The 288,358-nt window shown below is 47.0% G+C and overlaps 2 protein-coding genes and 1 long non-coding RNA gene across 5 annotated transcripts; 2 read left to right on the plus strand and 1 right to left on the minus strand.

The window, feature by feature from the left end:
* Nucleotides 1-36,580: 36,580 nt before the first annotated feature.
* Nucleotides 36,581-57,952, plus strand: LOC119407299 (uncharacterized). Of its 2 annotated transcripts, XM_037674200.2 has the most exons (5): nt 36,581-36,717; nt 37,299-37,405; nt 43,484-44,446; nt 55,387-55,439; nt 57,813-57,952. In XM_037674200.2, the coding sequence occupies exons 2-5, from the start codon at nt 37,338-37,340 to the stop codon at nt 57,830-57,832; spliced, it is 1,104 nt and encodes a 367-aa protein (XP_037530128.1). In that variant the 5' UTR covers nt 36,581-36,717; nt 37,299-37,337; the 3' UTR covers nt 57,833-57,952. The 2 variants fall into 2 exon arrangements, with proteins under 2 accessions (XP_037530128.1, XP_037530130.1); XM_037674202.1 differs by lacking the exon at nt 37,299-37,405.
* Nucleotides 57,953-62,418: 4,466 nt separating this feature from the next.
* Nucleotides 62,419-223,313, minus strand: LOC119407301 (protein grainyhead). Of its 2 annotated transcripts, none has more exons than XM_037674205.2 (21): nt 223,080-223,313; nt 93,622-93,763; nt 90,355-90,609; nt 89,306-89,511; nt 87,815-88,261; nt 85,143-85,443; nt 84,211-84,374; nt 82,884-82,975; nt 81,970-82,043; nt 80,620-80,731; nt 79,680-79,774; nt 79,539-79,595; nt 79,000-79,101; nt 78,219-78,285; nt 77,059-77,177; nt 76,244-76,311; nt 74,857-74,937; nt 72,634-72,728; nt 71,150-71,235; nt 70,615-70,679; nt 62,419-68,451 (listed from the first exon to the last, which is right to left on the minus strand). In XM_037674205.2, the coding sequence occupies exons 1-21, from the start codon at nt 223,196-223,198 to the stop codon at nt 68,334-68,336; spliced, it is 2,865 nt and encodes a 954-aa protein (XP_037530133.1). In that variant the 5' UTR covers nt 223,199-223,313; the 3' UTR covers nt 62,419-68,333. The 2 variants fall into 2 exon arrangements, with proteins under 2 accessions (XP_037530133.1, XP_037530134.1); XM_037674206.2 differs by having other exon boundaries at nt 81,970-82,040; nt 223,080-223,312.
* Nucleotides 223,314-261,664: 38,351 nt separating this feature from the next.
* On the plus strand, nt 261,665-275,174 carry LOC125760150 (uncharacterized). The gene is made up of 3 exons (XR_007417796.1): nt 261,665-261,733; nt 263,239-263,332; nt 275,108-275,174. It is a non-coding gene; the product is annotated as an uncharacterized LOC125760150 (long non-coding RNA).
* The last annotated feature ends 13,184 nt before the right edge of the window (nt 275,175-288,358 follow it).

Here is a 288,358-nt window from a genome sequence, read left to right on the forward strand (position 1 = left end):
TCACGTGTAAGTCCCTTAGTTCATTGGAAGTCTAAAAGTGCTATTTCACTGTGATGGAGGGTGATAGACGGCCGGCTGATGCGCTTGTCTTCGTTCTTTTTTTATGTAGAAAGCTTCCATTATTTCTCTCGATAGCTTTTTTTTTTTTGTGTGCTTGTATATAACAGTGGCTTGGTCAAAAAGGGGTTGACATGCGCTGTCTTCAAAATTCCTACACTGCGCCGCCAAATGGGAGTATGCAGCACTTCCTTTCAGATTATACTTGTGGTCACTTAATCTTTTGTTGAGGCACCGCCCCGTCTGTCCTATATACACTTGTCCACATGAGATAGGTATTTGGTAAACAACCGCGCATGTGCAGTCGACAAACCGTCGCTCATGTTTTATCGTGCATGCTGACCGATAGTTGCCGCTTTGTCTTTGGGCCCTCTTTTCTATACTTGCACAAATTGCACCCAACTTGTTTTGCGCTGAAAAAACCACCTTCTTTGCATACCTGCTTCCTATTTTTCTTTAGCATGTGCGACAGGACATGAAAATATGGAATAGAGGCAGTATTTCTGGACGTTTCGTGCTCACTATCCTTTTTTATGTCGTCCTTCTCTGCTTTCTTCGACCATTTAAGTATAGCTTCTGAGCTTCCATGCGCACCACTGAAGTGGGGTAACCAGCTTCCTCCAATCTCTTGACCTGTTCGGAAACACTCTTTTTCCATCGTTGCACACAATACTTTGTCAGAGTAGCCTTGGTACATGACTTCACGATGTCATTCTTCACTATCTTGGAATGTGCCGACTGGTAGTTCAGAAGCGGCTTTTTTGTCCTGGGGTGGTACGTCCAGCTCACTTGTCCCTCTTGGCACACGAGGTTTAAATCCAGGAATTGTATCCGGTTGTCTTCGGGAGACTCAAAGGTGAAATTCAGTCCCATGCCCTTTTCCTTGAAGATCCCGAGCACTTCTGCTATGGAGTTTCTTGTTTCCCCCTACGACAACCAGATAATCATCCACGTACCTAAACACCTTCCTCGTGGTGTCTCTTCCATCCATCTTAACATCTTAACACCCAGTACAGTTTCGATGCATCCTTGAAACGGTCACGTACGCACTGGTTGCTACCGTGGTTCACACTCCACTTTCGGTGGCCTTCACGGCTGAACAATTAACTCACACACAAAACACCAGTCACGTGGGCACACGGTCTAACACGTAGCTGGGATACAATGTCCTGTGGTTCAGACTCTGCTGTCGGTCACCTTCACCGTGAGCAGTTCAGTAATCTACAGAACAAAAGCACATGATGCGACACGTAGCTCGGATGCACGTCTTAAGGTTCAGACTCTGCTGGCGGTGACCTTCACCGCGAGCAGTTCAATGATACACAAAACAAAAACCCATGATCAGATATATAGCTTGGATGCTACGTTCAGTGGTTCGTATTCTGCAGGCGGTCACCTTTCCGAGCCGACAGTTTTAAATTTACACAAGACACGAACCACTATAGTTTGTATATTGTCTAGCCTTGTTAGGTCCTTAAGGTTCAGACTCTGCTGGCGGTGACCTTCACCGCGAGCAGTTCAATAATACACAAAAAAAACCCATGATCAGACACGTAGCTCGAATGCTACGTTCTGTAGTTCACTGCAGGTAGTCACCATTCCGAGCCAACAGTCTTAAAATTACACAAGACACGAGCCACTATAGTTCGTATATGGTCCAGCCTTCTTAGGACATAGAGGTATCATATTTCCTACGGCTAACGCTAACTCACACTAAGTGGTGCACGCACTCTCACGGCACACTATTCTTAAAGAAGAACATGGCACGTTCGCCCTTGACGCCGTTGGAAAAAAAAGCCCTTTTCATGGCATACCTTAGGACATTATGCGCAAGAAATGTTAAGCCTATGCGACTTTTGTGACAAGTACGTTAACGCGAAAGCGCGAAAGGGGTACTGACACGAATTTTAAATATTTTCGGATTGTCGCTCTAAGTAAAAACACTGGTGTCGAGAACCCTAAATAGAGTATTGTGGTGCCTGGGAATGCGTCGAATACGCTTTGAATACCGCTACCTTAAAAAAGCACTTTCGGTTTCGATATCGAGGAGGCGGCTTTTCAGTGACGTGTCATCGCAGTGTGACGTCACGGGGAGACAGCAGCTCGCGACGTACTAGCGGCAAACGTGTCATCTGCTCGTGGTGCACGTAAGAAACGATGAGCCAATTATCGTCCAGTGACCCGGACAGTGTTTTCTGCGATGTAGGCTGCATGCAGGACGCAGAGTTCGCAAAATCAGTGGAATTGTGTTGACTCGTCGGGATAATGTCCATTGCGTTGGGGCTGGCTTGCTGATGCTCAGCGACGAAAACGTTAAAATCAAAATAAAATATTTTATACGTGTCGTCTGACTCCGGTGTGTGGAAAGCGTTGGCACTGGATTCCAAGGAAACGAAAAACGTCCCTTTTACGATGTCTAAAAATTGTGTCAGTACTCCTTTAGTAGGCCGTGTCGCAGAAAATCCGGCACCGGCGTTGACGCCGTTGTCGTTGCGCGAAATATCCCGATGAAAGCAAGTACTGAAGACCACAGCTCGAGCCGGAATCGAACCTGGGCATCTGCGTGGCAGTCAAGTATTCAACCACAGAGCCGCGAGTGCTTCTAACTTCTTAGAAGAAAGACCCTATACACAACGCTAAAAAAAAGTTGATTTGGGAAGTATTTCTGGCACGAAACAAAATTCGTCATTTGGCTTGCTCGCGCTTCCTTTTTTTCTTTTGAAAACTCAGCTCTCGCCACTTCAGGAATGCCATGTCACACTGACAGCGCGCTCGCCGTTCGTGACCGGGAAGTCCCGGGACTGGGGTGCTAACGCATTGAAGGCACGCGAGGTAGATGACTATTATAGTTGCCTGACAAATACTCGTTATATTATAGTTGCTCCCCAAATACTCGATGTCGTCTGAGAGTGTTCAGCTTCATGTTGAGGCAACATTGAGTGGGGTTACAATGTCGGCTATCTGCTTTTATAACAACGTGATAAACATTGACACCGCAACGTATAGTCGAGCGTTGCTCGAATACGCAGACTAACGCTATCTTGTGATATGTACACCCGTGAGCAAAAGTATACGGACCGCGGAAGCGCGAGCCGAAATCGCTTTCTACGCCGTCTAGTCGCGAGCAGTCTGCTGTCGAGAGCATTGCTTTGACGGAATAGCTGTCGAGGGCATCACTGTGACGGAATTTGTCGGAGAAATGCGCTCGACAGCAGAGGGCTCACCACCAGACGGCGCAGACGGCAGATGTATACGATCGGCAATGGCCCGTATAGTTTTCCTCACGGGTGTACACCATCGGACCGCCTATAGCATGCATGTCGTTGCGATAAAACTTCCATCTCTGCACTAACGTGAGTTCCGACGTTACGTCAGACCATGAGCTACCCTTTAGAGGCCAGTGTAGTCGACCTGCCTGGCAAGCTCAGGATATGCATGCGCACGGCTACTCAATTTACACAAACGCGTCGATCCACCTCTTAACGCTTAGCTCAAAGTGAAATATCCGGCATAGTCTGCTACTCGCTGTGTGCTTCGAATGACATCGATTCCCACAATGCGTGGGATCTGCCGAATTTTTTAGTGGCGCGAACGCCGTAATGAAGAAGTGAATGCGCAGTTCGTGGGCTTCTATAGGTGGGGCGGGTGGTCATGTGACTTTTCGTACGACACTGGCATATTGCTGATGGTCAGGTTCGCATGAGACAGAAGCCTTTCGCACCTTTACAGTGGTTTGTACGTGGTTGTGGATGCTAGTGGCGCAAAGGTTTCACAAGAGAGATAAAAGTTATTGAAAAAAAAATGTACAGTTTCTTTAGCTAACGCTAAGCAGAGCACCTGTCGGCGGAAGCATATGTGGTCGCGAGACGCTAATTAAATTACTTTAAAGTTCTTTTTTTTATTTGTTGACATGATGTAAGGAGATGTTGGCGCACAAATAAGGCGCCGACTATTCCTTAGCTCTTAGAGGTGTCTAACATAGAGCACATAGGGTCCAAATTTCTAAGCACAACTAACCCGCAGTACATACAATATACAACTTAGTCGATTGCATTGTTACTTGCCACTAGTTGTTCCCTTCTGCGTCTCCTAGACATCACACCACTGGTTCTACGCGCTGCTACTTGGTCGACCAGGTGTGAAGTCACATTTGACTTCGCTTTTATTCAAGTTAATTCTATGAACACTTGGCTGACCTTAATTCACTGCTAATTCACATTAGGCCCACGTGCATACCCTTACTAATTTAATTCACGTTTGATTCTCCTTTAAATAATCTCGTTTCACACGTTATTCGCCTTTGAAATCATCTTAATTCACCACACATTTCCTTGAATTCACCTTATGCACTAGTTATCACTACTAATCACTTTCGCATACCCTTACTACATTGTCCGTCCCAGTCATCGCACTGATATTCAGTGAATACAGTATTGTTTTTACAACAGCGGATAACCCGAGAACCTTGGAAGGGTTCTGGGGTCCTGCCTTTGTAAAAATAACCTGTAATTATGTATACCAGCAGCAATAAAACTGATTGATTGATTGATTGATTGATTGATTGATTGATTGATTGATTGATTGATTGATTGATTGATTGATAGCCAATATTATCGAATGCTTATTATCATTCAGCCAACATTACAAATATTTTAGCTAAAATATGTCAAGACTAACCGAAATTCGCCAATATTAAGGGAACATTAGCCATGATTGGCTGACATTATACTGTCACACAACAGCCACGACAGCCATCATTTAGCCAACACTAGGCAATGCTGAACAGTGCTGGTAGTATACGAATAAATACGGCAGGTCAGAGGTGCTGTTCTGCTCATTGTCAAATTCCGTCATTGGCCAACTGTGTCAAATTCCGCAATTGGCCCAGTGGACCAGTGGAATCTGGGCCAATCACAGAGGCCCAGAGGACCTCCCTGATTGGCCTAAAATGACGTCATTACAGAATTTGACAATATGGCGGAATTTGAGTGTCCAGAAAAGCACCCCAGGACATCATTGTTCACAAATTTCGGAGGGGTGAGCGGGTGTGTGTGTGTGTGCGCGGGGGGGGGGGGGGGGGGGCGTCTGCTAAGTATAAAAATGAACTCTGAGGCGCCACGACTGTTCATCCGCACATCACGGGGAGTGGCGGTGTGAGTCACGCGCATGGGCTTATTTCCGCAACGAATGAATGAATTCATTTCCCTCAAATTTCCCGAGGAATTCCGCGATGATGGAGCTTCGTGCAAAACTTGCTCGCTGGCAACTTTAGTGACCCAGAAACATATCTAGATAAGGCACAAGTATAGGGGAGCATGGAAGATTGAGAAATGAAAAAAAAAAAACCTTAAAAAAAAATGGGTGTCGCGGGAACCAGAGTTTCATCAAGCATACTCTTCTACATCTACGCATACGAACGGAAGACGGCGGCGTCGCTTTTGATGGCACACAAAATAAACGTTATTTGCAAGCATGTATGCATGCAGATCAGTGATAGTACACTTGATAAAAAATGGAAACACTTAATCAGCGTGAAACAGGAGATGTAAGATTTTGTATAAAGGAGGAACATTAATTAGTTATGCATGGCCACGATACAAGCACGTGGGGAAAAAAAGGAATAATAACGTACTACGTCACAAATTCCCCTTTCCTCAGTGAATGGCTTTACAGCCCTCAAATTTCGATGAAATTCTACGCTGGAAATACCATCGGATAAAGGTTGCTCGCTTGCATCTTGAATGAAAGAAAACCGCATCTACAGATACAAACAGAAGACAGCTGGTTCGTTTTTATGACGTACAATGTGGTTAACATTATTTACATGTACAGGGGTCGTTCCCAGTCCACTATCCCACGTATTCCCATGGCAGCGTGGCCTGGGAACTTTTGATCAACCCAGTACGTTTGTGTGCAGATCAAAAAAAAAAAAAATAGTACACTTGATATGATTGTAAAAAAGCAATCAGTATGCACCAGGGAATATTTTTGAAGACTGTACGCACAAGCGGGATTGGTGAGCTATACACGTTATACAATACAAAAACGTCGCAAAAAAAGGAAAGGTAACGTAATTCGTCAGAGAATCATTTTCCCGCGATGAATATAAAAAATGACTTTCTTTTACTTGAGTTTCGAAGGAATTCTACGTTGGAGCTTCGGATAAGTTCCAAAAAACATATCTAGACATGCAAACAGATGACAGCAGGGTCGTTCTTGGTAACATATAGGATGATAAACATTATTTTCAAACATGTATGCATATTCAGATAAAATAGACCTAGTACTCTTGATAAAAAAAAGGAAGCGTGTTATCGGCATGCATCGGGAGCTACAAGAGATAATTTGGTATCCGGAAGTTGTGTTGCTTATAGTTATACTTGTTTGCGATACAAGTATAACAAGGTTGGAAATAAACAGGAACTTCATTTTACCAAAAATACATACTGACTACGGTAAGCAGAGCGTCCATTTCTCATCGGTAAAATTCTGTGATACAATTCCCTTAGACATGAACACACTTAAAATTCACCAATTCGAAAAACACCTAAAAGAATTCACCTTGTCTAATACTAATGCGTAGTCCATATTCGTCGCCATACCTTTAGTATAGTATCAGTTATTGCGATTCTCTTTAGCCTATTCGATTTGTAAAACCATAGATTGCTGTTCAACGTCTCAGTCAACGGGTGTTCTTTTTTCCAGTTATCTAATTCATTATGTGTGCATCACATGAGGTATAATAATAATTTTGCCTTCTTGAACATCTATTTCCTAACCATGCTTAGTATTTCATGTCATTCACACTGTGCATTAATGTATAACTTCACCCTCCGACAACAATTCTTATACGTCTTGTATTTGCACATTTCTATTCCTTAATTATAGTTAGTGCTGAAAAACAGCAATTGTTCATTGCATATTAACTGCTATAACCTATCTTTTATGTATAGTTTGCAAAGGAGGTCCCATTGCAGTCTTTCATTTCGGGGCCTCAATCTGCATAATAACATCCTGTAATCTTCTTTTTAATCATTACAACAAACTGATTCTGATTCTGAATCCGGACGTGTGGAAATAGCCAAAGTACAGCCTCCGCTCGTATCGTGGTTTCGCATTCGTAGCCGCGATGATGGCACTGTCATCCCAAGTTGAGCGCTTGACGCACATCCTCGGGAGTTTTCTTTACGTTCACGCTTTGCCGATAGCGGAGCGTTCGAAGCACGTGCACTAATCGGAGATGCCATGGCAACGCAGCATGGCACGGATCTTGGGTTGACCGCACTCTGCGCGAGTCTCGGGATACCCAGCCCCAAGAAGACGTTTGAGCTCTCGCTTCCGCGCTACGGCACGCCTCCGTAACACGCGTCACGTGAAAACGAGGAACCAAAAAAAGAAAATGACGTCACCTCTTTCCGCTGACGCATCTTTCTTTGCCTTAATCGATGTCATTCGCAAATCGCTTCGGCTAATTGTTGTTTTAAATAATAATTGCGGCGAATTTCCGAGCGCAGTGAATGCGTGCGAAGCATTTCGTAAAATGAAGTCGAGTCACATGAAAAGACATATATTATCAAGTTGTTACAAGGGGTTAGCCGCCGCGGGGGTACAGTGGTTGCGGTGTTCGGCTGCTGACCCCGAAGGTCGCGGGTTCGATCCCGGACGTGGCGGTCGCATTTTCGATGAAGGCGAGTGCTACAGGTCCATGTACTTAAATTTAGGTGCACGTAGTTAAAGAACCCTAGGTGGTCGAAATTGCCGTAGCCCTCCACTACATGTCTCATAATCGTATATTGGTTTAAGTACTTAAAACCACAACAGTTACTATCATTGTTAGAACAGGTTGTGTAAACAGGAATCATGTGCCTCAGACAGCCTAGCCGACGTTTAGGTACCTATCCAGGAATTTATACACACATCCACAAAACCTGTACTTTGCACAAAGGGTACAGTTTGAAAGCGTAATTGAATGAATGAATGAATGAATGAATGAATGAATGAATGAATGAATGAATGAATGAATGAATGAATGAATGAATGTGAGTGCTTGGGTCATTACTTATATCATAATGACGCAAAAAAGTTGTATGGGACGTACACGACAAAATAATGATACACGACACAAAATGCTGACTCTCGATTCCTAACGTTGTTATCTCACTTCATTGCTGCGCGTAGACCTTACTTACGCACATTTAAACAGAGGCGTGTGCAGTGCATGTTTCCTGGACCCTCTGTAAGACCGCTGCTCTTCATCTGCCAGATAGGGTGCTCCCACAGTCCGAACCACTGTAGCCCGAATCCAGCATCTCGATAGCTTCAGCCTCTATGACATTGCTTGCTAGTGCATCCCGAGCACTGCTCGCAATAGCGCATGAGTATAAACGAATTCGGAGCCACGTGACGTAAGATGAAAGCTTGAAAGGTATATGAGTGGGTAATTTATTTCTTTAATGAATGAATGAATGAATGAATGAATGAATGAATGAATGAATGAATGAATGAATGAATGAATGAATGAATGAATGAATGAATGCGAAGGTTTCCCATTTTCCAGGAGAGGGTGATACAGCCCGGGCCCATGGCGAAAGGGGGGGAGGGGTTATGTAAAGCCGTATGCCAGAACGTGTAGTGCATTGAGAGTGAGGTACACGAATTACATCTGTCATTGTTAGAACGAAAGAACGGAAATTGTTCGAGGGACTCATTTCTTTCTTTCTTAGACACAACCAACGAAACCTACAGACAATAAAGCCAAGCCAAGCATGGGGAGCGTTGTTTGTTGTTTTTGACTGCAGTGTAATATTGAAATAAATTAAAGGGCCGAGGAAACACCCTTCTCGTAGGTCATTGTTGTGATAAAAATTTGGAAGCTTGTGCAAGGTTCATTGCAGCATTAAAGTACATGTAATGAGCAAAATGTAGTTCAATAAGGGCTGCCGAGGTGAGCGGCCCGTTGACGATTAAAAAAAAGATGGGGAAGGGGGGGGGGGGTCGAGCAGCGTACTTCCCTGCTTCCCCCTCTCCCTTTTAACTGACGCCTACGCCTCTCACTGAATGAATGATTAAGTGTAACGTGCCAGTGTAACAAACATCGGTGGCAACGAGACTCGTAGTGGCGGATTGGACCGTGCTCCGAATTGTCTTCCATCATTTCGGGGATTCCCTAATGCTCACCTAAACATAAACGCTCACTCCAAGTGGATAGGTTAGTGGATGGGTTAGTGGATAAGTTAGTGGATAGGTTAGTGGATAGGTTAGTGGATAGGTTAGTGGATAGGTTAGTGGATAGGTTAGTGGATAGGATAGTGGATAGGATCATGGATAGGAAGTGGATGGATAGGTTAACGTAACCCAATATGGAGTGGCTATAGCCACTCTAGCACGTATCTCAGTGTTACCAAAAATTGAACGAAACGAAGCTTGCGCATAACTTAAAACACCTTCAAGTGGCCAGTTGGCTATAAATCTGCTTAGCCGCAGTGCAAGGCAAATCGTTCACAAGTAAAGTTTCTCGCTCCAAATTTCAAACGAGCTCGAAATTCGGATATTAGTGGCCCAAAACCACATCGGGTCCTTCGCTTCTTTGTAGAGCATGCTGTTCGAGGAGTGTACCTGGACTCCCGAGCAATAATCGTGATACTGCATGACTATTGAAGGCTTGCACGTGACGTCATGGATGATGATGACGTCAAGGCAGCATAATCACGCGGCGATTAACCTGCTTCATTGTGACGACTTCCAGGGGCGTAGCCAGAAATGTTTTTCGGGGGGGGGGGGGGGGGTTCAACCATACGTTATGTATGTTCGTGCGTGCGTTTGTATGTGTGCGTGTATATATACGCAAGCAAAACTGAAAAATTTCGGGGGGGTTTGAACCCCCCAACCCCCCCCCCCCCTGGCTACACCCCTGACGACTTCGCTGGAACGTTATTGGGCATCTGTGAATGAATAGCGAAGGAACCAGCGTGCGATATACTGATAACACTTACGTGACGTCACAAAGTTCGCGTCCCACCATGTTGGCGCTCCTATATGGCTGTTTTCAGTGATGTCTGCGCAAGCCATCTATAAAACGAATTCACAGCCGTGTAGCTTAAGATAAACACTTGAACGCGCCATTGTGCGACTGGGTGATTGATTGATTGATTGATTGTTTTATTTATTTATTTATTTATTTATTTATTTATTTATTTATTTATTTATTTATTTATTTATTGAATGAATGAGTGCGCAGGCGCAGGCTTCACATTTGCCTAAACACCATCCCCCGGCCAGGTAACTATGAAATTGATATACCGAATCGCTAGGTAAGTCGTTGACAGGTAAAGATTCTTGATTTAAAAGTTCAAAGGACCCCTAAATCTGGACACTAGGACCGCGAAAATACATCGGCTGCTTCGGCTCCTTGTAGAGCATGTCGTTCGTAGGGGATTCCCCTTTTCGCGTAAGTCGCGATGGCACCCCGACAATAGGATCTCGAAAGAAAAGTAAACATAAGAAAGGAATACCGAAACGTTCCTCGATGAGAGAGAATGCGGTGTTTTACACGAGCCCCGTGTTTTCATCTAGTGTTCTTTACCTCCGGAACTGAAGCACTGGGGCGATGAAGAGGAGGGGAGGGGAGGAGAGGGGGGGAAGCTCCAGATTTACCACCCCCACCGGACGCGTGGCGCAGCGCGAAACTTAGGAGCTCAAAACCCCGTATCCGCGCGGAGCACAGTCTCCGATAACGCTGCCGCGCAATGTATGCGCGCTACAAACGGCAACAGTTGGCAGCCCACGCACGCTCGATGCGGCAACTACGATGTGGGAGAAAGAGGACGGACAAATGGTGAAAGGGGAACAAACCTCTCACCCTTCTCCACGGAGAGCATCGGCGGCGCGCCGGAGGAAGTGAGCGAATGACGTGTAGAAAGACCCTCTCCGACGCCGGAGGCGGGAAGATCCGACTTCCGGCTGCATTCGCTGCCGCATGCGTCGCTCACAAACGCACGCCAGTCGAGGGTGCTCAGACCGTTTTGTTGTGCCGGCGCTGCGTCGTCCGAGCCTTTCGGTGTGCAGTCGGGTCCCTTCGGGACAGTACAGCTTGAGGGTGGGGGCCACCATGCGGTGGGGGGGGAGACAGGTCTACGTCAGGGGGCGCAAGCCCGGATCTCGGATTATGCCGCATCCTCGAGCCTCGAGGAGAGGAGAGGATACCATAGGGATTTTACGGAGCCCTTTCACCCCTCGGGTCACTTATAACAAGGACCAGCGGCGCAATGGCGGACCACAGCAAGCCACGTTCGAGGCCGAATACCACCGCGATTCTGCCTGGAATCAAAAGGAGTTCACATGGACCTTTTGGCTCATCCATTCTTCGGCGCCGTCATGGACCTCCGAGGTCGTGGCTTTCGGTTCGCCTTCTTTCTCGGCGCACTGGCGGCCTCGGTCGCGATGGCAGTTCACGGGGCACCCCGGCACGACAACACCATGGCCGGCATCCTCAAGGACCTGGAGAACTGCGGCACCGTCAGCGCCACGGCCACCACTGGAGGGCCCACCGTCGTTGGCCGTGGAGGCGTCATCGTCAACAACGCGACGCATCATCGTCACGACGCGGTCCACAAGAGGGCGCTGTGTCCGTCGCGGCCGAGCTTCGACTACAACCACCTTCGGATTCCCGAAAACCTGACGACGGTCGAGTGTTTGTGCCAGGACAAGTTGTGCCTGCCGCTGAACGACTACCGCTGCACCGCCGTCCGGTACGAGTTTCCCGTGGAGTACAAGAACGGCACCACCGGCAAAGTCACGCTGACGGTGGCCTGTGTCTGTGCCAAGCGCCTGTCCGCAAACGCCTATACGGGCATTGTGCGAACAGTCTAAACCATTGCGCATCGTCCAGAATTTTATCGACAGATATATTCGGGGCCTACCGGTCCGTGGCTGTCACCGTCCATTTTGCCGTAAGCACTTCGACCGTTCTAGCGGGTTTCGGCCGTCCCATTCTGATCGCGTCGTACGGTGAACTGCGGCTGTCATTAGTGTAGCCTCGACTTCATCGGCCAAATAGGCACTATGTTGTGCCCCAAAGCTAGTCACATTATCGACGTTCGCTGAACCTGCAAAAGGCAAGTCAGATTCTCAAGCTTTACGTGCCAAAACCACGATAGTATTATGAGGCATGTTGTAGGGGGGACACTCTAGATTAATTTTGACCACCTTGTTTCCCTAACGTGAACTTAAATCAAAGTATACGGCTGTACCTGCATTTCGCTTCTTCCGAAACGTAGTCGCGATGGCCGGGAATCGAACCACCGTCCTCGAGCTTAGCAGCGCGAACCAAAGGCAAGTGTTTTACTGACTTATCGTATTCCAACTGTGATGTTCACAGACTAGCCTATGTACGCCGACAAAACTCGACATCGCTCATGAGGGTACCGGTGTTGTTTAGTCCGCCTTCCTTTGTGCAATGAAAGTTGTCAGTGGCCCCCGTTTTTAACGCGTTCCGCACAAAGTGACATCCCAGTCACAGCGTGTCCGGCGCTAAGCACAACCCTAGCCGAACCTTAAATTTTGAATCACGTCTTGCTTGTTTTATGTGATCCACATTCCTAGTTTCACATTCCCACCTGTGCTGCTATTACTTCAGCCGTCGATCAAGGAAGTCATTATTACATAGTATACCACCGTTATTCCGTGAGTGTCTTGTCACCGCCGTCATTGTTGTAATTTTGTGATTATGCTGTGAACTTGTAGCTTGTTTATATCTTAAATAGTCTTGTTAACTGCTGTAGAGAAAGGTTTATTATTGCAACCATGTTGTACTCAGAAACACAACTACCGTATTGTTTGCATTTGCCTAGACAGGCTGCAGAAGATGCTTCCAGGCCAAGGCCGTCGCATAGGACAAGAGTACGGTTTCACACGCCTTTCTGTTCTACGTAAGCCTGTGGTCATATATAAGGCCTCCGAGATGCTTTCAGGGCATACTTATCAATCAGCTTACTCCTGTCTACAAACCTAATTCATAACGACGGCCTCTCCTCGCTAACTATAATTGCATGTTCCTATGAACCGAGTACGACAGACCGAACCAAATCGCTATGTTCCTACAAGTACAGCACCGTTTGTGTGGCCGACCAAACTGTGAATTTGTAAAGTACAAATGTGTCTTCACTGTGTGCCTATATGTGTAGATTATGTATATATTTTTGTATCTTTATACGACCTTTTCTTTATGAAAGGGTATGCGCCAAGCGCATATTGATCTCTTCAAAACGTTTACATGCTACTAACCAAAGGTTAACATTTCATGTGCGATGAAAACGAATGTTATTGCATCACACATTTCCGGTTGAAGAGAGCGGTTGCGAGCTCCGATTTTCTTCTACCTACCCGGAAGCCGCTTTCAGCCTTGTACGAGTATTCACGTCAGTCAGAGGAAACACTCGTCTAGTCCACAGTGCCATACTTCACGGCATCCGAGCAGCGTACACATAAGGCGGGGCCAATATTGGCCCAGTGTAGACCACTTCAGACCTACACCTAACAATATTGGCTCAACATTGCTCCTGCCTAAAGTGCAACATGGGAGTTTTACTAGTCGTCCGCCACTTCTACATAGGACAGTACCAATTCTAAGTCACGTGTTGTATATTTAAACATTACGGCACACTGCGACACCACCTCTGAGAAAAAAATGTTTTGTTGATCTACACTCATTCATAGTGTTGAACCACCGATGTGTTATTTGCCATACTGTGCATTCTTCATATTTGTATATAGATCTCATGATCTGTACAGTACGTGTGTGTGTGTGTGTGTGTATTTCTGTTAGCGTGAAGTACGTAGGAGAACTGACGTTCTTTCAGTGCTGCCCAATGTCCACATCAACGGTTGTGTCCAAGAAACTGTACATAGAGACGATGTATATAGAAAAACTGTGAATAAAAGTACGAATTCTAAGTCACCAACCGTGTTTTTATATTATATCCTCCAATGAATTCAGCATATGCGAACTAACTTTAAAGTCCCGCATCTTTTGAGGTCGTCGATCCACATTTTCTTCGGCAGATACAAGTTTTCTTCGACATTACTTGCAAAAAACCATCACACCACCGAACAAGGGAACTTACCACACCATCGGCAAAGGGCCATCCCTGTGAACCGCCGTCTTCAGAACCAATACATCAACTTCAATTTAGTGCCAAGAGACACTCTACTGATTATAACGAAAAGTACATCGGTACACAAAGAAGTCTTGGTAATCACTTTTGAAAGTGACTGTACTTTCGATGGACTCCGTGTGAAGTACCATCGTCACTGCTTTCAGATGGTCAATTTGCCGGCACTGATCGCACGAACTCGTATTGCATTCTTGAAGTGACCAGAGCGGCAAAAAAAAAAAGGTCTCTCTGTGACGCAAGTAAACCGGATATGCGCCGCCGTTTACGGTTAATTCAGGCTTTCGCTGTAAACATGCAGATAGGTATGTATATGCTAGATACGTTCACTCTCAGACTGGCGTTTAGAGCAAACGTATGCAACCTCCCCTCCAGTTATCATCCGTCGTCGCGTCAATCACGGTGACCGCGGGTTTTGTGACGTAACAGTTCATGACGAGCGAATACTGGCCTAGCCATACAAAAATTAAGGGAAAAAAAGGCTCCAGTCACAGGACAGGCAAGCGCTATACCATTGGTCGGCCCCGCAGGCATGTGCAGTGTCGTTCATTATGGGGAGAAGGGCAAAGTATCAACCACCGCCATATTGGTCGAGTCCGAAAGAAAACTCTTCGCAGTGGATGCAAAATTAAAAATAAAGTGATGGCGTGCCTCCCGAAACGGCTTCTCTTTGCTCCCCTGCCTTCTGGAGGCAAAAATGGGAAGTACACATGCTTGCAATGCGCCATCAAGTATCCTCGGCTGGCATAATCGTCAGCCACCTGCATGTCCATAACCCTCCGCTTTAAACACACGGGCAAGGTCCCACTGGGCAAAGGCATCGGACAGACTTTGCACGCCCCTTCGATGGTTAGGCAATATCTTAAGTCACGCGGTATCACGATGGTGACGATGGTCACGCAATATCTTAAGTGTCCACCTTGAAAAATGCACTTGTACGGTAAGCACGACATGGGGACTCCACCACTCACGCTGATCACTTCACAGTGCTTCAGTGCGTCTCAGCACATGCTTATGTATATTGGCTTGCTGGAAGAACCGAATGCTCGCTATGGCTTATCTCACACGTAATATTGTAGGTGTTCACCTTGAGAAATGCACTTGTACGGTAAGCACGACATGGGCACTCCACCACTCACGCCGTTCACTTCACAGGGCTTCAGTGCATCTCAGCACATGCTTATGTATAGTGGCTTCCTGGAAGCACCGAATGCTCACTATGACTTATCTCACACCTAATATTGTAGGCAGGGGCGTAGCCAAGAGGGGGGGGGGTGTTTAACCCTCCCCCCCTCAAAATTTTTCAGTTTTGCTTGCGTACATATACACGCACACATACAAACGCACGCACGAACATACATAAAGTATGGTTGAACCCCCCCCCCCCCCCCGAAAAGAATTTCTGGCTACGCCCCTGATTGTAGGAGTTCACCTTGAGAAATGCATTGTATGGTAAGCATGACACGGGGACTTCCCCACTCACAAGGATCACTTCACACTGCTTCAGTGCATCTCAACCCATGCTTATGTATGTTGGCTTGCTGGAAGCACCGAATGCTCATTATGGCTTATCTCACACCTAATATTGTAGGTGTTCACCTTGAAAAATACATTGTATGGTAAGCACGACACGGGGACTTCCCCATTCTCGCCGATCACTTCACATGCTTCAGTGCATCTCAGCACGTGCTTATGTATGTTGGCTTGCTGGAAGCACCGAGTGCTCACAATGGCTTATCTCCCACCTAATATTTTAGGTGTTCACCTTGAGAAATGCATTGTATGGTAAGCACGACATGGGGACTTCCCCATTCACACCGATCACTTCACACTACTTCAGTGAATATCAGCACATGCTTACGTATGTTGGCTTGCTGGAAGCACCGAATGCTCACTATGGCTTGTCTGTCACGTAATATTGTAGGTGTTCACTTTGAAAAATGCATTGTATGGTAAGCACGACATGGGGACTTCCCCACTAACCCCGATCACTTCACACTGATTCAGTGCATCTGGGTGTATCTCGGCTTTCCGGAAGCACTGAGATCTTACTGTGGCTTATCTCACACTTATTACTGTAGGTGTTAACCGTGAGAAATGCATTGTATCAGGGGCGTAGCCATGGAGGGGAGGTTGGGGGTTCAAACCCCCCCCCCCCGAAATTTTTCAGTTTTGCTTGCGTATATATACACGCACACATACAAAATTTAACGCACGCACGAACATACATGAAGTATGGTTGAACACCCCCCCCCCCCCCCCCGAAAAAAATTTCTGGCTACGCACCTGCATTGTATGGTAAGGACGACAGGGGTTTCCCCACTCACACCGATCACTTCACACTGCTTCAGTGAATATGGACAGATGCTTATATATGTCAGCTTTCCGGAAGCACCGAGGAGGGGCGTAGCCAGACATTTTTTCTGAGGAGGGGGAGGTTCAACGATACTTTATGTATGTTCCTGTGTGCGTTTATATGTGTGCGTTTATATGTGTGCGTGTATATATACGCAAGCAAAATTGAAAATTTTCTGGGGGGGGGGTGGAACCTCCCAACCGCCCCCCCCCCCTTGGCTACGCCCCTGGCACCGAGTGCTTACTGTGGCTTATCTGACGCTTAAAGGGGTACTGACACAAATTTTCGCGGCCGAGATAGCCTGCCGGATCGATGTTCACGGGCATTCCCGTGAACATGCGTATATCATCTGCAAAATATCAACCGCGAATATAGCTTGGAAGTTATTTTAAGTGAATTTTGAACTTTGCGTGAACGATCGACACCCTCAAAGGTAAACCTTGGTGACCACCCTACTTCCCCCACGTGACCACGCTGCAACAAGTTATGATGATGTCATAGCCGCCATTTTTTGCCGCGTTCGCTCCAGCAGCCTACTTCTCGGCTGCTGCTCACCAACCGCGCGGACGTGCGTCACAGTTCTGTGTGCTGACGTGATCGAGCGCTGCACCCGCTAGGTGGTGATAGCTGCACCCGGAGGCTTGTCGTTTTTGAAACCAAAAGTGACACTGGTCGGTAATGAGGAGCCAGTAATTAATTATCTGTCGTGCGCTGCAGCAAACGATGTGTCATGTCATGACTAACAGGCCCCCAGCAACACATTGCAGAAAATAAAGCGTCTGGCCAAAATTTTTTGTGTAAGTACCCCTTTAATATCGCAGGTGTACACTTTGAGAAATACATTTGTATGGTAAGCACGAAATGGGTACTTCCCCACTCACACCAATCACTTCATACTGCCGCGCTGTATTTGGGCAGATTCATATGTATCTCGGCTCTCCGAAACCACCGAGATATTACTGTGGCTTATCTCAGGCTTATTATTGTAGGTGTTAACCTTGAGAAATGCATTCTATGGTAAGGACGACAGGGGGACTTCCCCACTCACACCAACCACTTCACGCTCCGCTTCACTGTTTCAGAGGAGATGCTTGTGCATCGCGGCTTTCTGGAAGCACCGAGTGTTTGCTGTGGGTTATCTGACACTCCATATTGTAGGTGTCCACTTTTAGAAATACATTGTATTTAAAGCGCGACACGGGGACTTCCCCACTCACACCGATCACTTCACACTGCTTCACTGAGTCTTGATAGATGCTTATGTATCTCAGCTTTCAGGAAGCACCGAGTGCTTACTGTAGCTTATCTCATATGTTATATTGTAGGTGTTCATCTTGAGAAATGCATTGTACGGTAAGCACGACACGGGGACTTCCCCACTCACACCGATCACTTCACAATGTTTCAGTGAATCTGGGCAGATGCTTATGTATCTCAGCATTCCGGAATCACCTAATGCTCACAATGGCTTATTTCACACGTAATATTGTAGGTGTTCACCCGAGAAATGCGTTGTATGGTAAGCACGACACGGGGACTTCCCCACTCCCACCGATCACTTCACACTGCTTCACTGAATCTGGGCAGATGCTTATGTATCTTAGCTTTTCAGAAGCACCGAGTGCTTACTGTGGCTTATCTAACACGTAATATTGTAGGTCTTCACCTTGAGAAATGCATTGTATAGTAAGCGCGACACGGGGACTTCCCCACTCCCACCGATCACTTCACAATGTTTCACTGAATCTGGGCAGATGCTTATGTATCTTAACTTTCCGGAGGCACCGAGTGCTTACTGTGGCTTATCTCACACGTAATATTGTAGGTGTTCACCTTGAGAAATGCATTCTATGGTAAGCGCGACACGGGGATTTCCCCACTCACACCGATCACTTCACACTGCTTCACTGAATCTTGGCAGATGCTTATGTATCTCAGCTTTCCGAAAGCACCGAGTGCTTACTGTGGCTTATCTCACGCGTAATATTGTGTGTGTTCACCTTGAGAAATGCATTCTATGGTAAGCACGACACGGGGACTTCCCCACTCACACCGATCACTTCACACTGCTTCACTGGATCTGGGCAAATGCTTATGTATCTTAGCTTTCCGAAAGCACCGAGTGCTTACTGTGGCTTATCTCACACGTAATATTGTGGGCGTTCACCTTGAGAAATGCACTGTATGGTAAGCACGACACGGGGACTTCCCCACTCACACCGATCACTTCACACTGCTTCACTGAATCTGGGCAGATACTTATGTATCTTAGCTTTCCGAAAGCACCGAGTGCTTACTGTGGCTTATCTCACACGTAATATTGTGGGTGTTCACCTTGAGAAATGCACTGTATGGTAAGCACGACACGGGGACTTCCCCACTCACAGCGATCACTTCACACTGCTTCACTGAATCTGGGCAGATGCTTATGTATCTTAGCTTTCCGAAAACACCGAGTGCTTACTGTGGCTTATCTCACACGTAATATTGTGGGTGTTCACCTTGAGAAATGCACTGTATGGTAAGCACGACACGGGGACTTCCCCACTCACACCGATCACTTCACACTGCTTCACTGAATCTGGGCAGATGCTTATGTATCTTAGCTTTCCGAAAGCACCAAGTGCTTACTGTGGCTTATCTCACGCGTAATATTGTGTGTGTTCACCTTGAGAAATGCACTGTATGGTAAGCACGACACGGGGACTTCCCCACTCACACCGATCACTTCACACTGCTTCACTGAATCTGGGCAGATGCTTATGTATCTTAGCTTTCCGAAAGCGCCAAGTGCTTACTGTGGCTTATCTCACGCGTAATATTGTGTGTGTTCACCTTGAGAAATGCACTGTATGGTAAGCACGACACGGGGACTTCCCCACTCACACCGATCACTTCACACATGCTTCACTGAATCTGGGCAGATGCTTATGTATCTTAGCTTTCCGAAAGCACCGAGTGCTTACTGTGGCTTATCTCACACGTAATATTGTGGGTGTTCACCTTGAGAAATGCACTGTATGGTATGCACGACACGGGGACTTCCCCACTCACACCGATCACTTCACACTGCTTCACTGAATCTGGGCAGATGCTTATGTATCTTAGCTTTCCGAAAGCACCGAGTGCTTACTGTGGCTTATCTCACACGTAATATTGTGGGTGTTCACCTTGAGAAATGCACTGTATGGTAAGCACGACACGGGGACTTCCCCTCTCACACCCATCACTTCACACTGCTTCACTTTATTCCACTAATCACCACTGGTCCACTAAAACTATTTAGCAAGTCTTTCCTTGTCCGGCGAACCGAAAAAACTATCATCATCATCATAAACGGGTATGTGCCACAGAAATTGGTTGAATCCCACTACTCACCACTAGTCCACTAAAGGAAAAAAAGCAACTGTTAGCCCAACAAATGGCTGCGAAGCGACGGCAGCTTCGAGAAGACCCCGAAGCGATGGAACGCCTACGCCCACGACGACGTGCCCGTATATCTAAAGAGGTGCGAACGCTCGGTAATTCAGCGCGAGGTTCTGTCTCCGCAGTTTGAACATCCCGATCGTCTCTGTGACTGTCTGTGGTTTAACTCGAACCTCTCTGCGCTGAGAATCAACGTAGAAACAACCTTGCATCACCTAGCTAAGCCCTACAGCCTAGAAGCAACCAGATTAGTCTTCAGAATTGTCTAGTTTCGCTGTTTCGAGCATTGCGCGGCTTAGTGGAAGCGTCGCCAATTTTTTTTTTGTGTGTGTGAAAGTAAAACGTAGCAAAAAATGCGCAGTACGTCAAGAGCGAACGCTGGAAATAATTGGAGGTGCAGTTTTAAAACGGGCCCCGCACCAGTTATACTTCTTCGTCAGAAATGTTAAAAGGGTCGTGAAGTACTCATGGAGCCGCTTGGTGAGAAAACACATCCTGCGGATAGAAGGCACCGCTATGAACTTTTCAGCCAAATGATGCAGTCGTGCGCGGCAGAGAGAGTTTAGAAGTGGCACGCGAAGTTGCCATTTTATCAGGCGCCCTCTATTCATACAGAAGCCTATATGCTCACTCTCTTTGGAGCTGCCGGCAGCTGCTGTTTGACGCTAACAGCAGACAGCATGCTATCGGCCAATAACCGACATAAATCGAGAGCGGCGTTTGGATCAAACGTGCTTCTTGCCTCGGGGTGCCGCCTCGTGCCGGCGTAGAGCTCCATAGGCGGCTAACGCTACACAGTGAGCCACACTCGCGCACAGGAATCACCGTCGGGAGAGAGCGATCGCGTATCATCAATAGCAGATCCTATCGATATCCAATGTGCATGCATTGAAAAAAGTAAACAAAAATTCACCGACGTTTACGATACCGCCTAATGCGAATTCTGCATAACTGATCACGTAGCGCAAAATTTGACACTGGACAAGAGAGGGACGAAGCGCTCGTCTTCGTCCCTCTCTTGTCCAGTGTCAAATTTTGCGCTACCTGATCAGTTATGCATTATCAACATGCCCAACTTCATACTCTTGTGAATTCTGAGCGCAGCTGTTCAGGTGTTCGCGATAAGTTGAGTAAATGCGCATGCGTCAAGGCGACGCGGAACGGCGTGAGTGGGAGTATAGAATGCTCGGTTTTCGCGTCAACGTAACGTGGTGAACCTGGCATCGCCAACTTGCGCCGCCGCTGGCTGACGCGAACGCTGTGCCGGACTATAAAGGGCCCTTAAAGGACCCTGAAACGGTTTTGACGATTTTGTACGAACACATTGGGCCGGTAGAGCAAGTCCTAAGGATCATTTACAGACCGATTTAAGCTCTGTGCGTAAACTGTGTAATTTATTACGGGGCTTTAAAGATGCGAATCGCCACCGATCACAGCGGCTCAGCTGTGATCCCGCCCACTTCCAGTGCACGTCGTATTGGAAGCGCGACGTCACGCAGGCGGCTGATCTGATTGGATATGTCCAGTCCACGTCACTGAACCTCCTGTGGGCAGCGAGCGTCGTCTGCCTGTGTGACAACGTGCTCCGTGTTGACGTGAGCTGAGCGACAGTGTTTATCTCGAGGTTTCTTTTCTTGGACAAAATGAATTGACCTAGCCGTGTTGTGTGCCACATATCTATAGCAGTTAGTGACTTGTAAAGCTGCGACATCGTGCAATGTTTGTTAGGCATCTGGCGAGCGCAATCCCTTCAGCTCGTCGCTGCAATGAGCGTCGCGCTCTCGCTATCCGTTCAACGACACGATCCACGTGTTTGTGGCTGTAACTTCACCCCTGAAATCACAACCACATCGCCCGAGTTTACGCTTATCGGTGATCGTTCTCGAATTATTTTGTAGCGTTAGCTACACTTGCCTAGCTGGAGCCGACTTCGCGTGGATCCTCATGAGCCGTGCTGCGCATGCGCGAGGATCAGTGATGTCACACAGCTGGCTCACCGGAGCCGGCATCTCACGCGCTCTCCTCAACCGCCGAGCGCGGCTCGCCGCTGCTCTGCGCGTTCGGGAGGAGTGGCGTCGTAGCCGCGGCAGACACACTGGCGCCGGCGCGCGCGCAGCTATTCGCCTTCGCTGTGCAGTCGCCGTCTGACACTGCGCTGGAGTCGCTCGATAGCGCCTCTGACTGTCGTTTGCAGGTGGGTAACGCCATGGACAAGGAGAGCGCAAACGCTGCTCAACGGCGCAGAAGAGCCGAGAAGCTTATCTCATCGGATTCCGAAGTAGTTGCCTGGTAATTAGTGGTTCAGCGTACGAAGAATGAACAGAAGAAGGCCAATAATCCTAGACAACCTGGAAAGCTAAGAATAATCAGCTGAACCGTTGCTAACGCTATAAAAAAATACGTATATCCTGGCATAGCCGAGCTAAGACATGGTGCAAACTTTTTGTTTGTCCGCATGCTGTTGCAGGTTGTCGCCGTACAGGAGAATAAAATAAGATCTGCTGGTAGTGTGGCGGCACCTGTCGGAGCAAATATCAACCACTCCGCGAGCTTCGTCTTTGTTGCCAGACGGCGTGCTGCCGGACACACTGGGCCTCCGAGATTGCGCGCAACCTGTGGGCGCTCAATATCTGAGGCCATGACTGGGCGAAACTCAAACCATCGAGTGCGCTCATGAGAGTTCTGCGATCGCCGGCGATGCCAGCGTGTCTGTGAGTTGAGGGTGCAAGGCAGTGGTGAGGAGGAGGGTATAGATACAAATTCCGTAGCGGCCTTGGTACACGGTGCGTCGCTTAATTTCTGGTGCGAATGATTTGGGGATGCTCTTGCCTAAACGCTGACAAAACTTCAAAAAACCGTTTCAGGGTCCCTTTAAGAGTCCGCTTGAGCGTTCCACACACAAAGTGTCCTTTCGAACAGCGCACGTCTTCTCCCAAGCCTCGCAGGTCAACCCACTTTCTCGTGGCCGTGCGCGAGAGGAATGCGTTGCGCTGTCAGAGGAAGCGTGAGCAGGCACGATCGAGGCATTGCAGACGCTAACACAGTGACTCGCTGGCTCTCATGGAGGAAAACTCCTTGGGGCAATCTCTCTTTCGCTCTCTTTCGTCCTCGTTCGCTCTATTGTTTACTTCGACAACAACGGCGACGCCGCTCAACGCAGGAACGGGTGCCTAAGAGCTGTGCTCTAAAATTTAGTAGTGCCGTCGAGTCGATGCATGGCGAGTCATGGCAGTTACCATGAGCCTGCCCCGCCACGGTGGTCTAGTGGTTATGGCGCTCGACGGCTGACCCGAAGGTCGCGGGATCGAATCCCGGCGGCGGCAGCTGCATTTTCGATGGAGGCGAAAATGTTTGAGGCCCGTGTCTACTTAGATTTAGGTGCACGGTAAAGAACCCCAGGTGGTCGAAATTTCGGGAGCCCTCCACTACGGCGTCTCTCATAATCATATCATGGTTTTGGGACGTTAAACCCCAGAAATTATTATTATTAGAAGTAGTAGCCCGAACTATAAGCAGTGTCGCAAACCTTTCTCGAGAGAAGGGAAATCCGTACGGATTTCTCGGAAAGCTTCCCACTTTAAGAAAATCGAGACCATTCCACTCCGTGAAGACCAGCGGAGCTAGCTGGCGCACTCCCTTCTCTACTCTCGTCACCGTTCTTGATAAGCAAGCTGCTCCGCGGCCGTTCTCACCTATGCGCGCGGCGGCCGCATTTTCAATGGAGGCGAAAATGCTTGAGGCCCGTGTACTTGGATTTTAAAGAACACCAGAAATAGTGGTTTTGGGGCGTTAACACCAAAAATTATTATTATTATTATTATTATTATTATTATTATTATTATTATTATTATTATTATTATTATTATTATTATTATTATTATTATTAGACCAGCGGAGCTAGCTGGCGCACTCCCTTCTCTACTCTCGTCACCGTTCTTGATAAGCAAGCTGCTCCGCGGCCGTTCTCACCTATGCGCGCGGCGGCCGCATTTTCAATGGAGCTATTTGCTATTTTTATTTCTGAAAACTGTCTGTATTGTATTGTTTATTTTTATTGTTTTTTTTTGCGTGTGCCAGCACAAAGACCTTACGGTTGTTCCTGGGCACGTTAAATAAATGATTGATTGATTGATTGATTATTATTATTATTATCTCACCTATGCGCGGTTGACCCATACTTGCCACGCTCGACCGCGCCAACTCTGTGCGTAGGCCCGTCTGGCATGGCGAAACACGCATGAAACGCGTACAGACGGGGTTTGTTGCCCCACTCTAATGCATTATACTTTCTTCCGCAACTTCATAGAGGACGCCAGGGGTTCCACTTTAATGCTTCAATATACACCACTGCTTCCTAGGGGGCGCTGGGCGTTTTTTGTAAAACGCGGTCGGACGCCGCAAAATCAAGGAGTTGTGCCGCTGTAAAAAACGTCCTTTTGATTGGCTGGGTCCTGAAGTGGTGCTTCCATAGGTGGGCGCAGGGCTTCCCGGGGGGGAGGGGAGAGTTTCATCGCAGCCCCCCTTCCCCCGTTGGTCCAGTTCAATACACAGCATGCTTCGCAATAGATGACAGACTAGTGAAAATGAAGCAATGAAGTGTTTCTCACAGGCATGCAGTGGCGTATCAACTCTTTCGCGAGTGGGGGGGGGGGGGGGGTGGCTGGCGTCGCTCACGCTGTCCGCCGTGCGTGTGTGTGTGTGCGTGTATATATATATATATATATATATATATATATATATATATATATATATATATATATATATATATATATATATATATACATATATTCTGAATTTGACGTGACTTTTTCTATTCATAGAGATGATTAGATGATTTGCTTTTCAAAACTGTTTTAAATCAAGGTAGAATCTGCACAAAACAGATTGTGCAGGCTGGGCCGCCTTTTACCGCGACAACACAGCAGTGTTTAATAACATCTTGTATATATTACCGTGAAGTTTAAAAAGTACAGCCACATTTAACCTGTTCTTTTCATCTGAGCCTTCCATATACAAACTACACAGTCTCAGTTTGGCGTAGTAAATACGATGAATATGAAGAACCTTAAATTCTCACTTATTAAACAAAACATAGAGTGCCAATTTCTTTACTGTTACAGCCCTCTAATATAAGTCTTGCTAAAGAAGACCGAGTTAAGTCGATCATTATTTATGGAAACCACATTGAGCTTGTTGTGTATATAAGATTATAAATGACTACGAATTTATATACTAGGTGTCGTTCCTTGCCCTCCTAGTTTTCCCAGCTTGGGTGAGGGGTGGACGGGAAAGCGTTGAAGTGGCTCTTTACTCCTCCTCTCCGGCCCCTCCAAGTAAATAAGCCTACGTAAACTGTGTAAGATCAAGTTTTCTTTGATTATAATGTTAAGCTACCCCGCATTGTTTCCTTCTGTATATGTCGTTAGCTGTCAATGATTGGTCGAAATTTTTGGGGTCATGCTCACAGCATCTGCTCGTGACACGGCACAACCACCGCGTAAATACCACTTACGCATGACTGCTTAAAAAAAAATAATAAACTATTTTCAATACGGCGTATTGTTCGTCATTGGTTCTCGCTATTCGTCGAAAATTTTCGGTGTGCCATAAAATCGCCTCCTTGTTACGCGACATCACAAGTCTGTGAAAACAATAAGCAGTGCATTACTGTGCTGAACAATAACTAGCTGCTATTTATAGCAGCGGGCGAGATGGATCCATATGTGTATAACAGATACTTTCAGTTGTTGTATAACGATGTTGAGCTGTTGAGGCTTTAAATTATTCTGAAGTGGAGATTATGCCCGCATAAGTAAAAGCAGACCTACGCCATGTTACTAGAGAAACGATAGTAAAGTACCAGAGAAAACTGCAAAGTAAAAAAAATTCCACGCAGAATCTCCTTTTCAAGCTGTCTTGAGGCAGATAATTGTTACGGAAATATACTGCTCAAAGTATCTCTTTGTGTTAGTGTTTCTTTGAAGAGCCTCGCAATTTTGACAAATCTTATTCGCGATCGCGTACGTTACCGAACTCACCCGGATATATTACTTTCGTCGGGAATAGGGATCTCTTATTTTGTAATTAACCTAGCGTTTACATGTTACCAGAACAAAGCTCTCGAGTCGGGCATTACGCGATCGAGAAGGCTATGTTTTTGAGGCTGGCTTCACATTTGCATCTTCGAAGTTGCAGGAGCTTCCACTCCAGAATTTTATTAAAACATCCTTGTGCTCAACCGGCCACACGTACTATGGCAATTGGTAGTGAATCGTGCAGCAGTAGAAACGGTGAAGAAAAAAAAAAAGACGTAAGACTTTTAGGAAGATAATTTGCAAACAAACGAAGCTATTTTCCTTATGTAATGGTAATAATAATAGAATCCAATTTCTTCGACAAATTGCCTTTCCTGGATGCTATTTCGAAGTCTTCGCGTCTTCGGTCCCTTGTTCGAACAACGGACTAATTTTTCGTCAACTGGGAAGCTTTCTTTCTGAGAAATTAGTACGCATATTCTTGCATCTCGATCAGCGCCACAGAGTTTTTCCTTTCTTTGAGGTAGGTCCGGCTCCCGCTGTCGCTTGTGAGCAGAGAAATGACCTCGAAGATCTGTGCAAGGGTGTCTCCAGTGGGAGTTGTCGCTCAGGGGTTGATTCGGACACTATACATGCTCGTTTGGACCACAACGGCAGAAGCGGTCAACATTGCCATAAAACAGTGGCGTAGCCAGGGGGGGGGGGCACACCGGGCCCGTGCCACCCCCCCCCCCCCCCCCCCGAAAAAAGTTTCTGCCTACGCCACTGCCATAAAAGTGGTTTATTGAGAAGGAAGCCACTGCCCACGGTAAGGTTTAAACCATAGTGATATGCAACTGTATGTGTTTAACTCTATACTCCCCCTTCCCTTCTTTTACAGAGTATCGTTCTTGAGAAGCTGCATGGCTTCCAAGATCGAGCGCGCTTACAGAAGTCTTCAATTATGCATAGTTGCGCAACTCTCTTCCGAAATGATAATTGATGGTAGCGCAGGCTAAGGACAAGGACAGAAGAAAGACACATTCGACACCAGAGAGTTTCCTACAATACATTAATTTTAGGAAACTCTTATGTTCGACACCACACAATTGCCCAAATTGCCACCCTCATCTCTTCCGAAGCCTGGACGCCTGGACGTCCACGAAGAAATGAGAAGGTTAACAGGCCGACGCGCTACTATGCGCGACCTAGGAGATATGACAAAAAACACTCCGCGTGCTGCAGCTCCCACTGTTGTGTGTGAGTTACTGCGGCGAGAATTCAGAAAAATTCTTTCAAAAAGTCGAACAGCTTTGTATCTGTGTAATACAAAACGGTGAACGTAAACACACAGCTCGCTCCACCAAGTTTGCAATCCCACACGCAAAATCTAGCAAAATCCAACATTGCATTTTCTAGTTTTCTTCTTCGCTAACAGGTGGTGGCACAATCGGCAAAGCCGACAGCGCGGCGTGTATCCGAAACATATCCCCTAGGATGGCTGGGGCCCATACTGCGCCGCTATTGGCTGGAGGTGGTCACGTGACCTACGTGCGCTTCCGGTATTTTTTTGTTTGTTTTTGTTTGTTTTCAATCAACATGGCGGCGCCCACGTTCGCGTTTTGTTTTGCGCTGAAGCCGTGCCCGCCGTAGAGATGACGCTGAAATGTTTGAGCCTTTTGCTGACAAACGCCCATACGCCGATCGTTTTACGATGGATGAAGTGGTAATCAACATTAATCCGGGAGCGTGTACACGGCGTCGCCCCCTTTGGCGTGCTTTATAACGCGATCGTGTGCTATTTCTCGTGGGGTTGTCCCTCATGTGCTACTGGACCTACTGGATACCTACGCATGTGGGTATTGATGACAATGAAGACGCCGATCACCTAGCTTCAAGTTGTGCCCACAACGAATGTGACTGCCGAGAAATTTCATGCCTGTTTGACAACGCTCGTCTGTTCATCCGCTGACATCTTCTGAAGCAGCACCCTGACCAGCGTGTAGCAAGCGGATTGTTCCCTCCCCGTATTCGTGGTCGTGGATTGCCTCGTCGTGACAGAGCCCTCTTATATAAGTTGGTTCTGTATGAGTGCGTGGGATATTATTCCGTCAAGAACGTGTAGACAGTCCGTCATGTGGGTCATGTGAGACACTAAGCACAATTTTTAGTGTCCCGCATTCGTTATGCAGCGAGCACGTGCTAATTTGTGTTTACGTCTGTGTTATTTGTTTTTTTCTCCTCTTTCTTTCCCCCCTATCTTCATTTCCTCTGTTCCCCCTGCCCGTTCAAGGAGCAGGCAGGCATTGTGCCCCTTTAGGTGGCAGTTGTCAGCCTGTACCCTCTCTGTTTCCTCTGTGCCTTCGTGTTCTCTATGTATTAAAACCTAATAATAATAACAATAACAATTGACACGACGCAAGAAACCACTTAATTTTGCTGGCGTATGAGTGCATTCTTATTCAGCTACGGTGAAAAAAAAAAAAGAGAAAGAAAAGACAGGAGGCACTTTGTGGATATTTGTTCATTCTTCACAACACAGCTCGATGCCGTCAAAATTAAAATTTAGCGCACGCAAATGTAAAAAAAAAAAAAAAAACATGCTTCGGGAATTGTGTTTTCTAAATGATAAACTTCCAAGCTTCTGGTAAGTGTAGTACCTCATTTTGAAAAAGACAGGGAGCAAAGCATACTCTTTTATGTGAACTAATGTAATTTTAATGGGTGCTCTGCTGCATTGAACTACTACTTCAACATGTAATGGGACATGTTATGTACATGTCAGCATGCAATGCATCCATCACAGTGAATTGGACATGCAGAACCAAGTAGTAATGCCAACTGATTGCCCATCAGGGCCCAAATATCGAAACCAAAACAGGACATACATTGAAATGAAGGACGGTTAACAAACTTAACGACATGATCAGAAAAAAAAAGAGCACGAACAGAAGAAAGCAGAAGTCGATTCAAGAAATGATGTACTTGGAGAATATATACCTATATTTTGCAAACTCTCAACGTGGTACATTATAGTAGGAACATGTTTACTGTAAGAAATATGCAAAGACAAAATATACAGCACCCCTAGAACTACCCCCCACCCCCTGCCCTCCAGTAATTACTCCAGTAAATGGATGCACATACCACTCGAATATGAAGTACAGAAATAACGACATATGTCGTGAAATTGGAGCACAGACTCTTCTTTATTAATGTGATGTTCAAGGTTCACTAATGACATTAAAATAGCAAGCAAAATCCCATCCCATCCTTAAAAAGTGTTTGTTTTCCCTTTCCGCTTGTCTAACAGAACAGTGCACTGTTTATTCTGATGTATACATCATTACCTGCCCAACAGCACATATATTTCTTAACGAGAAACCAAATGCCAGCTGGAACCTCTTCAACTTGTAAACCATGCTGCTATTTTTCTGTATATTATCATTTTACACTGACTGCGACTTTCCATTCAATTGTATATTGTGTCTAGTTTTTTATCAGGCTTGCTTATCACATCAGTAAGTAGATTGCTAGTACAATACATTGTTTGCTAAGGCTCAATACTTCGTTAACGATTTGCTGTTTTATTAGCAAAAGTATAATATATAGCAGGTTCTTGATGCAAGCAAAAGTATCCGTGAATGTGCTTCAATGAACTATTACCGACTCTTCATTCTAAAAAGACAGGGCGTGCAAACACAGACACAAGAAAGAAGTCAGGACGCCACAAATGCCGTTTGTGCTTTGTGGTGTCCTGACTCCTTTCTTGTGTCCGTGTTTGCACGCCCTGTCTTTTTAGAATGAAAACGTACCAACTAGCTCAGCTCTCTGTTATTCTAAAATACCGACTCTTGTTACAAAATAGGTGTGTGTTTTCAAAGTAGGTTACAAGTTATATGGACGCTATAGTACTTTTTCTGGGAAAAAGCGTGACAAATTTTGAATGAAATGGACAAGGATGGTTAACAGGTCAAGTAAGCTCTTAATTGACTAAATTATAAGACATTTGGCATTATTTGGCACTAGTGTATTTATTAGACATATATATGAACGGGGGTTTGAAACAGGGCCGTAACTAAGGAGAAGTTGAGGGAGTTCTGACACCCCCCAAAATTTTTTCGTGCTTTAACTTTTCGTGTGACACTAAAATAGTTCCATGCCTTCACAGCGACCACCAGTTGCCGCAGTTAGCCGTTCTACACACGAACACCCTTCGAAAAAAATTCCTGCGTACGGTCCTGGTTTGAAATATGCATTACTCATGTTACGCTTCCTAAAAGGCCCTTGTGTTTTTTGACAGGCGTGAAATACAGATTAAGAGGAGGAGGAGGTAAAACTTTATTGGACCAAGGGATTTGGGCACGTACGTCCCAGGGTCCCCGCACGACCCCACTGCGCTATGCGTTCATGAGTTCATGCAGTTCCATGACGTGGGCGGCCCGGTCAGTGGCGATCTTCTGCTTGGCCGGGTCCGTCGAGCGCAGCAGGGTCTCCCATTCCTCCCATGTGGTCAGTGGCTCCGGGCCCCGCGGGGGAGGGTCCGCCGGGCATTCCATGAGAATGTGGGTAAGGGAATGCTTCCAGATTTGATGCTTTTATGTTACTTATAATGAATTGGATGACATTCATTCAGGAAGAGACAAATCGGCATGAGCACTACAAGAGAGAGCTGAGCTAGTTCGCATTCATGTTAAAAGGGCGTGCAAACACGGGCACGAGAGAGATATCAAGACACCACAAACGCCGACTAACAACTGAAAGGACACATAGCGGCGGAAAAGAAAGTAAACATAAAAACTTGCCTGCGCAGGCCCAGGCAAGAGGTGATACCTATCGATAACTGTTCAGGATTTTTATTTCTGCTTTATGCAAGTTAATGATGCATGCATCTATCTTGACATTGTCGAGAGTGTAAATGCACGACAAAATTCGATGAATGCGCAGTTTTCTACAGGCACAGGAATGAAGCAACACGTCTGATAGTTCAGGCATGGCGTGTAAATAATAATGGTAGTGCACGCGTGAGCCAGCCGTCAGTTAACGCGCATAAAGAAAGTAAATGCCTGAACGGTTATCTCTCACGTGTACCACCACGTGTGCGGACTGATAGGTATCACATCTTGCCTGGGCATGCGCAGATAAGTTTCGTGTCTAGGTACTTTCTTTTCGGCCACTGTGTGCCTTTTCAGTTGTTAGGCGGTGATTGCAATGTCTTCTCTCGTGTGTCTATGTTTGCACGTCACGTCTTTCAACTAGAGCACTACCATGTGGTAGAGGTTCTAATCTGCACATCTTCAGTTCGATTCAAGCACATTGTTATATCTGCATTAGTTCATTGCCAAAATACTGTTAAAGTCCTTTTTTCTCATGACATATGGAAGCATCTCTTATGAAACATTTGCAGAGAATTACAAGGAATCCACGACTTTCTACCTTTCTTGGGAGCCCTTACCATGTGAAATGTAAAGCATTATACTAAGCATATTTTAATAAAGGAACAAAGCTCTCATAAGCCTCATTTGTATTTGTACTGCTAGATTCACATACAGAATGAATTTACTCAAGGAATCTTGTAACTAAGTTGTCCCATGTCTCATTTTAGATTGGGCCACAGACACTACTTACTTTTCAGTGACTCCAAGGTCAGATAGTGTATTTTCAATTGCAGACCCATGTACTGTGTCCTTTCGTAAACCCTGTGCTCTAATTACAAAAGTATATCTCCTGTGGTTGCTAAATAGCTATGACATTTTCATGGGTGGGACCAGTCCATCTGGTAGTTAGTATCCTGGCTGTGAATAATGGTGGGTGTCGGGGAAGCAACATAAATGAGTCACAAAACAAATTAGACTTTGAAGAAGTTTATTTGCTGTAAGCGCACGACAACTGCATTTATTCTAGTACAGTGTGTGTGATCTCATCATTTATTGCAATAGTGGGAACAATGTCAGAAAATACTCGGGGGCCTTGGGGTCACATCACTGTATGTTCTGCAATATGGTGTTGAATGGAGTTTCCAGTGCAGTCTTCTGGCTCTCTGCTGAAAGTAAAAATAGGAGCAAGGCAAAGGCAATTAAAAAAAACTGCGTACAGCAGACTGCAGGGTCGTTCTATGCTTTCCCAGTACCAAAAACTTTCTAAGGTCTTCCTCTTCAAACATTTTTACACAAAAGCAAAATTATTAGGTCGTGAGAGCAATTGTTGAGCACTGTAAATAGACGGGATCATGGTGGCCGGCAATGCTTATTCAATCTGTACACATCCCAGTGACGGCAACAGCTCCACCATCGGTGACGTGTGCGGCTTTAGTTATAGCAGACATGAGTACTTTTTTGAGTCGGCGACAGAGAGAGCACTCATTATGGACACCTGAGCTCCAGTATCGACTAATGCCGTGAAAGAAATACTGACAACATGCACTTCTACTAGGTTCTTGTTCGTAGGGAGTGTCAACAGAGGATTGGGATCAGTCGAAAATGATGCAGCACTACCTCTAGGAGCTGCATGATCTCGTTTTCCGTCCGAGATGATACTTAGTTGGTCAGCATGGAATAGCGGCGTGGTTGGGGTGACGGTGAACGAGCAGTAGGGCGGCTGTTAGCAAAGTACGTACGGCTGGGTGAACACCAACGAGGGTCTGCATATGTATTAAATTGAGTTAATGGTGATGAGCAAGTAAATTGCAGCAATAATGTTCACACCTACCCGTCATTTGTGCTACAACTTTGCCCATTGTGACGACCTTGAGCAGCAAAGACATGAACACAGTGCTTGCCGCCATCTCATGCAACCTGGAAGGTTGTATGAGAGTTTGTTGTACTGACCCAGACCGCAACACTGGGAAGGGGGAGGTGGAAGCTGAAGTTGCTATGTATCATGAGTAAGCAGTGTAGAAATTTGGGCTAGTTGGTGAGCGTTCATCTTGGTTGAATTGACTGTTGGGGCAGGAGACTAAGAAGGAAGTGACACAAACAAGCACAGACTTACAAGTTTTTGTGTGACTCCAGTCTTTTATGTGAGGACTGACTGTATTAACTACAGTAAGAAGTATGCACATGTGATTAAAACATGGTGTTCGAGTTCGGTAATTTTAGAAAAAATTTGATTTTGATTGCTATTTCTTCTGACTTCTAACGGATTTATGCAGGTCACTGAAGTTTTAATATCATACAATGGACAGAATTTATAAACAATGTCAGCCCACTGCAGTGGGCGGCGGGATTTTGCTGGGATAGCACGGTGAAATACAATACAAATACTTTTCAGCAAAAGTGCAAGTTAAGAAAACCTGTTTAAATAAAATGCGAAACCTTTCATTCTAGCAAATTTCATGTTGCTCATTGTTTGAATTTACAATATACCAATTATTTATTAACTGCAAAGAACCAAAAGCCTAACGAGTCTGGCCATAAAGTGCGACAGCATGTATTTCTCCACTTAACTCGAATGCCTAGGCTGCATTGAAAGCACAGGCGTCATCACAAGGCTGGTTCTTTCTGATAGTAAACAGTATATTAGTGGAAAACTTATGAATCTTGAAGCATCAGGGAAAGCCTTACTGATTAGCAAATGAGATGGGTATCACAAGGAAATGTCGGGCAGCCTGGTGTCATGGATATATAGAAATCTAGGGCTGTCAGCAGAAAGTTGAGACGCTGTGGGTTAATTTCACCTTTCGGGACATCATAGACAAGTATACATGCATGTGTGCATACATTTATTTTGTTAAACATGGTAAACTACTCGTGTTTAGCGACAAAATGTATGTTAGAAAATGCGTGACTGGCAACTGCTCCGAAAAGCTGCTTTCCTGCTCGAAAGTGAGGTTTTAGTTGCTCCAGAAGCTGCGGAAAATTGGTTACAATTGATCACATCCCAAAGTACACATTAGACCACGCCATTTGAAAGGACCTCGTGCTGGGCATGTCCCTGTTGGTAATTTCATTTTTAATGACAACCAATAAAAAGAATTATATTATACTGCAGATCCTGCCTAATCTTTTTGAAATTTTAGTCCCTAGCCTACTGAAATCCAGAGTTATAATGGTTGACATAGATAGTAGGAATAGATCAACAGAACTAGGAGCAGATAAGAAACAGTGCTTTCCAACAGTACAGAAGTGGCAAACGTGGGCCTTTCATCCAATGAAGGTCAGCGAATATCGACACAAAACATGTTCATTCGCAGTAGTACCCATATTTCAAAGGATCTGCCTGCCGAGGTGTCTCAATGCCGAATTAGTTGGTTTTTCTTGAGTGCATTCGATTGTTCCCGTTAATAGTTTTCGCGGCCTTCCTTACACTTGTCATACACCTTTGATATGCGGTAATTCTTTTTTGTTTGTTTTAAGTAGCTGTGTTTTTTTACTCCTTACTTGTCATACGCGACGACATTAAGATGCTGTGTATGTGATTTTTTCAGATACAATCTCGTACTGCTTGCTGTGATTTCTCCTCTCATATCTCTTTTTCTTGTTTCTGATCAACTAGGTGTGTAATAGTATTCTTTGCTTGCTTTTGATAAACTAGCTATGCCATTTAACATTTACTTTGTCGTGTGCAGTGTCGAGTGCTGTCACATGCAGCAGTAAGGTTCCGTACATGACAATTTCTCTTATGTATTCTCATGTTGTTTCATTTATTCTTGCATCGTTTTATATTCACTCCTGCCCAAGACCGACAGTACGTACGAGATAACTAAAACAAACAAACAAACAAACAAATCAATAAATAAATCAGATTTTCAGGTTCAAATCTGTGCTTACCAAGCTGTATTGTATGCCTAGTGCTACCTCCAAGGCAAGACTGATGTTCAAAAACATTTTCTTGGGGGAGTTGATGCTTGCTGAACAACATGATACCACGCAGAAAATTACTAGAACGATTAAGACTAACTCTAAGCTGCAGACAGACCATAAAGAAAGCTACATCGGGTGGACCATGCATTTGCATCAACCGGACGAGGGAACACACTATTTAAGAAAAGGGTAAGAGCACATGTCTTTCTGTGAATGGTGTTCTGGTGCAAATTTATGGCGTCTCTTCAAGGTATTGGAACACACAGTTTGTTCCAAAATTTAACACCGCTTCACGTATTGTGGTGTTCTAATCCTGCTTCAAGTAAAAGATCTTCAGCCTTGTCGTCTAACATAGTATTTTAAATAGGGTCCCGGAAGTGTCCTTTCAATGTGGTCATGACATTATGTCTTGGATAACATGCACTGTGAAGTACTCTTCTCTCACAGTCATTTCTTTCAAAACATGTCACAGTCTAGGAAAGCTTCCTGCAGTTAATGCTTGTTTGTGGGCTAGTTGGTTTTGAAGCACAGCGAAATGATAAACGGCGCGAAATGGCACAGACAGAAGGAGACAGACGTGTGCACTGACTCGCAAATTATTTCATTTTCAGAAGTGCATGAAATATAGAGCGTTTCTTTTTTTTTATGAGTGCACATGTCTGTCTCCTTTTGTCTTTTCATACTGTCTGTCATTTCACTATGCTTCCTCGCAGTTCTTTTTTTCATGCAAAACATATTTGCAGTTCATTTCTCATATCTGTATCAGCAGCACTCATGTGTAATATGTTCAGTGACAGTAATAAAAGGAATGTGTACAATATTTCTAATAACTGTGTCTGCAAATATCATGCGTGTCTGTACTGTCCAATTATGTTTTTGAATTCAATAACCAACTTTTGTTTCACAATAATACACTTTTTTTTCTCAATATTCATGTTGCATGGGCAACAGTGGACACTACTACTTGCACTGCATGTCTGATTCAACATGACAGAGATATGCATTCAAGCTGGCATGTACCGTTTACTGCTTATTTCAATTTTTCAAAACAGCACAAAACGTTTTTGGACGTTAGTTTAACCATCAGTCTATGAGAAGAACTGCGCTCCCTACTTTTAATGTGATAGAGTGGTCAAAGGCTTTGAAATTTTACGGATTGGCGAAGAGATAATCGGACAGGCTAAGTTACTATTTTCGAAAGACGATTTATCTTCACCGAATTATCTTCACCGCGCGAAAGCTGGAAGGCGGTGCATCGCGTCATAAGAAAAAGATGACAAAGGACTCTTGGGTGAACGTGCGGTGTAGCAAGAAGCAGCACCCCGTCACAAAAGACTGCAACTTTGAAACACATGTAGATTACGCGCGGAACAGAAGACCGCAGCGTAAATACCACAGGTAAGACAACTACTTACCTTAAAACAGCTAACATCCGAAGGCGTACAAGTGCCGCGTCTTCCACGCCCGCCGACAGCGGACATAAACGCCGCCGTCCCAAAAGCCCAAACATATCGGCGTCATCTCTACAGCGGGCGCGGCTTCGCTTATGGACGCCGCCATGTTGACGTAAAACAAACAAAAAACAAAAAAAAATCCCGGAAGTGCGTGTAGGTCACGTGACCATCTCCGGCCAATAGCGGCGCAGTATAGGCCCCAGCCATCCTAGGGGATATGTTTCGGATACACGCGACAGCGCGTAGCCGTAGGCCCGTAGCCGTTCCGTAGCAGCCAACCGTAGCCTTTCCATAGCACGTGCCACACAGCAGATACGGGCGCCGAAGGAAAGTGAACGCGCTAGGCTAACCACCTAGAGGCTAAGAACGAAGGAACCGGCCCGTCAACTTCAAGTGCCGCTTGAATTCGTTTTGCCGTTGCAGCGCGTAGCGTTCAGTTGCGTAAGTACTCCGCTTTTGTTGTTTGATTCGTTTTTCGTTCTCGATGTTCGTGTTCCCCGCGCTCGCGTTTTTGCCACTGTGTCTCGTGCGTATGTTTCGCGTTGCGTTTTTTGAGCTGCGTACTAGATGCAAGTGTACAATCGGCCCAAATTGTTGAAAGAAATCCGTGCTATTCGACTTCGCGATCCATTTCGTTCTTCAGTCTTTTCGCCAAGCGTCAAACTGGCTCGGCTGCCGGTCGCTGGAATCGGCCGCTAGGCCTGGCTCGCACGATCGGTCGGCTAGGAACTGAAGATGAAGTGGCGAAGGCGATGCATACGGGGACAATGAAGCAGCTGTTTCGTTGTTTATGTCGTTTTGTTCTCGGAAAACAAAACGGCGTGTTCACGGAAACAGCGGTCCACCATTTGCGCCCCGTGTTGTGTTTTAACTTCTGGCTACCCGCGGGCTGCCAGAGCCAGCCATTCCGCGCGCGCGGGCGGACAATAGAGCGATAACCGTCCTTTCATAGCACTCCAGTTTTATTGGGCAGTGTAACAGCAACAGGTTCGTTTTGAAATTCTCGTCGTATTTGTGTGCAGGTGCGCTCCTTTCGTAGCCTACTACACCCGCTTATTCTCATGCCTCGAGGTGTAAATCAACCCAAGCGTCGCGTGGTGCTCACGCGTACGGGGAACCCAGTGATATCGTAAGTTGTTTGCCCGATAATGCACGACGAGGCCTAGCCGATGTAAACCCTCAACTCATTCGAGTGTTTTCGGTGGTTGTGGGCTTTAGGGAGTGTCGTCTTTACGTCCCCTTGTGCTCCTTTCCCCCGCTATGCTGACTGATGTGCCGGGCGACTTTCCTTGGCAATCGATCACTCTCTCTCGCCCCCCTATGTCTTGTGCACGACCTCCTCTATAAACTTCCGACCTGCTCATGCCGCCGCTCCCCGTGTCGCCAGTTTTTTTTAGTTCCCCAAACTGGCGCCGCACGCCGCAGCGCCACAACTGACCCCCATCTATGCCCTCATGGCATCGCCAGCTTGCAACATTGCGGGCTTCGCTATCGGTTGCTGCCTACTCAGGGTCTGCGCCTTTGCGACATTCGGAAGTTATTGCATGACATCAGTGACACGCGATAACATCGCAGTGACTGCGCAATCAGAAGCAACGTTATAGGCAATGGTAGCAGTACATTCCCCCAATGATGCGCTGCTGCGTTTTCAAAGGTCTATGGTTTTTTTTAACTTACTTGCTATGTATCCAGAGTTCCCGGTGCATCATTAGGCGACATGGGAATACATTTGTACGAGATACTATGAAAGCCGTCATTTCTGAAGAACGGGGTGTCGAGCGCTCTTTCAGCAATGATAGCGACGAATTGCAAAACAAATATATCGCAGACCTAAACTGAGAACGCGTTAAAGTAGCGTCGAAGATGAATATGCAGAAGACAAAATAATACTACATGTTCAGCGAAAGAGTGTTCGCGGCAGACAACTCGATACGAGAATCTGTAGAAGAGTACTCTAGGTCAAATATACCGGAGAGCTATACTCATGTCTATAGCAGATTTACCGAGGAATGAGAATGAGTGCATTCTTAACCCATGGCTGACAATACCACTGTCACAGAATCGGAAAGTGTACATTAACTATTCCAGTTTGCCAGTTCTAACATACAATGAAGAAACTTGAAGAGTGACAATGAAACTACAGAAGTTAAGAACCACGCATGCAATGGAACGAAAAATGATAGGAGCAAAACCAGGGCTAGGCAGCAAGAGTATTTCAATAGTATTTTAGAGATACTTTTGAATATCTGTATCTCTGTATCGAGATGGATTTTCAAAATGGTATTTGTATATATCTCATTAGTGAAATATACTTGTACGATGTACAGACGGGTCCACTGTTAAAGGGAACACTTGCGTGCCGGGCTTGTTCGGATTACGCTCTCTTGCAAAAACATAGTGGCTTAGATTTGCATAAAACTACTGGTAGTTGACAGTTCTGCCTCTTTTTGACAGACTCGTGCAGGGCATGAGCGACGTTTCCCTGTCCACTTGCTGTTAAAGGGCCAGCAAAATGAAAGGTGCTCATTGGAGTGTTCCCTTTAACAGTGGACCGTACTGTACGTATCGATCATATCGCGACGCAGTGCAGGACACTGGCATCATATATCGTTACTTTTTTTTTTGTCGGAACTGAACTCAATGTGTTCAAAAGCGGAAAGGAAGACTTTTTTTGTCCTAATCCAAGCAAAGACACGCCGCCGGTCTGTGACAGTGCGGGCGGCGAAGGGTTCCCCACGCGTGCAGAATGGCCCATCTCATAAAGCGTCAGACGCCGCTGACAGGCACAATTGCGGGAGCAGCTATTGCCATCCAGTGCCGATTAAAGTATACTGTCTCGGCAGTTGTCACGCCACAAATTTTTTTTTTTTCGGGCTCAAGCCATTTCGAGAGTTTTGTGTTGAGGTTTAACCGATGCTGTCTAAATTACAGCCTATTTGAGTATAGCTGCTGTTCTAAAGTGCAATTAACGCGCCATAACATTTTCAAAACAGATCTGATGTCTAGAATAAATGTATACTCTAGTATTTGCATTCTTGTATCTGTATTGCTGTAACTATCCCGGTATACCTTTTTCGTCTTTTTGCGAAACCATTTCGGAAATATCCCGTTATGTCAAAAACACATATGTATCTAGAACCTGTGCTTGAGGCTCCCAGCACATGTATTTCGATATCTGTATTTAGGAATACTTTTCTGTGTATATCTGCCCAGACCTAAAACTAAATTATAGGAAGACAGGAGAGTAGATAAAAAAATATGTGTAACTGATATACTAGTTGATATTCGGGCGACCGCTTGCGTCGAATACAGTGTTTCGTAGTCCTGCAGAAACTCGGCTTTAAGATGAACCCACCATCAGCCCTTGGACGAATTATTTTTGCACATACAGCTATAGAGAACGATAAGGTAGGGCAACATTGCACGAAATAACACCAGGAATATAAGTACTGCATTCTGCAGGCCATTCTTTGTATATTATGTTTGATTTTTTTGTTGCCTACACGTTCCCGCTGCTCGCACGTAGACGGATACATAATGCAAAGGCCTTCGCGCGCTTAGATTTTCGGTCAGGTGGTCAACATTATTCAGGAGCCCACCACGTACGGTGCTTCGCATAGCCAGAGTGTTGCTTTGAGACGGTAAAACTCTGTGAATCAGTCAGTCTAGACGCTAGAAACTCGAAAAAAGACGACAATTACGCGCTCACAAGTGCGCCAGGAACCCAAGACCAGCCTGCGCCCAATGTAAACGAAGCCGCCGCATTGTCTGCTATGGGGGTAAGTGCTGGCGGCACTTTCAGTCCCTATCCGCAAGCTTTCAGGACCGCGCGCCGCCGTAGGGGAAGTGCCGATGAGCAGGTCGTAAGTTTATAGAGGAGGTCGTGGTCTTGTGAGCCTAGGCGTAGATTGCGTGCATTCTTGTAGCTGCACTCGGTTACAGCCCAAGAAAAAAACGTAAGCTCCGCCTACAACCGCGGCCGCGCCTGGAGTTCAGCTGTGAGAGAGTTGTTCTAGCTTGTTTCCACTCGTGCCGCAAGTACTTTTTCTCGGCTAATCTAAATAATAAATACTACACATATTGCGAGTTAAAGGTTCGTCGTTGCTACCCAAAACACTACGTTAGGCAGAGCAGCGACGTCACAATCCCTGGCGAAATTTACCTGGATGTTAAAGTTTACGACCTACAACCAGGCACACAAACATGTGTCTGTATGGTAAAGTCAACTATCAGGAGCGCTGGTAAGGTGCATGACGTCACGAAAATGAGTAAGCGCGATTGGGTGGAGCATTTATGCACATTCTCTGTCAGAGGGACAGTGATGGCTGTGAGTGGAGCTGACGTTTCTTATGTTGTAACCAACTGTTCATAGCACACTATCAGGATTGTGTGGCCACCTCATCTCTCTTGAAAAACAAATTCATGCGATTTCTAGCGACTGTTATGTGCATTGGAAATTCATCCTTCTTGTAAAGTCAGTGATTGTTTCGGTCCGTCATACAGTGTTGTACATAGCAAGGAAAAGCAACAGAGCTATCCTAAAGTGGCATTCAAGTGTCTTTGACCCGATCGGTCATATAGTATGTTTTGGGTGAATTGGCTGCAGCTAGCCTCGTTAGCCCTACCGTTCCAGCCGTCAAAAAACTATCAGACAGGCAACGAGTTATCTACTTTAGTCCATCGCTTTCGAAATCCTTGCAAATAACAAAAATGTGCACACACACTTGAGGCTTGGCATTTGGCCTACTATTTACGCTCTACGTATATCCCAATTGCCTTACTAAAACAGAAGCTTTTTTTCTTTCTACACAGACACTGCAATCCTTGTTAATCACTGGTCCACCATTTCTCTGGCTACCAAATAATACTGATGTGACATGCTGTACTTTCATTGCCATTAGAGTCCAGTAGAGATAGTTCTTGAATGTGGTTGGCTCCCTTGTACGTCTCGCACATAGAAACTAATTGTGTGCGTGCAATTACCAGCTAGCCTGTGCAGAGACATCGTAATTAGTGTTTATTTTAAAGAAGCTAGCTCTCGCAATTCATTTTGTCTTGCATGACAGTATTTGTCATTCTGGACGGTTTTGAGAACAGGCAGTCAGTTCAGTTAGGTTAGGTTGTGCGGAGTTGAAATTGTCGGTGAAGCCTGATTGTTACACGATGACTGAACGCAATGTTGCTCGTGTTGTGTGGGTCTGCCTCGCCCTTCATCCTTTTTCGCGCGCTCTCAGTGCTTTGAACTGTAGGCTTTACCAACTAGCCCACCTACTAGCCCACCTAGCCATCATTTGGCTGTATTAGATTGTGCTGATGGTGATGACTAGAAGACTAGTTGCAGCCTTGACATGTGTGAAGTGGTGTGCATAGAAACATATCCTCACTGCTTGATCAGCGTAACGATGATTAACAGTTCAGTTTCATGCCTATTCGATAGTGTATGAATATAAAGGTTAGCAGACTTATCACGGAGCAAAAGCCAGATGCAAGTCGTTGACATTTGTAACTTGTCTGTGAAACTCGTCTGCGAGGTAGTCGTGGTTGGTTGTACAGAGTACACAGTTCCTAGGCAAAAGCACGGGCCGAATATCTTCTGTTTGAAATTTCCGTCCATGAAATAAAATAGGTAATATAATGCATTTCCTTTCAGCAGCCCTATCAATTTTGATTTGTTAATAATTAGGCAGGGGGGGGGGGGCAGTTTGATGTCCCGACACTGTAGTCAAGTGTAAAGGGACACTAAAGAGCAAAACGATTTTTCTCATATTAGTAAAGTACTCTTTCACGATACCAAAAACACCACGCTTGCTGCGAGAAGATGCTTGGTAAGCGAGAAACGCGCAAAAACAAAGTGTGGGTGGCGACGCCACCTTGAAGTTTCCGCACCATTCGCCGTGACGTCACATGTTTTGACGGCGGCTACCAGGGACTACGTAGTTCCTAAATTGTAAAAATGAAGTATATTGTCTTCTGGGGGGAGGGGGGGGGGGGCCATGGACTTAACATACCAAGTTAGTGGTAATTTCGTTGAGCCAGTGGCGCCAAAATACGACAAATAAACTTTGAAATCCCTGGCGTCACGCGGGGAGATTTCGGCGCGAAATTGAAAAATGAAAATTTGAACTTGATTTTCTCCTCTATTAATAAACCTAGGATGGCAAAATTAACGACGTTAATTCTGAGAGCACAATTTATCAATCTAAACGGATTCATTGTTTCTCTTTAGTGTCCCTTTAATACACTTTGGTGAAAGTCTGGTGACATGTTGTTTCTTCTGCATTTAAATAGTCAATGTCATGGCATGCTATGTAAGGCATTTCATTTGTTTTAATAATCCAGCTTCTCAGTTCACTAGAAGTCCAATTGAGAGCACAGTTGCTTGTACCAAATGTAAGTAAACCTACTTTTCCTTTGCCAAACCAACATTTACGCGACAGTTCTCACTTTTAGAAATTTATGTATTCAGTGTTCAGTTTAGTTGGGAAATATCACTTGAAACATCTGTACGTACACATATCCAAGGTTGCAATGTTGCAAAATGTGTGCTCGTTCACTTGAGGTGGTGTAGGTACTGATCACACACTAGCCAGTACTATGCGAAAATTGGGCAGGCTCGAATGTTGGAAACAACAGTTTATTAGTTTGTGGTAAATCGAGACATTTGATTATTTGAGTTACAGAACAAACCTCTAAACTAGCACAAAACAAATGTATCTGCAGAGCTTTTAACACTAGTTACAGCATGGGAGCACATTATTAGCCGTTGAGATCCATTTGATGCTTTGTATGTTATTGAAAGCGGTTTCTTTAGTGCAAGTGCTGTTTAGCTCTACTGTTTCAGATGTTTTTTCTTTATCTATATTTCCATTAAAAAATCATTTACAAAAGTCTTATGGGGTAGGATTAACATCATATTCAGTGTTAAGCGTGTGTTACACCATGCGACTGCCAGGTGCGGTTGTTCACCATCAGAATTACCAGATTCGTTACTTTCCGGTAATTTTTATCCTAAGGCAGCAGCGTACTTGTCGCATTTAGCATCCTGTCTTTCGGCTGGATTTAGTCTTTGCGGCAGTATTTTTATTCAATGTCCCTTTAATATTAATTTGGTCTTTAGCCTCCTTTGAGAAGGACAGAGGCAGAAGAAACATATGAGTGCTGGATCTGGTTCTTTAACTCCCACCCCCTTCAATACTTATTTTTACAGGATGCCGAACCAAGGCTTTGCGTCCCCTGGTCGAGGTGGGTATCAGCCCCGCGGAGGACAGCGCACCCGTGGTTCAACCGGGTTTCGAAGCACGTCGAGGCCCGCCCCACCCAGAGTCGGCGGCTCTGCAACCGGATTTCGGTCCGCGGGGTTTCGCAACTCATTCAGGCCAAGGGCACCCTCTGTCACGCCTCGAGCCCTTCCACAGGCCCAGGACATGGTGTCACCCATGCATATGAGCAGGGTTTCGGATGCTGCCTCTCGCAGGCCCAGCGCGGGCACCGCCAACAACCATTCTCCCGACATGGACGAGCGAGGATCGTCGTCGCGAAAGCCGGTCGCCCACTCCGTCAGCACGTGGACGGTGCAGATCGGAGAGGTGCCCATCTCGTACTTCTCGCGGGAGAGGTGGAGGGACCAGTGCCGCCCCGAAAAGGGCATGCGGCCCGACGCGATCGACGAGCCGTTCCGCGGCTGCACCCTTCAGGACAGGCACCCCAGCGAGCCGAAGGCCACTTACTCCGAGCAGGAACTGCGCAACTTGTGCCCCATCTGCGGCACCCTGGTGATCCACTGGGAGACACACAAGCAGGGAAAGCTGCACCGCGAACGAGTCAAGGCTCGGGAGTCGTACGCCCCCTCCTCCTCTCAGGCTGCGGGCCCCACGCAGCAGGACGTTGTTGCTGCGCTGCGCGTGCTCCAGGCCACACGGCCCGACATCATCGCGGCCTCCCTCGCCGCCACTACGCCCAACTTGCTCATGTCCCTGAAGGGTGCCGAGGCAAATAGAATGTCGCCACCACGTTTGGGCGACAGGATGAAGCGAAGTGGCCGGTCTCCGTCGCCGGACAGGAAGCGCCACGCCTCCCGATGGGAACCTGCTGGCCGCGACATTCGCTATGATGATGCCCCTCACGCTGCTGTCCCAAAGGGTCCATCTCCCAGGGCCGTTCCTCCGCCAATGTGAGGATCACACTCTTTCTTTTTTCATTCTTGTCATTTCGTACACAGGATCCTGGAGTATCCCTGCAGCGACCTCGCCAACGATGCCAAGTTTGGGCTAACATGGGCGGACAACTTATATGCGCTCGAAGTCTGCATGTAACTTCGAAATGCCACGAGTGCCAGCCGGCCTGTAGGATCACTGGTTTGCTTTTCAGTAACGGTCCGCATGCTCACAAAGACAACATTACACGAACCACTTTTTTTTAACCGCATGGTCCAGCCATTTGATCCTTCGGGCTGCATCATTGAGCCATGTTGCCTTTGTTGACACATTGAGGCCTGGTCATTATAGCATGCAGGCATTCTGCCCATCGATAGAGACCTCTGCGCAGTCTCGCTTGCGTGAGTTTATTCTGAGTGAGGATTACAAATGATCACTATTGTGTCCCACGAAAGCACATGTGCCACTGTGACTCTGTGCATGTGACATTCTAAAAATGAGTATAGCTAAAGTTTGCCAATGTGCTCTGAAGGTAAGCGTTAGGGATAGCATTTCTCTAGCAGTGTGGATCTGGTAGCTCACTGACTGCCAGTTGAGAAAGGCCACTAGCTGTTGCAGTGGTATGATGGTTGTCTTTCAGCGCACCTTGTAAATTTGCAAGATTTGAACGGTCTTGCTGGGGGGGGGGCTCTAGTGTAGCACGTGACACTGGTACAATGGCTTCATAGTCTGCCATGTCACACCAGCTTGTTTGTTTTGCTTGCTTCAGCTAGTTGAGCTCCACAGTTTTACAAGACCTTGGATGTTCAAGTGTGCTGGGATACAAGTCATTGGGCTCAACGAAACGACGGGCACTTGCCACGTACCACAGGTCATCTGACCAATGCGTATGGCCTAACATTGCTATGTGCACTGTCTATTTTTAAAAAGAAGGAAAAGGTGCAAAGTGCAGCTGACCAAGGAAGGATGCAACACCGAAGTTTTGCATCCATAAACTTTGTGTGCAAGAAGATGTTCCTATGGACAGCTTCAAGTTGAAAATGATGTTCACAAATGGACTATTGGTTCAAGGCAGGAATTCTACAGAGGAGGAACGCCGTCATGGGATGCACTTAGTCGTCTTGAGATGCACTATTCAAGGAGAAAAGGGGATGGGAAGTGTTATGAGCAAGAAAAAAGCCACGTTCAAGCGCTTCTCGACGCGTATAAGCAATTTGCTACTGACAACTTGCAATTGTCAGTGTGCATTGGAGACCTGTAAGTGCTAGTGGGGAACAGGATCAGGTTTGTTTGTAGGGGAAAGGTGCAGTACATGGCGCATACATGGAATAATTGCTTTTCAGTGGTTAGTACATTCCGTGACTGCCATGCCAAAGGCATACTAGAGCCGAGCAAAAGACTGCACCATTTTCGCTAGCCACACCAAAAGGCAAATGTGTTGCAAACCAGTTGAGTACCTGCTGTCTGCAAGAATGGCCAGCACATTGATGCAGTGGTTGTTCATCCATTCACTGCGAACAGTTGTGCAGTAATGGCCACATTGGTCAGCTGTGGTTGTACTCCTTATGCAAGTGATCTTACTCACTGTGCTAATTGGCATCAAGGGCTTTTTGACAATGCTGCCATGTTTCCTCATTGGAATGCCATAGGGATGTCCCACAGGGGTTTGCAAATTGGAGCTGCATCGAAAATTTGCACATTTCTGGGCAAATTGACTTGATCCAGTCTGTTTGCTCTACAATGTGGGCTCTTGTTTCAAAGTCAAATACAGTGTAGATCATGTGAAACATTTCACACTGCCCTACACTTTTGAGGCAAGGATTGATTATCTTGAGCAGAGAGCCACAACCATGCTGATCGAAAAGGTGCTGGCAACTTGTGTTGTGGTTTAGTCTTCTTCCTTTCGATGCACTGGCCACTGAGAAGCCTCGTACGCTGAGTGCAGGTACTAACGGCCAGTTTCTAGCCGTGTCTGTCATTCTTGGGAACACTGCCATTGAGGCACGGCGTGGAGGACCATATTTCAACCTACTGACAAGGCACGAGGCTTGACCTGTCTACTCTTATCCACTGTGTTGGTGCTGCTGTCCGGCCACACCACAGAAAACTACTTCCCTGCTACATAATGCCAAGCATGGGGGCCAACTGGGCGATCCCTGCGCCACCTTTCTTGGCCATGCAGATTTCAGGGTGGTAATTTGTGTTGTCATAGTCGCTTCCTTACACCGCCTTTCCTAATTGCGTTGCTGTTACTTGTACGGTGTTGATGCTACTGGATGATTAGCTGCATCAGTGGACCTGTCCTGGCTCTTGCTCACAGCACAACTTCATCGACAGATCAGCCTTGGGCACTACTGCATCGTATCTTGCATATGATTGGCCAGTCCTGGTCAGTGACGTGTGACACGGTCTTCAGAGGGTTGCTTGTGGAAACTACTGAATCATCACTTTCCAATGGCAACCTTGGACACTGCCATGTTGCCACTTAACTAAACAAACCCTTCCTTCTGTAAACCAACGAGACGTGGTACTTGACACGGTGACTCCCCAGCACATTTCCTGGCCATGCAGCATGCAGATGTTGGGGCATACCAGAGAAGACTGCCCTTCGGCACACCAGCAGGACCTAGAGATTGAGGTGGTCCCTCTCTCTTCACCACACTGCTGTCAAAGCATATGGATGACTGCCCTTCTGCCTGAGTGTGAGACATGGGAGTTGACAGGGCAACTCCTGGGCACCTTTCTTGGCCATGCTGCTCTTGAGACACACCACGAAGGGCTCCATTCAGACAACGGGGTGGTTCCGCTGTCGACGTCTTTCCAGGATGGACGAAGGTTGTCTTCAGCGGCTTCGGGTTGAAGTGGCCATGACACCTACATGGTTACTCCTTGAGATTCCGCTCAGCAGACAGATCATTTCAGCGCCTGGATACAGTTCGATAGCCGGCGTAAACTGTTGTTGGTGCTTTGCCAGCTCTCAACATCTGTCGATTCGGTGCTTTCTGAAATTGCATATTACGGAGAACTGCCTTTTTTTTTACAGCGGAGCTGTTATGCTTTTTGTTATGTCGTCACGTGTTCGCATAAGCTATCGTCATCATGACTGGCCTCTAACTTTCCGGCGCGTGCAACGGAATAACTCGGCCGGAGCGTGCTCACTTCGTCCTCATCTCCCTGCTTTGCTCCCCGAACATGTATGCCCGGCGCACACTCCGCTGTGCCGATTTGTCCGGCGTGGGATGCAGTAACACGGATGGGCGAGCATGAGTACAGAGAGGGAGAAAAAGCGAAGAGAGAAAGAAAATGACAGCAAGAGAGAAATTCGTGGCAAAAAAATTTCTTGATGAGGTAGGTTTCGAACCCCCGTATCCACAATCCGAAGGCGAGCATTGTAACCACTCGGCTATGGAGGCACGCTAACAGAGCAAAACATAGCCTTGTATAGTGTATTATAGCAAGGGGGTGGGAAAGGGAAGTGAGGAGGACGGAAAGGGAGAGGAAAGCATAGGATAGAAAGAAACAGAGAAAAAACAAAGATATAGACAGAAAGGTAGAAAGAGCGAGAAAGAAAAAGAAATATATAGATAGAAGAAGAAAGAGAGACAGAAAAAATAGGAGAGAAAAGAATGAAAGAGAAAATAAAGAAAAACGAAGGCTACCCAGCTCTACACTTCCTTCAGGCTTGGCACCCCTAGTGTAAATCTGCCTTAATTTTATTTTTTTGCAGACAAGGCAAAAAGTGTGACCAAGGGACTCCTCTGCACCATCTGTCTTGGTTGCATTGCCGATTTCAAGGCATGCTTCCAAAGAGTGCTCTACTGCGCTGCTGTTGTGGCATACCATGGAAAGAATGATTTTTCAGTGCATAAACGGCATGTAGAAGTTGAGCTGGCAGCTTCTCTGTACCCTCTTCTCATGGCCATGCGGTTTTCAAAGTGAATTATAAAGCACTGCCCTGTTGCGCACAAGGCGTAGGGGCTTGAGGCTATCCGCCTTGGCTATTGTGCTTGTCAAGTAACCCAGTGGAATGCTGCCCTCCTGTACATAGGGAAGGCGTGGGGCTCGACATAATTCGTCGATCAGCCAAGATGAGGCCGCTTGTCAGAATGTTTGCTCCAGCAACACCTCATCCTCAAGAATCCTTCATCTCTTCATGCTGCTGTCAAGTCGCAGTGTGGAAGGGCTGCCCTTCTGCGCACCATGAATATGTGGGAATTCAATTAACGGGGGGAAGGGGGGGGGACTTCTCTGCACCTCATTTCCGAGCCATGCTCCTGGGAGGGCATACCACGAGTGGACCACTTTTTTGCCCACCGACAATACGTAAAGCTGGAACTGACTGCTTCTCCATACCATTTGTGACGGCCATGCTGCTGCCGAAGCACTTTGCCAAACTGCCATTCTGGGGCTCATAAGGCTAGATTTTGACCTAGCGACTCCTTCGCACCATCCATCTTGGTTGCACTGCTTTGATGGCACGCCACAGAAGACTGCCCTTCTTCACAGTGCAAGATCCAGGGCTTGCATTGTGAAATGGGAGTTACAAGCTGACTCCTCCACACAATCTGGCTACCCTTCACTACTCCAGGACAGAGACTTTGACATAGTGTCTCCTTTGCACTATGTCTCACAGCTGTGCTACTCACAAGGTGGACCAGGCAGGACGGCTTTCCTTTAAAACTGAAGAGACCGGACTTTATCCGCTGGTCCCACTGCATTTTTGATGCTGCTGGCACCCACAGCTTTTGCAACACTGCAGAATTTGAAATGACCAGTCAGCGATGTTCATCAGTAATGAAATATCGAGAGATAGACCATGCTCACCGTCGTGATCCATATCTCATTGCTACGAGCAAATCACACTGTTGAAGACTGCCCTTCAACACCAACACATAGTGTTTGACATTGTAGGTCCTCTGCACTATGCCGTTAAGCTTTGCGGCTGTCAAGGCAGACGATGGAGGACTACTCTTTGTCGAACTGCAAAACGCAAGACGATCTGGTGGCCCCTATACGTTTCCAGTGTTGGTCGTACCTTGAGCCCTTGCTGTGCTTGGTAGTTCAGAAGGACTGGCCAGCACAGCTGCGTGGTGGGTTATCATGGAGGTCTGCTCAAAGAAAATATCCCAAGTTCTACCCAGTGCTCAGTTATCTGACCCAGCGACGAGGGTGGGACTAATGACTGCTCACACATTGAGTACCTTGGATCGAATTCTTGTTGGTTACGTATACTGTGCCAATACAGTGCTGATGCCTTGTTGCAAGTGCACAAAGCTGCATAAGGAAAATGCCTCTGTCGAGGCAGAGGTATGTTTTCGAGTGCAAATAGCTGAACAAATAAGCGTGAGCAGCGTCGCTGTGTAGCTTACTGTCCTTGTTTTATTGCATCTGGCATTTTCTGTGTGCTAGCCATTCACAACATGCAGTAATGATTCTTTGGGTTAACCCTTAGGCTTACACTTATTTATAAGAGAATGCTCAATATCGAAAGCTCTCCAAATCATGATGTTACACGACAGGCTTTTTGTATCATTCTAGTGTTTGCAAATTGCAAACAGAGATTTTCCCTTTGGTTAACGCTGCGCCCGATCGACTGGATGCTGAATTTGCCTGGTGGCCCCGATTATAATGTTGCTTAGAAACTGCTGCAATCTTGCACGTAACAGCATAAATTTACAAGGAAAAGTCTGCTCATGGAGCTTTTGTAAAAGCTGCAATTTTTTTACTGCAACAAATTCTTGGGCGCATGAGTCATTAGATGTTACATTGTAGCAACTTACCTTGATTAACTTGTTTTAAGAAACACTGGATCACTGTGTGCCTTCAAAAGTAATTGAATAATCCAACTTTGCTCTGTACTTTGTTGATAGAGCAGTCGTGGGTGATGCCGCACTAAGTCTTAAATGAATGCTGGATTACTTCTCACCTCCTCTAGTGGATATATTGTACATCGATGCCAACTGCTTGCCCTTCTCTGCAGATCAATCAAGGCTTTGAAGTATAGACAGACTTCAGTTGGACATATATGTTTGTCGTATAATGAAGAAGAATGTCGACAACTTGCTCGCTCTCTTACAACACAAGAACAAAGGCTACAGCAACTTCAACACGACGATGATCGGTCACACCACAAGTTTTCTCCCAACTCTCGTTTGGATGTGGGTGCCTCCCACTTCTACGCCAGGTGTCTCTTAGAAGTTTTGTCACCATGTACCATGGACCCTCCTGGGTCCTACAGCAAACTTCTCCATAAACTACCTTATTGAATCTCTCACGGCCACTAAGACCTGCGTCGCCGAGGGCGCGAAACTGTTCACGCGGACCACCTCAAACCTTATCACTAGCGCCATGTCCTCACGATGCCCTAGACCACCTATGTGGCTCCATCTTCAGCGAGGGGGAAGATGTAATGAAGAAGTGCACCCTGTGGAGCACCGCAGTCAGATCTCCAGCGCTACGCAGGAGAGGCTTGTGCTGGACGTTGTTGCCATTTGCACTGGCTAGGCCTACGCTACTATACTGTCACGTCTTCCAGTTCCTGTTGTTGACGCCGTGCTTCAATTCTGCATCTTAGTCAGCAGATCAGTCTTGCATAGCAGCGCAGGGCTGTGTGCCTCGACATGTGGTCAGCCTCCGGCAACACTGGACTTCACGCAACACTGGCCCGCTTTTGTTGGACACGTCTCCAACAGTGCTGGAACAGTGCTTGTGTTCATCAGTGAATCAGTGCCAAATGGCGTTGGCTTAAACCTTGGCCATGTCAACAGACCAGTGATTGACGCTGGATCACTGGGGTATACCATCATTTTGCAGCCACTTGGAGTGCATTTGGGCTGCAATATTGGAAGGGAACATCGGCGCTGGGGGGTGCTGAAATGTCGGATAAATGTTTTTCTTATGGTTATCTCTTCGATTTGCCTCACAGCTTACCTTTGTCAATAGGTTTGTCCTGAGTCAGGCTGGATCCTTCTAAAATGCCTCCCAGGAAACATTGGATGACTGTATGTCTTCATAATCGGGTACATCTTGGGCAACACTGTCAAGGGAGCAATTGCCAACATCACAGGCTCACTCCCGGGCTATGGTAGATTGCTGCTGTTTGCAACAAGTGGTTTACACAAGGGGGACTGCCAACAGTGCCCGCCTTTGACACCACCACATCGTGACTTTTTCCCGTCGATAGATGAACTGTAAGGCTGGGTCATGGTGGCTTGCATGCCACAGTACCGGAGCCCTTCACAAAAATGTGGATGACTGCTCGTCTTCACAGTGGATCAGTCTTGGACAATGCTAGATCACTGTGATCCTCCTTCAGCTGAGGACACGTTCGATTTGACAGCTGGGTCATTACTTCATTTCAGCAATGCATCGTTCGGTAGTCGACTAATGACACAGCATGCTTATCTGTGGCTTGCTTTTCTCAGGAAACATGCCTTGGGAAGCACTGGACAATTGTCTGCTGTCATCAATGGATGTCTTTTGTAACGCTTGGGCACTGCATTAACCTTTCATTACACTGGATCGCTAAGGCCTTTGTTATTGAAGCTCACCTGTATGACACTGGATGATTGCTTTTCTGCATCAATGGATCTGTCTTGGCTCTTAATCATGGCATAACTTAATTGAACAGACCAGCCTTAGACACTACTGCATCATGTCTTGCCTATGATTGGCCAGCCCTGGTCAGCGACGTGCGACAGGCTCTCCAGTGGACACTACTGAATTGTTGCCTTCCAGTGGCAACCCTGGACAAAGCTGCGTTGCCACTGAACTAACAAAACCACTCTTGGTCACTGGGATTATTGCTGCATTTGTCAATGGATGCCTTCAACGACAGAGGATCACCGATTGCCTTCATTCATCATATAGCCTGTGACCATGCTGGATCTGTGCATTGGACTATGCTGGTTCTCTGCTTGCTGTCATCAATGGATCTCTCAATACAACACTGGATGTCCACTTGCCTTCACTGATTGGTCGTAAGGAAAAGCATAGCAGCACTTTCATCCGTGGATCCCTCTCTAACATAGCAAGGCAACTGCTGGCCTTGGTTAAGCAGGCTTTGGACACCCATGCGGCACGCATGTTCTTGCATGATAGCAGGACAATTTGGCAAGAACATAGAGCTTCAGTGCCCATTGCAGACCAATTAATTTCTACTTCTCGTTGCAGAGTAATGTTTGAACTTTGTGAACACTGTCATTAGCTGCAGTGTATTCCCTGCCAAATGGGTACTTCCAAATTTCAGTGAGTTGCTTTCCTACAGAAAGGCCTTAATGCCGTCCATTTTCACAACAAGATGACGTCATGCCTTTAAAGGGACACCAAAGAGAAACACTCACTTGAAAGTAAAATGACCATAGTTTATAAAAAATTTGCCATTGAAATTTTGGTGCTGGCAAGTCTGCAATGTCATGAATTGTAGAGCATCTTTTCACATTGAGCCATTGTAGCTTAGTCTCAAACATCAAGTTCAATCTAAAGTACAGTGCAGTCTTTTTTTTTTTCCACCACTAAAAAAATTTACCAAGTCTATGCTCATGCCAGCAATATCTGTAAATATCGCAGTGAGCTGGTGCATAAGCTTCGAGGCAGTGCCGCTGCTTGTCTTTCCGTTTGGCTCACCAGACATTCTGGCAAGAGTAGTTTTTCTGGCATTGTCCAACGGTATTTTTTAGTACAGCACAAAATTGTATATCTCTCTAGTGTCTCTTTAAAGAAAGCTAGCCCAATTACGGCCGTTTCCCTGCAGAGGAAGAGGTAAATGCATAGAACCCACGAGGCAGGGGGCCTGTGCTTTCGACTCGGTTTCCTTGAGTCTATAGAAAAGCTAGGGCTGCCAACAGTAGTGCCGACTGAACAGGTCGACGTTTGCCCTCCCATTGGGATCCACAAGTCTGCATACAGGTTGCCTACGAAGAATAGATAGACCATTTCATTGCCTGCAGTGGGTGATTTCAGCCGCACCCCTTCAAAGTTGGGAAGTAACTGATCTTCAAAGAAAACCTTCAGGTAGCCCTTGCATCCAGAATAACATATACAAACCTTCTTCAACGAAAAACTGTAGTGTTAAAGGTGCAGTTGAACAAAGAAAACAGAGATATGGGTGCTTCGTGTGTCATTTTCTTCTTTGCTCATTTGCATCTTTTAACACTGTTTTTTCATCAAGATGGATACATACAAACTCACCCAGCTCTCAGTTTTGCTGCTATGCAAACCCGTAACATTACCTTCTCAACGAAAGAGTCACCAACAAGGAAGACAAGTCATGAATGTGGATCATGGTACTGAAGCCTGGACTGTTTTTAGGGCGGCGCCGCACAAGCTCTTGATGAAAGTGGCCATGGTTCCTTGCAGCAGCAACCTCCACAAACCAGCATTCGTTTGGACACAACTGGTGGAGGGCTTTATCAAGGCAATGAAATCTGCATAGGAGCCATCGAGTTGAAGCAGGCCATTGCATGAACTGAGCTTGGGAGCCTTTTGAGCCTTTGAGGCAAGATGGATATCCATTTCACAAGCCATACCAATTCTGTTTGGATGGCCGTGGCAGCTGAGGTATAGCACGGACAGTGCTGTAACATATCAAGCAAGTTTCTAAAGACCCAGTGATTCAAGGGTTTCGGCATACTGAAATAATTCTCTTCATTCACCTACATGAGGATGTGCTTGTGGTGCTTCCATGGTCCAAAGATGCACTCACAAGTGCTTATAGAGTCAGTCGACAAGCCACGGAATTGAGACTACTTCAAACCCTGGCGATTCTCTGGGAAAGTTGCAGAGCACCTGAGGAATGACGACTGCATGGAGAAAAACAGACTTGCTCCCACAATGGAACTCGCCATGACTAGATTCACCAAAGAAAGGCCCATCTTGCCTTAACCTTGATTGAGTTCATCGCTTGTGCCACTGTCAAGGGAAAGATGCTTCAGCATTTATTAAAATGCTGATGTGATCATCCGAAGCAGGATTGTGGTACTGAAGTTGCCGAAAATTGGACCTTGTCGGAATTTTTTCCGTGAATCAGCTTGGAAGACTTGAAGCAAACTGTCCTAGAAACTGTCATCCGCAAAGTGGAACCTCATTGAGTACCAACATGGACCTCGGTGGACAGTCTGTAACATGCTCTTGCTCCAATTCGTAGGTCAAGGATAGTCAGGCGTGGCTATTCTGTACTCATGGATTCCCTGTGCACGCTGATACTTACACTGCCATCTGCTTCAATAGAATAAAAAGAAGCAAGAGCTGCCGTGCGTGTATAGTGGCCTTAGGAGCATAGCCACTGCCATGTTGAAATAAAAGTCCTCAAAGCAAGCTTCGTTGCGTTGGAATTGCGGAACCATACTTGCCCACGTTGTATATCTCGGGTCATGAAGCCGAAGAAAACAAACTGACACAGGGAATGGAATGGCAAGAGTGCGTGGGATGGGTGGGATTGGACCATCCCACCCAATGGGATATTGGGTGGGATGAATAGTGGAACAATGTTATTTCGAATGCTGCCATCTTTGCATGGAAAGCGTTGAAATTTTCACTGCCTTGCAACTGGAAAGAACTTTACAGGTGGTCTCCCACTGGACTTTACTGACTGCTACACAGTCTCAACAGTCTTGGCAGTTTGGTACAGGCTTGCCTGACTTTGAAGGTCAGCGATCTGTAACACTTTGTTCGCCCCCACAGCACGACGACCTACAGCGAACTTAGAATGCCCAGCTCTACATGTTCTTTCTTGTGTTGCTTGCTGTAAGCACACAAGTAGTGCAGTGAAACAATCCAACTGGGCATAATTTTCTCTTGATGCCAACACTGCCTGCTGGATGGCTCCAGTCCCATTGCGCCTGCATGCTTAGATGATGCCTGGCAATTTTTGTCGGGCTTTCGGGCAATAGTCATCAGACGGTAGGCGCATCTTGCCCACTGTTTCACGTTGCATTGCTCTTCTGTTTTGTGCTTCCAGGCAGCCAATGTACAATGACCTCCCACACGGACCGGGCCGCAGCTACACATCTGGTATGTTGCTTTTTATTTCTCATTTGTTTTAGAAGTTGTTCAGAAGTAACAGCTGCCTAAATTGGAATGCAAGCTGGAAATGCAAATACAGGGCTAGCATGAATTATTCATTCGTTTTCAAAAGACTATATTTTAAAAAATATTTCACATATACACGTCAAAGATATAAGAAACGTACCACAAACTTACTAAGTTTGTGGTTCCCCTCTACAAATGTTCGACATTCGCTCCTTTGGCGACATGGCACAGGTCGAGACGATAATCGAGCTCATTCCGTACATTTTGTAGCATAGTCCTGTCAATTTTTTTCTGCAGCACTGATGCTTTATTTGAGCTCGACTTAGGATTGCAGTAGTGATGCTGCTATCTGGAATACACAATACAAAGTTGACGAGTTTGGCTCTTTTCATGTATCTTTCATGTGTGTATGTGTAATACTTTTAAAAATATAGCCTGTTCAAAGCATATGAATCATTTATGCTAGCCCTGTACTTCTTGCATGTTGCCACTCGGGAGTGCCATTATTCCCGCTAGCCGTACGTAGCTCGAAAAGCTCCAGATGGTGCTTAGCAGGCAAAATGGCACATCATACACGGGTAAATTTGTGGGTGCCAGATTGTGTTTCGACTCGTTAGACTTGCTCTCACATTCCAGTTTGTGGCTGTAGTTTTACTATAGTGTATTTCATTGTCGAAGAAAAGAAGCCAGAGTGAATTTCTCTTGTGACAAGTCCTGAAGTAGCCTGATTAAGAGTGGAAAAAGAATTATGCTAATGGTCGGTTATAACGAAGTAAATTAGGAGTAGTGTCACCATTGTTAAAGTGTACGAATATGCATTTATAAAGGTTTCTTTGATAACGAAGATACTTCTTTCTTGACAGGTGTTACTTCAGTGGTTTGACTGTAAGTGCCGTGCAGTACCCTTGACCGTGTCCTTTCTCACGCCGTTTTAAAAAAAGTGTAGTCAAGTCTCGTTGAACCCCACAATAACGAAGCGTCGTTTGACACGAAATGGCCTTTGCCGATATTCACTATAAGCGTACTATTACAAGTGATACTGTTGAGAAATATTGTAGGTTTGCTTTATTTCCTTGTTAGGCTAATAATGTTATACTATACTCAGCGACAACTTATCTTGACATTGGAGCGAAGGCTATGGAAGCGGGGCTTCCGCATATTCGTGTTGCTCCACAAGTAGTACGGCAGCTTGCGGCTGATTTCGGTTTTGCTCACTCGCATCGTTAACGCGTTTAGAAAATTATATACACGAAAAGTGTGAATAGGAGAAACATTTCGATTGCTCAGTGTACCTTTTAGTGTCGTATTAAGAGTATATTTTTCTTGGAGAACTAAACAGCGGGTTTGCAGCCGCACACTGACCCACTACCTCATGGAGGCCATGTTTGCTTTGGAAAACGGGCATGCTGAAAAGGTGGTGCTGTCTCAGAAATGGAAAGAACAAGAAGGCATTCTTGCAAAGTGAAGAATAACTGTATTTTACCTACGACTTTCCGCAACTGTTTGAGTCTCATAATAAATGAAGCAGCGTTTATTTCAGCAAGGCAAATGAGAAAATTATCAGTAAACTTAAGTACTATATTTTGGCACGGTAGCAGGCATGTGCTTTGGTTATGTAGCTTCCACAGTGCTGTCAAGAAAAGTTGTCGCCGAGTATAATTGAATGGAAGCGCTGTAGAGTATTGCAGAAAGCTAGGCGGGTGTCAGCTTAATGCAAGGTGATTAGGTGACACTGGGAGAGCCATTTGTCATGCAGTTGAACATGATCTGTGCTTTAGGTCAAGGCTCATAACGAACAGACTCCCAACGTTTTCAGTGAGAGAACGAGTAAAAACTATGATGTAGAAACTATGATACAAAACTGTAATCAAGATTGCGTATACATTAATTTTGAAATTTGTGCATAGTTTGTGTAATGTGCACTGTAGGTCACTGGCGGTTGTATACTCTCAAAAGTGTTCCAAGAGCTGGGTGAATTTATTATTGTAAAAGGTTTGCTTTGACCTTACGCAACAATTTAGGTGGTGAAATATATATGTTATTTTGTTAATAATTGCTGTGTTAAATCGGAGTAAACGTTTTAGAGCCGTTAGCCGATGATACTCATGATAAGTACCAGCAATGCTAATATTGGCTATGCTCATTAATAACAATGCAATCCAATAATGTATTTACAGCAGTTCACCTTGGGGAAGTTTGGTGCAATTTCTTTTTATCCTCATAACACATAGTCTTCGTATTTTGATGGAGGAAGGTGTTGCTTTCAATCCTCATATTGTTTTTCGTTCTCGTGAGTTCCTTTTAATTTATTGACACAAAAATGCAACTATCTTTAAAATTGTTTGTTTCTTGCAGGTTCATACACATGGCGCTAAACAAGCATGTAGACATGCCGCTCCACATCACCAGCTTCACACAAGAATTTCTTTTCAGATTTTTTTTCCAAACATTTCTCAATTCAGAATCCTGAAATAAATGTCATTTGTCCAAAGGCATTGCCGTGTATCACTTTCATCGTGTAGAATCTTTGAAGGCAGTCGGTGCCCGCCGTGGTAGCTTGGTTGCTTCGGCACTGTAGTGTTAGCACAAGGGTTGCGGCTCGATGCCAGGAGTGTTGGCTGCGTTTTGACGGGAAATGGGGTACAAAAACACTTGTGTATTTTGGGTGCTCTTAAAAAAATTCAAGTGATCGAAATTAACCTGGACGTGATGTGCTCCTTCAAACCCACTGTTCAGTGTGTCATGATAGTCTGCCAACCAATTTTTATGCTGCCCATTTTCTTTAGCGCATAGGAAGGCTTGTCCAACAAGCATCACGACACACCGGTCTTTGTGACTTCCACAGGACATTTAAAGATACATATCCTATTCAAATCGCGAAAAAAAAAAATGCTCTACTGTCTCTTCAATCCAAGGCCTTTCCACTTCCACAAGGCTTTAATCGTGCGTCTTGGCCGATTGTCAGTCCCTTAAAAATACGCTAAAGTGAAACCCTAAATCATTTTACACTGGTGAATTATTTTTGAAAACTCTGTTAATCTTGTTACATGTCCATTATCAGACGGGAAAAAAATGGTCAAAATTTCATTCCTTGAATTTCGCACCAAAACTTTGGAGCCATGTTTCTGTGAGATCATTATTATCAATCTCTTTTCAATTTTGTCCACATTGGCTTAACGAAATTGAATTAAACTTGTGTCGCTGGCTTCCTTAGCTCGTGTACATAATTATGAGCAGAAAACAGCGCTAAATGGTGGGACAAAATGAAAGAACCCCGACCTGATCTATAAACTTTATGAACTCTTTATAAACTATAAGTTCATAGAGAAGGTCGTGGAAAGAACACAAACCACGGTGCAGACTAAAGACTTATCTCCAAACAATCGTTAACCAATAGGACCAAATGTGTACCCTCCTGCTGTGCACATAAATTTGTTTGCGCTGGTGACCTCGGGTGGAGAAAATTAGTCGTAAACACAATGATGAGCCAAACCCCTGCGCCATGCCTCATTGATGCCCCATGAGCGGCGTGACATCCACGGCTTCGTTCAGAAACCGAAACTGCATTGTTCTAGCGGCCAAACCTGGCCAAGCCAAGCCAATCAGCTACTGGTGGCGTGCGTAGTGTGCGTAGCGCGGGCAGTTCGGCTTTTCGGCGTTGTGGTACCTGCATGCTCTTATTTACGCAACGAAGTGTGTTAATTGGCGACGACACTGACTGAACACACTAGTTTGCTGACTAGTGCGGGCTGAAGCATGCCTGGCATTCAACGTAAATAGCTCTTCAGAGATATTAAGGTAAGCCCTTATATGTCGCGGATCCGTATAGTTTCGTTTACGCGGACGTGGGTGCTACTGAAGCTGTACCACGGCCGGTCTGGAGACGCGCGCTCGCTCCTTCCTTTACGGCCTGCGCACGGGGGGCTGTTGCTACCTATGGCCGCAATTTCGTGGGGGCGCTCCGAGCCAACTGCTTCCTAACTCACTCCCGGCCGTTGCGGAAGCTAGCGCGCGCAGGGAGTGCTCGGCTTCCGACTTACCGTGGCGCTTTCTGATGTTACTCTATATGGTATTCATGGTACCAATGCGATAGAAACATGGTAGGTATATATGATGACTCCGGTAAATTCCGCTTTACAGAAGTGGTGGCGCAGGCCGCTCATAAACCCGCTTCTGTTGCTCGGCAAAACATCGACGCGGTTATAACACAGCCTTGTTTTTTTTTTTTTTTTTAAGGTTTCTGTAACTTCGAGAATAAATAAGAGGATGAACATTGCATTTGGTTGAGGAAACGGTTTAATCATGGTTTAGGAAATGTTTATTTCAAATGTATGTGCCGGCCGTCTCTGTACTTGAAAATAACAAAATTGCACAATTTTTCGTTGGATGCATCTTAATTCGTGCTTTAATATTGAAACAAATACTTCAAAAAAGTGAAAGTCACTGCATAATGGGGACGGCCACGCTGCAGACGAAGAGGAAACATAAAAAAACTTTCAGAGAATTCTTCCAATGGGAAACAGAATGTTTTCCTTGGCACTACAACAACATGCGCATGGAGAACTGAAAAAAATCACTGCTGGTAAAACACTGTAGTGACGATCACAGTTTAAAGGAGTCAAGTCTGTCACAGCCTGATATGCTTCCGTGAGGGCTTGTGAATAAAACCGGAAGGCCTGTTCTGATCTGTTAACTTTTTTGTGTAGTTAATAAGAAGAATTCGGAGAAACTTCTCAGAAATAATATGAGCCAGCACTCTCGCGTGACTCTTGTCCACACCTTCCGGACAGTCCAGAAGTGGCGAATCTTCAAGGTATGGCTCAACAGTCAATTGCAGAGTCTCGAGGATTTTCGTTCGAGGAAGATATAACGTCACAATTGTGTCCAGCATTGATAGTAACTCCGGCTTTGGGTAGTGTAGATTATAGGCTTCTTGCTGACGGAGAAGATGACACAAAGGACTGCTCGTTTTGTTTGTCGTCACTAGCATGGCGCATGTTTCGCAACCGACATCAGTAATGAGTTTGGCAATGTAACCACCTACATACACCAAGCCTGAATAGGCAACAGAGTTCGGTGGTTTGCGAGGAGGTTCTCGCAGAGCTTCAAGTTCCTCAATAACATCTTCCGGAATAGACACCGCCGCTTCTTCAATGTTTTCGTCGCGAATGCCCATGTCTTTTGAAGGTAGCGCCTTTTCCTTGACAATGTGGGTCAAAGCAGCTGTGACGGCTCTTGCGTCTAGCGTGTCATTGCCCCCGCACATTGCCCTCAATTTTCCGAACAATGCTTCTATAGGATCACTGTTAAATTTCTTCGTAAGCACATAGTTTACTCCTTTTCTCAGAAAACATCGGACTGTTCACTGTGGACTTTGTGGTGAAAAGCAGGGCAGCTGTACGTCTCGTCTGTAAAGTTTCCAACGCAAGCGGCGACATAAGAATCCTGGTTGCGCTTAATGTAGCCTGAAAATTCATTTTCGAGCCACAGCAATCTAAGCACACGGGCCTCAGGCATTTTCGCCTCCATCGAATATAAGGTGGTCGGGTCTTAAAAAAATATTGTTGTTGCTAGTAGCGCTGCGTGTGCGTCTTCTATTGCCGAGTGCCGAGAAAGGCAGACTGTCCCCACACGCACCTGTACTTCCTTCACCGCTTCCTACAACCGGAAGAAGTGATTAGCACGAGAAATTGGCCGGGCACAGCTGATTTACAACACGAAGCGCATGCGGCGAAACGCGCTTTGGGCGGTTGGCTCGCGACGCCCTCACGCGGAGCGCGCCGTCGTGACTGTATAGAAAAAGTTCCATTGTACTCCCGACGGCTGCTCAGGCCGTAAGGGAAGGAGCGAGCGCGCGCCTCTAGACCGGCCGTGGCTGTACATGGCATGGACATTCCGTGAAATCTGAGGAAGTGCGTAGCACGGGCAACTCGGCGATTCCCACGACAATCGCGCGCTTGCCGAGGCGGTAGCGCCATCTCTTGTGCGGCGCGGGTATGAGCCGGATGTTTCAGAATCATTTTTCGCTATTTTAGGTAAGTTATTGTGATTAATTCTCGGTTATTTCTGTAGTTTATATTTTAGGCCTTGTTAGTTTACTTTGCACTGGTTTTAAGCATTGTTAGTCTTTGTTTTTAGGCTTGTATTCACCACTGCGTTACCATGCGACGTGACACAGTGGTTGGATGACAAGCCGGGCCCCTAAAGTACTACGCGCTTAAAATGAAGAAGTTGTCCTCGGGCAGAAACCTGCCACCGAAATTGGGGAAACACCACTACTCGTCAATGGACTTAATAACACACGGACAAGCGCTTCGTTACGTTGTCTACGTTACGCGCTCGTATTTCAAACAAGCAGAATGAATCACCAACTAGCCCAATCAGCCATTATCACCTTCACATATCATCCGGTGTTAAAAATTAAGAACGGCGGGAGAGCAAGGCAGGGGCACTGTTCTGAACATGTACTACCCTCATGTCCACTGGCATAGCCAGAGGGGGAATGGGGGAGGGTTCACCCCGCCAAATTTTTACATTTTGTATCTATATATATACAGGCATATGTATGAACATACATTGAGGGGGGTAAGATTTCCCTCACATAAATTTCTAGCTATGCCCCTGGACGTGCCCAATAATAATAATTGTTGGGGTTTAACATCATAAAACCACGATATGATTATGATGGACGCCGTAGTAGAGGGCTTTGGATATTTCGATCACCTGGAGTTCTGCAACATGCATCTAAATCTAAGTACACAGGCTTCAAGCATTTTGCCTCCATCGAAAATGCGGCCACCGTGACCCGGATTCAAGCCTGCGACCTTCGGGTCAGCAGTCGATCGCCACAACCAGTAGACCATCGCAGCGGGTGACGTTTGACGACAGACAGCATCAAAGGCCAGCTGCCAATTATGGCTTGGCACGATGCAAGCGCAGGCACACACACAAAGACACCCGCTGAGAGCAACAAGGTGTGGCAAGCTTTATTGGTTTTCATGATAATGTAAGTAGAGATATACTCGTATGTTCCCACAGACGAGTGAATACAATGCGGGGGGGAGCAAGAGATCCTCAAAGAGCAAGGACATCACGTGGTGGAGTACACCAGGCATTAAAAAAAAAAAAAAAAACACACACAACACTTGCGGCATGCCAAGACTTTGGGAAGTTTTTTTTTTTCTTGGAAGACTCTGGGCTTTTGTCATCGCCGTTAAGGCCAACAATGCATGACAACTCATCTTTCACAATGCACGACAAAGATGACGCGCAGTGAACAACCAAGGTACACAACGCAATCATCTGACAACAGAGAAAGCTGTTCACACCTTGAGGGTTGCAGACATGAAAAAGGGCCTTTGAGTCTGTGACCAAGCAACTATACTACAAAAGAAACAAAAATGTCTCGGTAGAAATATGGCACTGTATAGATGAGGGTGTTTTTTTTTTTAATTTGTCCCCCATACGTTTTACTCTTTTTGTCTTCCCTTACAATTAAACGATGTGCATTTTTTGTGCATCGCCGGCCATCACTTTCAACCGCTGTACACTCTCGCGGTTACAGCGATAGGTTGAGACGTACACTCATCTCATCTTTTGTCAGCTGGAATCTCGGGGAAGTAAGAAATTCCCCTGGCAAGGCATGCCACCACACAAACACCACAAAGAGAAAAGAAAAATAAACATTACGTACAAATAAAGATCATCCACATAAAAAAAATGAAACAGGCTCTACACGTCGATGTTTGTATAAAAAATGTGTGATGAAGACAAGGCAAGCTTAATGTGAAGGGACCTTGGCTTCGAGTAATACTCGTCTTTTGTCTCCTCATGCGCGGGGTTTGTGATTTGGACGTACCATCGCTCGCCGCCGTAAAAATTGAGACTTGTATCACAGGTAAAAAATGAAGGAGCCTGCAGATGTCCTAAAGAACTAGAATGTGGCCTGTAGGTCGCGCGAAAAAGAGTTGCCAACGATGTTTTGATAACCGCTGTCTTGCCTTTTGAGTTCTGAGACAAGATCGAGTGGTAAAGAAAAAAAAGATTTGCTGGCTCCCGAAAATGTTTTACAGCTCCTCCAACACCTGATCTTAAATCTCTCGTGTTAATGTAAAAATTCTTTCCAAAACGTGTTAAACTCTACACAGATGTCTCGTTTACTCTTACTGCCGTTGGAGCCAACGTAAGTAGCTAGGCCTGTCTTCGCAGAAGGTATGTAATATTGCACATTTGTGTTTTCCCCTCCTATTCGCTGCCAGGCACTGGATGACACGGCTGGGAATGTGAACATACTTGAGCGTTTAAAGCTGGCTGCAGAACTGTTACTAGCAAAGGCCTGCCAACTCAAACGTTTCACATGATACTCCCCTTTTTAATGACCAAGGACTGCAGGTTATCATTATTCTTTGTCGCTGTTGGTGGTCAACCCCAGCAATGTAACAGAGACATAGAATAAACAAGCGCAGTTAGAAGGAACTTGCTTTCTGTCGCACTTGTAACAAGTTCGCTGAACATCTTTACCTGTCCGGTAGATTTCCTAACGATCAAACAAGACTGGGCTTTCGAGGAGCGCTCGTCTCTTTGGCAAATGACACAAGCATATTTGTGCTTTTTTTACAAGCTTTGCATTTCTCAAAGCAGCTTCGAAGCAATGAAATAGTGCATGCATTGGTTTTGTCTGTTGGGAGTGCTTTGCACCGCCTGTCCTAAACTGCAGTGACTTTGGCCAGGCCCGCGCATTGCGTGTGGCACAACTGGCAGCTATTGGAGGGACAGAATTACGCAGCACGTGAAAAGCACATATACAGTGCTCAAAGATTGAAACGCGACATCTCTTTCTTTAGTACAACGACTGCCATGATTGCTTGTGATAACTGCGTTATGTCGCTGCAAATGTGGCCGCTAAATGTAGTGTTGGCTCTGGTGTACGTGTTTGAGCAAAAATTAGAGCGATTTGACATGAACTATAATAATAATTGTCAGAATTTTACGTCCCAAAACAACAATATGATTATGAGGGACGTCGTAGTGGAGGGCTCTGGAAATATTGACCATCTGGTGTTCTTTAACGTGCACCTAAATCTAAGTACACGGGCCTCCAGCATCCGCCTCCATCGAAATGTGACCGCCGCAGCCGGGATTCAATCCAGTGACCTTCCGGTCAGCAGTCGAGCACCTTAGTCACTAGACCACCATAGCGGCCACGCTGAAAATGAAAGTATATGTGCATTACTTAGCCCCAAATCTCCGCGTTTCAATCTGCAAGTACTGTAGACGGTTCAAGCGTTATCCAGAATACACTTGCATAGAGGCAGTGTTGAATTTCAGTCATTATATCTAAGGTTCCGATTTCTCGGTTAAGAGAGTGGAACTATGAGAAACAATAACAGCTATGACAATTTATGCAATTGTAGTCCGTAAAAGGACAAGGAAAGGAAACTGCTGCCACATGAAAACCCAGAACTGCACGCTCACGTAGAAACAAAATGGTGTGCCAAATTCGCGATAACGTAGGAACCAAAAAAATGCTGAACCCTGTTAACGTTAGCGGGTAGCTTTCCTTGCTTCTAGTCGGGCACTGTGCCGTAGCAGTTCTGTAAGCCGCTTAGTGCAGGTTGTCGAAGAGATTCTCGTTCAAGACAGTGCCAAGGCGAGCGGTGCAGCAGCGTTGCGAAGTGCGTTGCAAGCTGTAGGCATTCGTGCAGGTTTTTGCGATGCAGTGGCGGAAAAGTTTCGCAGCGTGTCCATATTGCGTGTATGCATGTATGTGTGTGTGTGTGTGTTTGTAGGATATATATAATATAGATAGCATCCTATAAAAAACAAGGCGCTCGAAACGCTCAAGACCTTTCAAGACTCATAAACAAGAACTAGACTCAACGATCCTATAGCGATTTGGCTCAATTGTGGTGGGGGAATACATAATATAACATAAAGGATATAAGGGGATATAAAGCAAGCATATATTTAACAGAAAACACATCGGTTGCACTCGAGAAATGAGCTGTAAGCTAAGCAAATAAAAGCGAGAAGGCACACTGGCAAAGGAAAGCATGAAAAGAAAACGTTCAACGTCAAAGCGAGCGCTGCTTGGGGATGCATACTTTTGCGAAACAAGCATAAACGATAAAGAAAGCAAGTGAATGGCATGCTCTTGCGCTGGTTATGCAATGCTGCTGTACGTGGGGGCGTATAAGGCTTATTTTATTTTCAGTGTTTCTTAACCCACTTAGACTCAATCCATCGTCGCGAAAAAAGGACTCTGCCGTGCCTTGCGACGTGCCCATGGTTGGAATAAAATTAAGTGTTCGGGAAGTCCTTGCAACAGTTGAATTTGGGAACGAGTCTGCTTGCTGGCTAGTTTTGCGAAAGAATGGAAAAAAAATATTTTGTTGGCTTTGCAGTTTTTGGAACAAACTGCGGAAGTTATTTCGTGGTAAAATTCCATCTGTTGTTTCGGACGGGCAACCTGATTTCTCGAATTGCGGCAATCCACATCCGCGCGAGGAAAGGGGAGTGTCTGCATTGTATCACGGTGTACGTTCTCAGTACACGGTCGACAAACAGTGCAATATGATCCAAGCGTTTCCCGCAGAATCTGTGCCTCGGTGACCGGGCAAGTGCAATGCACCGTCCGAAATGGCCAGCAAAAAGCCTAGGCAGTCTCCATCTTAACAGCAGAAACGAAATTACGCATTTCAAGCAGAGCAGTGTAATTCGCCCTACCTTCCAGTGTCGACAAGTTTAGCGTGGGCTCTCGAGCGTATCGCGATCGGCGCGTTAAAAGTGCCCGCATCTCTGACACTCGCAGTTTTCAGGCACCGTTTACATGTTCCGGTGTTCCCGTGGGCATCCCCAAATTGTGAAATGTTGGCACACATGCACGAATGAAAAAAAAAAAACAAATAAAGGAAACACACAGTGGCAGTTCATCTCTGCGACCTTGAAACAACCCTCGGAGTGAGTGATGCGGCTCGGAGGGGAAGGCAATGCATTTTGTCAGCGCACGCAACAATCTGCGGCCAACGGCTAGCTCTTCGTCAAAAGCAGCAAGAGATGGGCACAGCATTGAGGAGAGCTCAAAGCGAAAATAAAAAAGGCGATGCTGCAGGCCCCTTGAAGGAAAATATAAAAGATGTGAACAAGAAGCAATAACTTAAGGAGTATTCTGGCTTGCGGGTCATGAAATTCAGTCTGAAAGAAGCTCACTGATGAGGGCAAGTGCGGAAGACAAAAAATTAAAGGCTTCATGCAAACGTTATTGCATTTGGCTGGAATGTTTGTGGCTCGACCCCCGGGGGCTGCATGCAGGAGACTATACAAAAATTGCCGGTCGAATTAAACGTGCCCCAACGTTAAAGGGACGCTGAAGAGATGATGAGTCAGTGTTTCCCTACTTTTACGCATTTCTTTGGCAAAGAAAGGACTTTCTGTCAGCGTAAAAAATGAACCGTGCAAGAAACTTTGCACGCCTCGAATTACATGCCCAAGTGACAAAGTTTCCCCGCAAGATATCGCAAGTTTCACGGCATCTTCTCACGTTTTCTATCCATTTAGAGTGTTTTTCATTTCTTTATTGTGTTCTCATTATGATTAACTAGCATTGACCAGACATCTAAGTTCGCAGGAATTCGAGGTTGGCGATGCCACCCTTGGATGTTATGTTTTCCTGGCTGACCAAGCTTCTGCTGTCAAAATAACACTGGCCTATTTGTCAGTCTTAATATTAATTAATCACAATAGTTATTTTTACTAATTATGACCAAATAATAATAATTAATATTAACAATAATTGTCATTCTTAATTAACCACTCTTCAGTGTCCCTTTAGGTATTTTCTTGAGGTCATTTTTGAAAAATGTTGGCACGGTGCTTTGTCATCCTGCATACGTCAAAAGTGTTGGTCCGCATGTTTGGGCACTTTGCAACATTTGGAACAAGTTGAATCATTTGTACGCAGGTCGGACTCTGTCATTTTCCGCAATCTGTGGCAAGATGCAAGGACCAGTGCTTGATTAGCACTGTCACATATAGCATTATAAGCGTGCAAGCTTTCACTCTGAAATATTTACAAAACTCTTGGGCATACGTGCATGCCTCATGAGGGGATCTTTTTTTCTCACATACCGTCTCACAAGCGATAAAAAAATGTATACCTCCATCGATTTAAAAAATATTGGCGACTAAATTAATAGTTAAACAGTTACAACACTCGCGTTCCACTGAATTCCACAGTAAAATGCCACGCTTGCCACAGGTGGGGTCAAAGAACATTAAAACAAAAGAGTAAGTTTGGTGTCTACAGCTCAACCCTGCTGATGGTTTAAAAATAAAAAGAAAGGTTTCTCCAAAATGAAGACGAGAATGTAAGAGTTTGCCTGGCGTCCACACTTGGAATCAGGCTTGAGCTATCATTCAGATGTTTCTTTTTCTTTCCCCATAAAAGTGAAAAAAATTCTTTCCTCACAACCGTGGAAAAAAAGTACACATGGTAAAAAGAATAAAGGTACAGCCCTCTACCAAAAGATGTAAGATGATTTTCGCGGACTGAGAGAGAGAGAGATAGAGAGAGAGAACGAGCCGATTTGAGTAACGCACTTCAGCTCCGCAAGTTCGGTAGAAAGTGCGGAGCATCGTAGAATTGGCCGTAAGAAAGTAGCTCAGCCCGACGGAGCGGGGTCGCCACGAGCGCGCCCTACAGCTTGTTCCGAGAGCGGGAACGTCGATCCGGCGCGTCGCTGGGAGTCGTACGCACGTCGCCTTGCCGCTCTCGGTGCGTGGTCGACGGCTCGGTAGAAAAAGGAAGTATGGTACAACAGTGGAGTGGGACTCGGCTATGTACAGCGGGCAGTTGCGGCAGGGCAGACACTGCTGGGCTCACAGTTCCACCAGCGTCACGTCGATGGAGTCCTCGCCGGTCGGCTCCAGCTCGATGATGAAGGTGTCCTCGTTGCAGTAGTGCTTGACCATATCGTCATCCATTCGTACAGTCACCCTGCGAGAGGTGGAGTAGCTGGCCTTTAACGAATGACTCGAACACTGCACAGGGATTGTCCACATTCATGTGCACATTCATGTTCATGTTCACTCTCAAAAAATCTTGGGCATCTGTAGAAGAGTAGTAGGTCGAGTTGGTGCATAGCTCAACGAAAGATTTGTGGCTTGTACCTGCCACGGTGTTCTAGTGGTTATGGTGCTTGACTACTGACCCAAAGGTTGCGGGATCGAATCCCGGCCACGGCGGCCACATTTCGATGGAGGCGAAATGTTAGAGGCCCGTCTACTTAGGTTTGGGTGCACGTTAAAGAACACGAGATAGTCAAAATTTCCGGAACCCTCCACTACGGCATCCCTTATAATCATACAGTAAAACCTCGTTAATTCAAAGTCACTGGGACTGTGAAAAACCTTCGAATTAAGCGGGTTTTCGAATTAACGAAACATACAAAAAGCGGGATGCAAGGAACTTTGAATTACTAAAGGTAATCAGAGGTGGTCGTTTGGCCTTCTAGTTTGCGGCTCCAAGGGTTGTTTTCCAGCAATACCCGGTCCCACTTTGCCGCAAACTCGGGAAAACGGCGGACCTCGCTGCTGTCAGCGCAAAAAAAAAAAGAAAAACAAAAGGGTCTCGTGGTCAGCTGAAATGCGTGCCTGCGGAAAAAACGGTGTGCTTTACTGCAGCACAGTGGTGACACGCGGGCAGCATGTCACCTGCTCTTCGCAGCGTCAGCGCGTCATGATGCGACCATTCGCCCATTCTTACTGGTAAAATAAAGAATATGATAATGGCCAGTGTGACGGAATCCGCGATCTGTTCTGGCTGGAAAACATGATCATTGAAGTTTTCGAACTGAGTTTTCGAAGTAGGCGTTACAGGCAAGAACTTCGCCAGCAGTGCAAGTGCGCAAATTGCCGGAGCAACCGCCAGTCGGAGGTTCGCATACATCATGAATTCCGTCAGGTCGTCCTTTATTATATTTTCTTTCCCAAAAATAATGGGTAAATCATGACGCGCTGACGTTGTGAGAAGCATGCGACGTGCTGCCCGCGTGTCACCGCTGTGTTGCAGTGAAGAACGTCTTATTTTCCGCAGGCGCACGTTGTAGCTGACTACGAGACCGCGTTTTTTTTTTCTTACTTTTTTTGCGCTAGCAGCAGCGAGGATGAGTTGCTTCAACTGTCACTCATTAATATCGCTACACTGCATTGCCCTGTGGCTCCTAAGGGCCATCGTTTCTGCGGAGTTGCGACGAAATCGGGATCGGGAATTGGCACATGGCAGCCAAAGTTTTCGAATTAACCGGGCTAGCGCTGACCGCCGCTTCAAAATATCCACTCAGATTTACATTGCAAAATACGGGACCGCAGAAACCCTTCGAATTAAGTGGGATTTCGAAATAACCGAGTTCGAATTAATGAGGTTTTTTCGTTTTGGGACGTAAGACCACAACAATTATTATTGTATTAAAATTTGTGGCGCAAACTGAGAATCAAGGAAAAACAAGATGACAGGATAAGACGCCAGACTTTCAGCTAGTTTATTTTCAGCACTCACCCAAATGTACTTATCTTCAAAAATGTAAGTGCAGAGAGGGCACAGGATGTGCAAGCATGTCACAGCACTTTCAAAAGAAGGTATCCCACAGCCTAGTTGAAAGCCTGGTGTCTTATCATGTCTTCTTGTTTTTCCTTGATTTCTCAGTTTGTGTCATAAAGGTTTCTTTAAGGCTTCTGTAGGGTTGTGGCATTCCCAAGAACACAAGTTCGTCGTGAGCAGCATTGAAAATGCACTTAGTCTTTGACTGACCTTGGTGACATTTGAGTGACATTTGTATGGGAAAGATGTTCTCGCAAACAAAATTTGCCAGCTTCCTCGTTAGTACGTATGTTTATTATTATAAAGAAAACATTTGTGACACTGCAGAAACTGCAAACATGCTACCCACAGAACATTGGCCAGTTAAACACCCACAAAGCTTAAAGGTGAATCAACTTGAAACACTGCTTCAGATTGTTTTCTGTCATTTCATGAAAGATTTCACATTGCTCTGGGGTCTACTGCAAAGCTAATTCACAACTTGGTCACTGTACAGTGGAATATTGTGTTTGCGGTGTCTAGGCATTTGAACAGGATGTTGTACTTCAAAAGGGAGCTCACCCTTTCTTGCATCTCTTAAATATGTTCTTTAAACTTGAAGCATCTACTTTGTACTTGCTCTCAATCTGAAATAAAGAAGACACCACATAAGCAACACAACAGCAGATTCTGAACCAATTATATAAGCATGCCTTTGTTCTGCAATTGTGCCATACGAGGCTAATTTGTCTACAGCTATCGTGGTGAACAGTGAAAACGACGAGGCAAGAAAGATGAAGTGCACGCTTTTGGTAAGGGAACAATGCAAACACAAACAAGGCCATGAACAAGAACAATGCTTATCTGCTTAACTACTCAAAAATACAAATTGTCGACCACCATTTGATCAGCCAATATGCAGTGGCTATCAGCCGAGTGAACACTTCAGTTAACAGGGCAAGTAGGAAAGACCTGTGCAACTATGCATTGACTGTCAAGTGAAGGAATGTTACGTGTGTCACAAGACAAGGGAGGATTGAATACATTCGCTTACTGCCAGTGCATATTTTCTGCCACGCTAGTCACATTGAATGCCCAGGTTAACAAAGAGACTTACCGCTTTCGCTAGACCAGCCAGCGAAGGTGGCACCAAATGAAGAGGTAGGAAGTACTCTTCCTTCTCCCGGCGGGCATACAGAAGCACTGTGAATGGAGGTAAGAACAAGAGAGAGATGAGTTTCACAGACCAAACCAACGGGCTCTGTCGTGAAGCGAAATGTTAAAGGACCCCTGACAGCGAAATTTTTGTTGGTGACTTTTTGGCTGTAATTTGTAGCTTTGTGTCTGGTAATCTCTAAATTAAATCGTAAATGCTCTAGCGTATCGTACAACTAATTCTAGCGTAGTTAATTGTGACCGTTTTAGCATCACTTCAAAACGCCCGCCTAAAAACCACAAGAAACTGGCGCCCCATGCGGGGGAGCATCAAAGACCACGTGCACTCAAGCTGTGGTGACGTTGACAGCGCGGTTTTCAAATCGGGGCCCCGAGCGCGGTAGAGATTGAAAGTATGTGGGTGCCTCGGCATGGGTTAAACCTGTTAAGCGCGTGTCCCCTCACAATAGGGAACAATAGGCCTCAGTCGTCGTATTGTGCACGTGCGCCCCGCAAACCTTCTGTGACGTCCACAATACTTGCTTTACACTTGGAACGTCACATGGGGCCTCTATCTACGTCATACCAGGATGTCGCAAGGTGCAGCCAACTCAAGTGAGCACTCACGCTTACTTTAAAACCAAATTAAGATATCTTAAAGGCAACGTTCGTCACTAATAGTCGGTCAGATGTGCCCCCGTATACAAGAAAGTCAAACAACACAAAGATCTCGAGGTTTCAATTTTGGTGTCAGGGGTCCTTTAATTCGCAGTCTTCGACAGCACATTTTACTCCCTTATCTACCGTGTCGGGCTTTTTATTGCATTGGATGCCTTTCAGGGCGTACTGAATCCTACTTATGGGCCCACTTTTGCCTTTTACTTTTATTGCCATAACCCATAACAGCTGGAAATTACATCTTTAGAGCTTTGGATATACATGGGCCTCATGATGCTGCTTGATGTTGGATATGCTCATGCATATATATACGGTAGTTTAGTAGGTTATGGAAGAAAGACTTTACTGAGAAGGCTAGAGTATGCCGCAGTCTTTAACGTCAGTACTGCTTATGTATTTGAAGGAATAAAGGATGGCCGCATGACAGGTTGTCTGCCACACACGCGACTGAGAGACTGAGCACTCTTTGCCCCCAGTGTTAATAGAGTTGAAAAGTACAGTAATCACGGATTCAAACGCGACGTCAAATTTTTCAGTATAACGACTGGTACGCCCGATTTCTTGAGATAACCACGTCATCTCGCGACGAATCTGGTTTCTAAGGATAATGTTGGCTCTGATCTACGTGTTCGAGTCGAAATTACGCCGCTATGACCCAAACTGAAGACAGTGGAAACAAAAGTATGAGAATTACGTAGCCCTAAATTGTCCCCTTTCAATCCGTGAGCACTGTACGTCCACGGCATCTCAAGTCACTCTCGCACGTACCTCGATCACTTGGATACACCTTGATCTTCTTGAGCGGTGGACTGATGATGGCCGAATCGTTGGCACATGGTTCAAGTTTCTCCCTCCTTTCGAGCCTGCAGATAATGCATTTACTTCAGTATGTGTAGAAAAAGATAAGTCCAATAATGTTTCAGTTTTTTTCTCGAAGCTGCAGTGGATACAGAGTAAATGATTGCAAGTGTATGTGCTTTGTGTTTGTTGTGCCATGTGCTTTGTTATAGCATTACGCGTCAGTCTTCAAGATGATGCACGACATCAAACTTTCGAAGAAGCACGGTCGCATTTTGCATGAAATGGTTACTTTTGGCCAAGCGTGTTGACATCAATTGGTGATTAAAAGCTACAAGCATGGGCAACATAGTCATGTTAATTGTAATCTTTAATTAGGATGGGTGTCAGCTTCCTTGAGAAGCAGTTGCACGAACATATATATGAGGGAATATATATCTCAGTACATTTAGGAGATGAGAGTACTCTAAGCACTCTTAGGAGAAATTGCTACTAATTTGTTTTTGGTCTGGAGGTATTGATTGGTTGCAGTTTTGAACTTCTCCATACTTGACCATTTGACAATTTGTGCAAAACATTTGAGATGCTCTAAATCCAAATTCCGTTTGTGACAGTCAGCATAACTTTAACTGTTGCTTCTAAACACAACAGATTTCCTTCAAGTCGGTTTAGCAAGTTTCAAAAGAAGAATTTTTTTCCCAAAATTTCTTAAGTGTGCCAATACTCAGCTAAAGCTTCCTTTAACAGAATTAGTGCGTAATTACAATGTACACTATGCTACATAGATGACAGCATGAAAAGACCTGCATACAGGAAGAAGAACAGACTATCTTCTTAATTTCACATATGTGCCCATCTGCGTGTATTCTTGTAGCAAGCAAGCTAACTATAAGAATGTTGCCTGCTAATGTACCACTATTATTAAACACATGGTTTACTTGTTAACAGGATACTGAAAGGCCAGCCTCAAGAGCCTAGAAAATGTACTACTAAGCGTTGTACACACTGAAAAAGTAATTACAGTATATTTTAAAAGCTAGCTTCGGTTCCTACTGTACCCTGATGTCGCAATACGGTGCGAGCCTCTCGTCACATGCTCGCGCAAGACAATGTGATGTTTCCACGGCCGCTGAGGCATGGCTTCGTTGGTTATGCACAAGCGGTCATTTTGAAAGTTTCGGTACCTGATGTCATCACAAGTAGCCATACTGGTGTGTGAAATCATCAGAACTGACACTGTAGCCTGACGTAACGATAGTGTCGATTTCAGTAGGTGTGCCATGCGAAAATCGACTTTAATGTCAATATAAAATACCTTATCAGCATTTACCGAGCTTCACATGTGCTCAGAGCCGTCTCCGTATACAGGAGCTTTGTATGGCAGAGTAAACTGATCTTCGAATATTGGTGCCAGTACCCCTTTAATGCTCATCATTCGTTCTTGCTCATTACACTATCTAGCTAGTATTTTTATCCCTTTAAAGTCATTTTCCGATGCGCAGGGTAGCCAGTCAGACTGCACAGCAAAGCTGAGACCATTGTCTGTCCTTGACCACTTCCTCCTGCTTCAAGCTCTGGTGTGAATATTGTCTTAGCCCCATTTTTCTCCTTTGTACTTACTGTCCACCGTGATGGTGCAGTGTTTACAGTGCTCGGCTGCCGATCCCAGCGGCAGTCACATTTCGATGGAGGTGGTGGTGGAATGCTAAAGGCCGGTGTACTGTGTGAGGTCAGTGCGCGTTTAACACCGAATGGTCGAAATTTCTGTAGCCCTCCACTACACCATGCCTCATAATCGTATTGCGGTTTTTGCACATAAGATCCCAGATAATATTATCTCCTTTGTAATTATGAAAAAGGAAACTTCACTTCACTAACTACCCTTCATTCTTATGCATTCATGTCCCTACTTTTTGCCAACTAACTGGATGAAACGCTTCACGTCAAACTAATGTGAAACACTTCACAATGCAAAACAAGCTGTAGCGTAGTTTTCACGGCTTCAATAGCTTGCATTTGCATACAATAGTACGCGATGAAGGCAGGGAAATGGAAACGCATGTAGGACCTTCCCAGCTGGTGCAAATGATGCTGCTGCTGTCGTCAGCCGTGCGAGGGAAAAAAAACACACTACCGCGCGTGTACTATCTGAAAACAAGAAAACGCTTTGACAACACTGCAACGTATTCGTACCTGGCCTGCCCGAAAATTCCAGGCCAGTCAGCAGTCGTCACAGCAGCAGCTGGGAGCTCCTCGGGGGGTAGCTTTATCTTTCTGCGCACAGAAACGGTTCCGACAGCATGATTCCACGCACTAAAACGAATAGCACCAACGTGCACGTCTTCCGAAACCATTCAGTGTTAGTAATGCTTCAGGGTGAGCATGCATCTCACTGTAAAATATGATTGACGAAAAGTTGTTGAACAAGCAATGCTGCTGGAGCTAATGTTTCGACATGGGGACTCAGGTTCATCTCAAGAACATTGTGATCAAGTCCCCATGTTGAAATGTCGGTGGCAGCGAATGTCCAACAGCTTTTCATCACTTCAAGCCCCCATCTTGGTACCTCTGAAAGTCTGTCTTGTTTGGAACTCTGGAAGATCGTTAGACAACCATTGTGAAATTCTGAATCGCCCGCCATGGTGGCCGCATTTTGATGGGGGCTTAATGCTAGGGGCCCATGTGCTTAGATTTAGGAAGAACCCCAGGTGGTCGAAATTTTTGGAGCCCTGCCTTACGGAGTCTCTCATATCACGTCGCAGTTTCAGGACATAAAACCCCAAAAATTATTATTACCACTGCGATATTCTGGTCAGCTTCTGCCCTGTTAAAAGTGGCATCGCTGTGATAGTGCCAGTTGAGGCTAAAAAACCATGTGCTATAAAAAATCTGTCATGCTCATTTTTTTAAATGTTTTTGTTTCTTTAACAGAGCTGAACCCTTCAAATCAGGAGTTCTCGGAAATGTTCGTAAGGATTATATAGGGCCTGCAAAAGTCTGTTTAAACTAGCGCTTATGAAGCTAATTGACCTCGGTAAAGCCCCTTTTACTGTATGAACGTAGGCAGCAATGCCTGTGCAGCTTCATTCAAGTTGAGCCTAGTGTATTTTCTCACGCATGTATTTTCTCATGCATAACCCACACAAGATGTAGAGCACCAAGTCGAGCTAGTTGGTTCCCATTCATTTTAGAGCCTATTAACTGCACTAGTAAACACAGACGAAAGAAGACAGGACGCGCGCAGTTAGACACAAGATAAACACAAAATTTGGAGCTAAAGTCGGGGTACTGGTTGGTGCACAAGTTGGCTTCATGGCACTGCTTCATGGTAATGCAAGGAAGGCGCAGCTTTATGGCAATACACAGGGATAATTTTTGTCTAATTTTTATTTTCCGCGGTTTGTAGTTGGGGGTGCGGGTTATACGCAGGGATGGGTTACATGCGAGGAAATACGGTATCGACAGGCAGTAGGAGTAAATGTGTGAAATCAGTGTTGTATTCAATAAAGGTCATCTCTTGGCATGCGAGCTGTTCATGCTGGCAGCTGGAATGTAGCAAATATTTGTGCATCGTGCTTACTCGGCACAGGCTGGATCGTCCACTGTCATCATTTGGCTTGTGTAGAAACTGAGTTCCATTCCGGATACCTACAACAAAGCAATACGGTGACAGTGAAGACAAGCACACTGGCTTCGCTGCGTAACTTACAACAACAAAAGAGGGCTGCGCATCTGTACGTTTCCTACAGAAATTTTTAAGGGTCCATCAACGTATCCTGGCATGATCTTAAAAAACAGCGCGAACAACACATGTTCGAATAAAAATGTGCGGGACGGGCGCTGACTCACAACTAAGAAGTTTCTGAGAACACATACTTTTATACCCTATCATGTCACGTGCACTCCAAAACAGTTACACTTACACCTCATTATAACAAAGTTGCATCTGACAAGAAAATAACTTCATTATATCAAAAAAGGAGAGGAGAGGGCGATACATATCACGTACTGTCGCAGCCCATTGTCTTTAGGGAGCCTTCATGTGTGCACGCCCCCTCCGTTTTTAAGACTGGTTATGGGAGAGGGGAAGGAGAGAAGAAAAGGGGAGAGGGGTAGAGGACATGGAGAATGGTGAGGGGGAGTAGAGAGGAGGTGTTGTGTGGAGAGGGTATGCGCATGCGCAGTAAGGGTGGTCACGCCGCACACCACCACCACCACCACCGGACAGATACTGCCGTTTACTGCCGGCTGCCGGGAGATACGCCAGACAACGGAGACGTGACAAGGTTAGACTAAGAGGAGCTACGCCCCTAAAACACACATAACCGAACACGAGCATGACCATCTTGGCAGGAACGCATTCAAAAGGCACGCTTGTCTCATCTGCAAACTTACCTTGTCTGTGTCCTCATTTGGCGTGAACAACACTGGAGGTTTACTGAGATCACTCATGGAGTAGAATTCGGACCTATCACAGGACTGGTGGTACATCTCTTCAATCTTCTTACGCCCATCTGAAGATACACGCACCCTCCGTTAGTACAAATCAATTCTCTCAGAACACCAGCGTTTTTTTTTACACTTAACAGTGCCCCCAGCTGATGTCTGGGGGCACTGTTAAAGAAGCTAGATACAGCACATGACCTTTCTATGTGTTTTGTCTGTATGAAGATCGTCTAAGTCATAGTGTTAAAAATAGAAAATGGTGAGTCATATCGCCGTAATGTCTACATCTACAAACATTCAAGGTCCTTTTCAGTGTAAACATGCAGACGTGCATCTGGTGTGAGCTATTAAAAATAGAAACTCGGTAACTTTATGTTTAATCTTTAGCGCCTTATGGAAGGATAATATGATCGAATTGAGTGGGGATTAAAACATCACGCATGCTGAACCAAGCATTCTAATGATTTATCGAGTACTCAAATCAAGCATTCATCATTTAAAAATATATGTTCTTTTTATAGTTATCTTTGTGTAATACACTTTGGTATGAGACTGACTGATTAACAGATATGAAACAAATGAGTCCATTTTCCTGCTCAAATATGGATTAGTAAACCAGAATTAAGTCAAGCTTGCACACTTTTTTTTTAACCTTTGCAAGGTTAGCTGAGAGCTTCGTGATTACCTAATATTCGACTTGCTGCTTCCACTGTATTAGATCTATATATTTAATCAACTGTCATCAGTAATCAATTCCTATTCAATCTGGCGCCATAACTATATCTTAGCCAAACTTTGCTTAGCTCCAAAGCTGAAGATTCGGATGTTCTTATCAAACAGCGTTTACATTTAAAAACATTTTCAGCATGCTGTGGCCGACAAGCACAAGCATGGGAGTTAGAGATGTTTCCTGCAGTGCCACCACCAGGAAATATTAGGGAGTGCTAGTTGTAATGATAATAACACTGAAGGACACATTCATCACCGTGCATTTTTTTAGAGCTTTATGTTGAAAAGATGTGGTGCACAATTTCATGCAGTGCAAGCTACATGCTCTGTTAAAGCACCGCATTCCCGTGCATCACTCGTGGGAAGAAACCAAAGCTAACTGCCTGTAGCGCTGAGTTTTCGCTTGGCTGCCCTCCGTTCCTCGTCCCGGGTCTTTCGTTCAGCGCCCTGCAAGTGAGAGAGAAAATGTCGTGCTTAGACATGTTGTACAAAATCAATGAAAAAAAAAATGATTTCATTTGTGGCAGTAATATACACAGTAAAAGCCTTTAAAGCAACACTGGTTTGAGGGATGTGACTTGTATTGAAGATTACAATACCCAGACAAGGTTGCTGTCGGATGCTTACAAACGCTTGCGTTTATATGTAGCGATAACCTCATAAATGCAGAAAGTGGTGCATCAGCATTTGAAAAACATAACCTCCTTGCTAGCCAGTGGCAATAAAGTGCTAGCTAGGTTAATTGCTTATTGTAATTGGCAAATGGAGTTCAAGAGGGGGAAAATAATTACGCGCAGTTCATGCAATGCTGGCAGAATGCTGGCGTAAGCATCACATTAGGAGGAGAGCGGGAAATTGAGTTGGCTGCCACTGTGTGATCTCCTTCACAAGTAACACAAAAGCAGCTTCCAGCCTTCTTCAGACTAAGGGTGATGCGTGCATGTAAGCTCTCCTGATTGGTTATCCCCACAATGCACTACGAACATGCTATTCACTACCATCACGTTCATGTAAGTCTGACAAATGTGACAAACAGACCATTTGCGACAGCATCTTTTGCTGAAGCGTTGACAGTTATGAAAATTTGCACACTGAAGTCCATTTGTGTGCTGATGAAGTGTAGTCTCAGGCAGTGCACGGTAAATGACAAGGTAATATTACCTTGTCGCAGAAGACTTTGATTTGGCAGTAGCCTCGGTGGACTGGGGTGCAGCTTTCCCTGTATTCATCGTAGGTGTCGATTTGCAGGTGCAGAGGCAGACCCTGTGCGAGATGGTAAAAAGGATTCTTTAAAACAGCCATTTTTGTTGTCATGGACGCCTTGCGCAAGAAACTATTCTGGTAGTTGTTGAGGTAAATGTGGTGTAATAGGGTGTATGAAAACTCTGACAACTTTTTGACTGGGGGCAATAGATTACATAATAACATGAATCAAGCTTTTTTTTTTAAGCTTTTTGCGGTTACATGCATAGTTTTTCGATATGGGTGCTGTGGGATGTATGCAGGGGGAAAGTAATGTGTGCAAAATTGCATCGATTTCCGAGGAAAACATTTTATGTACCGACAAAATGATGATGTCGTGTTGCTTTCTGATACAGCACCACATACTGGGGAGTGGTGCAATCATAGGACTACAGTTCCTTTGTGAGTACGCTGTACATTGTTATCGCTGTTTCCAGAAAAAAAGTCACAACTCTCACCTTAACACCCTTTTGGTTACTGAAGTCTGTGCTGAGACACTGCACGGCCACGTTCACCTGCGCAATAAAGGTAATTTGCCAATTCAGTAATCGTTATCGATAATTGACTTCAGTGAAGCACGAATGGAACACACAACCTACCTTGGCAGGGTTTTCGAGAGGGTTCCAATAAAAGGCAATGGCGTTGTGAGTGACCTCTTCAATCTGGCCAATAATGCCCATGCTGTTCTTCGTGTCTGCAGGAATGGTGGGCAGTGAACATCAGCATGGCGCACATTGGTGAATCTAGAACTGCATTCTCGTACGGTGCTGGCAATGCTGACGTCATTGTGCAAGTGGCACAGGCCACCAGAACTTTTCCTCAAATCATCAAACCGCACAATCTTTAACATGGCTGCTGTTAATTCCTATTCAACATCGCTTACCATTCCAAAGCTCTGATGACACTGCATTTGTACAAAGCACAAAAGTAACGTTTCTGTAGAAGGCAACACATGGGGGGGGAAGGCAACGTGCGAGGAGGGACATGAAGAATAGCATATCTTACAAAGTCCTGCCGTGTGAATGTTACGAGATGTTGGACAGGGAAATGGTGAGGAGGTACTAATGAGACTTTTACTTTGGTCCTTTCAGGTTTAAAAAGGAAAATTTATGGCATTGACAGCACAATAACAAGTGTCAATTACAGCGTAAACTTTTGGTGAGTGTGGAAGGTGATAAACACCTGGAAGCAGGCTATTCTTATTTAAATTGATGCCTGCATGGTCTAATTGTGTTCCTCGTGTCCGTGTTTGCATTCCCTATTCTTCCATGGCGAATCCCTGCCAACTAGCTAAAACTATTCATAGTTCTACGTTATTCTTCATTGCTGCTATCATACGAGAATGGCATCACCTCATATTTGACGCACACGACAAGAGAAGTGCTACTCACTTGGCATCTGTAAAGCACAGAAACAGACAGATGAGAAAAAAAAGGAACGAGTGTTAGTCTTGGAAGACGAGGAACTTGGGACATTTAATTTAGTTCACATTCCTTATCCTCCTCAAATAGCACGTACACTACTACGAGCATTACCTACCGGCATCGAGGATTCGTTGTTTGACACTGTGTTGCCGGCTGTGCCAGAACTGCCACGCTTTGATTTCATCTTCGGGAGACTTTTCTTCCCGGAACACGAGCATGATGAGGCTCTGAAAGCATGAGAAAAATCGATCAGTGAATGAGCCCCTGCAGAACATCTAATGTCCTCCCCATAGGCATGTGACATTAGTCAAAGGTGTGGACAGGGTCCTGCATTAGGAGGGGCACGATGGCCTAGGCCGGTGGCACCCTGGTGGAATTACATGAGTATATGGAATTATTGCCTGTATAGAACAGTTGCATATTGCTTAGAAATCCCATGTGGAAGTTTAACGCTGTACTACACATGTACAAAAAATTGCACCGCAACTCTCGATATAAACGCTGCGCCTTTGCAAGTTTACTTCTCTGAATATTTCTGCATTCACATCTCGTGTCATTGGAAAGCAGTCATGCTTACAAAACAGCACTGTTTTTGCAGATGCTGCCAAACAATACACTGAATCTGAGGGGACTTGTGGAATTACATGCCATGGAGGCTGGAGCTAAGATGTCAGCGAGCAATATGTGTGCATAAAAATTGGAATTAATGATCTTATTTGCACTCAGTTATGTATTTGCTTCACTGTGACACAGGTCCGTAGAGTGGTGAAGCAAACAAGTGCTTATAAGGAATACAGTGAAGCGTACCACCTGTTTCTTACACCTCTGACATTGAATTATAGAAACAAATCAGAATAATAATTACAGGACTCTCACAGGCCTTTGACGAAACACACTTCACAATTTCAAGGGTTTCAAGGACCTGTACGTACTTTGTCGAGCTGGAAGCAACAGAAAATGCACGTTGACAAAAGCAAGACAACCTGCAACTACTTAAATTTATAAATACCTGCAAATACAAAATACTATTTTGTAATATAAATAATATTATATAAGCATAACAAAACATCATTACTACAAGGTAACAAAAGTGAATATTTGAGTTAATATACAAAGCGACACAGCATAAGATCACATTTCACAACATATGAGAAGTCAAATTCAGTATCACTCTGAGCAGATGAAACTTGAACGGAAATGTCCTATTAAACTGTTCATTTACTGTCACATGTAAAATAAATGCCTGTAGGTTCTAAAGGAATCAGGATCAGCAGCAAAGAAAAAAATGCCAGGCCTGCATGGAAAGCACAGCACAGTCACAGCGAAAGCTGGAAGTGCAGCATTTCTAGATCTCGTTGGAAACTTTCTTGGGGCTACTAATACAAGTACGCTAGCAACGCACTTTATGGTATTAGCCAGTGCTGAAGTGCTATTGCCCTGCATATTATGCCTCAAAACTACTCACTTTGACTGGGGTATTTCGAAGAGGCTTGTCCGGGTCCGGGACGTACTCGAGCGTAATACCGTAGAACTGACCTGCTGGAACAAGGCGGTACACATCAAGTTCCAATCTGAAGAAGTTTCTTAGGCGCATCTAGCAACCAGATGAGCATGACTGGTGTGAGGCACATAGAAGGACAACAGTATGAATTCAAGAAAAAGCACACCTGGATGATATTTTAGTTTTAACATTCAGAGAAAGATATTTATTCAAAGTAGAGTTGGTCAGGGTACGTAGAAAGCTTGCAATGGTTTATGGCTTGGGTGAATTGGTGATGTATGGTGCGCATGCATCATGCTTCAGTGCACAGTACAATTGTGTGAATATTCAAATGTTCTATTTGAATAGCACTGTACTTGAGTCAATTCGCAAAGCACTTGTACTATCCGAACACCAGAAAACTTCATAACAAGTATTGAAATATGCACAGAGAATTACATACGTGTGCTACCTTTTGTAAAATTTGATGCACAAATAGCAAAATTAGTTTCAGTTGCCACATTGCATTTGAATTTAGCATCTATTTGAATGTGGCAAATATTCGAAAAATGTTCGATTCAATTCGTATTCGGTGTTCATTGTCCGAATTCAATTCCAAGTTGAAAATTTGATACGTAGTCGCACATCCCTAATGTGCAGTCTTCGGATTGGCTTCACTTCGAAGACTGTGTAGAAAATTGTGAGAATCAAGTAGAAAGGGTAAATGTACTCTCTTAGCCCAAATAGAGTGTGTGCCGATGAGAAAAGAAAGGCAGTTGAGAACATCGAAAGGTTAGACTGAAGTGGTAAGGATGAAATTGACAGATGTAGGAGACGTGCCAATAGAATGATGATGACAATGAAGGCGAAATAGCGAACCAGGCCAGAAGATAGCTCACCCTTGTTGATGTATGTGATCCTGTCGTCCTCTCTCCTTTGACTTGTCGAGATGGGAGACTCCAGGTAATACTTGAACCCTACATCTGATTGGCTGCAGAAATATGAAAGGATGTGGGTCAGAGGTGGATCATCATCAAATTGATTCTGTACACCTGTGCGCAATGTCAATAGCAGCTGTATGATGATTTTTGTGTTTTTAAGGAGATACCGGAGTAGGACTGATAGGCGGGCAAGTTGGAACTTATCCATCTTTGCGCAGCGCACAAAATTGACAAGGCACACAAGAGAAGAGGACGGGACAAGCACTGATCTAACCACTGTTGTTAGATGTAACAACTGTGAGTTGTTAGATCAGCGCTTGTCCCGTCCTCTTCTCTTGTGTGCCTTGTCAATTTTGTGCGCTGTGCAATGAGAGATACAGGAGACTGCTATGTATCAATATCATAAACACAATGAAAGCAAAGGACTGGGCTTCTTGTTAAAGCTAAAGTGTAAGCTAATGTTTGATTTTTCAGACACCCCAGACATGAAGTTGAAGAAAATGGGTAGTCTGAAAGATAAAAAACAAAAAAACGGACGAAAGTATGTCCTTTTACTCCCTCAATGGTTCAGATCACCACAGCCATTTTCAAAAGGGCCCTGATATGCAAGTAAGAAGTAAATATAACCTCATTATAACAAAGTCACATTTGACACGAAAATAACTTCTTTATATCCGAAACTTCGTTATAAACGTGCATTCATAACATTGTACCTATGACAAGACTACTTTTCATTTACTTCGTTGTAACCGATAATTCGTTATATCCGTGTTCGTTATATCGAGGTTTGAGTTAAACCCAAGATTGTTCAAGAAAGGTCTCTCAGCATACTCTCAATTCTACCATTAGGTCGAACATATGGTACATCTTGAGATTAAAAGAATGAAGTGCTGTTTGGTTGGCAGCAGGCACAGCACCAGGACTGTGGGAGGTAAAGGGGGGCAGCTCCCTTCCTAAAGTTTTATTCACCCAGTTCGACCCCCCTCGTGGATTCTTCTACTCAAACCTCATTATAACAAAGTTACATCTTACACGAAAATAACTTCGTTATATCCGAAAATTTGTCATAAATATTTCTAACACTGTGTGTATTGCAAGGCTATTCTTAATTTACTTCGTTATAACCGATGTTTTGTTATATCCGTGTTCGTTATATCGAGGTTTCAGTGTAGTTTGCCTGAAACTGGCCCTCTAGTTGGTCCTTTCAATTCAGAAGTGCCCCATCCCCTGTCCATCAGAGTAGGGGCAAGGGCACCTGTGCCGACAGCATGGGAATGCCACTTACATTTTTGGTATTTGAATCTTGTCGGCATCGGATGCCCGACTGAACTCTTGCCACGATCGTCGCATAGACTGCGAGCTGCCTGGCCGACTCCCACTGCTTGTTGTGCCATTGGTTTGCTCGGGAGAGGCAAGGATTTGCGGTTGCCCGATGTCGTAGTCGAACATCTGCAAGAACGTTGAGGATAGCAGCATGAATGGTGTTCTGTGTGGTCCCGCTAAACAACAGAGAGGTTTTCCGAACCACAGCGTGGCACAGGAACATTAATCTGTTTCTTGCTGCTCTTGTCAAAGGAAAAGAAAATGGTCACTATACATTTAGACAATAGAGTACACTCTCAGTAAATAGAAATCTCTTAGACACAATTGCTGCTTAAACGAAAACAACTGCCTCTAATACGATTGCTTTTGTGCTTGAATCCTGCAGCCCTGTTCATCTCTCAGTAAACGGAACTCCTGTTAAATAGAATATATCTTCCTGGTCCCTTCAGGTTCCGTTTAATGAATCTACTTATGTTCTGCAACAGCAGCTAGAGCATTTTCATTTTATATGTAACAACCATGCATTAGTTCAAGTATTTATCAAAAATATTGTTTGTAGCTCAAGAGGAAACAGAATCATGAAGAAAGGATAATAGTTGTGTACTGTTGTTGATGCCAGTAACACAGGGCGGTGCTACAGGGGCTGTTGCAGTAAAGATTATCATCATCATCACGTCTGTGTCTGGTGTTCCGGTGCATAAAATTGTGTGGCTAATAGTGCACGACTCCATACCATGGAACAACATCATGTGTGTCTCGCACGCGCGAAGCTTAATGGGATGAATTTAGGTAACCATGCATGACCGCACTAGATGCACCTAATTCACTTATAACTGGAACTTCTGCTGTAATAGTAGAACGTCTAAGCACAATAGTACAAAGTGTGTATGTTACCTGTTGCAGGCCTGTTGACTCCCTAGGCGTCATGGTCGCCTCGCCTATCCCCGAGTCGGGTGAAGGCAGGTCGACGGTGAGCATACCGCTCTTGTAACCGTTCACAACCGCCGAGCCATTTTGGCGGATGTAGCGGTCCACGAACCCCGGCTCGGGTTCGACGTACGTGCCTGTGGCGCCACCTGCGCCGCCAGCCGCTACAGCGGCTGCCACTAGGTGTTGTTGCTGCCGCACTACCTGCGTGTACTGGTCGGTGCCTGTGGTCGTCGCCGCCGCGTAATAGTCCACCGCGGCGCCGGGCCTGCGATGCAAAGAGGCGTGTGTTTAGCTTGCAGCATGTTTCATCATCATCATCATCAATATCATCAGCCTGACTACGCCCACTGCAGAGAAAAGGCCTCTCCGATGTTTCTCCAATCAACCCGGTCCTGTGCTTCCTGCGGACACGTTATCCCCGCAAACTTCTTCATCTCATCTGCCCACCTAGCTTTCTGCCTCCCCCCTCGTGCACTTGAAATCCAGTCTGTTACATTAAGTAGCAGCATGTTTGGCGTTCACCATGCATGCCAGCAGTGATTACACTCCTGCGCCAACTGCGCCAGAGTGCGCCAAATTGTATTTACTGCGCCATCCTGATAATATCGACGAGATTTGCGCCAAACTGCGCCAAAGTTTCGGGATTGGGGGCGTCTATGACCGGCAATCGCACCATCGGCGCGTCAGAACATGTGCAGCTCGATCGTGGGGTTGCCAATAAAGTCGCAATCATGGACCAAGAATTATTCCGCTGAATAAATAGCGCTCGCGCGTGCGTTCCGAGTAAGCCACGATGTCATGCACGGTGCCGACGCAGCTTCTGTACTGCAAGTCGGCTCCACAGCAAAACGCGCTCTCCGCAGAGGCTCGTGACGTCTAGGCCTATCGGTAGCGAGAAAGTGCGACGGCGATTCATCGCCGGACGTCGTCTGTTCCAGAAACTCTGCTGATAGCTCGTTTCAAGCGTCGCACGGCACGTAAGGAAAGCAATGTTCAGTAATAACTACATGAGTGCCGCTAAAATGTCTGTCACTTCTGTTTCCGGACATCGCGGAATGAAATCTGGGATCGCTCGCAGTAGATATATGGGACAATATCGAATTTTCCTTGCTTCGCGTTTATGGAAGAGCACGCGAACGGTGGAAACGCGTTGACACTTTTCCTCAGATATACTTTATCCATGGATCTTCATCCAGAACAGCTTTTTCGTAATTCCTTCCGCCAGCACGTCCGAGTTTGTAATCACTCTGGAGTAAATACCCCCTAAAAGGCCCTGCCCTTTAGAGCTCACGTGCTAGGGTTCCAATTCGAATTTTTTGCTTGCTTTTTTTTAAAATGTCATCTCATTAGTAAAGTCATTCCTGGTCGGAGCAGCCGCAAATGCGCAGCTGTCATTAGCGGGCCCGTCGCTGACGGCCCACAGTGAAGCGGCTACGCCATGTTACACGTCCGCTCGCTTTCGGGGTCAATAGCTAACGATTAAAAAAACTAAGTTGAGTGAAGAAATGAATGCGATACCAAAAATGTATTGTGAAACGAAGTAAGACTAGCAGCTAACTCTTTTGGATCCGATCTAACTCAACAAAACGGCGTCAAGGGAATATGGCCCCTCCAGGAACGCCTCTTGCTCGCAGTTTATCCCCGAAGTCGAGCCGTCTCCTGAGATAGGCGCGCGCAGGCCCTTCGAACGATCCCCCCCCCCCCCCCCTTCCGCTCCCCTGGCGTCCCGTCATGCTCCTTACGAAAGACCGAGCAGGGGCGTAATGTGTAACCGTTCAAACCGCTGAGTTCCCGAGATGTAGCGGTCCACGACCCCGGCTCCGGGTAAAATCGGCTCCAAAGTGCGGTGCTCCCAAACGCCACCTGCGCCGCCAGCGCTACAGCGCTGCCATGGTCGCCTAGAGTGTTGTTGCTGGCACCATACCTCGCGTTACCTGCGTACGGTGCCACTAGTGTACTCCTGCGTGTTACGCCCTGCGTCGCCGCCGCGTAATAGTCCACCGCGGCGCCGGGCCTGCGATGCAAAGAGGCGTGTGTTTAGCTTGCAGCATGTTTCATCATCATCATCATCAATATCATCAGCCTGACTACGCCCACTGCAGAGAAAAGGCCTCTCCGATGTTTCGCCAATCAATCCGGTCCTGTGCTTCCTGCGGACACGTTATCCCCGCAAACTTCTTCATCTCATCTGCCCACCTAACTTTCTGCCTCCCCCTCGTGCCCTTGGAATCCAGTCTGTTACATTAGTAGCAGCATGTTTGGTGTCCACCATGCATGCCAGGGATTGGAGTCACTGTATAATCGCTAAAATGAACTACATTGTCTTTTGAGGGAGCCATAGACTTAGTCTACCAAGTTCTAGGAAATTTCGTTGAGCCAATGTGACCAAAATACAAAAAAAAAGAAAACGCTTTGAAATCCATGACATCACCATCGGAGATTTTTGGCGGAAAATTTAAAGTGTGAAACTTTTTGGCATTGATTTTCTCATCTACTAATAAACCCATGGTGGTTAAATTAACGACACTAGAGTTCTCAGAGTATAATTTGTCAGTCTAAACCAATTTATTGTTTCGCTTTAGTGTCCCTTTAAACAGAGCCACGGACAAGTGATGCGTGACCCGCGCGACATTCACCTGTAGTATTCCGAAGCGCTGCTGGAGTACACGGGTCTGGGCGGGCTACTGCCGCCCGAGAAGGCGCTCGTGGTCAGCACACTAAACAGGTCGCCGCCGTAGGGCTGCGCCGGCTGCACGGTGGCGAACACGGGTGAGTAGGGACTCTTGGGTTCGAGCAGATCGTCCGACTTGGTGCCTTCGATGGCCTCCTGCTTGATGGTGATCACTGTGGCGCACACTTCCTCGGCCTTTGGCTCTCCGCTTAGGGCGGCATTCACGAGCGAGTCCGCGCACGTGCCCCCTCCGCCGGCGTCCGGCACTTCGGCCTTGGGCAGGAAGATGTCCTCCTTGCGGGACGCGATGACGTCCTCCGCCATCTGCACCAGGGCCGGCGACACGTGGCCGCTCTTGACCACCGTCGTGGGCGGCGAAGATGCGGATGTGGCCGGCACGGTCACGGCGTGCCTGCGCGACCGGCGAGACATCAGTTGGCGTAGTTTGGTTTCCCTAAAAGGGGCAACTACTCGTACCAAAACTGCAACGCCATGGGGCAGTGGCACACCGGGCCCGTGCCTCCACCCCCCCTCCCCCGAACTTTTTTGTTCTCCCATGGGATACAGAGCGCAAAATGACACACCCACCACACTAACCTGCCCGGACCCAATGTCGGATCAAGAGCGTGCCCCTCCTCCCCCCCCCCCCACATGGTTCCATCCCCCCCCACCCACCCAAAAGAAACCTGCCGACGTGCTAAATCCAACAAATTCTGCCTACGCCACTGAAGGTTATGTCGCTGCGTCGTCCTCAGTTGAACCTGTAAGTCTATTTCTGCTCCGTAGGTAAGTACCGGTAAGATGCAGCTGTTATATACCTTCCTCTTGAGAGATAGTGGTAGACACCATTCATGATTTGATAAGCTTGCCAAATCGTTATTTCACTCTCATGGCCGGCTCCGCGGTTACTACCTGTTAGACGTACTCCTTTACAACTTCCAGTCTCGCCACCTACGCGAAGCGCTGTTCTCTGCCATACATTACTTTAGTTTTATGCTTCTACTCTTCTACTTTCGGTTCAGTAATCAAGAATCGTCTCCCGCGTTACTCATCAATGCATTTATCAGCGAATCGCAGGTTACAAACTCTCCATGTGAAAACTCCTGTAAACACGCGGTGAATGCATTAGAGAGATCTTTCCCTGTCGTACGCTGTGAACTTGTTGGAGCTTTTATAGACAAAAGTACATCCGTTTTATATAGACCGCGTATGGACAAGTGAATTGCACACATTACAACTTTTGTCAACAGACAGTCACTGAATGATACACCATAATGACTTCGTTACAAATAGTTTTACTGGCTTTGTATGCATGCACAAAGAACAAGTATGCACAATGGCAGGGCAGTCTATTGAGAGCCTACACAATCTATATATACTTTTCATAACGATTAACTGTAGCTGGTAGGCACGGTTCGTCGAGGCAATAAGGTGATGTGCGGGTGACGTCACTCACGTCCAAATCTCCGGCAGGGTGACGGCGCCCTGGAGTTGCTGTTGCTGCTTGAGCGCTCCGGCGTACTCGTACATAAGCGCCTGCTCCTCGTGGATGTTGAGCATGGCAGTGGTGGCCGCCGTGAGCGGGTGGTCGTAGTATTGGCGCCACGCGGCCGCCGTGACGCCGCCCGCCTGGCCGTTGGCCGCAGCCACAGCTTCACCGTCCTGCAACGCACGCAATCGATTACAGGTCCCTCTAATGGCAACCGTCTTCGGTTATAGGAACGGGAAGAGTGCTTTGAAAGAAAACAAAAATGCGGGTGGGGAGAGGGTGGTTGGGAGAGCCACTGTGTCTGCCATCTTTCCTGCTTTGATTCTTAAACCTCATAATATGCTTAGTTTCAAACTGAGTACATGACGGAAATAAACAGCGCAACCTTTGAGACATATTCGTAGGCATAGAAAAGCCTTCGATCGCAATTTGCATCATGCTTTTTCCCGATTCACAAGGCCGTCGAGCACGCCGTTCCGTCCCCGTCGCAACACCGGCGTGCGGCAGGACACAGCGTTTTCTTCCCGGTGTCTCCTGAAAAGTGGCACGGCGGCGACGTTACAGGGTCACGGTCAACGCCACCGTCGTGCTATACTTTTTAAAGGCGAAACGGGCGGTGGTATACTCGACATTGTCAAACTCCGCCATTTGTCAACCATGATTGGCCCAGAGTGCTGCTACGGCCTCTCTGATTGGCTTAAAATGCCGCCATTACGAAATACGACAATATGGCGGTATTTGAGTGTCCAGAATATATAGCGCCCCGGCATAGAAACGCCTTCTATTTATGAACGCCGATGGCGCAGCGGTGGCGGGACGGGGTATTTGACGTCTGTCTGCGTGAGGCCTAACAAACGCGTTAGGCCTAAGCTAGGAGGAGAGAGGAAGGCGTTCTCAAAACAAGCTTTAAGAAGGTGCCGCTTTTACAGTTGCAGTATAAAGGGAGATTAAAGGACAAAGATAGAGATAAAAGAAGGAGGGGGAGGGTGACACACGTCACGTGATTGTACACGCACCTGCAGGACCATGGTGGGCCCCGAAGCCGACATGCGCTGCCCGGCGTCAGGTAGCACGAGCGCAGCCAGCTGCTGCTGCTGGTCGGGTCCCTCGACCAGCACCAGGGCCACGTTCTTGACGCACGCCTCGTCGTCGTCCGGGTCACCGGTGACGCCGACCACAGTTCCTGTCGCGCCGCCGACAAGGTTTGCCGCCGCCGCCGCTACGGCCTCGACTTCGCTGCCGGTGACCACCGACGAAGACGCCTCCTGCGGCTGCAAGAACACCACGACATATGTGCGATGTTTGAAAAAAAAAAAAGCGCTCGCCGGTGCAGTACTTTGGTTTGGGCTAATCAGTTTATTCTCGGACTTTTTATCTTGACTCGTTGGTGATTGGGGACTGCACTACACTGACGGGGCAACATGTATACTTTTCAACATTTGCGGCGGGCGAACCGTATGTCGACGCAGCTTTTTGATTTTTTTTTTAATTAAAGACTTGATGGTTTGCCTGTGTCACTTCAGCGCACGCAGCATACGGTTCGGCCGCCGTATACGCGGGATAACTTCTGCTCCGTTACTGTACAGTCAGTTGTTAAAAGAATTTAAGCACGGCTAACTCAGAAAGAGAGAAAGGAAAGAGGAAGGAAGGAAGGAAAACGGGAGAGAGGAAAGACAGAGATGTTAACCAGTTTGGCATAACCGGTATGCTACCCTGCACAGGGGGAAGGGATGGGGGAGATTGAAAGAAGAAAGAGGGATGTTAACAAAAAGAAAGCTCCACTTGGCTACCCTGTGCAAAAGACAAGCTTCTATGACCACACTTCAAAGTCATTAAGACTATAGCAATGCCTGACTAATGCTCAAAACAGTCTCAGGTTGTTCTCAATGCATGCGTCAATTCAGAGGAGGCCGGCCGACACGCACTTTACTTACAGCAGCATTGTTCCTGATGAGAGCGCTGTTCACATAAGATCACTGTTCCTAGAGCACCGTCCCTGTTAGAGCACTGTTCCTATGAGAGCGTGCTCCTACGACAGCACGTTCCCTGTCCTTATAATAGAAACGTGCACTCAATGCACACCTTCAAAGCCACAACAGGCGGCTTCGCACTCGAAAACTCAGAACAATAGGCACTGCACGTATATAATAAGCGCTACGCAACCCACTTTCCTCCGTCATTTTCAGCCGTGACACTGTTCTTAACAACAAAATAACCGTCTTTTGATTCTACTTCGCAGGGCTTACTATATTTGTATAGCGTCGTGCATACATTCGACAGTCGCCTTTCCTTTCGTGGGCGCTTTTCTCACGAACAGCGCCATTATTAAGAGTAGGTGGTCGATTAGATGATCGACTGATAGCAGCTATAGCGTACGCTATTGACGGTATATGCGCAGAAGATGTTCTTTTTTTCCGCTATTGCGCATGGGTTCCTATCGTACGCAGCGGGCGCTTATCTTGTCAGGCCATCGCGTGGTCCTGCAATCGCACTGCGCGTGACTTGTGTGGGCCGCGAATAACAGGCGGTAAATCACCGCAGCGCACTTCTGCCTGTTATGGCGCATGGGCATCATAGGCGTGAAAGCAAGAAAAATCCCATTCACGAGGATCCGCGTGTTCAGTGATTGCGCGCGCTGCCATTTGGCCATGCCGGTGTCGTAGGGTAAAACGTCCAGACTAAGTTGGATTGGATTCGATAAACTTTTATTTGGTCCTCCAAAACACAGATCAATATGTCGCGGCCGCTCCCACGCTAAGTTGTTGAGACAGTTTTATTGTGCTGAGGATCGACTTTTGACGAGAAAGACTCAGCGGACCTTGGGTAAGTGTACTACTCAACTGATAAGTGCGGCAAGTTGGGCAGGTTGGTAAAGTTGCATTACTTCGACTGGGTAGCGCAAAAACACGGAACAAAAGATAGAGACAGCACAAGCGCTAACTTCAAAGCACGTTTATTTTGGAACAAGCAATTTTGGTAGCGCTTGTGCTGTCTACGTCTCTATCTTTTGTTCCGTGTTTTTGCGCTACCCAGTCGAAGTAATACTACTCAACATAGTTTCGGCATCTTTCGGTAAAAAAAAAAGGTGTCAGAAATTCGTCGTAAACGTAATAAAGAAGGCAAGGCGAACATGGGACAGAGGGGAAGTGACAACGCAAACGCCGTTTGTGTTGCCTTCTTTTACGATGGGTCGTTACCGTTTAGATCAGCGTTTTGTCGTTCAAATGAGCCGAGAAGCGGTCAAAGGAATCGTGCCAAGTTTTAGTGAAGCTTGTTACTGGTCTAGTTGGTACACTGTATACTCTGTTGGGCGTCTTACTCGCACGCGGGAAGTTCCAGTTTGCTCGTCAGATTTCTAGGGCTGAGGAAGGACTCTGAATGAGGAAAAGTCAGCAGCCATTGGGCATGTGTTTTGTGCATGATTTCGGCTTCTTTCGAATACCAAGGCTAGCACACGGTGCGAGACTAGAGGCGCACTTGTCATCATGGGAACGGCTTTCTACTGCACTAGTACCCGAACAATGCAACACGCGTGCGTGGCTTTTGCGCATAACGTTGAGTTGACGTTGTTCAGCTGACTGTCACTTTCTTTTTTTATCTGGCCATAGCTAATGTAATTGACTGGTCGCTCAGTGGAAGACGTTCCATGCTGTCATGTATCTTGCTTACACAGCTCTTTTTTTTATTTCTTTGCGATGCATGCCTGAATGTGCCAGGCTGCTAGACATGCCAGTACCATAAGATGACGGCCACGATGACTCCTGTAACATCTGGCCTGAATGCAGTCCTGGCAGATCAATTCCTGTACTAATAGGCGTGCATAGTAAAGCGTAGATTAAGTTCATCTGTGGCAAATTCGAGTAACACAATGGGCATTTTGTCCGCAATCCCTACTGCCGCCAGGGTCGACTGCGACGTGCCGTTCGCCAATTGCGTAATACGTGACGTTTCTGCGCAGGTCACATGACCCCGCGCTTCCGACGTGGAAGTACGCACTCGCCCTCGACAATAGACTCGCCCTCGGATAAGGTCTAAGCATAGGCGACGGTGTCCTCTGTATAAAAGAAGTATGGTTCTTAAAGAGTCATTGTTCAGCTGGTTGTATTGGGAAGGGTGTGTGGATTTTGTGGGAGCCCGAAAGACGCGATAAAGACGTCCAGTTTTCGGACTTTGTATACCGTGCAAGACGCGTTAGTCCTGCAGTTAATCCAGCTCGACAATGCAATAACGAAAGCGTCAACTCGCGCAGTAAATGTTGTGCAAATGCATCGTGCAGCTCTTACATCGTGGGCGGCTAGTTCGCCGATGGGCTCGGGTGCCTGTAGCGCCGCTAGGGTGGTCCCCGAGGTGCCGGGCAGCACGACCAGGGCATGCGCGGTTCCGCCACCTCCTCCTCCTCCTGCGCCACCCTCCGCTGGGGCGCCACTGTATCGGGGAGAGAGAGAAAAGAAAGAAGCAAAGGTCAACGCCGTGCCTGTGCAAAGCGTCGCGCGCAAGTTCGTGTACAGAGATGCATATATCCTGTATACACAGATACATATACTATAGAGTATCATAGACGTGCCCAAGATTTGACTTGGCGCTTTTAGATAACTAAGGGGGGGGGGGGGCTAAGGAGATGACCACTGATGATCTTGCATAATGTGATGTGCTTCGAAGCACATCTATAGTGTAGGGACCACAAAATCTCCATTTCAACTCCCAAATTAGCGAAGTTGGGCAGTATTACAGTGTATGAGATATCGAGCTTTGCGAACCTTCGCAGGGGTCTTCGCTCCCGTGTTTCCACCGGGCCGAACGGTTAATGAACGTTTTATGAAAGGCTCCAAGAGGCTTCCACTATACGCTGCCGGGTTAACGTACTCTAGCTCCAGCAACGCGTATACGAAAACTCCTGGGCGGCCATCTTGCTTTTTGCTGCGGGATCGTTGTAAACACAGTGCCTCATGCTTCCGGTTCCCAACGCGGTGTCTCTTGGGAGGCTTTAACGTAACCATCCGAGCGATCGTTGCTCTCCATACGTTGGCCATGTGTGTGGTTGTTTCAGAAGCGTCTCACAAGTTAAAAAATAACGAAAAAAAAAAGAATGAGACAGAGAGATGAAGAGTCCCGTTCAAGGTTAAAAGATGTCTTCCGCGATTATGGTTCCTGTAAGACCGGCGCATTAATCTCCCTGCCAGCCCCAGAGCTAATACTAATTAGTGGGGGTTGGTCGCCGTGTAACAAGTCACTTCCTGATTAATGATCCAGTTCGCCGAGGTCGTCAGTTTTTCCGCTGGCCCGCTCTCTCGCGAAAGTGGCGTCCACGTAGGTAGGTTCGGTCCTTCTTCGTCTGAACCATTTATAACCAGCGTGCGGTGTAAGTTGTAAAAATGGTTAGCCGGGCCCGTTCATTTGCAGCTTTAGATTGTGCGCGCATCTGTGAAGCCGCGTGCGTGCGGGTATGGTGGCTCGCTTCTTTGGTGTTTCTAGATTCAAATAATTAAATGACAGTATTCTTTATTTCTTATTTCCTGGGTATGCAACGACGTATTTAGGGTTACGACCGAAAGTTGAAATCACTCGCGGACACTCATTCAAAAGATCATCTTGGTAGGAGCAAGATTTCTTAAACGCTAAAAACACTTTTATAGTAAGATTGATGGTGGTCTCGAAAATGCTGTTGTCCTTACTTCATTTCGCCCGCTACTGCTCTCAAGGAGATACAGGAGTGTTAAAGACACCTATTGTGCGACACTAACTGTTCTTCAGTTCTTTTGACTCCCCGAATGAACTGTGCGGTTCAATCTGATACACCAGCGCGGCAAGCGCACTCCGTTGGAGGAGTAAGAGCACCCATTCGACGTGGGAGTCATTTGTAAGTTCTAGCAGTTATACTCTCCTAAAAAAAAGAAAAAAAGAGCCGCCAGCATCGCCTCTGCTTCTAGAATATGCGGAGCATGCGCGAATGAGATTCCGTCCTGTTGTGACACACTAGCTGGGTATGCGCACCCCTTCGTTCGAGGAGTAAGAAAACTGACCAGCACAAGACTCATTTATGAAGGACAGCAGTTACTCTCCTGTAAAGGGTGTCAAAAGTGCTCTGGGAGTGCTTTCGACACGTTTTAAAGAAAGGTGTCGCCATTTCTAGAAGTGACGATACCTCTTCTAGAAGCTTCGAGGAGTAAGAGAACACTCCAACATGGGAGTAATTTCTGAGGTACAACAGTTACTCCCTTATAAGGGCTATCAAAAGCACTCTTTCAGGGTGCTTTTGACACCGCTTACATAAGCTTGTCACCCTTTTTTAAAAGCAATGACACCCTTCTAGAAGCAAAGGTATGTCTTTGCTTCTAGAAACTATACAGTTGCGTAGATGAAGAAATTCCGTCCTTTTTACGTTGACCGGGCCCATTCGGCCGCGAGGTGGGCGGGCGGCTCGAACATTTTCGGGCGGACAGTTTCACCTCGCCCAGAGTGAACTCTCGCGAAGTGCCATTTGTTTGCGTACGCATATTTCAAGACCACGCTGGTTTGGCTCAATTGCCTTCTCTATCATTCACTGTTTCTTTATTTCTTTTCTCTCGTTATTTCTCTTACGCTCGTGCGCAAGTTGTTTTCACGCTGCGTCCTCCACGGTTGAAGTTCCCGTCACGCACCCCTTTCTGACCTCTTACCCCCCCTCACCACCTTCCTGGAAACTACGCGCCCCTCTTCTATTTGTTTCTTCATTCTTTCGCCCACTCTTTTTCGCCGTTTGTTTTTACACCGAGACTAAAGATGGCAATCAGTCGTCGTCTCAGTTTTTGTATATTTTATAGTCCCGCGCCCACGGCGTTGCTATCAGCTCTGTCTGTTTGTTGGGCTGTGGCCCGGGCAACCTTTTATGCCTCGGGCCACAACAGCGGTTCGTTCGTCATTCGCCGATTCGTCCCTTTGTTTTTTGTTTTTTTCTTCTTAATCTCCCTATTTCTTGTGCACATTCTACAGTCCAAATCAACCTCTCTTTTTCAACTCTGCCTCTCTTCCTTCCTACCGAGCTTCCTCCTTTATATATATATAATATATATATATATATATATATATATATAATATATATATATATATATATATATATATATATATATATATATATATATATATATTATGCCCTCCCTCTCTTTCGTACACCTTCCCCGAATATCAGTGCAGGTGTCATCTCTCTCTCTCTCTCGCTGTACCCACCTCCCACACCCAATGGACTTATACACCTCCTGCAAATCTCAGCACAGGCTTTTCTCTCTCTCTCTTTCTACCCTTCCCCCCCCCCCCCTCCCTGGACTTCTAATCCACCTCCTACAAATCTCAGCACAGGCTACTATCTCTCTGTCTCCCCCCCTCCCCCCCCCCTTCCCTCTGGACTTCACTGCCGGAGCATTTTCTCACAGTCCCCGCCGCGGCCGAGCACGGTCCCCATCAACGTTACTAGAACAAACTCAGTTTCAAAGCTCCGTATCTCCGCCAGCGGAGGAGGGTGGTCCAAACGGCGGTCGCGAGAACTAGCGGCGCTGCAGTTCCGTCTTGCGCCACTATCGGCGCGTCGTCTGCTGCCACGGCTGCGGTCCGCCGCGCAGCTGCTCGCGGCAACTGCGCGGCAACTTTCTCATTGTACTAGTTGGGTGGATACTTAGGTGGATATGCATAAGGTCGTCTGCATGCATTGGCCCGCGTGCGTTGTTCATTGATTGGCTAAGAATCGATGTTCGGTTTATATTGCCACGCCCACTTCTTGTTTTATTTTGATGTATACGGGTTTGACCAGCAAGGACGGTTATCAACGCTCGACGCTGTCCGCGAAACACTGTTCGAGAAGCTTCGCGATTGTAATAGATCGTTTTGGTAAGATTGCGCGCTGCACGCGAATGTTCCAGCTTTGCCGAGAGAACGCCGCCACCAGCGATATTGCTGGAAAGTTCGATAGCGCCTGTATAAAAGCCGACGCGCTTGACCGCTTGTCAGTTGATCGACGGTCGACGCTCTGTTCGACGCTATCAGTGTATTGCTGTAGTTTGACTTTCAGTTTCCCGGCCACAAGTTCGGCCAAATAAAGAGTTTCATCTCGGACCTGCTGACTGCTGCCTTCGTCGACGTCACGACCCTGTGACAATATTTGAGCTGTCTACATTGCGCTTAACTTCCAAGCATAGGAGTTTCTAAGCGAATGGGGGTTTTCAGAGTAATTTTTATAACTACCACCACAATTTTAGCCGCTGCCGTCTTATCTAGACCAAGAACAACCCAACACGTTTGTAAAAGCCGTTATAGTGCACAAAGAAGCGTTACTCGAGATACAAAATGGTTCTAGAAAAACAGTACTCATGTTTCTACAATTTATTGAAAAAAACTTTCTCGAAAAACATCACCAATGCTTTGGAATGTTTACAAGACACGTTTTCGCGACTGTTGAAGGAATACTGACCCAAAATCGGAAAATTTTGCGAGAACTCGGGAAATGAAATCGCTGTGTGCAATTACATCGAATAGATGTCTCTGAGCAATTTTTGCAGTGGATAGTTGTATTTTCGGTGTCTCATCTTTCTACGTCGCATCCTTCTACGGTGCCTTAAACAATTCGAACAGATCGGCCATGATGGGCATCGAGCAGTTATTCGCGCGTACTCTGTCGCTAGAAGAGTCGTCAGTATTCAACTTCGCCCTCAAGAGCTCGGAATATCAGCATCAACTTTGGGCTGTCCAGAGAGCTTGCGATGCGGCGGTTAGGCTAGGTCTAATTGTCCCCACGTGGGAGAGGCCCGTGGTGTCACCCTAAGGGATGGCACTTCTCCGGATCTTTAAATAAAATTCTCCGTACCGTACCGTACCGAGCAGATGTTACATGCCCGCAGCACTTTACTCTGTACGACAGCCGTTTGCGTTTCGTGCTGTAGCCGTTCACTTCGCAGTCAAACTGCTCGTCAACTACAATTATCTTTTACACAATAAGTCTCCGTTCCCGAAGCAAAGTGTGGGATTGGGCTAGTTGGTATTCCATTATTAAACTGCTCAGCGCAAAAAAATTTGACACGGTACACATAGAAATGACGAGGAGCAGCGCTGGTCCTCGTCTTTTCTATGTGTGCCGTGTCAAATTTTTCCGCTGAGCAGCCCGTTCCCGAGCCGGCGACTGTAAAATATTCCGAACATTTTGTTCAATACCTCGTCGTAAAACCTCTAAAAAATCCACTGCTTTGAAGGCATAGCGACAGCTGACAACTAATCGAATGTCAGTGTGATGCAACTCTCAGTCTCGGTAGCGTATATAGGTAATCGCCTGCCTTTCGTTTTGCTGTTCTATTTCTGGCGGCTCCTCCAAATTGGGCACTGGGCTTTCGCGGGACGCCGTGCGTTTTGGGGGGGATTTGCGCCTAAATCCCGAACATTTTGACTTTGAAATGTGGTGTGGAAGTACTGGGGACAAGCGCGGCACGGCACCTGGCGCGAGTTCCCATTTTCCACGTGGGATCAAAACTTCTTGTCCCGCAACGACACGACGATAGTGCTTTACAATGCCGTCACTCTCAAAATGAACGTCACAGACCTCGCATTTCGCAGTAAGCTTTCTATCTTTGCGATGCAAAGCTAGAATGGCGTAGGGTCTTTTGCAGGTCCGAAGAAGTGTCGTGAAGCGGAGTCGTCGTTGCGGTAGCCGCTCTTGCAGCCCGGCGCAAAGCAAGTCGGCATACCGCATTGTGAATCTGTTCGCCCTCGTTACGCTTCGTACATCATGCACGTGTGTTCGTACAAGATGCTAAGTCTGGTCAAGAACAGTCGCAAAAATGACGAGCTAACAAAGCGCAGACGACGCTGTAACCCACGTGCGCTCGTACATCGGCGGCGCCGATCACAACAAGCGCCAGCCGCGGGAGCTAGACGTGACTGCAGCGCCACTAGTTCTCACGACCGCCACGCGGACCGCCTCTCCGGCGGAGCTTTTAAACTGAGTTTGTTCTAGTAACGTTGGTCCCCATTGCCTAATCAATCTTCCGCGAAGCCAGAAGGGACGCATTGGCAAAACAGATGCATATGCACGGGATTCTCTCCGCTCGCTGCCATTGGCCCTGTGTATAATACCCGTGGCCTCAGTATGTACCCGCCGCCAGGTCTCTTACCGATCGTGCGTATGCGAGAGATAAGAACGCGTATAAATTTCCCGCTCCTTCGCAGCGGGGGGAAGAGCGGCGCTGTTACCTTTTCGTTTATCCGTATTTCTTTAACCCCTTACACCCCCTCGTATATTGCCGATGGCCTCACGCTCCGAGATGTCTGACTCCTCTGAGATCGCCGCTGGCGTCAAGCATCTCGGAGGTCAGCGTTATTCTCTTTTTCTTTAGCCTCTTCGTCTGATATCAGAATCAGTTTATTCGTGTTAATAAAGAATGAAAATTACACGATGCGTATAGCACTTCGAAACTGATATAAATATCATTTGGAAACTGATACGGAACCTCCTGGTACACCTTATGAGTGGCATCTAAAACATGTCAGCCATGACGTCACAGGTCGCTTGAGATGCACGTGTAGTGTTCATCTCACGGACGTTTATCCTCCTCCTTGTGGTCTTTTGCAGAACTGGGATGCTATGCTGGGCACCGTCAAATTCCGCCATATTGTCAAATTTCGTAATGCCGGCATTTTAAGTCAATTGGAGAGGTCGCAGCAGCCCTTTGGACCAATCAGAGTTGACGAATGTCGGAATTTGACAACATTGTGGAATTTGACAATGTCGGGAATAGAACCCCTGATAACTGTTAACAGAAATGGACGAAGAAAAGCGGTAGATTATTACGTCACGTGTGTTCCGTCTTGCGCGTCCGTTATGGCGGAGCGTTCAGTGCGGTTATTATACGCAAAGTGTTTTTTTTTTTAATAACAGTCCGTCTATATACGTAGGAAGATTTCGATTTCACGAGGTCTTCATTCTCTGCTCACAAAGCATGCATGGCTCATACACTTTTGAAGCTCATTCTGTGGCATTCGCCTAACGTCTCAAAGTGACTAAGCGTTTATTATTAGCCAACATGCCCGCCGGCAGCGGCGAAAGATGAATCGTCAAAATAATCCTGGGGACGGATACAAACTTGTGATAAACGACCACTCTCGCGACAGAATGAACTACAAGACGAGCAAACTCTAGGCCGCTGACTCTTTCGATTCAGACAGGCGCCATTTTTTCTGTTCCTCTTTTTCAGACGCGCCAAACTGGCGGACGCACGGCGGTCCTCACGTATGCCGATAAGCGGCGGCGTTGCCGGCGACGTAGATAGATGAAAGAAAGCTCCCCGTCGCGCGCATGCGCCGCGACCTCAGCCGGCGAGTTCGCTGTCGCCATGACGACCGGGCCCGTTCCGCTGCGCCTTCCTGACGCGCAGTGCGCGTCTCGTGAACGTGCACGCTGCGTCGACACCGCAGTGTTTTCTGAAGCTGACACTAGGGGAGAAATGCAGCGCTGTGGTCAGCGACAACTATAATTGTAAATACATCGCTGTACAAACAGGAGATAACTTCTATGGGCGTGGTAGGGTCAATTAGTTTCGTCTGCTTGAAGTCGCGACAAATGCGAATCTTTTAGTGGCACAAGCAACGAGTGACTCTCTCGTTTCTCTTCCTGGCACTTCCGGTCGAGCACTTCCGGTTTTCCGAATATTCAGACAGTGTGTTTTAAAAAAAAAAAAACTGGTACGAAATCGATGACTCTGGTTCAAGTTAAAAGTTACACTGGACACTTATGATAAGTGTCAGTTAACTGTAAGGATAATTAACGAAAATTAGTTGAATGGAGCTTCGCTTCCCGGTATTCTAGCCGCTTCTCGATCCAGTAAGTCTTACGTATCAAACGCCGCTTTTCAGCCCCCAGCTAGGTAGAAGTGCACATCGCGGTACTGGAGTGTGGCCTCTGAGATTACCTAACGTCGCCCCAGGTCGACACGAGGCTCGGAGGCTACACTGACGCGACCCTCGCTGTCGGCGGTATGCAAAGACGACGAGCGTCGCGACGGCGCGGCACGGAGGTAATCAGTCGCCTAGGAAGAAAGAAACAAAGAAAGAAAGACCCTGCTTGGCTTTGATCTCTCCAAAAGTCGTGCGCAGTGCCGCGGGAGACCAAGCCGTCTGATGGCGAACGCTGATACGCGAGGGCATCGCCGTTTTGCGCATGCGTCCCCTTATGATGGGTCTCTTCCTTAGGAGAAGTCGCTGCACGTACCACCACCATCGCAACCCGACGAAGAAGAAAAAAGAAAAAAGAACTGTCTGCTTCCTTGAGTTACGTCGCGCAGAAAAATTGGCACCGGCCGGATTGGTTGCTTGATCATCCGCAGTAAAACGCGGCTAGATATGGACGGCTGTCTCGGAGCGTTTTGGTCGGGTACGAATACGTGGTTCCCGTCTATATAGAGTCCTTAGGCGTAGCGCAGGGACACGTGACTAAACAGCGACGTGGATGCACGTACACGCACGCACAGTATGACGTCTTACCTATAGACTATATTTCATAACGCGTACACATGCGCACCGCCGCCTTGGGCTGTTAAAGGGACCGACAACTGATTTTTCTCGACCCAGTTTTTTACGGCGCGACAGGAAGCTCACCCTTCGTAGCGTTTGCAGCTGCAGTGGTTTATCCGAAAAGCACGTAGTTATTTTATAACCAGTATTTTTCGATCTGAAAGGCTCCAAACACGCATGGAGGCTTGCTTCAGCAACGCTGATAATTGATAGCGATGCCGCTAGCCCTTGTGAAAGCTGTCGTCGTTCTACTTTCGCAGGAGTTACTGTAACTATGCTTAACCACCTTTATTTTGAGCTTTCCAACCATTTTTGAAAATAGCGAGCTGTTACAATGAGATGTGTGGCTTTATACACCTTCCCGGTATTTGTACAGCGTTCTGTGCGCCTGCGCCCAACGTTGCCTGCGCCTGTGTCATGGATGGCTTGTCCCGGCGTCGTTACTCTTTCTATACACTAGCCAAGCCAAGTAATCGAAAACGTAACTGTGCATATGCACGGCCGCACCGAATAGCAGCGCGCGTCATTTCTGGGAGAAAGTATAGGTAGCAAAACTATGTCGCTCCAAAATCTTAGCGACCTGGAAACTGCGTGCACGGTTGCATGAGCACGCTGAAAAGTTGCTCAAGACGCGCTGACGAGCATGGGATTATTACGTCACGCGAAGACAGCGCCACTTTAATGCATACTACTAACGCAGGCATATGTGTACATTTTTATGGAGTAGTACATTTTAATATAAAGAAACGAACAATATTTCAGTACTAACAAAAAAATCGTCGACCGCGTACAGTAATCAACGGTCACGTGGCCGCCTTCGTCGGATTGTTCATGCTTTTGCCGCCAGAGGCGCCACAGGTCATTTTTCGCGACTTTCATTTAAGAAATAAAAATATAAATCCATCTCTCACGAAAAAAACGGGGTTCGTTTGAGTCAGTGCGACGGACAATCTTTACATCAGTGGAGTCAACTCATTTCATATTCTGGGCAGTTGTCGGTCCCTTTAAACGAATGTTTTCCTATTTTTCTATATCGTTACGTGGATATAATAAGGTCGTGAAACGTCGAATGCACCAACTGAACCGTTTTCATGCGCATGCGTCTACCGTAGCATTGTTCGTTTAGTCGTTAAAGATAAACAACGGCAAGTCTACAGCCCAATATGGCAGTACTGAAACCCACCCGTAAAATAGTCTAAACATAACGAGGAACCGGAAGCCTAACGTAAACCGCTGTGATTTCACGACTATATGGCCGCCATAAGTGTGACACTCGAGGAGAGGGTCATGGTTTCGGTTTCGCATACACGTATTACTGTCGTCACCATTATCATCATTATCATCGCCTGTAAGTTCACTGCAGAGAGACGTCCATGCACTGGTAGTGATGCAGAACTATCGATGGTACTATCGATAGCTGAGTCACTATCGAACTATCGATAGTGAAAGATACTGTCGATAGCGCTATCGATAGTAAAAAATTCGATGGTACTATCGATAGTATAAAATCAACAGCGCGGACTCACTGCAGAATAAACTTGGTTTTCCGCGCGCGTGGTACATAGTGAAGCCGGAGTAGCAGGCTGAAGGGCAAGAAAGTTGACATCATTGCGTTCTTCACCAGAGTGCTTTGCTGACACATCATCATAAAGTCAAACTGTTAAGCTGTAGCGGAAAGGAAGCCTTTGCATGTGGTAGGACTGCGCGGCTTCAAAGTGATATTGCATTTTATGATTTCAATATAAAAAAATACCAAGAAGTTAATTGTAAGGTGCAACTGGATACGAATTTATTGATGCACATATTCCGCCATTTAGACTGCGGAAATAGTTAATTGCTCTGCCAAAAATTGCTCATAAATTAAGCGAAGCTGGTAGTAGGCTATCACAAATATTTTGGCAATATGGCCGGCCAGCAACCGCATTATTATTCACACTACTATCGATAGTATTGTCACGTGGTTGTGACGGTGAAGAATGCTGCAGCAAGACTGGGAAATACGGCGCTCTTTCTTTGGGCGAACTTGTGTCCAGAAAATCAAAACTCAAAATACAAGCGATACATGCTGCGCACTGATAGTGGCGGGAGCAGTCGTCAGCCGTTGAGTAATCTGATCATCGGTGGAACGCGTCGTCCTTTATACATCAGTCATCAAACCTTCCAGCGTTATCGCTGGTGCTCGCGTAAGCTCTCGAATAAACTTGACTATTCGCGTCCGGCGCGTAATCTTAACAGAATGATTTCAAGCAATTGTGAAGCTTCTCACACATTACGGCGCGGTCTGTGTCAAACGTTGCTAACAGTCTTTGTGGGTGAAACCCGAATACGTCAAAACAAAGCAATAAACACGCGTGGCAGTAATATCATAATATCGCTATGGTAATATTAACGATGGTACTACCGATTGCACTATCGATAGTTTTGTCGATAGTAGCACTATCGATAGTTTGTTTACACTATCGATAGTTTAAAAAAAAACTATCGATACTATCGATAGTCAATTTACCGATAGTTCTGCATCACTACCATGCAGACCTTGCACTTTTTGTCCATGCAGACCACGTGATGCAGACCTTGTCCATGAGCTTGTACTTTTTACCTGGCACTGTTCAGCAGTCGAACCCACCACCTCGTGCTTCGACACAGCGTATACCGCGCTGGCTAACACTTTTGTGCTAGTTAACACGTGTGTGTGTGTGTGTGTGTGTGTGTGTGTGTGTGTGTGTGTGTGTGTGTGTGTGTGTGTGTGTGTGTGTGTGTGTGTCTGTCTGTCTGTCTGCGTCACAAGGTGCTCTGTAAACAAAAATTAACTATGCTGAGCGTTGCTTCGTGCAAACGCCCCATGACCGCGGGGCCACGTTTTGCTATACGCGCCGGCAGACATACGCGTGTGTTTGCGTTCGCGCGCCGCTATTTTCGCGCCGTCTCTTCCTTATTTACCCGCGGCGACGACTCTTTCATAGTTAAAAAAAAAAAAAAAGCCCGCTTACTCGTCCGGTTAAGTTTAGCTACTCCCCGACCCCTTGCACATTCAATCTGTATTCCTTCGCGTTTCCGAAGGTTGTCAAGGTCGGCTTAACCTGAAAGCACGAAAGCTTTGCGGAGTAATGCATCCTGTCTTGCCGCTGCCGTATTTTCTTTTTTTGTTTCCTTCTCAGGAGCAAGCGCATGTTTCTATTTCCGTGATGACTTTAAAGAAAGAATGCTTCGGTTTTTTTGGTGACGCCTCTTCTGCATCGTTTCGTTCAAGGTAAATACAATCGACTGCGAATAGAAAGGTGGTTTTCGCCTTCCAGTCGTCTCAAGCGAATGCATAACAGACCGTGTGACGTTTTCTTAAGAAAAAAAAAATTAAGCGGTCGGAGGCAGCTTGTTTCTGAGGTCACTCCGGAGTGACATACTTATAAGACAAAGAAGAAAAAAAATCGATAACTGAGGAAGATAGTCATATCCTCTTCAAACGTTCGTAGGCAACTTATAATATACCGCTTCCTTCTACGCGAACGATGAAGAATATGAAGTGCACGGAGTAGCCTAGGTTTATTTATTTATACGCAAGTGTTTTGCGCTATGCGCGTTATAGTACCTATAACTAATCGTCCCATATCATCACCTCCGGCTATCAGTGCGAGGCATGAGAAGCTTTCTGAAGGGCGCTGAGTTGTTGAATCTACTAGAATTGCTGTGTATGCTATCTTTAGGTAGCAGAGTTGCTCATAGGTCTGGCTAGTAGCCACAGCTATAGGCCCGAGCGTCAGCTTCTCCGCAGCGCATGGTTTCTAGCGGAATTTAGAAGACCTACGCACAACTCCGCTACCTAAAGGTAGCATATACAGTAACTCTAGAATCTACTAGAGTTACCGTGTAGGCTTCATATACAGTAACTCATATACTGTAAGCAATATACAGTATATCCATATAATGTAACTCTGGAATCTTACGGCGTCGGGCTTACGCTCTCGTGAAACCGGAGTTCAATGCCTTGGGCAGCCGAGTAGCATTGAGCATTCAAGGGTTCGTACGATCGCGTTGAAATTCAGCCTGGCTGTCTGGCTCCTCGACCAAGACTCGATCGCTCTTCCCACTCGTCTATAAAACGTCTCGACTCGTCTTAAGTTTTGACATCGTGCAGTAATTTCGCCCAGGATTCGCAACCTTCTTGAATACTGATTTCGCGTTCTTCGCTCACTCCCACGTGGAGCCACACAGCTTACGTATACTTCTAAGCACCTATGTACGTCTACGCCGTTGCCTGGCTCCCTCCCTGCCTGCCTCCCTTCGCTCGGGTCGCCTAAATACGGGCGACAGGGCCGCTGGGGCATGATGGCCATCGGAAGCAGCAGCGACGACTCCTTGCTGCTGCTGCCAACGAGCAGCGTCGTTTCGCGAGCACCCCCGAGAGGATTCCCAGCAGCGAAGCTCAGTACACAAAAACAAAATAAAACGAGTCAACGAACAAACCAAACAGAATCGAAAAAGTCTTGAAAGAGAGAAAGAAGGAGCATGCAGGGAAGCACAGGGGGAGGAGGGGATACGGCCACGAAGGAAGCTCTCGTCGGGGACCAGTGGAATTAATGTGGTGCCTTCTCACCTTCCCCTCCCTCACCATCTTAGTTCGAACCCCTCCTTCTTCCCCACATACACTTCCACCACTTCACGTCGTCGTCGAACGTGCGCCGAGGGATCGGCCGAAGAAAAGAAGAAGATAGAGCGAGAAGCGACGGTTCGGCCGCCGTGTCCGGTCATCGTGCAGGCAGTGGATGGTTGCAGCGGTGGTGTTGGTGCAGGGAGGGAGGAAGCGAAGTGGGGAGGGGGGGAGCACCTTTTATCGGGCGCTCGTAAAAACGCCCAGCGGGCAGGCAGGTAGGCTCTTGGCAGCCGTGCACCATCGCTCCTCGTCTTCTTCTTCTTTAGCTTCTTTCTCTCTTTCTCTGTCCATAGGTACGATGGCCAGCTCTGATGGGGGCTCGAAGCATTGGGTTGTGCGACGCAAAGGACGTGGGGGTGTCGGTTGGATGGGCATAGATGCGTTAAGAGGCTCCTCGCTTCTTCTTCCTCTCCTTCGCTGGCGTTAGTCGCAGACGTCTCCCCCCCCCTCCCCTATACCCAATATCTCCTCCCCTCCCACCCCCCACCCCCCTGAAAGCACGCACACACAAACATAACACCACTGCTGTCTTCTAGTCTCTCAGAGGGCCAGTGACCGCAAGCAAGTGCGTGCGCTCGAGCGCGAGCACAAGTGTTCGTAATATACGCACGCACGCAGGGACGGACGCGTGAAGAGGCCTACCTAGCCAAGCTGTGTTGTAGGCAAGTCAAGCCGAAAAAGTCAGCGGGAGTCCCGCTGCCTCTTCGGCGCCCATCACGTTGTGCATTCGTTGTCTCTCGCCTCAGCTAGCTGCCTCGCTTGCTTGCTTGCTCGTCGTCCTCGCCGTCTTGTTATGTTTTTTTTTCTTGTTTTTGTTTTTGTCAAACCCTCGTTCACCGTCTCGTCTAAAACCGTCGTGTCCGTTTTGCCTGGGGAGCTCCGTCCGAAGAGTATACAACAGTCAGGTGATAGAGGTGCCACTAGTCACCTCCTTTCCCTCTCTTACCTCGACTCAACTCCCGTCGTTGTTTTGTTTTATAAGAATATGTATATATCTTGTAGTTTCTTTCATTCCTTCCAGACTAAGAATTGCCGTGTACACCATGCGCCTCTTCGCAGCCGCCTCGCCCGTGCGTTAGGTGGCGCTAGTGGGTTAGCTTCGCTTCTCAACTTCCCTCACCCTCTATTCGTACCCCCCTTCCATATATAAGCGTAGATTATTCGTTTTTTGTTTGTATGTTCTCATCGACTCTGCTCTTGCTGCTGCCCGTAGCCTTGGTCTTCTGTACAACTCGGCGTTCCAGGGTCTCCGGCCACCCGCTGTAGACAAGGCAGCAGCCTCTTGCAGTTCTTGTGCCCCGTGGCAAAACTACGGGCGTAGGTGTCGCCAGCGTTCCCTCTTGGGTTTTGTTTGGTTTTCGTCTTCATCCTACAGACAAGTTATTTATTTTCCTTTCCGCCTGTCTTTCTCTCTTTCTCTTTCTTCTCCAGTGACCGCTGCCGGTCTGTTTGCATGTCTTGGACAGGAGACAGAAAAAAAACAAAAGGAATGAAAATGAGAGAAACACCTGATTTAAGTGCCGCGTGAGGATACGCATGCTTTAGGTCGCGCATAGGAAGCGTTCAACCGGAAGTTTTGTTCTTCTTGGTCATTTTTGTTTTCTTTTTTCGACGGAGTGAAATTATTGCGCGCCGCGAAGATTGGTCGTGTTAGTTTTGTGCGGACGGTGGTCGCCTCGTTCATTGACTAATTGAGTCGCGTTTTCCTTTTTAGACAAACACGACAATCGCAACTGCGCGGTTTGGGAAGGAGTGTAGAACTTCCTGGTTGTTAATTAATTGTCGTTCTGATCGTTAATATTTCGCTACATCTGAATGCCAATGCGGGAGGTCTTTCCTTTTTAGTCTCGCACTTAAGAGTGTCTTTTTTTCTTTCTTTTGACAAACAGATTAAACAACCTTTACAAGCGACAAGTGCTTTAACCTCGGAGTGTACTTATCCGACTGGAATCTCTTATCCGTGTGTCGTTGCTTGCTTTAGTATACGACATGGTTAGTTAAAATATTTTCAGCGGGCCATCTTCTATCTGGGGATTATCTGCAACGCGAGAATCACTGCAGTGCGGACTAAGCCGTGGGGGACGGTGGCCAGCGTAATTATTCATGGCGGGCCCCGGATTTATTTTTAGTTGGGCTTTCAGTAGTTAACAAGAATATGCGTTAGGGTATAAATTTGGAACTAACTGCGTTCTGTGCCCCGCGCCATGTAAGGCGGGGGGCACAGAACCGCGCGTCTTATATGGCGCCATCCATGTATGGTGGTCTTATATGGTGCCTCCCATATATGGCATCGCCCATATATGGTGGTATTATATGATGCCTCCTATGTAATGCACCGACCATATATATGGTGGACGTATATGGTGCTCCCATATATGGCGCCCACCATATACGATAGTTCTATATAGCTTCCCCCTCTCCCCCCGCTACACATGAGATGACACAACACTGATGAGATATAAAGAGTGCGACTACTCGCTCTGTATAGCGAAAAATCACGCCGAAGCTTGACATTATTAGGAGGCTTCTACGTCATCGTTTCTTTAATACATGTTTCTTTAGCTTAGAAGACGGAACCAGCCCGCATCGTGAAACGCACCTAGAGGAAGTGAGTGTGTGTGTGTGGTAAACAGGAAATTGTGGCGGTGCGTGAGGTCCTCTGGGAAGAAAAAAAAAGTTGGGGGGGGGGGGGGGGCAGGTCGGAAGGAGATCATTAATTACTTCGCGCTTTACTTCGGCCGCATAATTAAGAGTCGTTAATTATTCCGAGCGCACGTGGAGTCGGGCAGCGCAGAATGGACACACACGTACAGACACGCGCATGAATTGGTGCACGCACACGCGTACATACATTGAAAATACAAAACTGCCCTGTGTGATCGTCGTTACTGCAGGTTGTACGTTCAAGCGACTTGTATAACGACCTCTGAAACGTAATTTTCGAGCACATTACCGACCTGGTTTGAATCTCGCGTAGACATATGACTGGTTTTAGGCACCCCTCACAGCCGTAACGCACATGCAGATGCATGTACCACTGTCAAGTCGCAAACCATGATTCTATAGTTCTCTTTTGAGTATAACGGTACCTTACGACAGAAGTCCAATCAATCAATCGATCAATCAATCAGAGTAAGAACGTTTCGGTTTTCCGTTGTGTGGCAACTTCTTGGTTCTCTTCGAATACGAATGGGCGGCTGAACACGTTTTGTTCAGCCCTTTTGTTTGACACCTTGTAAGTCAATCACAGCCGTAAACTACAGTCAACAGCATAATGAGCTTCTCGAACTGTCCGTTCTTTCGACACAACGAACTGTGCATCGTTTGTCATTAGATGGCAAGGATGGCGAGCACTTTTCATTCGCTGTTTTCATCGCCGACTCTAATGGTGCTCGCTGGCCACAACTGGCTCTTGCGCCACTAAACACAACATATCATCATCATCTTCTATACTTAAATTCTCGCTGGAAACACCCGCCACCTAGTTCGGGTGCCGCGGTGACTGTCCTCCCGAACACGGAAACGCGAATTCGACGCGACCGACAAAAAAAGGCTTTAGAGATTGCACAGGTCGCGAACTCGACCCGCTAACGGTTTCAAACTAGTCGCCTCTCCGTCTAAGGAAAGCAGCGTTACACCTCTATACTCCGAGCACTCCTACAGCAAAAAAAAAAAAAAAAAAAAAAAAAAAAAAAAAAAAAGAAAAGAAAAAAAAAAGAAAGTAGACTAAAAAGTTCTCACGTCCGGAATCCCTCTGACCGACTAACTGAGTCGCACCCCCCGACTTCTATCGACATTGGACACGACACCCCGTTCTTTGGACACAATGAACCGTATACCAAACGACGCCCATTCGACTCAGCCGCGCGGTGGCGTCGGGTGTCACCGAATACCGTGGACACACCGCCACTTATACTGGGCGATGGTCTCCTTTCCGACACACGCACACACACACTGTCATCGAAAACGACAGCCAAGGTCCATAGTCCCGCAAAGTCCATGCAATCCCTCCCAATACCTTCGATTCACTCATTCAAAACTTTTGGGTGGAGAGGTACGTGTAGGGAGCATTGAGAAAGCGTGGCGGGGGGAGGGGTGATGGGGGGGGGTATAAATGACAGTGTATGTGGGTGGTCCCCCCCCCCCCCCGCTCCCTCTCTCCTATCTCTCCAATACCTTCGATTCACTCATTCGAAACTTGGTCAAGAGTTATGCGGAGGGGTGGAGGTAGCTTTGAGAATGCTTTGCCGGGGGTGTATAACGGATAGTGGTGTGTGTGGAGGGGGAGTGAAAGGGGAGTGTATAGGGCCAAATTGTCGCCACGTTACACCGCCGCGGGTCGCGCCACTCGGACTCGCCTCGTTGGTTCCTGAGAATGTGCCGCTGCGCGATCCGAGTTACTGTCATGCCCACCTTTTCTTGTTGTAAAGAACGGGAGAGTGCGTACTTGTTTGTATGTTTGTAGGTATATGGGCTCATTTCTCTGGCTGTGTGTACACCAAGGAGGTAGTGTACACCCAACCGCGTCCTCTAGCCTCGCCCACCTTTTTCTTTCCGGGGACCATTTCTTCTTTACTTTCTTTATCTCTTTATCTTTTTTTTTTAACAAACGCCCCGATTTCTGGCCTTATCGAAAGACGGAATAAAGAAACAGAAAAAAGTAAAATAAAAGGCTTCGGGGCCCTAAAGGGCCGCCTGCTTTGTTGCCTTCATCGATTACAGTGTGTCGGAAGTGTACAATTGAACCTCGAGAGCAGTGGTGCGTGTGCTTACCTTGTGTTCGACTGTATACCTGCCCGCCTTTTTTTTGGAGGCGGCGGCTCAGACCTCGAAAACGCAGGGTCGAACCCCCCACGTGCATTACCCCCCCCCCTCCCCTTTGCTTTGAAAGGGGCGACCCTCTCGCTACGTCGGAGGTAAAAATGAATAGGAGTGTTGGAATATAAAGGGGGTAGGAAGTTGGGGGCGGTGTTTATTATATTATTATATATCTTTTATCGATGAAGAAAGCAATGAGTCAAAGTATAATAAGGGTTTCGACCACACGACTGCGTATGGTGTATAAGTTATGGTGCCACGTGCGGGGCGGTCTGCGTGGTCTGGTATGCAGGAGTGAAGAATGCGAGCTGCCACCCCCCGCCCCGTTGAAAAGAAAAAAAAAAAAAACCTGTGCCTTGAAGACGGTGTTTACCGTTTGTCAAAGCACGAAGCTGAGAGAAAATTTGATCGCAGGAGGCGTACCATTGTTGACCACCTTCGATATTAGGAAGTTGGGGGGGGGGGGGGGGGGGGCTTGAGGTTTTCCGAATAGGGAGATTTCAAAACCGAACCCCCTTTCTGTCTATCGGCCGAAATTTTTTGCTTTCTTGTTGCTCAAATGAGCGTATTTTATTTGCCTCGGGTGATAACCGAATTGTTATGTGAACCATTTTGTCTCGCGGTACAGCTGCAGTGTTTTTTTTTTTTCTGTTTTCAAGCGTAGTGGGGCTGATGGCTTGTAAGGGTCTCTGCATAGGTATGTGCATAATGGAGGACCCTACGCAGGCTTAAAGGTCTCTAGGTATTCTGCAGATGGTTTCACAAACTTGACTTGAACTGTTCATAAACCTGACTTGAATACGCATATTCTGACGGATCACCGAGTTTGCAACTGATATGGAATGAAGTGCCGGAAGTGTTCCGTCTTCTCAAAGTTAGTAACGACAGAAAACTAGAGGAGGAAAAGTTTATGCACATTCACAAGTACACACAAACAGCCAGAGTGTAGCAAGAGAACGAACTGATTTCCTATAGCAGGAGCAATGCTATTCGGGAAACGAATTTACTGTAGAGCTTTCACATGGACAGTTTGAAGGTTGACTTCAAGGGAAGAGTTATGCGAAGGAGTCGGTGACTGATAACGCTAAGTGGAAGGAGCTGGGGAGAAGCAGCAAACCTTATAATGATGTCGTAAAGCTGATAACTGGCGACATATTAGATTAACAAATAGCTTGCTGAGAGAGAGATCAGCCGCGGATAGATGTGAACTGCGTATAGAGTGAGAATTTTACGTCTAGAGTGTCCTCACGTGAAGGAAAGGGTAATTAGAAATCTGTAGAACTGTGCATCTCTCGCGTACATTGAACTTAGATATCGATGCTGACGGCGTCGAAGGTGAAGGTAACGTTGCTGCCGGAGTTGATGCACAAACTGGACATGGCTTACGCAAAGAGTCGTAAGGTACTATAGAACAAGACGATGGACGTGTGTTGCCGACGAAATGTCGCTGACCTCCTGTGTCATCGGCCGATACAATTAGACCAGTCCACGAGTTTAAAGTCATATATATCCCGCGTGATTCAGTTTATGATGAGTTCGAATGTAGTCTTCCAACGGGGGCTCGCTTCGATATGCCTCACTGAATGTTCTAAAAATGCAAATTTTGAAGATAGCCTCTTGGTCCTTCTTTCGCCTCGATTCTGCAACCGGGAACGATGTATAATTGTGACAGAATTGAGCTGCCTCGTTCACTCGCATACTGCACGCACTTGTTAGCAGTAGCTTACGATGATGTAACCATCGGTTGTTATACCAGCAACATCTTCATTTAATCTCGATCCAATGATTGTCTATAGAATTTTGTTTTCTTGGAGCGAATCTGAGGGAGTTTTGTTTAGTTTTGCCCATATGTTATGGGACTCGCTGTCAGTTGACGATGGATGCCAGCCTCTCTTCGAATAATCCTGCCAACGTTCACGCGAGTGGAGTGCAAGAGGCTCAGCTCCTCAGTGAGAAGTCGCAGTGACTTGTAGGTCAACTGTTGTACACGCTCGCTCAGGCGCACTGGGGCTCGGGGACGAACAATGTATGCGGCCTGAACAGTGTATGCGCGTTCACACTCACTCATCACCCTCTTACTCATGCATCACTCACTCGCTCGCTCGCTCGCTCGCTCACTCACTCACTCACTCACTCACTCACTCACTCACTCACTCACTCACTCACTCACTCACTCACTCACTCACTCACTCACTCACTCACTCACTCACTCACTCACTCACTCACTCACTCACATGGTGTGTCAGGCTGTATTAAAGGTTACGGAAGGAGAGGAGGTGGGTGCAAAAGACTTTTCTTAAAGAAGAAAAAAAGGCAGTGCGCAAAGATATATGCTCCACTGCCATACAAAACGCAGACGAACAGCCAAGACGGGTGGGTGTTTGTACGTGGCTCCCGCCACAGTACGTATATCCAGGAGGGGGGGAGAGGGGCTGCCAGTCTTCGCGTTGAACAAGCGTCCCCGTCTGAGCATGCGTGACTTCTTCCGTGTATGCGAAGACTTATTTCTCCTTCTCTATCTCTCTCTCACACACAGACACACACGCGAGTGAATCACTGCCTCCAACCTGACTGTCCCCGTCTGACTGTCGTCTGTGATTGCCGGCTACGTATGCAGGCCTCTGTATTCAGTGCTGTGTGTGTGTGTGTGTGTGTGTGTGTGTGTGTGTGTGTGTGTGTGTGTGTGTGTGTGTGTGTGTGTGTGTGTGTGTGTGTGTGTGTGTGTGTGTGTGTGTGTGTGTGTGTGTGTGTGTGTGTCTACGCGCGTCTCAGCACTGACGTGTCGTCTTAGCTCGTGACGTAGGCGTGTAACCTACTATGTGGCGGCGTTGCGCGAACACGTTCCGTGTGTTTCGCGGCTCGACTGCAGAGATGGAGGCGTTGCGCAAGCCGGGGCAGCGCCTGTGGCGCGATCCCCTCCTCCATTGTCTCTTCCTCTTTCCCAAACCCGCATGAAGCCCTTGGAATGACGTAGTGTGTTCAACGGCAGTGTTCAGCTCTACCCGAGTTTCCAATGTGTCATTCCATTCTTTTATTCCGCACCTGTGCTGCTATTCCTTGATGCCTTCAACCATATTGTTTCTGCGAGCGCAGACAGCGCTCGTATCGAGCTGTGCGCGATTTCTCTCTATGGTGGATTAAAAGATGGTCATCTGAACGCAGTGACCTGCCGTGAATGCAGGTCAGCCGACGGTCCCGACGACTACAGAGGTCGCTGGAGGCGACATGGCGCTCTCAATCAGCTCGACGTCTTCATTTGCCGAGAACAAAAAGCTCTCCGTTAAAATCTCGGAGGCCTTAGGCTACACAAAGCCTCTTCCTTCACAGAGATTGCGTGGCCGTGACAACTCCATCGTTACTCGAAAGCGAACCGAAAGGCTTGCCGTCATGGTGCCGCCGTGGCATCCCGTTTAAAAAATCCTGCTGACGTGAGTCTTCCTTGGCCAAAAAGACTAACAGACGGATCCATGTATCAAAGGTTGCACCACGAAACGTCTTAATAGCGAAGCAATTTGTAGGAGTGTCAGCTTTAACGTCCTCTGTATACAGCCGCCGCAGTATGTAGCTGTGTAGCAACGGCGTGGCGCTGCTGAGAACGAGGTTCCGGGTACGATTCCCGCGCGCAGCAGCAACCCCATTCCGGTGGGGGCGGAATGAACGCATGTTCCGTGAGTTGGATGCACGTTAAAGCTCATCAGGGAGTCGTCAAAGTCAATCCGGATTTGTAGTTTTATTAGTCTGCTCTCCTGACTGTTCGGCCTATTTGTTTACAAACGTCCGACGGTGTCTGCAGTGCGTCGGATTGCTCATCGGGTCCCCGAGGTGTTCCAGGCTCGCCGTCCCCATCCCTGACTTCAAGCCCTAGGTTGTTTCGAATTAAACGCTTCGCAAAGACTTACGCACAAACCAGCCGGCAAGATCGACCTAGTGCGTGTCCTCGGTAAACTTGTTCATGTTACGCGAGTGTCTCGCGCAGCGACAAGGGCAGCGTCGAGCGGTGGCGAGGAGGAATGTGAAATGAAGGAGGAGGAAAGTGTGAGACAAGGGGAAAGGAGGAAAGAGAGATGAAGGGAGGGAGAGACGCCAGCGAGCGGTCTGCGGCCCTCAGAGGCCCTCGGAGGCCCTTCGGTGTCCGTTCAGTCTTTTTGATTGGAAAAGTGGCCCGGGTCTGTGCTCGCGGCGTCTCACCGCCTTGTACCCCGCATAACAATGGAGGCGTGGAGGCTCTCGGCGATTGGCTTCGACCTCGAGCGGCCGCCGTTCTCGACGTCGTCTACGTTTCAGTTCCGTGCAGTGTACCGATCGTCCAAGACGAAGCTGTTCGCCTCAAGAGTAGATTGCGCGATCTTTCTGCGAACCGTATACAGGAGGTTCATTAATTTGAACTCCCTATGAATATCTTAACGTCAGCTAGAGCAGTGAAGACTGTTCGAATTATCGGGAATTTCGAACAAACCGTAGTGTTTTGTGATATCACTATCGTCCTGTGCGGTTCCTTGAAACCCTCGCTGTCATGTATTATTTGCATACTTGTGTAGCCAAACTCCCAAAACAACGGACGGTTTTGTTGTCCTTTTCGAAGCCTTTAAAACGCGCCTGGACGCTTATAAAGGTTCGTCAAAGATAGCTATAGTATTGCCGTGTTATAAAAGCTGGTCGAATGAACCGATGCCAATGGTGTACAGAACCCGGCTTTCATTTTTCTATTCTTTTATATTTTTTTAGTGCTATAAATGATACTTTATGACCATATGACAGCCGAAATCGCCATTCTGAACCTGTCATTCTTCATTTCTGGTTGAACGAAAACACCCGTCTTACTTTAATCCGATGCGACAAATTGCTAGATTGTTTCGAGTTATCAGGAAGTTCGAATTAAACGAAAAAAAAAAAAAACGTTCTTAAAGGAATCGTTCCTCTGTCCTTTCTGCGCCCGAGGGTCTATCGGGCACTGCAAGGCAGCCCGTCGCTCCGCAATCATCTTCTTGCCGGATTTGCAGCCTTCTCCGCCTCTTCGTCTGACTCATGGGAGGAAGTGCGCGGCTGCGTTGTTGCATCACCCCCAAAGCATTCACTGCACGCAATTACCAAGGAGGGGCGCAACATACAAGGCGGCGCTGCCACGGCACTCCGGATCACTGGAGCTGCCTGCAACGGGGCAATCTGCGCTCTGCATGGTAGATCCATTGTTCGCGTTGCGGCGCTTTTTTGTGCGTCCACGCCGTCGTCGTTCGGCGGCTGTAAGCCAGCCGCGTGCGCGTTTCTCAACTGGTAGTACACCAGCCTCTCTCCGAACCCCGACACACTGCACCCCATCCTCCGTTTTCTATGCATCTTCTTCGGATAATTGGGCTATTATAAGACCAGTATTATAGCAACTGTACACCGATATCCCGTCAGTAGTGTATAGTCTAGTGTAGACCTATGGTCAGTAAAATTTGTTGCGGTGCTAGTTACTTGACGACTTTTGGTTTCTGTACTGGCAAGTGACTTTGGTAAATGACCCCTCTCCCTTGCAGCCACGGCATCTTATCGCCATTTTCTACGCAGCCTTTGGCGTTTCGATGGAGACAAAATGCTTGAGGTGTGCGTACTGAGCGTTGTCAGTGCAAGTTAAAGAGGTGGTCGAAACTTCCGGAGCCCTCCACTACGGCGTCACTCATAATCATATCGTGGTTTTGAGACGTAAAACCCCAACAGTTATACTATTATACCCTGCCCCCCCCCCCCCCCCCCCCCCCCACACACACACCTTCACGGCGCTGCGCTGTGCACCCTCCCCTGTATGGGTTGCAGAGATTAGCGTATTTTCAAACCTCTAAACACTGTCTCAATGAAGAACAGGAAAGCGGAGGAGGGCAGGGTGTGGGGAAGGCGGAGAACTCGACGGGCGTAAAGAGTACTCCGCAAGACGATTTCTATAAGACTCTTGGACGACGCTCTTGCTTCATCGACCCGATAAAACTTCTTTTTTGTTGTTGTTGTTGTATTTTTCTCCGGTCCTGACTATTCGGCGGCAGGCATGACAGGACCGAACTACACAGAGCCACGAGAAGGAGGATTCATTCATTGGGTGTAACCGAAAGAATAGGGAGGCTACGGGGGCGAAATCCATATAATTCGATGCTTCCCCGACCCCGTAGTTGTTGGCGGGCACCACAATGAGTTTGCCTCAGCTGGTCGGCTCGCAAGATGTGACCCAATGAAGCAGCAGCACTGCATAGACGACCGTTCTTCGTTTGTTTCTTTTTTTCTTTCTCGGGATGAGGCGTTGTTCTGTCTGGCTGTCGTGCGAAGAGTAGCAGGTCTCTCGATGCAAGCCCGCCATTGTCTCTACTCAGTCGCTCGCTCGAAATCTCGCCGAAAAAGAAAAGCATAACTAAAACGCGTGGCGGCGCATGCGCGAGTTTCTGTCGTCTACGAGTGGGCCGGAGCAGTGCAGTGCGATTCGTGCTTTCCGGTGAGACGATTCGTTGCATGTTTGTGGCTCACGGTTCATTGGTGAGGCGCTAGCTGATACGCCGTATCAATATAACAAGTTCACTCTTCACACGAAAGCCGCTTCGGTGTATCCGGTATTCGCTTTAACCGTACATCTGTTAAAGGGACACTAAAGGCAAATATTAAGTCGACGTTGATTGTCGAAATAGCGGTCCAGAAACCTCGTAGCGCTGCTTTTGTGCCAAGGAAGTGCTTATTTTGAAATAAAATCACGTTTTTAGTGGTCCGCATCGCGTTAGCGCGCTTCAAATCTCCCGCCTGAAAATAAGACTCTAATACGTCACTGCTGCCGTGCCCAACGTTGCCCGCTTTTACTGCGCGGCCGCCGACACTAGTAGCAGCCGAGCGGAAGTAGCGGGACCCACAGTAGCAACAACGGCGCTGCGGCAAAGACTTGCTCGGATGGGCACATTCAAAGCCGTCACCAAGTTGCGGTTGGTCTCGTAATCCTCAGTACGAAAGTGCAGCGAGCACACACGCAGATGTTTTGTCTGTTTAGCACACTGGCGCAATGGCATGACACTAAGCCACTTCGATCGTAAGGGTTCATTCCGCGGCACCCAGTGGAAAGACACACCGGTTTTCTTGCTGCAGCACTGGCGTTGTGCACCATTCGGGCATCCGGCAATATCGCACGCATGCGGCATTTTGTCGAACTTTCTGTCAGAGCGACTTTCACGAGCGCGCAAAACACGCACGGTAGTACGCGATCCCGAAACTACCACTGAGACGGGCGAGGCACAGTTCGGCGAAAACGGAACCTTTGAACCACGCGCGCCGTTCCCCATGGCAACGCCACGGAGGTTTTGTTTTCCATGAATCAAGCGGAAACGAACAAAGAGCATTTTATTACGTCTTTTGATGCTCGGAATGTTCTTTTTTTACTGCTGCTAGTTTGATTACTAGTGATTTATTGTAGGCCGATTTCCCTACGTCATCGGGATCACTTCGAAAATGTCCCACTCGTGGCGCTCATCATGTGATACATTTAGCTTAATTTCTCGGTAAGTAGGGCACTGCTGTTGATAATATTGCCGTTTTAGAAGTTGTCATACATTGGGCTTTCACTCTGACATAAATTGTTATTTGTCTTTAGTGTCCCTTTAAAACTGAAAAGCGTCGAAACGTTTCTCGTGTAATTCGTTATACCATGTAATTCTTTATTATTCGTGCTCGCGCCCGAAGGTCGCGGTGTCGAATCCCGGCTACGGCGGCCGCACATCAGTGGAGGCAGAATGCTAGAGGTCCTCGTACTTAGATTTAGGTGTACTGTAAATAACTCCAGGGGGTCTAAATTTCCTGGAGCTCTCCAATGCGGCGTCCCTCGTAATCATATCGCGGTTTTGGGACGTACAACCCCGACAATTATTATTATACCGAAGTCTCCGACTGAGGAAAGTTTTTTTTTTCTTTTTATCTTATTTGTACTGTAAATAACTCCAGGGGGTCTAAATTTCCTGGAGCTCTCCAATGCGGCGTCCCTCGTAATCATATCGCGGTTTTGGGACGTACAACCCCGACAATTATTATTATACCGAAGTCTCCGACTGAGGAAAGTTTTTTTTTTCTTTTTATCTTATTTTACGACTGGAATCATTGGCGGATTTCGAATTACCTTCTGTGCCGTCCAACCCACAACACACTGTAAGAACCTGACGATGTCATCACCATGAGGAAAAAGAATACAGGCGGAAAGCCGTAAGAATCAAAGCTCAACGCAAGTTACAAAATTCTATTCTTCTCCAAGAACCGTCGGAAAAGTCAACGACCCACCATCAAATTCAGTGCGTTCCTTTCCGCCGACCGAATCCGTGCGGTGGGTCTCGCGAGCGACTCACGCGTCCATGTCGTCACCCTGGAGGTGGTCGGGAGAGACGGGGCTTGCGTTAGGTCGAGTCAGGAACGGCCCGATTCTGTCCGCCAGCGCGCAAAGAACGGATACGTAGAAGAGCAGGAAGAGAACGGCTAGACGTATGAATGGGAACCATTGTTGGAACACGAGAATCATAGTAAAAGGGACAACGGAAGGAGCACCTATGGCATAAGTACACCAGATGTCTAGCACAAGAATAGCAAATGTACTGCAGAGATACAGCAGTGTAGATTACACAACGCAACAACATCTAGATGTATAGTAGAGGTATCTCAGATTTATAGAATGAGTGCAGCAGAAGTGTAAATTAACTAAATCAGAAGAATAGTAGAGGTGTAGCAGAAGTACGGTACAGGAACAGCAGAAGTGTACTAGAACTAGACCATTAGAACAGAACAGGGCCCAAGATAACAAGATGACACAAACGCCATCTCTTATTATGAATCCTTACGAAATAGCTTAATTTTCTTTCCTTCTAAGCTGATGTAAAGTAGAGGTATAACACGATCGAGCGCAGCCCAAGAGCTGGACAGATAGAGCAGAAATACTTAGTAGGAGTGGTGGGAGAGCCCAAAATTCAGTGACGCCTTCAGCTCGGCAGCTCATAGAGACCCGCCGCGAGACATTGCAGAGACGTCCTCAGGACATCCTTCCCGGAGGCTGTCTTTCCCACACACGTCACGAGCGTCGCGGCGAAGCGTTTGTTGCAGACGCAACGACTTCGTGCCAACGCAGTTCGCTGAAAAGCCGTTGTTGCGTTCGTCTTCTCTCAGCGACCGAGTTCGCGCTCGCGTGTGAACGACGCTCCGACAACGTTGCCGACGACGCCAGGGATAATTGTCGTCGCCGTTCCCCGTGCCTGCAAGAGCTCGCGCGGCGGCGCCGTCGTTTGTAGCGTGTAGCATATTATACCCGCGAGGTACTTCATGAAACAATGCAAGGTCCTTGCTCTCCTCGACGCTCGCCGGCGTTATATGACACCGCACACGGCCCGACGGTCGATGCGCGTCGTTTGCGACTCGGCCACGTCACAGATCGTCGTCACAACTTCAGCTCTTCTGACAGCCGTGTAGCTGGTGTCTATACAGTACAGAGTTAACGACTGCGTATATCACTTTTAAAGACGATAGTCTTTCTTGGGGAACTTAAACGGAGAAATTTTGGTCTGTCTGTCTTTCTGTTTGTCTGTTTGTCACCCGATTCAGCCACCCGGCCAAAGTTGAACCACTTGCCGAACGCCCAGCCATCTTGAACTGGTGGCTAGGTTCATACTTGTGTGCATTGTCGATCAAAAAGCAAACGTTACGCATATCTGAGGCGCAACATCACTGGGTAAGTATTAGGAGGTGTGTTCCTTTACCAGAAAATACATAGATACGTAAGTTTAAAGACGCTAGTTTCTTAAGCTGCGCTGAAAATGCGACGCTATGCACGCCGACGAAAGCCCTCTGCCACGGAGGAAGGAAAGAACTTTCCTTCCTCCGTGCCCTCTGCGCAAGCTCATGTTTCCCGACGTATTGCCAGATGGCGTCCATATCTCACGCAGCGACTCCTCTATCGTCTTTCGACGACATTTGCAGCGAAGCACGCAGATACGCGGCCAATTTTTTTTTTTGTTCTTGTTGTTATTCCGATGGATTCTGTTGGACACAAACTATGTTCCGGTAGGTGTGTTTTGTGTCGGCATAATTATAATTTTTTTTTAAATTCGATGGCATTGTGGGAACAAAAAGCTCTATTTATGCATACTAGTAGGGCGTACGAACTATCACACGAAACGTTTAATCAAGACGAATGTGTACTGCAACTTTGATTATTTTGAATGAAAGTGCACTAGATATTGTTGGCTAGCTGTTGGGCAATCCAAAAGTGTTAAAAGCAGGGATGGTCAGTGATGCATGCCAGCATGTGCAACGCGAAGCAGCCAGACGTCCTGTCAACGCGAAGCAAACAGGACGTCTGTCGCATACATAGTTTCATAATAGTTCACCAGAGGGAAATCTGGCGCTAGTATCTATGAAAGCTGCAACGCGTAACGCTCTAACCAGCATGAGGATGATGGGTATGGAGCCAGTATGGATTTCCTTAAGCTTCGGCTCCGCGTGGCTCCGTGCGGCCTGCAGCGGCTTTTTTTTTTTTTTTGATACGAAGTTCAGCAAAAGTTCAGCAGTCCCACTTGACCATCTTGACCCTTTGAGGCTTATCAATTTAAACCCGCTCACGAGTTTCACAATGAGCCGCTCTTTGATCCGAAACATAAGTCAAATAACAACAAAGCCACAAGTGCATTCGAAGCCGCAAGCACGAAGCAAATCCATGTGATACCACTCATTCCCATGGTGGCTGAACGGTGGCGTTGCCACCATTCCCTCTAGTAAATATTGCAGGAAACTCTGTGGTGTGTCTAGCGGCCTCGCGTTGCCGCAGTTGTTGGTCAGTTGTTGGCTAGTTTTGGCTGTCCGCGCTTTATACAACAATGTAATAAAGCAATACATGTGTGTACTACCTCTTTCTTCATCGAATGTTTCGTACACTACGTCACTTCTCCCGAGAGAGAAAATTCCCCGCCAATTTTTTTTTTTTTTACTTTTCCATCTGCGTTTTCACACTTCTTCGGTAGAGAAGCTTGTGAAACGCAACGCTCGCGTGGTTTCTCCTTACTGCGCAGGAGACACTATGTACGAAGTGCAAGATATTTTTTTCGCCGGTGATTAATGAACCGCGAACAACGCCGCGAGCGGCAGCTGCATACAGCTTTGCGTGCCAAGAAACTTGCCGCGTATTTAATGACGGGCGTACGCTACAGGGTTGTGTACACCGGATAGTGCGTGCAGTGTGCAGTCGCTCGTCTTATTGTCTCCTCGCGTTGCCATTGTAAGTGATGATGAAGACATTAATCAAACGTACACGCCAAAAAAAAAAAAAAAAGGTCTCACGGCGCAGTTAATTCAACATTTATCTTCTTTCTCCTCCTATAAGCATACAAAGCGCGCGAAGATATATTTTCCCGTTGACTATGTTTGTCGTGGCTTACCGCCTTAGCGGGCATCAAAACGGTAGTATTAATTGTTGGGGTTTAACGTCCCATAACCATGGTGTAATTATGAGGGACGCCATAGTGGAAGGCTCTGAAAATTTCGTCCACCCGGGGTTCTTTAACCTGCACCTAAATCTAAGTACACGGGCTTCAAACATTTTCGCCTTCATCGAAATGCGGCCGCCGCGGCCGGAATTCGATCCCGCGACCTCCGGGTCAGCAGCCGAGCATCATAACCAGTATAACACCGTGGCGGGTGAATCAAAAGAGTAATGGTGTATATCAAAGGAAGGACATTTGCTGATCATCAGTGCGTGCGCATATTTAGCGCTGAAGTGCGTCTTTCTGGGCGGGTGTTTTGCCCCCGCGTTCATCAAGCGGTGTCAAGGTTAACGGGCAAGAGTCTATATGGACCAAGCTGTGCCGCTACAAGTAACGTAACTTAACATAACGTAACGCAGCGTCTCGCAGCAGACACCAAGATAGACGGTGGGTAAACACGTCACAAGGTTTAACCGGGGCGCGTGGTAATTGCAGTATACGATTTTTTTTTTTGCCACGCGTGCGCAGTATAACCGTCAGTGTTTGCCACGGAATGAGACCTTAAGGTCACGGGAAGGTCACTCGGCAGACTGCGCATGATATATGACGTTTATCAGATGAGGGCTGCGCTATCGCGTCGTTCTATATGGCGGAACGTCCTCACGATGCGAGACGGTCGCGTTGTGCTAGCGCTCTTGCCGATACAGAATCCACGATTCATTCCGCCTTTGGTTATCAGTTATGTTATCAGCATAATGCAGGAGTAACTAGCCTGCTCCTTTCCTGGCCATATCAAACACAATGCGAGGCGTGGCACAAGGTTAATTAGAAATGCCACTTTCACTTCAAAGGTCACTTTCATCGTAATCATTCATTAGCATCATCAGTGTCTTCTACATCTATTGCAGATAAAAAAAGACACGACGTTGATGCCTCCTTTACTCCTACGTTATCCGAACTCATCACGTGAGTACGAATTTACTATCTAATCGACTCATCTAATCTGCTGCGTTTCCCTCCCATTGACACATACGACACATATTCTCGACGTTACTGGCTTAATTACGTGTAATGTATTCGAATCATCAAGTGACCCGTCCAGCTCCATCTTTCATCTAATTTAGATAGCCCAAAAGATCATATATACATAGTCGCGTCTGATCTCTCTAATCATTACTTTATAGTTCGCTTTAACAGACATCGGAGCTGTCGATACGAAATCGATCCGTATATATTTTTGCTCTGAACAAGCTTTATCCGATGTTACAGCAGCGTCATGGACTCAAACCGTTCTCGTTCGGTCGCGGGAACTCGAGCATCCAAGAAGCAACCTCCGAGCGCCGTATACAGCTAGGCGTCACCGTTGGACCCGTCAGTCCGTGCCTTCGTATGCAGCTTACGTTGCATCAGCGGCTGTGATCGCAACAAAGATAAGCGCACGACTTGCAATCACGTTGTCACGTGATTTCCACGCACACGTGCTCTGCCCTTTTCCGAGACTCACATGTTCCCGTAGGCTATACAGGCGCATAACGTTACCGCCCATATTACGCATTACTCGTGCCCCACACCGTGAACTCAGGGACCACGCTCAGGGACCACGATGATTCGTATACGAAATCAAAATCGTGCGCCCCCCCCACCCCCCCGCCTCCTTCCTACCCCGTTCCGTTGACTTTATGCCACTGTATACGAAGTCTCGCGGCGTTCTCGAAACATTCGCGACACGTCCCACGACGCATTCGCAATGAGCAGCCCCATCTCACGCTTGGCTTGACTTGGCTGCAAGCGTCCGCGGTCTGTGATTACGTGACATGCGCGGAAGCCCTTAAGGTGGAAGAGAAGGAGTGCGTCTGTGGAGAAGAGGCGAACGGATAAGTACGGAATCGCTTTCACCTCTTTGTCCCGGAATGCGCTAAACGCCGGACGTTTAATTTTCGCTCGCCCGTATAGGTCGCCTGCTGCAAAAATGTCTTTATGCCGCATATAAGCGTCCGCTGAAAGCGTTCGTAGAAAGCGCTCGACTGCAGAATTTTCCGACGCCGCGGCGCTTTCTTGAAGAGCCTGGCGGTTGGTGCTATTGAGTGCTTAAGGCTTAGAAACGTCGATAAGCGTCTACAAGAGGTACAGTTTGAGTAGATTTTGTTCCCTGTCACTGCGATGCCCAAGCTCTGTGAAATTATACGGTAAAGAAAAAAAAAACAATATCTGCCTGAGACGTATCTTGCAAACGTCGGCTATAGGAGCTTGCTTCGGATGCTCCTATATTCGACGTCTTCAGGACGTCTTGCTGGAGACGTCGCCTAGAACAAAGCGGTCTCGTCTCTGATTGTGCATGTTTTATAAGTGTCACTCCTGCGGAGCTATTGTCAAATCGCGACGATCACAGCGCGCCGGAAATAAAGAAAAAAGAAAAGATTTCCGGTGAAATTTTGAAATGTTTTTGCGGCTTAACCTTTCTTTTTTTCACTTGACACAAGCGATCACGAATATTGTGTACTACTAAATGTGAATCAGGATTTAAATTCAGAGCTATTCTGTAGACCTATCATGCACTTAAGACAAGCAGACTGCTTCCAACTAACCCTATTGTGATGCACATTGGTTTCACACCTCCCTTTGATGTTACGCAATGCTTAGTATCAGCTGTACGAACGAGTGGTTTCGTATATGGTCAGCATTACGAAAGGCCCTCTCAAACCGACCGCATATAGACCGTTTTCACGGAGAGGAGGAGCGTAGCCTCGAACCGGTGTATTTTCACCGCTTTCTCTCTCTCCACCTCGGCCGACAGCTGCCGCTGGTGTGTGCGGATTCCCGAGTTTTGCACTGCGTGGTGCGTGAGAGGTCAGCGTGTTTCCATTTTTCGACGCGCTGAAACAATTGTGCTGCCGCAAATCGAAATGTCGGACGAGAACAGGTCGACAAGCTACCACTGCGCTGTGTTTGGCTGCGGCAACAGCTACGGAAGCCTGAAAGACTGGCAGCCAAGGCATGCGAAGTGCACTATGTTTTTAAATGACTTCGCTTCTCCAGGTCGCACGCCTTCCCCGACAAATAGTATATTATTATATGCACTTATGGCCATTTCTCCAAGTCACCACACCAGCTTGTGATTGTGCTTGGGTGCTGGTACACTATCATCTGCATCAAAGAGAACCAATGTCAAGGCTGACGATTAATACACAAAATGTTTGGCCAAGAGTTGTTCTCATGAACCTCTCTGATTTCTATGCTACAGCACATGATTTACAATGGCTGCGCCTAGAAAATGTTCCATCTTAGTGCGTGCAATTTCGAGATTATTGAATGGGCACTTTTCAGTCTACATGAAAGAAAGGCCTGCATGACATGTGTTCTTTGGCGTAGGTACGCGTTTCTAACGTTTCGTCGAGAGCACGTTCTTTCTCGACTTGTCAATTTTGTGACGATAACTGGGGTAGCGTTATGACAACCGCACTTTTTTTTTCGCGCGGCAGTCTGGGTGTCGTGTATAATCGGCCCACGTTCGTTAAAGCCAGGTCGTTACCTGGAAACGTGCGCTTGTCGTGATGCTTCTGAAATACTCGCCAGAAAACAAATTGACAGTAATGTTACCAAAAACGAGCGCCCTTTCGGCGTATCGCTAGTGGCGGCGGCTCACGCCGAAGCGAACTCACGCTATGCCACGCTTCCAGATGTGCAACAGGCTTATTTTTATTTTATCATCGGCGTTGTTTCTACGCCGCACTTTGAGCTCACCCGTCGTACTTCTGTTCCTTATCCTGTGCAACGATCAGAGGCCACAAGCTACGACGGCGACACGAATAACACAGGCATCGGTGTTTGTGCTCCTGTCGTTCCGTGAACATTGTATTGCAACGTGCCAAGCGGAACCAAAATGGTCTGTTAGGGATTAGAGTTACGTTGAACTTGAATAATCACGGCACGGAAACCCGGGAGCCATCTTAAACACTAATCCGCGCACCTAGCGCGCAGCCAGACAATGGCCTACGTGGTCGCTCGTCTCTATTTACGTTTCTCCGATTATACTTCGACAGTTGTCCTAAGTGTTAACGCTCTTTTATAGTGATTATTCCAAGAACCTCACCCGGCCAGCTATAACAAAACATACAAAGCAATTACCAATTTACACATGCTGCTTAAGAACTGCATTGGCATTATTCTCATCGTCGGCGCTGCTGCGGGAACGTCTCGTGGGCCGCCGCTGCTTGCTGTTTCAGCCATTTTGAAGCTGACAGCTTAGTGATTATTTATCAGCGCCTTTACACTCGAAAAGCGTTGCCCTGTTTTGCCCGTGTACCGCGAAGAACAGCAATACCTTGTGAACCGAGCGCATACGCTGCATACACCGCCGCGGAACCCCACACACCGGAAGGGCGGCGAAACGTCGCAGACGATAGACGGCGCTGCGGCGGTGGAGTGCTTTAAAAATGGCAGCCTCCTTGTGAAATTTGTGTATACTATAGTCGGTTTGCGGGCTTTTGTGTGTGTGTGCAGAGTCACATGAAAGGGCCCAGCATATATAGAGGACAAGGTGAGAACTTCCGGAAAACGAACGGATATGCCCTTGTATCCGCGGCATTGTGTGTTAGGTCCACTTCCGGCTTCCGGTTCAGCAGGAAGCGGGCACCACTCCGCCTCCCGGTCATACTGGTCACGCGCAGTCCTCCACGTCGCCTCTATCCCGTGGAGGTATTGATGCGTATGGTGCGCGATCCCTAATGTCCACATGCACGTGCTGAGATGTGTTACGCAAGAGGCTTTCGAACCGGCGACCCTTCACGGTCTTCGTGGGAACACGGGATCTATACGGAACGGCACACATACCACTCCTGATTTCCGGTCAGGGCGTTATGACTCAACGAGGGAAACTAAACAATATGAACGTAATCGCGAAAGAGGTTTGTTCAGTTAGAGACCTCTTTGTGTGGTTTGCCCGTTTAGTAGCTTAGTAGCATGCCTGCTACTAAGCCCCCCCCCTTACACACACACCCTTTTGTCTAACAAATGAGAAGTAAGAACTTGAAAGAAGGATGCCGTTCTAGAAGAATGATGGATGAGGCGTCGAGAAGGTAGAGAGAAAAAAAAAAAACACGATACAAACGCAGGGGAACGGAGACTTTGCCAAATCTCTCTGACCGTGTCCCCTAAGTCACAGTCCACTTACGCATTTTGTTACCGAGGGACTGGAGCCGAGAATCAAACTTTGAAATCGATGATAAAAAGAAATCATCTGAAAGAAGCCAACACGTTCATGGAAAGAGCGAATGGGCGCCTCTCTTGTGTCCGTGATGTCATGTGCAGCGTGCTACAGCATTATTCGTGGCGCCGCCTGTAGACTTGAGTTGCATACGCACTACAGCACCGTGCTCTACCGAAGAAGGAACAAACCTCGGTGTAACAAACGCAGGTTTCTAGCTCTTTAACGTATATCAACGGAGACTTGAAGCCGCAAATTACCACAAAGAGGGCTGTTGCGCTTAGAGACAAGTTAAAGCTAAAGCTAACCGAAATGAATACGAAAAGCCTTGCAATACACTCTATTGTAAACCACTGGGGCATTACGTCCCAAAGCCGCGATATGAGTATGAGACTGTCGTAACCCATTTGTGCAGTTAAAATCGTAGGCGCTAGAACCTCAGTAGAACTGATAAAAATTCTTTTTACGCGAGAACTAAACTCTACAAAGCGGCAGCGACTGTCGTCTGTTCGGTCTGTTCGGGCTACCAAAGACAGACGTCTACTATTTGTCCCCGCGGCGACCGCTCGTAGACTTGCTTCTTCCGCTAACGCCTTTTTCTTGAATGTTTCAAAGCCGCGACGCTATATTTGGTTACTTTGGTGCGTCGATTTTTACTCTCTCTGCGAGGGGCCACCATTATTCACACACAAACGCCTCCATTATTCCGTTCCTCTTTTCTCAGGAAGCCACGAAATCTAAGCGCTAATACAAAATGGACAGCAACAATTGTATTTTTTGTTATCTAACAGACGTCTTCTAATCGTCTGCGCAGTGTTGGAACTTCCCTCACAAGTTCGTTTTCCCGAGTTTATGGCACAGCGTATTCGTTTCTTTTTACAGGAGAACACAACTCTACGAAGCGGCAGCAACTGTCGTCTGTTTGGGCTACCAAAGAAAGACGTCTCTACTACTCGTCTCCGCGGCGACCGGCCGTAGACTTGCTTCTTCCGCCAACGCCTTTTTGTCGGTTTTTCAAAGCGCGACGCTCCTATTTGGTTACTTCGGTGCGTTACTTTCTCTGCGACGGGCCACACTCCCAACCGCCGCCATTCTTCCGTTTCCTTTTTCCCTGGAAGCCACGAAATCTACTATACAACAATTCGCCTCCCTGCGTACGCGGCATGCAGGCGCGCACGCCAGCACGGATTCTCTCACGCCAAGCAAGCGAGGCAGGCGGCCGCGCCCGTGGTTGCGGAGCCTCTCACAAAAAAGAAACGCTCGCTGTACTAACAAAGGGAGGGGGGATATGGGGGGGGGGGGGGGGCGGTTGTAATGAGGGAAACGAGGCAGCGAAGAAAAAGGATTGGAAGGTAGTGGGGTTGATGCGACACGGACCAACGGTGCAGACGACGCGGCGGTGTCGTAGGAAAAACCCGTTCCCGAAAAACGCCGTGGCTGCCGGCCGGCGCCGCCGTGGGAAAAAAGGTGGAAGACGGGCGGCTTCAACGTATCCGCGCAGTAGCGCTAGCCATCTTGCAATCCCCGCACCGTGTACTTTGGACAGAAAAGGAAGGCGCCAGCGCTAGGTCTGAGCTTGGAGGTGTGGCCCTCCCCCGCCCCCTCCCTTAACCCTGTCTTATTTTTTTTTTGTCTATCGTTTGTCTGTCTGTCCGTGCATCGTCTGGTAGTCGTCTGCTCCGAGAGCTTCTGCTCGCAGATGACCTGTCTATCCAAATCTCCCATGTTTTAGGCATACAGTGTGTGCGCGCGTCTCGTATTAATTTATTCCCATTTTCTTCGCTTTTTTGTCATCCGTCGATATCCCGGTTGGGCGCCGGAGTCCCAGGCGTGGCGTATTTTTACGCCGATGAGCAGACGGTGGGGGATTCATCCCTCTAGCGTTTGGTATTCGCACTTTCCAGATGAGCTAGCGCCACCGCGCGGATTTTTTCGCAAGGCAGGAGACGGTGGTGGGTTTCCCACTGGCCCCGTTTGTGTGCATGTTTGTGTGGCTTCCGGAGCGTCGTAGTAGTGCGCCATAGAGAAAAACGGGCTAAGAGCGAAGAGCAATCGCATGTGCAGTGTGCCACAATGCACAAATCGTGCAATATTTGGAAAAGTCAGCTTGCACTGCTTTCCAAAAGAGAAAAAAACGAGGGAAGTTATGGACAATCAAGCTCCGCATTGGGAAAGAAGTTAGCATATGGTCGTGTGTATTTCAACAAGGACAACTAATATGCGACTGCTAAGTAGAAACATGTTATTAAAAGTCACTGTTGGGAGTGCAACAACAAACACCAGACGCAATTTCATTTCCTTTTATTGCAGTGATGCCTCTATGTTTGTTTTTACATTGAAGCTTTTAGTACGGCATATCGCACACATTCACTGTTGGTCCCTCAGTGCACATTGCAGAAGACAACCAACAAAATGTGATAAATTCATGTTGCTAAAAGGTTTTGAACCTGTTCAAATATATCAGTGTGGCAAACACATGTTTGCATTGAACAGAGAGACCGGCCTTGCATGTGCATTTTCCCTGAAAATAAACAAATCAGTGATAAGCATGCAAACGACATTAAAACTGTGGTAATTTTCGCAGGGTAAAATGCGACAGCTGCCACATGTATAATGAATCCGGGAAGCTTTAAGCAACATATTGCTACTTTTATAACACTAGAATGAAGAAGTGACAGTGTCTCCCCACCACCCCACGGCACACGAAAACTCCAATCGTGCGGGAAGCTGGGTATTGGCATACCTCATCATCGCGCTCATATCTGCTGAATCGCCACTACATAACTGTTTCCGTGTCACTCTTGAAGAATCATTTCACAGCTAAACCGGCGCGGGGAACCATGTATCTCGCCGTGAACTCACACCACACACTACATTTTAGGCAGCGCAAAAGGGGGGGACGGCGCTTTGTTTACACACGAGCGCTACTGCTGGTTGGTGTCAATTCTCGTACATCATATATAGATTACAAAACGTAAGAAGAAATACTGACATTTGCGGCACCGGTTGAGTTGCAGACTTGAACATTAGGCAGTTTTAGAATAGCGTACGCTAAGTTAGCGTTAGCGTTTGCGGCCCGCTATTTTCGTCACTTAACGGGAACCCGCAAGCGGTTAGCGTATGACGCATGCGCAGTTGCGCAAAAACCCAACGCAAAGCTTTGCGTACGCTATTCTAAAACTGCCTATTTATTCTATGCAGCGGGCCTTTTATCGCACTTGTCTGCAGGCAGAGGGACTCCACCTGGACGGCCGCGCGCTTGTCGTCTCGCGTACTCCACAACATGTTATATGGCCAGCGTTAAACGCCGCCTTCCCTTTGACAACACATCTCTGTGTTTCCTTGGCAAGGTCAAGGATCGCGCTTAGAGATACCAGAGGCTCGTAAGCCGCCTGGTTCTCGAGACGTGCACGCTTTCGTGTCGCTTCCATCACCTCTCGTCCCGCCATGTTAAACGTTCTCCGCGCCACCTATAGGTGCTGGAAAGTGCGAATAGCCTCCACAACGTTGGTGCTGACGCGACGGATGCCAGGGGGCGCTCCGTGTCTCCCCTCGCCCCCCCCCCCCCCCGCCATCTTTGTCCCCATGTATCCTTCTGAAAAGAGCGGCTGTCTTGCGCAGAACAATGGCGGTCGCTCGCTTCCCTCGGCTGCTGTTACTGTCTACGAAACGCCACCACAGGAATAGGAAGGGGGGGGGGGGAGTGACAGACACTGCATGCCACGCCTCGTTACGCGCAGAATCTCGGGAAAAGGGCTCCAAAACAGTCCTACTATCTCCCCCCCCCCCCCCCCATTGCACTCTTTCCTTTTCTCGCGGCCCTCTATTTCGGGGGTGCGCGGAAAAAGGGGTAATAGTGACGCTCGGAGGAGACCATTTTTGAGGAGAAATACGTCGGGTGTGGCGCCACCTACAGCGCCTTCGTTTGTAACGGTGGTGGCAGGGCCTGAGGGGGGTGGGACCATCCATGCTTTCGGTCATCTTTCTTTTTTTTTTTCTTTGTCTGGGCGTCTGTGTATCTGACCGTCGGTTAGGTTAAGGGCCTCGTGGAAGGAAAAGGGTTGCGGCGGTTGGGGGTTGAGTGAGATTTGCGTGTCGCTTGTGGTGTTTGTCCGTTGCGAACGCTTAATATATTCCGCGCGACCTGGTGGTGAAAGAAGGAACTTTTAGGGAGTGTCCGGCCGAGGCCGTTTGTTTCTTTCTGCGTGTACCGCGTCGCTAAAACCTTACAGCGACGGCCATAACACAAGACGCTGCAACCGCTGTCGGTCTTATATGGTGGGGGTAGGCATTGTCTGTGGCGTTGTATGCTGATGAGTACAGGGGCGGCACACGGCTTGGGTCTTTACGTACGAACCGTGTAGTGTACGTTCGCTGCTCCACTGGGAGGTTGTGGTTGGGTGCTGTTGCCGTACCTGCGTATGCTTGAATGCTGCGCACGTTTGTCTTGGAAGACCAGTGCGTGGTGAACCAAAGCGCCGAAACGTTCCTTCTCTACCCCCCCCCCCCCGTCCCGAAATGTGCCAACCCAAACCGCCGCGACCTGGTTTATACCAAGATGACCTGTATTACACCTGGCCGAGGCCCGAACGTTCACAAAAGAAAGAAAAAGTGTCGGCCGTTAGGATACGAGACTAAGGTTGTAACACCTACAAGGACATTGTTCCTTCGACCGGAACATTGCGTCGGGATTGGTTCACCTGTGATCTATGGGTAGGATGATTGCGGGTTTGAGAGAAGCCACGGCACGTAAATTCATACACACACCGCCTTGGAAGCCACCGAGAAAAAAACTTATCAGTAAACAAAGAAAAAAAGCGTTGACGTATGCGTTTCCTGCCTCACCTATCACTTACGTTTCATGTCGATAGGCATCTACATACATGTGTCTATGCCTCCCTTCTTTGAGTTACGGCTTTTGCTTTTAATCTTTTTCTCACGATGGCCTAAGTTCTCCCTCATGGTTTATCCTTCGAGTGAGACTGTCTCTGTCTTTTTATTCCTTAGCGTGACCTCGATCTCCGTAAGCCGTATCGGACAAGTACTACGCAGTACGGCTCGTCATTCCTCGTTATCAGCTGGTCGTCGTATTTTTTAATCTATCGGACCCGGAGATCGCGAGAAATTCATTTCGATTAGTGCGTGCTTCTAATCTCGGTTCGACGGACCGTGTAAGGGAGGCATTGCGCCGCTGCTTCTTCATCCGGGTCGTTCGAATATCTCGTCGAAGTATTTAGGAAGGTTTTTCTCGCTAAAGGCACCGACTGTTTATGAAACTCTAGCCCCGCTGTGATGTCACGCACGTAGCATGAACTGCGTAATGGCAAGCCTGAGACCCTGTACGGCAAATACAAGATGTTATGAAAGCCGATTTCGTGAAGTAACTCATCTAATGCAAATGAACTAAAGGAGAATGGATCGGGCTCGTTTCTTTGTTTGACGCGATCTAATGAAACCAACGGACAATGAATGAAGCAAAGGAAATTTTGTAATATTGTTTATATTAAAATATTATAATAATACTGTAATAAAATTATTTGTAATATTTACCTGTAATATAGTAATTATGACATGAAGGTAAAGAAATTAAGGTGGACGAAAAAGGAACATTGCCACCGGTAGGCACCGAACCTACAACCTTCGGATAACGCGTTCTCTACGATGGCTCCGTTGAGGACACAGAATGTTTTGTTTCGTTATAGCCAGAAATTCGCTAGAGAAGGTTGCTTTTACGCTTACCCATTGTGCACTCTTCTTATTTATTTCTTTTGTCAGGAGCTGCTTACGATTCGTTGTGAAAAGCGATGTCTGTACTTTTTAAGTGTACCGCATTCGACGCACAACTGTACGATAGCGCCAACAGCCGCATATGCAAGCAGTTTTTAAACGCATTCCGACACTCAAAACCGCCGTATTTATTACACGGGGGGTCGGACGGTCTCTCGACGCACACGCGCTATTGTAGATATATAGAACCCATTACCTCCTGCTAAGCAACCGAACTCGCGGCCTTATAAGCCGCACTTATAAGTCACGCAGGCTTCAAACTACACTCAACCGCTGGATCGTTCTAATCGCCCTTCTGTTTTCTTTTTTTTTTTTCGTTTAGTACTCCTCTCCGCTAATAGCTTCGGGAAAAGTCGCGTTCATGCAAATCATCAAAAGGGGGCACCCCCCATTTTTCGACGCAAAACTAAAAGCCGCACGCGTGCGCAGGCAAATATTATCCGCATATGTAAACCACTGCGACCACGACCACCGTTATTTACGTACCTCTCTGCTTGTACCATGCTTCCTTTTTTTTCTGTTAATTGTTTCTATTTCGTGCGTTTTGTTTACTTTTATTATCCGTTCCGTATAAACTAAGAAGCGTCTTCGCTAATCCCCGAGCGTTTTGCATTCGAAGCGGGCTCTCTCTCTCTCTCTCTCTCTTTCGCCTATAGCGCATCTCTACACAGCGCTGCCGGCAAAAACCACCACCGTACGAGGGCGCTCGAGCAGGCGCACGCCACACGCATACCACGTGACGCGTCTTCTCGCTTAGCATCCGCGCAGCGTCCGCGGCCGATTTCACGCTTCCACGAAGACTGCGGGGCAGCGCGCGGCTCTGTTAATCTCACCTCGTCGCGATGCAACACGCAGTCGAACAGTTCGTGCATACGCAAAGCAATGGGATGGGTATATATACGTACGACGAGGTGTTTGCGCCGAAGCGCACTCAGCCTGCAAATATGTTCATCCCCCCCCCCCTCCCCCTCTCCCATCTTCCATTCGCCTCGCCGACTGCTCTTCTTCATCCATAGCGGGGTCGGTCTTGTACGCAGCGCGGAATATGTAAAAAAAATAAAACACGCCGGTCTGGCCGCGTCCCAACGCTCCGTCAACGTCGTCGGTGTGCGGCTGGCCGCGCCGAATCTTTTGCGTCCAGAGCGGAGCATCGCCCAAAGGAAAAAAAGAGCTACACGAAGAGCTGGCAGAAGACCGCATGCGGTGTGCCGGCCTCGGCGTGGTGGCGGTGGCGCCGTTACAGTATGCGCAGCTTATACTCTACGCGCATCTGTATACCCATCCTATGGACCTGGCTACCCCTTACAGCTGTGTGTTTATCTATTCCGTCTGCATGGGCGGGCGTTATTTAGATTCACGTCTCTTCTCGTTCCTTCTTTTCTCGCATCCCTATTTGTTTCGGCCATTTTTACGCTGTACACAAGGTTGGCGGTAACAGAAGTCGGCCTCAGGATTGCCTGTAGACGTCTTGTAGATATATACGCAGTACACAGCGGTGGCGCTAGTAGAAGTCGGCCTCAAGATTGCTTTTAGACGTCGCGTAGATACACGCAGAACACAAGGCTGGCGCATTAGATGTCGGTCTAAAACTGCTTGTAGACGGTTTCTATAGATACATAGAAGTCAAGTCTATAGCGCTAATAGAAGTATATAGTGCAAATCGAAGCTATAGACTTTCGTTGGCGCTAATGAAGGCTATGCAACGCTAATAGTGGTCAGCGATTAAGATAAGCCGGGTGCGGTCCGAGTATTGGCAGGGGCAAAGAGGGTAAGAAATCGAGGAAACCTGAATTGTCACAGACGTATAGGCAACATTGAACATAGCAACGTAGATATAGATGTTCGTATGAAAAAAAAAGAGAGAGAGAGAGAAAAGAATGAATCAAATAGAGCTAGCCGGCATGATATGGAATGCGTAATCTTATGGCGTATTCGGTTGGGTGATTTTGAGCGCTCTAGAGCGCTCTGAAAAGTGGTCGCGCGTTCGGTTGGCAAAATCCGAGCGCTCGAACTACCTTCGGTTGGTTCTTTCGGAGCGCCAGCCTCCGACTCGGAGCGCTCCCGACCGCTCTGACTTCGAAGTGAGAGCGTGGTGCGATCTGGCCGGGAGGGGGGCTCACGTGGCACTAGACGCCGCGTTTACCGGCAGGTGACAGGGTGACAGCGCGAGCGCGCATTTCAGAAGGGAAGAGAATCGGACGCGTAATACTTCGTACACGTGTGTTGAATTGTGTTCGTGGCGTTTTTGAGCGTTTGTGTGGTGAGTTCACATGTACCAAGCCATAGCTGCACCATATCGAAAAGGAGGCGGCTACTGAAGGCGGACTAAACGTAAATGGTGTTACAGCAGCTCGCAGACGAATGCCTTCACATCGATGACGCCGAGCAACTTAATAGCGTATGCTAACGCATTACATGCGAGTACAAAGCTTAATCGTGTTGGCAAAAACAAGCGCTCTATGCCGAGCTCGCGTGTGATCGTGAACGGCGTAGGCGACGGCCGGCGTCCGCCATGCTAGGCCTACCTCTCGGAATCGTGAGTGACGGCGAGCTGTTGCGATGTGCTCGTCGTTCGCGAAGGCGTAGTTGTAGTGATTATTTTCTTATATAACGAAGCGTGACTGTGCAAAATTGTTTGTTTTCTGCTTTATTACGAGGATACGAAGTCCTCCAAGTGTGCATGCCGAGGCGCCCTATGTGGGCGGAGCCCACGGCTGATCGCTCGTTCGCCCCGTGTTTGCTGAATCGCCATGCGCCGCATGCCGGACATCCGACGCCGCACGCCGGATCGGAGGCAAAATAGTACCATCCATCTCGCCCTTAAACCAGCAGCTCAGACGATGACGCCAGCTCGGATGGTCGACCCCATTTGTCGATGTTTACCCGGCGGCTTCCCGCGCTGGTTGCACGGTGGCGCTACAGGCGCGCTGCTCTGAGATCGTCGATCCATTCGGTTGGTACGCTACCTCTCGCGCTCCGATTGCGGGCTGCCTCCGCATCTCCCGACTCCGATCCAGAGGATCGGAGCGACCAACCGAATACGCCATTAACAAGTGGGTAAGGTGGCTCTCTGTCGCCGTCCCGCTTCGAAGGGAGTACCAGTAAAATCGTCATCATGATCATCGAGGATCCGAAGCGTGATAGAATGAGACTTTCCAGAAGCACTGCTGATGCCAACTGATGGGACGGCTAACTGGTCGCCGGTGGGTGGCACGCAAAATACGATTGGAATCTCGGTTTGATAAACAGCCAAAGAGATATATAGGGACGGGTCGAAACGAGCATCGGTATATTCACAAGATTGAAATATTGTGATGAGCAGAACGCTACCAAAGTGGCTGTTTGTCGCTACCCGCTATTCAATGGGATTGCTATTAGTAATCACTGTCGTCGTAATAGAAAAAAAGAACTTATATTTATGAGTCATTCAGGTCCGTCCGTAAAAAAGAAGCTGCAGCATTACCTGCTTCTTAACCGCAACTTTACTGTCGCTGCGATTGCTTGCCGCCTAGCGGGCGAAGGCTTAGTAGTGTCACAGGGGTCGAACAAAACGAAAAAAAAAGGCGGAAAAGCGAAGTCGTTTCAGTCGAGCATTAATTACGACGAGCTTACAGGAGACCGACCTCCGTTGGCCATTTCTCGTGGGTTTGCTCGCGACCCGTTGCTGTTCCTGTATCATTGCTCTCCATGTTGCCGTTAATATTGTCCGTTTCGTTTATTTTGACCCCCGTATATCTCTGGTCATTGCACTGACGGAAGCCAACGTTCATTAACCTTTTTTTTTCCTTCTCTCCCGACTTTTTTTTTCTTTTCGTCCGCATCGGCACTAAAAACGTCGGGTCTATTAATACGCTCATTAGCCCTCACGTAGCCATTTCCCCCTTCTCTTCTTGCCTTCCATTAATGGTCGCTGCTTGGGCTGCATACTTGATAAGGACCGCGGTAATCTTCCTTTCTCCTTATTTTTTTTTATGTCGTTTCTTTTCCTTTCGCTCTATCTCTCGCTCTTCTAATTCCTTTTACCGGCGCGCCACGTTCAATTCCTGGCGCGAAACCCATGTCGTGAATCAACGTGCAATCGCGCTCATAGGGGCCGGATGCGACTCCATCATCTCAATGTTGCTTCCCACGTGGTCCGCCAGGGGGAGTTAGTTTGGTCGATCGGAGCATGCGCAAGACGATGCAACTCCGCGTACGCGTCGTTGGTCGCTTCGGCAACACGCAAAATAAATAAATAAATAAATAAATAAATAAATAAATAAATAAATAAATAAATAAATAAATAAACAAACAAACAAACACGACGTATGCTGGTAGAAAGGGGGCAACGTGGTTCCGAAGTCCGAAAGAAGAAAGGGTGGAATGCTGGGTCCGCCTCTGTGGTACAGTGGTTACGGCGTTCGGCTGTTGACCTGAAGGTCGTGGGTTCGATCCGGGCGGCGGTAGTATCATTTCGATGGAGGCAAAATGCTAGAGGCCCGTGCACCATGCGATATCATGCATGTCAAAGAACAACAGATGGTCGAAATTTACGGAAGCCTCCACTAAGGCGTGCCTCGTAACCATATCGTGGTTTTGGTATGGAAAACTCCACATATTATTTATTATATTAAGATGGGAGGTGAGGATGACGACGCCACTCAGGGTTTTTTAATATGAATTCATGCGAACTTTTGACGAAACTCAGGAGGCTGAGAGGAAAAAAGTAGTCAATATAGACGACCGCTTGACTATATACCATTTCTTCCCTTGAACCTTCCACAAACCCATACCATTGCTCTCAACTTCTTGTTTATGCTGAAGCACGCAGTAAAAAATGCTCTGTTGAGAAACGCAAGGTGTGGGTGGCACTTTCGTGAAGAAGAGGGAGCAAAAAAACAGCGAGGAAGAGGACTCGAGTGTGCATGGTTGAGCGCGGGATCAGCAGCAGCGTGTTACAGACTCTGGCGTGCTCGGCGCGCGGGGCCGCTCTGAATAATGCATTTGGCGCCCCGGCGGCAATGGCTATGGCGGTGGCGATGCGTCGTGGCTTCTTCTTCTTATTCCTCCTTGACTCTTCCTCGCGCGCAGCACAGCGTGTGCCTTTATAGCTTTAACACCAGCGGCACCAAAGGCACGACGAAAACCACGCCGCCGCGGCGGCCGTATATACCAGAGCTTGCTCACTCGCCCGCTGTACCTCGCGGGGTGCTACGAGAAAGCACGCATGCACGCACGCATGCGTCGTTCCAGTCGACACGTCCGTGCACGCGCTCGTTCCGTCGTCTCGTGCTGCGCACCGATCATGAAGCGCCACTATACCAGCTCGCAACCGAGGAATCAACAACATAAGAACAACAACCAGCAAATAAACCGCGGATAACGCCACGAAACCAACCAACCAGCGAAGGAAGCCACTAGCACAACCAGCGCCACTGTACCAGCGCGCAACCAAGAAATCAACAACAACAAAAACAAAACCGATCAACCAACAAGTAAACCGCGACTAACGACACGAACAACCCAACAAGCGAAGAAACAACACGAAAACGCTCGCTCTAAAGAAACACCACCAAACGAAAGAACCCAAAGATTAAAACGAAACTATACCGTCTATGCATGCATGCGGAACGTTCATAAGCGACAAACCAATAAAGAAAAGCCAAGAAAGCCCACAACGAGTCACCCACCAACCAACTAGCAAACCATCACGAACAGCCACCAACCAACAAACAAGTAAGGCACTACTCCAAAAGGCGCCCATGAGTCGTGTGCGCCAGCTTACACGCTGGCTTCACCGCTCGTCCTCCGAGGCGTGCGGAGAAGCTAAAGCCTGCGCGCGAAGGGGGGGTTGAAGAAGGATGGGGGTTCGTTTGCTTGTCTGTTGCAGTAGACCTCTCGCGGCGGCGGGTCTTCGGGCGGAAAAGGCTCCTCGCTATTTATAATAAGGACGCCTTTGCCCGTGCATCTGTGGCTAAGCTGGCTAGCTGGCTAACTCTTCGGCCGCGCCACAGCGGAGGCATCGCGCGTGATCGCAGATAAATGATGGTGCTCGACCTAGTTGGGAAGAGCGACCTTTCGTGCGCCAACCTCCGGCGGTGACCTCCGATTTGCATCGTGCACGCTGGCCGCCGCTGTGCGTTCTTGGTTGCCGAGTGGCGGTGGGGGAGGGGCGAGGGTTACGTGCGTGGTGCCCAGTGCTGGTAGTGGCGATCGTCGTCGCGTTTTCGCGCCGGACCCCCTGCCTTCTAAGCTCTTAAAAACTCGTGTGAGACTCCCCCCCCCCCTCTCACTTCTAACCGCTAAAGCTTTGACCGGCCGGCGCTGCGAGCGTTATACATCTCCTCCGTGTAGACACGCAATGCATTTTTCTTTCGTTTTCATGGAGAACTGCACAGACTATTCGTTTCGGCCACTCCGCGGGATCCAATACCTCCCTCCCTCTTTGCTTTTGCATAGCAGTGCACGTATCGGAAGAGGATGCTGGAGAGATGTAGCTCTCTCACTCTCTCTAAACTGAACTGGAGCGGCCGTCGGCCTACTCGGGAGAAAGTAGTTGTGTTGTGAAAGTTCATGTTTCGGTTTAGGTGATTTCGACACACGAGGGAGAGCTCCTTCCGTAAGCGAATGTGTGGGGACTCCTTTGAAAAATTGGTATAGGAATTTCATCGCCTTCTGAATAGATATTCTCCCGAGAAGATTTGAATAATGTGATTTTGTAGCAACGGATATACAAGCCCCTTCTTCACTTGCTTTCCGTGGTACAGTGATCGTTATGAAGCAGGAGATATGGCACCCCTATGGTACACCGGGTATGACATTGCGATCCATCTGAAAATGGGCTATTGAGACAAGCGACAAACCCTTGTCTCAGACACGGGACGAAGGACACGAAAAATAAGGAGTCATATAGTGAAGCAAGGCATGTTGTTGGGCTAGTCTGTTCACAGGTTCAGCCAAATTTGGAACAGCACAAAGATGACACGACGAAAACAGTAATGTGTGTGCGTCTGTGTTCCCGTTTTCGTCCTATGCCTTCACTGCGCAGTTTGGAATTCGACTGAAGAGCTATCTCTGCAGGCGCCGAACAACAAAACCTACAGGAAGCTTTCCCGAGCCACGCTTTTCCGCTTCCGGTCTCTCCCGTATATAGACCACGCCTGTGACCAGTGAAGGTTCACTTCCGAGTCCAATTGACCTCGAGACATGAACGGAATGCTCGTTCTCAACCATCGCATTGACGAGGCGGGAGCAAAGGGGGCTAAGAGAGGCGGGGGGTGACGTGTCACGACTTGCACACCTCTTCTCGGTGCAAGGTGCGCAGGCCGTAGAGAGCAGACTGCGGGTGCGAACGAAAGATTTGTAGGCTTTGTGTCAGTCGCTTGCAAACATATGCATGATATATTAGAAGAAGGGATCGTCTGTGTAAAACACACTTAGTATCAATAGATACTCTACAGATTCTGCGTAAGGACTGAGAATATAGACCTATCCATCGGAGTGAGGGAGCACATCCTTTCTGGACTGTTGCACGGTGGCGCAATGGTTGACGCCGCTGCCTTGGCAGTGCATTTTTTTTATGGACGGGATGGGGGGAGAAGGGAGGAGGATGGATGTCATGCATATTTACAACAGTCCAGAGGGCAACATGGCGGAAAGGAAGAAAGTTGCTTTCTTCTGCGCACGCTGCCGGTGTGCCTGTGTACGTGTGTGTTTGTGTGCACATGTGTATATCTATGTGTCGCTTGGAAATCTTAAGGCTTTACTTATATGATGGTGAATTATCAACTAGCTCGGCTACCAGTTACTCTATAGGTATACTGGAGTGGCAGTCCAGTCTGTCTAGTATAGAGGGTCGAAATTGAGTCTTAATTGCGTTGTAGTACATTTAGTCTGCCACGTAAGTGAACAGCGTAGTGCTTCCGCTCCAGTGCGCTATTCGTGCCACGGCCGTCGCGCGCGCGATGCCCTCCACTCCTTTCCCAGCGTCGACGCCGTCCGTCCTTGCCGATGTTGTGCCCAGCGGCCCCGCTTGTACTTCGAGGAGGAGGGGGGTAGCCAACGGCACCACGGGCGACCGAACGACCGTCCAACGTGGCCGAAACGTCGCCAGCGCGAGCTCCAGATACCGTACTTGAGCGAATGCAACGCGCGTCTCGAGAGCTCACTCTCCTCTGAGAGTTCTATACGGACCACAGGAGGTCGTGATCGCGGAGCTTCGTGAGCACGGCGGCGAACTGGGTGAACGTGTCAAAGAATTCGGACGAGTGCATCGCGACATAAACACAGACGAGCGTCTGTGTCTATCAGCTGTGTCTCCTGTCTTCATCTATGCCGCGCTCATTTGTCTGGTTATGTACCACCTCGCCCAAGTCAAGGTATTGGTGTCGCAGAAGCTCTAGAAATCTGTAGACGTGAATTTGCCTCTCACTGCCATATAGACATTGTAGATAGTGATTTATACAACTCCTCTCCCTATCCAGGAGTATCCTAATGCCATCGCTCCAAAATTATTACTCACCACGCCTCCCACATTACAGACAGACTCGCCCCCCCCCCCCTTCCCCCCGCTCCACCTTCTTAGAGATGTCATCATCACCATTTCTTACCCCCTATGGGCTCTTGGCTGGGCATTACATAATGGGAGAGTTGCAAAAGAAACTACAGGCCAGGCCGTATTATATTATACAATGGAATATCACAAAACAGCTAGCCATGTTAACGTTATACCTTTCTGTCAGTGATTCCACTCCTGCGCCAACTGCGCCAAAGTGCACCAAATTGTATTTACTGCGCCATCCTGATAACATCGACGAAAATTGCGCCAAACTGCGCCAAAGTCTCGGGTTTGGGGCCGTCTATCACCGGCAATCGCACGGCCGGCGCGTCAGAACATGCGCAGCTTGATCTTGGGGCTGCCAAAGTCGCAACCGTGGACCAAGAATTATTCCGCTGAATAAATAGCGCTCGCGCGTGCGTCCCGAATAAGCCACGATGCCATGCACGGTGCCGACGCAGCTTCTGTTCTGCAAGTCGGCTCGACAGCAAAACGCGCTCTCCGCAGAGGCTCGTGACGTCTAGGCCTCTCGGTAGCGAGAAAGTGCGACGGCGATTCATCGGCGGACGTCGTCTGTTCTAGAAATGCTGCTGATAGCTCGTTTCAAGCGTCGCACGGCACGTAAGGAAAGCAATGTTCAGTAATAACTACATGTGTGCTGTCACTTCTGTTTCCGGACATCGCGGAATGAAATCTGGGATCGCTAGCAGTATATATATGGAACAATATCGAATTTTCCTTGCTTCGCGTTTATGGAAGAGCACGCGAACGGTGGAAACGCGTTCACACTTTCCTCAGATATACTTTATCCATGGATCTTCATTCGGAAGAGCTTTTTCGTAATTACTTATACCAGCACGTCCGAGTTTAATCACTCTGCGGTAAATACCCCCTAAAAGGCCCTGCCCTTTCGAGCTCACGTGCTAGGGTTCCAATTCGAATTTTTTTTTGCTTGCTTTTTAAAAATGTCATCTCATTAGTAAAATCATATCTCCTGGTCGGAGCAGCCGCAAATACGCAGCTGTCAGTAGCGGGCCCGCCGCTGACGGCCCACAGTGAAGCGGCTACCCCATGTTACACGTCCGCCCCTCGCTTTCGGGGGCCAATAGCTGACGGGTAAAAAAACGCAGTTTCGCTTAAGGGCGAAGCAATGAATGCGATACCAAAAAATTGTATTGTGAAACGAAGTAAGGCTAGCAGCTAACTCTTTTGGATTCGATCTCGCGTAACTCAACAAAACACTGGTTTAAGGGAATATGGCTGCTCCAGGAAACGAAGCGTTTTCTTGCTCTGAGTTCTCTAAACACGAAGTAAGCGTTGAGAGCACAGCAAGTTTACGAGCCGTCTCCTGATGCCTCGAGATGGCGCGCGCGCAAGCGATTGCGCCCTTTCGAACGATGCGGTCCCCTCCCCCCCCCCCCCGCTCCCTTGGCGTTGGCGTCTTTTCATGCTCCTTACGAAAGACGGGCAGGGCGTTTCCTCTCTGTTTGATGAGCAATCGACGGCAGGCCCGCACGCGGGAAGATGTTATCTCATGCGCTGTCCGTGCGACGGAGACAGACGGCCGGCTAGCTTAATCTCCGCTTCAACCGCGTTCGTCGCCAGCGCTCGCGAGCTTTTACCCGCGGCTAGAATGCGCGTGGTGATGTTATTAATTTGGTCTTTATACAGAAAATTACGGCAATGGCGACGGCAAAAATCCGCGGAGAGCGCCCATATAATTGTTATCACAATAAACATTTTAAAAAATCACACCATCTCCCGCTAAAGGGGACCTGAGGCGATGCGAAGCAGCGTTTCGGCATATAGAGCCCGCTTTTCTGAGGTGGAGGGGAGAGAGGGGAAGTGGAGAAGGGGAGGGGAGAGGGGAAAGTGGAGAGGGTGAAGGGGAAATGCGAAGTGGAGAGGGATGTGGGAGAGGGGGAGTGGAGAGGGCTTGCGCATGCGCAGTAAGGGTGGTCACGCCCTACACCACCACAACCACCGGATTGAACACCGCTATAAGATGCTTCACATCTAAAAAGTTGAGGAGCCATTTCACTCTGTGAAGTGGATGATAAGCGAAGCTGTTTCGCGCATGGCAAGGAGGTGACATGGTGGAGGACAGTTTGGTATGTAAGGCCAGGTTGTTAACGTTCAATACGCAATATTAATGCGAAAGCATCAGATGCTTTATCAAACACGAAAATTGACCGTCGGCGGCGTCAATCGATTGATGCAAAAAATAATCATGTGATGGCGTCATCATCACGTCATAGATCGTCAAAACTTGTGACGTCATCATGGCGTCATATATCGTGATGTCACGTGATGACGCCATCACGACATCGTCGCTTTACACTGCTTCCGTAATCGGTGCGCCGATCATGGAGCTAGCGCAAAACCAGGTGAGGTGCAGATAGCTTGCAGAGAAGGAGGGGGAGGATCAACCCGTCGATCGAGAAGAAAAAGAACCTGGCTTTCGCCTTGGAGTTTTCTTAGGGGAATGCATTAGGGACAGTGTGGCTCTTTGGCATTGAGGCACCTGTACATCACGGCGTTTGTCTACCACGTCTGCTGATAACCACATAGATGTACTTAGAGTGTTATTTCATAAAGTGCAATTTTATTGATCTGGTATTCTGTTTATTTGCTAGTGTCGAAAATAATCGCCGAAGACGTTAATTCAGAACACTCAATTGCATGAGCCCTTATTTTTTGATTAGCGAGTGAAGTATGGAGTTCTCCTGAGATGATTTTTTCCATGAGATTTGCAATGAATCGAAATATTTCTAGCCTTCATAAGAGCCCCATAGTAATATTCCGGTGCTTGAATGTTATTGCAATGTGCTTCTGTAGTGCACTCTAGGATGTAAAATTCGCTGCTCCAGAGTGCTCCCAGATGCAAAATTATCTGCTCCAAAGTGCTCCAAGATTAAAATTCTGCTGCTCCAAAGTGCTCCAAAACGAAAGTTTTGCTGCTCCAAAAATTGCTCCAAATCAGAAGTCCTCGGTAGCATCACTGCTTTCTGTGGAACCGTGAATAATTAAAGAATGACGCGAAAAAAAAGTACAAATAAAAGAACGCACATACAATGAGTCTCCGCATGTGCTTGCAAAATATGTGATATAATGGTTAGTTTTACAAGCAGAATCAACATTGAAAGCACCGGGTAGGCGTTACACATGCGAAATAACGGTACTGCGTAACGCCGTGTTTATCCGGCATGCATATACGTTTTCCTGCAGTCGACCGAAAAAGTTCTTCCTGCTCCCGTAATTTTGTATCGGAGGCGATAATCTCTAGCGTCGGTATATTACATTTAGACCCTGTCGGAAGGGTAAGGTCGGCGTCGCCAGTAAAAGGACGCGGAGAGGGCACGTGGCTTCGTAGAAACTTGGCGGCCTCTTCTCCTGCTTCATGTCTCCGCTATCCGTACGTACACCTGATTTATGGAGACGCGCACTTAATTCTAGAAGTCCACGGGTATATCACGTGATACATTCGGTCCTCGCTACCACTGCAGGGATGAGACGGCGCATGCGCCCAGGGCAAGGTCGACAGAGTTATGTAGCCTCTTCAAACACATACTCGCGCGCAGGCGCAAAATGGAGCGGGCACTATAGAGCAGCGGCTCGACGGTGTCTGGCCGCGTATACATTGTTTCTATGTACACACGTAGATAAAGAAGAAGACATCCCGTCGACATTAAATTCATGCTAATCGGGGTCTGATGTCCGGGTTTTTAGTTGGGTCATGTAACTTCTCTTCTTGGTCATTGGGCTCAAGATGTCGTGTGAGACGGTAGAGTCAAGTGTACGGATTTTATATTTAGAGACTGGTGATATCTATATATATACAGTGGAACCTCGTTATAACGAACACTGATATAGCGAATTATTGGTTATAAACCAAGTACGAACATTGCTTGGTCACGCCTCATTTCAGTGACATTTAATTTTTACAGCGAAACCGCCGCGATATCTGCTGTAACGAAGAAATAATATTAATATTGAAGGACAATATTGAAAAGTTGCGGAAATTCTGGTCATCTAGCGCAAGAAATGCCAGAAGGAGAAAGGCAGGGATTATACCTCGCTGATAGTGGGTGTGAAGCCTAGAATAACTCGTTTTTTTTTTTGCATTTAGGAGTTTTCGCGAGCCACACTGCCGATTTCTACATCGCTACTGTTACAACGAATATTGGATATAACGAACTAACTTATGGTCCCGATGCTACTTCGTTGTAACAGGGTTCAAACCAGAGGGAGAGCGAGAGTCCCATACAAGCCGCATGCTTGACGAATTGAAGTGTAGCCCCGCCACGGTGGTCTAGTGATTATGGCGCTCGACTGCTGACCCGAAGGTCGCGGGATCGAATCCCGGCCGCGGCGGCTGCATTTTCGATGGAGGCGTAAATGTCTGAGGCATGTGTAGTTATGTTTAGGTGCACGTTAAAGAACCCCAGGTGGTCGAAATTTCCGTGGCCCTCCACTACGGCGTCTCTCATAATCATATTGTGGTTTTGGGACGTTAAACCCCAGATATTATGAATTGAAGTGTATAGTGGTCTTTGTACTCCGCCTCCCTCTGAATGCAGGCTGCTGCAAGCAGAACGGGAATCGAACTTGCGGCCAAGCGCTTAGCGATGCTATAACGGGGTTGTCTATTAGGATCATACTGATGACGAAGAATGGTTATGATGGTAAGGAAACCGAAGCTTCTCATGAAACTCCGCAACAAAACAAGCGCGGGCGTGATATTTCGAGACAGACCTTCAGTGCGCACGCCTTTTCAAACTTTTTCTTCTCGGTCAGTCATGTACCTCCCAGCAACCTAGCCGTAACACAACCACCATTCATCTTCAAGAACTCATTGCAACGCGCCATCACTCTCAGTGCACCACCAACCATCATACTGACAAACGTTCCCAACTCTCCGTCGCGTGATAACAGCGTTTTGCTCAGTCGTTCCTTCAACGTGCGCATAGTTTATGTATCTGACCATCAGGGGTACACCACAGGTCCTGCAGGCCAGCCAGGTGCATAAATGATGTTTCTTATTTGCTTATTCACACAGGTATACTCGCGTGCACACAACTAGTACTGGAGGCAGTGTTAGGGGTGGGTGAAGGGGGGAGTGTTCTGCCTGAAACAGAGAGGCCTTGCGCAAAAGCCGCACGCTGTAACCCTGCCCGCCCGCACACACACCTCTCACCCTCGAGACCATTCGCCATCGCGTGTTCTTTTTTTTTTCTTTTTTTTTAATGAGCATGCATTGCCCTTCGTGAAGGATCACACACTTCCTTGCCTGCGTGTTGCCGTTCGTCACCGCGCCATCATCATCTCTTTCGGGGGCGGCTCTTGCACGAGCTTCGTATTCAAATGAGGCGCCGCCGCCACCAAGACGTCGACGACTTGTATACGTCCGTACGTCGTCGTTGTAAAAGGCGAGCGGGCCGACGCCGCAGCTGCACGCTGCGGTGAGCGATCGCGACTACAAGTCTGCTCCTCAGGCGTGCCCGTTCAAACCCTCTGCCTCATCACCTGCTGCTTAATTCCCGCTTCGAAAAACAAAAAAAGACAAAATCACCCGCAACTTTTCGTTCGTGCCTTTCCCTCCTTCCCGCCGTGAGCTGTGTAGATCGAATGCGCACGTGCAGACGAGTGTATGCATGCATACTCGTTGAATACAACGAACTGCTGCGCATGGCTACAAGCGTATGCGCGTGGTAAACCCTTTCCCTACCGTTGTTGCTGCTGCTGCGTCCGGCGCGGCGTTGAAAAGATCTCCTTGGAGGCGGTCGGTCTCAGTGAGGCTAGTGCGGAGAACAAAGCGCCACTCGCCGCGAGCAGCCTTAATTAAAAGTCAGCGGGCAACGGAAGAAGAGGAGGAGAAAGGATGCCGTGGTGTTTGCTGCCCCGAAGACTCTTTATGCGTTGTATATATACCTTGCATAGTTTGCTTGTTTTCTTGCTCGCTCGCTAGCGAGGGCTCTAGCGTTGGTTGTTCGTGGTACACTTGACCGTGGCATATCGAGACGGGGTATAAGGGCAGGGGCTTTTGCGGAAAGATTTTTTGTTTGTTGTTTTTGATCAGGCGCTCATACTACGGCGGATGAGATGGAAGAGGAGTTTTGCATTGAACCGGTGGTGGCAATGGCACCTGAAGAGAATTGAGGTGCTGAGTTTGAGGTTATCGCTGTGCTGAGTCTCTGATCGAAGAGCCGAGAAGGAGCATGCCTCGAAAGGCCTTTCTTTATGTATACAGCGTGCGTTGATCGTGTCTTGTGCCGCGGGCTGCATGATCGGAGTGTATACACCCGTGCGGGCATTAAGTCGCCAGGACTAGGGTTATATATGCACACGCGTCAACGGAGTTTTCGAGATGCGACAGCATACAGCGCCAGAACACACAGCCTAGCCTGAGAGTAGAAGCAGTAAAACCGGGTCCGGCACTACATTTTTTTGGTTCACGCACATTTAAAACAGCCCGAGGGGATACTGGCGGCGCCCAGGGAGCCTTCGTTGAAAAGTTTCTATACCTGCACTTTGCCAACTGATGGCTTTCATTTTGCTGACGGATTTCCGTGACGGAAATACGTCATGGTGCAGTGGCGTAGGCAGAATTTTTTTTCAAGGGGGGGGGGGCACCTCCTTGATGATCCGACATGGGGTCTGGGCTGATAAGTGTGGTCGAGTGTCATTTTGTGCTCTGTATCCTATGGGGAAATAAAATTTCGGGGGGGGGGGGACGGGCCCGGTCTGCAGCCCCCTGGCTACACCACCGACCTGGTGTCGCTATAAAGTTGGCCTCGGAGATCAAATTAACAGTAAGCACTTTCTTGTTGGCGCGAAAAATATCAATGTTTTGCTGGCCGTTCCATTGAATGATCGGTACCCCGTGTTGACTCATATATGTCAATGTTCCGGCCGCTGTATATAATCCCCATCCATGTATCGTTGCACATTCGGGAATATTTTGTAAACGCGTATACCTCTATGGCGGCCTCTCGCGCTAATCCGCGTTAATCTACACTCTTTGATTGCGCACCTTTACCGCTTAAGTTCCGCGCTAATCTGCATGCGCCTTAATCCTGCGGGAGAATGGCCGTAATATCTTAATCTTTATCTGGCCTATATGGCTTCGCACACTTCGACTCTAATTCATCATATAGTGTGTCTTCTTTAAACGCACTCCTAAAGAAGCTTCTCACTCTTTCTCTTTGTGTTGTTACACGTTCGCATGAATAAACAACAACATGAATCGCAAACGCATCTCGTTGGTACAGACGAGGTGAAGGATATCGCCTCCACGCGCCGGCCGATTACGCAACTGCGCCTTTAATCACTCGCCTCAAACGATTCTTCGCGTGGCGTTTATTCGCACACACATAGAACACCTATGTACGCGGCGCTTCGCGAGTCGGCTTGGATCGGCGCACGCATGCGCATATCTAGGTTACGTAACAAACGACGCCACGGTATGTACGTACGGCTCGTGGAACGATCGAGTCAGCCAGCCAGCTAGCGAGCCGAGTCGAGCCTTTAGCGTGTATAAAACAGCGATAAAGATCGGTGATGCGGATATTACGCTAAGGAGGGAGGGGGGGGTACTTGTAAGGGGAGGTACGTGGTACTACGTTTTGCGTTAGCGGATGCGATGCCTGTGCGCTCGGGATTTCGCGCCATTTCCATTGTCTCTATCCGCGCACGGCGCACGGCCGCTGTGGGGTCAAACATCTGGTCGAACTTCCGCCACCAAGAGCGCTGCTTTTGAGCGCGAAATTGCGGCAGTTTCAAACGGAAGCAGCAGCAGCATGAGGCAGACGAAAAAGAGGCGGCATTGTTTGTATTGGAAAGTCTCGTGAGGGTGGTCTGCACTCGTACGGCGAAAGGGCATGGAAGAAGTGATGATAACGCACGATTCATCGCATATACCTAGCTCTCTTTCTTATCGAAAGACAAATGGATGGTCATTTGTCAAAAATACGGCTTTCCCCGGAAGTGTCTGCAACGTGAGTGCGCTTGGCAGCTTCGTCTAGCGCGAGAGGTCTTCTAAACGTTATGCCAACGTGGTTAGGACCACACACGAGCTCTCGCGCATGCGCCTTTCTCAGCAACTTGAAATTTTGAAGATGCACGTCTCAGTCGAGGTGGACGGATTCCTTGATATTTTATTGTTACAGATACTCTATTGCCATCTCTTTCTCGATGTCGTCATTATTGTGTCATCAGCCACCTCACAGCTCCGTGTTGTTCGAAACGTCGGCAAAAAGCTGTGAAAACCTCTCTATCACGCGCCGCGGCGGTCTAGTGGTTACGACGCTCGAATGCTGACCCGTAGGTCGCTGGATCGAATCCCGGCCGCGGCGGCCGCATTTCGATAGAGGCGAAATGCTAGAAGCCCGTGCACTTAGATTTAGGTGCACGTTAAAGAATCATATCGGGGTTTTGGGACATTAAATCCCAACAATCTATCTGTCTATCTATCTATCTGTTTGTCTGTCTATCTATCTATCTGTCTATCTGGTCTGTCTGTCTCTGTCTGCTTATGTGTTCATCACACGCTCACTCACACAGCGCACGCAAAAACGGTAAATTCTCACTCGTCCATGAGCACACCTACTAACAGCGCATCAGTACGCATTGTTGCTTAACCCCATTAAATAAAATATACGGGGTGTCTCCAGACAGAGAAAGAAACGGCTCCTCACGTTGCCCCTTGCAACACCCTCAGTCCCTCAGTTTTATGTTTTCCTATTACCGACACGTCGCATCAAAGGTAAGCGGCATCGCCGATGTATAACGGCCGATGTAGTATTTCAACACTTAGTACTACACGTATTGAGTGTCGTGACACGCAGTATGTATTAAAAAAAAAAAAAACGAAATGAAGAAAATAAAGAAAATGGAGGGAAGCGGATGCAACAAACGTGAGCTGCAACGAAATATTGGTTTGGAAGGAACCTCCGTAGATTAACCTTCTGTGTAGATGCTACCAAATTCCAATCCCTTTTTTTTTTCGTATCTCGGGTGGAGCATACCTAATTTCTGACTGCTTGCCCAGACACCTTATAACGGACATCAAGGTATGTGGTGCCGTTCCCTAAGCCTGCCTAGGCACTCGTACATGGCGTTCGCAGTGTGGTCCTACAGAGTGTTTTCCCTTCAGATAACGGGACGTGTGGCGTTCGAAGCTGCAGTATAGCGACCGAAACGAGTTCGTGGGTTGAAAAAAAAAAAGAAAAGAAAATAAATTCCTCCGAGTGTCATCGAAATGTAGAGAGGGGCCAGGCCACGTTGGCCAACCGCATTCATAGGTGAAACTTACACACGGGTCCACTGTTAACGGGAACACCTGCGCGCAGGGGATGTCCGGATTCCGCTCTCTTGCAAAAGGATGGCGCCTTATAACAGCCAAGTGACATACGACCTACGCGCTACTTCGCGAGGGGATCAAGACGAACAACTAACTACGGTACTAAAACTATACATTGTCGAATAATTTCCTTGTGTAATGCACACCCGTCCCTAATCAAACTCGCCAATGAAAACGCGTGCATGCCTCGTTTAAAAAAACAAAAACAAGTAAAATTACTTTTCATGCCGCCTTCGAACTTGTAATAGCTTTTCCATGACGCCTCATAAGCTGCTGGGAATCTGCATAGTGAATGGCTCAAATTGATGTATTGTAGCTTGTGAAAAGCTTGTACAAAGGCTGTTACTTGCGATGTTACGAGTTTATGTAACCTTTTTCCCTAATATTCATGTTGCAGTGTTTTTTTTAATCCACTTATGTTCACTCTGGTTTGCATACTGTGTAATGAGCACTGCAATTATATACTCAACATGATTCTAATGACGTTGCTCCTGGCTGTCGGACATGCAAGTGCGGGGTGAAGTCCTCGTCAGGTGACATACACGAGTCTCGTTTTGCCTTACCTCGTAGACGTATTTCACAATGTGTATCTACGTCTGAAATAAACAATTGAAACAATCTGCATAAGGCAACTGGTGGTTGACATTTCTGGCTAGCTTTGACAGACTAGTGCCGTGGACAAAATTGTTCCACATCCATGTGCAGTTAGCAATCTAGCAACATGTACGCCGCTCATTCGAGTGTTCCCTTTGAGATTGGACCGTACTGTACATTTAAACACGGCAGACACTGAACACGTCCAATGGGTCTGTCGTTTTTGTCGCTGTAGACGATACTCCTACAGGTAGAAACCAGGTTCTGTTCACCACTTATGCCAAATCGATCAATCGATCAATGAATGAATCAATCAATCATTCAGCGAATGTAATAAGTGGTCACGTGCTTAAAAAAACATCCTCATCTTTCTGGCCACACATTTTTGAAGTTAACGAAGGAAGATGAATGGATCGAAGGGCTCTTTTTTTGTCTTTTTTTGTATAGAAGCCAACAGCTAAGGAAACCATGGAATGCATAGGAAACGCCGTTCGTGGTCTTCCATTGGATTGTAGTAACTAATACATCACCCTTCACATTACGTGTTGTTACATGACGAAAGTGCTCGCGCAAAAAAAAAAAAGCAAGCAAACAAACAAGATTGTTACAACGGGACGAATAACGTAATATCCATAACTTCTCATTTCAGCCATAACGAGCTAGACCGATATGGCTAAGATGGGTCCTAAATGACCATATCATTAAGCGATATCTGACAGTACCCTACACTCTTACGCCTATACCATACAGAACTCCCGCGGCGTTTACAGGGTGTCGAAGAAATAAAGCTAATAAACGTCGTTATTAATCAAATTAGTCACGACGTCACACTTGTCGGGCAAACCCTCGCTGTCTGCGAAGGCGACACGAAAAAAAAAAAAAAGTTTCGCACATTCTTGCCACCCGGACGCGAGCCTCCGAGCAGTGGAAGCCCTCGGCTGTACGTGAACAAGGTCTCCTCCTTCCGATGCGACGTTGTAACGCCATACTTAATGCAGCTCCCATAATCGACGGTAATGCGATCCTCTCTCGTGCACCTCATAGCACGTCGGTTGAAGGAGAGGGCGGGGGCTATAGACCACTGCACCGTGCACAGACGCAGCTTTGCGCGATACGTGTCACTACACGGTCGAAGAAGGCATTGCGCAAAAAGAGACGTCCGCGGGCTCGCGGTGATACCGTGCGCAAGTTATGCGGAGCGGATCACGCGAGGCATTAGCGATGCCGGCGGCAGGTCGCATGCAGTCTGGACGACGACGACGTCGGTCGGTCGAAGGAGCAAGCGGACGTGCTTCCCATTCCTCCAGGAAAACATCCTTGGACGCGGTCCCGCTAGGTGCGAGAGATGCGACGGCGGCCGCGTGGCTGATGCGTGATTCCTCCAGCCTCGTTTTTGCGCCCCTTCGCATATCGCGAGCGCAGCTTCGGTAGGCCCGCATATAACGAACTTGGATAAAGCGAATTCTTCTATATATCGAATTATTGTATGTATAGTGGCACGTTGGCCGCGCGACTGATTCCTGCTTGGTTTGTGCGTGCCTTATAGTTTGATGACGTATACAGCTTCGAGAGGTCTTACATTGGAGCCCCAATATAACGAATACGGATAAAGCGAATTCTTCGCTATATCGAAAAAGCCAGACTTATGCGAGGTGGGACAGTGATTGCGTGCAGCCGATTCATCACCATGAGTCACCCCCCACCTCCGCTTTTGTCATTCGTTTCGGGAACATCTGTGTGATTCTCATTCAGTGCCTTCAACAAAGTTAAAGTGCAAAGCTGGTACGTATTCGTGATGAAAAACAGTGCACAAAGACGAAGGACTTGTCGAAAGGACAGCGATCATCCTGTTTCCTTACAGCAATTCCCTCGTACTCCTGCGCTGTTGTTCATAATGAATTCGTCGTCAAAGCTGCGGCGAGTCCTTGTTAGCGTGAAGCAGGGCGTTAGTCTCTCTTGAAGCTAATACTCTACCACTGAATTGCATGTCTGATGGAGTTAGTTAACTAGGACGTGCGGGTTACTCTGCTCTAACCGAAAATAATATCTATCTTCCCAATGTTTCGGATTTCACGACGTTTTCTTCTTCAGAAGGAGTATGGTGACGACGAAAATTGCGAGACGCAACTTTAGCCGTAAATAAATAAACAAACTGAGGGCAGGTTTCCTTTTTGGAGTGATTTCGGTTATTTTTCTGTGTCCCCCAGTCTCAACTTGCTAGATGTGTAAGCGCACAACTTATTTGCACACTTCACCGCGACGACAGCCAAGCAGAAGGTCGTCCGTTCGCACAGCACGTCACCTCACAATGTGGGCGGCAAGCCATGTAAAAGTCTGTATGAGTGATCCGTGCAGGCTGCGTATTAATTAATGCGTGGGCGAAAAGAAACGAAGCGTCGGAAGGCCGTTCGACGTGTGTGTGAACAGCGTGAAAAACCTAATTCTGTGTATATAGGACCTGTATCGCGCACTCGTGCGGTAATATTGTCGAAAGGTTTGACAGGTGAGCGTCGTTGGCGCGAATAGGTGATTGCTTCACGGTTTCCTCGTATACACGAAAATCAACGCTTCTCAACGCGAAAACCAAAGCGATTTGGCAAGCGTACTCGGCACTGTCATACTTTCTTCAAAACTCTGCAATTTTACATGAAACTAACCATACTGTGGACGTATAGTATTTACCAGCTCTTAACATACGCGAGGGGAGGCTTGGACGCAATACAAGTGAGGCGCGAAGGGAAATAAAAAAATAAAATAATTGCAGCATGCTTTTCCACGAATTCATGTCGGATTGCACTGAAATATATATCCGGATACTAAGACCGCGATTCCCACGCTGCCTGAACGACTGCAATGCCAGCTTTCCTATCCGCACGCAATCGTTGCTCTCTCATTGTGTTAATACTGTGGACTGGTTTACTCAAAAGACGAGTTAACTAGCATAACCAGATTCTCTCACGTAGGGATCTAAACGCATGATTCCTGCACGCACACACATTTTTCGATTTCCTTTCTGGGCCGCCGAACGAGGATGTACCTGAAACGTCTACGGGACGTATTGTGCAAGACGTATCTGTGATGTTCACAACAGTACGGATTGTCCGGTCGTCTTTGCATGTGGATTCCAGTCCGCCTAACGAGATTTTACCGAGGCGTCCACAAGACGTACGCGTAATGTTCGCAATAGTCTGGTCTTTCTGCACGTTCCTGCAGCTGTACTTCTAACTTTCTATCTTGCAAACCAAACGAGACCACCCCTAGACGTCCACAAGATTTGTGTATTGCAGACGTTCGCAGCGCCCGCGGCAAGACTTCTGAATGCCCCTTCCGTGCACATTTCTATAGATTTTCCCTTCTGTCGAACACAACGAAACGAAATTGCTCCAAGACATCTACGCGAGACGTTCGCAGTCGCGATATTCAAAGCGATCGCGAGCTCTTCTGAATGCCCTTGCTTACGCTTTTAAATTTGGTTCTCTCGATAACCAAACTGGACTGCTCAAAAACGTCTACAAGACGTATATATCCGTGACGCTAATTCACAGGCTTTTCTGAATGAACCTTGCACGCGCATTTCGGGATTTCCTTTCTATCAACCGCACTGAAAAGAAAAAGCGTAGTTGCTCCGAAACCTCTACGGGGCATATTCATGGTGGTCACAGCTATGGAAGATTTTTCTTTTTCCTGAACGAGCACAGAAAAGGCGAGGTTGCTTCAAAACGTCTACGTTGTCACTGCTATGGGAGTTTTTTTTTTTTTTTTCTGAATGTCCTTGTAAAGCAGAGCACGAGCTTTTGTGTACGACTCGCTGGCAATCTGCTATAAAGGCCGCGGCTTCTCAACCACTGACCAATCATGCATGGCTGCGTCTGCACGTAAAACACGCTAGCACCTTGTACAGCGTTGGTTCGCACGAGCAACAGCAGTGAAGCGAAGCGAGAAGGTAAAAAAAAAATGGAAAGAAAGGTTTAAGAAAAGGCGAGTGTACGTGCTCATGCGTTGCAACTGTTCCGAAACGAAACCAGCGCGCGACAATTCTGTGTTTCTTTTCTTTAAAATTTGAAGTATGCGACCGCTCTTTGCAGTAACCAGGTCGTGGACGCACGTATCGTGAAACACTTGTTATCGATCGTGGCGTGTTTGCCACAGTGTTTCACGTTTGTCGTATAATATGCGCGATTATGTTTATAAGCGGACAAGAAAACTGCAGCTTGGTTCGTGGGAATTCTATAAAGTGAGACGGAGGAATGGGCGTTGGCAGGATTTTGTCATGGGGGTGCAAACTCACGGGGGGGAGGGAGCGGGGGGACATCTGCCACTTTTGCACCCCTCTCTGCCGACGCCCTTGGACAAAGGGGAGGAATGGTCGGGCAGTAAATGCGACAGATACATTGCTCCGTTACAGCGAATTAGTGACGCTCCCTATAGTACATTGAGATAGCAATCACCCGCTGAGCGCATGACAACTTGCCGAAAGATTCGTAAGGACAACGGGGAAATCGCGGAAACAAGAAGATTAAAGACGTTGTCACTCTCTGCACGGCTACATACGTCACCGAGGAAAGCGGAGGAAGTCACCTATTTCGTGACACTTGACCGGAGTATTGCATTGTGACACGGTCCCTTATTCATAAGGTGACTAAGATGGCGTAAGATTTCCAAGATGGCGACAGCCATTTTCGTTTTCTTCGCAGTCGACTGTATTGATGACACCCCACCCCCCACCCCTCTTCCTCCAAAGGTTTCTGCGTGTGGTTTTGCACTGTCTTCGGTATCGGAGGCATTCGAAGCTTTTTGCGCGTCTAGTGGTTTTACAGTGCCTCCGGGATCGGCCCACCTTTGAACACGCGATGACGTCATAACATGTTTTTTTACATCACTCGTTTGACGCCGGTCAGTTTTCGCGTTTGATGAGGCATCTAAGGCTTTCGCCTTAATAAAAGGCGAGGACGCCAACCACGCCAGAAAAACGATGTATTGACGTTTGGGCACCCAGAACGGGAGCCTTCTTTACAATCTTCTCGACCTGAATGGTGTCCGTCGAAGCCCTGATTTCATTGACCGGTAGTAGTAGTAAGTGGTTATTTATATGCCTGAATGCTGCGACAAGAAATGAGCAAAGGACAGGGAATGAATAACTTTATTTGACAGGATCAAAACCCAGCAGGATCAGGATTTTGAAACCTGTCAAATAAAGCTATTCATTCATTCATGGAAAAATGTTTACTTTAACTCTCTGAATGACCTGAGCGGCGGTCTTCTGTGAATGAGGGGGCAGCGGAGTACGGGGAGGCTATTCCCAGAAATTATGCTGCAGGCTTTCCCGCAAGCTTTGTTGTGCCGACTTTCAAAAGTACCCGTTCACGTGCACCGATTCGCTCGCTGCAGGTGCGTCGCCCTGAAGGTACACGACACCAAGAAGCTTTTGTGACTGATTAGTCACATATACATATACACGTGACAGGGGTTGGAGGTAGGCACTGCGGCATTGAGAGAGAGAAACGAAAGCTCACAAACACACCGTGGCAAAAAAGCAGTCTGTGAATGAGTTTTCTTTTTTTCGTCGGCAAACGAACTACGTGCAGGAAAGCCGACTTAAATTTTGCGCAACCTCTCTTGTTCATCTTTCCCTTCCCATGATTTTGAACCATGGAACACAGCTTGGAATTTTCGCCACGGTCTATGAAAAGTCTGTTAACCATATGATTCATCACACAGTAAGCTCGTAAAAAGAGCAATTGCTATTTCCTGCCTTATAGTTCATCGTTGAAGAAATCGTGTGTGCATAACGTAGAGCATATAGCACCGGACTTAAACTTTTCTGCGGCTAATGTAGAAAAAAAAAAAAAACTAGACGTCCTGTCACTTCTACTGACAGGTGTTCCTACACCGGCTCAATCTTTTGCCAGGGGCAGATTTCGTCTTGTTCCCAATGTGCTCTTCTTCAACGAAGGCTCCCTCCTGGGTGCCGCGCCGTGATCCCCTCTTGTTCGTGCGTGTGTTGGTATGTGTGCGTGCAAATATACACGTGAAAATTTGAAAAATTTCGTCGGGTGAGGGGCGATTGAACCCCCACCCCCCTCTTGGCTACGCCGATGGTGAGGCAGCAACTAACCACACAGTTGTTCGTCAGCGCTTGTGCTGTGTGTTTCTTGACCTCTGTCCCGCTTTCGCGCTGTTCTCATCGCATCGGTAGAGAGTTTTAGTGCTGGGGACCCCAAACCACCTGCGTACGCACGCTCTCGCGTTCCTTTGTACTCACAGCCGCATCCACAGAGAACACAAAAGAGCGCAAGGGCCCGCGCGCCCCCAGCACTAAAACTCTCTAATATGTTGGCTGCGTCGCTCATTCCAGCGTACAGTTAAAAAGGAAGCCGTGCCATTCGACTCGGGTCAGCTGGCCGAGACATCTGCAGGCCGATGGCCACGGTGCCCGCGGCGGAAACACAAGTGGAACCAGTTAGCCACGCGTCCCGTCGAGCACTGACAGCAGTCGTCGGGGCCCCGTAAACAAAAGCACGTGGGCGGCCGTGGTGGCAGTGAACCCGCCGCGCGGTCAAGACGTCTTCTTCCCCTCCTTCGAAAGCGCATGTGTGTCTTCTTATTTCTGTGCTGGCGCGGCTCCCGATAATTCTGTGAAAAACCAACCCCAACCCCCCATCCATATTCTTTTAACTTCGATCGTTGCTCCGCACGTGACCCGAGATGGTCCGGGACATCTGAGCCACGTTTGGTCGAGACGAAAAAATACCATAGCTAGAATTATCTTTCTTCTCCCGCCAGAGTAGTTTCCCAGAACGTTCGCGAGAGCATCCACTCACCCCTACCCGAATATTCGAAATACGTTTGCTTGAGCAGAGTCGATGGATGAGTTCTGAATGGAATCGCGGTTTGAAGAAAGATCGTCCTCTCCGGAATTATCTAAACGCAGCCCAGTGTCACACCGCGAAACATCGCTTGTGGTGTCATTGGTTGTTCCGTATTTTTGAACAACTATAAACGTGCAATTCCCGGGCCATTAGCAACTGATGTCGCTGTTTAAGGGACGTTAGAGTTCTGGCAATACAAGGATTATTCACGTGACGTACGCTGTTTTCACTGGCAGATCCAGAGGGTGAGAGGAGGGAGCAGGGGAGGGGGGGGGCGAATGCTTTGATCGTTCCCCCCTTAATTCCTGAATGTATAAGGTGTAAGCGTGTTGACGCTTCCCCCCCAGAAAAAATCCTGCATCCGCGTCTCTAGTTGTATATATTATTCATCAAAGTTCACGCTATACTTCTGGAGACATGTGCAGTCGATGTAGAGCTCAGCTTTTCACTCTAGTCGCTGTATCAAAACAAAATAGCAAATCTTCTACGGGGTAAAAAAATTAAAAACAGTGAAAAACAGCAGCAGCATAAGCAGTGTCGACACAGAATGAAGCAGGAAAAGCAGCAATGTAAATATGGCGGCAGACTTCAAAAATCTTGAATTTTTTTTTTTGTATTTACCGACTTAATGCGGCTACAGTGCAGCAGTGGCAGCGAGAAGCATGCAGCGGCATACCTGCCAACTTCTAAAAATTCGTAATGCATTCCTCGTCATGCGCCCGTTTCGTTCTTTTTTTTTTTTCGTCTGCTTGTCCTAAACACAAAATTTTGTGAAATGCATATACACATTTCTAACAACGGTTTTTCTTTGCCTCTTTGTCTTTAGATAAGATTTAACCCTAAAAGGTACAGCCTAAGACACAACGCTATACATTCATATATATATATATATATATATATATATATATATATATATATATATATATATATATATATATATATATATATATTTTTAATTCCTTTGAGGTGACGCTTCCCTTTTCAATTATTGTTTCCGATTTAACTTGATGACGTGACTTCTCTGAATAAGCTTGCTGGAACCAATTAGCGCTCTGATGTTCTCTAATACCAGAAATTCCAAGGCTTTGCCGCCATCTGTTGAGCACCATTTTTCTGACATCTTACTTTTGCGAAACACACTTGGTTTAGGACGACAGAAAGTTTGCTAGTCGGTGAGATTCACGTTGAAAGAAAGAAAGAACAACACAACACGGGCCTTCGCGTCGTTCTGATCCCTTCTCTTGTGTCCGTGTCTGCACGCGTACCTTCTTTTATCAGATCTAATTTTCGCGAAATCTGACTCAACATTCGTAAAACCTAGCAGAACTTGTTGCTGAGCTAGTTGGTACATAACTTCGAAAAAAAAAAACTAAACGCCTAAGCACCAGCAGCAGAGAAGAAGCACGATGAAAAGAACATCTTTTTTTTTTCTTAATTGTGCTTCTTCCTTCTTCTGGCATTGCTTAGGCGTCTAGGTTTTTCTGTAAATTCGTAAAACCGTAGAACGACCCCAAATTCGTAAACATTACGAAAAGATTCGCAAAAGTTGGCAGGTATGCGGCAGAGCGGTAGCGGCGGCGGGTGTAGCCAACCCACCTGAGAACAAGCGTGGTGCAGTAGCAGCAGAAGTTGCAGTGACAGCGAGCAAGCACCCCGGCGCTGGCAAAGCAGAGCTCCGCGGCGACACCGTGGTCAAGGCGACGAGCACTGGACGCTGCAGGCCCTTACGATCCGCCACGGCGCGGGCCCGGCTCGGCCCGGCGACCCCTTGCCGGCGACGGCGGCAAGCAGTGGCGCGCCGCCAAAGCATTGGCAGTAGTCAGGACAGCGGCAAGGAGCTCGGGCCACAAAAAGCGTGGCCTCTGGCCCCCCGCGAGTGGCTTTGAAACCCCCGTGCGATGGACAGCAGCGGTGCGAGAGCTCTCGGGGGGGTCAAGCCCAAGTGCAGCAGCCGTTGAAAAACTGACCTCCACCCCCCTGCACGCACACACACCAACCCTTACCTCGTGGGGTAAGAAGCCTCTAGTCGGTAGGCAGGAGATTTCCGAGACCAAACCACAAGCGCGCGTGATCGCGCGCACAGTCTTCTTCGGCTTGGATGTTCCTTTTTTTTTTTTTGTACGTCCTTCCGAGTCAGAGACGATCTGAACGCACTTTTTCGACGCGTCACTCACAGAAAGAATGAGTCACAGATCCTCTCATACACACACCGACGAAGATGTGCGGTGCAGCGACGACTACGTGCAGCGGCGTGCTGCTTGAGCAAAATCGGCCAGCGCCGCCGTAACACACCGGTCGCCGAGTCTGACGACGCCACTACGGCGGCCAGTGGTGATCCCCTCCCCCATTTCTTTCACCCTCTCCCGCACCGTGGAACCCACGTGGGCGATGCAAGGGCGGTGCTACGCTCTAGCCCCCCTCTCCCCCCCCCCCCCCCCTCCTTTTGGCTCGTTCGCGAACTCCACCACCCCCTTTTGCCTGCGCCGCCGACGGCTCGAAGAAAGGGTGAACGGTGAGCGAGAGGGAGAATCGATGGAGGAGGAAGAGGGCACGGCGGCTCGCTGTTTCCAACCCTTCCTCCTCCCCCTTCTTCTTCTTCTCAGGCACCGACTGAGATCCGAAACGGCCGCATCTTCCTCGAACGAACCCTTTCCCTAACCCTTTCTCGAATCGCACTCTGGAAGCTGTAGATGGAGGAGCAGCTCTCCATGGCAGTGTATCGGGGAGGGAGAGGGGATGCTGATCGTACTTCTTCTTCCTCTTCACTCATGTCTCTCGTTCGTTTCTTATTTTTCTTATCAACCTCTTCCTCAATCGTCTCTTCCCACTATACCCTTCCCTCCTCCTACTTGTCTCTTTTACCTCTCAGGGCATCAGCCATCCTCATCACAACCGCCGATCTCCTCCGCGGGAAATCTGCGTGCCGACACGTCGCTATAACCTCACCCCCCCCCCCCCCCCCGTGCTGACCCCCCTCCCCCCACCCTCCCAACTGCATCCTTTCGTCGGTTACGAGCCCAGGCCGCATCGCTCTTATATTCTTGTTCATTTTGTGTTCCGTTCCAGCACCAAGTCACTCCCTTCTTCTTCTTTCTTTTTTTTATATACGTAGCGTTATTAGTTCCCCTTCCCCGGCGAACGAACGACACTTTCCTCCTCGCTTCTATTTCATTACCAAGCCGGCAGCTGTATACAGCTGTCTGAATGAGTTGCTCGATTGCGACGTGTTTCGTCGATGGGCTTTGCTTGTTGATGTCGAGTGGCGTTTCGGTGCTGTCTCCCGGTCGGGTTTAATTGGGGGAACCACGTGTCTTTTTTGTTGGTGACGGTCGCTTTGGATGCGACGACGCTGCCGTGGCGGTGCGGAAAGGCGTTCACCTTGACAAGGCCGATCGCTCTACCGCCGCAGGCTCATTTTGTTTGTTTCACCACGGCTCGATTAACCAAACGACGACGTTTTCCGATTTATTACGCATATATAACCCGATGTTAGCCATCGATACGGTGTCAGTTAACGAGTTCGAATATCTTGTAAGCACGTGCGGCAATCCGACGCAGAACTTGTTGTATGTGCAAGTCCTATTAAGCGGCCCACGAACCAAAAAGTTTGGCAATGACCCTCAGGTTGCGCATATACCACTACTGCTCACCAGTGAGAGTTCACGATCCTGAGGGTCTATGAAAGTCCTTATAAAGGGCGAGGAGGGGAAGTACTGCTAAGTGTGAGTGCACCTTAAATACTGGTAAGTATTTATACTGGTAAGCGTGAGTGCACCTTAAAAAGTAACTATACGGTATGTTTTAAAAGATCCCCACCATATCCACGAAGTGAATGGTGTTAGAGGAGCTTGCTCGGAGATAATCAGGTAAACCGTGAATGCTCCGAACAATTCCTCTACTGTCATATAAAGACGTGACACGGCCTTGTCTTCTTCGTTCATGTTATTATATAGTATCGAAGCGCACTGACTGACAACTGTCGAAAGAGAGAGGAAGCGCGCAGTTGTGGCCCTCTAGCGATCTCCTATCAAACTAGAGCACGCGCCGGAGTGAAGCGAACGCCGCATGCATGCTGCAGTTGACTATGCTATATGTGGTTTTGCCTGTGTTAATATCATCGTCAAGGCGCTTGAAGAACAAGAGGAAGAAGACTTCTCTTTCGCGCGAGCGTGTGCGGAGATGGTATGGTATGGAAAAACTTTATTTAGGTCCGTCGGGGCGTGAACTAGCACGTAGCGGGTTATACTTTACCTGTGTTACGCCAAGCTTGCGGGAGCAATGAGAAATATAGGGGCTACTACGGCGATGGACAAACCCCGAGCATAAGGAGCAAGCTCCTAAAAGGTAGTTTTAGTTCCTACTGTACCCTGACGTCACAACACGGTATGAGCTTCCCGAAACGTGCTCGCGCAAGATATCGTGACGTTTCCACGCTTCGTGGCTCGGTTGGTGACGCAGAAGCGGCCATTTTGTGTGTTTTGGTACCCCACGTCATTACATCTAGCCATACTGGTGCGTGAAGTCACCAGAATTGACACTGTAGCCGATGGCGATGGCGATCTGGCTATACCTTTTGAATCGGGTCGCCTGCGCTCAATGTCGATGTCAGTAGGTGCACCGTGCGAAAATTGACTTTAATATCAAGATAGAATATCAGCATTTACTGAGCTTCACACATGCTCACAGCCGTCTCTTCACGTGACGTCACAGACAGGTTCTCAGCGCTGGGTACCTCAACACGGCAGCCACCGTGACTTTTTATCTCATTAGAAAGTGCCGGTGCGGGGGAGGGCACACAGTCGTTCGGTCCCGGCGTTCTTTTGTCCCCTCGCCGCTTTCTTCTGTTCGGCAGCTGCGCCAAAGGGGAACATAACGGAACGCGAGGGGGGGGGGGGCACCGGCACTAATCTGGTGTCACCGTTTCTTCGCGCGTTCGAGTAAGAGTTCACGCAGCATCTCAACCAGCTAGTACTCCAAGATGGCGACCACGGTGACGTCAATGAAAACTTAAGATTTGTGTGGCAGAATAAACTCAACTTCGAAAACCCCTTCGATCACCCTTTGTTCAGTATAGACTTTTACCCCAAGATCGAGGAACACGAGCTCTTTAGTTCACATTCGTTGTTGAGCTACGGTATGCAGCCGCGACCTTGAACCTGCTACCTCGTGTTCACCACCGGAACGTGTGATGCAATATGTACCGCCACCGGAAGATAGCAAGATGAAAGGACGAGTTCACACTAGGCATGGGACACATGTCAATGCCCCGCCATAAAGTAGACACAAGTCATGGAAATGTATACACCTTCGAGTGCACAAAAGAAGTCGCGCAAATGTATACACTTTCGAGGCACGTCATGCGTGTCCCCAGAGCATGCCGCAGATTCCTGAGTATACAAGCTTGCTCACCCGCCGAAATGGTGCTGGCACAGGTGGCCATTGGGAGTGCTATTCCTCGAACTAGGCACTGTATATTAAAAGCGTTCAGCGTGACTTCTTTTTTAACGCCTTAGCACTGTGAGTATCAAAAGCCAAAGAAAAAAAAAAGTAACTGTGCGAGTTCGTGCGAAGGTACCGTATTTTACTCGTGCGTTTCAGTTCTTGGATACCGCATTTCTCGTCTAATACCTCCACTGGTTTCTAATTTGTGACACTGTTGACCACCGATGGCTAGTTTCGGCTATGAAGGCAATCGGAGGTTATGACATCGAATTTCTCTCGAGTTTACCGCAGAATGTTTGTTCACGCAATATTATTCTCCAGGGCCGTACCCAGGAATTTTTTTCGGGGGGTGTTTGTGTGCAGAACGGCTAACTTTGGCAACTGGTCGCTGTGAAGGCGTGAAAGTATTTCAGTGTCACCCGAAAAGTTAAAGCATGAAAAAATTCCGGGGGGTGTCAGCACCCCCTCAACCCCCCCTCCCTAGTTACGGTCCTGTTATTCTCTACCGCATATGAACGAAACAGAGATCCCGGAACTGATTCACTAGTCGAAATTTTTTAGGTAGGTCTATGGTGGTTCGTCGCCTGTAGAAGTCCTGCAAGCGCTCGCTACGAGCAAACCGTTTGTGCAAAGGAGCTAACAGTTATATAAATGTCAATACAAGAAGTCTAGTTATTAAATGCGGCGACTTCGTTTCCACAATTTCGTTGCACCCTCCTTGAACTGTTTGTTGGACGGTACACTCGGCTGAACTGTCATACATGAGATGAGATGATACAACCAGGTTTTACCGTCTTCAGTTCTGCCCGTCTCTGCCCGCAGCCTCCCACTGTCCCCACCTCATTTCTTTCGTGTCCGAAAGCAAACAAGCTGCAAAATGGCTGCAAAAATGAAAACGAAGCCATGATGTTGCTTCTCACAATGGCCTGCCTTTGCTCCCCGGCATTCCAGGAGTAAACGATGGGAGGTAAAGACTTCTTGGTAAGCCACATAAAGAGTCCTCGGTCTCCACTTACGTCAAAACTATGCATGACTATGACCCTGCGCTTTAAACAATGACAATTGTGTGAAGGGACGGGACATACTTGGCGCCCCTCTTCACTGATTAGGGGTGGGGCGGGCACCCCTAGTTATCCGCACGATTATGAGTTGATCATAACCTAATGGTAACATTTGGGTGAAGCGGTGTGTAAATTATATAATATGCCGGTGTGTCTTTGCACTTGTGTTTCTATATGTGGGCAGGTAATTAAAGTGTGTAATACCATTAGTGGTTCATATAACAACTAAAACTTGTTATACTTTGGTTGTTATACAGTATCTCCAGTGTGTGTTACAGTGCACAGTAATGCACATTGCGGCAATAGTGGCGCAAGAAGTGACGATGACCGGGCGCTGAGAGGCTTATATCTGACGAGACGACTGTGCCTGTACCATATTAACGCCTTGGCTTACTATAAGGGAAAAAAAAACATGATATACTGTCTCGTCACGGTGTGTAAAGACAAAAAGAAAAGAGGCTTCTACTGTTTCGTCACGGTGTTATTCCTCGTCGCCATCTTTCGTCTTCCACGTCTGACGCGTATCGGCAGCAAGCGGCGACTAGCACGCACACACGACGGTTTGGCGCTCTCGGCGGGGTTTTAGCGACGGCGACCGAGCCAAAAAGAGGAGAGCCCCCAGGTCGCACCCCCTTCTTACTCTTCTTCGCCCCGGGGGGTGTTCTTCGGCGGTCAACGCTCTCTCGGCTGCACCCCCCATGCCCCCGCTATACACCCCTCCTCTTTCTACTCCCCTCTCTCCGTGCACTGCAGTCGATTCAAGCCGAAGACGTAACCCCTCTCCCCTTCGCCAATACCACTGTGGACGTCTGTGACCCCCTCTCCTTTTCTCTCTTCCGATTCGATGTCTTTCTCTCTCTCTCTAGATTGATTTTGCCTTTGCTAGCGGCCACCTTCACAGCGTGCATCCATCGCTTGCTGCAGTTTTAGGCCTACGCAGGCAATAGGAGAGAGAAAAAGATATAGGAAGAAGGGGGGGGGGGTGCTAGTCTTAGCTTGCTTTCTTTCATTTTGACGTGGAGGAAGCAAATTGGGGAAAGGGTGGTCGCCATAAGACGGGCCGGGAGGGATCGCTGCCTTCTTTCGCCGTTCATTTCTTTTATCGTACCGAGCTGTCTTTCTTTGTTTCTATCGTCTTTTCTTCTTCATCATCTTTTTATTATTCTTTTTTTGCGTTTAGCTAAGAGCAATCAAATTCGCAAGGGGACGGGGAGTATATAGGCGTGGTACAGTAGAGGGAGGGTTGGCTCGCAAATTTTATCATCTTCTCCAAACGCGCGCTCCGCACCGACTCGGCGGAAGACCTTCCTCACGCTGATCGAGCTAAGCGTCTGGCCGCTGTTTTTTTTTTCTTTCTTTCTTTATCTCTTAATTTCTCTCTTTAACGTTGGCTTCTTCTTTTCTGTCGCTCTGTTGGATCTACGGTTTGAGATATGAAAGCTGGGACTAGCTGATAAGGGGACGTCGGTTCTCGGGAGATTTTCTCTTCTTCTTCTTTTTCAATTGAGCGCTGTAGAAATGATTAAATTGGGAGCCTGCGGATACTTCTTTTTATGCGGAACGTCGTTCATCTGACCAATATCTCCTCATATAAACCCGGCTTCTGAAATATGCATCGGCTTTTAAAATTGGCCATCTTGATGTCTCAGCAGTCGTGTCCGTTGACGGCAGAGAGGAACGCCGCAAGGCATGTATTTGGTGGCCTTTTTTGCGGGACTTCGTCCTTCGGTAGACGTTCGCAAGAGGTTTATAAAAAGAGTTTTAGATCAGTGTCGCTCGTAAGAAGTAGTATGTAAAAGAGTTTTTGATCAGTGTGCTACGCACGCGAGAAGTCGTATGTGAAGTTTTAGAGTGTACGAACGCATGGAGTCGTATGTGGCAGAGTTGCAGATAGTGTATACGCTCGCCAGAAATATGTAAAGGAGCTTTAGACCAGTGTACGTACGTAAGAAGTCGAATGTAGAATTACTTTAGTGCAGCGTACGCACGGAAGAAGTCATATGTAAAAAAATTGTAGATCAGTGCACGCACGCAAGAAGTTCACTGCAGTGTACGCACGCATGAAGTTTTGTATCTGGTAGAGTTTTACATCAGTGCAAGTACGCAAGATTTATGTAGAAGTGTTTTAGATAAGTGTGCACTAGGTGGCTTGCGTATGAAATTTCGTGCTTGCGTACGCAAGAGTCCATACATACCTCTATAGTCTGAAATGGGCAGAAAAAAAAACGCACATTCACATTTTGATGTGATCCGCTACATTAAAAACTCTCTCTACAAGCTGTGGCGCATTCGATTGTTCTTGAAAAAAAAAAGTGAGGAATACGCGCGCGTTAACAGTCGAACGCCGTATTTCTTTGTCGGCGAGGAACGAGGCAATTTCAGGAAAAAAGGTCGCCTTTCTTTACCGTCGTCGCAAAACGTTGAACAAAACATTATACGATCAGTAGAACAGCATTCTAAAATTTTTTCTGACTCAGCTCTTCGGAAAAGTTTGATGTCGTCTTTCCAAGTCTTTGTTTACCGACTAACGTTGCAGCCAGATCAACCAACACGCGACCCCAACTGTGCATGCGCTGTATGGTTGTGGGAGAGGGGACAAGGTCTAAACAAGTTTAAGCCGTGCGGTGACGTCATGCGCCGGCATCGCCGGGAGTGGCCGACTGCTCTTGCTCACCGGCTCGATACGCAGTTCGTTCGTTACGGTCACATGACGTTCCACGCGCGTGCGCCATATATACGAGGAAAACGCGTATTTTGTACCAAAAAACGCTTCCAACGCATCTTTTGTCCCCAAAACTGCTGTTCCTTTTTCCCGCGTTTCATTGTGTCGCAAACAGCAGGCGCCGAAGCGTCAGCATCCCGGTAAACAAGGATAAAATATTCACAACAGCACAGAGGAGAGAATGTGCGGCACGGGGAGAATGTGCGACCCCCGGCCGTCTCCCCAAATCCCGCGTTATTCCCTACAAAACGCGTTGCTTTGTCGGCTTAATTCGACGCGCAATCGCCGAACTAAGTGTCGTGCCTGATGATGAGTGGTGCAGTCTAAAAGATGGCGCTGTTTGCTGGCAACCCTTGTGGGAGCACGGGCTCCTGTGGCTGCATGCATGTTATAGCCGGTGATACTCTCCGAACAGCGAGGCGCGTGAGTTGGTGAGATAGCAGATGGGGAGTATGCCGTTGCTGGTGGAAGGGCGGAGCTTCACGGGTCTGAAAAATTCTTCGCGCCGAGAGCTCGTGGCCATCCCACGCCCAACCCCCCGCGGTATCGTGGCTGCGTCATCTGCGCGTCGCGCATTGTTTATTGCCGCGCCAACTGTACCGCCATTGAAATGCGCACAAACCCATCGCCTCATCACAGACACGGATGATATCGGGGGCTGTGCAGGCGATCCAGTCAGTTAGTTTAAACAGTTAACTATCTAAACTAATTGACGTTCCGATGGTCCGCACCGACTGTCAGGAGTGACCAGAAAGATTGGCATAACTGACAGGAATGGTCAGGGAATTTCGCGTAAGTGGCTGCCTGGACTGGACTGACCGGAGTAATTGGCACTACTGACTGTCGAGACTAAGCGGTCTTTATGGATCATAACTGTCTGCACTGTCTGAAGGGCCGACGGTCCGCTCCGACTGTCAGGACTGATCTACGTGATTGGCATAACTCACTCTAGGTTATTATCGGAACAATTAGCATAAGTGACTCTGTACTGAACTGCCTGGACTGGATGGATCGGAGTGACTGGCGCTACTGACTGTCAAGACAAACCGGGGTCCCGATGGTCCGCACCGTCTGTTTTAACCGGCAGGAGTCGCTGGACTAAGTGGCTGTTTGCACCGATCAGCCAGTCACTCCAGACAGTTCCACTGTTCACTAAACAGTGGAACTGTCTGGAGTGACTGGCCATCGTGGACTAATTAATCGGACTGATTGACCAGACAAAACCACCCGACTGGACTAATTCACCGGACTGAGGCTGTGTAATTACCCGACTTCCATTCAATTAAGTCTTGAGTAGAGACTAGAAACATTTTCTGTTTGAGACTTGAGACATTCAAGTCTTGGGTAGAGACGTATAGACTAGACGTCCTGAGTTCAAGACTTGAGAAGACGAACAAGACAATCCGTTTAAGACAAGCAGAAAGGCAGACACCGACATTCATGCACATACGTCTATCTTGTCCATCTACAGAGATAACGACTGAAAATGGACCGATGCATCGATACACCGAGGTAACAGACCGAAAGCAACACGAAGTTTGGAATCTATAGAGGCTCCATCCAGTCCCTGAGCGTGCGTAACACGCATCCCATACAGTTATGGACACTGGATCACGGGGCGTCAGCTGCAAACTGGGCGCGCTCCCTCGGCGAGAAAAAAAATCAGGAATGTTACGGTCGAACGCGCCTGCCAACCGGCAATATTAAATAACGGTATGGGAGTTATTGTCGATAGAAAAAAAAAAACAATGAAAGAAGAAAGTGGAGGAGCGAGCTACCGCGAAGACGTGGGACTCCGCGGGGATGCTTCTATACGTGCAGAGCCACGGCAGTCTCTGTGGGAAGGGGGGGGGGGGGATGCGAACCCGGGTGCGCTTTTGACAGCCGGGCGCTGCGGGTTCTTCGTGAGAGCCAGTGCCGTCTACTCTACATGTCCCGTCCCCATCTTGGATTATTTCTTTCGTTTTTTTTTTCTCTCTGCCGCGTGAAAAGAGAGGGAACAGTTCTTCCCTGCTCTGCGCAGGGGGTCCAGTCACAGACCGCGGTGCTCTTTGGAGAAGTGGTGTGCTCCTCTGTTAAGTAAACTCTGTTTTCCCGAATATATATATAGCCCGAATTCCTCTGTGTCTGGCCCCGAAAGTTTACGGCGGCCTAGCATGCAAGATCGTTTTCGCGTTGGTCTTTCGAGACTGTTCCTCAAGCATTCCAGCAGGTGCGTCTATACACAATAAAACACTATGGAAATGGTGGGTGTACCCACCGCGGTGGTTTAGTGGTACTCGACTGCTGACCCGAAGGTGGCGGGATCGAATCCCGGCCGCGGCGGCCGCATTTGACCTCCGTCGAAATGCTTAGAGGCCCGTGTACTTGGATTCAGGTGCACGTCTTAGAAATGGTGGATGGTTAGGGTCGTTGAGGGTCATGTCATCCCGTGTGTTTATTTTAAGGATTGCGTTTCGAATAGCGCGACAAATCATCTGTGCCTTTCCTTCTTTCATGGTTTATTTGTCGTAATAAAAAAAAGTTCGTTGTATGCCCCCGCTGGTCCCACCGCGATCTCAGCCATCAACCATCGCTTTCCCGGTGCCGTAAAATCGACTGCCCGGAGCGTGTTGTCGCAGGGTCAGTGGCAAGGTCTCACGTTCGATTCCCGCTGCGGCCGCGGCCACATATCATGTGGACGAAATGCAGAAATACAGGTGCACTTTGATTCAAGTGCACGGTACAAAAGAAATCGGGATATGGTCAAAAGTTAATCCTGGGGCACCTTGTCTTCTTGTATATTCGAGATTAGATAGATAGATAGATAGATAGATAGATAGATAGATAGATAGATAGATAGATAGATAGATAGATAGATAGATAGATAGATAGATAGATAGATAGATAGATAGATAGATAGATAGATAGATAGATAGATAGATAGATAGATAGATAGATAGATAGATAGATTAGATAGATAGATAGATAGATAGATAGATAGATAGATAGATAGATAGATAGATAGATAGATAGATAGATAGATAGATAGATAGATAGATAGATAGATAGATTTAGCTTAAGTATTTGACTTAAGCTAGCGTATTCAAGCAACACGTAAAGAAACGTTCAAGCTTGAAATTGCTCTACAAGAAAACATAGGACTTATAGTATATTACGCCGTCTATCATAATTTGTCGTGCGATGTTTTAATTGAACCCACCCTTTAATTCCATTTAGCGCATCACCTCGCATGTCGATCTACAAGCACCTGCCTTTTTGTACTACATCCCGTCCCATCTCGCGACACTGAATGCCAATCAGGCGGCTTCACTTTAAATACATTGACAGTATATGGAAGACCCCGCTGACAGTTTCAAGCGTATGGGCATACAGCCAATCGTCGATGGCTTCGACCGACCCTTCCATCGGCCTTGTCAACAACTGTCGCCGAAGCATCTCCTATATTAACGACTGTCTAATAAAGCGTGCCAGTTCTTCGTTCAGTTTTCCTTTTTTGTCCTTTTCTTACGCGCCTGCCCCGACAGCTTAAAAAGCAGGCACGAAACACACCGCGGCTGGCGTCATCGCTTGTATTTCATCTGACCTCTCGCCTCTTTTATTCGTTATAAATCCCCCCTCTCTCTCTATACAGCCATATTCCTGAAAGACGTCTCAGCCCTACTGCATAGTCCCTTCTCTTTCTTCCCCCTCTCTCTGTCTCTCTCTCTTTATTGGTTATTAATTCCGTCTCTACGGCGACGATATTCCGGAAGTCGACGCAACAGCAGCGACGTCTTACGGAGGTCACACCTCTTTTTTTTACGCGTATACATCGCTCGTCGTCCCAGCGTGTGCTGTTCGCGGCTTGCATCACTCATCTCTCGGCTTGTTATACATTACTGCGGTCCGCGGCAGTGGGTACGAACATATACAAAAGAAAAAAGGCATAAACTTGAAGCAAAAAGCCGTAGGGAAGCTCTTCGAGGGGCGGGTAGGTAAGGGTGGTTGTCATCATCAGGCGTCCATGCGTCGTATATATATATAGGACTACAAGTATAGCATAGCGGGCAAGCCGGCTTCTGCTTGCTACTCTTTATATCCAGGCCTTATTTTTTTTTTCTTTACGCGAACGATAGATCGGCTTGTTGTTTTCGTTTCGCGGCCGCGGTGGTTTCCTTGACAAGGGCACTTGTCTGCTCCCTCCACTTGAGCGGCCTTCCACCGGCCGCTGTGTGTACGTGTGGACCGCGTATATTGTTACGTACATACACACACGCGCATGCGCGCGTGTGCTGTGAAGGAATGCACCTTATAAGTCATCCGGTTGGGTCCTTTTCAATGCGCTCAGAGGTATGTCTGTATACATGTGGGCGAACGCCTAGCGCGCACGCATCCATCAGCCACGTCGTCGACGCCGTCATCGTCAGGTCCTTCGCAACAAAATAACGGAAGCGTCGTCGCGGTCTCTTTCTTTGTTTGTTGCTTTCTTGCTTTGTTCCTTTATTTCCTAGGAGTCTCATTTTCAGCTCTTCACTGTCTCGACATTTGCTTGTCTTCCGTGGTCCAGGTTAGGCCCACGACCTTCTGCTGTTTCTGCAAGTACTACGTGATTGGAGTGGAGCAGCATCAGATGGGGGAGGGGGGAGTTCTCTTGGACCGGTAGGTCAGAAGAAAAAACTTCTACTACGCGTCAATACAGGGGTGATCGCTTAGAACGACAGAAAGGTTGAGCTAACGTTGGTACGCATTCGCGACAACAAAAGGTAGGCATCCATGCTCGAGAAGGCGTTTGCGCTGTACACGTCCATAGGCCTGGACGCGTACTTTCTTTTTATCCTGAGGGTTGATCGCTTTCTTCTGTTACGCCTGGAATTGGAAGCGCGCGGCGATTTGTGGGGAAGTTCCTTTTGACGGAGCAGTCCTTATTATGAGAAGTATAGCGATGGAAAGGGTTTGGGGATGATGATCGCGTTGTGTTGTTGTACGCTGGGAATTGAAAGCACGCCTGTAAGATATACAGCTAGACCCTCGCCGACGTCTCGAATGTCGTTGACGGCGTACGTACGACAACAACCCTTGTTGTCGTACGTATACGCCGTCAACGGTGCTCGTAACATAACAACAACCAATCTCGGTTGCCTCAGCACGTGCCAGCGTCCCTTTTTCTTCTTTCTTACAAGACACGAAGTGTTCATTCCTATGGAGAGAGTGTGCGTAAGTTGATGATGATCGTAGCTGCCGCATGTAGGGCCTCTGAGCGCTGTGGCTTTTCTTTCGTGTTCTTGTCTTCTCGCGGTAGTCGGCGTCCCGGCTCAATGCATCGAAGACGTTCGACGGCAAGAGTGGTATGGAAGGATTCTTTGACGACAATGTCGTGCACGCGTGCTCTGTCTCTGGAGCGTGCCGTAATTGCGGAAGTATATCATCGCTCGTCGTCGTCCTCACTCCATCAACGACATCACGCGAAGTTGTGCCACCGGGGTGACACGAGGTTCATTGTCTTCCAAGGACGCGGACGAGGTCGAACTGAGAAAGAAATTTTGCTTTATCCATTGTGATCTCGAGTCGTTGTCGATACCAAGTCGTTGCGGAATGCGTCGACGCAACTGGGATGGCTACGGAAAGTAACGTGTCAAAATCCCGCGCAAGGCGACCGACGCGTGATTGGTTAGGTGTACGCAAGGAATGAGGCGCTAAAACAGTTTTGGAGGAATGAAACTGTTAAAGACAGCGTCATCCTGGGGCGTGTGTGATGGTGTTCGATAATAATAACTTCTGTATGGGCAGGGGCGTTATTTTTGACTCCGTAGAATTCCGCCATATTGTGAAATTCGCCGTCTTGTCACATCTGATTGGCCCTGAGAGCTCCTATATACAACCTTTCATGATTGGCTTAAAATGGCGTCAATACGGAATTTGGTAGTACGGTAGTGTCCGGTGGCGCTATTATTGGCACTGTCGAATTCCTCCATATTGTCCATATTCCCTAACGGCGAAATTTCAAGCCAATCAGAGGGGCGGTAGCAGTTCTCAGGGCCAATCAGATGTGACAAGATGGCCGAATTCGACAGTGTCCGAAATGGCATTCCGACTGCCATACTCGCTGACATCGGTGCTGGATAATGCCGGCTAAAAGTTGGCTAATGCCGGCATCGTTGGCTATCCACTGTTTAACTCCAATGTCATCTTCATTTATTGTCAGTCACTGGATTGAGTTTTCAGTTATTTGAATGTCTACTTACGTGAACTTGCTTGAAGAGATTCACTACTGACGACAAAACAAATACCTTTGTTTTTTTACATTTACTTTAGAAAGGGATGGGGGAGAAGAGGGTAGTTTCGTGGTAACAACCGACCGCATTGCGTTAACGTTACATCATGGACTGCACTTTAAAAAAAAAAAAAGGAAATGCTTACTTAAGGCTTAAGCGGCTATGTTGGCGCTCCCCTTCGCGAGACTTGCGCGAGACATTGTGAGATCTTCGTGAGCCCCGTTTGAAAACCCACGGGACCTTCTCCGAGAGAACGATGACGTCACATCATGACATCTTCATGAACTCGCAGGCCGTCAGAGTTCGTGACTTCATAATTTACGATGGTGTCATGAATAGATATCGTCGATCGGCCAAAGGTGTACCGATCCCGGAGGCAGTACAGCACCGCGTGACCTGCAGAAAGCCTCAGTGGTAATGGGAAGAAAGGACATTGGAATCGACTGACAACGTTGAAGTAATTTAATTAGTATCTCTAACACTGCGTGTTATGGCTTGCAAAAAGTCTTGCCCCCGATTGTATGACTTAACGCATTACCAAGTGTGCGGTGGCCTTTCGCCAAGTGCAGCATACTGCCAAGTGTCCTTGTTCACGATTCATATTTCCGCTGCTGGTCATGCATTGGAGACTGCTGCAGTCACCCTTTTTACACCCATGAGAGTGTAAAACACCATTTTTACAACCATAAAACACCCTTTACATGGTAGAGCGAAATAACTCTTTACACCCATAAGCGTGTAAAATGTCTTATTCTACTCTTATGGGTGTAAAAAGGGTGTTCTGCTGTACCATGACTAACAATCCGTCGTTTAATGGGTACGAACAAATCGTAGTTAAAAACAAATGCATGTTTCTTGTTTCATTGCAAGCAAACATTTGCGTTAGGCGCAACAGGCTGCGAGAAAAGTTTAATTCTATCAAATGTTTGCATGCACGCCGTTGTGGTCCCAGTCAGTGCAAAATATTTTACGACGTCTTTACTCTTTGTGCATTTTGTTAAGCTCGGCGTTAAGCACAATAAAATTTCATCTAGCCGTAGAGGTAAAATCTATACCTTTACAGTAGAGGTTTTACCCACGGGACAACGGAACATCCTTATAAGGGTGTAAAAATGTTTAGCGTGTATATATTCGGAACCCACGCAACACCGCTGGCTATTCGTTTCTCAGCTCAAGAACGCGACTTCTTTCTTAAAGGGTGTTGCAAAGTGCGCGGCCCGCGGCCATTCCGCAATCTTTGAAATGGCGGCAGTGTATCACCTGAAAAGCCGCGGTGTATAAACGCCAAAGCCGTAGCTTCATTCGTACTATACATCGATCGCCTCTTTCCTTTATTTAATCTCTTGGCCTCCGGGATGACGTCATACAGACCAGCAGCGTGTGTGTGACTCCCCGCCACCCATGGGTCAGCGTTACGCGCGGTGAATATACGACGAAGGAAGAAAAAAAAAAAGATCGTTTTCTCCTTCTCAGAATGTAATAAGAAAACGGTACTTCTTTTCAATCGCGATGCAGTTCCTGCCTTTCAGTGCTAGGTCTTTATATCATTCTTTTATTCGTTTTTATTACACGATACGAAGGCCTACATAGGTTATTTCCCGAGTATAGGTTCTTTCCCGCGAACAAAAAAAAAAAAAGAAAGGAGAAAAGAAAATTGGCATCCTTCCATGGAGTGTTACAAGGGGCACGTATCGACTCCCATGGTTTCCACGAGAAAGCGCTCGGAAGGGCCGGCAATTCCGTTCCGTAAGAAACTCGCGTGCCCTTTCTTTCTTTCTTTCTTTCTTTCTTTCTTTCTTTCTTTCTTTCTTTCTTTCTTTCTTTCTTTCTTTCTTTCTTTCTTTCTTTCTTTCTTTCTTTCTTTCTTTGTCGTCTATCTGCTACGCGTGTGTGACGACAGACGTGCAGACACCATTCTGTCTTTCTTTTCGGTTTTTTCGTCTGCTACGCGTATCTGTCGACATACGGACAGACACCCCACATACACACACACTCGCTCGATCCTCAGATCTCCATAGTCCTCCGTAGCACGCCTTTTCTCCGCTCCACTACGCCAAAGAGTGACCTGGATAACGACACACACACACACACACACAAAACACACACACACACACACACACACCACACACACACACACACACACACACACACACACACACACACACACACACACACACACACAACAATATTTCAAATAGCTGCGCTCCGCCATCTTTATTTCCCCACCCCCCGCCTTCTTCGTCGACGTCGTCTGCTAGCGCGAGCGGCCGAGTTGACACGTTAACCACCGCCCTCTGGCGTGCGCGTTTGGCGTTGCCAGACTCGCGTTTGGCGTGGATACTCAAAGCAACGGCGAAGGCGGCTGGCTCGTTTCGCATTGAAACCCCGACACCGCCTTCCATTTTTTTGTTTTGTTTTCCTCTTTCGTTTCGCCACTGTTCTCGGCGCAACCGAAACGACAGCAGTGGAGAGAGAAATAGGCCTAGCACCCCTTTGTTGTTGATGCCGCTGCACGTTGCTCGGCGATACCAACGATGCCCGGCTTTGGCTTGGCTTTCTTTCTGTCTCGCTCGCTCTCTCTGTCCAGGGCGTGCGTGTTATAAGTGGTGCAGGAGGATCGGCGCGCACTGCTTTTTTCTTTTTTTCTTTTGTTTGGTGAAAGCAGACGGCTGAAGCTAGAACGGGGTTGAAGAGGCGAAGGCTGTTATTTTGCCGGCAGTGCTACTCACGCCGAATCAGCGAGACTGCAGCAAGGCGGCTCGTTGTCAGTGGCCGCGGTATCCCGATTGTGATTGCGATGACCGATCTACTGGCGTAGAAGAGAAAATAAAACCGAGAGGACTGAAATATAGGCGAGGCGGAGGGTGAGGAAATGGAGGAGGGGAGAGAGGTTTTTCTTGGATAATCAAATATAAGTTGAATGTGAGACGGGAGGTGGGAGGTGGCGAAGAAGCTTCTATACGCTTTTTCAACGAAGGAGTCCGTCCATAAATCCGAACGTTGACGAGGCACGTATTATGTGTTGACGGACAAGAAAGATGTCGGGAGCCCTTGCCCTATCGGGAAAATGGGGCATTGCGCAATGCTCCCTCCTAACTCTTTCCTTCGTGTATGCCGGGCATTGGACCTTCACGTGCTTAGCTAGAGCAACACCTCAGTTGCTGCAGGTAACAACGACGGTCACGTGTTCATATCCAGGCAACAATGAAATGTGACAACGCGAAATGAGAGGTCACCTCGATAAAAGATCATATTGCCACATCAGAAACGGGTGATCACTGACGAGCCCACGATCGAGACACGTTCAATTATTGCGAAAACGGCGCGTACAAATATGCATGCGGGCGCGACCTTCGAGGGGTACATTTCTTTCCGCTCACCGGCGCCGTCATTTTGTGCGGTCAAGCTTACAACGCCAACGACACTGGTGAGTCAATACAAGTTTCGCTTGAAAAGTGTTGTGAACCGAAAAGTGTGTGCCGCGTGCATAGGAGTTGGTCACGTGTTTCGAGTGGCGGACGTCATTCTTTGGTGTCGAAATCGGCACGCTCTTTCAAAACATCTGGGGCCGAGTTCGCAAAGCTTTTCGTTGGCGAGTCGCCTTCCCTAATGATACGTCAGCGTCAGGAATGACTGGAATTTGCTCCTACGAACAATGCGTAGCGTAAGAACTTTTTGTGAATACTCACCGAGAAGGATATGTGCGCGCGTTTATGTGTTTGTTTCGTGTGTGTTTGTGCCCGTATAGCGTTTGTGCATATCTATCTATCTATCTATCTATCTATCTATCTATCTATCTATCTATCTATCTATCTATCTATCTATCTATCTATCTATCTATCTATCTATCTATCTATCTATCTATCTATCTATCTATCTATCTGTCTGTCTGTCTGTCTGTCTGTCTGTCTTGTTTGCCGTGTGTGTGTTCATGTGTTCGTGTGTGTTTATGTTTGTCGTGTGTGTTTATGTTTGTCGTGTGTGTTCATGTGTTCGTGTGTGTTTCTGGTTTGTGGGTTTGAGTGTCTGTATGTATTTCTCTGCTTCTCACCGTGTCTTCCGTGTGCTTATTTTCCCACGAGCTTGTATACACCTCATGGTGATCCCCCTCATTGATGTCTGCTTGCGATTTTGCACGCGTTCGTATAACAATCTGTGCATGCCTGTGTTTCCTTCGGTTGATGCTTCCTTTTGCGTATTTGTGCACGTCATCGATCCTGGACCACGGCCTCGCCTTTCTTTCGCGCGTTCTTCCTCCCTTCTGACACCTATTTCTTTTTCTTTTTTTCTTCCTCTCTCGTGCGCCAAGGATGAAGCAGACAGCGTCCGTGTACTGTCCGTGCGTACACAATATAACGACGCAGCCTCATCTGTTTACGCGCCACGGTCTTCATTTTTTCCCCCTCCATTTTGCAAAAGATTGACTCCTTTGACGAGCAAGGAGACTTCGATTGGCTGCCGCAACGGGTGCGCCCGTAATCGAACGGCAGCGTGCGCGCGTGTAGACATTCTGCGCGTTGTCGAGGGACAGCCAATCCGGCTGTCTTTGCTGCTTCTTGTGTTCACCGTCGTTGTCGTCTGTGAAGACGAAGACGACGAACGCGAGACGCCTGCCACCTATACATGTCCACCTCTCGCAAGCACGCACGCATGCCTGCGTATAGTTGCGTGCATCAGTGAACACAACAAATCGAGACAAGCGGGCCCTAACAGCAACACGCTCCTCGGTGGCTCCAGAACCTGAATTCGGCCGGTCGCTGTATATGTACAGGCCTACATGAATATACGCCTTGTTGTGGCCACGCCTGTGTATACATAGTAACCGAGCCGCCGGTGCGTCCTTTCTGCTGTTATGTCGGCCGGCGTTCTTGTCCCGGCGTCCCGTTTTTTTTTTTTTCTGTATTTTTTTTTTGTGACTGTCTACCTCGGCTTCTTCCACATGAATTCAGTAACGCGATAGGATGTCACATTCTTGAAGAAAAGATATGGGCCGGTCCCGAATGCTGTGCAATCTAACACAGCGTCTGGCTGAGTCACGTGACTTCAAGTACCGTATATGCTTGCATACTACCACGCTTGTTATATGACTATAACTAAATTTGGGTATATTGTTCGCAAAATGATGGCTAACATCGGTTAATGTTATCTAAAAATGATTGCTAAAAGATTGCTAATGTTGCGTATACGTTTGACTGTCCTCTGCACCAACATTTTCTTCATTCAGTCTTAGTGCAGTGACTGAGTTGTGTATACTTCTTAAAATTATCTGGATCTCAAAACAATTATTGGTGGGCAACAAGTGAGCATATATGCAGCCCTGTTGGCGGCAGGTATTCTGCGTACCAGGAATCAGCGAACTTGGTCGTAATCCGCCACGGACATAGTGTAACGTGTAACGTTTTGTTTTGTTCTAGTTTGGCCTCCGTGAGCATCCTCTGTAGCGTAATATCCTTAATATATAGCAGCACACTACCGCAAAATGTGACGAATGCATGACGTAAAGGCATACGCAGGACATTAAATTTTTTGGGTACGATGTATATTGTTTGTCAATGCGCAGGCGTTAATCGGAAGGAAAGGAAACGACTCTGTAATTTTAGCGGTACTTTCGGGTACGCTCCTCGCAACTTTTCTGGTACTAGAGTGTCACGTGACTTGGCTCCCACCTCAACAGCTGTTTATATGTGTATATATACTACAGACCTTTACGGTTATACTGGGCATTTATTTCGATGTACACAGCGCACAAACATACAAGAGAGGACACAGAAATAACGACCATGCTAGGATATATAACGACAAAAAAAAAAAAAGAGTCGACCTAAGTTGGTAGGAATTCATCATAAATGAATCGCAAAGCATCCAAACGAGGACGCGAGAGAAGAGGCGTCTATGTTGCCTCTTTCTCGTCTCTTGTGTGCGTATTAGCACGACTTAACCTCTTTTTACGACCGAGAATATGGCGCTGACTTCCAAATGACCGTTATTACAAAGGACCTTTACATCCTTATGTTCGTTGTCACTCGCCTCCGTGGTTGCGCTTTAACGGCCTGCTGCCTTTATCCTCCGAGGCGTTCTAGTTACATTAATCGGCTGTCCAAACGTGCGACGTACGATGCGTTTCTTGGCACGTCCCCCGCAATTAGTATGCGGCCCGTTAATCGGTGTATCGTTCAAGCGTCAGGCGACAACGCCCAACTGAGACGGTGTACGGGGGGACTTATGCCAGCCTAACTGCATAGGCGTAACGCGGTACAAAACCTCCCGAACCGTACACAGCCTAGTATAAGGTGACAGGCTGGCCAAGAGAAATAAGTGATTAGTAACCCTATACATTTGGCTCGGGCCAACTATCATTCTCGGTTGCAACGCGAGGGGCTGCGCCCGTTCGTGATTGTGCCAACGCAGGCACGTCTCCTGCTCACTCTCACAGTGCCCAAGCTTTAGACGTGCTCTGGCAAGCACTACGTGTGTGCGTTGCATGAGAGGCAATGCGGTACCCAAGTCGACTCGGTATGTATAGACTGTGAAATGAATGACTCCAGAATTCGCTCAAAGGGACCTAAAAAGGTGTATATTGAAGGAACACCAAAGCGAATAACGATTTTTCTCTCATTAGTATAAATTAGCTTTTCAAAATGCCATGGCAAGTAAAAAAATTCTTTAAAAAATATGGAGGTAGTGACGCCACATTGAACTTTCCGCAACCGATGACTGCGATGCCAGGCATTTTGACGGCGTCTGCTAGGGCCTATATATGCATAGTTCAGTCGGTCAAAAATAAAATTTCCTTTAAGCGGGCGAGAGACCTACCATACCAAGTTTGGGGAAACTTTCTTGAGCCAGTGTGACCGAAATACCAAAAAACAAAATGCCTTGAAATTCGTGAGGCCACGGCCGAATTAAAAGCGACTGAATGCGGGCCAGTTGGTACGTATCCATAGTTAAAGGCAGCGCGAAGTAAACACAGACAAAATGCACAGGACAGCACTAGTCCTCTGTACATCTTGTTCGTGTTTGCTTCGCGGATTTTTTAACTATGGCCCCGCTGACATCACGTGCAGAGATTTCGGAGCCAAATTTAACAATGAACGTTTGACCACCATTTCCTGTTCTATTTATAAACCCGTTGTAGTTAACTAAACCACTGTAGTGTTTTCGAAGAATAGTTTATCAGTTTAAATTGATCCGTTGTTTCACCTTGGTAATCCTTAGGCCCGTGTGCTTAGATTTCGGTGCACGTTCAAGAACCTCAGGTAGTGGAAATTTCACTAGCTCTCCATCTGCGGCGTCTTTCGTAATCGCATCGTCGCTTTGGGACGTAAAACCCCAAGAGATTTTATTACTTTAGTGTCCCCTTGAAGTTGAACTACGTGTTTATAAATTTGCAGGATATTTACCTTAATAAATCCCAATGAAAGAAATAGTCATTCAACTACACGGTTAGGTATGCAGATAGACAAACGAACCACGTATTCACTGTACAAGTAAGAGGGTCTCGGCGGCGTGGCTGTTCACGCAAGCCGCGTAACCCAGAGCAACGGCGGCAGCGCCGCGCTGCGGCAGTGCCTCGAGCCATGCAGCAGGGGCGGCGACCGCCTGCGTCAAGTCGCGTCGCTCGTGCCCTCGACGGCAACGACCTCTCGGCTCTCGCTGCAGTTCTCGTCCCTCCCTCCACACCCGGGACCGCCGCGAATGCCGACGACGCCTCAGGCGGTTCCTGCCATGCTTGCCTACCTACCTACACGCACACGCGTCAGCACGCGTTGCGTACGCGCAGAAAGAAAGGAAGAAAGAAAAGTACGGAAGGTAGTGCCGACCCCTTCGTTGTAGACTTTTGACTCTCCGTGGGTCCTACGCGAGGCGTCGCGGGGCAGATCGCAGCCCTGCAGACGCCCGCATTTTTTGCTCGGGATTCCGTTTTCCGGATGACACAGAACGTCAGAAAAAGTTTTGAGATGTAAGGTATAGTGACAACTTGGGCCTACCTTATATACAGTGCAGGAGAATTGCAAGAAACAACCGGGTACTTAGATTTAGGTGGACGTTAAAGAACCGCAAGTTGTCAACATGACCTTGGAGTCGCTGCCACAAGACCCGTGTACTTATGATTAAGTTTACGCTAAAGCGCCAGAGTTAGCCCAATACAATTTGTACCCTCCCCCCCCCCCCTCCCCACCCACTACGACTACGGTCTGCTGTCATAATCATATCGTGGTTTACTGGACTGAGAAACCGGAATTCATTTGCTCTAATTGTTTGATTTTACAAAGGAAGTGTTTAGCGCTGGCGTGGTTCAGCCGAATCTAGTGTGAGCGTGTCCTATCGCCTCTTTTCATGTCACATTGCATGCCAAACGATCATATCCGAGTGTAAATAAGTGCGGGACCACGTGTTGAGCAAAAAAGAGGACCCAACGTCATGAAAGCTAGACCCATGCGCCATGTATCCGTTCTATATTGTGTATTTGGAGCTGCAGAATTCCTCGCACAGCCAATTAAGCCCAGTTTCAAGCCTTATCACCCATCCCTGAATACTCACTGGGTCCGAAGATTGTACGCGAGGAAATAAGCATATCCGAGCATCTGTCCATCCGACTGGTCCGATCTCGGCGATAGCCTGGCGTCTACTTCGCGCGAACTAGCGAGAAAAGACAAAGAGTACGACGGGTAAATTAGAACTACACGACGAAGAACGCGTGGACATGTCAGGTTCATTCAGAATATCATTAAGAGATCGGCAGACGGCAGTAGAGTGGGTTCGAGAACAAAGGGGAGGGGGGGGGGGGTTAGCCATGCAATATTAAAGGGGTACTGACACGAATATTTTCAGTTGTCGTTGTTTTGCGTCAAATGAAAGGTCAAGCCCTCAAGAGCCTGGAAAAGGTATTGCTAAACGCGAGTGCGCCCTGAAAAAGTAATTACAGTATGTTTTTAAAAGCTAGTTTAGGTTTCTACTGTACCCTGACGTCACAACACGGTATGAGCTTCTTATCACGTGCTCGCACAATATATAGTGACGTTTTCACGGCCGCTCCGCGCCGTGGCTCCGTTGCTGACGCACAAGTGGCCATTTTGGAAGTTTTGATGACGTGCCATCTTGGAAGTTTTGGTGCCTAACGTCATCACAACTAGCCATACTGCTGCGTGAAGTCACCAGAATTTGTACTGTAGCCTGACGTCAAGCTAGTGTCGATATCAGTAGGTGCGCCATGAAAAAATTGACTTTAATATCTCATTAAAACACCTTATCAGCATTTGCTGAGCTTCACACTTCCTCAGAGCCGTATCTGCATACAGGAGATTTCTATGGCAGAGTAAACTCGTGCAGAAAGCTTTCGGGGAGAGGAGGAGGGAAGGGGTCAATACAACTCAGAAGAAGAAGAAGCAGAAGAGACCGACATTTTCTTTAGTTGACTATAATAGGGGAAAAAAGTAGACCTCGGCTGACCACGTAATGCGTGAGACGTATAACTGGTGGTCAGTAAGGTCAACGGAATGAAAACCAAGAGACTGAAAATGCAGCAGATGACGGTAAGGAGTTATATGGAGTGACGGAATTAAGAAGTTCACAGGGATGGAATGGAATGCGATCGCACAATATAGGGTACACTAAAGGTCATTGGTAGACGCTTTCGTTTCACAGTGGATATAATAACAGGCCGATGATGATGATGTCCCTGTTTATTTGTACATTCAGGTGCCGTCGAGAATACTGCTGCGTACATTCAGGTGCAGTTGTTGGGTGCGTGTAAACATTCAGGTGCAGATAGAGGTCGTGTTAAATGGACAGAAATGTGATCTAGAAGTCATGCCATGCTCTTATGTGTTGTTTGGCATTGAGCTTCATGGTGTTTATTGACGTCGGATATAGAAACATGGTTGGTTCTTCGGTCTCATTGCTCGTTATATTTATTACACCCTGAGACCATCAGCATTGAACAGAGAAAGAGAATTGAAAAGAAACAATTGTGCTACACAAGGGCAGAGAACGCGCCGATAACATGTCGAATTCAATAACGATTACTACGAAAGAGCAAGAGTGAAACAAATCGGGCTTAATACAGCGTGGTCAGATCATGTTTCTAAAGCAGAGCGTGGCAAGAAAATTGGTTTGAAGCTGAAACAAGTGCACTTTTAAGGGAATTGGAGGAAATACAGATGTTAGTTGGACATTTCACCTCGTTTCATGTGTACCAATCAAGAATAAGTAAATGTTGTAAGTTATGCTACAAGTAAAGAGTGGGTAAATGCCTCGCTGCTTGCTTTCCCGTCAAAAGCGATCACGTATCAGCGCCAACTCGCCCAAGCGTTTGCTCTTCTAGGAACGTTGAATCCTAGATACTCTTCAGTAGTTCTCGCTAGGTGAACCGATAACGTCCGTCACGTAAGCACACAGGAGCGTGCGGCGCTGCCGCAGCCACCTCCAAGCACAATGCCGTCTCCTCCTCGCCACACGCAAGCCTTTCCACTCTCAGACCTTCCTTTCTCTGCTCGTCCCTTTCACCGCTGTCTTCCGGCCGTGCCCGCGGCAGGCGCACACACAAAAAAAGCGAAGGGAGGCGCTCGGGATGCGAGGGAAAAAAGGAGCGCGCGCGCATTTTTCTGCTTTCGGGAAACTGTGCCGCTCCCTTATTTTTTATGTTTGTGCGCATGCGCGCCCGCTTTTGTACGGCCCCTTTTGTCTTTCTCCCTCCCCAGTAACCCGTCGTTCCCTCTGTTAGGGGAAAAAAAGGTGCGGCGACGTGCCAGTGTTTTTCAGACGCACAGCCTTTCGCCGGGAAAAAAAAGATGGGAAGACTGAAGGTTCTGCACCTCTACTTTCTCCTGTTTCCAACGTCTCCCTACCTACCCGTCCATCCCCATTTTTGAGAATCCACGGGGTTATAGCGTTCCCGGGAGGCCTTTTTTGTTATTGCCGGTGCCCTGCCTTAATTTTTTAAGTTCTATCCCAACGAAGAAGGTGTACGCCTATGTATGTCGGGTTTAGGGATAGGAGGGGTTAAAAAAGGAGGGAGAGATGATTCTGGGACTAAGACTATCGTACTACCACTGTGCGCACGTAGCGGCGGTTCTTGCTGCGCCTTCGTTTCAGCCGGAGGCCAGGGAAGGAAACAAAAAAGGGGCCGGAGGAGGGGGGGGGGGGTTGACCACGTGTGTTTTGTGCCGAAAAAATAATACCACGAGACAGGGGGCATGGCGTTTTTGTATGCCGAAAAAATAATGGTACATGGGAGGGGTAGAGGGCGGCTGCAACGGATTTCTTTGGGCTGTGGCATCAAACAAAAATGTAAATCAAAGATGGCGGAGCGGGTGAGTGGACAGTCTTAGAGTGAAAGAATGAAAGAGGAAGATCATCCAAGTCACGTGTTTTGAGAAACTTCCTGTGCGTAGTTGAGCGTTTGCTCTCCTAAGCCTCCTTTCGTTGTTTTCGGTTTGAAAAGACTGGATTTGGAGGCTTGCATAGGCGCTTTCTTACCGTCTTGCTGGGTTCGGATTTTGTCGTTATTTTAACGTCGCGATGTTTTACATCGCCTCTTCACTCTCTCTCTCACTCTCTCTAGCTATCTCGGCTTATTTCGTATTCATGACTGTGTCGGTTGTTCATTGTGTGCGTTGTTCGGACAGTTGTACACGAAGGCTTATGCATTTATCTGTACATAACTCGGGGATATCATATCCCCTCTTCCCCATTCTACCGTCGTTCTTGTTTGTTCCCTTACAAAGCGTGCAAAGCGCACCTGTTCTTTGTTCTTCGCAGCGGGCACAATTTCTCACCGGTCGTCTAATGTGTCCCTTCGTGAGTCTTGAGACTGTTCGTCGCGGCAACAAGCTGGGCTCTCATCTTTGGACGACAAGACTGACACAAAGGAAGATCACAAGAGACTTTAGGTGTCCCTGAACTTCGAATTTCAGCAAAACATGTAAAAAAGAAAGGTACCCAACTCGGATCTGGTTTCCCCTGCATGCATGGTGACAAAAAACATGGCGTCACATCCTCGGAGGCAAGACTGACCAAGAAAAGACTTGCAAGACAAAGCTTCTTCTTGGAGTTACATGCGTATACAATGGCGTGCGGATCAGAAGTCCCTAAACTTCGAAGTTTTTTTTTTTTTTTTTTTAAGGGAGAAAGAAAGATACTCAGGTGAAGCTTCTTCACATGCAGTGGTCTCATGTTTCTTTTTGTTGCTTTGTTTTTCTCCATCGTGTTCTTGCAATATGGAAGCAGTGTGGAAGCGAAATGTGCCTGCGCATAGAAGACACTTGTATGTGCTCCAGATGCTTGACCATTGGCTTGCATGCATCGTATTCTTTGTTGCATCGCTAATAGAACGAGCGACGCACGGTAAAGGGCACGTTAGACAGCATATACAGCGCTAACTGAACTAATCAGTACAGCTCTCAACACAGGTAGGTATTTTTTAATTATGCCACAGTTGTGCCGCCCTAAGAGACGACAGGCGAGGACAACTCATTAGTCGTGCACAGCAATTTTGAGTTGAATATACATATCTCAAACATTGGCGGGAAAAACCTTCAAACCGTCATTCTCCTGAGCCTTTGGGAAATTTGAAACATATTCTGAACTATGCGGAAAAAAGGTCTCAGAGTTCAGGAAGTTTTTCAAGCGAATACGAGGCGGCGGATTTCTACATTGGATTGTCTTGTCTTAACACTTATCATATGCCGTCTTCAACAACACACCCGGCTTCTAGCTGTTCTTTATTTGTTTCTGTTGTTGCCAGCTGCTTCACTTTTGTATACAACTTCAGCGGTCAAAATAACAGCCCTGCAATACTTGCAGGCTGTCTGCACGCGTACACTGTTGTTTGCAGTTTGCTTATTATTTTTTTTTTCTGTAAACAAAACGACTCGGCAACGACAATATAGCATAGGCCGCTTGCTTCCACAAACGATACGTGCATGTGTGCGAGATTGTATTTTTTGCGGTCGTTTTTAAAGAAATAATAAACGGCGCAACAACAACACCAACGCGTGGCGTCTGTTTTTACAGGCGGTGGCGTTGTCTGCCTTTCGAGGTTTAAATTTTTCGTCTGCTTTCCATTGCTCGTTGCGCCTATTCGTCTTCTGCAACGCATATCCACCCCAACCCTTTCCCTTATCGCGTTGTAACGCATATTCTCATTCATTTTGTTTGTTTGTTAGCTTGCGCATAGGACGTTACGAATACGGAGGCGGAGTCAACGTATACGCGCAGGGTTGTCTTTCTCGCGGTTATTTTTATTTCAGCGAAAAGGTTCAACAACGACAGCAGCAGCGACAACAACAGCAAGAACGCGTGCCGTCTGTTTTCACAGGCGAGCGTCGTCTGCATGCACGCTTTTCGCGGTTCAATTTTCGTCTGTTCTCTGATGCTCGTTGTTATAGCCGCGTCATGTGGCTACTCTGTCGTCTGCTACGTACCCTCCATTATCATCTTGTGTTGCAGATTCCCGCTCTTGTTTTGTTTGTTCCCCTGTTTACTCGCACGCGATCTCGTATGAATAACGGACGAGAAATTCGCGTGCCGCTTCACCCATTCCCCGTCACCTCCTCCCAGCGTATGCCCATTATGACGGCCCACCCCTTCAAAACGTACGCTTCTCCAATTTTTGAATTTTTTTTTCCTTGCTTCACGCACTTCTGGTCTTCTTTTCTCATCGTCTGCTAGAACGCCATGTGTGCGCATGCTCTCATCACACCCATGAGAGAAGCAGACGTACTACCCACCGTCCATCCAAACCAATCGCGAAAACCGGTTTGTCACGTGGTACTGCCGGGATTACCCCTTTCCCCTCCCATTTATAATGGCGTATCCTATACAGACAGGGAGGCACCCTGGGCTCTATTCACGTTTTTTGCCACAAATGCGTCGAAAAGAAATGAAAAAGGCTTGGCTTGCCGGTGTGGTGACGGCCGTACAAAAAAGGGCATGAAGGAATAAATGAACAAAAAATAACAGGAGCTGTGAGAAGACAGCTAGAATGCTCCCGTGTGTATGTCGGGCTTCCGTGGATTATTACGCGGGTGTGGCTCTCTGCGCTAGTGGCTTCTTGTGCCCAAAAACAGCAGCTGCATGCCGCTGCGAGTAGGCAGGCTCGCGTTCTCTATAGTTTTTGCTTCTCTCTTCATACTAGAACCCTCCTCTTTTCATCTCTCCTGAATCACACTGTTGAGATGAACGCAGGTGATGAGATTCACGTGCTGCTATACTATATACGTGGATGTATGTGTACTTTGCATACGCCTTGAAGCTGAGACAAATGGAGGTCAGTCACACTGCCGACACGCCTTAGGGAAAAAGGCGTTTTTTGGCTCGGGAGTGACGTCTTTTCATCGGCCCTCGATTCTCAGTGGCTTAGTTGTTTCCTTGTTCTTATATCAAATTGATTTTTTTCCCTCTTCTTTCGCAGACCAGGTGTGTTCGCTATGTGCGCGTTTTGAGAGCAGTGGGCTTAATAAGGAAGAACGTGGGATTTTCGATCGTGTGATCACAAAGCAGAACTGCGAGTTCAGTGCTGCCAGAGAATGTCCATAAGTATAGTAATCTACATGTATACAAAACATACTTTTTTGAATTTGGTGTATACTTTACGTAGGTAGTATATGTTTTATAGACGTTTATGTATAGCTACGTGGCTATAGCTGTTCTGTTCTAACTTACTTGCTGTGGAGAGGTTCAGGGTTACATCACGTCGACTAGTTCTTTTGTATACGTTCTGCACAAAAAATAAAAAGGAAAAAAAAACAAGGGGGGGGGGGGAACGGTTACCTACAAACAAAAATGAACAAAAACGGAAGAAGAAAATATATAGCAAACTGTTTGAAACAAGTGAAGCAAATCACTTGGTATATGCATGGACAGTTCGCTTGCAGGAGTTCCCTTTGCAATAGAACGTTCACAGGTACTCACTGCATTCGAAGTTGTGCACACAGTGTACGGAATAACACTTATATGTAGCTGCACATGGATGCTCATCGCAAGCGTTCATCTAGTTCAGTGTCCACTAGAAAGTCAATTATAGGGAGATGTTCGCCTTTTGCTGGACATGCTATTCAGGCCATGGTCAAGGTAATTTTCGCACTGTGAAGGGGCGCCTTCACTGAAAATCTGCGAACTTGTGTTTGACCTGACAATATTTCTCACTGCATCCATACCTCTCTGCTTAATGGTGTACAAATGCCCTGTACTACGCGTCACATTTATGTGACGCGCATGCGTTTACTTACTATACATAATTTATTATTTTATTTATATGTGAAGACATGGAAACGTGGGCTATAGAGCCGGCTGTCCCATCACCATGAAAATGATATCGCATTAATAAAGAAACAGTAATAATGTACGTGCCACATCAGGTCACCATTGAGTGCATATGTACTTGCATTGGTCATCTCATCTGCAAACCTAAAAGTGCTCTTCTGTACACATGCCCCCTGATTCTTCCGTATAACGTTTTAATTTGCTTATTCAGCATTGTATACATGTCCACATTAAACGTATCACGTCTATGCGCGTTAGGTTTTCTTATATAATTTTAGTTATCTGTAACGTTCATATAGTTATCTGCATTCTTGAAGTGTTTCTAGAACTGTTTGCGAAAGCTTTCGCTTAATTACTTGCGAAATAATGCCTAAATGTCTGAAAACAACATCCTTTTTTTTTCTTTCACCCTAAACACTAACCAACGTTCAACAATTAGAATCATATAAATTATACTAGAATAAACAATGCATCTTATACTGATAACAAGAACAGATAATATAACGTGCATTCTATCTCTGTAGTTACGAATATATCAAACGATCTGCACCCGACCCGGTATCCCCCCCCCCCCCCCCCGCACTGGGCCGCAGGAGCTCTCCAACGCCAAACACCCGTAAAGCTCAGTTTTGCATAACGCAACTCACTGGGTCTCAAGCAAACAAACAAACGAACGGCAAAAATGATGTTAATCTCCGACGGCTTTAACCCTTGGCCTCTGTGCACACGCCTCATTGGCTGCGCTCGTCAATATATAATTCAGCTGTCAGGCACTTTCAATGCACAAGACCGCCATATTAAACACAACCAATGGGAGGCAGCCATATAGGTACACGCCGACAGCCATATAGGTACGAGACAGCCATATATGCACACTGGCCAATGACGCACGAACTGCAGTATACTAGAGATCCCATTTAGTATTCACCGTGTCTAATACCGACGAAGCATATCCGCCGTCTCTGCATAGTCGTATGTATACATACAGTTTTCGCGAAGAGCCCTTTTGCAAGCTCTCGTTTATGCACATACCGCGCGAGATCGCGCGAGACCCGCGACCCGACAGCGCGCCGCCGGTGTGCTCTCGATCGTCGCGGAGAGACCGTCTGATGACCACGGCAGGAGGAAGGGGGGCCACGAGAGGGTCCTTGGACCTTTCTCCAGATCGGCCCCGACCCGAAGGCGGCAAGAAGTCCAAATACCAAAAAAAAAAAATTGAGAAAGAAATAAACAACCAGCGCCGTGAAAAAAAAGGTTGGAAGAGCAAAAGAGAAAGAAGGCGCTCCCTTGGCGGCGGCCGTGTTCACCTCCCTGCGTGCATCCACGGCGTACAGGCCTATATGGGAAGGCTCGTTAATTATCCCGCTAAGCGGATCGACGTTCGCGCGACAGCCTTGAAGGCTTCCGGCCCTAAGTGTGTGCGCGTGTTTGTGCGTCGCTTCGATTGCCTTGTCTTGCTTGCACGCATGCGGTTGTATAGGATGCGTCGTGTCGTGAAAGCTGCAGCATGCAGCACTCCCGCGTGGAGCATCTCGCTGTAACGCGGAACGTCCAAGAAGTCGTGTTCTCTTTTGAACTGTTCGCGCTCTCCATGGCCGGCCATCGGCCGGCTTCGAGGAAGAAGAGGCTGCAGCGATGGGAGAAGGAGATTGGTTAGAGAAGTGGGCAAGGAGTGCGATACCGTACTGCTTGCCGTATAATTAGCCGCGAGACTTATACGTTGACCGAGACAGTTTATACTTAAAATTGTTACTACGGGGTAGCGCTAGGAGGCGGGACAAGAACACACAAACGTAGGCGCAGACTAACAACGAGATCTTATAGGACAAATGTATACGCTTACGTTTGTGTGTTCTTGAGCCGTCGCCTAGCGCTTCTCCGTATTATACAGCAGTGAAACGAACCAACAAGCTCAACTGTCAACGCTTCAGTAATATAAATATATAGAGCTTGAAACATTGATTTTGGTTTCCTTGGTCGTTTACTGTTCCGTTTTAGTCGTACATCTACCGGTCTTTAGCATTGTCCTGACCCCATGGAGATGAAAATGTTGTCGCTGTTGTGTTATTTCTCTTGTTAAATACACTTCCCTGTGACCTGCGAACCACCACCTAACCATTCATTCGCGGTGTGATGTACACACGCCTTCGCAATACAAACACCTTTATTAAAGTACAAAAAGCCAACGATGGAATTGAGTCGTAGACCTATATATGCTCGGATCTATCTATCTATCTATCTATCTATCTATCTATCTATCTATCTATCTATCTATCTATCTATCTATCTATCTATCTATCTATCTATCTATCTATCTATCTATCTGTCTATCTATCTATCTATCTATCTGTCTATCTATCTATCTATCTATCTATCTATCTATCTATCTATCTATCTATTTATCTATTTATCTATCTATCTATCTATCTATCTATCTATCTATCTATCTATCTATCTATCTATCTATCTATCTATCTATCTATAGTCGGGTACAACTTTAGAAAAAAGCGGCATTTGCATCTCAAAGGCGGATGCACACGCGCTTCCACCAATGGGCGCGCGCTCTAGACTGACGTCACGAGCCGGACGGCCGGTGCCTCCGCTCAAGGAGAAGAAGCGGGACTATTTCTTTGCCGCGGAGGCAATCGGCTGCCGCGCTTCGGTCATATGGGCGGGGCCTCTCCTTTTTTCTAAAGTTGTACCCGACTATATCTATCTATCTATCTATCTATCTATCTATCTATCTATCTATCTATCTATCTATCTATCTATCTATCTATCTATCTATCTATCTATCTATCTATCTATCTATCTATCTGTCTGTCTATCTGTCTGTCTGTCTGTCTGTCTGTCTGTCTGTCTGTCTGTCTGTCTGTCTGTCTGTCTGTCTGTCTGTCTGTCTGTCTGTCTGTCTGTCTGTCTGTCTGTCTGTCTGTCTGTCATGTCTTCACTGTTGGCTGAAGGTTGGGAGTAATGCCTGTCAACTCTCGCGGCGGACTGCGTACGAGTACTTACGGTACATAAGCGCGGCCTTTTTTGCATATCCGCTTCTTCTTCCTCTTTCTTCGACTGCACGAGCTGCGTTTATGCGCGTGTAAATGCGAGCATCACCCCCCGCATCATCGCAGTATACTGCTGCTTCTTTGCATTCTTCTCTTTCTTTATTTTTTTTTACTTTGGCGTTGGTAATCGCTCTTGGCTGGTATATCGCTTACCTCTCCATGGCTATAGACTGAATGCCCACCGCTTTCCATACACCTCCCCCCCCCCCCGCCCCCTACTTCTAACCCCCCATGAAGACCGTTACACAGACCCCGAACTGCCCTGTTGGCGCGCATACTATGGTACACGTCGGCTGTGCACGGATATTTTGCCGGCTTCGAAATCGATGGTGACCCTGATGGCGGACACATCGCCCAGACACCGTCGGCGCCGCTTTTATTTTTGCTCTTTTAATCACGGCGCTTGGCAAGCGCTGCGCGTTCTTTGCGCTTATATACCGTCTTGGCTCGGCCTGATGCCTTGCTCTTCTCAACGTTTTTTTTTCTTTCTTTTTCCAACGGACACGCCATGTCTCTGGCTCGCGAACTGGTGCAACGACGCACCACCTATATATCGTGTATATGTGTGAGTATATGTGTATTCAGCCGTAGAAAAGCGCGTATGACTGCACGTCTACGTGTAGACGAAATTTAGCTGTATGAAGCAAACTCTCGTTTACACGTACACAGGCAGGCGCATGCAGGTCTTCGTGTGGTTATATGTTCGTGTTCATACCCTCGATGAAGGAAGAAAGGGAAAGAAAGAAAATCCAGAAAGCGCGTATGACAGCAAGTCGTGTAGAGACGAGCTTTAGCGATACAGCTAAAACTCGTCTACACGAAGACATATAGACACCCGGCAATGCAGTTTGCTTGTACACGTCGCGCCGCCTAGCAGCGGTGATTAGAACCCACGGGGCGGCCCTTCGCGCCATTCCACCGTTGTGCGCATTGCGAACAGGCGCAATGGATTTACCGCAGCCCGTTGACAACTCCGTCGTCAGAGGTGGAAAAAAAAAAGAACAAACGCAGATACTGCTGCGTTAAAGATTGCCACAATAAAGAAGGGGATGTCGGCATCATGATGTATCGCTTCCCATCGAGACCGTAGGAAGCAACTCGGCGGCAGAAGTGGATCGCAGCTGTTCGGCGCGCCAAGTAAATGTCGCCCTTGCGAATTTTCGTTAAACGACATCAGAGCAAAAACAATAACGGGAAGCATTCGTGCAACGCACGGCAACGTTACAACTGCTCACAAGCGTGTGTTAAAACGCGCACAGTGGTTGTCACTCGTGAAACCTAACGTCGTAAAAGCTTGGACGCACGGCGCATTTTTCCACGCATTAATTTGTCAACGTGCCTTGCCGCTCCTTTGTGCACCAGGACGATGACTAGGCTGCTGGAACGGGCTCATTAATGCCGAAGCTTTCTCGCGCTTAGTACGACAGAAATAAGGCTGGAGTGCACCGCGTAACACGTGGAGTATTCGGAAATTACCGCTTCTCTCGCGCACACGTTTTTTTGTTTTCTTGTTCTTTTCAGCTGATTGCTTCAGCACTCGTCGCGTATTCGGATATTTGCGTTTCGCTCGCGCACACTTGCACACGTTTTGTTTTCGCGTTATTGAGTGTCAGCTGATTGCTCTCAATTCAATGTTTCAGTGCCGATGACCTGTCATCGTGCTGTGGCACTTTGTCGTCGTGCTGGGGCTTCCTCGAGGCTTTCCCCACGTCTGCGGGCAGTCGTACACGAAGAGTCCTCGTGTAGGTTTACGTAGAGTGCCACCGCTGCGCAGTGTTTACGTTGCCCAGGGCGCCGTACGGCACGTACAATTGCCGCTGAAATTTCTCGGGGCGTGATCGACAACTTTGCATGAAAAAAAAAGAAACGACGCAAAAAGAGAAAAAGTGAGAGATGATCATCAGGCATGACACATGCTGGAACAACAACGCTCGTATGCATCGCGAGCGGCTGTCACAAACACGCGGATACAGAAACAGTAATTAAAGGGACACGAGCACGCCGACCTACACATTACAGCTAAATCTCGTCTAAGTAGGATAAGTTAATTATTTTTCAACTTACTTTCAACGCGTAAGCACGTCGTAAGCATGTTGCTTTGCTGTGACCTGCTGCGACGCTCTTTAACACCATACACATGGTTTACTGGGTCCCTCTTCAAGCCGGTGGTCGAAAATGGGCTCTGCAAGTATTTTTCCTTTCGTACGTATAATTCTTTTTGTCAATGTTTGGCCGCACTAAGCATTCGCTGGTGGTATGCCCTGTTATGATCGGACTTCACGGCTTGGCGCCGTTGGATCGTCGGAATGGTATGGCGGCATCAGCCCTGCATTCTTCGACCTTAACGTTCCCCGAAACGCACCAGATGCGGCGATAACACTGCAGTTGTGTCCTGAACCCTTCAAGGCTGTCAGTTCCCTCTTCAATCGCATTGGACACGCTTGGCTGACTTTGACGCCTTTATGGCCTGAAGATGAACTATTTGCAGTCCAGGCTGCTCGGAGGAGGCAGTCGCTTGTGCACTGCTATGTTCAGGCTTCTGCGAGATGCACCGAACAATTAGCCGAGCGCCGGAGGTTCTTCATCGGGCACCTCTCCCACACTATTCGGTGTCTGCGACTTCCTGACCCGGCCGGCAGCTGGCCGTCACCTGCACCGGCGACGCATCGAGCCAAGGAAAGACTTGCAACTGACAGCACACCTGACGTCACGGCCAATTTAATGTGCGCCGCAGTAATCCGTTGATTGTGTGTTTGTTTCCTTTGTGGCATGGTCACCCGACTAGGACCTGGCCGTCCTCTGCGCCGACGACGCTACCGGGGCAAGGAACGACTGCACCTGACAGCACACCTGACAACGCAGCCTGTTTCCGGGCATGGTCCGTCGTCCAGGTGCACCGCCTCTTTTTTTCCTGGAATGCGAAGGAGGCGGTGCTTACTTAGTGGGCGGAGATGAAGACAACGTGTTTGATTGGACTGTCCTGGACTCCATTGTTTTCTCCAGCAGGGAATCCTGGGAAGGCCCAGGCTTTATAACGCGAGCGTCGGCACGCTCCAAGAATGCTACTCTAGGATGCTACGACAGGCTACTATAGAAGCCACCACGAGGCTTCTACACGCTATACCAAAACGACATGTAAAATAAACGTTCCTGTTATCAGCTCCGGCTCTTGAACTCGACTTCTCCCTGAGGCCACGCTGCTCTCCGGTCCTATGGGCAGACCCCCGATCACATCAGCCCCAGCGTTATACTCGCGAGGGAAAATTTTCACGTAAAAAAACAGTTCCAGTGAAACACGAAAGTAAGCATTGCGCTGAAAGGACGGGGACGAAGCGTGTATATATATATAGACACGAACCGACAACGCACGGGCGTCCGTGTTTGTTTTTTTTCACTTGGTCCTCGTCCTTTTAGCGCCATGCCCATTTTCCTGAAGTAATGAACCAACTATGGCTCAGCAAAATGCCGTCTAATGAAAGACCTTTTTTGTACGTCCGAATACAGGGTGGTGTATAGGGGGATGTCGCTGATCACTGTATGTGCATAGTGTTTAGTGTGCCGCTTCCTCGCTGCCGTGGCGTTGGTCTATCTCACCTCTCCACCGGGAGGATGGTCTTACGGGTCTAGGCTGTACAGTGACCGCCAGATTAGGTTCGCATCCCTTCTTCAGGGCCACTGGTTCTTAATCGAAACCTTCTGTGCACGCGTTATAACGGACACCGCGGATGCACCAAAGGACGCACGGCATACGATATGCGCGCGCCTTTTTCGAGCTATGCCCCTTCATCTAACGGTCCCCTTAATAGGCGTCGGGCACCTTTGTGCATATAGGATAAAAGGTTTCCACGCGCCTTCGCTTCGTTGCCAGGCGACCGTGTCTCTCTTGACCGCGTGCGTACATATTATAATGAACCCTATATCCTTGCTTGTGTGCGAGCTGCGCCCAAAACCACGCATGCGTGGTGGGGGTGCAAGCGTGCGTTGAAGGACGGTAGTTATACCGTTGAGGGTGCCGCGAATTGCAGAAGCAACCACGCGGTACGTGGTATATCAGTATATATATATATGTGTATACTGTATAGTGTGGTATAGTGGGGGTGGCGATATACATGCGCGAAGGTTCTGACGTTTAGTGAAGCATTCATTCCGTTAGTATTATACTACGTTCGGTCTTGAAGCGGTTGTCTTTCAGGGTCAGATAGTTATGTGCAGAGTGTATACATCTTTTGCTCGGGGCAAAGACCTTGCTTCGCTGATGTACTCGTACACACGCTACTGCCACGTTGTCAAGGGCACGCCTGCATATAATTAGAGACCCCTGTGGTTCGTGGATGGCTTCTAAGTGTCGAGGAAAAAGCAGGAAGGGGGTGGGGGGTAGTAGATACCGGAAGTTTGAGTTCGCGTCGGTGTACTATACCGTAGTGTTTACAGGGCGAGTGTGGGTGCGTTTGTTTATCCTAAGCTGAATATCTAAGCAGTTTCGTTCGCGTGTGCGAAGAATAAATGCGCACACGAGATAATTGTGACTGATTGCTGGGAAGAGCTTATCACTAATGCGACGGGTGTTAATGAACTGAAGTTGCAGGTCTATACATTATTTGTTACAGGTGGAGAACGGCGTGGTACGCACATCCGGTGGCTGATTGAAGTGGCGTGTGCGCAAATGATCAACGCAGGTAAATTGCTAACTATAGAGAGCCAGCTGTTTAACCAAAGATACGTAGCAATTTTTAATGGTATCCCCGGAGGTGTTATCCTGCGCTATCGCCTGGCTTGCTACTCCAGATGTTACGTGATTACAGTATACAATGACCATATATTCACACAACTGTTCACATAACTATAGACTGAAGCCTGTTCATAGTATGAGAAGCGCAGCCTCTGTTGTGTGTATATGAAACCCGCAGAGCGGGGCTCCGTTTCGCAAAATCAAATTAAAGACCCGACACGTGAACAGTGGACTTGGTGATTTAAGTTTATTTGAAGTAGGCCACACATACCTAACTACGACGCTTAACTTACGTGATCGTGTACGTCACAAATACAATTAACGAGAACAGCAGTCCAGTCACTAACGTTGCGCGCCCTGTCGTTAAGCAAGAGAAGCGGCGGACACAGGAAAACGTGTCCCATGCAGGACATTTTTGTTCCTTCCTAGTTTCCCAATTCTTTTTCGTTTATATATTCGTTTTCGCTGCTTGACTCAGAGCGTTTGAGGATTGATAACTCAGTAGCTATGCGACATTCTGTAATATAGGGAATGCTATATGAAATCACCGAAGAAAGAAAGAAAGAAAGAAAGAAAGAAAGAAAGAAAGAAAGAAAGAAAGAAAGAAAGAAAGAAAGAAAGAAAGAAAGAAAGAAAGAAAGAAAGAAAGAAAGAAAGAAAGAAAGAAAGAAAGGAACCGGTACACGAGATACAATCTGTAACGTAAGAAATAATCATGGTAACAAAAACGAACACGGTTTACCTGGATTATTAATGTCTATCATTATAGCTAGTCCCAACCTTTTTAACTCGTCACGTCATGCTGGTGCTGTCATTTAACGCTTTAACCGCAGCATATGCCCTGAAGGGGCACGTTAATGTCGACGTCACAGTGTCGTAGTCGCCTGCATATATATAAACGTATACGTTTGTCATCAACACACAACGTGGAATCTTTCGCAAGACCTTGTGACTCGTTGCGTGGGACGAACAGCAACGGCTCGCGCGAACTGTTGGTCACGTGTGTTGTCTGTGTCACTTCTTCGTCGGTCGTGCCGTTGACACGGGATTGCCCTCATCGCCCCAGCGACGCAAGAGTTCGTATGCGTGGTGGCATTGTTTCTCTCGTCAGTGTTAAAAGAGGTGTGTGTGTGTGTGTGTGTGTGTGTGTGTGTGTGTGTGTGTGTGTGTGTGTGTGTGTGTGTGTGTGTGTGTGTGTACAAGTTGAAGGATTGTTTTGCTGCCTCGTAGGAGGTCACGTGACACTCGACAGACGCGCAACTGCAGCGAGCGAGCGGGAACGACCGAACGACGACACGTCCTAGGAGCGAGGTCATTGTCACCACCACCAACAGCGCGGCCGAAAAAAAAAAAAGAGCGTCTGGCAACAAAAAAACGTGGAACGCTTTGCCGCCGCAACGATCGCAGGAGGACGACAACGACGAGAGCTTCGTTCGTCCTTGGCCGCCGCAGCAAGCAGGACCCCGCCCTCCATAGCTACCCCCCCCCCCCCCCCCCCATCCACTTCACCTCGTCCCCAGCAGCCGCGCCCCGCTATAGTGCCGACGCCGCACCTTCCGCCTCGAGATAGAACGCTTGTTGCTTTACTTATCTCCATTTTTGTTTTTATCTCTTTCCTTTCTTCCTTATCTGTATATTTTTTAATCTTCCCGCCACTCGCGTCCCTTTCCCGCGCGCTGGCTCCTCTCGCAAACGTGATGCTTTGTTTTTTGCTGCCTCTCGCCCTCCGTCCATTCCTTTCCTGTCTCCGCGTTTCCTTCTTTCCAGAGCCCCCCTCTCTCTCTTCTTTGTTTTGCAGCGAGAGCTGCAGTAGTGCGGCGAAAACTGCGGCACAGGCTAGAGAAATTGGCGGCGGCACGCAATTCCCTCCTTCCCCTTCAAGCGGGCTCGCGCGCAGTGCACCTGCGTGGAGCAGCGAAACAGCTTAATGAATCGGTTCGTTTGTGTGCGAATGTCCCTGAATCATGGGCATATTCAGAATTTTTTTGTCGGGGTGGTTTAACCAACCTTTAGGTGTGGTCGTGCATATGTGTGCGTATGTATATGTACACATTCAAAATTGAATTGGGGGGGAGGGGGGGGGTGAATCTCTCCAGCCACCCCAATTACTCCAGTGCCGTGTGTGTCCTCGCGGTGCATTTTTTTAACCTTCTAGTAGCGGTGTGACAGGCTTGTAGCTCTCTTTGGCTACAGAAACCATTATTGCCGATAAAATCACCGCGGAATCACATAGAAACACCTACTAAGTCTCCCTCCTGCTCCGCAGTATCGCGACCCGCAATACTCTACTGCTAAGCAGCAGCATGTAGTCCCTTATCGCGCATAAATTGCGTACCGTCTTCGCTCACGAAAAAAAAGCGTCTCAGCAGGACACTGCATGCGTATGGTCATCGGCGATACAATAAACACAAAGATGCGATTAGAAGATAAGCGCAAGTAAGGTTAAGTCAGCCGGTACAAAACATAATTCATACGCGTGTCCCACGTGGGACCTGTGGGTCTTTTAACCTCCGCGTGCAGTCCGTGCGTTAATTTGCATAACTCCGATGACAGGTGCAGATACGGGCGCACGTTCGCGTCTGCAAGGTGTACTATGGTGTATACCATTGTATACAACTATACAGTGCAACGTGGTTTCGAACCGATAGATCTAGCGTATACGCATGTCCTTTCTATTGACGCGATTGTATTATGTACTAAGTCTCCACGTACGCGAGCCCTCTCAATCCCATGCACGCAGCTTTCGTGGTATACACCCACACAATGGGGTCGTTCATCTTCACCCCAGCACGCAGCGCACGAGAAAAGAAAAGGCGCGGCGGTGTACGGATGTTGTCGTATATATCTATCTGTATATATACGTTCAGAAGGGCCTCCGCGGGTGTCTGGAGGAGGATTTGCGACATAGTTGTTCATAGTAAGCCTTGGCAACAACCGCAACGACCGCTAGTCCCAGCCATAAAAGGACGTCGGAGGGAGAAGTCGCTCCCCCTGGTGGTCGGTGCTGTAAGTATGCGGTCGCTCTAAAGAGAGGCCGCGTATTGCGCGCCGCCGGTTATTCCGAACGCCGTTTATTGTGAAGGCGGGGAAGTGCCGAGTCGTCGTCGGTTTATATAGTGTTCGATAGAGCCCGTTAAAGTGACATCTTTAGTGTGTTTTTCCGGCGTGTAAATGAAGACATCGCCTTTATGTGACTTACGTCGCTTTAACTTTGCATCGGTATTAAGTAAAACGTGATGATCGTGTCTACGATAATGTCGACGATAATTTCTGAACGAATTCAACCTTTCTTGAGTGCAAAATTTCCCTGTAACTATGCAGCTACCGTATTTACTCGGGTGCAGCCAGCGCTGTGAAATGTTGGCTACAGCTCTGGCCACTTTTGGCTTGATGTTGGTTAAAGTTGGCTATCCGCTGTTATAATAGTAACATTTTTTATGAAATATTAATCAAACGATAAAAATGTGTACTTTGTTTTCTATATTGTCAAGTTACAACGGTCGTCCAGGTGATACCACGCCAACGAGATCTGCTTAAAGCGTGTTCTAAATTTATAAGTTCACTGATACGTTTGTTTTCTTGTAGCTTGAAAAATACAATCTATAGCAACGATCTCGTGTACTTGCTCTTCTGTGTTCTCATCTTTATTTCTTTCTCCCAAACATCATAAACAGAAATGTAGCATACCATGTATACACAGAGGCTTGAACTAAAATAATAAAAAAAAAATCAGAAAGAGATAGTTGGAAAACCAGCGCGAACACGAAGGACACACAAAACTAGGACACAGGACAAGCGATGTGTCCTTCTAGTCTTGTGTCTCCGTGATGTTCACGCTGGTTTTCCAAGTAGGCACCGTTTCCAACTCGCCCACCTGTCTACCTTATTGAAAGATATAGTTACGTAAACCACTGTAGAAGGCATTATGTGCAATAGGTCTATATATGTCCGGAAGCTTAATAATAACAAGATATATAGCATGACTATTTGTCGTCAGCCTCGTTTCAAACGGCATGTCAATTATGATGACGTCATAATCATCATCATCTTCATGGTGTCTGTGTCTTACGTCATGAAATTTCGGCGTTCCAAAAAAAAAAAAAAGAAAAGGAAAGAAAAACTAAGCGCATATACCTCGTTGGTGACATTAAGCGCAACGGTTGGTTCGTTGCTACAATAAAAAGCGGCGTTTCCTGTATTCCAGCAAGGCGTGCCACTATCCGAAGACCTTTCTTTGCATGGGGTGGTGTCGTGGGATTCACCATCAATAACCGCTCAGCGTCCGCGGGACTCTTTTCTGCTTACTACGTCTCTCGCATATGGGTATTAAATTTTAAAAAAAATAAGAAGAAAGAAGAGGGGAGGGACTCTTTTGTGTATGACACGTCTAGCATAAAGGCTCGCCGTGCGTGATACCCCCTTCTTGAACCCCCAAACCCCACCGCCATCCTTTTCACCCCCCTCCACTAATACGTAGTGTCGGCTTTCCTTTCTTCGACATGTCTTATACGCCTGAATCTGGAAGCGGGAACAGGTTGGGAAGAAAATCGTAAAAAAAAGGAGACCGAACACTGGAGTACCCAACAATGGCGCCCATTCACCTACAGACGCCAGCGCTCCCCTGCGGCGGCGGAGAAGCGTTGTGCATAGTCTCCGCGTTTGTATCGAATGACGCGGGCAGTGACGAGAGTGTCGCTTGCGCCTCCTTTGCAGTATGTGGACTTCTTAGTAGTAACCGGACTGTCTTTATCTTTCTTTCTTTCTTTCTTTCTTTCTTTCTTTCTTTCTTTCTTTCTTTCTTTCTTTCTTTCTTTCTTTCTTTCTTTCTTTCTTTCTTTCTTTCTTTCTTTCTTTCACTCGCTGCTACCCCCCCCCCCTTACCACACCGTACATAGCTTACGCATGCCCTGCGTGTAATCGATATTTGCAAAGTCGATGCTCACTTTAAGTGCCCGCATTTGCATGAAAGGAAATGTTAAAAAACAACAACAAAAAGATGAGGGAAGTGTATGAGATTTGTATGGATGGTTGCCGGGGGATTCTGTTTGTTCGATACATAATCGGCGCAGGGTGGTATAGGCGATGGGTTGTGAGGTGGTGTACTGTGGTTGTGGGGCGTCGTCGTCAATCGCTATTGTTGTGCCATTTCGCCGCTCCGTCAATAAAAGCAAAAAAAAAAAAGAAAAGTTATACGCGTGTCAAAAGCGTTTGCGCGAGACGTGGCGTCAACAAAAGGGGGCGTGGCTATCGCGTCGCGGTCTCCTTATATGGCTCTGATGAGGCGTAAACGCATGATTCTGATTATGAGGTGTGTATCTGAAAACTTGTTGGAGTTAAGTGAGTTGGGGGGTTCGATCTGGGGTGTGTGTGTGGGGGGGGGGGGGGTGCTGTTGAAGTAAGAACGAAAGTTTGGTAAGCCAGTATTTGAAGAGACGTTGATATCGAAATGAGGGTGCTCCTTTTTTTATATATATAAATCCCCTTCTTTGTCAACACGGGTACAATCCGAAGACGCGTGAATTGGAGGGATGAATGAACTGGAGTGGCAGTATGTATTGGTGCCCTAAGTCGGGTGGCTTATTTACGCTTGATCGGGTAGCGACGAGGGGTGTTGTTGCTATGTGTACATGTACGCATCGGCATCTCCCCGTGCTCTACCCGCTTTCGTTAATCTTTTTTGTTACACTGGCGACCTGGGGTGTCTATTATACGCCCTTTGGGGAGTTATTTGTTCGGACGCTCACAAAGAGACCGATTACACGCCTAGCGATGGTTCGTTGGTCTCGTTCTGTGGTCGTTGACTGCGCTGAACGACCGCTATTGACTGTTTTCTAGCTTTGTGTTGTCGTGGTGGCTGTTGCGTGTGATATGAGTGTGTATAGGTATGTAGTGGCAAGTCTTTGTTACCGAAGCCCTTATAGGAGTTAGAGTGTAGGGTTCGATTACTGCCATTCATCCATACTTATCGTTGCTTTGCTCAAGGTGTGTCATTCCCTTGTCAAGCGCGGATGAAAAAAACGTGAGAGCGGATTGTTCCTATAAGCTCACGTGCCAGAAAACTATATCCTCGTCAAGCTTGCGCGGTATGTATGTCATATGAAAAGTATAGCTTCGAAGGACTGACGTCAGATGTGCTTCCCAAACAACGAAGATTCGTTTTAACTTGTTTTCTTAAGCTTCTGATGAGTGTTTTTCTCTCGTGCGCTGCTACTTTTCTGTTGTTGAAATGGCACCCGAAAAGCGTCGGTGATGGTAAACAATGTGTAGATGAAGAAACGGGCAAATTGTTTTATCTGTAACTACGGCAGAAATGTAGAGCGTCCCGCGAAATCTGGCTTAAAACGAACACACTATACAGCGACTAAATATAGAAAATTAACAAGAAAGAAAACGTTTATAATATAATATTTTTATTATAAAGCTTTTCTTTGGTGCTGCTAAATTTGATGACTAAAAGACACCCGCTATGTAAGGAGAGAACTGACATTAAATAAGTAAAGGAATGTTTCGTACGTATTTACGAAACGAGGTGTCATGATTTCATGACCCTTAACAAACCGTAAATCAGTCAGTCAGTCAATCAATCAATCACGCTAAAGTCGCGGATCAGTAAATAATCTTGCTCCCTAACTGGCTCGAATCACTTGAAATCGCAGCAGTAAGAAAAAAAGTCACTTTAATCACCGCTAATGTAGCTAATATACGGTGACCATGGATAGATGGACCATAGATGGATTCTCTCATTAGCTCTATCTAGTAAAAGACTAAATTTCGCTCCCGCCTTGATTTTAGCCACCAATCAGGTAGGCCTAACCGTAGATGGATGGATGGATGCTATGAGCGTCCCCTTTATAACGGGGCGGTGACAAGTGTGCCACCAGGCTCGAAAAAAAAAAAAAAGAAAACCTTTACTCTCTTTTTCTTTTTTTTTTAGCGTTGGCCTAGTGTCTTTACTTCAATTAAAACTATTTTACTCCAGAAGACAAAAAAAAAAAACCTTAAGTTTTCAGCTTCGTTCTGTGCCCTTTACGGCAGAATGTCCTTATTCTTTTTTCCCCATTATTTATTTTTGTCCTTTCTCTCTAGTTTTCTGCCACCAATACTCTAACCGTCTCTTACTTATTTCAATCGCGGGTGTGTTCAGCTTTCCATTGTCTCTAAAACCCAAGGCGTCATGTAGGCTCGTGCCCAAACGTACACCTGGGTGGATATCTCCACATTCAATCAGAACATGCTCCGCCGTTTCCTGATCTACCCCGCAGCACGTGCATTGTTCTTCTTCTTTACTGATTCTCGCTTTATAACTACCCGTTCTAAGGCAACCCGATCTCGCTTCAAACAGTAAAGCGCTTCCCATTGAATTGTCGTAAAATGCCTCCCTCCTTATTTCATTTTTGCCCTTCCGGTAGTTACTCAAAGCCGGTTTTTTCTCCATAGCTGTCATCCAGTAAATCCTCTCCGCCTCTCTGACTTTTCGCTTAACGCTCTTTGTTGACATACTGCTTACACTACCAGCTGTATATTTACTAGTGAGCCTCCTAGTTCTTTTTCTCCACTGTGTGTCCACGCTCTTCCTATACAAGTAACGGAACACCTTCTCTGCCCATCTACTCTCCTTCATATTCCTTAGCCTTTCTTCGAACCTTATTTTGCTCTGAGCCTCCCTCGCCTCAAAACCTGCCCATCCCATATCGCCCTTTACAGCCTCATTTGTCGTCTTCCCGTGAGCACCCAACGCGAGGCGTCCCACAGTCCTTTGATTTATATCCATTCCCGATTGCACCTCTGCTCTCATGCACACCACTGAGTTCCCAAAAGTAAGCCCCGGAACCATTACACCCTTCCACAGACCTCGAAGCACCTCGTACCTATTGTATCCCCACAATGCTCTGTGCTTCATTATTGCAGCATTCCTCTTTCCTTTTGCTGCTGAGGCTTTTTCCTGTACCTCCATGTACCTGTCACCCTCATTTATCCATACTCCGAGGTACTTGTATTCGCTCACTCTCGGTATTTCTTGGCCCTGTATTGACACCGCCTGATCACAAGGGTCATTGAATACCATCAATCCACATTTTGTTACACTAAATCCTAGTCCTAGAGCTTCCCCTTCCCTTCCGCATATATCCGCCAGCTGCTGTATATCCTCTCGACTGTCAGCAAATAAGACAATATCGTCAGCATAAAATAATCCTGGAAGCTTCTGCTCAATCATCACGCCGCCCTGTTTGTGTGACAGATTAAAACCAAAGTTGCTACCTTCTAGCGCTTTTTCCATATTCACCATGTACAGCATGAATAACAGCGGGGACAAAGGACATCCCTGTCTCAGCCCCTTGCTAATCTCAACGTTCTCTTTGCTACTCATTCCTTCCCATTCTATGCAAACTGTATTTTCTCGGTATATCTCCCTCAAAAGCTGTATACAGTCGTCGCCTATGCCAATTCCTTTCAATATATCCCACAAAATTTCCTGATGAACGTTGTCGTACGCCCCAGTGATGTCTAGAAAAGCCATGTACAAGGGCCTATTTTCTATTTTAGATATTTCTATACACTGAGTGAGAACAAACAGGTTATCGTCTAACCGCCTGTCGACTCGAAATCCATTCTGGAGTTGTCCCAAAATATCGTTGTGTTCTGCCCACTTTTCTATTTTCATTTTTACTGCTTGCATCGCCAACCTGTATAGTACCGATGTAATGGTTAGTGGTCTATACGAGCGAATGTTATCCTTTTCTCCCTTGCCTTTATAGATTAAGTTCATTCTACCTTTTCGCCAACTATCTGGTATTTGCCTGTCCTTTAAGCATTTTTGTACAGCTTTCAGCAGTGCTTCTTTAGTGCTATTTCCTAGTTCGTTAATGAGGCTAACGGGAATACCATCTAAACCCGCGGCAGTGCGCTTTGGAATTTTTCCTTCAGCCTTTTTCCAATTGAAATTCTCCAGCACTAGCTCTTCCTCGGTTGCTCTCTCCGCCACACTTTTACTCACCGGGGAAATCCCCTGGACGCTCTTTTTAAACGAATCGGCTGTTACCTTTCGAATGTAACCTAGCGCTTCGTACCCTTCCAATTGATTTCCTCCTTCATCGAGAATATGTTGTTGCGTTGTGACAGACTTCCTACCTAGCGCCTTTATGTGGCTCCAAAATATCCTAGGTGCGGCCTCCTTTTTTTCGTGAATCTCTGTCACCCAGCGTTCACTTTCGCCTTTAATTTTTGCCTCGACCAATTTCTGCACAATGTATTTTTTCTCTAGATATATTTCCCATATTTCGTTGACTTCGTCCTGCGGTCGCTTGTCCTTTTTTGCCCTTCTATGATTCCGTGATGCTTCACGCCGCTTCTCGATCACTTCCCGGATTTCCTTGTTCCACCAACTTTTTGGCTTCCTCTTTCCTTTCCAGCAAATAGTTTTCTTCTCTCTCCCTATCTCTTTCGTCATTAGATCTAATAGCTCACTGTACTCCCAGTCCTTGCCTGGTATTTTGCCTACTTCTTCCTCGACTCTTGTGGCTATATTTATTATTTGTTTGTCATTTAAATACGAGGTGCCAGACTTTGATTCTATGCTCTCATTTCCAGTTTTATATCCATTTGTAATGTTATTCGTTTATGATCACTATACCCAAGCTTTTAATCCCTTCCTCGTCTATTCTCATTTCTCTCAGTTTGTGATAAATTCCTTCAGACATGAGACAATAATCAATACTTGACTGTTTGTTTCCGACTTCCCACGTGATCTGGCCGTCACATTTAGGCCCCGTGTTAACTATCTCCAGACTATGTTGCTCGCAGAGATCTAGTAATAACTTCCCATTGGTGTCTGAATATCCGTCAAGGTCGTGTATGTGGGCATTCATGTCCCCTAGAAGGATGATTTCGGCCCCATTACCAAATTCCTTAATATCCTCACTCATGCAATCCACTATCTCCTGATTCTTTTCTCTGCAGTTATTTCCGGTCCACAAGTAGGCAACCCCTAGCCACGTTTTCTTTCCACCTAGTGTGCCCAAAACCCAGAGGTGCTCTGAACACGTCTGTTTCACTCTAACCCATTTGGCGCCGCGGTGAATTAGCATTCCTACACCCCCACCTTTCCTTTCTGATATGATCCTGTTGCACCCTTCCCAAACATAATTTTCAATATGTGGTGGCTCTTCCAAGTCTCTAAGGTGTGTTTCTGTAACCGCATAAACGCCTATCTGTTCTTTGTTTAACTGCTCCTCAATCTCTAACCATTTTGCCTTTTTTCTGCCACCCTGCATGTTTATGTAACTAATTGCAACACGCGCCTTATCCCTTTTTCTTTTACCTTTTTTCTGGTTTTTCCCAATACTACCTGTCAAAGAGTCCTGGTTGTTTTCCCTGTTACTAGCTACCCCGGACTCTGAAGGGCCCGCGTGCCCCCCAAAAAAGCTACTGCGCGTCCTGCCAGCCGCCAGCCCACCTCATGACCAAGCCTCTTATCGAAGTGAATTCTGTCTCTTTGGAAACCGCCCCACCTGTGCACCTCCCTGTTTATATCCACTACCTCGAAACCCTTCTCTCGACTAATTCGCCATACCTCTTTGTTTGCGTCGACAACCGCTCTTTGCAAGTTGATATTGCGCACTGGTACTTCCGGTATTGTGCATACTACAATTTGCACCTGGGGGGACACGGTGCGAATGTTATCGACCCCTTTCACCAAGGTCGTCGCTAATCCTGACGATTTTTCATTCAACACGTCATTTAGCCCTGTGGGGAAGTGTGTAGTATGTGGGGAAGTAGCGCCATCTAGGGGAATTCTACGGTATCGCGGCGCCTTGCTTGTACCGGTGTCTCATCTGTTATAATAAAGTGTCCGGTGAAGTTTTTGTGATCATGTGTTAACTGAATATGCGACGATACACGGCGCGTGCCGTAGTGATGGATCTCCTCAATGCAGTGGACGTTAATCTCGAAGGCTTTGTTTTTGTAGGTGCCGGAAGCACACTGGAGCACCCAGATTACGCCGTTGCCTCAAACCGTTCGGTCGGTAATATGCCGGCACCAATTGTCGAATCGAAATACCGAATATAAAAGGGGAAAAAAAAAAAAAGCAGAGAACGCCGTCTTTGTGCGAACGCAGCCAAAGTCGTTAAATGATATGTCTCGTAAATTCATGAAGGCTGCTTCAAAAAGAAACGTCTGTAATCAGGTGCAGTCTTCAAAAACAAAAAAAAAAAGGGAAGAGAAAAAGAAAGGAAAATAAATAATTAAGTGAATGTATAAATAAATAAAATGAAGGAAAAGAACTTGTCGCCATTCAGCGCGCGGGCGTTCATTGATGCGACCTATATTTCTTTTTTTTTTGCTAGAGCAAAAAAAAAAAAAAGAAAAGAAACCGGAAAAGATGACGTTACCGAAGCAACTTCATGAGGTGCTTTTTAAAGCGCTTCACTTTTCAGCTAACTTTTCCACGACAGCTATTGCCCAAAAACAAACATCTTACGCTCCGCGTAAAAAAAAAAAAAAGTTAGTAACTAATAAGCTAACTGACTAAACACGCCTCAAAAGATAATCGGGCTAGTTCAAGACTGGTATATGCGAACAGCAAGTATATTGATTTGACACACTGACTCGATCAAGAGACGAAGTTCGGTGCAGGTGGCATAACCACACGATGGACGGCACTGAAACTCACACGAACCAGAGCAACACGCCTCAAACTTCCGCCACACTGCACGGTATTATCGAAACCACAGCCGCACAAACCAGACGCCTAGAGCTAGTCGTCTGCGTGCTTTATGCACGACACGTGACAGCGCGCGTTTACCACGCGAAGTTCGATGCAGATGCATAACCTCACGAGCACTCGTAGCCAGCATAAATCTCCACCAGCTTCCCGTCTGCAACTTCTGTTATGCTGCACAGTACTACCCAGACACCAGCCGCGCAGAGCGTACGCATGGAGGCGTGGTGCCGTCTGCTATCGCATGCGCGCCTTCTGTGCATGCGATACCCGACACCGCAGTTAACAGATGGAAGCCTTGCTGGACGAGACGCCATTGGTCGAACGCTGGCTGGGAAGTCAGAGCATGCGCGAGCAGCTGGTTCGTCGTTGCACAAAGTGAAACCCGAGCTCCGGTCTGCGAGAGCACCGCCCTACTTTTCCTCCGCGATATAAATGGCTCTAGCCAATGATGTTCCGTCCAATCAGAACTCAGCGGGGCGCAAACCCCGAGCGGGCGCACTTCCATTGGTTGCTCGCGTAGCAGCTGTTCTGATTAACGCGTCGAATCGGATTGAGCCTGGGAGTCGTGTGGTCTCGGTTCGTTTTTTATTGGTGGGTTCGCTCATTGGTTGCGCAACTTCGCTGCTGTGAATGGCTCGTCATGTCTGCGAATGTCTGCACGCTTGAAAGATGCCGTTAGAACGCCATTTCTGCACTCTTATCCGTGTTATTAGGGTTTGAAAAGAGAGTTCACTTGGCTTCGAAGGACTTTCTTACTGAAGATGCACCTTTGTGGGTTCCGGCAGCTTCTGCGGCTGACTTTGTGGATTCGATTGCACTTGTGAAATCCGTGGATTGAGCTGTGTTGTATAATATAGAGGCGCGGTGCTTACAGTAAGTAGTTCGGTGTCGCATGATGTTGAGGCTAGTCGTTGTATTCGTGTTACACGCGGGGGAAAAGAGCACCATTAACGGTATAAAAATATTTACCGAGACACAGTACTTAAATTGTTTAGATATCATTGGACATGGCAGCGCCAGTGAAAATAAAAGCTACACAACGATAAAAAACAGTGCTTGTGTTTGTACCCTCTGGGTTCGTTGTTTCGATGGTGCTCATCCACGTATGCATTCTACAGAAGCTAGTGGAACTTGATGTGAAACACCATAAAGAGAGTTCCAAGAACGCCCTTAAGGGTGTGAAATGCCCCTTTGCGAGTAGGCTACGGGGAATTACACCTTTCCAGGACACATTTATGTGGGCTACAGTACTTACGGATATGAGCAATATTCTTGTGACAACCGCGTCATGTCGCTGCAAATCTGGTCGCTAAAATAATACTTGTTCTGATGTAAGTAGGCTATTAATAATAATAATTGCTCGGGTTTTAATTGCTATACCTAACCACGATATGATTATGAGGTACACCGTAGTAAGGGACTCGGATTACTTTCCACCCCCTGGGGTTCTTAACGTGTACCTAAATCTAAGCACACGGACGTTCTTTGCATTTCGCCCACTAGAGAAATGCGGCCGCTGGGGCCGGGAATCGAACCCGCGCCCTCGAGCTGATGCAAGTGTTCGAGTCAACATTACGCCGATAAGACACGAACTATAGACGCTAGGAACGAAAGTACGAGCATTACTTAGTCATGAATATTCTCATTTCAATCCGTGAGTACCACACTTTGAATATTCCTTTTTTTTCCTTTGTTCTTTCTTTTCTTATGCGAGATTATGCTTGCAGCTCAGATATATACCGTGCTCACGTTTATCCATTCCCGTATTGAGTGCGCGACGCCTTATTGAGGCCGAGCACTAAACGCCGCCTTATTCATCTCCCACTCCGCTCCTTCTGAGGAGTCTAAAAATATTCGTCGGCTGCGTTGCGCGTGCTGCACGCGTGTCGTGACGAGCACGTGCCCGCGTTATTATGCACACGCTGCGCTGCAGCTATATTTACGTGCGCAGCCGCACTCTGTATAGGCGCGTCGTGCATGCGAGCTTATATAGCGGCTATCCTCTCCTCCTGCTGACCGGCTGACGTGTCGCTCTAGCTATAGCATCCGTGCAAGTGTATATATATATATATATATATATATATATAATGTATGGTGCCCCCACTTAGGGCGCCAGAATATAACAGAAGGAGTAAAATAAGGAGTATAGTTAGAGTTTTAAAAACTCCAACAGTATATTCCCACTCATTTTGCCACAGAGGGAAGCCTACTGTTACCACGAGTTCGCACTAATCACGGCATAAAGTCTTTGTTATCTACAGCCACTTCATTACTAAACTCTTAGCTATACCCGATCTAGAGTCGTCATCTAACCTGTGTACTTTCGAAAACAGCTCTAAATGTCTTCCTTCTGTCATCATAATTCGTTATAGTGTGTCCGTTATGTCCTTATTAACTTTTATCACGGTTATTGTATTATTATCTTTGTTTATGTATTTATTGCTGTTTTTTATAGCTTTGTTGTTGGAGTTGCTTCCTACTGGTTTTTTTAATTGTTTCTTCTTGCCATATTAACACGCTTTTTTTTTAATACACTCATTTTTCATCGTGGGTCCCCTTACAATCTGTAATATGACTCCTTGTATATTGCGTATCGCTACTTCGCTTATAATAAACTTGAGACGGAACTGCATTCTTCAGAGGAAACCTAGTTTGATTACATTTGATGAGTCAATTGTAAGTTATGTAACTATTCTAATTATCAAAGGACCCCATTTAAGGGTCGTCTAACTGCGCTATTTTCAGCAACATACTAATGCATATCACGATTATACGATGCATATCATGTGCGCCAAGGAGAACATATCTGATGTTATCTGTATGCTTTTTATTTAGGTTTGGAAATTATGAGAGTCGAAGAACTGAAAAAGGGTTAAAAAAAGAAAGCAGCGACAAGTTTTCTCTTCGTTTCTTTTTTTCGTCGCCGTACCATCTGAAATTCAACGCTTGCTTTAGAAAAAAAAAAACGAAAAGCAAAACTGACCAACCAAAGAAGGAACCAGAGGAAGCGCAAGAATCCAGGCCAGCAAAGAAATACGGAATAAACCAAAGAAACAAACGAAACAAAACAAGAAACGATTAAGTTTTACTGCTATAGACTCTTAAATGAGACCGTACACAAACTGCATTCGCGTTGATCGTGGTTCTGTCTTTCTCAGAACAATAAAGCCTTTATATCTTCTTCTTGTTATTCTTGTTTTTTTGTGTGTGTTTTTTTTTTTTCAAATTGTGAGCCAATTCGTAAATGATGCCGCAAAGACAGCGTTCTTTCTGCAACATCAAAAAATATATATGTATAAATATACGGATGGCATCTACAAACGAAAAACTTGGCTCGAGCAAGCCGCAGGCTTGAGACCATTAAGAAAATGACTGAAGAATGCAAAAAATAAAGTGAGGAAATTTTAAACGATGCGATTTAATCTTCATCTCTCAACCCACACATTTCTGCGAGCCAAACAAACGGCACACAGAGACAAGACACCATTAAAAAAAAAAAACGCCCCTTCTTTGCATGGGCACTCAATCAACAAAACTCGCGCGCACAGGTAATTTTCCCTGCCTATGCCTCGCGTCCAAAAAAGCCGGTGACCTGTTGCGAGCGGCGGCTGCGGAGACCATTGCCTACGTCATCAAGCGCACGTGGCTTCTCTCTCCCTTGCCTTCTCTCCACGTCAGAGAACGAGAAGGAAAGCGTCAAGCTCAGGCGCTGACCTTTCATGCGCTCTTTCCTCCTCTCCCCTCTGTACATCTCCTCCTCTCAAGGCGCGCATGTTTGCGGCCAATTATCTATCCTTTCGACAGCGTTCGTTCGACGTATACCTCTTTTTCTGAGTGTCTTTTTGTTGTTGTTTTGTTTTTTTCCTCAGTGTGTACCGTGGTTGTGTGTTTCGCTGCCCGGTCGTTCTGCTAGCTGATGGAGGAAGTAATTTTCTTTTCGGAGAGAAAAGAAAACAAAAAGAATGTAAATTGTTCCTGCGAAACAAGGCGCCGAATTACTGTTTGTATTCGATGAAGCGAAATAAACACACTGCGACGTCACGTTTCTTTCTTTCTTTCTTTCTTTCTTTCTTTCTTTCTTTCTTTCTTTCTTTCTTTCTTTCTTTCTTTCTTTCTTTCTTTCTTTCTTTCTTTCTACTTTCTACTTCATTATCACTCCCTGCATTCAGCACATATTGCTAGACAAACGTGCCCTCCTACTTCATCGGTCCAGACGAAATGCTCGATGTCGTCTGCTATACGGTCCCTTACCTTTCTTTCGAACAAGTCAGTGCAGTACAGCGCAACCTATAGATAATTACTCTTGCGCTAAAGGACTATGACGCTATAGTTCACGCATACTCAGATGACGTCAGGAGATGCCAAGATGACCTCCCCGAATTCTGTGTGTTTCGAGGGAAGCAAGCACTTCGTCTTCGTCAGTCCAGACGAAATGCTCAGATTCTTCTGGTCTCGCATACGGTTCCGTCTTTTGTTTTGGCTAAATCAGTTCGGTATGGCTAATAGATAAATCATGTGATCAAAAAATAAGGCAGAAAAATATACAGACAAATGGACTATTGCGCTGTGTTTAACTCTTGCTGGACGAGCTCAGAAGATACCGAGATCAATTCCTAAACTCTGCCGCGTTTATACGAACGTTAGGAACGGTGTCACAGCTCAAGCTGTTCATCTGAAAAGGGTACTCACACAATTTTTTTTTTTTTTTGCGTCAAATGGAAGGCCAAGTCCTCAAGAGCGTAGAAAGTGTACTGGTAAGCATGCGTGCACCTTTAAAAAGTAATTACAATATGTTTTTAAAAGTCAGTTTCGGTTCCTACTGTACCCTGACGTCACAACACTGTATGAACTTCACGCGTAAGATATCGTGACGTTTGCACGGCCGCTCCGCACCGGGGCTCTCTTGGTGACGCATAAGCGGCCATTTTGGAAGTTTTGGTACCTGGCGTCATCACAACAAGCCAGACTGGTGCGTGAAGTCACCAGAATTGACACTTTACCCTGACGTCACGATAGTGTTGATGCCAGTAGGTGCGCTGCTTACATGTAGTATGCTGTTTGTATATTTGCTTTCAATGTTGTAGATTTTCCCACCCTGCAGTGTAACAGCCAGAAAGGAGTCGCAATATTGAAAATAAGTAAAATAATTTTAAAAATCGGCTTTAATATCAAACATATATTAGCGTTTACTGAGCTTCACACTTGCTCTCAGCCGTCTCCGTATACAGATTTATACGGCAGAGTAAAGTCAACTTCGAAAATTGCTGCCAGTAGCCCTTGGAGATACACCATTCTGTCAGTGTATCAAGTGATTGCCCTCCTCACGTGTCTATAGGTAATAAACCTGTCGCAATGGTGCACCGTTTTAATGAGTGCGCGAGCAGTTGCTCAACACTCCCTCTGTATCTCTCTCTCTCTTTCTTTCCCTCTCTCTCTCGTATGTTGCATATTCAGAGCAAACTGCGCGGTGACGTTATGGGAGCCACGCCACGTCGACTCGTTTGCAAAACGTTCGTGTAAACTGGAGCGACGTAACTCGGTCGCGCTGTCAGAATCGGGGTGGTTGTTAGCGTCCCCTCGCGTCTGATTTCGAGGGCAACGGGGTAGTTCGCGTGCGGCGCGCTATATTTTATTTATTTATTTATTCATTTAGAAATACTGCAGGCCCCATTCGGGCTCAGGAAGAGTGGGTACGTAAATGTGAATGACAATACTAGAAATAGAAAATACGAAAATACAATACAAAACTACGAAAATTCGCAATTTTTATGCGGAACATAATAATATATAGCATCATCTTAAAAATCAAGAGAAATGTTATTCGCGATAGGGGAACGAGTACGTTGTACACCGAGTACGTTTTGTAAGATGGCATAATCGTTTTGTGATGTTTCAGTGATTTTGGTGAAAACAGCCTAAGGAGTCTTGTAGAAATACACGTTTGAAAATTTAAAAAATTAAGAGCTGTTTAAGCTTCAGCACTGCGATTGACTGCTTTCAATATTAAGTATTCACTGTGAGGCAGGCGCGTAGCCAGGATTTTTTTTCGGGGGGGGGGGGGGGGGCCAAGGCCTAATTGTTCGAAAGAAAGTATTTCCATGGCAAATATAAAACAAAAGTTGCCCGGGAAAATAGAAGGCCGGACGAATTTCGGGGGGGGGGGGGGCACCCCCCCCCTTGCCTACGTGCCTGCTGTGAGGCTTTTGCGTAAATTCGAGTGCTGTGATGTGATGTCTTTGTATTCGCGTCTTTCCTGAAGTGCCAGACGCGTCGTGAACGCTTCTGCAGATGAGTGGCCCGTCTGTAATAAAAAGTTTTTAACTAAAACTATGATGGCGTTGAAGATGGAGTGATTTCTTTCTTTATTATAATAACACAAAACTTTGTACTAAGTCAAGTGCAGTCCGAGCTAAAATTTGGTGGATGAATTGCCAGTAGCACATCGGCAATTTAAGAGGAAAATCGGGGTTATGCAACACGCTTTTGTTTATTTGTATTCTTTATTATGCGTGCGCCCACACGTTTGCACAAAATCCAGTATTTGGGGCAGAAAAAGGACATCCTGTAAATATTTCTTTTTGAGTTAGCTTTATTGACACCGTCGTGATACACGTTTCATATAAACCATGAGACGTCCAAGATTGTCGATGTGATGATGATATCGTTGATGCTAGAAATAGGATGCGCGCACCTAATAACACGACGGCCCAAGAATCGGGCGGTTGCAATAAAGATTCAGACAATATCAGGAACGAAGCAATCAGGAAACACCAATACTGTGTAATTGTGTAGTCCGGCATGGACTTTTTAATATTGTGCAGGTGACGGCTTTGACCTTGTAAAAATAACGTAACATTATTTAATAATCTTGGTTTAGGGCGTTTATTCTAATATTGCCTGTTTGGTCGGCAGGTCCTGTGTTCTTAAACCAACTGTCAGAGTTCCCTGTCTTGAGTTATTTTTGAAATTAAATTTTTGAATTGAAATTAAATTAACTCAAAGGTAAAGAATCTTGAATCGGCGATTCAAACGGCCTTTCATGTATGCATTGCCTTTCTTTCTTTCTTTCTTTCTTTCTTTCTTTCTTTCTTTCTTTCTTTCTTTCTTTCTTTCTTTCTTTCTTTCTTTCTTTCTTTCTTTCTTTCTTTCTTTCTTTCTTTCTTTCTTTCTTTCTTTCTTAATTCACTATATTATTGTGACAAAGGTTATGCTATCGTACTCTACACCGTTATGACGTTACAGTTATTCAGTTCGATTCAGAGGCAAGTGAATAAGATGAGCGCATGGACAAAACGTTCTCGCGGGAAGCTAACAAATTGACTTGTTTGATTAAGCAGCTGTGGAGTTCACAAAATACATTAAGCACGTACGGCGCAAACACTGTTTCATCGAACGCCTGTCGCAGCGCGCTCGTTTGCTAAAAATAAATAATAATGTACATGCGACGTGGTATCGGCCTGGCGCGTCGTGCACCGACGCTCGCCGCTCCCGACAGAGGCGCTGTTGCCAGCGCCCGCTTCGCCACTTACAGCGGCGCCATTCTCTCTTTATTCCTGTTTCTTTTTTGTCTTCTAAGTTTCTTTTTCTTTTTTGTTGTTGCATCGCGGGGCGCCTTGAACGAGCGCCGCCTCCCACCGCCGGCGGCCAGGTAATTCCAGGTGCCGGCAAGGAGGTTGGCGCCATTTTGAACGCGCCGACCCTCTCCACGGTCGCCATCTTGGCCGGACGCCGTCTGCTCGCATGCCGACGAACAGACGACCAGCAGGCGTCTGTTTTTTTCCGCACTGTCGTCTGCTTCCTCGCGTCGTCTGCTAGCAAGTCGCCTGTTTCTTCCGGCTCTCAGAGCGGAAGTCTGAAACAGAAATCTAACACCACGCCGTGTACACAAACGTACACAATTCGTTTTTCCACTACGAAGTCTCTCCTTTGTGTATCGGAAGCGTAGTAGGATGTACAATCGCGAGAAATATAAAAGGGAAAACTGAAATTTCCTATAAATGGTCACAGGGGCTAAACGCAGTTGCAGAAGACAAAAGTGTTCATAACACTAAATCTTCGATCGTTATAGGGCATCTCTTACAAGTCAATACGTCACTTCGTATCCGCACATCACGAGTAATCGTTGCTTAAACGCAAATTCTGTGTTCCCTTTCATATTAATCACGACTGTACATGTTTCGTGGTTCAGGAGCCGCCTGTTGTCTTTTCATGTTATTGTGTTCTCACTGTACACTAATGCTTCGAGACGTGGAATCTTCCTGAAGCGAAGCGTAATCATTAAAGCGTACAGCCGTTAACTTGAATGTCTATTTCCTCAACGAAAGCTTCGCAGCTTCAAGTCTTAACTACGGTTACAGGCTCTGCGTACGCAGTACAAAAATAGCATGTTTATCTCTGGACATCCGGGTATAATTTCTTTTTAGCGCGCTTCACGATTGTGTATGGCGGCCAACAGCAGCGAGGTATTGTAAGGTGATTTGGCGCGCTGGCCAATTATTCGGTGTATAAGCCGTTGCGGGAGACTTCCTTTTTCGCCACTGTATATTTTATTTAACGCGCTTATATATTAGCAATTGTGACCGGTTAAGAGGGTCAGCACGTGCTCATGAGAAGACATGGAACAACTTGTGCAGACGACATTTTGAAGTCGTCTGCTAACGATGTTGGATTTTTACGTCGTCTGCAACGGTGTAGACGACGTCTTTGTAGCGTCGTGTAGAAGCAAGTTCGACGTTACGTCGTCTGCTCAAATGCAGATGTCGCGAAATAAATAAATAAAGGCAGAGTAGACGTGTACATCAAAAACAGTGAGCTCCATGATGTCATTGGCTTAATATCCGTCACATGACTGCTGCTTCTGAAGTATGGACTAAAACCACAAAAACTTGATTCGCTGGGGGACGTGAACCATAGCCGTGTGTATAGTCCGCAGTTTCGTATGTATTACGGCAAAATTGTAGGCCTAATAGCTTACGAAATGGATACTTGATGTCGTTGAACAAACTTCACGACTTGAATAGAGTTTAAACTAGATCTTATCGAGACAGCAGGCGCATTTATGGAGAAGAAAACAAAGCCGTATAAAAATGCGCCTCCGTGGCCTTACACAGCGTCTTGGATGAATTAAAATAGAGTCATGGTACGCCCATTTTCCCCTCACAAATCGTTCGATTTTGATGTCTGATATAAAGCCAAGGCTGCAAAAGATTTCCGCGGCAAAACGAAAACACCCCTCGCTGTTACGTTTCTTCAAACTCGCGACCGTGAAGGAAAAAGAACACCTAATAAAGCGTTGTGAAAAGCTAACGGTTCTTTTTTGTTTAAAACTTCGATGTCGAGTAGCAGACGACCATAGCAGACGACAACGAGAGCTGCCTTCGCCATGGAATCACGTCTGTTTGTGTTTTCTCAGGACAGTGACTGACCACCTGCGTGCACGGCCGTCACGTGTCCTCTTCGTTTATTTTATCCTTCTTTTCATTCTTTCTTGGCACAACACCTTCGGAGGACGCGGGTTTATCGGATGAGCGAATCAGCTTCCAAAATGCAGGCGGAGTCAGCGTCGAGAAGGAAGAGTAGCGCCAGAAAAGCAAAGCAAAAAAGAAATATGCCAGTGAGGCCATGAAGAGGCGGCCAATTTCTGTACGGCGCAGTAAGCGGCGTCGTCTGCTCTCGACGCTGACGTCATCCCTCCACCCGCGCGCGCCGCCATATTTCTTACAGCTCTCGCGCCTTGTGGAAACGTCACCGCTCGGTCGGTTCTTGCTCGAGAGAGGTCGAATCTCGAGTTGCCGCAGTCGGATAAGCGTAAAAATAAATAAAAGAGACAGTAAAGGAAAGAAACGCAAGGTACTGCGGCGCGAGAAATGGTTACTTCTGCCAGCGCATGTATAAACAACATTGCGTGACGCTTGCGTATAAATATCGCTAGCGCTTGGCGCGCTTGGAACAAGCGATGCGGAACACTGAAAACACAGCGAGTAGTTTCCTTCTTTCTTATCTCGCTCGCTCGCGCATTCGCACGCGTTTGATGCCTTTACGCGTGGGACAGTGGCACGCGTGAAGCATCTCGCCGAAATAAACGGAAATGACATCATCTTGGAGGCTCGAAGGTTTTTGATACTTCACACCCTCCGCATGAGCACGAACCAAAGAGTAAAAGACTGCCAGCAGTTTCATTTTTGTTTTCTCGCTAGCTTTCCCGTCATATTTATAGGTCCTCACTTCCTGACGATTATTAGCTCGCACGCAGGTCTCGCGGAATCTCGCGAAGGTTTGAGGACACCGCACATTTTCGGTTTCGCGTCGCCATCTTCTGAAAGATAACCTTCGCCACGAATGACGGGGGGGCTGTGAGGTTTGGAAGGGACGACTGCAAAGTAATGATCGGTAGCCGCTGGAGTGAAATGAAAGGACACTTCACGCGTTCCTGATGGCGAAGACGGGAGGAGGGGGGGGGGGCTGCTTTGATGATAGCCACATCCGGCTGCCTACGAGGAAGGAACTCAAAGAAATAAACAAAGACGGCATTTTGAATATAAACGAACGACGAATAAAAATAGAAAAGCTTTTAGAAGCGAGAATCGATTAAAGGTGGCTGCCGCGTGCATCCGTGAAGTTTTTTTTCTATCGTTCAGACAGGTAGAATTAGAGAGTGAGGGAGTGTATCTACGGGAGTGGGACAGAGCTTTTGTCGAGGTCTTCAGAGTAAACAGTTTTTGCCTATATTTTTTTTTACGTTCCCAGCAGGGCTTTCTATTGTAGGCGAAGTGTACGTATGCGGAAAAAGAGAAAACAGATAAACGTGCAGCGGCGGCGAGGCGAAAGAGACGCGTCATCACCTTCGCGTACGAAAAAGGCGCGTGGACGTGAGCACAAAAGGCGAAGGAGAGGGGCCGCTGGTCAAGCCCGAATGGCGCTGTTCCTCGTACTACGTGTATACAATGGGTTCGACGAACCAAGAGCTATCCTGCAGGTATACAAAAGCCTTTTTGAGGCGCCTGCATCCTCAACCCTCCCCCCCCCCCCCCCCCCCCCCCCCCCCCCCCCCGTTTTACTCCTCCCCCACCCTCGTCGCCAAAACCCCGCACTACCGCCTCCCCCACAAGCAAACTTCATCCTTCTTCTGAACTGACTGTCTCTGACTAGAGCACTACGAGGGGGTCGCGAGCACGGTGTTGTTGGCTCCCGGTCGCGGATCGCTAGACCCTTCTGCGGAATTTTCGTCCTATCTGTGAAGGCGCCGAGAACCCTCCGGAGAATGTCCGCTTCGTGCGTAAAAGCAGCGACTCGGGACGTTTCGGATGTTGCCGATTTCGCTCTCTTTGCCGAAGGAAGGAGTGTACTGACAGGAGCGAGATAAAGCTGATCCGTGCTCCATAGAAGTATGGCGCCTACATAGTAGAAGGGCTGCAGAGGTACGTCTTTCCTCACCTTGATCACACCTCTTAGTTACCGGGCAATTTTCGTCCTAGAAACGATTAACCACCTGGGTTCTTACGTGGGCTAGTTGGTTCGTGAACAGGGTGGCAGACTAGCGCAAAAAAAAAAAACAAAGAAAAAACGGGCAGTGAACACCCAGGACACTGCACTGTTACAGGATTACCCGCTGTTACAGAAAGACGACGATCACTATACTAACGTGACGTTTCGGCTATGCCCATTCGATCTCCGCGATGACAGGAAAATGAAACTCTGAACGTTTCTGAACCTTTCCGTTGATCTTTAACTGTCACTGTCGATTCTACGACTCGTTCGTGCAAGTATTTCACTGCGACATTTCGGCACGCCTATTTGCTCTCCGCGATGATAGAAGTGCATAGTGCTCAGAGGATTACTGCGCCTTCTCTTTGTCAGGGATCTTTGTCAAGCTGTTTTTACTCCCATATGCCTCACACATCTATGTAGACATGTCAACACGTCAAACAACCATGTAAACATGGTCGTTTGAAATAAGGAAACTAAACTAACTAAACTTTTCCAAAATACGACCGCGGCTAATGCTTAGCAGAAGTACCATGCACACGTTCATCCGAAAGTGGCTTCGATGACGCGACCGTTTCGGCTACATCTTCTCCGCTCTCCGCGATGACAGAAGTGCACTGTACACTGAGAAAGATACTGCGCACCTTCCTTGTTTCTAGAGAACCACTCCGCTCGTTCCTGCATGAAGAGGCTGCGATGCGACGTTTCGGCTACGCTGTTTCGCTCTCCACCCGTCCAGTTCCTGCTTCCCGACACCTGACAAGCGTAGTCGAGAGCTCAACGACCCCCCGAGAAACGAGGTTTCAGAGTTCCCTACAGTTAGCGTTTGAATATAAAGCGAAACCCAAACCTGCCTGCAACTAATCTGCACATAGTTTCAGTTTAAAAGTGGTCCGTATAGTACGTCTCAAATGTGACAGTTCGCGATGGTCCATATAATATGTCTCAACCATGACAGTTCGCGATTCGCATACAGACGTACAAAGACAATAGGTCGGACGCTTTGAACCGTTCTGCAGGCCAAGACTTAACGCTAACACGGTTTTGAGACTACCGACTGTGGACGCACAGGAAAACAGAACTTGAAACTAAAAGGACCAACGAAACGCTGTTACACCGAACTGTAAACATGAACAACGAAAGATCTTACACGACGAAGCGAACATCTCTTAACTACACACATCACACCACATCACAAACACTTAACGTCAATCAAGGTTATAGAAGCACGGAAATCGCGTAACAGCTGTTGCAAAAGCGCGCGGAAACGCGAACACGTTGCACGCTCCCGATATTTCAATATCGACTACGACGTGGCTCCAGCAGCCAATCACAAAGCCGTACGCGCTTTTTTATAAAGGAGGTCGTTAGGCCGAACCACGGAGGAGATCGTATCGTCCGGTAAACGGAGCATCGTCTGCATGCGACCGCGCAAGGGTCTAGCGCCTAGCTCTGCCAGGCAATTTGCACACAAGGGCTTCGGGGAGACGCTCTGTAACACGCAGGCGCAACTCTCTCAAGGCTTGCGAGAAAAAACACAGATGCGATCTTTATGCCTACTACGCCTCGCCACTTCCACGAAGCGAGCGAGCGACACGAAATACCTTGCTCTGCGCGCCCGAGCGAGGCCTTCTTTTGCTTTTTTCGTTGTGGTATTATCCCCTTAGCAGACGACGTGCCGCGGCTGATCCTTCTAGAACTCTAATGACGTAGCAGAAGACATTTTCTGTTTCCCCCAGCAGACGACTCGCGTTCGGAAACACGAAAGCACGGCACACAAAGTTCGTGTAAGACGCCTTCACGGCTCGAAGTCACGATCGAGAGCGACGCGCGTCCACGTCATCATCAAGCAGGGACGGAGAACAAAGCGAGAGAAAAAGAGAAGTCGCCGCCATCGCCGTTGGAATAAGGCGACGACGTGTCATAATCCCAGGGGCGACGTCGTCTTCCTCGTCCCCGGGTTGCCCCCGAAGTCGTCGGTGAGGTCGATGCCGGACGTGCCCGTACCACGACGTTCCAGAAGGTGTCGCCGAAGGTGACGAAGACGGGACACAGCTTGGCGCGCCTTGATTTTAGCGGTGCGGCGCGGCGCGCGCGAGAAGAACAGGATGGTATACACCCACACAGGTTGCACAAGGAACACGCACATTTTGGTAGAAGACAATAAGTGGACCGTACATGAAGGAGAGAGCACGGGTGCAGCAACCCACCTGTGGGCACCGCGAGCGGCGGCTGTCGGTGTTGCTGACGGCCCGACCCGGTCCTCGCTCGTCGGTTGTTCAGGGCTACCGGCTAAACCCGAAAAACCAGTCTCCTGCTCGTCCGCCATGGCTGCCAACCTGTTTGGCGGGCTTCTCTCGGCAGCGCCGTCAGCGAGCCATGCGGCCGTTACGCCTGGCCTGCCGCCGATGCCGGCTGGTGCAGCGCCGGTGTGTTGGCGGCGCAGGTGGGAGAGACCAGGGTACCTTCTCGCCCCCAATCGCGAGTTTCTTCTTCCCCCCGCCGACGCCACCGAGCGGAGCGACACCTGACGGCGCCATCTTGGCCGCGGGGGGAGAAGACAGGTGCATGCGCGCCACTACACCACCTAGAGCCGCGCCGTGGTGCGTGAGGCAGGTATCCGAGAGGGCGAGGACGCGAGGAGTTCTTCTCCTCCTCTGCGGTTCTCCGTTCCGTGATGCTGGTGGGGGAGGACGTATGGATAAGGAGTGGAGGAGGGAGACACTGAAGAGGAGAAACGCCGGCAGTGCCTTTGTTGCTCTTCGGTTTTGGTTCGGTCGTTCGAAGCTCGCGGACAAGGCCTCTTCGGCTCTTGCATGCGAGGGACAGTTCAGCGATGCCGTCAGAGGCATGGCTGGCGCACGCTGCGAGGGATTGACCGCCGGTGTGCGCCGATTGTTCGCGTGCATGACAGGACAGGACGTGGGGGAGGGCATTTGTTTTCGTTCGAGGCGCTTTGTGGTATTGGACAATTCCGGAACTGGACTGCTCTGGGAGATACACAGAGTGGTGCTATACGATTTGAGTATAATATAGTCTAACGCTGCTGGGTTTGCACTGATTGTGGATGAACGTGCACTGATTGTAGATGTGAGGCAGCCGTTGTGGGGAGGGGCTGGGGGGAGGGGCACGCTTGTTATCCTCTTGACATTTGTGCGGCTATCCCGGAATTGGACTTGTCCCTCCCTGAAGGTGCCACAGCAACACGTTTCCTCCGTTATATGTCTCACAGGCTCTCTATATAGGAAGCGACTTTCATTAATTCTATACATATATACGAAATGTTGCGGTGATGGCGCTGTCTAAAATTAAAAAAAAAAAAGAGCACGCCCGTGAAAAAGAAACGCATCGTGAGCTGATGTCGTGTATCGTGACAAGATTTTGCTTCTGAATATCAGCCGCGTTGCTTTGCTGTACGACCGCTGATTCGCAATATCAGAAGAACAGAAGAAAACGCGGACGTTCGGAGAGATGAAACGCTTCCCGCTGGTATATAGTTACATCCTCAACCATGACCGACTAGCCACATGCAGCCGACAGATCTAAAGCTAAAGTATAGTGAACAGCAGCTAAAGAAGCCAACCCTATTTTGACATTGAAACATCCTCACCTTTTTACGTGCTAGCAAAATAAGCGATCCGGCGAAGCAGTTGACAGAAGGTCTAAACAGTGGCACCAATGCGTACGTTTGCTAAGCGTCCAGAAGACGCCTATGAAACGTATAATTCTTCCTCGTTTATAATACAGAGATGATTTTACAAAAGACTCATGGGCGCCGCCACCTTGTTCTGTTAAACGAAGGTTTCCTTTTTTCTCTCTCACTCTTTTTTTTGTATATCGAGACGTGCGTGGATAACGTGAAGCGTCAACTGCATCAACCGAACCGTTGTCATTCAATGCGCCTGCCGTAGCACTGTTTGTTTAGTTTTTAAAGATGCAAAACGGCAAGACTACAGCCCAATATGGCGACACCGAAACCCACCCGTAAAATAGTCTACACGCACGTACGGGGACGGGGGAATAATCGCCAGCCCAGGAACGATTCCATCGCGCCGAGCTATCAGGATGTTGATATCTCATCTTTTTTCCGTATGCGTACTCGGAGGATCGAGGAAGTGCATCTCCGAGGACTCCGCTTTATAAGCACCTGGAAGCGGACACACTGGTAATGGGTTTCTGATCTGGTTCACGGCCGCCTATGCAAGTGGCCACGTCCGAGGAAATGACGTCGTTCGCCGATTATTTTCTCAAACGACGCATGCGCTGTGGCTGCTGCGAGTGTTATTTCGAACGTTTCGGCTGGGGTCCGGTCGTCATCAAATATGAAGGCCGGACCCCGGCCGAAACGTCGACAATAAGAACTTCTCCTGTAGCTGTTTTCCAACAGCATCTCCTTCAGTATTATATGTACAATATGTAACGCAGGATACATGACGAATGTACGAAGCTCCATCCGCACCGTTCTCGTGTGGTTCTTCACACGCGCACGTGCGTACACATTCGCACGCACACACGCACACGTAATATATATATATATATATATATATATATATATATATATATATATATATATATATATATATATAGACAGAGACTCGGCGTCTCCGACTCATCATGAAGCGCACGGCCTGGCTCCGTAGATATCATCTGGGGGAGAGAAGGCATTATATATACGAAGACAGCTTCCACAGATGTGATATATACCTCTTTTTAAAATAGTGGCTTTGGTTTTCTTTCTTTTTTCCCTGGTTGAAAAAGGTGGGGGGAGGACCGGTTTTTGATTGGGTCTCTTTGTTGGTCACCGTGTTGACCGCCCTTTGCCTTTTTAAGGTCACGTTTATCTTGACCACACGTGGATGTTCTTTCGTGGGGTGACTCGTTATATATAGGCCTGGAATACGTATACGCGTATATGTAGACTTCTATTCGACGTTTGTGTGTATACGTTCGCCAGACTGCGAAGCGACGTCGTGAGTCCGTTGACACTGCTGCGACGCAGGATACAAAAATAAATAAATAAAGCACAGAAAGAAGGAAAAAAAAAGAAATAAAAATAATATGTATACATTTGACACTGACAGCGGAATTTCAACGAAACGAGCTCTTTAACGCTCTCGCGTTGAAATGTAATTTGTAGCCTCATTGATTTACACCCCTCAGGCGAAGGTGTAAATTAGCAAAATTAGGGTGTTTTAATGGTGTTTTTTAAACGCCAACTTGTGAGAATAAGGGTTTAAGAAAGGTGCCTCCAGAGATGCTGGTAATGCGAACACTCGTACTACACCTTTAAAGCTGTAAGACAAATTTAGTGCGTGTTTCTGATTTGAAAATTGACAAAAGCTATTATACTTGTAATCACTGGTTAGTCTTAAAATTCTATGTTTTGTAAATAATGAAGCAGTGTGTGTTTTATGTGATACACACTGAACTTCTGACACAACCTTATTGAACACCAGCAAGTAATGACGCCAAAGAAGGTATAGGGAACGTTCATTGTACTATTTTGAGCGCATTGTAGTAATTGCGATGTATAGATGTGAAGAAAGTAAACTGGACACACACAAAAAAAAGAGAGAGAACTTGCAGCCGGCAGGGACCGAACCTGCAACCTTAGGATCCGAAGGCTGCAGATTCAGTCCGTGCCGGCGGTGAGTTGTCTTTTTCTCCGCTTCACTTTCTTCACATCTAGATATATGCCAATTACTACAATACTACAATACTACAATACTACAATTAACGTCTGCTATACATTCCTTGGCCTCGTCATCTGCTGGTTTTCATTAAGGTTATGTCAAGCAAAGAAATGAGCCCTCGAAATTCTCTTCTTTCAAACATCTGAACGTTTGTGTATAATGTATATATACATTCACTAGACTGTGAAGCGACGTCGTGAGTCCGTTGACACTGCTTTGGTATACGAGATCGCCGCTGCTGCGACGGCCGGAGCGAGTGGTATAAAAGTAAAGAAAGAAAGAAGAAAGAAAGAAAGAAAGAAAGAAAGAAAGAAAGAAAGAAAGAAAGAAAGAAAGAAAGAAAGAAAGAAAGAAAGAAAGAAAGAAAGAAAGAAAGAAAGAAAGAAAGAAAGATGTAGCCAAAGGACGAAGAACAAGAAGAAGGGCGGTAATACGACCGTGGCGAGAGAAAATGTCGCGACGGCGTCGACCTTGGGCGGTTGCGGGCGGCATTTACGTAGAAATCGCGTATGCAAAGGCCTCTCTCGGGTGCACGCCCTGTTTAAAGAGGTCCCCTCTCGCGTCACTGCCAACCGGCACCGTTCGCGCTGCAGTGACTGCAGGCTATTAAAACACTGTGTGACTTGCGAATGTTTAGAATGACGCTCGTATATTCGGTTTGAGGTTCAGCGCAATGCAATTACGACTCACGCAGGATTCACACTATAGCGAAGGTACGAGGGCCACGGCGCAACTATAACAACTGCTATAGTTTATTGTATTGACGGCTTTCCGTCGGCCTGTGTCGTTTCATTGCGCTTAACCTGAGCTTATGCAGCACCAACTGTATAGCCCACCTAGCAGCCTGTTTTGTTCAAATCGTATACGTCCTTATACGGTCAGTGCGTGGAAAAGAGAGCTTATCAGTTGGATTCCTTGCTTCGGCAAGCAAGGAATATAATAGATTCATAAGATGGTGTTTAACTTCTTCTTTGAGGGGAATAAATATTGTGACCTAGAAGTGCACCGTTTTTTCCCTAGGCGCGCTCAAAATTCAGAAATCGCGAATTTGGCGGAAAGATGTCTTTTGCGGCCAAAATTTGTATTTTTTTTTTCAGGCGAACAAAATTTTTTTCGCAAAACTAACTTCGAAACCGCTGTTCTGGGTGTAATGCCTAGACTTACAGCAAGTTTCATCAAAATCAGGAATGGTGACCGGGACCTCGTGTTCGATCTTATCTGGACACACCCAGCTATCAGTTGGATTCCTTTCATGGATCCACACCATGGATCCATGGATCCATACCAACTGGCCCAGCTATCTACGCTTCTGGATTCCTTTAAGGCGGAAGCCTTAGATGTCTCACCAAACGTAAAAATTGACCATCGGCGTCTTCGAGATTTGGCGAGACTTGACGATATTGTTGTTCTTCCCTTTTGTCTCTCGTTTTTATTTCGCGCTGTTCATTTTTATATGCATCCATACCAACTATCCCAGCTTTCCAAACTCTTTTTGAAGTTCGCGAGAGACCGGCGTCGGCTTCAGCACGAGTAGTATGCAAAAAAGTCATCACGACTCGCCAAAATTCGTGACGTTATCATGGTGTTACATAACGTGACGTCACGTGATGACGTCTTAGGACGAACTCGTCGGTTGGTCAAAAGTGGGCCGATCCCGGAGGCATGTGAGGTGCAGAAAGCTTGCAATGTCTCCGATCCCGGAGGCAGTGCAAAACAACGCTATAGGTGCAGAGAGCTTTCGGAGGGGTGCGGGGGAGGATCACTACTACATCGACTGAGAAGGAAAAAGAGGTAGATGGTTTTCGCCTTTGAGTCATCTTAGGCCAATGCATAAGGTACCCTATTAGCTTTATTCTTTTTGTGTGCCCACTGCCTAGACATGGTCTAGAGAGTTCACGGAGATAAAACAGCAAACGTAGAAACAGTTATGAACAGTTTTCGTTTTCAGGAACATTCTACTAAGCGTAACAACTGTTCTCGAGAACACGGGGCCGAGGCTCTCTCTACACACGAACGATTAGTATAGGTGCGACAGACCCGTCATATATATGAAGAGAGAGAGGGAGAGAGGGAACCACTGGTGGCGTGAAATGCGCATTAGTCGTGCATGGAACAACATCGGGAGAAGCACGGCAGCGAGCCGGGCGTTATTATAAGGTCGTCGGAGATTTAGCGTGGTCGACTTCCGTCTACAAGATGCGTGGACCGCGCCCTTCAGTGTTCTTGAATCGGTCGGCCCCCAAGAGCAACAACGAAACAAGCAAGCAAACAAACAGGAAAAGAAAAGAAAAACGAGAATTGATCGATACAACTATATACTAAGAACGAACGGTCGTGCCGACGACCTTCGCTGCTGCCTATGCTGCCCCTGCACCGGGTTTGCCCCGATCACGGCGTGCACCACCTCCTCTCCACCTCTCCCTCCCTCTCTGTCTACACTCTCGCCAGTACCGTGCAGCACAAGGCGTAGAGTGGCGAGTCGATTTGTATAACGACTCTACGATGTAACGTCGTTCCCTGTGCATGCTTTTAGTGGCCTCATCATCTGTTGGATTTACTTGGATAGGAGGACAACTTTCGGGTGCTGAAATGGACTACTTTCTTCTCGTAACGAAGCGACTGTGCCGAGTCATGTAGGTTTGGAACCTTTAGGGATATATATTCCTAAAGGCATACCCCAAGAATATCTCAATGTGGACGTGATACATAGGTAAAGAGTATATGCTTCTAAAGAAAAAAAAAAAGTTTATTAGTCGACGTTTCGGTCGGGGTCCGAAACGTCCAGTAATAAACGGAAAGAAGAGAAATAAATGTAGAAATAGCGAGAAAGAAACGGAAAGAAGCACATAAAGGAATACAAGAAACAGACAGAAAGTATATATATAAATATATATATATATATATATAGGCAGAGTTCAACCAGAAAACACAAAAAGTTACTACTTGAGTGCACTTGAACAACTGCAGCCTACAACAATACAGCCTACTTCAGTGATCGCAGATAACTTCCGTACTGCCAGAAATCACTGAGGTGTTCGTTTATGGTTTTCCTTCGACGCCGATCGCATGCGTGAGGTCGAATCAGTCTACAACTTGGAGCACATGGACACTGGTATGGCAATGACAGCTTAAGCTTCATATAAGTACAATGCTGGTGCCCGAAACAAAGTATACGGTACGTTAAGACAGGTGGATCAGCTGCGCATGCTTGGGCCCCAGAAGCGAGGACAATGGCCCCCATGCCTCCCGTATGTACAGGTAACGAAACTCGCTTGAATCAGAAGCCATTGTCGTGCCCTCGTAATAGTGCATGTCTCAATGGACACGATACGTCGTTTTGCGCATGTTACGTCAACGGATACAATGCTTTTCCTCAGGTCAGGCCGTCGCGTTGGTAACCACATAACCATTTATATATGTCTCCCTGCTCTCTACAATGGCCATTAACCAGGGACGTAGCCAGACGCTTCTATTCTTTTTTTGTGGAGGCGGGAGGGGGAAGGGGTGTGTCTATACCCCTTCTATGTATGTCCGTGCATGCGTTTATATATGTGTGGTTGTACTTTCTTTACATTTATTTACGCAGCTCTGTTAGGGCTATAGCAGGAGTGGGGAGTTACACAGTAGTACAGGATGCAAAAACACAAGTGTAAGCAGCACGGAAGCAAGAAGCTAACGAGCAAAAAACAATCAGTGGCATTTTATATACATTTTGTATGTGCATGTGTATACATGAACATACAAAATGTAGAGGAGTTATCGCTTTACATATAAGCCAGTTTTAGTATAGCGGAAAACAGCAAACGCAAGGGTTTAGCGTTAGCGTTAGCGTTGCGCGCTCCTAACTGCGCATGAGCAGAACGTAAACGTAGCCCGAGCTCTAACGTACGAACGCTATTTCTGGAATATAGCGTTCAACGCTAACGCACGCAAGAGATCCCGTACGTAGGGCAAGATGGCGGTGCCTGTTGAAGCGAGAGCCGTCCACTTCGAATCTTTGTAGCCGTCGTCCTGCATTATTAAACTTATTCATTCCCTAATAATGTTCGTGTTTGATTTAGATTTGAGTAATGAGGCTTCGCCAACCGTGTACCGCCGATAAAATAGCTCCGTTTTTGAGATACAAAGTGGATTTGCGCTGCAGAAGGCTTAGCAAGATTTGTTGGCAAGGTTCGCTTATGTTTTCTGTAGCAGCGTAGAGATGGCGACGCTGTCTTTAGTCGCCTCTTTCCAAGATACGGCCACAAGTGAAGCAGATACATGTCAGGCGTCGTTAAGTGAAGCAGATACATGTCAGGCGTCGTTTCCCTTCATGCCTTTCGCGGCAGTGCATGAATGTGACGCGTGATGCGTCCCAGCTTAAAAAGGCCAAGTAATAGGGGTGTTGAAGAATTTTCAAACGCGGCATGTCGACAGAAACCAGTGTGTCAGAACTCAACACTTCTGCAAACGCGACATGGAGACGCAACAGTCGTGACTTTGGATCAGCTCGACTTGGTGGCGCTTTTGTGGATTCTACGGTGCATTTAGTGTTTTTATGTCTAGATGGCGCCGTATGTGCTTGCGTTAGCGTTAGCGGGAATGCCTTCCGCTGTACTAAAAGACCACCATTTGGCACGCAGCGCGTTCTGTTTTAGCGTTAGCGTTGAGACGCACGCTAACGCTAACGTAAGCGTTTCCCGCTATACTAAAACTCGCTATAGTCTGAGATATCCATAGATACGTCTGTACAATAGCTAACGCTGTACATAAAGTATGCCTATGTGCAGTACAGTTAATAATAATATTTGGGGTTTAACGTCCCAAAACCACGATATGATTATGAAGGACGCCGTAGTGGAGGGCTCCGGAAGTTTCGACCACCTGGGGTTCTTTAACGTGCACCTAAATCTAAGTACACGGGCCTATAGCATTTTCGCCTCCATCGAAAATGCGGCCGCTGCGGCCGGGATTCGATCCCGCTACCTGCGGGTCAGTAGTGGGGCGCCATAACCACTAGACCACCGTGGCGGGGCGTACAGCTACGTGACTGTCGCGCGCAAAACAGGTATATCAGTCGGAAGGAGAAGGACATAAACTGTGTTGCTAGTAGCGCCAGTGTGTGTACGTCTCTTCTTTCGTCTGTGTCCTTTTGTGCGCTCAGCTCCAGTACAGTTGTACACGACAGCTATCGCTATAGATATACATCATATACGGTCTCGTATATGTATGCAGATGAATTTGTACACAGTGTTGTCGATCTACATAATGTCTCATTGCACACGTATCTGAATTTCTACAACAGCTAGCGCTGTACTTAATGTCTGTTTGTATATAGAGCTACATTTCTACAGCAGCTATTGGTGTACATAAATTACCGCTGTATACTCTATACGTAGGGGCATTAGCCCAACATCTGTCGCTGTACACAAAGCCTGTATAAGTATAGATACATGGCAATCGCTGTATAACAATGTTACTGTCTCATATAAACGCGGACCGTCTGCTAAGTTTCATCGAGCACAGCAGCCTGAACCCCATTGAGAAACACCTTCGCATCGCTTCGACCTCCCTTATACTCTGCCCTATACCATGGGCTCTGCCTATAATACTCTTTCACAAAGCATATGGGAAGAGGCAGTGCGCGGTTATTAGGCGTTACGCGCGCCACACGTATGGCGACGCGGCTGTTGTTTTTTTCTATACTTCCAAAGCCTCCGTTGCCCGCTTGCATGCGCAGCCCTCGCCTTGTAGCATGCGTGCACGTATACATACGACGGCGGCGTAGAGAGAGATTAACTAAGGGCCAACGCCCAGATCAGCCGCCGCAATGGGAGGGGAGGCCGCGATTCGGCCCGGCCCCGGCCGCGGCCGGCCTGCGTTGTTGCCCCGAGGGTTGCCAGGCTGCAATCACTGCCGCCTTGCCTCGCCTCTCGTCGCATGCAGTCAGCCGAGTTGGGCAATGCCCAAGGAAAAAAAGCGCGCGTGCGTGTTATGAGTCTAAGCCCTTATAAACACCGGCCACTCTGATCGGGCGTATGTATGTATGTACGGGTGTACACAACGCGCGTGCGTGCCTCTGATTTCGCCTTATGTGTCGAGTGCGCGGGCTGTCGCAGGGTGTGCATGAGAAGATTCAGCAGAATCCATTTGTATACGCGTGTAACCGTATACATAAACGAAATATTCCGCATCATTAAAGACCTTATCTCGTTCAGAGGTCCTCGTATAACTATGGAGTTCCGGCACTCTGTATATCGTGTGACCAATCTGCACGATCAAATTCGATCGCTTGTTATATTCCCTATATACGTGCTGATTGGACCGGTCATTACAGCCTCTATATGACGACATACAAGCGATGATTCACCCATGGTGGCTAGCTATCTTCCATATATATAAAAGCAACGAACGTGGTGGTTAAGGGGGCGTAGTACACAGAAACAGCAGCCTGTTTTTATACTTGTATAAGTACATTTTCTGTGGGTCTGTTCTCGGATCCTGCAAAACTATATTGCTCGTGTATTTGAACTACTTTTTTATTTTCTTTGTTTTTGGTATTTAGAAAAATCTTCTCCCCCCTTATGTTAAGCCCCTAAGGGGCCCTTAAGGGTAAAATAAATGATGAATGATGATGATGAGTATAAGGCCCTCAGTAACAACTACAAGCCAGGCAGCTCACCGACATTGGAACGATTCTGGTCCAACGTCGCCATCAACTCTAGTTCAATGTTGGAGAATCCCGATAGCACAACTTTCACTGCCATCGGCCTGAAGTGCCCTAGCCAACATTGGGTGGACGTTGGCTAATGAATCAGTGGGCCGACGTTGGCTGTCCAGCATCGGGTCGATATAAGCCGGCCGATGTTGGCGTGATGTCGGCCCCGCCGATATCTGGACACATCCTGCGCGAACGTTTCTAGCCTTGATAATGGTGTTTCGGCGGTGGTGGTTTACCGCGTGCGATAAATAGTGATACCGTACCGTCATACTCGGCGGATAGCCATTTCGGTCGGTGACATATTGCGAGACTTGCTCGATGAGTGTATAGCAACTTTGTGAGACTGGCTGATACAGGTCTCCTTACCTTATTATATGCTCATATCCGAGCGACGTCTCACGGATGTCTCTCTCTCTTTCTCGGTCTATATATATATATATATATATATATATATATATATATATATATATATATAGAGAGAGAGAGAGAGAGAGAGAGAGAGAGAGAGAGAGTATTGAAGTAGCCTTCTATGTTATCTGCACACTCACACAGACTGCTCGGGGGCTTGAACATCATTCTTACGAAACTAGGGGACTATTTTTACTATGCATTGTCTGTCAGATAGGGAATTCGGAGCTCGTAGCGGCCATCATGCGTGACGCCAACCTCTCCCACACACACATTTAACATAAGAACAAAACGACATGTGTTGAAACACACAATATCTAACCATCGTTGGAAGTCAGCGCCGTGGAGTGTCTTCCCAGTGCTTTGCGATGTGCTCTTTCTTTTAGCTCTACGTATTATACCAGCATGCCCAAGCCCCCTTTCATCGTGATCTGGTTACGTTATTTGATAATGACCAATTCAAGCATTGCAATATAACTAAAGAAAGGAACAGTCTAACAGTTTAAAAAAACGAAAGCAACACAGAAAACACACATAGGCTGTAAGTTTCCCGGATCGTTAGTGGGTTCCAGAACATGCTTTCACAAAAAAAATTCAATTATTAACGATCCCCCAACCAATGGGGTTACGTGGTGTTCTCGATATGTCGTTAAACGCACTCACTACATATAGCTAATCTTTCGTTATCTCCGGGTTGGTTGTGATAGAGCGCTGCGGTTCTCGAAGGCCATGCACTTGCACGTTGTTAATCACACCTGTTGAGTCCGGGCACGCCTGGATATCGTTCATAGAATAGACAGCTATACTGAGTGGCGTTGCGTAATGGCGAGAAAAGAAAGAAGAAAAGAAAGAAATGAGTTTTATCTGCGTTTAGCGGTGTCAACGAATGCAGGCAACGCCCTTCGTGTAAAGTTGGCGTTACACGTGCTCGCTAACTGCGGTTAAGCGGTACCTCATTTACTACGGTCTGTGTGCCACAACTATAACCGCAGTCAATCGGAAAGCCTAACTATATATGCATATACAGTGTGTCCTAGCTAACGTGCACTGAACGTTTTAACAAGTTCATCATGTCCTACACTTACAGAAACGTCTTAGTATATATAGAATTATTCGTACGATAACATTTCATCCAATGCTGTCGCTGTTTGTAACATTAGCGAAGCCGGTTAGCCAACGGGAACGCGTATTCACGAAATAAAGGCTGTGCAAATTCGGCCCCAATGATAATAAAACGGAGTTACAGCACACAGAACACACACATGTACATATACACTAGCAGTCTATAAGACGTCTTCCCAGGATTAGCAATAGACTGTGAAGATTACCATATAATGTACAGACAATGTCCTCAAGACGTTTTTGCAAGATCTTCAGAAGGATTTGTACCTGACATTGCGCAGTTTTGTCGGGTGTCAAGACGTCCGTTACAGCCGTTTCGAACGTCTCAAAAAAAAAAAAAAAAAAAAAACAGCGTTTTGAAGACAATGTCTTCTTAAGCCAATTGCATTTATATTCTGCATATTGAAGTACGTTGATGCCTAAAATAGACTGAATTCTATTTACTATGAGTAGAGGCTTTCCTGTTACTGATACAGCTACCATATTGAGTTGTGTACTACTGTATTCTGTTCTATCCGGCTCTGGCCGGATCCGTGTCATGAGCGTGATGTCCTCAAGCTTCTCGTGAATACATCTGCTAGAGGGGTCTGGACATGAGAATGCAAAGAGCCTTTGTCTATTCGAGTTAATTCTCATAATTAACACCTTGTTGGGGTTTGCGTTGGCTATACACGTGTCTTCTAACTACGTGAGACTATACATCGACCACACATTGTTAACGCCGCGCTGGCGATCGCACGCATCGCTTATAGCGCGAGACAGACGGTATGATTTTCCATGCGATGCGACGTCCGACACGGCGGTGGGGAAACCGGAATGTGACCTTTCACAGCATCGGACAGCCACCATTCCCTCTCCCCCACCGCCGTGTCAGCCGTCGCATCGCATAGAAAATCGTACCGTCTGTCTCGCCCTTATACACCTTTTCACAGGAGCACCCTCGCACCCATGCTCGCACCTGTGCGCTGCAGGGGTCGAGGGTATGTTTTCAGTGTTGCCATCGCGCTTTGGGCTGCGCATGTTGTATCTGTACGCTTGGTACGCTTGGATGTTGTGTGTGAATTAGGCCCTTCTTTGCGATAAAAAGCGATTGTCATGGCCGGAAATGGTGCGTATTCAAAGAACCGATCGTCTGGCCATCACTGTGTCGTGCACGGGTGCACGAACAATCAGCGGAAAAGGAACATTTTAGGCGTGATTGTGTGCCCGCAGCACAGCACGCCGCGCGAGGATTGCAAGTGTGACATGTTCTCGCTGTATCACTTTCCGTCGTCGCCGGAATTGCAGAAGAAATGGGTGGCGTCGGTAAATCGGAAAAACTTCCGTGCTTTGGGCTGCGCCAGTACTGTGTGTGTGTTGCTTCGGTACGCGTTTGTGTGACTGTGTTATGCGCCTGTGTCCGATACGAAGTGACTACCACGGCAGAAAATTTACTGCATTCGCATAGCAAGTCATCTGGTCATCACTGTGTCGTGTACGGGTGAACGAACAAGCAGCGGAAGAGAAATATTTAAGGTGCAATCGTGTGTCCGCAATGCATGTATACGCCACGCGATGAGTGCAAGCGTGGCATGTTCGCGCTGCATCGTTTTCCTTCGTCGCCTAAATTGCGGCAGCAGTGGGCGGCTTCACTAAATAGTAAGAACTTGCGCGTGTCGCCCTGGTCACGCCTCTGTTCCCGGTATTTCGTTGGCGGCAAGAAAAACGACGAGAACAACGTTCCCAAGCAGCATCCTAGATAGGAAAGAAAGGTACGCAAGCCACTGATGACTCACCTACTCGTGAGAATGTTGCGGATTCACACTTCATATCGTCCATAACACAGCGGCCGACACGGCTGCAAACTTCGCCTTGCCCGGTTACGCATGTGCAGCCTGCGCGCGCCGTACTTCAGCGGACGGCCTCGCGGAAACCCACGCGCGATGGGGCCTACTGTTGACGGCTTGCGGCGGTGTCACATTCCCCTTCACCAGCACGACTTTTTCCTTCGCACTGTGCGCCAGCGACTGACCCACACAGTCAAACTGCACGTAGCTGCGCGACTCCAGTGCCTCGTAGTTGCACACCTGGCGAAGACCCCACGCATTCGCCTCAACGAGATATAAACAATGTTCGCTCGCGGTATTTCTGGCCACTCACAGGTCTCCTCGACCTAGTCTTCGACGTCGTCGGTGTGAATGCAGGTCAACTGTATCTGTGAAGAAGGATTGTGCGGTGTTTACAGTTTACAGCTGACAAACTTACGCGCCGCGAACGAGTATGCGCAGAGGTTTGAAACTGATGGATAATCCGTAGACATTTAGTACGCCAATAAAGGAAAGCGGTAGACAGCTGCAACAACGCTCTAGTTACCGATTATTAACACTTCACGCCGTGATCGACCTGGTACTACGCTGGCTGCTACTGGTACCGACGACGAAGCACTGCCGTTCGCTGACGCGGAGCTAATTCTTGCGTCGCACGGGCGAATGCGCGCCGCTGAACGGTTCAGACAGCGACGAATAAGTCAATGGCAGCGACGATACCAAACAAAACAGCTTAAAGAAACGAAAAATCAGCAAACACAGGCTTTAGCAGGGACCTCACACCAACAGATAACGCGCCGGTTCGAGTACGCGCAGCCCAAGATGGCGATTTCGCCAATCTTGCACGTTAGACGGCGCGCATTTCAATATGGCGCCTCCCTGGCGTGAGAATTTGAAAAGGTGTATATGCTGCGTCGCATGCAGCTCAATAACTATATAGATCGACGCGTGATGTGCAGTCTTCCATAGTCGCGTATACTTGCAGCGCATGTATGTGGCTTACTGTATGTAACCTATACTGACGGCTTCCCAGCATCGCCTCCGGTGTTTTCTTTTCGCGTGTATTCTTTTTTCTGGATTTCCAGGCGTCTATTGGTGGCAAAAGTGTGCTTTTGGCTTACGTGGAAGGTTGATTTACAAATGCAAGAGAAACTTTTAAGTCGAAAACCTTAAGTGGCTATGGTGGCGCTCCTGTCTGCGAGACTTGCGCGATAAGACCTTGCGGTGGCTCGCAGATCTCGCAAGGCCTGTTCCAAAGACACACGTGGCCTTCACCATGATGACGTCACTCCATGACGACATCATGTGACATCACGGCGGCATCACAGATCGCCCGAATTTGTGGCGTCATCATTTGACATCGTCGGTCGGCCAAAGGTAGGCCAATCTCGGAGGCAATGCAATACCGCGTCATGTGCAGAAAGCTTGCATATGTGTTCGATCCCGGCGACAGTGTAAACCACGTTAGGTGCATAAAGATTTCGGGGTGGGTGGGTAGGGGGGTTTGGCGAAGGATGAATACAATCAACCGAGAAGGAAAAGAACCACAATGCTTTCGCCTTTGCGTCGTCTTATATATAGGCGAATGCAATCGGCAACCGTGTGACACTTTTGTCTCTTCAGTGCCCCTTTAACTCTGCATTAAACAGAGGTATCGCAGTGTGTATTTACGGCCATCAGTTGTAGACAATCTTATAAAGCGGGCAAATGGACAAGAGTAAGAAGAGAAAAGCTTGCTACAGTAATATGTGAATACGTAACTTACATGAAATTGATATATGCAATCCTTACGAGGACTTAAGTCTCACTATTATGTTATGGTATGCCTTGAAACGGCCACATTTCAATGTTGGTAGGTCGGTACTACCACACTTTTACATCCATCCCTGGTATCACATGGCACGCAAGCAGATGAAAGCAACATACGCAATACATATGCGTGCCACAGCAGCCAATAGGCACGAGAAAGGTGACATGCTGTAGTCGATGAACAAGTCGATAAACTAGTCGATGTACAAGTCGATGAACTACTCGATGTACAAGTCAGTGAACAAGTTGCTGCAAAGTCGGTTACCAAGTCAGAGAACGAATCGATATTCTATAGTTGATGTAGTCGATGAACAATTTGATGCCCAAGTAGATTCCCAAGTATATCAACAAGCAGATGAACGAGTCAATGCCAAGTCAACGCCCAAGTCGATGAATGCGAAATGCACGAAACGTATGTATACTACACCACCTGAAATCGCAGTAAGTCCAGCATTTCTGTAACCTTCCGTGGCATGTCCATTGAGTCGAGCAACTATACGAGCGACACGACAAAGGAACACGTTCCTTTTTTTTTTCCTTTCAGAAAGGAATATAACGAGGTGTTTCGACTCTTTTCTATTGACACCCACTTCCTTGGCAACCGCCGACACCCGACACTCGAACAATCTTCCTAACAGCGATATATATCTATTGGTGGTATGCAATCTTGGGCCTATACACGAGTCAGATCGCTGTATGGCAGCCCTATATAGTCGATTCACAAGTCGATGCACAGATCGATGAACAAGTTTCTGCAATATCGTGATAAAATCAAAGAACCAATCGATGTTCTGGTGGATGTAGTCGATGAACAATTTGATGCCCAAGCAGATTCACAGGTCAATGAACAAATAGATCAGCAAGTAGATAAACAAGTAGAACAGCAAGTCCTTGCTCGAGTAGATGCCCAAGCCAATGCCCAAGTCGATGAGTGCGAGATACACAAAACGCGTAATATAAACCAGCCTTGTAGGCACGTGCAATCGCAGGAATTGCGGTATTTCTTTAACCTTCCGTGGCATGTCCATTGAGTCGAGCAACTATGCAAGCGACACGACAAAGGAACACGCGCAGTTGTATTTTTCTTTCATTTTAGAAAGGAATAACAAGCCCTCTCACGTCTCGTTTCTATTGACACCCAGTTCCTTCGCAAGCACCGACACCCGACACCCGAACAATCTTCCTAACACCGATACATCTATAGGCCATATACAATCCCGGGAATTCGCGCAAGTCAAGTCGCTCTGCGGAGCGCTCGAAGGAAGTCGACACAATAACTTCACCCCGGGCCGGAGTGAAAGGTTTCGATGTGGTCTTCGAAAGCCAGGAGTCGGGACAGGACAGAAAAAAAAAGAGAGAGAGAAGTAAATAAATCATCGAACAAACAAACAAATGGGGAAGAGAACCTTCATTGGCGCGTGCCTGACTTCTCGCCTGGCGCTGCACCTGTTGTCGCCACTCGATCAGATTGCAAGCCCAGCGCATGTAAGAAGAGAGAGAGAGAGGAGGAGAGGGAGGGAAAGGCGGGATCTGACTACGCGGTTGTTTCTTGAGACGCGGGCGTCGCACAAAAGCGACCCACTTGTGTGGCACTCGCAACAAAAAACTGAGGAGGTTTTCGATCCCGTTGCTCTGTTGCGCGCGCCCTAAGCAGGGGAGGGGTGGGGGTTGGGGGGGGACCACAAGACGAAACCACCCTCCTCTCCCCCTCTGCGCCCTTGTCCCCTCGCCTCGACAGAATACAAAGCCTCTCTTATAAATGGCGCGCGTCGACCGCCACGGTTCCGACTACACCTGGATAAAAACAGCGTTGATCTAGAGGACGTCTTTCTGCAGACGTCGGTAAGCTTTCGACGGAGCGTCTAAGTTGTCAAACTTTCTCATTCTCTCCCTTTATGTATATATTATGACGTCTCAGTTGGGCAGACCTTTATTTGGCCCGAGGATTGGGCAGCGAAAAAAATTTCCGTAAGAAATATTTCTGTAAAATATATTCTGTGAAATATTTCCGTAAACCCGAAGTGATCAGAGTCACCATTTGTGTAAAAGAGAGATTTGGATCACTGGTGATCCGTGGTACACTTTTCCCTTAGGCCAATAGTTTACATTGGAATGGCTTAAACAAACAAGCATACAACACGGAAACTACGCACAGCAGCCATTATCTTTATTAAGGCTAAAGCCTGAGGCGCCGCATCAAGCACGAAAAGTCACCGTAGGTATCAACACGAGTGATGCAAAAAAAAATATCATCGTGTGGTGACGTCACCCTAGACACCATCATGACGTGACCGATGACCGAAATTTGTGGTGTCATAGTGACGTCACATGATGGCGTCATCACATGCCATCGTCGCTTGGTCATGCTGGGCCGATCCCGGGGGTACGTGAGGTGCCGAAAGCTTGCAATGCCTCCGATCCCGGGGGCAGTGCAAAACCACGCTAGGAGCAGAAAGCTTTTCCAAATGAATGCGAAAAAAAAGAAATAGAAGATGGCTTTCGATTTCGAGTCATCCTAGGCGAATGCATAAGGGACCCTGTGTGTTTTTCATTATCCGTTTTAACTATGACCTTAACCATTATTTGTTTGTGTCACATTGTTATGACTAACGAAACACAGGCCACTCCCCTTTGTATTATATCCGTTGTATCGTCACAGTGGCGCTGGTACAGCATTAATTAATCTTTTTGTTCCTTTATGTAGAAAGGTTGCCTACAGTTTCCGGCTTATATCGACGGCTTGCACTGTGACGTCACTGAAACAGCCATGTTGGAGCACCAACATGCCGGTACGCGAACTTTGTGGTGTCACGTATAGGTGTTATCAGTACATTGCACGCTGGTTCCTTCCATATTCATTCACACAGGCCCAATAACGTTCCAGCGATGTCGTTATCACACTGAAGCAGGTTAATCACCGCGTGATTATGCTGCCTTGGCGTCATCTACACCGCCATGTTGGAGCCATGTTTTGCGTCCATGACATCACGTGCAAGCTATCAATACAAACGCGATAGCTCTGCTATGCGAAACGAACAATGCGCTGCCTTTAGACGAGCGCATACGGTATTCGGCCTTTGTACAGGAACGTGGCAGCAACGCGCGGCCACTCAGTCGCGACTGAGAGACACAAAAGGCGACCCCTCTCCCTCCCAATATCACAGTCGACGTCGCCTTCTTCTCGCGAGGTCGCCGACGCCCTCCGTGCATGCGCCGCTCCGGTGTTTGGCCTCGGCCATGCATTTTCTGTATCGATGCCGGGCGTATCGTGTGTGGTTATTTTGCTCGGCGCACTGTAGCGGGGTGCAACGTTGGTGGTGCAGGCGGGGTTCCGTGTGGACCTTGCTCTGTAAAAAAAGTAAAGGAAACAAAATGAAAAAGAAGCTTGTCAATGGCTTGAGCCTTCGTATTTTGTGAGCCCTTCCCTTCCTCCTCTTTGTGTGTGTGTGTGTTTTTCTCTCCCCCTGCGTGCAAAAATAACAAATGAAAAAGGGGGGCAGCCCGCACCACCAGAAGATATTTATTATAAATTTATATTAGGCCAATTTATTATAAATGAATAGAGGAGGTTTCCCAAAATGATTCTGAAGAAACAATTTGTTTAGAAAAAAGAACATTGAAGGGAAAATCTAGTGAGTGTGCTCTCTTGTTTCATCCAATATGATGAATAGGTTATCTATTTGGAAGGATCATTTCAGAACATATCGGCGGTGTATTTTCCCTGGTTAGGTTGAGTTCTGTGTTGTGCGTGTGTGTGTGCGTGTGTGTGTTTGTGTGTGTGTGTTTTGCGCGCACCGTTAGCCCAAAAGCGAGGAGATCGACATTTCTTTGTGGCCAGCATGGTGTCCTGTACACAACTTCATAGAGCGATGCTACTTGGAAATACGAGCGCGTAACTATATAAACAAGAGCTTCGAAAAGACAGGTACAAGAGCATCGGCACATCTAAGTAAGTGAGTGAGTGAGTGAGTGAGTGAGTGAGTGAGTGAGTGAGTGAGTGAGTGAGTGAGTGAGTGAGTGAGTGAGTGAAAGTAAAGTAAGGAAGGTAGGTAAGTAATTTGCAGATGGCTTAGTTTGTTTCATCGTTTTGCATGGTCAGCCTCAAGCCCGTATGTGAAAAGCAGCTCCTAGTATATAGTATATCCTGGAAGGGGGAGACCACCCTGAAGACGATGCTTAAATAATACCCAAATAAAGATGTTTATTCTCTCTCTCTCTCATGCATAGTATAGTACAGCATGCAAGGGGTGGAAAAAGAAAGTGAGGGTCAGGAGGGGAGAGATTAAGGCATTGCATAGCCTTGTATAGTATAGTTTAGCAAGGGGATGGTAAAGGGAAGATTGTGAGATGGGAAAGAGGAGGGGAAAGGGTGTAGAATGGCATGATCATGTTTAGTATAGCAAGAGATTGGGAAAGGGAAACAAGGGTGAGGAGGTGTGATGCGAGGGAAAGGAGGAGAGGAATACCACCCGCTCCGTCGTTTCCCCAGTCTTCTCACAGCTATAGAGTGTCGCTGTACTTCTCGAATTGACTACCCTCAGTGACCCTGCTTCCCCCTCCCCCCCTTTCCCCCCGGGCTATATGGCTCACTAAGCTTATCATTTACGGAAACCCATTTTCTCATCAAGCCCATTACGGCTGCCCCTAATGCATGCGTAGGCCTCCTTGCGAGATGTCCGAGCTCCGAATAAATTTAATTTAATCTAACCGATACTTGCTTCGTAACGCACGCGGGCTGTGGCAATTATGCACGTCTCACAGATGAGTAAATTGAGTGACGTTTTAAAAAAAAAAAACTGCGTTACTCCTTAACGTGCCACCTCGTGACCAACCCTGCGTCCTTCTTGGTCGTGTCGTGAGCCCTTCGCATGACCGTGAGAACTTCATTTCTCTTTGACTTTGTTTTCTCGTCTTCGTTATCGGGCTGACTCATCTCTTTTATGCGCAGTATACATGGACCAAAGGATGAGGAGGAGGGTGTTGTTCACGAGACTCTCAGACAATGAGCGACGACTCTATTTAACCGGTGCCCAAGCGGTGCAGTCCTTTTCAAAGTGGTGTCTATACGAAACTGACGAAGGCCGCCGGCTCGTGACTTCAGTTGCGCGCAGCCATTGTGCTCGCTCACATACAATGGGTCCGAAGAGCTGCGGCGTAGACTAATTAATGACTCGAACCCGCGTCCACGCCGAGTCCTGTGTAGCTCATACTTCGCCCCGTATAGTCAGCCGCTGTGACCTCGATACGAGGATATTAAGGGAGCGAAGTGCGCATGCGTGCTCGCGGTGATTTATGAGGTCGCGGCGCAGCGACTGAAGATCGAACTCGCCTGTACAGCCGATCGTCGCGAGCGTGCCGAAACGGAACCGTGAAGTGCGCGCTGGAGGACGATCGCGTGCATGGGAGGCCACGGAATACATGTATATATGAACGTGTGTATAACTGGCGCTGCTTAAACAATAATTCATTATAGCTATCGGAAGTTTGTTGTCGGAGGGCTCTGGCACCTTGCGGAGGTGGAAGGAGGTAGGAAGGGCTGTTGCTTTAAAGGGACACTAAAGAGCAAATCGATTTTTCTCATATTACTAAAGTACTCTTTCACGATACCAAAAACACCACGCTTGCTGCGAGAAGACGCTTAGTAAGCGAGAAAACGTGCAAAAAGAAAATGTGGGTGGCGACGCCACATTGAAGTTTCCGCGCCATTCGCCGTGACGTCACATGTTTTCACGGCGCCCACTAGGGACTGCGTAGTTTCTAATCGGTAAAAATGAAGTATATTGTCCTTTGAGGGGGCCATATACTTAACATACCAAGTTTGGGGTAATTTTGTTGAGCCAATGGCGCAAAAATACGATAAATACACTTTGCAATCCGTGACGTCATGCGGGGAGATTACGGCGCGAGATTTAAAAATGAAACTCTCAACTTGATTTCCTCCTTTATTAATAGACCTATGACGGCGAAATTAACGACATTAGAGTTCTCAGAGCACAACTTATCGATCTAAACCGATTCATTGTTTCTCTTTAGTGTCCCTTTATTATACCTTGTTATTGGTGTGTATCAGGCAGGCGGCCTAAATCCGGTAAAATAATGTATATTCTGTAAAAAAATACTGAATGTTCCTTGGCGGCCGTTCTGTTTGGAACGTAAAGCTAATTTCCTAACTTAATTGACTCGATTAGTCTGTCGGCACGTTATATTGCTATTTGTTAAAAAAAAAAACACGGTTGATCCCTCCGTCATAGGAATCGGAATAACACGAAAGTAAAGCGTGCCCTTACAGAAGTAACTGAATGCTTACTGTACATTGATGTAAGAGAGTTTGCACAATGTATATTGATGTCTGGCAGCTAGTGGCGCCGTTTAACCTGTATGCACCCACTTTGATGATTGGTGGTACATCTCCATCCCGACGACTAACGTCCATGTTAAATGATTAAACAAACCCTTGTGGTAGCTGTAGTAGTTAACAGTGAAAGCGTAATCAGAGAACGAGGTGCGATAGCCAGAAGAGCGTCGCATATTGGACGCAGAACTTGGTCGCCATCCCGCGGCATGTTAAAATGTGATTGAACACTACGGCCGGACTAGAGGGAAACGCAAAGCGCGTCGTGCCGGCCTGGTAGCCCGGCCGCGACTTTTCGAGGGGTGAGCGCGTCAGCGAGGAACGCGGTGTTACAGTCAGGTGTGGCAGGCGCGCGTCGCAGAGCTATTTTAGGTTTGTATTAGCGTGATGCTGAGCGAGGCTGACGCTTTTACGACGCTTGGGGCAAAGGTCGCCACCTCGCGGTGTGTTAAGGCATTGACAAAATTCAACTTCTATTGAAAACGCGCCGAATGAGACGGATGCGTATCGCGTTGCAGGTGCTAGTCGCGGCGGCCAGAGCAATGACGAATTACTTTACCTTACCACTCCAGAGGTCAACACCACCCAGCCCACCGGGAGAGTGGTAGATATAAAAGGCGCCTTCGTAAAGCTTTCTGAGTCTGTGACCGTGGCGCAGTGGTTAGCGTGCCCGGCATCTGTTGTTGCGGACCGAGCGGTCGTGGGTTCGATGCCCGTTGACGGTACCTTTTTTCTTCGCCATCTGATTGTGTATATTTTTTCGACGTCATTTCCGTGACGGAAATACGTCACTGAAGTCTTGGTGGACCCCGGCATAAAACACTTTCGTGTTAAATATACTACAGATGAAATAATGCACTGTGCTCTGCGGAGTCTTTCATTCACATGGTTTTCTGAAATTCAGTCATTCTGTATGTTCGAAAATCACTTTATTATGTGTTTCTCATTTTATTATTACTATTATTATTTTTGAAGGGTATCGCACACTCTATACAGATAATGCTTCCAACTCTGGAAGAGAGCACGAGGTGGGGTGTCATGACGCGACACCTTGCGGTAGGATCGCGAGTGACGCGGGAGCAGCTGCAGCTTCTATGCGCAGTTGCACCTTATGGTCATCTGGCTACCTTCTCCACTCAAAATTTTACTAAGATACCCGCACGAAGCAGTTTCTGGATCCAACTCACCGGCCATGTCAGTATTATTTTCCTTTCATTTTTACTTATTACAGAACGTCCGGCTTATCCCAGCTGGCACGGGGTTGGTCCTCCTGTGTCTTCGTTGTTGTTGAAATGCCGTGCATTATTTGCCGGAAGGATCTCGGGGATATCTCGAAAGAACAAGGTCGTGGTTATGTAAGTGTTGCGTCACTATTTGAACGGCGTGCACTTGTTTATTGCTTTCTATTTAATTAACAAGGAAAGCAGTGTCAGTTCGTTATGTGCTACTGGGCGTGCGCACTCTCTTGGCTAATCCTCTACCGTACACAAAGAAAGAAAGGAAGGAATAAATGAAATAAAGCAAGAAAGAAAGAACGAAAGAAAAAGCGGGAAGACACAGAATACACGAAAGAATGAAGTTAAAAGAACACGACACGAAGCTTGTAAAAAGAAGAACCAGAAAAGAAAGATGAAGAAAGAACGAAAGGATGGTGAGAACTTCGGATCGTAAGCGGAAAGAAACGCATCCGAAGTAAAATATCAGAAAGACACTGAAGCACAAAGAAACTTCATAAAACAGACAAACAAAGGAAGGATGCCCGCGGCATGAGGGGGAACAATTACAGCGCACGCGAAGGCATTCTGTCGGACCGTTCTGGTCGCCAACTGCCCCCTCCCCAGGAACATAAAGCCCTTCCTAACAACGCCGCGAAACAACAGACACTTGTGACCGCCACTCGCACTCGCCGGCGAGCGCACGAGACCGGCGACCCGAATCGCTGGGCCTCGCCGGTATGCGTGCACCGGCACGGAAGGACGAACACCGCGCGTCTATTTCACTGTCGGGTTCAGCGGAGCAGGTCTGTCGTCCACTGCTCGCCCCCCTCCACCCCCCCCCCCACCTTTCGCCCCCCTTACCCCCAGCCGCCCTCTCTATTTCCCCACGCTCCCTTCCAAAACACAGCTTCCACCCCTCCCCCCCTTTCTCATCTACTTCGCTTCGCTAATTCTGCGGAACCACGCAAAGATGAGTCGAGTGTCGTATAGAAAGGGAGAGTCGTCGGCATGCACGGTTGCTGGCGAGGATTCTGCGCAGCTCGCTGGTTCCGGCGTTGTTACCCAAGATGTCTCTCTCGTTTTTGTTTCTCTTTTTTTTTTCGTGGTCACCTTTGCTCGCGTAATTTCTGAGAGAGGTGCGGTTGGAGAAATTCTCACAACAGTAGCTTCTCGCATGTTCCATTACGAGGTGAACAACATCTCCAACAATAATGACGGTGAGCGACCACAACGCAACTATTATTAAGCTGCAACTGTGAAAACAAGTAAAATAAAATAAAAATTTATTAATTTATTTATATTACCGTACAGGCCCAGAGGAGCATAGAGGGGGAAATGAGTGGGGCTACAGACAAATGACCATAAACAAATGACCATAAATAAGGCATGAAAGGAACTACGGAAGTCGAAACAAGAATTTGTACTTGGAAGAGAAAAAGAAACTTTATAAGCAATTGTAGTAATAGACAAAAAAAAAAGAGAAGAAATACATCGTTACACAAAGTCAAGGGCACGAAGAAAGCTTAAATGCTCTAACAGCGAAGCTCTTCTTAGTCGAGGCTTTGACATCCGGGGCCGCGGTAACGCTGCTCATAAACGGGTATGTCCCACAGAAATCGGGTAAATCCCACTATAGTGTGATTTACCCAATTTGCCAGTGGTTCACTAAAAATGAAGAAGAAAGCTCCTCATCAAACGGGTATACTCTAAGAAAAATTCGAGTATTTGGGGAGTATTTCTGCCACACAACAAAAATCGTCATCTGGCTTGCTCGCGTTTCCTTTCTTGAAAACCCCGCTCTCGTCAATTTCCTATCAAGAATTACATGTCACGCTGATAACGCGCGCACCGTTCGTGACCCGAAAGTGCCGGGACCGCAGTGATAACGCGACGAAAGTACGCTAGGTGGACGACAATTATTGTTGTGTGGCAGAAATACTCCCAAAATACACGATTTTTTCTTTGAAAAGAGCACTGTGAGAGGAAAATGTGAGATATAAAAGGCGCGTTTGTGAACCTTCCTGAATGTGTGAAGGTGGCGCAGTGAATAGCATGCCCGGTATCGGCTGTCGCGGACCGAGAGGTCGTAGATTCGACTCCCACCGACTAAACTTTTGTGCTTTGCCGTCTGATCACGTGCATTTTTGCAACGTCATTTCCGTGACGGAAATACGTCACTGACGTCTTGGTGGACCCCGGCATAAAACACCTTCGTGTGAAAAATTACCGCCGCTTGCACTAGTCGCGCAAGGCTGGATCACAGCAGGGCTGGTGGGCACGTTTCAGCTTCACTTGTTAACAATCTGTATAGAATCAATGCTTGGGCGGTGAATGAGCTTGTGCCGGTTCATGATGATGATAACAGCTCTGCTGCAATTATTTGCCAAGGAAGTGCAGCCGCAATGTTCGTGTTCGCGCACTGAAAGTTTTACTCCGGTGCCGTCTTCAAAAACGCCCTGAATATCGGATGAAGAATTGCTCGAAAAGACACACACGCGAGTGGGTTTACGTTTGTATACAACTTCAAGCGTATACATACAGTAACGTTCCTTCATGTCCTTTTGAAAGGAACGCACACCCAAGTGGATACTTTCTAAACTTATATAGGCTTAACTATGTAAAATCTAGCAACACGCGCGTGATGATTCCAAGACGTAACGCGTTTGCTCTATACATGCTGGTATACCACATGGTCTACATCGTCAAGTTTCTAGTAATTTTGTGTCCAATTTCATTGCACTAATATTGAAATATACAAGAAGCGTCCGTGATGCACAGCCGCTAGTGATGCAGAACTATCGGTAAATTGACTATCGATAGTATATATATCGATAGATTTTTTGAAGCTATCGATAGTGTAAACAAACTATCGATAGTACTACTATCGACAAACTATCGAGAGTCCAGTCGGTAGTACCATCAGTAATATTACTGGCACTCGTGTTTATTGCTTTGTTTTGATGTATTGGGGTTTCACCAACAAAGACTGTTCGGAGCATTTGGCGCAGACCGCGCCGCAATGTTTGAGAAGCTTCGCGATTGTTTCAGATAATTTTGTTAGGATTACGCGCTGGACGCGAATAGTCAAGTTTATTCGAAAGCTTACGCGAGTACCAGCGATAACGCTGGAAGGTTCGATGACTGATGTATAAAAGACGAAGCGTTCGCCGATCATCAGATTATTCGACGGCCGGCGACTGTTCTCGCCGCTATCAGTGTGCAGCGTGTATCGCTTGTATACGTTGAGTTTTGATTTTCTGGGCGCAAGTTCGCCCGAATAAAGAACTTCGTATTTCCCAGTCTTTCTGCAGCATTCTTCACCCTCACAGCCACGTGACAAACTATTCATTGTGGTGCGAATAATGATGATGTTGCTGGCTGGCTATATTGCCAAAATATTTGCGATAGCCAACTATCAGCTTCGCTTAATTTATGAGCAATTTCCGGCGAGAGAAATAAATTATATCCGCAGTGAAAATGGTGGAATATGTCCATTAATAAATTCATATTCAAAAGCAACCAGTTACACCTTACGATTAACAAACTTAGTTGTTGATAATTTTTTTTTTTGGAATCATAAAATGCAATATAAATTTGAAGCCGCGCAGTTCCACCACGTGTAACGGCTTCCTTTCTGCTACAGCTGAACACCTTGACTTTATTGTCATATATGTCAGTGAAGCACTCTGGTGATGAACACAAGCATGTCAACTTTCTTGCCCCTCAGCCTGCTCCTCCGGCTCCAGTGTGTACGGGGAACCAAGTTTATGCTGCAATGAGTTCGCGCTGTTCATTTTATACTATCGATAGCGCTATCGATAGTATTTTTTACCATCGATAGTTCGATAGTGACTCCGCTATCGATATAGTATCGATAGTACCATCGATAGTTCTGCATCATTAACAGCCGCCGAAATCTTTAACTGTCGTGCGCGAGCGTTGACTTTTTTGTGCGTCAGCGCCGTACGAAGGAACCAAGTTGCAAACAGGGCGAGAGTAAGCGCAAAAAAAAAAAAAAAAAGCATTTGCATCGCCAGATAACAAATGAACGATCCACATTTGTCAGCTTATCTGCAAGCTCGGGGGACGTGTGACGTATCTGCGGATTTAATTTTCTCGGTTGCTTGCTGATCATCGGAACATAAAATACGAGCAAGACGCGCTGCCTGTTCGTCTTAAGTGAGTTAATGCAGCGTGACGTTCTCACGAAGGAACAACCAAGCAGACCATGGACCCAGCTGAACGCGCTTCGTGGGCATGCGCGCCTTTACTGTCGCCCTGTTTGCAACTTGGCTCCGTCGTATATACGGCGCTGATGCACAAAAAAGTCGGCGCTCGCGCACGATAGTTAAAGATTTGGGTGGCTGTACGCGTCTGATGTTGTCCCAAGGTACAGCATGCATGTCGTGTGATATCATCGTAAGTTCCTAACCAAGCAACTGCATATAGATATCCTTTCGTGTTTACGCACTGGAAATTTTCCTCTCGCGGTGGTATCCGTAAACGCCCTCAATCTCTAATTAAGCGTGACTTGAGGAAAAACACAACTCAGTTTCCCTTATCCATTCGCCTAAAACTTGTTTGTATTGACCCCCCCCCCCCTGAAAGCTTCTGACAGCTAACTTGCTTTTACACTGCCTGCGGGATCGGCCCATACCTTTGACCAAGCGACGATGTTGTGTGATGACGTCAAGTCATTAGGCCATGATGACTTCACAAAATTTTTTGTTTGTGACGTCATTGGGGACGTCATATCACCTCGAGCTCATGTGACTTTCGGTACGCTTACGGCACACATACATTACCTTGAGTATCACGTTACTTTTGACCGACTTTTTCTCGTATTTTTTCGCGTCATTCGTGTTGACGCCGCCGACTACAAGATCTTGCGATGTATCGTCCTTGGCTGGCTGGTAACAACTTTATTGATAGCCCTGCAGAGCTTTCGCCGACAGGTCTCCAACGTGGGGACGTCTAAGCTAGAGTCACTGTATATGCTACCTTTAGGTAGCAGAGTAGCGCATCTGTCTTCCAAACGGCCGCGAGCAACCATGCGTTGCGGAGAAGCTGACGCTCGGGGCAATTTTTGTATTTTTTGACGCCGACGCCGCAGTGAACTGGATTGACCCTTGTCATCGACAGTCAAGTTAATCACCGGTCTTCGACACTCCAAACATGTCAGTCGGCGACACGGTAGGCATGTCGCCTGCAAAAAAGAGTGAAGCTTCGCCGCATAGCTGCGGTTGCCAGCCAGACCTATGCGCAACTCTGCTACCTAAAGGTAGCATATAAAGTGACTCTAGTCGAAGCCTTGCATCACCGCCGCCTCGCGGGCCTGCTGTACAGCCCAAAGTTGGTCGCCGAGGCTGGGGCTGCCAGCGGCCCACCGCGGTGGAAGGGTTCCGGAGTTAGCACCTTGCGGGCTTTTGTAACAGTCCCCAGAGCATGTGACCTGTCTCGCCAAATTTCGAGAATTTCTTGGCTCATGTGGCTTTGACTATATATATAGACTCACGAGGCTCATGAGACTATAAGGCTTTCGCCTTAAAAAAAAAAGGAAAAAAAAAGTGTAGGCTGTGCGCTTGTATTGCAACACTTGAAACGTTATGCTTCCATGGCAACAAGTTGTTTAACAGTTTTTCGAAGCATAATTCTTAAACACTTGAGTACCTCTCAGACCTGGAGCTAATGAAAGAGTGATTATAAGACATAACGTACTTGAGCAGCTGACTATGGGTATACCTAAGCACAGCCCTGCGGCGTGAACTACTCATCAAGTTTCATTTGATTCCGTGTTCACATGTCTTCGCACAGATATCGAGCTTTATTCAAAGCGTTTGTGCTCTTCTACCTGGTAACCGTGGTTATAAGATTCGATAGTCCCATACAATCGTCGCTGTAAATTCCTAACCATGCAAGCAACTGCAGCCTTAACTTTCGTGTTTACGCACTGAAAAACTTTGCTATCGCGGCCAGTCGCCGAAAACGCCCTCAATATCGGATGAAGCGTGACTCGAAATGTGCAGCGCAAGAAGGGCCATTACTTGCTCACGGTTCGTCGCCACTGCAAACAGCTGTTTATTTCTCTCCGCGTTTTTGTTCATTCTTTTTTCTTTTCTTCGCTGCTCTATAATGATGTCTCTGAACACCTTCGCGAACGAAGGACTGCATGAGGGCCTTCTGCAAATACTGACGGTAAAAGGTTTGTCGAATGCTCTGGCCTAAATTTCGTATAGTGGGGCAAGTTTGTTGTAACGAGCGCCACGACTTCGGGCCCAGGCGTCTCCTTACACTGCTATCGCGCAGTTGTACCTCCACCCTTAAAAAAAGAAAGAAAAAAAAAACACTGGTATCTACTAACTTTTGAGGTAGTAAGCGCTTGTCACAAATTCACTACCTATGTAGTAACTACCGAATTAGTGATTTTACTACCATGACACTTACTACTTACAGTTTCTACCCAGAGAAAAGTAGAAATGCAAGGTTAGTAACTTTACTACACACTACAATTGAATCCCCAGAGAGAGAGAGAGAGAGAAAGTGATGCTTTAATGGAATGCTGGAGATGATGGCCTGGCTGTTCGCCTGACATGCTACTCCAGGTTCTGGGTGATGATTATGATGTATACACTGATGAACGCATAACATCCCTACAGCGACACACATACACAAACATAGATGACACTATTTACAAATTTTCGTTAAGACTGGTGGCCCGCACGAACATCAACCGTGCTTACTTGGCGCTGTTGACGCTCAGGGACCAATGCATTTTATTGGTACTAAGTCTTATTGTCGGTTTACTGTCTGCACGTCAGAGACTCGACGGTATACTGAACAACAACGACGAGTACAACAATAAGGACGATCTCGACGGCGAACAAGTTTTCTGGACATTGAAGGTAAGGGTACGGGGGCGGAGATACTGCGCATGTACTGTTCCGCGAAGTACAGTCCGGTTCAATCAATCAATCAATCAATCAATCAATCAATCAATCAATCAATCAATCAATCAATCAATCAATCAATCAATCAATCAATCAATCAATCAATCTTTATTAGTCACGTCAAAAAGGTAATGCATTGCAGATAAATATGCAGGAGGCGCGCGTTTCGAATTTTTTGTGAACCTTCCGTATCTCCTGTGACGGCCGTTCTATTATTCGAGTGGCCGTGCTCGAATACTAACATTGCATACCATTTGCTTTGTCTGCTTAGACAGCCATTTGTTAGTGACATTCTTAGCAAGCTCCTTCGACGAGTCGTCGGTAAAGCTGGGAGGGTGACGAGCGCTCACCTGAAGACGATGACGCCATTTTTACTGCGAGGTGCACGTAAAAGGTGCGACGTTTTCACGCGTGCAAAAACACAAAATAACTCTGCATGAAGTAAAACAGATATAAATATCTCCTTAGTGCGTGCTGTGCCTCTTTTCAAACAGCGACCCGTAGAAAATAAAGTAATGTTGTTGTTTTTTTATCTCACGCAGATAACACGGACGCAATTGTGCGACTAATCTTCAGCGGTAGCACACGCTTAGTTTGGCTCTGTGGCCTTCCCTTCATTGCCAAGAAAAGTTGTACGAGAGTATAGCTACCCATGTTTGCTCTCTTAATCACACCGCTGTCGTCCTGTTCCTTAAGGTTACGCCTTATATCTTTCGTCTAATCGCTTGTCGCATGGTCCTTTTAACATCCTCACATACTCCTTAGTTAAAATCCAAGCTTCTGACACCATGTGTGCCCATACCACTTTTCTACATACTATTTTGTCTTTTCTTTCTCTTATATTTCACACATATCTTGAGCAAGAACGGTGGCCTTAATAAAATAAAGAGCGCTTGGCCTCCTTCAAGACTTTCATATTGCCATAGGCTGTAGTCAAATAGTCGCAGCTTATGTACTATCGCGACGAAAAAAAGAAAACGCGAACAGAGGAAAGCGTGGCTTTCTGCACAATCCAACTCCGATATGCCTTGACTGTCGTAAGGCGAATCTGTGCTTTCAGAATCTTGTTCTGGCTGGCGCCATCGCACGTGTATTCCGAGTGCCAGGCATGACTGGCAGATGATAAGCACACGCAGTGCGATAGAGCCGCCCAAAGGGAAATCCTAGCGCTACGGTGATTCCTCCTGAAAGCACAGATTCGCTTTTATAGCGACAGTCAAGGCGTGTTGGAGTGTGACTGCGCCGAAAGCCACGCCTTCCATTGTTCAAGCGCGGTTCAAGTGTACAAGCACGGCCGCTGGATGGAAACGCACCGTATGCGTTTCAATACAACGGCTGTGGTACAAATGTACGCTCTCTTCACCCCCATTGCGGAAACACGGACACACCCGACCCGCGCCACCTCTCCCATTCTGGCATATATAAAAACCTCGCACAGAGGGTGTTGCGCACAGCACCTAGATGTACACCATCGCCACTATAATAAAGAGAGAGCTAGCATGCCCGGCAGCAGAAGCAACACGTGTGACGCTGCTCACACCGCCCACTGGCCTTGGGGGATGCCGGAAAAAAGAAACCGAAGAGGTAGTGGGGGGGAGGCTTTTCCTGCTTGGTGAGTGTTGCCGGTATGACGAGAGCACCACGGACTTGTTGCCGTGAGCATGTGCCTGTATGCCGGAATGCCAAGCTGCCCGTCTACCAGCTGCCTCTTGGCTGCCGGTTTCACTCTCTCTCACTCCAGGTAAGTCTATAATATACATCCTTCTTCCCTCATGCTCGAACTGGATGTATAACCGTACACTTCTTCTTCGTTCCTTCCCTTCCACCCCTCACTCTCTTCTCACCTCCTCTTACAAGAACACGTCTGCGCGCGCACACTCTTGTGCGATTCGTTTCTTCACGCGTCCCACTTTTCTTCACCACCCGGCGCGCGCGAAAGCGGTCACACGCGACGCGACGAAGGCGTGCAACGAACGGCTCCGTTGACGTTCAGTGACGACGAACGCTGTGATAGCCTGTGCCTCGCGAGTAATTATAAAGGTGAACGTACACGATTGGCTCTTCTGTTCGAGGTTCGTGGAGCGTGATGGAAGTGACTGCCGAAAAGGAAGGTGAATCGCTGGAGTGTGAATGAAGACTTTCGGGAAGAAACGCGAAATACGTGGAAACAGCCGCACGCGAAGCTGACAGTCAGTGGAGCAGATCACTATACTGCAGAGGGAAATGTTTTAAATGTATAAATCATTTCTTTTCCTGTATCTTTCAGCTGTTCGGATACCGATCGTGAGACCGACTGGCTGACTGAACGGTCCGATCGACAGACCGACCGACCGATGGACTTACCGACAGACTGATCGACCGACAGACCGATAGACTGATCGAAAGACTGATCGACCGACAGGCTGATAGACAGACCGACCGATAGACTAATCGATAGACTGATCCGACATGCCGATCGAAAGAACGATTAACAGACCGACCGACCGACCTACCGACCGACAGACCGATCGATAGACTGATCGAACAGACCGATCGTCAGACAGACTTTTCGATAGACTGATCGATCGACAGACCAATCGGCAAACTGACTGACTGACCGACCGACTTACAGATTGATTGGCAGGTCGACCATCAGACCGGTTAACAGACTGATCGACCGAACGGGCCGGTCGGGGTCATTGGACAAACACAGACACGAGGGCGTACGAGGGATGCCAGTGCAGGGCATAGATGTACACCCAGAAACATAAACGAATATGTTTGTAGAAATGTTCTGATGACCAGAAATTTTTAATTCGGAGCCTTCAGGGCCGAAGCCCGGGTGCTCTTAAACACCACACCACGTGCGCATGTCTCAGGAGCCAGCAAATCAAATTCACTAACTCTGATGAACTTTTTTAGTGGCACTAACACCGAGTGATACTCTTGTTTCTCTTTCAAGCACTTCCGGTCGAGAGAGCGTTTACTTCCGGTTTTTCGAATATTCAAAAAAAGTCTAGTAAAAATAAAACTGGTGCGAAATTGATAGTTCTGGTTCAAGTTAAGTGTTACATTGGATACATGTTATATCGGAGCACAAGTTTACGTAAGATGTGTGCCAACTAACTGTCAGTGTAATTAATGAATATAATTGAATGAGTTCATTCAAACAGCAATCTGTTTTCTTGTGAGCAGCTGGAATTGTTGCGGCATCTGGTGGAGTGTGATAACGGCAATGCGCGTTATCAGCGGGACAGAAAAATTTCGTATACGCTGGGTTTTCAAGAAAAAGAGAAACGCAAGCGCACCCATTGATTATGGTTGCGGGACATACTCCCAAAGAGGTGTAAACTGTCTCTGGAATACATTTGTTGTCGCTGTCCACTGGTTGGTTGAGTGTATACCGCCTAAACGAGCGCGCACGGGCACGTGACGTGGAGCAAGAGTAACTTTTGTAGGGGGTATACGTCACTCAGCCTTATCAGGCGAATGCTCCGTGAAGCCAGTAGTGCACGGCCCAACACGTGACTTTTTGCGTCAAGATCACACAAGAATTCATTTTTGCCGAGGTTTTGCGCCTGGTCGTTTTTAATCTTGTACAGCCGGCTCGCGAAGCAGCACTCTAAGACAGAAAAAAGATCATTTGGTTCTTTTTTTACTCTTTGGAGATCGTTACACTTTCGTCGGGGAGTCGTGGGACTCGCAAGAGAGTTAACGTATCTCCTTACAGGGAGTCATACACGTGTCAAGTCAGGACTCACCGAAAAGAGTAACACACAATTTTTTTTTCTTCAGAACCGCTAATACTAAAACCTACGTGCTCTGACGTTTTGATCACGTGTTGGGCTACGATATAGGTATGCTTCAATCGCGTTGCGCAATGCCTCCTGCAAACTTTTTTTCCCTTTCCTCCGTGTCACGTGACCACGCCACGTCACGAACCGCGCGTTCCTCGAGGTTTCTTGCTCAACAACGTCCTATACGCAACCTTCGACGATGCGGCCCAGCCCAGCATTATAGACGTCATCAGCGTTTTCTGATTTTTTTGTTAAGCCTCCGGGCTTGCTCCCGTCGAGACCTTGTACGCGCACTGAGTAGCACGATGCGAATCATTGCCTCAGTGGTCGGCGATCGTGCGCGAACATCGTCGACGATCGCGGGCGCAATTAAGGATCGTCTCGGTTTCTCCGACAAAGTTATACTTTTACCTACGCCTGCAATCGCCGGCAACTGCATGCAGAAAAAAAATGTACCAGTAGAAAGTGGCGTAATCATTCGACGGAGGAAAATGCATATGAGGCGTTGATATTTTTTTCTTCTTTTCGGATGGGTGAAACCTTCTTGCGTGCGTACGCCACGCATCGCCATGCAAGAAGAAAGATCAAAGATGTATTGATGAACGTGCGAGGCAAGCATGCCTGATGGACGGACGTCAAGTGAAAGGATGTCTCGACCATTACGGTCGCTGCCTTCTACAATCCGATGACGCACACAAGCTTCCGCTCAGTATTCGTCCGACGAACTGGTTTACTATAAGGATTCATGGAGTTTAAGAGCAACACCGCAGCTGCATGAGATGATATATATGGAGAGAAACGGATTATTTTCGATTACTTCGGGGTTTTTTTAACGTGCGCCTAAATCTAACGCAACGAGTGATTTTCTGTTTTAAAATTTCGCCTTAACCTAAATGCGGTCGCAACGACCGGAAGTCGCACCTGCGCCCTGATGATGCAGTAAAGCCATTCCGCACATGCGCCGTCGCAGCGGGTCTGGCACATGCAAGTTCACGAGCTCGGTTTTGACAGCGACCCATATCTGAGTTTAGGCGAGCTTGGTTGATTCGCGTTCTGGTCTGTTTAAGTCCAACTGAAGCCCTGCTGAAGAGGAGTTCTGAGAATCTAAGTCCGGATGATCCCGGCTGTGTATAAATTCGGTTAAGATTGACTCCGGAGTCTGGATGATCCCGGATGAGTAGAAGTTGGGTGAGCCTGAGTCTGGATGATCTCGGCTGAGTAGAATTGTGGTGAGCCTGATTCGGGATGATCCCAGCTGTGTAGAAGTTTGGTGAGCCTGATTCCGGATGATCCCAGCTGTGTAGAAGTTTGGTGAGCATGAGTCCGGTTGAACCCGGCAGAGTAGAAGTCTGATAAGCCAGTTTCCGGATGATCGCGGCTGAGAAGAGGTGTGGTGAGCCTGATTCTGGATGATCCCGGCTGAGTAGAGGTGTGGTGAGCCCGATTCCTGATGATCCCTGCTGTGTAGAGTTTGGTGAGCCTGAGTCCAGTTGATCCTGGCAGAGTATAAGTCTGATAAGCCAGTTTCCGGATGATCGCGGCTGAGTAGAAGTTTGGTGAGCCCGATTCCGGATGATTATGGCTGAGTATATAGAGGTGTGATGAGCCTGATTCCTTATGGTCCCGGCTGAGTAGAGGTGTGGTGAGCCCGATTCCCGATGATCCTAGCTGTGTAGAAGTTTGGTGAGCCTGAGTCCAGTTGATGAGTGGAAGTGTGATGAGCCTCATTCCGGATGATCCCAACTGTGTAGAAGTTTCGTGATCCTGAGTCTGGTTGATGCCAGCAGAGTAGAAGTTCGATAAGCCTGTTTCCGGGTGATCGCGGCTCAGTAGAAGTTTGGTGAGCCCGATTACGGATGATCCCGGCTTAGTAGAGGTGTGGTGAGCCTGATTCCGGATGATCCTAGCTGTGTAGAAGTTTGGTGAGCCTGAGTCCGGTTGATCCCGGCAGAGTAGAAGTGTGGTTAGCCTGAGTCTGGTTGAGTAGAAGTGTGGCGAGCCTGATTCCGGATGATCCCAGCTGTGCAGAAGTTTGGTGAGCCTGAGTACAGATGATCCCGGCTGAGTAGAAGTGTGGTGAGCCTTCTTCCGGGTGCTCCCAGCTGTGCAGAAGTTTGGTGAGCCTGATTCCGGTTGAACACGGCTCAGTAGAAGTGTGGTGAGGCTGATTCCGGATGATCCCGGCTGAGTAGATGTTTGATGAGCCTGAGTCTGAGTCTGAATGATCGCAGCTGATTAGAAGTTTGGTGAGCCTAAGTCCGGATTATCCCAGCTGAGTAGAAGTTTGGATAGCCTAAGTCCTTGTGAGCCCGGCTGAGGAGAAGTTTAGCGAGTTTGATTGAGTCCGAGTGAGCCCGGTTGTGTAGAGATTCCGTGAGCCTAATTTAGTCCGGGTAGAGCCGGCTTAGTCGGTGGGCATTAGTCCAAGTGAGCTGGTCTGAGCAGAAGATTGGTTAGTTTGCGTCCATGTGATATACAATGCGTTAGTTTGTGTCCGGGTGACCAATACAGTTGACTGAGAAGAAAAAGGCGCTGGAAAAGATGATTGCTTTCGCCTTAGAGTCGTCTTTGCCGAATGCACAAGGAACCTTCCCACGTACAGGGTAGCAAACCGTAGGCTTTCTCTGGTTAACCTGTCTTTCCTTTCTCTTTCTCTCTCTCTCTCTTGCAAGGGGGCGTTCAGGCGGTGTCTGGCGGCCACCTTCTCGGCACTTACTGCCCGGAGTTGGGTCTCCAGGCTCACTTTACAGAGGACGTCGTCTTCCCCAGGCGTCGTGTAAGGGAGCGGTCATGGTGATCGTTGGCTCACGCGTTCTCATAGAGTTTCCTAATTATAAACTAAAGGAAAAACTGGCGCCAGTATTTTTGGGAGCTGTGACGCATGGCGCTTCATCCGGCATGGGAGCGATGTGTACTACATGGATTTGTCTAAGCTTCGTACTTTCGGCTCCGTGTGGCCTGCAGCCGCTATTTCGCGAAGCGACGCCTGAGTGACACTTCTTTCTCGAGTCGCGCGCCCTTACGCACGACGAAGTTCCGCAGCGGCCCCGCCCAACGCACCAACCTGCATCCTTCGACGCCATTGCAACACTACACTCTTAAAAAAAAGGTAGTAGAAAAGGTAGTAACGGGACCCGTTACTACCTTTGTGACCCCATTACTACGTATTGCGGTGCTTTTACTACCTCAGAAGTACACACGAGGTCGTAAATGTCAGAGGTAGTAAACGGCACTACCTGCCTAGGTGGCGTGTTAGTAAACGTTACTACTTGCGTACTTGCACACATACGTCCGCTTCTGACGTGTAAAGAAAGGGGGTGCAGCCGCATCTAGAGTAGCATGTCGTCAGTGGGTGAAAGGGGATGTGAATTGGTTGAAGAGAGGTCTACTGACACCACACAATGCTTTTTATAAATATTTTTATTGCGCAATATTATTTTCAATGCGAGAGTGTAGCGTTTTTCGTTTTGGCGATATAGAACGGGCAAGGATTTATTCTTACGCAAGAATTAATTGTGCACTGTCGGATGACATGCATAGTAAATAAATAGGTTACACTGACCAGTGACATCGCCTGTGCATGGTCTAAATACAAATTTGCAGGGAAAGCCACCCAGGAATGTTTATGCACCAGAACCGAAAACAACAAAATACTCATGCACCAAGTGTTATACGACAAGGTTCTAAAACTCAATATAGATTGAAGGTTATCCACCGGGTATAGTTTTCCATTTGCCCGGAGGTTGGGGGATTGGATTAGCTGAACAGTGGACATTGAGGAAAGCACAGGAGATAAACCTATCATATCGTTGTCAGAATTTGAAAGTGCACTTAAATATCAGCTATATGTTTACAACAAAAATACGGCTGGGAACAGTGGCTGGCAACGTAAGTAGGGTACGTAAGTGCACCCGCACCCCCCCTCCCTCTCTTACCCTCCCCTTCCTCGTCGGTAAATTCAGGCGAGGGGGGTGATGGAGGAGGGAGGCGGGAGTTGCGCACGCATGACTCCTATCCCGCAGCTGACGCTTCTGCTTGCTGTTACAACAACACCCGCTGCTACGGAGAGAAAGTAGAGGAATGGCCACCTGGTCAGGTACACCCATTCTCTCTTATTGTGCGGGAATGCATGTTATTCATGCTTCACTACACACCGGCAAAGCCTCTAACTCTACAACAAAATTGTGTTCGGCACCTGTAGTACACAAAATCATTGCCCCCGAGATTTGTACTTTGCAGCGTTGCTTTACAAAGACTCAGAGATGACCATTGATTCAGGTGTGAGCTTTGAAATTTGTTCTAATATGCCAAACACAATAGGTATAGCTGCAAAACTAAGTATAAATAACGAACAAATAATGCAGTTGCACCTAAACCTGTGTGAAAAGCCACGAAAACGTTTTATTTCTAATATAAAATATGACCTGTAGCATAGCACGACACTGCTGCCACCTATATTTTTTTTGGTTTAGACTGTAAGCTAACTGTTGCAACAGGTCTCGTTGTACTACAGGAGCACGACCAGCTTCCCGTGAACACATGTGCCTCGCGCTTACATTTTTATCGTGTTACTAGATATTGTGTGCGTTTATTGTGTGCTTATCGTACTCGACATTCGTCGACTGGGCAATTTCCGCGTGTTGGGGCGTTCTCCTGCCTTGATCCAGTGGCGGATGATAGTCGTCGTTCGTTGCCGCTCAACACAGCCTCATGGGACGCGCAGCTTTGTGTCCGCGCTCAAAAGTGCTTTCTTGCTTCGTTCATCGATTACTCACGTTGATCGAGTGATTCAATATCGAGTGTACTTCCGAAGACAATCCGCGCCCGAGTGTTGGGACAAGCGGCGACCGCGGTTCCACAGGAGGGGAAGCGTGAGCCTTTTGACGAGCCACTATGAAGAGTGCACAGCCAATGCCAAACTTGGGTAAGTTGAAGGTCGCTGAACTACGTAACTTTGTTACTTCATTGCATAATAACTACTACGCAGGAACCGGCGTGTTGGCATAGCGAGGATGAACAACCAGATACCCGATAGGTAGGTATGTTTTGTGCTTTGAGTGCACTTATATACACCATCATAAATTACATGTTTGAAGGATGCGCGTTGCGCTACGCGATCTTATGCTTCGATCATGCAAGCCTCGTGTCGTTGTTCTGTTATTCCTTGACTGTTTACTGTACGAGATCATCGCTTGAGAATGTTTCTAGAATCCCTAATCGCCGATAGAAAGTGCTTGCTTTTTAAACACATGGGTTGTCCCATAATGTTTTCACGGTGTTGCTGCGAGAGTTCACCAAACTCGGTAATAACGCGCAAAGATATCACAAAACTGGGGACATCACAAGACTGGGGACTTGATAGAAAAACACACAGCCCTGACACGCGCACACGATGATGGGTATGTTTTCGTGGTTGCGTCCCCGAGCTTTTCGCGAGAAATCCATGTAGTTGTTTTGTGGTAAGTATTTCAACCTAGCTGCCTCATAAATGTTTTAAAGGAGCTCACTTGAAGTAAATGTATTTAAGTGAATTGCGTTACGTACTGCTACTAAGTGCATACTCCAGAAAATGCGTACTGAATTTGAAGAAGCACATGTTTATATCAAATAGTGTTATTAGATGAATATGTCAATTAAATTAGGTTAATTAAGCTAACACATGCTACGCTTCGTTGCAATATTGTGTGTTTGAGAAAATATGCGTGAGCTCTTGTTCTGTCATTATATATTTTTTCTTAGCATATTGAAGCGCACGAGGTTCTCTATCACAAATAACTTAGGTTGTGCTCATGTAGTAAGAATGTTGCTTTATTCTGTGGTGCTTCAAGTTATTGTATTTTCACGCTTTTTTTTTTACTCGGCATGGTACCAATATTGCTCTCTTACTTAAATGCATAACCAAGGTTTAGTATGCAGTGATTTTGTGTTTATTTAGCTTTGTAAGGTCATAAATTAAAAGAAAAGGATCTCAGTTCTCATATATGTTTCCAGAAGTTCACAGAAAGTTGGAAAATATTCTCGGTTTTGTGAAGGGCTTACATAACTGAAAATGAAATCAAATTGACAGCTCAACTGTACAAGACAAACTACATGTGAATTCGCTTTAGAGAACCAAAAGTTTGTTTCCTGAATGGCTTACATTCATGATGTAATACAATGTGTATGGCTCGTTCCCACCTCACACCAAGTGCACATGGACCACGCACTCTTTTCATTTTTTTTATATTTCGATAAAAGTGTATCTCGTTTTTGTCATCTGCATCACCCATACGGCTATGTGCATATTCCGGGTAGTGCTTACTGTGTACATGTGTGAATGTTGAACATGCAGTGGCACTCTTTCAATAGTCTGCAAGTGGCTAGTTCACTAATACAGCTGTTCTTATTGCACCCTGATCCCTTCATTGAAGGATCGATCTCTTTAATATATGAATATAGACTTGCCTGAAGACATGTTTGGTACTCACTATCTGTGTGTGGTTGGGTTTGTTTTGCGTGAAAATCAATGTTTTTTTGTGGTATCTGTTATGCATGTATCAGCGATGAGAGCTGTTCATGGCACCGACACAGAGGACAGGTTGCAGTACAAGATAGGAGCATACATCCTGCAAGCCCGGGCAAGCCATAATGAGTGGTAGGCATTTCTTTTCATCACTAGATTGGCACAGTTTGGACACGTAGCACCTATTGAGATACAGCATATACTGGCCTTTAGCTTATGCGTGGGAAAACTATCTTCTGCACTTCAGTGCAATGCATATTATGTAGCTTGCATTCCTTGAACATGGAACGTGGAATAGTTTGTATTGTTGAGTTTGTAATTTTTGAGCATGGGATGTCGCCAGAGTCAACGTTTTGAAACTTGGAGTTCTCTTCATAAAGGGAGCAACTGTTAATTCTTGATGTTGCTATCTTGATGAAGGCAAGTCTACTCGTTCAAGAGTTGTTTGAGGATTTCTTCGTCTCTTCAAGCCTCCTCCATCTTCCACCGAACATCTGTGTTGTTTGTGCTGCCATGAAAGTGTGTGGTGAAACTGTGTGGTGCTGCCATAAAACAAAAAATTCAGGCGTGCGCAGGCACAGCTGCATCGAAGAAAAATAATTATTTCTTTGTTAAAGATAGTGAAGGCACACTAACGCGATCTCAGCCAAGATTATTAATAGTTGCCGACTCAATTTTAATGTAGTAGTTTCGTCGCTGGGCTTACGCACAATAAAATTCATCAAAAAGTGGGAAGCAACCACGCATGCTCCAGTGTTCAGCTAACAAGTCACTACTGCCTTTCTTTATGTTTCAGTGTTCCCTGAGCCTTTCTTTGATACACTGCCCCATTTGCCCCACATAATGCTTATCCCATGATCTGATAAACGATGCCTTCTTTACAGCGCGCATAACGTGTCCTGTGATTCCTATTGCAGCCAAGTGAGTGCCTGGGTTGGAACTTTTTCATAGTTTAGCACGCTTATTTGAGGCCGTGAACACTATGCTGATGATTGCCCGAGCACCAACCGATTTTATATTGTCGGATATCCTGGGCAGGTATGACATAGTGGCAAACATATTTTGGCCATCACGATTAGCAGTTTCTTTGGCCTGGCACCTGGAAGGTGTTTTTTTGAGTAGGGCTTCTGCAGCCAATACAGCAAGGGGAGCACGATATCCTGCTTGCGTCCAGCGAGTCCTTGAAATCAAGCCTCGTCCAAAAGAAATAGGGACAGGATTATTTAGTACAATATGCTAGCACATAAGTTTTTAAATGTTTTAGATATGAGGATGACTGTCTCTTCATTAAATACCACAAAGGTTCTTTCGAATCTGAAGCCACTAACGTATTAACACTGGCACATGATTACTAACACCCGCTGGTGCTTACCCACGAGCATCCAGGCAAGGATTGTACCATATCAGGTTCCTGAATGTACAATTTCATTCGCATAAAAGCTGCATGAGCTAGTCATACGAACTGATGGGAAACAAGCCATTGCTGCCTTTTAGTTTCTCCCACTCAATAATGGTAAAAAGGTGCATTGTCTGACACTGCCTCGACAGTGGCGTAGCGAGGGGGTAGCAGACAGAGCCCATGCCCCCACCCACCCTCCTCCCCGAAATGAATTTCTGCCTATGCCTCTGTGGCTCGCTAACACGGTAAAAATTTCTGTTCCTATTTCTTGTGGACAAGCCTTAATTTCCAAAGAACTCCCCTGACACAAGCAGGATATCCTGTTCACCTTGCTGTATTGGTTGCATATGCCCTACCCAGAAAACCACCTTCCAGTTGCCATGCCAAAAAAAAAAGGCAAATCTTGATGGCCGAAAAATGTTTGCCACTATGCCATATCCGCATGTGATATTCAACAATATAAAAATGGTTGGTGCTTGGGATCATCAGCATAGTGTTCATGGCCTCAAATAAGCATGCTAAACTATGGAAAAGCAGCAACCCACATACTCAGAGGAGAGGATTGGCTGCAATAAGAATCACAGGACACTTTACATGCCCTGCAAGGAAGGTACCGTTTATCAGATACCCCTATCATGGGGTAAGCATTATGGAGGGCAAATGGGACATCATCTCAAGGAAATCTTCTTTGCATTGCAACAATGTAAAGAAAGGCAGGGATTGCCGGTTTGCCAAAGAGTAAAGAAACTATACTGCATTGATCATTGAATCAGCAAGTATTCATATTCTCGAGATTGCGTTAGTGTGTCATTACACTATTTGTCAAAGAAAGAACTATTTTTCCTGGCCACAGCTGTGCCTGCGCATGTTGAAGTTTTTCTTTTTAAATTATAAATATGTGTGATCTGAGTCCAAAAAACACTTAAAAGTTAGCGCCTATCTGTGTCCCTTCTTGTCCTGTCTTCACTAGTCTGCGATAAGCATAATGGTTTCAATGTTATGCGTACCCACGTGTTCTTGCATTGATAACGTCATCTGCAGGCATTTACAAACAGCAAAAGGCAATGAAACATATGGGTGATTCCACGTAAGATCGAAAAAACGATGGCTGGTCGACCTCCTAAATTTATTTCAAAATTTTAAATATTATTGCCTGATGAGTGGAAAGAAGAGATCCGCAATTTGTTTTGCCGCCAAAAATTTTTTCGAAGCACAGGAAATCAATAACGACGAGAAGGTGGAGTGGAGCGCTCATCCGCTCTGCTGTTTTGGCAAACTTTCGTTGTGAATTGCACAAAATATATTAAAGTTAGGTAGCTGAAATTTATTTACCTAAATATATGCATGTTTTTGCTTCTGGTCAGGTATTTTTAGTTTTTGTGTGTAGTGTAGATGGTTTTATAAAAACCTCAAAAATGGCACAATTTGCAAAATTTTCTTTACATTGAAGCTCTTTATCTCAAAATCGCCTAGTAGCAGAGCTACAAAAATTCCGCATTACGTTCTTCGCATGCTTATCTACCAAACTGCCAAATCTTGTATTTATATAACTTTTCAGTAAAGAGATATGATCGGGCTAAGTTCAAGAAAACACCGAACAATGGAAACTTCTGACGACAATTAAAAAAAAAACCATTTTTTAAATTTCTTAAACTTTGTCCACTTATTCTCCTTCACATCAGCTTTGACAATCATTAAAAACATGTTGCATAATGTCGTTGCACTAATAGTTACGGCCCCTCCAATGAGACCCTTAAAGCAAGGATGGGCAATTCCGACTTCTTGCCCAGCAAGTGTATAAAATGCAGGCAGGATTGAATTTCTTTTTATTAAAAGGCCAGCACATACCTCAAAAGGTGTCGCCGGCACTGAAGACGTTAATTTTGAAAATATTTGGTCACTGCAGCGGCCACGAGCGCGGTGCTACCGATCAGGCGCGCGCGCACCCGAGATGCTCGTTGTAAGAGACGGCGCAGTGAGAGCTCGTTTTCGCGTCCTCAGACCGATTGAGTTCGAAACAGCAACACCTCTCGGGTGACTTGAACGCACGTGCACCGGTAGTCGCAGTGATCTGGTTAATTGCGTCGATTTCTTTTTCAGAGGGCATAAGAATGTCATCGTTAAACTGTGCGTTCCGTGAAGATCTTTCATTGCAGTGGTAGCAATAGCACGCGTAGCACAAGTAGTCCGTCTCATTGACAGTCACTGATCTTTCGGGCGTTAAACGTTCCTTCAAAGCATTTATGTCTAGGTCGGTAACTCTGCGAAATTTTGGCTTCTTTGCAATAATTAAAGGAGTACTGACACAATTTTAAGACATCGCAAAAGGGACATTTTTTGCTTCGTTGGTATGCAGTGTCCACGCTGTCCACACACTGGAGCCGGAGAACACGTATAAAATATTTCAATTTGACTTTGAAGTTTTCGTCGCTGAGCAAGACAGTTCCTCCGAGTTCGCGAGTTCTGCGTCCTGCATGCAGCCTAAATCGTAGAAATCACTGTCAGGGTCACTGGACGACAATTCACTCATCTTTGTCTATTCCACCACGAGCAGATGACGGATTTCCCGCTAGTACGTCGCGAGTTTCTGTATCTCCGTGACGTCATACTGCTATGAAACGACACTGAGAAACCACCCCCTCGATATCGACACCGAAAGTGTCTTTTTAAGGTGGCGCTAATTAAAATATATAGGATGCATTCCCAGGCACCACAATAGTCGTTTTACGTTTCTCGACACCAGTATTTTATTTAGAGCAACAATCCGAAATTTTTTAAAATTCGTGTCAGTACTCCTTTAAGCTTCTTGTGCTTCGAAAGGTAGTCTCCACAATACACTCATTCCGAGCTATACTTTCTTGCCATGAGACGCACAGGAGGAGTAGAGTAAGAGCAAAGCACAAGAACTATCCGAGCCGAATGAAGTGTGAACAGCGCTCTGAACGCGCGGCTAGTTCAGGCCGTCTGCTGCCGACATCTAAGATAGGCAAGCGCATCCGGTTACCGATAGTTTTGCTTTTCTTTCCTTTGACAATCCATATTTTGCTTTGCCACTGGAGCACCACGTTCATGCTTTCCACTGATCGCAACTGGCGCAGCGCAGTTTCTGTGGCAGCAGCGTGCGTGAAGCGAGCGCTCATATCTCCCTTATAGAGTTTTCATCTTGCTTCCATCTCCGCCGTGTTATCAGCGCCTAGCTGAGATGCGAACAGAGGGCGGATAGAATAGCGAAGCTCCAGTGCACGTGCGTTCAAGTCACCCGAGAGGTGTTGCTGTTTCGAACTCAATCGGTCTGAGGACGCGAGAACGAGCTCTCACTGCGCCGTCTCTTACAACGAGCATCTCGGGTGCGCGCGCGCCTGCTCGGTAGCTCCGCGCTCGTGGCCGCTGCAGTGACCAAATAATTTCAAAATTAACGTCTTCAGTGCCGGCGACACCTTTTTCGGTACTGTTGGTCTTTTAATATAAAGAAATTCAATCCTGCCTTCATTTTATGCACTTGCTGGGCAAGAAGTCGGAATTGCCCATCCTTGCCTAAAGCCTGTTTCACATGCGAGCGACTGAGCGGCGGGGCCCGCGGCGATTGAGCGGCGACAGGACGCTCGCACGTGGCTTCGTTTCACATGCACCGCTTTTGCGCGGCGCGCGCCTCTGCGATGCGCAGTGATGGCTGTGGAAAGCGCCCGTTACCCGCGGGTTTCCTTTCTCCGAGTTCGCTTCTTTTGGTGCACTTGGGTTGCGAGTTTCACCAGCCTTCTACTTCGGTGCTCGATTTTCACGCGCCTAAACCTTGAATGACGAAAATGTGCAGTGTATCAGAGTGCAATTAAACAACTTCAGTAGTCACGTTTATTTCTGTTACAGCTTACTTTTTTTACCACGCAAGTCTTCTCGCACGCTCATACACTTGGCCATGGAAAAGCAAAAAAAAAAAAAAAAAATGGTTTTTGTGGTTTTAAGCTTTCAGAGTGCTTTCGGTGGCTTTTGCTCTCGAATGCCGCAAGGCGTTGGTGCGCCGTCTGGGCCGGCAACCATTGCAAACCCACAATGTCGTCGTCTGGGGAGCTCGCATTTGTCGTCTTCGGGGTACGTGACCATTGAAGAAAAGAAAAAGAAAACAGTAAACTATTCGAACGTGCTGGGTCAGAGTAGCAAAAAAAAAAAAAACTGAAACATGCGACCAACAAGTGCGCAGTGCCGTAGGGTCCCCCTGTACGGACCTGTGTTGGTGCCACGATTCTATAAAGATACAAAAGAACAAAATGACACGTGCAAACGATTTGTCTGCTTTGATGGAAGCGCAGTAGAGAACAACAAAACGAAAAGAAAGGCGTTTCTACACTGCCAGCTCGTTACAGCGAATGTCGTCTGCTAGGAAACCGAGTTCCTCCTGGCGCACGCGCCCGCTCCTCGACTCCGCCCCTGCAATCACGTGCTCCCCACGTCACTGCTCTCCCATTGGGTGACCTTGGGCAGCCACTCTGGCGCTAGCGAATTTTTCCAACTCCGGCGATCTTGATCGCGCGTCCACTGGTCGCTCTAAAAAACAGGTTTTTTAGAGCGACCAGTGGACGCTCGCAACGCCAGCGATCGAGATCGCCGGAGTTGGAAAAATTCGCTAGCGGCAGCGGCGGCAGCGCGTCTGCCCAAGGTCAACCAATGATCAACCAATGGGAGAGCAGTGACGTGCGGAGCACGTGACTGCAGGGGTGGAGTTGAGGAACGGGTGCGCGCGCGCCGGGAGGAACTCGGTTTGCTAGCAGACGACATCCGCAGCAACGAGCTGGCAGTGTAGAAGTGCCGTTCTTTTCCTTTTGTTGTCCTCTACGGCGCTTCCGTCAAAGCAGACAAATCGTTTGCACGTGTCATTTTGTTCTTTTGCATTTTTATCGAATCGTGGCACCAACATAGGTCCGGTCAGAGGGACCCTACCGCACTCCGCACTTGTAGCTCGCAGCACATGCTGCTGTTTTTTCTTGTTTACCACTCTGGCCCAGCACGTTCGAAAAGTTTGCTGTTTTCTTTTTTTGAATGGTCACGGACCCCGATGACGACAAGTGCCGCCGCCTCTTTACTGGAATGCCCATGGGCAAAAAGAGGGACGAGCTCCTTCACAAACACACAATATCGTCGACTGGGCCGCTTCATCTGGTTGCCGGCCCAGACGGCGCATCAACGCCTCGCGGCATTCGAGAGCAAAAGCCACCGAAAGCCCCGTGAAAGCTTAAAAACACAAAAGCCAATTCTTTCTTTTGCTTTTCCATGGCCAAGTGTATGTGCGTGCAACATGACTTGCGTGGTAAAAAATAAAGCTGGAACAGAAATAAACGTGACTACTGAAGTTGTTTAATTGCACTCTGATACACTGCACATTTTCATCATTCAAGGTCTAGGCGCGTGAAAATCGATCACCGAAGTAGAAGGCTGGTGAAACTTGCAACCTAAGCGCACCAAAACAAACGAGCCCGGAGAAAGGAAACCCGCGGATAACGGGCGGTTCCCACAACCATCACTGCGCTTCGCAGAGGCGCGCGCCGCGCAAAAGCGGCGCATGTGAAACGAAGCCGCATCCGAGCGTCCTGCTGCCGCTCGATCGCCGCGGGCCCCGCCGCTCGGTCGCTCGCATGTGAAACAGGCTTAAGGGTCTCATTGGAGGGGCCGTAACTATTAGTGCAACGACATTATGCAACATGTTTTTAATGATTGTGAAAGCTGATGTGGAGGAGAATAAGTGGACAAAGTTTAAGAAATTTAAAAAATGGGTTCTTTTTTTTAATTGTCGTCAGAAGTTTCCATTGTTCGGTGTTTTCTTGAACTTAGCCCGATCATATCTCTTTACTGAAAAGTTATATAAATACAAGATTTGGAAGTTTGGTAGATAAGCATGTGAAGAACGTAATGCGGAATTTTTGTAGCTCTGCTACGAGGCGTTTTTGAGATAAAGACCTTCAAAGTAAAGAAAATTTTGCCAATTGGGCCATTTTTGAGGTTTTTTATAAAAACATCTACACTACACACAAAAACTAAAAATACCTGAGCAGAAGCAAAAACGTGCATATATTTAGGTAAATAAATTTCAGCTACCTAACTTTAATATATTTGTGCAATTCATAACGCAAGTTGGCCAAAACAGCAGAGCGGATGAGCGCTCCACTCCACCTCCTCGTCGTTATTGATTTCCTGTGCTTCGAAAAAATTTTTGGCGGCAAGACAAATTGCGGATCTCTTCTTTCCACTCATCAGGCAATAATATATAAAATTTTGAAATAAATTTGAGAGGTCGACCAGCCATCGATTGTTCGATCTTACGTGGAATCACCCATATATATTTTGCCACTATATTATCAAGTGATACAAAACTGACTCATGCAAAGCTCTAGGACACACTTTCGCAGTGCATTCCAATGCTCTATTTCTCTATGTGGTGGGCCTTAATATTCGCTCTTCTGACCTTACTGCTATTTATGAACAGATTTATGGTATTTTTATAGGTTGTGGTGCAACCTAGTTTTGTGCAGCATCTTGCAACATGCGACTACTTATTTCCTTCTAACAAAGCCTTGTTGTCAAATAATCGATAAGCCTGAGAGTGATAACCTGTATCGGAGAGAGCCTTCATTAGAAGGCAGGGCATACCCATATGTTTCATCACATTGTTTGGAACATGATCCCACCACATCTATAAAGGTACCATAAATCTGTACATCACACGGTTCATGAGACAGATTGAGCCCTACCACACAAAGATATGTGTAATGCACTGTATGATGATGCCTTGAATAGCCTTGTTTGACAGCAAAGGTCAACTGTTCATTAAATTCATACTACGGTGGAAGGGCGTACCTTTTAGCAATACTTGTTACTGGGCATGTTGGTACATACTCAGGAGGGAGCATGAGATAATAAACGGACAGTGCTCCTTGCTTCTCTCCTGGATATACATTTGATTACTGCATTTTACTGTTTGTACATGCACTGTAAATGATGTTATCTCTGTGAAGACACTTGGGTTCAGGTGATATTTTAAGCATCTGCGCGATTTCTAGAAAAGTTAGTTGTGAGTTCAGCACTGCTTTGTGCTCTTTTCTTGAGTAGCTGTGCTATCCTGTCAAGATGTTTAATAAGTAACAACACACTCGAATGTGAATTCTTCTTTGTGGCAAAACAGTGCAGACAACGGGATGAAGAACATACAGGGCACAGAGCTGGCTATCAACTGATTTCTTTATTGGGAAGACAGAGAATCTGTAGGCAGGCGAGCAAAATTGAAAAATGGCACATACGTTATCAAGTGACTCGGCCCCTGGCATTACTATCAATTCTGATAGGGTTTACAAGATGCGACAAAAACAGATTTCATTATAACGTAAAGACGAGCAAAAAATGGCAAAAAAGAACGATGACATGGTGGTCAGTACCAAACCGATTAAAACCGCTAAAATCTGACATTCATAAATCAACAAAAACGAAGAACCAGAGTCCAATCAAACAGAAAACAAAAACATGTGACAACAAGCCAGGCCCATAGCCAGGGGGGGGGGGGGGGGGGGCTAGGGGGTTCGCCTCCCCCTCCCCCCCCCCCCGGAATTTTGAAGACACATGGTGTTTTATCGAAAATAAATCATGAAAATAGGCGTTTTTCTCAAATAGTCAAGGCTTTCAACAAGTGCCACCCCCCGAAAAAAATTCCTGGCTATGGGCCTGCAACAAGCGTAGTGATCACAATTGAGGCTCAAGGTAGCTAATTTCTTTGTCAAAGAGTGCTAGTGATGGCGCGCTAACGCAAGCTGCTCCTCTTTTGTGAATTATGTGCGCCTCACAAATTTTGTGTGCACATTTATCTCGATATTTCGTGAGAACTTGCACATTGTCAAGCAAAGGGGAGCAGCCGCATGATGTACAATGCCAGGTTACTGCCTGTTGTTGCTTCTCACGCATTCTGTCATTTATGCACCGTCCGGTATGTCCTACATATGATTTTCCGCATGATAATGGAATGTCATAAACGACGTTCTTCACGCATTCAATGAAACGATTTCTGTGCTTCTTGTCACAGCAAGAGGAGATTGTTTCATCACTGTTCACTAGCCTGCATAGGGAGGCCAGACGGTTTGGGGCGGAGAACAAAACTCGTACGCCTACTCTGCCGGCAGTCTTCTTCAACCTATGAGAGAAACTTTGAATGTAGGGAACGACAGCCAAGCGAGAGCGAGTGTGCTCGTTTGGCCTGTTATTTCTTGTCATTCTAAGAGTGACCAGCAGCTTTTCTGCTGGGGAGCTCAAAAGAGCACTAGGGAACCCCGCGCTCCTCGAGCGTTCCACCTGAATCATAAACTTGTTTCCGTCCACTGAGGGCATGATCGGACGAGGACGTTTCTGATGTTGGAATAGCCTATTCCTCTTTTAACTAGCTTAGATTACGCAGAAGGATACGGAAGCGAATTCTTCTGAGACCAAGGAAAATAACTCCAGCAGCTGTGGTATTCATGGACTACGAGCAGCAAATACAAGAACCTCTGCTGTCCTTGTACAGGTACTTCTTTAGTGGTTTGAAAATCTCGGAGGTTCTGAGAAGCGCCCTCGTCTGATCATGCCCTCATCGAACAGAAACAAGTTTTATGATTCAGGTGAAACGCTTGAGGAGCGCAGGGTTCCCCAGCACTCTTTAAAGCTCCCTAGCTGAAAAGCTCCTGGTCACTCTTAGAACGACAAGAAATAACACGCCAAATGAGCACACTCGCTCTCGCTTGGCTGTCGTTCCCTACATTCAAAGTTTCTCTCATAGGTTGAAGAAGGCAGCCGGCAGAGTAGGCGTACGAGTTTTGTTCTCCGCCCCAAACCGTCTGGCCTCCCTATGCAGGCTAGTGAACAGGGATGAAACAATCTCCTCTTGCTGTGACAAGAAGCACAGAAATCGTTTCGTTGAATGCGTGAAGAACGTCGTTTATGACATTCCATTATCATGCGGAAAATCATATGTAGGACATACCGCACGGTGCATAAATGACAGAATGCGTGAGAAGCAACAACAGGCAGTAACCTGGCATTGTACATCATGCGGCTGCTCCCCTTTGCTTGACAATGTGCAAGTTCTCACGAAATATCGAGATCAATGTGCACACAAAATTTGTGAGGCGCACATTTCACAAAAGGGGAGCAGCTTGCGTTAGTGCGCCATCACTAGCACTCTTTGACGAAGAAATTAGGTGCCATGAGCCTCAATTGTGATCACTAAGCTTGTTGTCACATGCTTTTGTTTTCTTGTTTTGTATCCTGTTTTATTGTTCGTGGTTGCAGTTTTCTAGCCTTGCTGTCACTTGCAAACCTTTCTTTTGCAGACCCCGGTTCATGGTTTTTGTTGATTTATGAGTGTCGGATTTTAGCGGTTTTAATCAGTTTCGTACCAACCGCCATGTCATCGTTCTTTCTTGCCATTTTTTGCTCGTGTTTACGTTTTAATGAAATCTGCTTTTGTCACACCTTGTAAACCCTTATGAAATTGATAGTAATGCCGGCCGGCTGAATCACTTGATAGCGTTTGTGCCATTTTTCGATTTTTGTTTGCCTGCCTATATATTCTCTGCCTTTCCAATAAAGAAATCAATTGATAGTTTGCGCTGTGTCCTGTATGTTCTTTGTCCTGTTGTCTGCACTGTTTTGCCACAATGTTCATGAACCAACTAGCCCACCTGTATCCTCTTGTAGATTCTTCTGTTGTTTGTAAAAGAGAGGTGATCAAATTCATGACTATGCAATATTTGCAAGCTGATATTGTAAGTGTGTACTCTTAAGCATGGAACCACGAAAAAATATTTCCATTTTCATAAAACTTTTGTGACCTGTTCAAGGTACCTGGTGAATATACCTTTGGCTTGCTTCCTCTAATGCTCTATTTCTAAATTTTTGTAGAAATGGTTCGTAACCTGTTGCAACATGCATATTGATAAAATATATTGTAGGTTGTTAAAGAAACCACCATTTTATCATTCTTCTGACTAGAATTTAGCATTTGTGTTGCTGTATCACCAAGATGCAGCTCCACATTCCACGTGCCTATTGCTCAAATGCACCTTGCACAAGCTGAGCATGAGCTACAAATTGCTCTGTGATAGTTTTGTTTAAAACAATCAAGTGGAATAGGCCTACTGATGAACCCAGGAGTCATGCATGGAGTACCATTTGAGTAGCGAAAGGACGCTATTATGCAACGTTACATCAAAGAAGCTGACCAAGCTAATTGGTCTGCATATGATAGCTGACCTATCTATTACACCACAGCTCTAAGAAGTGCTGTATAGTGGTTTGTTTTCTTATGTTTTTGATCAAAGCAGCACGAAGCCGGGGCTATGGGGTTGGACATTGAATACACATTGATCATTCAAATAAAATGGTAAAAATGATATCACTATTTCGAAACGGAAAGTCATCAGTCATAAATTGCAGCATCTTTTGTGTTGTGCTAAGCTGTTCACTTCAGTGCCAAACTACATTTTCACACTCTCTTGCAGGTTTCAAATACAGCAACTGTACCACAACAGTGCAGCGCAGGAGATCCTATCATCAGTGCCGCGTCGAGAAATTAAATAAAAAAGCGCTTACTCCTGGAAACTGCTCGTATCGTCTTATTGGTTTGTTTGTTATTATAAAACTGCACTTTCATGAGAATTGAATGAACTAGCCCCATTTATTGTCCCATTGAAACTAAATAAATTGTCAATGTAGAGCTTGTTTCGAAATGCCTGCATCATAGGCCTATAAGATTACTTATTGGCTTCAAAATGCTCTTACATGTAAAGAACGCTGTTGATGTAGTCATTGCAGGAAATGGTCTGCTGATATTTTTGTTACAAAGCTCTAAAGCGTACACACTTTCTTATTGTTAACCACAAAAGATTTATTGAACTGTGTGCAGCAAACATGCTGTTGCAGGCATAAGGCTGCAATACGCTGAAACTCGTGCGTCAGAATTCTACACACTAACAGCAGCCAATTCCTTGTAGACCCTAATTAGGTGTGGATTAGACTGGCATAAGACAGTTTAATGATTCCGATGTCTAAAGACATTGGTGTCTTTATTGAAATACATTAAATTTTTTTATAAGGGATATATTCTGTGAGATTAGCTGATGCATGCTCCTTGTATTAAGTAAGATGCAAGTTTTCTAGTTCATGAAGTTGACCGACGTTGCCAGATGGTGTAGCAAGTTTTCATCAATAGTTGCTGCAAATAGCTAACATTCACGGTGGAAGTTTGCTAACTTTCAAATACTATTTTCCTGCATTCAGTAACTAAGTAGTAACCATCATGGTAGTAATGTTACTAGCTTAGCTTACTACCTTCCAATAAGTAGTAATGGGAACTAGTAACCGTCATGGTAGTAAATTTACTAACTTTCTGTTACTACCTTCTGGCATGTAGTAACTGCAGGTAGTAAATTTACTAACTTTCTGTTACTACCTTCTGGTATGTAGTAACTGCAGGTAGTAAATGACATGGTAGTAACTTTACTACCTTGCCGTTTACTACCTGCAGTTACTACTTAGGTAGTGAATGTTGTGACAGCAATTTACTACCTCAAAGTTAGTAAGTAGCACTACCTTTTTTTTAAGAGTGTACCCCCAATACAATATCCTATACAGCGGAGCGATGGGAAGAGCTGTTGGCCACCGAGAACCTGGAAGATCAGCTGAGTCTGATTGACCGGGCCCGCAGAGCGGATGCTGCAAGCGGAGAACGTCCGAATATTCGCAGCTTCTTTGCAGAAATTCTACTGCAAATAAACAAGTTTTCACCACCATCGCCCTCCATATATATAACATATATGACACATAAGCGTAAGGAAACGGGAGGAGAGGCCACCCGCGAAACTAGGACAGGCTTCGCGCACTATATCATCGGCGGGCATTCGAGGCTAAACCGAAACAAGAATAAGAAAACAATTGGAAGAGGAAAGATGCTAGCGGGATACAATGTAGTTGATGAGGTGGCCCGCATTATTTTTTTTTCTTTTCGGGCCCCCACTGACGGAGGGTGTGCTGTCCTCCTCATTCGTTTCGCTGGGTGTGGTGCCCGCATTTCCTTCCCCAGACCATTCGAAGAGTTGAACAATGCGCCATACCACATTCGTTCATTATTTTGAGATGAAGGTTCGAAATGTGTTAGTATAGCTTATATAACAGGGTACTGTATTGTTTTCTCGTGTCTTAATATTTTGGAGACTGTTTAGCTGCTTTTAACGCAACAGCGTTAAAGAGCTAGTTTCGCAGGAATTTCGGTGTCGGCGGCGTCGGCGTCTTTAGTTGTGAGCGAAATAGCAGCATTGGCCGTAAGAAACTCTTAGGTAGATGCAAATAAAGATAGGAGGTGGAGGGCGTTTGTACTTTGGCTTTTGTGGCTCAGTTTAGGTCTCCACCGAGAAACGAAGGCAGGCTATCGCGTTCAATCTGTTTAAAAGCTGATCGCTATCGCGTTCAACTCTTAAAGGCAAAGCTTACGGGTGGCCCATTTTTAAAAATTTATTTTCGTATGTCAGCTTTATACATATCTTAGAATGCGCTGATTTTATCTTACTTTATTCTTGCTATGTAGTGTACCCACTCCTGCGAAGTCCCTGCTAATGGGCTACTGTGCGTAAATAAAAGAATTAAATCAAGAAGTTCTAGGCCAAACGCTGCATTCTGTTGCTACAGTTACTAGAATTTAACTTTCTCTCTTACAGCAGCGCGTATACGAAAAAACTCGCAGGGTCTCTTATGCGTTCGCCATCTTCTTTTTCTTCTCACTCGATGTATTGATCCTCCCTCGCCCATTTCCAAAAGCTTTCTGCAGCTAACGTGGTTTTGCATTGCCTCCAGGATCGGAGGCACTGCAAGCTTTCTGCACCTCATCTGGTTTTGCACTGCCTCCGTTATCGGTCCACCTTTGACCAAGCGACGGTGTCATATCATATGCGAGGACGTCATGTTTGGCGTCACGGTATGTGACGCCACAGCGACGTCATGATGACGTAACAAATTTTGGCGACACGTGACGTCATGCTGGCGCCATCACGTGGTGATTTCTCGCATCACTCGTGTTGACGCCGACGGTCAATTTTCGCGCTTGATGATCGATCTATGGCTGTCGCCTCACTATGTCCATTGGTTACCTGATAAAATCACTTCTGCGTTTCGCATGTGTGTTTCGGTATGAACATCCTATTTAGCCCCGAGTTAAATTTTTCTCTAAAACCGGCATCAGACGCAAAGAGACTTGACGGTAGAAATTTGGCAAGTGCATTTCTCCCGTTTCTCGTTCGTGGTTATAAGACAGACGCGTCCTGTATGCCATTTCCTCTACTGCACGGTATTATCGAGACGCATATCCTTTTTCCTCCTCCGAGACGAGGTTAGATGGGTGCAGTGGCCGTCGTATACGTGCACTTGAAACACTAAGAAAGAGGAAAAGAGCCACAAGAGTACAACAAACAACAAAAGTAAGAACAAGAACACATCGAGGGCTGACGCCATTTCGGTGCGCGTGCATCCATCTCCGAAAACGATGAAGAAGGGGCGAATCCAGAGGAGGTGATTGAGAGAGAGAGAGAAAAAAAGGAAAGGGAAGCTGTGTACATGTTGGCGAGCTTGAGAGAATGCGGTGGAAAGGGGACACAGAGTCGACGATCTTCTCCCTCTCCTCCAATCTCTGTACCCACCCCGTAAGCGTGTGTGTACGTAAGTATATACGACGACGCACTCGCACGCAAAGACGAAGCAACGTCGGGCCCGCATGCGGCTAGCTCTTCGGAGCTCGCCTGCAGCCACTGTTGCTGAACGCACTGCTCTGCTGTGTGTGTGTAAGAAGGAGAGAGAGGGGAGAAAGGCTCGGTCGTTGCACTCAGACGGGCGCTCACGGCTCCTCTGGAGAGTGAGAAAGTATAGGATGATGGCTCGTGTGTGTGTGAGTGAAATAGAGAGAGAGAGAAAGAAGGATCCTTGTCTATCTGAAGCGTCGTGAAAAGGCCGACGGCATGCAAAGTGCTTGCGCGCGCGCGCACACGCCGAGAATCCTCCGTGCTGTTGTTCTTATATAGAGGCGGGCGATTCCAATGTTGGATGTATAGATGGCTGAGGGGGGGTTGGGAGGGAGGGGTTGAAGATGAGGGGCGGCGCTGAACAACACACGTATGCTCGTCTCAGCGGTGTTTCTGTGTATGTAGCGAACCGTGCAGCCAGCCCTTGATGGATAGCTTGGAAACTGCGGTCTGCAAATGAAATAGAAAACAATACAAAACACAAGGAGTGAGGGCTTGTATGAAGCAAAGGGCACGCCCTGACGGTGCGTGCTACGGTCCTCCTAATCTGTTTCCCTCGGTTTTAGGGATTATTAATGAATTAATTTATTTATTTATTTATTTACTTCCTAATACCCCTAAAGTCCCCGAACGGGTATCACATAGGGGAACAGACTCATGAAGCAAATCGATGTTTGTTTACACAATGTCAAAGAAGGTTATACAAAATAACGAAATCGAGCTAAATGGGGAAAAGGCGCAAATGGGAAAACATTAAGCAAATAGGTAAAAAGGCGAACACATCCGCTGTCGAGGTTAGTGAAACCTGTTGGAGGATTGGCGGTGGAAAAGTATAGGAAGAAATGACAAAAGCGAAATACTAGAACAAAGATCAATTATACTCTATCGTAAAGCGCACGAAGTTATGTACTTATAGTTCTTTCTTTAGAAGAAAGCCACCGCCCAAGCAGCCCGTAATGTTTGTTAAGCTGCGAAGCTTGAACGTGCGGCCCGCACGTTTATCGCTGCACTCTAAGAATAAAAAAGAGAGTCCATTGACTCTTTTCTGTGAGTCCTGACTTGCCACGTATATCACTCTCCATAAACGGACGCGTGAACTCTCTTTGAAGATCATTATACTTCAAGATCATTATTATACTCTTGTCGGAGAGTACTGTGACCCGAAAGAGAGTTAAAGTGCTTCTTTAAAGAGAGTCACATTACGTGGCAAGCCAGGACTCGCCGGAAAGGGAGTAACACATACTCCCTTTCCGGGGAGTAGTGGAGCCCAAAAGAGAGTTAACGTGTCTCCTTAAAGAGAGTCACATTACGTGGCAAGCCAGGACTCGCCGGAAAGGGAGTAACACATGCTCCCTCTCCCGAGAGTAGTGGCACCCAAAAGAGAGTTAACGTGTCTCCTTAAAGAGAGTCACATTACGTGGCGAGCCAGGACTCACCGAAAAGGGAGTAACACATACTCTCTTTTTCTTAGAGTGTGGGTTCGTCCCAACGGTTCGTTAATGTATTTTTCAATTATTGGTTACGTCTGTCCGGAAATCTTAATCGGTGTTTGCCTCCCGCGTGTTCCCTTCTTCATTTTTAGTGCACCGCTGGTGAGTAGCAGGGTTTGCCCAATTTCTGTGGCGCGTACGCTACAGGTGTTTTTGCGTTCATAGGACTGACGAACTTTCGTTTCGCCTAGCCATACACGGCATCGCTTAAGAAAAAGAAAAGACATATTAATGTCTAAGCTGTTCTAGCTCGGCGTAAAGTGTGTGACCCTGCCCGAAAACTATCGTCATCATGCATGAAGGGGTATGTGCCACAGAATTTGGGCAGATGCCGCTACTCACTGCTATGACGTCATGGGTGAGAGAACGTGTACAGAGAGAGAAAGAAAGAAAGAACGAGAGAAAGAAAGGAAGAAAGAAACAAAGAAAGATGTAAAGAAAGAGAGAGAGAGAAATTTATGCCGAAAAAATATTCTTCACGAGGCGGGATTCGGACCCTCGTACTCTCGATCCGAAGGCGAGCATCCTAAACACTCGGTTATTCAGGCTTCTTTTTCTTTATTACGCATAGTTTTCAATTCCATGTCACAAAGATACATATTCAACACACAAAATAGAACAACACGCATAACAATGTTGGTGCTATATAGAAAGGTCGCAAGCTAGCAGAGCATATCAAATATCCTTGTATAGTGTAGTGCAGCAAGGGGGTGGGAAAGGGAAGTGAGCGTGAGAAGGAGAGATGTCATGGTGAGGAGGAGGGGAGAGAGTAAAGCGTAGCACAGAAAGAATGAGAAAAAAGAGAAATAGAGCGAAAGAAATGCAGAAAGAAAAAGGAAGACATACAGATGAGAACGTCAGCGAAGGAGAGAGAAGTAGAGAGAGAGAAAAAAAAAGATCGAAAGAAAGAGGAAGCATGCGTCAAGTCGTCTAGCGACCAGATACCGCATCACCTGGCCAAGCCGCGCATGCGCAGCAGCTAAGCCACGCCCTCCGACGGAGACATCACGCGCAACCTCCGCTCTATAGTGCGTACTCACGAGGAGGAAGCCGCGCATCGCGAAGCTAGACGTGTCGGTCGACGGGGAGCACGAGCGGCGACGGGCCCGTGCTTCGCTATGCCAAGCTTTGCGCGACTTAATGCAAACTGCCCTCAACGTTTTTTTAGGTTGGCAAGGCAGTAGACCGAATAAGAACTTGAGGCTAACCCGCCACGGTGGCTACGGTGCTCGGCTGCTGATCCCAAGGTCGCGGGTTCGAACCCCAGCCGCCGTTGCCGCATTTCGGTGGAGGCGAAAAGCTTGAGGCCCGTGTACTTAGATTTAGGTGCACGTTAAAGAGCACCAGATGGTAAAAATTTCCGGAGCCCGCCTCTATACGGCGTCCCTCATAATAATAACGTGGTTTGGGGAAGTAAAACCTCAGCCATTGTAATATTAGACGTTGAGCCCGGAGGCTCACAGGCCACTCCAACGTGATACAAAGAGGACTCACAACATCGGTTCATCTGTAATTCGCGTCGTTGCCTGCTTACTCGAAAACAAGAGAAGACAAGGATGCATCAAGAAGAGAGATAAGTAACAAATATGAGAACAACGATAAGACAGACAACACTCTTCTCACAAGGTCGCTGTTATCATGGTGTGGCACCAGGACAAGATTGCCTCTATTGTATAGTGTTAATTAAACTATACAACGCCTACTAAAGCTATACTTCAACGTCGAGTCTAATTTGTTGACACAATGGCACACAGCGCGTTAATTGTTGTAATGAGTGCGTGGAGTAAACGTTAGGGAAAAATACGCCTTCTTTCTTAACACGGCGAACCGTAGTAACCGCTCTTAATCGCTCCGCATAGCCCGAAGAACAATGCACAGATTTATGCCCGCTTGCTCCCTGGCAAGCTACACGAAACGAGCTGTTATGGCTGAAGGCACAGCTGCGGCTTCTCTGTACGATACCTATTACCGTGCAGTGATCGTGCACAAAGTTGAACGCGGTTATCGTATATAAGTGATTCCCATACCTCTGTAGGAACTATGTGAATCCTTTCCGCCTTTCTGTTGCTCTTCCAATCCAAGGATATATATATATATATAAATATATATATATATATATATATATATATATATATATATATATCCTACTAGAGACGCACCAACTCGGCTTGAGGATACAGATTAAGGTTGCCATTAGCTGTACTCTATTTTCCGCTAGTTAAGTGCCGATTAAAGTTTAGCTTTAGTCACGGAGAAAGAAGTGTGACTTAAGTACAGGATTTGGCTGTGAAAGGCGTTAAGCGCCGACTGATTACTAAAGTGATAAGTTATGTGTGAGTTCCGCTCGTAAACAGGACCCAGAAATACAAAAAAAAATCATATTCAATCAATTATTTATTTAGTGTGCCTTGCAGGAAAAGCTTTAAGGTCTTCGTCTTGGCGCAGGCAAAAAGAAGTAATAATAAAATTACACCATCTCCCGCTAAAGGGGACCATGAGGCGATGCGAAGCCGGAGCACTTGCACGATCGCGTTCCGTTGGCGATCGTTGGGCATGCTACCGACCTCGCGTCGTGGAACGCGAAGAGGGACGCTACGCGCGTCGTATCTTCCATCTAGCCTGGCCGTTAATTCTCACAGGGCGAGCGGGGAACGCGGTCGACAGGCGGGCGAGAGGGGGGCAGCGTAGGAGAGGAGAGAGAAGGGGAGGGGACGCGCATGCGCTCGAGCTCACCGCGGCGTTGCGCAGGAGAGAATTTCGGCATGTCTAGCCCGCGTTTCAGAGGAAGAGTGGAAAGGGGGATGGGAGAGGGGAAGTGGGGAGGGGAAGTGGAGAGGGGGTGTGTGGAGAGGGTATGCGCATGCGCAGTAAGGGTGGTCACGCCGCACACCACCACCACCGGATTGAGCTCCGCCTTAAGATACTTCGCATCTAATAATAAAGGAAGAGAGGCGCTAACTGCATGTTTACTTCGTATTCAAATAAGCAGACGCCTACGTTGGTCACCGCCGCTATAGCTTTAAAAAATATGTATTCCTTCTTAAGCGGCCGTGAATTTCCCATGAACGATAAGCGTATTCGATAGAAATCTGTTCGAAACGTGCACTAACAGAGCTTCATTTATCAATCCTGTTTTGTGCTGTCGCTTTTGAAAGACCTCATTTGTCATTGTGACCTTGTTGTGACCTTGTTGACCTCCTTGACATTCTGACCTTGCAAACTCAGCCACGTGCGCTTCTCACGCACAATGAAAATGACCCCTCAGCCAGTATAAAAATTCGAAAAAAAGAAAGATCTATGAAAAAAATCCGCATCAGATCTTTTACTTTGATACTAAAGCCAAAAATCGAAATACCGGAATTGGCGTCGTGGCAATAAAACTTTCTGACATCGTACAGCAATACAACTTTTGCTCATACAGAGGTCGCAAACGTGTTCGAGTATTCCTTCTTGCTGTGAGATGTCTTATCACTCTCAATCAGGTCCTGGTTAAGTGCTGGCTATATCCAGGAAACCAGGCAACAAATATCCGGTTTCCTGGCTATATGTGGCACTTTAAGCGGGACCTGATCAAGAGTGTACTGTAACACTTGTACCTATGAAAGCTATAGTTTCGGATTTGGTATCAGGGGGTGCGTACGTCATGGTGGATATCGGCCACGTGGATAGCAAACTCAGAACCTTAGTTTGTAGAAAGTAGTGTTATTAAGTAACATATTTAGGGGTCGTTCAAAGGCACATACCTTTTATTCTTTTGTACTGTCGGCCGCAAACGTTTGCGGGATCTGCAGCGCCTGTTGGAGCGACGGAAAGCTGCATTGCTGCGCCACCAACCGTCACACGGCGTGGTGTCCAGGCTATTGGCCGTGGCCTCTGCGATTAGTTCCGGCAACGTACCGGTGCCGGAACTAACGGCATGAGCTTCTCGTCACGTGCTCGCAAAAGATATCGTGACGTTTCCACGGCCGCTCCGCACCGTATACCTCCGTCGGTGACGCACAAGCGGCCATTTTGAATGTTTTGGCACCTCGCGCTATCACAACTAGCCATACTGGTGCGTGAAGTCGTCAGAATTGACACTGTAGCTGACGTCACGATAGTGTCGATGTCAGTAGGTGCGCCATGCGAAAATCGACTTTATTGCTGAACTATGATATCTTATCAGCGTTTACTGAGCTTCACACTTGCTCGAAGCCGTCTCTGCATCAGATTTGTATGGCAGAGCAAACGGGGCTTCGAAAATTGGTGTCAATACCAATTTAAGGCGTTTATAAGGCTTATAAAGGCGTCTTGGACACTTCTCGTGTTCCGGACAGCCCATTCAGACGACAGTGTTGAACAAAAGGTTTCTTCCATTGTGCTCCAGGAAAGCCGCTTGAAAAACACTTCAAACATTCGTGTGCAATTTCTACCACAACAACTGATGCTGCCGTGGATGAGTTGCAGTAATACAGCTAGATTAACCAAGGTGGCATGCCTCATTGTCTTCTTCTTCACACCTTCCTTGTTCCTTCGCGTGGTTCACTTTTGTCTCAGCAAATCGCCGTATCAGTGCTGCCAAGCACGCTCTGTAACTAACGCCCGGTATTTACGGGCAATATCTGCGCTATATACCACGCGTGTTCTTATTCTTTTTGTCCGCATTCTCTACCTACAACAACGCGGCATTCGTACGCACGTATCGCGGCTGTCGCAACGCTGCACCTAATTAAGCGAGGCACCCCCAGCAGCAGCAGCCTCGATCCTACACCGGACCTCTGTTCCTTAACTGCCGCTGCGTTGGCTGCCTGCTTCTATACTTGCCGGCCACTTGGCAGCACCTCGTCGTGAGCGATTATCTGTCGCCGCTGCCGCCGAGCGGTCGCATAGAAAATGCGGCGATTGCACCGTCGTGGCCACCGCCAGCACCACTCTTTCCTTTTTTTTTATTTTCATCAACCGGCAGCGAGCGGGCGCGTGCGCGCTAGGCAGGCAGCGCCCCTAGCGGCGTGCAAGAGAGTGAATGGGATGCAGGAGGGAGCGCCTCCTGGCGGGCTGCGACACGACGCGATGCAGCATGGTCGTCGCTTATTAGCGCCCTCCCCGTACACTAGCGCCCTACCCTCACCTGCCTCCCGAGTCTTTTGCTCTTTTGCCAGGGCCTAACTGCATCTGCCAACCCCCCCCCCCCCCTCCCCCTTCCCCTTCCACCAGCCATTTCAGCGCCATCATCATAAGCTTGGGGAGTGCTGTAGAGCGGAAGTTTGTTGCTGCATCGCGCAGGTCTATATATACCATAATATGCGTGCGCGCGTACGCGCGGGGTGTCTCACGGGGCAATCTTTAATGATACGCCTTTCTTGAGCTCTGTATTTGTTTGCTTTCTTTTGTCTTTTTTTACGAGAGCGGCCGAAGGAAGCGTGAGAATGCGCGATCGGGGTGATGGGTCTTCTTCTCCGGGCTCCTCTTGATACGCTACGTTGATCAATGGGGCAGCTAGAGATTAATTATCGGCCCGTCTCTAAAAGAGCTTTTATTATCCTTTCTTGATACTCTTTAGAAGTTTTCTTAAAAAGAAAGAAAAGACGTATAAGTGTGGACGCCTCAAAGAGTTTTGGAATCCCTCGTTATGCACTAACACGCTACAGTGTCGAGCGCATTTAAGTTGTGAGGAGGCATTTTTTAAGTTTTTTTTTCTCAGTATTTTCCTATGCGGTTGCGGCGTCCTTCGTTGGCACGAAGTGCTTAAGTGTCGAGAGCGTTTAGATATGAAAGAAGGAAAGAATTTTTTTTGCCGTATAGCCTTTAGCTTCCCACGCAGTGTTTTGCTCGACCCCACAGGATTCTACTTTGCTATTTTTTTTTTCACACACACGCGCACACAATCTATGTATGTATAGATGCATCTATCTATCTATCTATCTATCTATCTATCTATCTATCTATCTATCTATCTATCTATCTATCTATCTATCTATCTATCTATCTATCTATCTATCTATCTATCTATCTATCTATCTATCTATCTATCTATCTATCTATCTATATATCTATCTATCTATCTATCTATCTATCTATCTATCTATCTATCTATCTATCTATCTATCTATCTATCTATCTATCTATCTATCTATCTATCTATCTCGTATGTATGTATGTATGTATGTATGTATGTATGTATGTATGTATGTATGTATGTATGTATGTATGTATGTATGTATGTATGTATGTCCGATAAGTTTCATCAATGCCGTAACGGTGCGTCGTCGTGGTGTACAATGCCTCGAGTATCGAAATAAGCTACGGTAATCCATGGAGACACGTTTGCCATCAGAAATAACCAGAATGAGTAAGTGAAGCTGATAAGGTATATATTGCCCACGCTTAAAAATACAAATGTCAAATACAATACAAGTGGCTAGTGTCTGCCCAATATTTGCTATTGTTGGCTTGATTTTCACTACTGCTGGCTACTGAATCATTCTTTGTAGTTTTCCACCGTTACCGCCGAAGGGAACATTTCCACGTTATCGCCGAAGGGTTAATCTTTATACCTATATCTCTTTCCAATCAGATCGTTTAAATACTTCTACCATGCTGTACAACTTTGGAGGGACTGTGCTTTCCTCTCTGACCACTTTCTCGGTCGCAATATTTTTTTGTTGCATTTCTCGTGGAGAACCAAGGTATCCGTGGAGCCTTTGTAGATCTCGGCAAAGGTATTTAGAAGAACAGACTGTTGGGCGAGTTGGTAATGCATTCTGTAAAAACTGCGCGAAAAACGTGGACAAAGGGAGAAACGGATGCGCTTGTGCCGTCCGTTTCTCCCTTTGTCCACGTTTTTCGCGCAGTTTTTACAGAAAGGTATTTAGTTGTGTCTCGAGTATCGAATATTACCCCTGTCACACGGGCACCCGTGAACTCCGTTTAACTCCCTCGTCTTTTCCTCGATGGAGATGGGGTTCATGTCACACGGTCACCATTTCGCTGAGGAAGTTAAATGGAGCTTTTGGTGGAGGGAGTTCGCTCGATGGAGTACTCTCGTTCCCAGCCAGCTACTGCTACGCTGAAACCGCACTAGCAAAATCGTCCTAATGAGCTCAATTATAATTTTGCTCTTTCTTGCGTAGCATTTCACGCCCCGTAGTGTACGTTTTAGTTGTATATTTTCGGACATCAGCGCTTGTACTCTCCACACCAACGCCTCGCCAAGCCGCCGCTGTGAAGCGTCGCGCGATATTTGTTTCTGCACGTGTGAGGCGCACGCACAAGCACTGTGACAGCAATGGTGATTCCGAGCGTACAAAAACACGTTTTTGTTGCTTTAAAGGCGACTACACAGGCAAAAAATTGGACGTTTCGACGAGCGCAGCAGCGCTGTTTCTGCCCCATGCGGCAACCGTCGAAAGCTTGCGCCGAGCCGTGTAGCACGGCCACAACTCCCTTCTCGCAATGCTCCATCAGGTAGTTAAATGCCGAATGGAGTGAAATGGAGTTCGGTGGTGGCCGTGTGACAGAGGTATATGACGATGTAATGCCTCCAAGACTGCAGGTATATATGCTGAATCGAGTGCCTTTTCGTAGCCTTTGAAAGCCATATAAAGGGTTTCTTGTACGCAGCAGGTTTCTCAATTACCCGATTGATCGCATCTTGACACCGTTGGCCGTATGGCATGCCGGTGCTTCGACATACGACCGTAGTGCTTAGGAAAATTCGCAGCAACTCGTTTAGCCTACATAACCATTAATAATATATATAGTTCTTTAAAGGGTACTAACGCCAATTTTCGAAGCTGGTTTTGACCCGCCATTAAAATATCTTGCATACAGAGATGACTCTGAGCGAGTGTGATTCCCGGGAAATGCTGACGTTATATTGCATTTCGACATTAAAGTCAATTTTTGCGTGTCGCACCCACTGACATCGACATGAGCGTGACGTCAGGCTACAGTGTCAGTTCTGGTGACTTCACTCACTAGTATGGCTAGTAGTTGTGAGGGTGTCAGGTGCCAGAACATTCAAAATGGCCGCTTGTGCGTCACCAACGGAGTCACGGAGCGGAACGGCCGTGCAAACGTCACGATATCTTGCGTGAGCACGTGACGAGAAGCTCATACCGTGCCGTGACGTCAGGGAAAAGTAGGAACCGAAACTAGCTTCCAAAAACGTGTAATTAATTTTCGAGGACGCAATCACGCTTATACCAGTACATTTTCTAGGCTCTCGAGGACTTGGCCTTTCATTTGACGCAAAAAAAGAGGGAAAGAACCAATTGAAAATTTTTGGGCCAATACCTCTTTAAAACTTTTTATTCATTAAGTGCGCGCCGATCAACCCCTTCCGCTGATGCGCTGGGACGCCCCCTCCTGGCGATAGCGGGCGGCAGCGGAATGCTCCACTCCGTCATTCGCGCGCTCGTATAATCTCCACCGCGCGCGGCAGCGGTGGCTTTACGTGGTCGGAATGCCCGCGCAGCAGCCCTCTTAAGCCGCATCC

Source organism: Rhipicephalus sanguineus, chromosome 10, assembly GCF_013339695.2.
Source record: "Rhipicephalus sanguineus isolate Rsan-2018 chromosome 10, BIME_Rsan_1.4, whole genome shotgun sequence".
Taxonomy (NCBI): domain Eukaryota; kingdom Metazoa; phylum Arthropoda; class Arachnida; order Ixodida; family Ixodidae; genus Rhipicephalus; species Rhipicephalus sanguineus.

What these genes read in the sequence shown, in the direction of transcription:
- LOC119407299 (XM_037674200.2), top strand. Translation starts at nt 37,338, where the DNA reads ATGCCTCGAGGTGTAAATCAACCCAAGCGTCGCGTGGTGCTCACGCGT. An exon ending in AGGGCCGTTCCTCCGCCAAT is followed by an intron (nt 44,447 to 55,386) that starts GTGAGGATCACA and finishes TTGTGCTTCCAG; the next exon opens with GCAGCCAATGTACAATGACC. An exon ending in GGGCCGCAGCTACACATCTG is followed by an intron (nt 55,440 to 57,812) that starts GTATGTTGCTTT and finishes TGTTTCTTGCAG; the next exon opens with GTTCATACACATGGCGCTAA.
- LOC119407301 (XM_037674205.2), bottom strand. Translation starts at nt 223,198, where the DNA reads ATGGCGGACGAGCAGGAGACTGGTTTTTCGGGTTTAGCCGGTAGCCCT. An exon ending in ACCCTGCCGGAGATTTGGAC is followed by an intron (nt 88,262 to 89,305) that starts GTGAGTGACGTC and finishes CCGGTCGCGCAG; the next exon opens with GCACGCCGTGACCGTGCCGG. An exon ending in GATCACATACATCAACAAGG is followed by an intron (nt 82,044 to 82,883) that starts GTGAGCTATCTT and finishes GCCTTGTTCCAG; the next exon opens with CAGGTCAGTTCTACGGTATT.